The sequence below is a fragment of the Prionailurus viverrinus genome, chromosome B2, assembly GCF_022837055.1.
Source record: "Prionailurus viverrinus isolate Anna chromosome B2, UM_Priviv_1.0, whole genome shotgun sequence".
Lineage (NCBI taxonomy): Eukaryota > Metazoa > Chordata > Mammalia > Carnivora > Felidae > Prionailurus > Prionailurus viverrinus.
The window spans coordinates 139,819,402-140,107,759 of NC_062565.1; the positions used below are offsets into that span (position 1 = coordinate 139,819,402).

A 288,358-nucleotide genomic window follows, 5' to 3' on the forward strand; every position below is an offset into this window, starting at 1 on the left:
TTCGACTCAGGTCATGATCTCAGGGTTCATGAGATCAAGGCCCACACCGGGCTCTGTGCTGACAGTGAGGAGGCTACTTGGGTATTCTGTTTCTCCTCTCTCTGCTCATCTCCTACTCTCTCTCTCTCTCTCTCTCTCAAAGTAAATAAACATTAAAAAAAAATACCCCTTAAAGTAGAATTCATGGAATATATAGATTACTGTTTCAAAATAAGCTTCTCTCAAAGAAAGAGCAAAGGATTTTAGCACCACAAAGTAAGAACAGTAGCAAAGAAGACCCAAATAGATATGCAGGCCAGGAAAAGCAACAGTTTAAATCAGGAACTCAATATGCATCATTAAGTCACAAAAATGGGTGCAGCTCATCTTATCTGGAAGCAGAGTGACCAACCATGGTGTTTTGCTGAGTGAAGAGTTTCACGGTCAGTTCTAAAACCAGAAAGGCCTGAGCTTTGGCACCCTATCCAGAAGACAAGAAGTCATTCAGAAGACTTCAGTTAGAAATAAAAGTTAGAAAAAAGTTTTAAATGTTATCAAGTAAAACTGTCAACATTCATGTAATAGGAGATCTAGAAGGAGGAATTATAATTCTTTAATTGTAAAGATTTAATGACTGAGAAATTTTCCAGAATTGATAAAGGCTGAAAAATCTAAGATCGGAAGGGCTCTAAACTGTCAAACAGGATAACACATTTACTGTAAACATCAAAGAGAGAAAATTCTAAAAGTACACAGAAAGTGGGGTGCCTGGGTGGCTCAAGTCGGTTGAGGGACCAACTTTGGCTCAGGTCATGATCTTGCAGTTCGTGAGTTCGAGCCCCCCGTCGGACTCTGTGCTGGCAGCTCAGAGCCTGGAGCCTGCTTCAGATTCTGTGTCTCCCTCTCTCTCTGCCCCTTCCCCGCTCATGCTCTGTCTTTCAAAAATGAATACACGTTAAAAAAATTTTTTTAAAAATAAATAAAAGTACACAGAAAGAGCAAAATACCCACAAAAGAACAAGAAGCAGATGAATAGGAAACTTCTCAAAAACAACATTGGATGTAGAAAAGACGATGGTCAAATATTTTCAAAAGTATAAAAAGAGATGAACTTCAAAAGTAGAATTTTGTATTCAACTAAACTGCCTTGGATATAGAAGGATCTAGAAGGCCTCAAGAACTTTGTCACACAAATCTCTCTGAAAGCAATCTTGGAAGAAATATTTCAATAAGAAAAAAAATAAGAATAACATAAGATACATGGACGCGACTTAGTGATATGTTCTATGGTATGAAAGAGAAAGGAACAGGGGCGCCTGGGTGGCTCAGTCGACCAAGCTTCCGACTTGGGCTCAGGTCATGATCTCGCGGTCTGTGAGGCCAAGCCCCACGTTGGGCGCTGTGCTGACAGCTCAGAGCCTGGAGCCTGCTTGGGATTCTGTGACTCCCTCTCTCTCTCTGCCCCTCCCCCCATTTAGCCCCCACCCCCACAAGTGAATAAACACCTAATTTTTTTTTTTTTAAAGAGAAACTAAAGGAACAAAAAAGTTCATCCGGAACATAAATTGTAAATATCATAGTGAGGGCAGGGGGGTGGCCTGTCCTGGGAAGAAATGGGATGATAAAAGAGAGATCAAGTATGCTAGAAAACAGAGATGCTTATAAGCTCAAGGAATTGAAAAGTCCTCTAAGTGGGAGCCCCGGGCTATTTCTGGCGCCGGTGGGGCCCCCAGGAGGCCAGGCCGTTTGCACCTTCCGCGGCGGTGGAGGCGGTGCGTGCTCAGCGCCCAGCACCGCGCGTCCGGCAGCCCGGGGCGCGCCCTGCAGGCCCATCGCTCCTCCACCTGCTCCGGAGCGGAGGGAAGGTAAGCGAGCTGAGCTGCGACTCCAGCCAGCCCTTGACCTCCAAGCACTGAGAAGCGGGGGCGGGGCAGGCTGCGCAAACGGCCTCTAGTGAGTCCCCAGACGGCGCTGGTAGGGAGTCGGGGACCCAGCCAGGTGCCAGCACCTAGAGACCTCGGGCGGACCGAAGGGGAGCAAAAGCAAGGACACTGCCGAGACTGGAAAACTCCCACAACTCCAGAGAGGAAACCAAGGAGCCAGACCAAAAAAAAACAAAAAACAAAAAACAAAAAAAAAACGGATTAAGAGGAAGAAGAGGGAATCTGGCAGTGTCCTCGGAGGAGGAGGGCGAGGAGCAGTGACCGCTGCGCTCCCAGCTCCTTCACCGAGGCGGTTTCCTTCTGGGACTTGCCGGCTCGGCTCCGCCCCCACTTGCCCCTTCCCCCAAGCCCGCGCGTCCCCGCCTTGCACCTGCGCCCTCACCAACACCCTCCACCGCACACGAGCCGCCCGCCTGCAGGGCCTCGAGGCTCCCCGAGTGGGGAGCGAGTTTCCTTTGGTCTCGGTTTCCAGCGACCCCTCTCACCCACACACTTGCCCTCCCGGGCAAAGCTGACTTCCTACCTGCCGCTCCCTGCTCCTGCTGAGTCCCACACTCTGCGGTGGGAACACAGGTGACCGGGCTCTGGGTTTGGGGCTGAGGAGGTCCCTCTGCTTCTCCACTTTTTCCTCTGGCTTCCCATAAGGGGCCTGGGAGAGTTCCCCTGGCCTTAAAAGGGGCCCAAGCCCCATCTCATCCTGATCTGCCTCCCCTCCAAGGCACTGGCAGCAGCAGCAGGTGTGGTCAATGGGGCCCCCAAATGCCCCAACCAACCTGTGCCTCGCCAGATGTGACCCACGCTCACTTTTCTTCCTTCCCTAGTCCTTGTTCTAGGTCGGACAGCCCCTTCTGAGACACGGGAAGGGAGGCAGGAGGGGCTGCAGCCTACCACCCTCTCTAAATGGGCTCCGGGCCACCTCACTTCCACCCTGGAATCGATTGCAGTGGTGGAAATGCAACACCTTATATCCAGCTGAGATCCAGGAAGCCCAGGTTCCCTGTGGCAGCCACCTGAGCTGGGCTGGAACCACTGCCCAACCCAGCCACTTTCACCTTAGGCCTCAAGTTCCCCTTTCCTCTCCCCGCTAATAACAAGGAGGTAGCCTTGCCCTCCTCCACCCTTCTGTGCCTCCCTACCCTGCAAGGTTCTGGTTCCGTCTTTCCTGGACAGTTGTCCAGGAAACTACTTCTGGACAGTTGTGTTGTTTTGGTTCAATGTTTCCATTCTTTGACATCCATCATTGCTGCTGTGACCAGTGCCCAATGTTCAACCTCATCACCTCCTCCTATTCTGCCCACATTTCCCTCCTCCAAGATGCTCTTAGGGGAAGGGGCTTGGGGCAAAGCAGGTGGGGGTAGGGACCACCCCAATCCCAAGGAAGGTGGGGCCCTGCCCCTAGCATGCTGCAGCAGAGTGAGGAACCGCACTCCTGTGTTGACTGGGGAGGCTGTAGGGACCACCTTCTCTCCCTGTTCTGCCAGTAAGGAGGCAGCCATTATTTTTCCCAGCCTGCCCTCCCCCCCAATCTGGCTTCCTATCTGCAGTTACTCGAATTCAAAATAAAACCCCCCTTGGGGCGCCTGGGTGGCTCAGTCGGTTAAGTGTCCAACTTTAGACTGGGTCATGATCTCATGGTTCATGGGTTCGAGCCCTGCATCAGGCTCTGTGCTGACAACTCAGAGCCTGGAGCCTGCTCTGGATTCTGTGTCTCCCTCTCTCTCTCTCTGCCCCTCCCTGCTCATGCTCTGTATCTCTCTCCTTCAAAAATAAAGAAACATTAAAATTAATTAATTAATCAATTAAATACCCTTGAAAAGAAAAGAAATTGACAGAGAAAAATAACCAAGTAACGCTCTTAATAATTTAGTGGCAACCACCTAAAAAAATTAGAATATCATAAATATCTTTCAGTCTGACACCCCCTCTCAAAATCTGGATCTATTCAATAAAAAACAGAAAAGAGAAATAAGTAGGAAATATGAAATGAGATGGTATAAAATTCTAAAACGTTATTACACTTAACTAATGTAAATAAATTAAAAACAGAAAGCAAAAGAATCCTAAAACTGGATAAGAAAGCAAAATACAACAAACTGCCTGTAAGATAAAAATATGCAAAAAGTTTGCAGATAAAGGGATGGGTACAGATACATGTGGAATAATAATGAAACAAAATAAACGCCAGGAGACTAATTTTAATATGGCAAAATACAATTTTTTGAGCAATAAACACCTTTATTACATGACCAGAAGTAGGAGGAAGGAAGATTTATCTGCCTTTCAGGTCTTTTCCCTTTCCTTAGAGAGAAGTCTAGTTCCTTGCCCTCTAGTTACATAGTCATCTGCTCGGCCACACTGGTAACATTTATTACCTTCAGCTCTAAAGGAAAATGGAGCATTAGGACTAACAAAATAATCAAGATACAGTTTATAATGCCTTAAAGAGAGAGAAAGCAACAACTAGTAGAATTCCAGGAGATAGATAGACAGATGTAGCTGGAAATTTTAAAGGATGGTCACCAAAATTTATTGATAAAGCACACTAAGAACAAGTGAAGTTACAGATGCTGTAAATAACATGATTAATAAATTCACATAGATAGCTGTATAATCAATAACAAATTTTCTGAAGCAGACACAGAACCTGAACAAAAATTCCCCAAAACGCCCTCAGCAGGCTTTTGCCTACCTCTTGCTCTCCAGACCTGTGTCTCATGGCCACCATGTACAGTTGCTGTACAAAGCTTCTAAACAGGTATTGGGATTCACCAGCCTCTGTTGGAGAGGCAGGCAGGGGGGAAGGAGGTTGGGAATAGACATGGACCAACCAACCTTCAGTATCTACCACATCTTGGTTGTATCATTATTCTGCCCTAACTTGAATGATCAAGAACACCTGGGTCTAAAAAAATTCAAGTCCTACGTTTTTACGTTCAGAATTTCAGACATTGTCGGCTGGCATCCAATGCATCTAAGGCAAGTTTTATACTTGCCTCTTCCAAGTTCTTTTGTAGTTTTCCTAATTATTATTCTCTGGAGGTTTTTATGAGCTTTACTTTTATTATAATGTTCTGAAATTATGTGTGAATATGCCTAGCTAGGTCTTTTTAAAGTCATTCTAGGGGCGCCTGGATGGCTCATTCTAGGGGCGCCTTGAGTGTCTGACTTTGGCTCAGGTCACAATCTCCTTGCTTGTGAGTTCAAGCCCCACATCAGGCTCACTGATGTCAGCCTGTCAGCACAGAGCCTCCCTCAGATCCTCTGTCCTCCTTTCTCTGCCCCTCCTCTGCTTGTGGTCTCCACCCCCCCCCCCCACCAAAATAAATAAATAAATAAATATATATATATATATATATATATATTTAAATATATATATATTTAAAAGTCATTCTTCGCAGCACCTTGTGAGCCCTTTTAATCTGGAAACTTGAATAATCCCTTTCCAATTCTAGAAGTTTTCTTCTATTATTTATTTGGCAATATTTTCTCTTATTGAGACTCCAATTAGTTTGCAGATGTTGGCTTTCCTTGATTGTCTTTCTCGCCTATTTTCTGTTTTATAATTTTGGACTGACTTTTTTCTTCTCTATGTATGGTTTTTCTATTCAAAGTGTGTGCATAGCCCAGCAGTGCTGGCCTCACCTAGGAGCTCATCAGAAAAGTAGAAATTCAGGGGTGCCCGAGTGGCTCAGTCTGTTAAGCCTCAGTTCTTGATTTCAGCTCAGGTCAGGATCTCACAAATCATGAATTTGAGCCCCACATTGGGCTCTGCCCTGACAATGTAGAGCCTGCTTGGGATTCTCTCTCTGCCTCTCTCTCAAAATAAATAAGTAAACTTAAAAATAAAACGTAGAACTTCAGGCCTCACCTCAGAACTACTGAATTAGAGGGGAACCTGGGTGGCTCAGTCGGTTAACCTTCTGACTTCAGCTCAGGTCATGATCTTACGGTTCGTGACTTCGGCCCCTGTGTCGGGTTCTGTGCTGACAGCTCAGAGCCTGGAGTCTGCTTCAGATTCTGTGTCTCCCTCTGTCTCTGCCCCTCCCCTGCTCTCTCTCTCTGTCTCTCTCAAAATAAATAAACTTAAATAAATGTAGAACTTCAGGTATCACCTCAAAACTACTGAATTAGTCTTTGCATTTTAATGAAATCCCCAGGTGATTCTTACGTACATTTAAGTTTGAGGGGTATTGTGGGTTTTTCTCCCACCGTCATCCTCCATTTCTATCGAAATATTCTCATTGTGGCATTCATATTTTTTTTGTTGCTGATAGCCCTTTCTTATACCATTTCTTTTTCAAAGTATTTTATTCTGTTTATATATATATATATATATATATATATATATATATACATATATATATATGTATGTGTATATATATATATATATTTTCTTGAAACTAATTAGTCTTATTTCAAGCTCTCTCCTGTTTCATGAGTTATCTGTTTCCTCTGGGATTTGGCTGGTGGGGGGCTGGTGTATCTTGGTCTAGCTCTTTCCTTTTGCTTTTCTTTTTCTTATATATCTGTTGATCCTCGATAGTTTCTTTATATTTAAGGATAAAAGATGTGGTGGGCTATTTCATGCACTTGCTATAGGTTTCTCCTTCTGCTGCATAAGAATAATAAGCGTGTTTCCCTAAATGGGAAGCCATTGTATGTGAGAGAGACATGTTGAGCACGCTTTATTTCATCATCAGCCACCAAGGAGCCAAACTCAGGACTCCCCTTGGAAAACTGACATCTTCAAATACCTTCCTTAGGAATCGGATTTTTCTTTTTTGTGATGCAGCCTCTCTGGTGGGTGAGGTAGGGAAGTAAGGAGTCGATTGGAACAATTCTTCTGTATTTTCCGTCCCACTTTGCGCTGTAGTCTTTTAAGCCTGTGGTTCTGTGGTCTCCCAACTACACCACTACCCCCCCCACCCCCCCCCCCCCCCACCCCTCAGGCTATAGTTGAGCTGCATCTTGAGCACAGCTACCCAGGAATGTATCAGCATTGCATGATGCTTTTGTAGACAAGATGATGTGATGTGAGTGGATTTGTATTCAATGGAATAATCTGAAAAGATTGAAAGAGTGCTGTTTGTTTCAAGCTGGGAGAGGGCTTTACCGGTGAAGAGCAGAGACCTTAGTAACCAGACTGTTTTTATAGCGATTGATACAATGACATTGAGAGTATGCTGATGAAATCTTCAAATGAGGTAAAAGTAGAAGGCTAAGAGATTTGATAGAAACAGAATTTTTTAAAAGGCGGTAGGTTGGAATGATGGATTTAATCTAAAAGAACAAAGTTTAATATAGGCAAGTATAACATCCAGGACTTTGTCCAAGAAACTAACCACACAGGAGTATAGCTTACAAGCAGCAAATGTGATGTGATATAGATGCTAAAAATAGCAAATGGAATTTTAAGTCATACAGATACAAGTAGCATAGGGCCATTAATAGGTTTGGTTCTGTCTGCATCAGGCAGTCCTTATTCGTGGTATTGTATTCAGTTTGGGGAGCCATTATTTGGGAGCAAACTTATCCTTTTTTTAAAAATGTTCACTTATTTATTTTGAGGGGAGAGGAGCAGAGAGACAGAGAGAGAGAGACAGAGAGACAGAGAGACAGAGAGAGAGAGAGAGAGAGAGAAAATCCCAAGCAGGCTCCATACACAGTGCAGAGCCCAAGGGTGGTCTTGATCCCAAAACCTTTGAAGCAGATCTGAAGACAGTGTTTTGGCTAATGAAATGAAGAATAACTAAAAGAAGTGGAGAGGGGCACCTGGGTGACTCAGTTGATTAAGTGACCACCTCTTGATTTTGGCTCAGGTCATGATCTCCTGGCCCATGGGATCGAGCCCCACATCAGGCTCTGCGCTGACAGCATGGAGCCTGCTTGGGATTCTCTCTCTCTCCTTCTCTCTCTCTCTCTCCTTCTGTCGCTGTCCCTCCTCTGCTCATGCTCTATCTCTCTCAAAATAAATAAACTTAAAAAAAAATAAGTGGAGGGGTGCCTGGATGGCTCAGTTGGTTAAGTGTCCAACTTCAGCTCAGGACATGATCTCACAGTTCGTGAGTTCGAGCCCCGCGTCGGGCTCTGTGCTGACAGCTCGGAGCCTGGAGCCTGCTGTGGATTCTGTGTCTCCCTCTCTCTGCCCCTCCCCGTTTGTGCTGTGCCTCTCTCCCTCTCTCTCTCAAAAATAAATAAACATTTAAAAAAAAGAAAATCATCAAAAAAATTCACATAGGCATTAAGCATTGGCATATGCTCATATTCTTTTCAACTTTGAGATTTTATGAAATACGAGTGAGGAGGAAGGAAATACAGGTTTGATGCTTTATTAAGTTATAAATGAAAAAAGTCAACTCAGCTATTTCCAGAGAACTGATCGGTGCTCTATAAATTGTGGCTTTGATTTCAGCAAGGCCTACAATATGTCCTGTAGCCTCCCATTTGACTTCTCACAGCCTCGGCAATGGAAAAAAGAGAATAGAAAATGGTGATTAATCAGATTTGTTATTCGGGGATAACCAAAATTGAAGAGGCTTGGGCTTCTGATAGAACAATTGTCTTAACTGTTAGCTAAACTTTCCCAATTTTCTGTGAATTTCAATGATTCCTTCCATTCCTGTTATGATTGATGTTGAAGTTTAATAAGAGAGTCTTTAACCACGGCTGCATTCTTGGCTACATCATAATTTCTGGAGACCTAAAACTGTTCAGGTTTGTAAGAATACTAGTAGTTAGTTTCTTTTAATCAGTTAAAAGAATTAAGTGGTTTCTTTGCTGATTTACAGTTTGAAGGATAATCTCTGAAAAGCTAGTTTTACACTAAATTTTACCAAATAATTCTGGTATTCTGATTTAAGAGACCCAGGGACACGTTTGATGAGAAATGGTAAATGTTTCTCTTTTTTGCTAAGTGTTAATTTTTTTGATTAATGCTCTGCCTTTATTTCTTTTGATATGCTCAAGACATAGACAAATATTCCATACTTAACAGAGGTAAGTGACTCATGCATGTTTTACAGAAGCGAGGGGTGCAGCCAGCCCCCCTGCTGTGCACGTTTCTGTCCGTTTCCAGCTAAAAGTTCACAGTTACCATCATCATCCCCAAAATGTATCCTCCTCAATTGGCTCGTCTTTCTCCTTCTTTCCTTCTCTTTCTCTGTGGTTCCTGCTTGGTTAAATCACAACCCAAGGAAGTCCTGTGTGCCTCTCCCCACACGGCTCAATATGGCTAGAGCAAGATGCACAAGCATGTTGCTGGTTCTCACTTTGAATTCCCAGGCACTGTTCTTGAATAGGCCCTTAGTGCTCTCTGCCCTTAATGCCATCATCCCGTTCTCCTCTTACACTGCCTTCCAAATCCTCGCTCTACGCAGCTTCCTATTTCACTAAGAAAACAGGAGCCTGTCTATACCAGCCAGCCACCCATCTACCCATCAAACTGCATCTCGGCCGGCAGGTCTGCGTGTTCATGTTCTCCTGTTACTGTGGATGAGCTATTTGTGCCCCTTGCAAAGGTCAACGCTTGGGGGCCTTTGAACTTGCCACTCCCTCTGCCTGGAGCATGACTCCCTCCTTCACCTTGCTGGGGTCTACACTAAAATACCAGTGAGCGTCTCCTGTTCAAAATAGTAACCTCCACCCCCACCTTCCAGCCTCTTTCCCTGCTTTATTTAGCAGTTATCATCAAATAACATGTCATATATTTAGTTTGTTTATTTTGATTATTATTTATCTCTCCATAGACGACTCAACCTCAAAAAGATGTCAGTTACCCATAATTTATCTATAAATTAGGAGGATCCCAATAAAAATATCTAGGGATATGTACAAGAGTAGGCAAGTGGATTCTAAAGTTTCATATGGCAAAAGAAATAATAGACAGGAAATCTCTGAAATAAAAGAGCGATAAGGTAGAACCAATCGTACCCTAGAATAAAATATATTATAAAAGCCTAAAGTATTAAAACAGTATTAGACAGGCATATTAATTAACAAAACAGAGACAATATGTGGGAACTTAATGTACAAGAAAGGTTGTTTCTCATGTCATTGGGGAAAATATAAACATTTCAGTGAATGAATTTGGGACAAGTTTCCCACCTGGGAAAAAATAAAGTCAAATTCAAAGCAATATGTAAATTTAATGAGAGTCCCTAGAAGTAATTTTGTTAGTTACTACTATGTGGTACGTTTCCAAATTCCAAAAAGGAAATTTAGTTGAGTTAGAATTGTCCAGAAATTTGAAAAAGTAAGACTATTAATTAGGGGAACTGACATTATCAGATATTGAAACAATATAAACCTATGGTAACTAAAAACTATGGACTAGACACATGAACAGACAAGTTTATCCACATTCATGTTCATCCCTTCCTATTCCTGTTTGTTGAAGATAAAATACAACATTCGACTGAGTAAAGTATTATCTTTAAACTATCTTTTGTGTTATAGTTTAATCGTCCGTTACTTTATTAATGGAATTTGAGTTTCCATTAATATAAATAATGTATCCGTAAGCAAATTTTAAAATAATGCTTTATCAAGTTGAAGATTGTATTCTATCTTCAACAAATGTGTGTATGTATATTTATACACACAATACCTACATTCATATAATAAAGTTTAAACAAAGTATGTGTGTAGACACACATCACACACTAGATACACAGGTGTCAACATGGATGAATCTCATCAGCGTTATACTGAGAACTTGAAAAGTGTATTATTCCACTTATATGAAGCTGAAAACATTGCAAAACCAAAAACAAATTGTATAGCAATAGATATATTTAATAATAGCAATATTTAATAAATCTACAGAAAAAGCAAGAGGATAATAAATGCACATCTAATGTGGTGGTTACTTGGTGAACGAGGGGGAAGTGTTTGGGATGAAGGGTGACGGGATTTGGGATGGGGATAGACAGGAAGTGGGGGGCAGAATACATTAACAGCATGTCTGAGCCTCATTCTCCTTAGAAAGACCTGCTTGCAAGTTTAGACCTTGGCTGGTGTCTGGGAGCTTGGATTTCATCTTGGGAGAGTTCCCACCATTGGCGATAAGCATGTTTCGCTGTGCCTAACGACAAACAATGTAATTTATACCAAACACCTGCTATTTTTTCAGAAGTCTTGGAGCCTATATGTCCAGTCCCCAGTAAAAACCCTGGGCACTGAGCATCTAATATGCTTCCCTGATAGGCAACATTTCATGATAGGCAACAACACATGTTGTCACAACTCACTGCTGGGAGAATGAAACACATCTCATGTGACTCCCCTGGGACAGGACTCTTGGAAGCTTGCACCTGATTTCCTTGTGCCTTTTCCTTTTGGCGATATTGCTTTGTATCCTTTCACTGTGCAAGCGTTACTGGACTCTGAGTCTGTGAGTACTCCTAGCTAATACCGAAATGAGTCGCTTGGTCTTAGGAATCTCTTTCAGAGTGGGTTATATAGGTGTTCACTTTTAAATTTTTATGGGGGCGCCTGGGTGGCTCAGTCGGTTAAGTGTCCGACTTCGGCTGAGGTCACGATCTCGTGGTCCGTGAGGTCGAGCCCCGCGTCGGGCTCTGTGCTGACCGCTCAGAGCCTGGGGCCTGTTTCAGATTCTGTGTCTCCCTCTCTCTGACCCTCCCCCGTTCATGCTCTGTGTCTCTCTGTCTCAAAAATAAAAAAAATAAAAACGTTAAAAATTTTTTTAATTTTTATGTCTTTCATATATTATAAATATTGTATGTACTTACCAGTGAATCAAAAGGAAAATAAAGGAAAAATGAATAGTTGCCCAAATAAAGATGAGATGCAACTGTGTAGACGGCATCCCAGTAAAATGAAATAGAATGACAATGTCTAGCATCAAACCATAGATTACTGTATTCCAGGAACTGAAACTGTGAAAAGGGAATCAGGAAACAATGAAACTGGAAAATTAACCAGAAACAGCCATGGCTGTGAGCCCCGTAACTTCCCCACCAACCCATCTGCCCTCCAGGTACTGTTCCTCCTCTTCTTAATCTTCCTCTAGAGTATGCTGCAAGGATTGAAGCATATTCTTATTTTTCTGTACAGATTGCCTTTTTCTCTATTACTATTTATTGAAAAGACTATGGGGGCATCTGGGTGGCTCAGTCGGTTAAGTGTCCAGCTTCAGCTCAGGTCATGATCTTGCGCTTTGTGAGTCTGAGCCCCGTGTCGGGCTCTGTGCTGACAGTGCGGAGCCTGGTGCCTGCTTTGGAGTCTGTCTCCCTCTCTCTCTTCCCCTCCCCTGCTCTGTGTCTCTGTCTCTCAAAAATAAATAAACGTTAAAAATTTTTTAAAAAAAGAAAGGACCATGAATTACTTTGGCACTTTGTTGAAAATTAATAACCTATATCTGTGTGGAAATATGGATGGATGGAGGGAGGGATTGATGGATTTTCTATTCTCCTTTTTTGATATATGAGTTTTTCTTTTTTTTAATTTTTTTTTTAACGTTTATTTATTTTTGAGACAGAGAGAGACAGAGCATGAACGGGGGAGGGGCAGAGAGAGAGGGAGACACAGAATCGGAAACAGGCTCCAGGCTCTGAGCCATCAGCCCAGAGCCCGACGCGGGGCTCGAACTCACGGACCACGAGATCGTGACCTGGCTGAAGTCGGACGCTTAACCGACTGCGCCACCCAGGCGCCCCTCATATATGAGTTTTTCTATGCTCCATTCCTACATTGTCCTGAGGCTGTAGCCTTATAATACTTTTTTAGATTAGGCAGCATAAACCCTCCCAGTTTTGTTTAAAATTGTTTTAGGCACTCTACATCCTTTTCATTTTCATAGAAAATGTGGAATCAGCCTGTAGATTCCTAGGGGAGTCTACTTTTCTTTTAAATTGTATTGAAACTTTAACTCACTTTGAGAACAACTGCCATCTTAACCATATTGAGTCTTCATTCCACGGATGTGCTCATCATTCTTGTTTGATTTTAATTCAATACTGCTTTATTTGCTTCACATTGTTTCTGCTTTGGTCACTAGGAACTCTTTCAGTTGGTTCTTGTGTTGTTTTGACATACACATCAGTGTGTGTGCATGCGTGCGTGCATACGTACATACATGTAGCACTTTCCAGGGAATCACAAGGCTCTCCACTCTGGCTGATGAGAATTCAAATGCCTCCTAGGCCTCCTGGGTCTTGTTTAGCTCTCAGCTCCCAAGTGCTTTTCATTGCCTGGCTTTGTGTTGTTGTCCCCTGTGCATGTGCTGTTCTGTTTTTAGCCAAAACTTAAGATGACCTCTCTGCCAATTTCTGGAGTCCTTTCTCCACATAGCTTACTTCTTTCTCTATAGGACTCTGTTCTGTGAATTGTGCCATCTTTCCAGAATCTGATCTCTGTCTCTTCAACTCAGCAAGATTTCCATGCTTTGTTGGCGTTTCCCCTCCCTGAACTGTGGTCATGAAAGAGCCTCCAGGCAGAAAGTCGAGGTCTCATTGGGAGAATATTTTTATATCCTTCTGGGTCTATTGTCCGATGTCTGAAAGCAGTTGTTGTGTACAATTTGCACGTTTTCTGGTTGTCGATGTGAAAGGTAAAGGGTGCTACCAGTATTCCACTGTAACAGGAAGAACAACACCCTCTACTGTTTTGGTTGCTATTCAACATGGTATCTATTTTTATAATTGATTACATTTTCTAATATAAATTCCATATGAGGGAATACAGAAATGTAAATGTCTTGAACTGTTATTAATTCCATAATTTATATCTGGAGGTTTTTTAAGCTTTCTATATAGATAATTATGTCAATATAATATTTTTTGCATTTTTCTTTTCAATTCTTAGAATTTTTTTTCTTTCTTTTGCTACTTTGCTTTGAGCTTCCAAGATAATATAGACTCGAAGTGGTAATAATGGGCATCTTTTTTTATTCTTTATTTAAAAAAATTTTTTTTTAGCATTTCTTCATTTTTTGAGAGACAGAGAGAGAGCGCAAGCAGGGGAGGGGCAGAAAGAGGGGGAGACACAGAATCCGAAGCAGGCTCCAGGCTCTGAGCTGTCAGCACAGAGTCCGATGTGGGACTTGAACTCATGAAACGTGAGATCATGACCTGAGCCGAAGTCAGACGCTCAACCTACTGAGCCACCCAGGCGCCCCTATTCTTGATTTTAAAAGCAACATTTGATATTTGCTGTGGCTGTTTATTATTTCTTTTTTTTAAATTTTTTTATGTTTTATTTCTTTTTGAGAGAGAGAGAAAGACAGAGTGTGAGTGGGGGAGAGGCAGAGAAAGAGGGAGACACAGAATCCGAAGCAGGCTCCAGGCTCTGAGCTGTCAGCACAGAGCCTGATGGGGGGCTGGAATCCACAGACGTGAGATCGTGACCAGAGCCCAAGTCAGAGGCTTAACTGACTGAGCCACTCAGGCGCCCCTCTTTTTTTTTATTTCTTATTTATATATTGCAATATAATTGACATATAACATTATATTAGTTCCAGGTATACAACATAATGATTCTGTATTTATATACTGTATACTTGTGAAATGATCACCCAAGAAGTCTATTTAACATCTATTTTTCAAAGCCTGATTGAAATACAAGTTAAGAAAGTTGTCTTTATAATTAGTTTGTGGATTGTTTTTATGGTAAACTGAAAAAAGTGCCCCCTCCCAAAGTTATGTTTTCTTCCTAATCCCTGGAACCTGTACATATTACCTTATACAATCCAAGAGTGAAAACTCATTTGTATGGAAAAAGATGTTATTTTTTAAAATTTTTTAATGTTTATTTTTGAGAGAGAGAGACACAGACAGGGGGAGGGGCGCAGAGAGGGAGACACAGAATCCACAGCAGGCTCCAGGCTCTGAGCTGTCAGCACAGAGCCGGATGTGGGGCTCGAGGCCACGAACTGGGAGATCATGACCTGAGCCAGTCAGACTCTTAACTGCCAGACCCCCCCTGGCGAAAGATAGTATTAAATGAAGAACCTTGAGAGGAGTCTACTCTATGCAGGGTGGGCTCTAAATATAATTACATGGTTCCTTATATGAGGAAGGCAGAGGGAGGTTTTACACAGACAGACATAGAGGGGATGGCCAGGTGAAGACAGACAGAGACTGGAGAGATGTCTCTGTGGGTCAAGGAAAACGGCAGAAGCTGGGAAAGGCCAGGAACAGATTCTCCCTTAGTGCCTCTGAGATGATCTTGGCCCTGTCAAAACCTTGATTTTTTTACTTCTAGATTTCAGAACTGTAAGAGAATAAGTTTCTGTTGGTTTAAGCCACCAAATTTGTGGTAAATTGTTACAGCAACCACTGGAAATTAATAGTGCTTTTATTTTTAAAAATTATACTAAATCGCATCAGATGTGTTTTTTTTAATTTAGTGAAATAATATACTTTTTCTCTTTTAATCACTTAATATGTGGATTATGTTAATAAATTTTTTTAATTAATTAATTTATTTTGGGGGGGAACAAGCAAGGGAGGGGTAGAGAGAGAGGGAGAGAGAGGATCTGAAGCGGGCTCTGCACTCAGAGCGGAGAGCCAGAGGTGGGGCTTCAACTCACAGAACATGAAATCGTGACCTAAGCCAAAGTCGGATGCTCAACCCACTGAGCACCCAGGCATCCCTATATTAATGAATTATTTAATGTTAAAGTAAGTCTACATTCCTGAGACGAACCCAGCTTGTTCATGATGTATATAGGTTTTATTTGCCCTTCCTGCAGACTCTCATTAATGATATACTGTTTCCTTGTGACTTTAATTATTTTTGACTGTGTGATCCTTATTTTGGGAGGCCAAATAATGTCCCCTCTCAAAGATGTCCGCATCCTAATCTACATGGATATATTACCTTTCGTGGCAGAAGGGACTTTGCAGGTAGAGTTAAATGAAGGGTCTTGATCGAGGGAGATTATCCTGTAGTAAGCAGGACCCAGCATGATCCGTGGGGTCCTCAGCAGTGAAGGAAGGAGGCAGGAGATGGAAGGGAAGGTGTGTAAGGCAAGTGATGACAGAGACTTGATGGGAAAGACTGGAATTGCCCTTGCTGGCTTTGGAGATGGAAGAAGGAGCCAGCAGCCAATGAATGGGAGCAGCATCTAGGGGCCGGGGATGGACAAGGGGCTGGATGCTGCCCATAGAGTCTCCAGCCAGAGGAAATGCAGCCCTGCTGACACCTGATTTTAGCCCAGTGAGACCCGCTATTGACTCCTGACACTCAGAACTATAAGATAGTAAGTTTGTGTGGTTTTCAGCCACTGAGTTTGTGGTAATCTGTCCCAGCAGCTACAGAAAACTAACACTTTCATTAATCTTGGGAATATACTTATAGGGCTTCCTTAAAGCCTTAGATGGAGGAGCAATCTTCCAGAGAGAACTCGTATTTACTTCTAGCTGTCTAGGGGCACTGTTAGCCCAGAAACACTGTGAACTACACTGAGGGCTTCAGGGAATGTACTCTTGAAGTACAACTCCAAATAAAGGCTGGTGCTTTTTAGTATTTCCCTCTCTTCTTGCTCCATTAGACAAGGAAAGTTTTCTCATAGTCCCCTGGATGAGGAAGAGAAGTGAGTTGACTTCTATTTCCCCCAAATCCTGGATTAAAACCCTTTGGGGTCCAGCTTAATGTGAAGAGAGCCTCCAGTTAGACTTCCCAACCCGAGTGGCCCTAGGCTTTGACTTCTGTCCCTTTTACCTCAGGAGGCTATCAAAACCCCAAGTTTAAGTTTGTCTGGAATAGAAAATGCCCTCAAGACAAAAACAATTTCACCGTCCTCTCTGGTTCTCACTTTATTTAGGTTTTGCCTTGTTTTCAGTACTTTCAAAGCTTCTTGTATTTTTTAGTTGTAGATAGCATTTGTAATTTACAGTAACAGGACTGGTCTGAATCACCTAATCCATCATATTCCAGGAAACCTATGAAAAAGTTTGCCTTCCAAGTCTGTCGACACCATCATCTAAACTTCATGTTGGTCTGATTCCACTGTCTTACATTTCTGTTCCTGTTACTCCTGATGCTTTGTTTTTCTGTTTTGTTTATTTGTTCAATTATAATTTTATTTTCAACAGATCTCCACTTGCCAGATTTCTTTGTAGGGTAGGTTGAAGTTGCTTTCCTCCAGAAAGAATTTGCAGTTATTTTCTCAGTTGCCTGGAGGAATGTCGACCTAGTACCAACATGAAATAATTTGCTTGAAGTTTTATACATCACCCAGGTATTATGAATGGAACCAAAAACATGCACGAAGGCTGTACATTCTCAGGGAAAATTTTCCCTGTCTCTCCTCTGCTCCAGTGTTGATCCAGGCAAATTTTCCTGCTGCCCCTGCCTGTCCCTCCCCACCCTCATCTTTGGATAAGTTTGTGTTTGTGTTTTTTCCCTCCCTTTACATCTTCAACCACTTCACTGATGATGTTGCCCTTGACATTTAAGCATTATTCAAGGTTCTCTTATAAGACTCCATAATGTGGTCATCTCAAGTCCTGTGTACATATTTTGAATAGAGATCAAAATCAAAGCTTAGTAACATCAGGGACTGGCATTTAAATACTATCTTATTTCTTGGCATCTGAGAACTGCTTATTTTATGCCAATTACTTTATATCATTTCAGCGATGCACTTGAAAAGAAAATTTAAGCATTTTAACCATCATTACTAGTTGTTATGCAACAGAAGTGTATAGGGAATCTGATCTGCCATTCTGCTAAAATTCATCATTTTATTTTGACAATGAAATTCATCATATTTATTTTTTTATTTTTAAAATTTTTAATGTTTCATTTATTTTTGAGGTAGAGAGAGACAGAGCATGAGCAGGGGAGGGGCAGAGAGAGAGGGAGACACAGAATCTGAAGCAGGCTCCAGGCTCCAGCCCAGAGCCTGACGTGGGGCTCAAACCAACGAACCGTCGGATCATGACCTGAGCCAAAGTTGGGACGCTTAACCAACTGAGCCACCCAGGCACCCCTGAAATTCATCATTTTAAATTGTCAACTGTCTGAAGGAAATTAAGGGGCTAAAGGACTAGGAGCTAAGCCTGGAGATCCTAAACTATGCACCAATGTGTTCTGCCTCTAGGAAGCCCTCCCTGATTAGATTCTATATCTATCTATCTACCTACCTACCTACCTACCTACCTATCTATTTAAAGTAGCCTTTATGCCCAATGCGGAGCCCAACACGGTGCTTGAACTCACAGCCCTGAGATCAAGACCTGAGCTGAGATCAAGAGTGGGAAACTTAACCCATTGAGCCATCCAAACACCCTAAATTCCATTTAAATTCAAAATGGATTAAAGACTTGAAGGCAAGACCTGAAACCATAAAACTCCTAGAAGAAAACAGACATTGGTCTTAGCAATATATTCTTTGCGCCAGTATCCTCAAGCAAGGGCAACAAAAGCTAAAATAAACAAGTAGGATTACCTCAAACTAAAAAGTTTTTGCATGGTGAAGGAAATCCACAAAACAAAAAGGCAACCTATTGAATGGGAGAAGATACTTGCAAATCATTCATCTGATTAAAGGTGAGTATCAAAAATATGTAAAGAACTTACACAACTAAATGTCAAAAAAGCAAATAATATGATTAAAAAATGGGCAGAGGACTAAATAGACATTTTCCCAAAGAAGACTCAGAAGATGCTCAGTGTCACTAGTCATGAAGGAAATACAAATCAAACCTCAGTGAGATACCACCTCACACTGGTAAGATCGACTATTACCAAAAAGACAAAACATAAAAAGCATTGGTGAGGATGTGGAGAAAAGGGAACCCTCATGCGTTGTTGGTGGGAATGTAAACTGGGGTAGGCACTATGGAAAATAGTATGGAGATTCCTCAGAAAACTAAGAAGGAACTACCATATGATGCAGGAATTCTACTTCTGTGTATATGTTCTAAGGACATAAAATCACTGTCTAGAAGAAATATCTACACTTCTGTGTTCATTGCAGCATTATTCAGAGTGGCCAAGATATGGAAACAAACTAAGTGTCTATTGACAGAAAATGGATAAGGAAGATGTGGTATATACATATATATGTATATATGTATATGAAATTTTATTCAGCCATGAGAAAGAAGGAAATCTTGCCCTTTGTGACCACATGGATGAACCTAGAGGACATTATGCTAAGTGAAATAAGCCAGACATACAAAGACAAATATGGCATCATCTCCCTTACAGGTGGAATCTAAAAGAAAGTTGAGCTCATAGCAGGAATGCTTGGCTGACTCAGTTGGAGGAACGTGCAACTCTTGATCTTGGGGGTGTGAGTTTGAGCCTCATGTAGGGTGTAGCAATTACTTAAATTAATAAAACTTTAAAAATAATAGAATAAAGTTGAATTCATAGTAACAGAGAGAATTGTGGTTTCCAGAGATTGGGGAGCAAAGGGGTAAGTATTGATCAAAGGGTACAAACTTTCAATTATAAGATGAATAAGTTCTAGAAGCCTTATGTACAGCATGATGACTACAGTTAATAATAATATAAAGTATATTTGAAATTTGCTAAGAGGGGGTCCTGGTGGGCTCAGTCAGAAGAGCATGTGACTCTTGGTCTGGCTCATGAGTTTGAGTTCCATGTTGGATGTAGGGTTTACTTAAATAGATAGATGGATAGATAGATAATTAAATAAATAAACTGAAAAAAAAAAGAAATTTGGTAAGAGAGTAAATCTCAAGTGTTCTTACCACACACACACACACACACACACACACACACACACACACACAAGTGGTAACTATGTAAGGTAATGGATATGTTAATTAGTTTTATTGTGCTAATCATTTCACAATGTATACATATATCTAAATATCATATTGTATACCTTAAATACATACAATTTTTATTGTTCAGTCATACCTCAAAAAAGTTGGCAGGGGGAGGGGTACCTGGCTGGCTCTGCATGTGACTCTTAATCTTGGGTTGTGAGTTCAAGCCTCATATTGGGCATGGAGCCCATTTTATTATTTTTTATGTTTGTTTTTTTAAGTTTGTTTTCATTTATTTTGAGAGAGAGAGATAGAGAGTAAGCAGGAGAGAGGCAGAGAGAGAGGGAGAGACAGAGCAAGCAGGAGAGAGGCAGAGAGAGAGGGAGAGGGGAGGGACAGGGTCCACACTATCAACACAGAGCCTAATGTGGGACTTGAACTCACGAACCAGGAGATCATGACCTGAGCTGAAGTCAAGAATCAGACACTTAACCTACTGAGCCACCCAGGCACCCCTAGCATGGAGCTTATTTTAAAATAGATAGATAGGTAGATAAGTAAATAAATGAATGCAAGCTGGCAGGGGAAGTACCCTATCTCCAAATTCGGTCCCATTCTGAAGTACTTGTGCATTTGGACTTCAACATATGTCTTTTGGGAGACACAATTCAGCCCATAGCATCATTCAAAACTGATTAAAAAAAAAAAACACCTTGAGAACCTTCACATTTGTATTAAAATCTATAAAATTAATATAGAATGGATAGAGTTAGGTCTTCAGAAGACCGTGATTCTGCTAGTCTTACTATAGGCATTAAATTTAGCCAAAAGGGGTGCCTGAGTGACTTAGTTGGTTAAGCTTCTGACTCTCAGTTTTGGCTCAGGTCATGATCTCATAGTTTCATGAGTTCAAGACCTACATTGGGCTCTGTGCTGACAGTGTGGAGCCTGCTTGGGATTCTTTCTCTCTCCCTCTTTCTCTGCCCCTCCCCTGCTCATGCTGTGTCTGTCTCTTTCAAAATAAATAAATAAACTTAAAAAAAAATTTAGCCAAGAGATGTCAGCCTAAAAACAAAAGAGATACTAGAGATGTTTGCAGTGTTTATTCAGTACAGTCTAGGAAAAAGGAACACTAAAGCTTGGGTTATGTTGTGGAGAAGGATATAGAAGTTCTAGTCACTAAAGTTCCTTTTTGGCATTTACTGATTCAAAGTAACCTTCAGATTATTTGTTTCCCAGGCATCTTGATAGGAAAAACTTTGTCTTGAATAGTAGGGGAATTCTAGTCACTTAAAAGTGATATAGTAGGGACACCTGCGTGGCTCAGTTGGTTAAGCATATGACTCTTGATTTCAGCTCAGGTCATGATCTCATGGTCATGAGATCGAGCCCTGCATTAGGCTCTACACTGAGATTGGAGCCTGCCAAAGACACACACTCTCTCTCTTTCTCTCTCTCTCTCTCTCTCTCTCCCTCTGCCCCCCTCCCCTTCTTGTGCGTTCTCCCCCTGTGCAAAAAAAAAAAAAAAAAAAAAAAAAAAAGACATAAAAAATGGTAAATTAACTCACTTGCATTCTGGGGGTGTATATCAGACTCCAGTGTGTTTGATTATCTTTAATTTGTCTATGAGGCACTGATCTACCCTGCATATATTAAGTTAACTTACTAATTTATCAACATATGAGAAACACAGTGATCGCAATTTATTGAAACCCCATGAGGCCTCATTTCAAGGGCCACCTTGACGCCACCCATCATTGTACCTTCTTAAAACAGGTGTTTGGGGGCGCCTGGGTGGCTCAGTCGCTTAAGCGTCTGACTTCAGCTCAGGTCGTGATCTCGCGGTCCATGAGTTCGAGCCCCATGTCGGGCTCTGTGCTGACAGCTCAGAGCCTGGAGCCTGCTTTGGATTCTGTGTCTCCCTCGCTCTCTGCCCCTCTGCTGTTCATGCTCTGTCTCTCTCTGTCTCAAAAATAAATAAAAAAACATTTAAAAAATAAATAAATAAAAAGAAACACTTTAAAAAAAAAACAACAGGTGTTTGTAGCAGAATGTTCGACCATGTCTAGGGACATAAGTCAATGCCTTTTGGGCAATATAACCTCTTTTATCACAACCTGAGCCTTCTCTATAACAGCAAAATAATTTGGTCCCTTCCTCAATGACGTGAAATGAACATAAATTTGTGTAGTCATCACAGGCTCTTTCATTTCACAGCAGTGGCATAAAACTCTAAGGTGGGCAAAATACCCCCTTCTCACAGGCAACTTGCAGTAGTGTTCCCTCGGAAAGTCTGGGGGCAATAAGTGAAGGTTGTGTTTGTAGGCCAAGAAAATAATTTGGATTGGGAGTGTGTGTGTTAGAAGTAAGGAAAGATTCATTGTGAGGGCAAAGACGTGAATCTGCTGGTTTATTCGTTGGAAGGGCAAACGTTCAGTTTAAATTGATAGTTACACTATGGAGCCTGGAAATGTAGTTTTCCTTGGTCTTTGACTACTACTACTATTGATGATGATATGTTCTGTTTTACCTTCAGCCATTTGAAGAGCCACCCTTTAACACACAATGGAACACACCTACCAAACTCAAAATTGCTACTTAATTTAAGCTGGTGAAAGCAAAATGTTTACTTTGTATCTTCAGTATCTTAGGACCCTCTTATACCACTTGGTTTCAGTATCAAGTTTGGTGAATTATAGTGTGCCCATTAAAAAAAAATGAGATACAAAAAGATTGAATTATTGTAAAGGGGTGCCTGGCTGGCTCAGTTGGTAGAGCACGTGACTCTTGATCTTGGGGTTGAGTTGGAACCCCACACTGGGTGTAGAGATTACTTAAAAATAAAATCTTAAAAAAAAACAAAACACCTCACAATCCCGGCACACTAAAATACTTTAAAAATATAGTTTTTCACTTTTTGCATATGTATTTTTAGAGCTAAAATACATTAACAGTTTATCTTACTCCTGTGTACTTAGTAGTCTATCAAATGCATTTCCCATATTTCTTATTCCAACCATTTAAAAAATTACTGTGGTTAAATATACCTGACATAAAATTTATCATTTTAAGTATTTTAAAATGTACATTTCTGTAGCACTAGGTACATTCACATTGTTGTGCAACCATCATCACCATCCATCTCCAGAACTTTTTCATCATCCCCGGATGAACTCTATACTCCCCATTCCTGCCTTCCCCTGGCAACCACGATCTACTCAGTCTCCATGAACCTGACTATTCTAGGTACCTTATATGAGTGGAATCATATAATATTTGTCTCATTGTGTCTCACTTACTTCACTCTGCATAATGTCTTCAAGGTTCATGCATGTTGTGGTGTCAGAAATCCCTCCCATTTTCAAGTTAAATAATACTCCATTATATGTGAATATATCACATTTTACTTATCCATTCATCAATCAATGGATGCTTGGGCTGTTGCCACCTTTTAGTTATTGTGGATAGTGCTGCTATGAACATGGGTGTAAAAATATCTGTTCAAGTCCCTTCTTTCCATTCTTTTGGGCATTTACCCATTAGTGAACTTGGTGGATCATATGGTAATTCTATGTTTAATTTTTGAGGAACCACCATGCCATTCCCCAAGTCTAATCATTTCTATTGACTGTATAATATCCCATTTGTTTTCTATACCCTTATTTCCCAAGCCATTCCAGAATGTTTTCTAAGGATCCTCAAGTTTTCATCCCCCCCCCCCCCCCCCATTGGATGGGAATGAGTTTGGGTTTAAACAATGCTCCAGTTTTTTGTCCCAGTTAAAAACAAAAACTCATATATGGGAGCACCTGGGTGGCTCAGTTGGTTAAGCATCTGACTTCGCCCTAGGTCATGATCTCACCATTCCCAAGTTCGAGCCCCACATCGGGCTCTGTGCTGACAGCTCAGAGCCTGGAGCCTGCTTTGGATTCTGTGTCTCCCTCTCTCTGCCCTTCCCCCACTCACGCTCTGTCTCTCTCAAAAATAAACATTAAAAAAACCCCTTATATACACATATTGTTACTTCTGATAGCTGATAATTAAGTTGATTTTTGCTTCGTGTCATCTTATAACTACTCCCTTGTACCTAGGAAGTGCCCTATCCACGGGAGCAAGTCCTCTCTAGCTAGACCTCTGCTTTCCAATCTGGTCGTCACTAGCACACATTTAAACTTGAATCAGTTAGAGTGAAATAAAAATAAAAATTCTTTCCCCCAGTTGCACGAGCCACATTTCCAGTACATAATAGTCACATGGGGCTAGGGCTACTGACTTGGGTGACACAGATGTAGAACATTTCCATGATCCCAGAAAGTTCTGTGGTGAGTGCTGCTCTAGACTCTGACCTTTTGGCTGAATTAGAGCCTATGAGTTATTCCCAGAAATGACTAAATCCGAGGGGACAGGCCCATGATACCCCATTCAGAAGAGAATGTCACCAACTCTGAAACGTGAGTTTCATCGTTTATAATGGGCATATCTCTTCCAGGGGCAGGAATACTTCTGCCTACTATTTCCCCTATCATTCTTCTTCAAAATAAGAATTAATGGCCTCAAGTTTTTTGGTGATGGTCACCTAGTCCAAGTTGGGTCGATTAAATTCCATCTCCTTCCCTTGGAATTTGAAAGCGGGAAAGTGAAGTGTTCAGTCAAGTCCTCTAGGTGTTGAGAACTATAAAGCCAGGAACATAAGTCCTATCTCACTAGTAAAACAGATTTGGATAAAGTAACAGAAAGAAAATGAAAGCAGGTAAGCAGAGATTAGGGTGCTGTTTAGGGTTTCTGTATTCTGGTTTCGTAGGCCCATCTGCATTCCTGACTTAGGAATCAAGGACAAAACCTACCCACATCCTAATAGTGAATTCTTGTATGCTGAAGTTAACTTAGATTGGTTTGTTTTGTCATACTGGGAATTGGAACCCTAACTAATACACACATGTACATACACTATAGATATGGGTATTGCCATGTTCACATTGTAGAGGTATGCGTGGTTGTGCAAAACATTGTACTTAGTTGTTGCACTGGGCCTCCAGACTCCCTGTAGCTCCTCTGATCTTTCTCTACTTTTCTTCTTGCTTTACTTCCTTCTCATCTCAGTGCTCAGGCTGTCCTCTACTTTTTCCCTCTTCTTTTCCTTCTCTTGATCAAAGTATGCCCTTTGCTATCTTTCCGGCGTGGAAGCTTTATAAAATCAAGCCATGTAACATATTAACAACTGGCTTTATTCTTTAGCTTGTCTTGCATTTTACTCTCTCAGGCCTAAGTAATTCAGTCAACATTCATTAATGAATGACTGAATAAATAATCCCCGACAGGCCAAAGCAGTGAATGTTGAGCTTTAGAATCTGGTCTGAATAGAACTGAGTAGGGTAATTATGCAAATTTAGCACACTACTTTTACTTTAGATGGACTGATTAGGAGAGACCTCACCTCTAGGACAGGATGAGTCAACTATGAAAAGAATCCTGGCATCAGCATCCCAGAGGGAAGGGACACATACAAGTGTTCTAGGTAGGAAAATGCTTAGTGTTGCCCAGGAACAGAAAGGAGGCCAGGGTGGACAGAGTGGAGATAGTAAGGCAGAGTAGCATGAGCCCTGGGAGGCAGGGCCTTCAGGCCCTGGTAAAAGGTTATGACAATATCTGAAGAGCAATAGGAAAATTCTAAAGGGATTTAAGCAAGGAAGTGACCTCATCTGAGTTGTGTTTAAAAAAAAAAAAAAAAAAAGTCCTTCTGGCTAGTTTGGAGAATGAATTTTAGGACGACAAGCAGGGGACCAGTTAGGAGGCTATAACAATTGTTGGCCAAGAGATCATAAGCGCTAGGCCTATGAGGATTGGAGGCCAAAGGACATGGAGCACTTTGTGACCACATTTGAGGTTTTGAAGGTAGAAATATAAGCTCTTACTGATGAAAAAGTTGCCCTTTTTACCTTCTAAGTAGCCAGCCCCCATGTTAAAGTTGTTAATGAGTAGACCTAGACCCTAGGAAAAAGTTGCCCTTTTTACCTTCTAAGTAGCCAGCCCCCATGTTAAAGTTGTTAATGAGTAGACCTAGACCCTAGGAAATCAGGAAGGGCATGCCTCTCCGTTTCATAGGCTCTGGGCTCAGCTCTTACCAAAGTACCTTGAGACCAACAATCCCCCAGCATAAAATCCTGCCATTTTCCTCCCTTTCGTTTGAACTTGGGAGGTGACTGCTGAAAAAAGACTCTCAGCAAGAGGACTGCGGCGTTTGGGGTTCGGTGGTACACCCCTAACTTTTAATTTCAATAAATTTTGCTTTTGACTTGGTATTGGTTATTTTACATTGCACAAAGTGAGAGCAGGCATTTTGCTAGCAGCATCTCCCTTTTCATCACGAATATTGTATTCACCGTGTCAACTCCAAACAACCAAGGGCAAAATTCCTTTAAAATAATTCATCTGCCATTAAAAATGAGTTCCCTTTCACCTATACAAATCTCGTGCATCTGGGACCCGCTTCCCGCCGCACAGACAAATGCTCTCATTGTCTGTGCACCAGTCCCCCTGGATTTTATGCAGCGTGCATTTCCTGCTCTGAGCTGCTTGCTGGCTGTGTGCGTGCTTCCCTCGTCCCCCTGCCCCCATCCGGATCCGAGGCTTTTGTTTCTCATATTTCCTCGAGACGCTATTAAAATGCATGGACTCATCGTTACTAAATAAATGAATGACTAGGAACTTTTCTCTTGGCTGTTAACCTTTAGGCCACTGTCCAGTGAAGTTCTCAAAGGCACGTGAACCCAGCATCTCACGTAAAGGGGCCAATCCACATGCAAACAACCGAAACGTGGACATTATTTCCCAAACTTGTCGTGTTACGGGGACACTTTGGCATTTCTCAGAGAAACGCTTTGCAGGGCCCTCCAAGGGCGGGCCGCGGCGCCCCACGCGGCCGCAGCGCTCGCTCCCGCGTCTGCAAGGCGCGAGGAGGGGGCGAGGAGCTGGCCGCCCCGGGCCGAGCGGAGCGGGACCTCCGGGCGGCGACGCTCTGGCCCGAGCTGGCTCGTTGGTTTCCGCGCGGCCGCTCGGGCCCGCGCGGTCCAGTCACCAGGGGGCGCGCTGGCCGGCGCCGCGGATCTCCGAGCTGCGCGGCCCGACTCGCGTCCGCCATATTGGATGCCGCAGCCGCTGCTGCCAGCGCTTCCTCCTCCGTCTTCGCTGTGCGCTGCTGGTTCCTGCGGCCCGAGCGGCGGGGAGGTGAAACAGGAGTCTGACGAAGGAAGAAGAAGGAGGGGGTGGGGAGTGTAGGGGACGGGGCTAGAGGGCGGAGGACCGAGACCGAGCGGGGCTGAGAAGAGAAGGCGCCGCGGCCCAGCCCCTCCCCCGCCCGCTGCCGACCCGCCCCGGCAGCGCCTGTGTTCCCCGGACCGGCGCTCCGCCCGCCCTAGCGGCCATGCCGGAGCCTCGCTGCCCCTGAGGGAGTCTTTCCCTGCCAGTGCTTGCCCTTCCGCTTCGGCCCCAGGGTCGCAGCGGCCGGGCCTCCCACCGGCGCCCCTCCTCGCGGCGGCGCCGCCGCCCGCGTCTCGCTCTTCCCACCCAGTGCAGTGGCCGCCGCCTCTTCCGCCGCCGGGCTCGGGGCCTCCTCACCGACAACATGGAGGCTGTGAAAACCTTCAATAGCGAGGTTGGTATTGCAGTCTAGCTTCCCCTCCTACCCATACCTCCCACCGGGACGAGGCCCGCGTGAGCCGGGTGGGTGCGGGCCTGCAGGATTTCCCAGGGTGGGGCGAGTGGCGGCCTAGCTGTGTCGGGGAGGAGGGGGAGGGGTGTTTCTCTGCCCCGCGCCCCTCCCCCGAGTCCGAGGGGAGGGCTGGGGGAGGGCCGCCCCGGGGCGGAGGGAGGTTCCGGTGTCTCCAGCGCCCTGTTGAGTGGCTTAGGGGTTGGAGGGAAGGCCCCGTTGGGCCCTCCCCCGGAGGCTCCTGGCTGGTCTCTCGGGGTCAGTTCCGCCGAGGCCTGGCCCGCCCACCTCTTTCGTGGGCTTGCGGGATTTTAACTGCACGCCGGACATCACTGCCCAGACTTCCCCGGGGTCCTTAATGAGGCAGGCACCGATGAGGGTAGTACAGGAAGGGAACCTAACAGGGGTGATGATCTATGGTCACGTTGTACGTACTGTTTATATTTGAGATACTGTTGGCTAGGTAACCTGCCAGCTAGGGACTTACGCTAAGAGAATGGTTGATGGGGACGCAGGATTGTTACTTGTCCCTCCTCTCATCATTAGGGCATAAAGACACAAATGGTAGGCAGAGGTCTGTGCTTCAGGAGAGGGAAGATGTTGGGGAAGCATTTCCCACGGGCTCATTCATAATGTCAAATCTAACACTAGATTTTAAAGCAGGTGTCCAGGTTTCACTATTTAATTGAATTCACTAGTCTGAAAGGAGACAGGTTTTAATAAAGTACGTTATTTTTTTTTTAAACTCCGACGTAAATAGATCTTAATGCAAACATTAAACATAACGAGCACCTATCTACATAACCAGAATTATCCTTATCTGTCTTGGAAAGAATTTTAATGTGATGGTAACTAAAGTCGCATGAATTTTATGAACTTCTCATGCGGAAGTGCTGGTACTCTATTCAATAGTGTCATTAACAAAATCTTAAATATTCACCTTTTAAAATACCAGACATGTTACTGTTGACAATATGAAGAGGATAATGCTTTTTTTAAAACTGTCTTACATTTTTTTTTCTTTTATTTCTTCTTTTCTTTTTTTTAAGAATTGGCATTTGGGAAGCTTAGCAAAGAGGCTAAATAAAAGTTAGATAACATTCGTGTGAGTTGGGTTCTCCATATTACAGTACACAGCAATGACACAGATGAAAACAAACCTTTTTTTTTTTTTTTTAATAAAGGATTTTCTTTTTTGGTTTTGGATTTTCTTTCTCTTTTTTAACCATTTAATAAACAGAGCGGTAGACTTGGGGATCTTTTTTCCATTTTATTTATGAATTTACAGCTAATAAGTACAAAATTTGGTTCTTTCAGCAATACTATGTAGTGCTTAAAATCTAAAAGAAAAAAATATCGGTACTGTATGTTCCAATTTATTGCTAATAGTTTCTCAGCTGTGCGGGAAAGAAAACAGCTGTATGTAGCCTTTTTATTTGCTACATACTGTGTTACAGCACTATGGAATGTTAAAGTTTTAAGAATTATATATTTTTTAAAAAAGCCTTTCTCTTCTTTCCAGTGCAGCGATTTGACTTACCCCCCACCCACACTTTTTTTTTTTCTTTAAGTTTATTTTTTAGTAATCTCTGCATCCAACATGGGGCTAGAACTCCCAGCTCAGAGATCAAGAGTCACATGCCTTTCTGAGTGAGCCAGCCAGGTGCTCCTACCCCACCCCTTTTTGATGGTTGTTTCTTCTCTTTGTCTAGGGGTTTCCTAATATATATCTTCCCTCACTCCCAGCACCCCCCCCCCCCACAAAATTTTGAATAGGATCCCTCATGTGATAGTTAGAGAAAAGGTGTTAACTATACTGTGGTTGTCACAATAGAGCACAGTGGAATAGAAATGGTGTATCAGTTTTTCAATTGAGTATTGCCATTAAGGATAGAGGGCCTGATATTTACATGGCTAGCTGTATATTTAACCTGTTTTCTCATCTAATCTTTACAGGAATTTGAAATTGGCAGTAGTAGTTCCATTTTAGTGTGTGTAGCGCGCTCCCCTTTCTCCCTACGGATTTCAAAGAAGTTAGAAAATCCTTCAACTTTTATTTACTAATCTGCAAACTTCACCATGTTTGAATGTGGAGTTAGCTTAAAAATAGCAATATGGAGTCGTAGAGTGTTGGGGGAGGGAAGTACTGTCAAAAAAGATTCAGAGGAATATACTTTTTGTTTTAAAATTTTTTTTTTTCAACGTTTATTTATTTTTGGGACAGAGAGAGACAGAGCATGAACGGGGGAGGGGCAGAGAGAGAGGGAGACACAGAATTGGAAACAGGCTCCAGGCTCTGAGCCATCAGCCCAGAGCCCGACGCGGGGCTCGAACTCACGGACCGCGAGATCGTGACCTGGCTGAAGTCGGACGCTTAACCGACTGCGCCACCCAGGCGCCCCTACTTTTTGTTTTAAACACAAAATACATAATCTTGTTTTCTGATTTTGAATATAGTTTCTGTGAATGTAATGCTTGCTGTTGTAGTAATTTTGTTACAAGTAAGCATATAGTCATGGGAAATAGTTCAGTAATGAATATTTTCCATTAAATCATGTATCGTAAAGGGTAAAAATAAAAAAAGAATCTTGAGTTATAGTATTAGGAGAAAAGGATGTTTTAGAATGTTTACTTATAGTGAATTTGGCTTTTAAAGCCTGATTTAAAATATGAAATGCTTAGGTTTTATGGCTTGCTAATTGTTAGGTTATTATTATTTTTTTAAGTTTATTTATTTAGAGAGAGAGAGAGAGAGAGCACGTGTGGGAGAGCTGGAGAGGAGCAGAGAGAGAGGGAGAGAGAATCCCAAGCAGGCTCCATGCCGTCGGCACAGAGCCCAACGTGAGGAGCTCGATTTCACAAACTGTGAGATACGGCCTGAGCTGAAACCAACAGTTGGACCCTCAACTGACTGAGCCACCCAGGCGCCCCAGTTCTCAGGTTTTTTAATATTGACCCCCTTCCATCATTGGCTTGAAAATAGGGACATACAGTACCAGAGATTTGAAAGTTAAGAATATTGATTTTTTTTTTTTTTAAGATTTTATTTTTAAGTAATTTCTACATCCAATGTGGGGCTTGAAATCACAACCCTGAGATCTAGAGTCACATGCTCTATCGATTGAGCCAGCCAGGCAACCCAAGTTAAGAATATAGATTTTTAATTTACAAACTGTGGATGAGTTTCAGTCTGAAAATTCATGCCTTATGCATTGTGTTTCTGAATCGTCAACAGGTGCTGCTGCCCCCACCCCTACCCACCATAATCTCTCAAAGGGAGTCTGTGCCCTCTCCTTCCCTGTGTTCAAAATCACTGTCAGAAGATCCTTTATGTGGTAAATTCCTTAGTTATCTTGAGTTCAATGAGATTGAGGTCTAAGAACTGATATTTAAGTGCCCACTGTGCTAGTTTTGTGGGAAAGCTGTAATTTACAGATAAGCGTCATCATTGTGATGAGTTAATCCCAGGAGCAGTAATGTCAGTTCTGAAATGATGAAAGAAAGTTTGTCCACATTGGAATATAAGATTCCCTAAGAGTCAGTGCTTGACCTGGGCAGTTAACTGAGAGAATTATTATCATTACAAGTATTGTAGTTGTAGCTGCTCTGAGATGGTGTTATACCCTTGTTATGGTGGTTTAGAGTTCTCACTTCAGTGAAAGGGGACTCATTGGTCTGCTTAAATTCTGTTAACTATTTTAGGACCACAGCTGATTACTGGAATGCAGCAGTTTTATGTGAGCTGTCCCTAAGAATGCCACTGAATGGTGGTCATTGTGGTAGGGTTATTACTTTGTTTTTGAAAAGATGGAAAAGACTAGCAATGCATAACTCTTTCCTCAGAAAATCATAACTTAATCGGAGAGGGCACTTTCATGATAAAGGAACTCTTTTTTTAATTAATTTTTAAAATTTATTTTAATGTTTATTTTTTTAAGAGACGGAGAGACAGAGTGTGAGTGGGGAAGGGGCAGAGAGCGAGAGGGAGACACAGAATCCAAAGCAGGCTCCAGGCTCTGAGCTGTCAGCACAGAGCCTGATGCAGGGCTCGAACCCACCAGCCGTGAGATCATGACCTGAGCTGAAGTCGGACGCTTAAAGGACTGAGCCACCCAGGTGCCCCCATGATCAAGGAACTCTTAAAGTAATACATGGAAAATATAAGAATGTGTTATGCACTGGCTATACTTAGACAAAGTAACTAGAGGAAATGAATTTTACTTGTGTGTTGGATTCTTTAAATTTTTAAGGACTTTATACTTCAAGAAGTTAACATTAATACTTTAACATAATCAAATACCAGTTAGTGATCAGTTTTACCCCCTAGATTCTTTGTATAGCTTGTTGAATTACTATAGTTGTTTTTTCTATCATGATCCATTTCTCTTGCTGCTCAGAAAAGGCTGAGTGGGATAATAAAGAACCAGATATGTAGATTTGAGATGTGTCCAGTAAATTACCACAATTTAAATTTTGTATTTGCCTTGGTTCATAAATTCTGAAATGGTTCTAGTACCTTTTATCATCTTTAGGATGCCTGAATTCTTGGTGTGTTTTGTCCTTAGGATCCTTCAGTTAGTCAAGATTAGCAGATGTAGACTTTTCAGAGTCAGGTTAACACCTAGGACATTTTCCTCTTCTGTGTCTTGTCTTTCGCATCGGAAGTGAAGTCCCATCTCTGTTTTACTTCATTTCCAGTTTTGTTTCCATAGTGTTCATTTGTCCAACTATAGGACATTTTATAATCTTCCCACCAGTATCTAGTAGTAGACATGGGATGGTGAACAGTGGAAAAGGTAGAGGGAGTAATAAATAAAAACGTGTGAATTTTGTTTTTATTTGTGTATTTTTCTTTTGTCTGTGGTTCAGGAAAGGAATTTTATGTGAAGCAACCAGAAGACATTGCATTTTTGTTTCATTTTCACCTACCAGGGAATCTGTCTCCTATTTCCTTTCCTTTCCTGTTTTAACTTTCTAGTGAGTACTTTGGTTAATTGTATCAATCAAGCCATCTTTTTTGTTTCCATGCTGGGAAACTCTCTTAAAGGTAGGCATACTTAGTGTTATAAAGGGAGGAACCCTTCACTAACCCTCCCTGCTCCAGTGGTTTAGATTAGGGTTTTTCACCCTCAGTACTATTGATGTTTTGGGCTGGATAATTATTTGTTGTGAGGAGCTGTTCTGTGCGTTATATGAAGTTTGGCAGTGATCCTGGCCTCTACCCACAAGGTGCCACTATTGTGACAACCAGAAATGTCTACACATTATCAAATGCCCCTTGGGGAACAAAATAGACCTTGGTTGAGAATCACTGATTTAATTCCCATTACATGATCTTAAAAAACTGTACTTTCACTCTTAGTGATTACTATAAGTAATATAATAATAGTTTTTCCTACCAGATGATAAGTTTCATGAGGACAGTGACCATATATTTTCATTGCTTCATATCCTCAGTACATAGCACAGTACCTTAATACATAGTGTGTGTCAAATAAATACTTCTTGAATGAATGAATGAATGAATGAGTGGTATACTATGTACTGAATGACCTGGATTAAGGTAGTTAACATTTCTGGACATTTGGTTTTCTCCTATGTAAAGAAAATGATTGATTTGAGATATTTAGGTTTCCTGTTAGAAGATTCTTTGATTAAATATAAAATTAACGTGGGGGTAGAAATTTTTTAATTGAAACTCCGATGTGTTTGTAATGTTCAGTTTATTAAGGAGAGATCATTGGGAGGGGACTGTTCCATTTGAAGGTTCTCGTTAGATTAAACTTCATTTTTTGATTATGCTATTTCCAAACCTTTTTTTGCTTTACTGTTTTTCAGTTTAAAGCAATGTATGATAAAAGTTGTGGGTTTTTCCTTATATTATTTTAAAAATTTAGAAAACAAGGATAATGGAGATTGATAATAATGATTTTTGAGAACATGCTTGGGAGTGTTATAGTCTTAATTGTTCAAGATTAAATGTAAGCATTTTTTTGGCAAGATTGAAATAGCTCTATCATTTTATTTAGGCTAGCACTGAGTTTGTTATAGTAACTTTGGTTGACATTTAGGGGACATCTGTATTCCCCAGATTCCTAAATAGTCATATTTTATGATCACTTGCTTCTTTTTTTAGAAGTATAGTTGGCTTAGAATTAGTGATGATATTACTAGTCGCACATGGAATTTCAGATATCTCTTTCTAGGGCCAGTTTTGCTGTTATTGGACAACTTCTAACTCAAAATGGTATGAGAAAATGTAATCAACCTTGACCTTGAACACTGGCTGAGCTCCTGAACTCGAATGAGCTCATTTTATCTGGTTTTGTTTTCTCAACATCTTTCTCTACTCCTCTCTCTCAGGATTGTGCCTCTACTCCTGCTTGTACAGACTGCTTTTTCCAGCAGCATGGACACAAGAAGCATAGTAAGATGATTATAACGCACATAAGGCAGGCCCTTTGGAAAATACTAGGTTTAAATTGGAAGTGAAATGATGTCTTGATTATATGGGCCATACTTGGGAAGTGGAATAAATTTTGTCACTTCGAATATATTAGTAATCTTAAAGAGAACATCTAGGGAATAGTTGAATTTCTTCACAAAAAATAGGTTAAGTGGAAAAAAAAGTTATTGTGCTTAATAGTGAGCATAAATCATATATACTCTTGCTGCATTTACTTACATTCTGCTCCACATAACTTTACTGTAATGCGAAAGCAATATAACATTACCTATTTAATGTGAATAAATTGCAAACCTGTTAATTTGATGGTTGGAAATAAAATACATCTTATATTTTGAGGAAGTTCTTCAAACTATAAGATGATAGATCATTGACAGATATACTGCAGGGTTGGAGAAACAAAAAGACTACATCAAATTTTTGGTTTTCTAATTATGAAGGAGCAGATTTTGGTAGAGCTACTGATATGAGAAATAAATGCTGAAAAGAAATTTTTCTGTAGCCTGTAATTTCTTATGTAAGTTAATTCTGTCTCAAGTTTGATGATAAACGATGCATTTATGCTTTGGTTTTTAATTTTATGCATTTGGTCTTCTAATCTGGTTTTACAAGAATTTCTTACACACCATATTTTAAACTCAGGGAAGGATATGTAAATGCATTCTGTTGTCTACTATAGGTCAGGAAGTGTCTCGGTAACTTTGACCTTACCACATTTGGTCAGAATGGAGAATAGAGAATATTTGTTAACGTGTCTTAAACACAGTTATGGCTATGAAGTTAATGTGTGCCAAATTTGTTTTTAAAATAATTCCGCAACTTAATATAATTTATGTAGGTTGATTTGAAAGACCTAGGATTTTATTCTTTCATTTAGCCAATAAAGTGCTTACCCATGTACCAGGCACTTTTCTATCTGCTGGGACACAGTGGTAAACAAGACAAGCAGGAAGCATACCCTTTTTGGAGCTGATGTTCTTGTAATCCTTCCCCGCCTCAATCAGCTTTATGTGCCTGAGTGAGGTGGTGCAGAGCTGGTGAGGCTGAGCGGGCAGGCCCGACGCTGGGGCTCTGCGCTTTGGGGACCGGCTGGCCGCAGCCCTTCTCACTTCTGCTTGCTCCTCTCAGCATTTTGCCTTAAAGGGTCTAGAATGCTCATCTGTTACTCAAAATAGAGATGAGCAAGTAGACTTATTTCAACAAGAATATGGTCTTATGTTTCAATAGTGGGAAAACAAGATGAGCTACATTAAGTTTTATTTTATACCAAATTTTGTATCATGTATCTATAGAAATCAGTATTTTGAAATCGTAACTATTGCATAACAGCTGTAGGAATGTTTCCCTTTGTCACTGAAGTATTTGTCTCCACATGCAAATGATTAAAAACTTGTCTTAAGTGGTGACGAAACCTTTGTGAATTTGGAGAATAAGTTAATAAGTATTTTTATTTTTAAAGCAAACTTTTGCTTAAGTACATGAAAAAATCGGGTCCTCTTTCTTATAAACGCTTATTCTTTGAATTTGATTGGATTCCTTAGGGCTAATTTGAGTAGCTTGTCAGTGAAAGATGAAACACTTTGGATTGTGTATCTTATGTCTTGGTATATAGAATTTGGGAAATGATATAAAGATCTTTTTATACTGGGTCACAGTACCTAAAAGGTTTACTGGTACATCTGAAACTAATAGTGTTCTATGTCAGTTATATTTTACTTAAAAAAATAAGTGGACCAAATCCTAGTTCATGGCTTTTTAAAATTTAGTAAGATTTTTACACTGTAAAGTTTTCTGGTAAAAAAATAAATAGATTGGGGTGTTTGAATTTATTGAAATATTTGAAGTATATGGGTGAAAAGAATGTTGAGTAAGTGAAAATTTTTACAAACCAAAATATATAGCAGATACCTACTTTCTGCAACAGCTGTTTGCTGTGATGAAAGATGTGTGGCTTAGGTCTTTTTTAAATAGTTTTTGTTTACCATTGTTAAAAGTGAGCCACTTTACAGTATATAGTGTTGTGCTCTGACCCTCTTGACCCCAACCATCAAGTTTCAGTGGAAGTTTAGGATAAGCTTTTGAGAAAAGGATAGGTGCTACTGTCCTTTTACCAACTGGAAAACTGAGGCCACCATTGTGGTTTTACCAACAAAATGTGACTTTGTAAGTATTAGAGCTGAAACTGGAAGAGACAGACCCAGGTCTCAGCCTTTGCTTGAGATATTTTCTTACCCTTGTAAAGAACTATCACTCAGTTTTTCACAATTCCTTTTTACTGTCATAATGTCCAAGTATAAATTAGCCTTTTCCTACTTTTGAACTTTATTTTGACAACTTCAGATTTACAGAAAAGTTACAAGAATGAAGGATTTTATGTACACTTCATCTTGATTTCTCTACCTAATTATGTTAATGAACCATTTTTGCTTTTTTGTTCACTCCCTCTTCACATGCACATGAAAACACACAAACTTTTTCTGGCATTTTGATAGGAAATGCAGTTCATTTTACTTTTAAGTGGCTGTTTTCTACAAGCAGTGACATTCTTTTACATAGCCATAGTATAGGAATCAACATCAGGAAATTAACCTTGATATAATGCAGTTGTTTGCAGATCTTGATCAGATTTTATTAATTATATCAGGAATGTCCTTAATAACGGAAAGAGTAAATGCTACTCCACACCTTGAATTCATTCATCTTGTCTCTTCAGTATCCTTTACCCTGAAACAGTTGGTAATAACTCTTTGTCTTTTATGACCTTTGATTGTATTTAATGATAATAGGCCAGTTATTTTTAGAATTTTCTCAGTTTGAGTTTTCTTCTGTTGCTTAATGATTAGGTTAAGCTTACACATTTTTCGCATTCTGCAGAAATGATACTGTGTTCTCAGAAAGCACATGGTGTCTATTTATCCCATTAATAGGAATGTTAACTACCCCCCCCCCAAGGTTTCTCTGTTGTGAAGATACTATTTATCCCTTTGTAACAAGTATCTTATGGGGAGGTATTTTGAAACTAAGCACATACCTTGTTGCTTATCAAACTTTAACCCATTTGTTTAAGCATCTGTTTAATTCTTGCCTTGAATCAGTACTAATGCCAAAAGGTGATTTTCTAAGTCTATCATTTCTTTATTATTAGCATTCTGTAAGAGCTTTTCCTTCTTCCCACTTAATGTGTTTATGTATATGTATGCATATCAGTATGAACTCGTGGATTTTTTTTTTTTTTTTAATCATTGGGGTTTTTTTGATGGAGAGTGTCTCAATTTTGACCAGTCAGAGCTATTTCAAGCTGTCTTTTGTGTCCTTTTGATGTGTGGTCGTTATGTTTTGAGAATTCTCTTTCTTACATAATAAGATATTCCCACCCCAGCCTTGGAATCAGCCATTCCTCCAAGGAATTCTAGTTTCTTCTCATGGATATTTATTAGTGGATTGATCTAGAAATTACATATATTTTATACATATATATATAATATATAACAATACTGCATATATGTATATGTGTATACATGTATACGTATGTACATAAACATATATACACATGAATTTTTGGTTTTTAACTGTCTGCCTATCTAAAAAGCCATGGATTCACCCTGATAACCTCCAGTTCCAGTCCAACAACTGTAGGGTTCATTCTAGTTTTTCGCCTTTCCAATTCTGTAATTACTTTCTCTGACAGCAAGAAAACTAGTTTCTGTTACCCACAGTGTATTTACATATTTGATCAAACCTAAAACACTCAGAAAGTAGTTTCAGAATTGCTAAACCATATGTCTCTGAAAACAAACGTATTAATTAGCATTTAATATTTGTTTATAGTTCTCTCTCTCTTTTTTCTCTCTCTTTTTTTTTTTTTTTTACCTCAGGGTATATAGTCAAAATGCTATGTTTAAACATGGCTTGGTTAATTTTTTCCCCTTAATGTGGTTCTGCTATTCATTTGAAGTATAATTAGATTGGGTTTTTTTGTATTCCATTTTGGTTTTTTTTTCTTCCTTTGTCCATTTTTGGTATTTTATTCCTTTAGTGTGGAAGACATTAAACATAAATTAACTTTATTCTTCCCTTTTTATTAGCTTGAGCATTCGTAACCATTTATGTTGTGGTTTAAAAATGTTTGTTAACATTTTTCAAATCAAAAAGCCAGAATTCAGAAGTTTAGATGTAGAGAAGGTTTTAGGTGAAAGATGTGTTTCTAATATTGTAGATTCATAGGTGAAAGAAGTGTGTATTCAAAAAACTTTCATTCTCTTGTGAATGGAATCTCCATCCACAAGGACCAGTAAACTCTTTCTCTAGAGGACCAGATAGTAAATATTTTTAGGTTTTGTTAGCCACTTAAGGTCTCTTTCACAGACTTTCTTTTTTTTTTTAACTTATTTTGAGAGAGAGTGAGTGTGGGGGAGGGGTAGAGAGAGAGGGAAAGGAAGAGAATCCCCAAGCAGGCTCCATGCTGTCAGTGCAAAGCCTGACGTGGGGGCTGAACTCATGAACCCATGAGACCATGACCTGAGTCGAAATCCAATCAGACGCTTAACTGACTGAGCCACCCAGGTGCCCGTCTTTTACATATTCTTTAAAACATTTTTTTTTTAATATTTATTTATGAGAGAGAGAGAGAGAGAGGAGCAGGGGAGGGGCAGAGAGAGGAGACACAGAATCTGAAGCAGGTTCCTAGCTCTGACTGAGCTGTCAGCACAGAGCCTGATATGGGGCTCCAACCCATGAACTGTGAAATCATGATCCAAGCCGAAGTTGGATTTACCGACTGAGCCATCAGGTGCCCCTCTTTCACATATTCTTGTTGGTCTTTCACAATTCTTTTAAAATATGAAAATGTTCTTGGCTTGAGGGCCTACAAAAATAGGCCATAGGCCATAACCTTGCTGGCTTCTACTGGAAACTTTGAAACCTGAGCACTTGATTAATAGTATGCTACTTATAATAATTGTAATTGAGCAGGAAGATATATTCCTTGTGGCTTTATAATAGGCTTATTTGGACATCAGCAATAGGAACAAACAACTTAAAAAGCTGCCTTACTGAAAATAATTTATTAAAAATTTTTGAGCACTTACACCAAATGCAGATGCTATTCTAGGCTCTAGAGATTTAATAGTGTACAAAATAGACTCCACAACAAAACACAACCCTACCCCCCCGCCAAAAAAAAAAAAAACCTGCCCTCGTCTAGTTTACATTCAGTTTTGTGTGTGGATGTTTTCACGGTTTTATAAAATTCATGTTTTTTGTTTTTTTCATTTAGTGACATTTATCTATTAAAAATTGTTTTCAGGGGTGCCTGGGGTGGCTCAGTCAGTTAAGTGTCTGACTCTTGGTTTCAGCTTAGGTCATGATCTCATGGTTGGTGAGTTTGAGTTCTCGGCTGCCAGCACAGAGCCTGTTGGATTTTCTCTCTCCCTCTCTCCCCGCCCCTCCCCTGCTCATGCTGTCTCTGTCTTTCTCCCCCAAAATAAATAAACTTAAAAAGAAATACTTACAAAAATAAAAAAATTATTTTCATATTAATTGCACAGTGAGCATTTTCTTGAAAACTGGATTAAAAATGCAGCAAAAGGGGCACTTTGAAAAGCTTGGCTCATTGCTTCCCATCTACTAATACTACTTTTGTGTGTGTGTGAAGTGTGATTTTTTTATTTGAAAATGATTCTTAGTCCTGATGCTTTCAGGTTATAGCTATACTAACTCACTAGAAGATGACAAGCGAAGCCTCATTAATTGGGACAAAGAACCCAGACTTAATTTAGTGATAAATAATATGTGTGTTGTAGAATCTTAATTTAAAAAAAATTTTTTTTTAATGTTTATTTTTGAGAGAGAGGGAGAGAGAATGTGTGCGGGGGAGGGTCAGAGAGACGGGGGCGGGGGAGAAGCTGGCTTCAGGCCCTGAGCTGTCAGGGCAGAGCCCAACTTGGGGCTCGAACCCATGAACGTGAGATCATGACCTGAGCTGAAATCGGATGCTCAATCTACTGAGCCGCCCAGGTGCCCCTGTTATAGAATCTTTAAAAAATATGATTCAGATACATTAGTCTTTAAGGCTTTAACGAATGAATGATAATGGAATGATTCTTAAAATACTGTCCGGGGCGTGCAGGTGGCTCAGTTGGTTAAGTGTCCGACTTTGGCTCAGGTTATGTTCTCACAGCTGGTGGGTTCAAGCCCCGCATCAGGCTCTGTGCTGACAGCTCAGAGCCTGGAGGGAGCCTGCTTTGGATTCTGTATCTTCCTCTCTTTCTCTGCCCCTTCCCCACTCACACTCTGTCTCTTTGTCTCTTAAAAAAAATAAACATTAAAAAAAATTGTTTTAAAATACTGTCTGAAGTTGCTAAATGTAGTTTTCTTGAAATATGGAGAACATGTCCTGATAGTGTATTTATTTATCTAATAAAAGCTCCAGAGCTATGTGCAGGTTACCTATCTAGTCCCTGGCTAAATACTGAATGAAACTCATCACAGTGAGTTTTTACAATGTTGTAAGTTTGTTGTAAAAGGACTTTTACCTTTGAGTAGTTTTTCTACAAGCATTTAATTAACCAGTAAGTGCCCTTTTTAAAAACTTTATTGAGGTATGAGTAACTGCTTTTGTAAGGATTATTAACACCTTGAATTTTTTACACCAAGAAAAATATTATGGTAATTACTCTTATTGAGCAAAATTTTCCAAATTCTTGTTTCTATTTCTGTCAGGAGAACTCAAAACCTTTTTTAAAGGCCTGTCTCTGCCTCTGTGGCAATTGTAAGAACAAGGGTTGTAACCAACTTAGCTGAAGTGTATTGACATTTTAAAGGAGTTGGCCAGAGATGCCACATCATTCCTTGTACAGAATTTCCCAGTTTTTTAATTCATTTCATAATCAAAGGATTAAGATGCCTTAGGCCCCTTAGAGCTGTAATAATTAATGATTCAAGATAATTCTGTGAGAACTTCTTTATTTACAAGTCCTTCAAGATCGTTAGACCATTTTTTCATTCTATTTTACTTAGAATTTTCCAGTTGCTACAATGTAATTATAGCTGATGAAGGTTTTCATGTAATAGGAACTAGTGGTTGGAAAGAATGATGCAAGAAGTAGTTGCTGGTTGTTTGAGCTTTATTTTTTATGCATATGTGCCGGCTATCAGGCGTTGTATTCTGCAGAGTGGTTATCAGCCTTAACTTAGATACCTGTGTTCTGTTTCTCAATTCATATTCCAATAGGGGTGGGAACGGGAATGGATTACTACAAAGAGTAGTAGGTAGTGTAATGAATATTATGTTACAGAAAATAGTGATACACCATGTGTAAACTGTGTGTAAGCTCTTTATCGTGTATGTCATGGTGTATACAGAATGAGAGAGGAGATGTTATGTGATGCAAAGGATAAAAGATGATTTTCAAGAAAATAGAAGCTTTAGGTAGGGGATGGGGTTGGGTAGATGATGGAAAATGGGCCAGGGATGTTCTGAGGAAGGGCCTTTGTACACTGTATTTAAGACCTCATTTTTAATCAAAGAGGATTGGAGATTCTGAAGGGTTTTGAAATTGTGTTTCAGAAAAATGAGTAGTATCTTTGAAACAGGGCAGGACAATGGAGGGATGAGATTAGAAGGGAGGCTAAATTAGTATAGAGAAGATGAGGGGCTCAACTAGAGTGATAATAGGGAGAAGAAAAAGGGATGAATGCAAGAGAAATTTCATAATAATAAGGAGCTAGATATGAGGACAAGGGTGGTGCCAGGGCTTTAGCTAAGTGACAAAGTAAATAAAGGGATATGGTATCAATCACCAAGAGGGGCAGATCAGGAGGAGCTAAAAACTTGAGAAAGATAATTTGGTGGGTTGGGTTGAAGGGAGATCGTTTTTAATAACCTGGAATAAAAGAAAGATCTTTACTATGGAAGGACTGAAATACTACCCATATCTCAACCACCAGAAGTTACTTTTACTATTTTGCTGACTACAGTAGTAATTTTGAGAGTTTTCTAGGGAGATGATACAGAAAAGAGAAGCAGGCTTAAGGCAAAATCTTGTGGAAGCTTTATGTTCTTCAGTTTTTTAATGTATTTTTTTTAAGATAAGACTTCGATCCATTCTGTTATATTGTATTTGTGAATATGAGGACATTTAAAAGCAACTCTGTATGCATAGGAGATGCTTGATTTTAAACTCTGCTTATAATGCAATTGCTGTTCTTCTGTGCAATTAAAATATAAGTTGTATATGGAGAGATCTATGAGTAAGATTGATTTAATTTTCTTTAAGGTTTTTATTAGAATTTCTTAACATTAAGCTTACTCATATCATTCAGCATTTTATTAGCTCCTGTTAGCCACATAATTCTTTACCTTATTTAACTATGTCTATAATAACCAATTGTGAATGTGAAATTGTAAAGGTAAAGACTATATCATTAGAAATAGAACCCGTTATTTATCTGAGAAATTTCAGCTAATATGGTTTGTGGGGATCTGTTTTGAAGAGGATTTAAAAATGAATTATTCTTTCTCATTTTTTTTTTTTTGGCCATTTCATTATTACTAGTACTTCTAAAATTAAAGGGTATAAAATTCTTATCATTTTATTTCAATGTTTCACAAAAGACATAGGGAACTGAAATTAAAGAAAGTTGGATTGTTTGGATCTCAGGGAAAATTTAAACTAAAGAGTTACTTTTATATATGTGTATGTTTGTTTATATTTATGGATTTTGGTTTCTCCCATGGGGAATCATTTCTGTTTCCTTTGACTTTAGGGTAGTCAGAGACCATTACAGTCATGTGACACATTTGTAGCTATCGGCATAACTGAAGTGTGTGGTTCTATGATTGGGTTTCTTGTTTACTTCCGTGCTTAAACTTGATTTCCAGAAATTACAGATTTTAGACCTGAAAGATGTATATCACTTAACAAACAAACAAAGATGTGTATCACTTAACAAACTCATTTTATGGATGAATAATCAAGACCGAGAGACGATGAAACTTACTTAGTATCAAAGACACATAGTCAGCAACCAAATTAGAATTTCTGCTCTTGTGACTCATTTTAGCATTCTTATTTTTTCAGTGTGTATTTGTTTAGTGGGATTTTGGTATTACTTAATGTGTGTGTGTGTTGGATGTAGAGGAGGAGTGGAAATAGGGTATTCTTAGTTGATTATTATCATTTCATGCTGCCCCTGGGTCAGGATAAGGAATGAACTATTATGTTATACTGCTGCTCTCCTGCCCGTAAGATAAGGTGCCATAGGAAAATATGCATACCTTGGCAAAGAAGTACCACACAGTAACACCCCTCTAGCCAGCAGTTTTCTAGCAATTCAACCCTCTCCAGAAAAGTGAAAAAGCCATTGGGTCAAAGCTCACATATCTTACACCTTCTTTGTGGGAAAGGAGTACTCTGTAAGCCTTTATCCTTAGCATCTTCCTAATGTTCACATTTTAATAGTGGTGGCTACTTTGTAACTACCTTTAGATTTTCTGGGACTGCTGTTTTTACAAGGCTCCTGGTTCAGGTATTTTAAAGCAAGGCTGCAGGATCAATGTGGTTACTGTCACAGTAGGATGTGATTGTAGTTGACAAGGGAAGAGATAGTTGTTGTATCATTTATAAAATGGGGTTACACAAGATAACGTTTAGGATTTCTTTAATATTAACCCTGATGAACACGTTTTCTAATTAATTTTTCTTGGCTTCAATTTACTTATTTCAAAAATAAAGATAATGATGCCTTCCTCGACCACCTCTAAGAATTTGTTTAAATATTTAAAATATTGGCTTGTTTTAGAATGTTTAGAAAAGCTCATTTAAGTAAAATAGTAAAATCATTTTTTCAGTATTTGCGAAGTTAATACAAGTTCTAGGGACACCTGGTTAGCTCGCTCGGTTAAGCGTCCGACTCTTGTTTTTGGCTCAGGTCATGATCCCATGGTCGAGGGATTGAGCCCTGTGTTGGGCTCCATGCTGACTGCACAGAGCCTGCTTGGGATTCTCTCTCTGCCCCTCCCTAGCTTGCTCTCTCTCAAAAATAAACATTAAATAAATACAAGTTCTAATACTATGTTTTTAAAATTTTTTTTAAGTAATTATTTCAGACAGAGAGAGAGAGGGAGAGAGTGTGTGTGTGAGCAAGGGAGGGGCAGAGAGAAAGGGAGACACAGAATTGGAAGTAGGCTCCAGGCTCCACACTGTCAGTGCAGAGGCCCATGCAGGGCTCCATCTCACAAACTGTGAGATCATGACCTGAGCTGAAGTTGGATGCTTAACTGATTGAGCCACTGAGACGACCCCAAGAAAATCTATTTTAAAGTTATTAGGAGTATAATTTTGCACTAGAACGTATAAAGTATTTATTTTACACAGATACATATATACACACTTACAGTATTTGTGTATGTACATAGGTGCGTATAGAAAATTCTGGAAGGCAATCTACCAGTCTTTTAACAGTGGTCATTTCTTAAGAGAGCAGTAGGTGGATAGTGTGCAGTGAATGAGATCTTTCAATATTTGGAATTTTTCATTTGGAATTACCATGTTACATTTATAATATCCTTCAAACCCAAAATACTATGTTTCTTAGCTTTTGTGAGAAAGAGGGAGTTAGTCTATCTTAATACTATTTTTTTAATGTTTTATTTTATTTTTGAGAGAGACAGTGCAAGCAGGGGAGGGGCAGAGAGAGAGGGAGACACAAAATCTGAAGCAGGTTCCAGGCTCTGAGCTGTCAGCACAGAGCCCGACGCGGGGCCTGAACCCATGAACTGTGAGATCATGACGTGAGCTGAAGTTGGACACTCAATCAACTGAGCCGCCTGGGCACCCAATGATACTACTACTTTTCAATGCTAATTAATATAATGAGATCACATTTTGTATATATCAACTGCACATTTATTTTTAATATTTATTTATTTTGAGATAGAGCACACACATGAGCAGAGGAGGGGCCGAGAGAGGGGGAGAGAGAGAATTCCAAGGAGGCTCTGTGATGTCAGTGCAGAGCCCGGTGAGGGGCTTGAATTCATGAACCATGAAATTGTGACCTGAACCAAAATCAAGAGTTGGATGCTTAACCAGCTGAGCCACCCAGGTGCCCCTGACTAAATCCTTTAGAGAGTGAGCTTCCTTGTTAAAGGTTGGAAGATTGTTAAACCTTATTTGACAATTGCTTAAAATTCATATTTAAATGAAATTTGTTTAGCTGTTATTTGGTCAGTAGATGCATAAGCTTCATAATCTGTTGTCTTTTGATCAAAGTCTTCTTGGTTATTAGTTAGGTTGATGCTATTCAATGGCATGTCTCCACAAGCATCTACATTTTACTCAGTGACTCACTTGTGTATGTTTAGTTGGTGGCTAGCTGGTGGGCTTTTTTGTTTGGTTTTTGGAAACCGAGCGTCTGGGTAGGCAGAAGAACTGGGTTTGGGACATGGTTCTGTAGCTTACTACCAATTTGAATTGAGTTAGGTTACTTACCCTAAATTTATCCAGCTATAAAATGAGAACAATATTAATGTGTCATTCTGAAGATAAAAGTGATACAGCATTTATGATAGTACTTAATAATTGACAAAGTATATGAAAAGTAATTATGACTGTCTTTCTTCTTTATCATGCTACTGCCTGTCCCTTGTTTTAATTCTGTATATTTGTTGTTCATGTTTCTGGAATCATTTCACCCGAAGGCCTGGTAGGCTCTTGTTCTTATTCTCTCTGATACTTAGTCTTTGGTATTTATTCTTTATTTCTTTAACTGTTATCTCTTCAGGAATGACTTGTATTTTTGCTTTTCTCTTCTGGGATTCAGTCTCATGTTTTTTAGGTATTTTGTATCCATGTGCACATGAAATTATATTGTTATCACTTGAATCCAAACTTGTATTCCTTCCACAAACTTCGTTTAGACTTTCTCTTTTTTTCTTCTCATTTTATATAAAAGAATATTTTAATTCTTGCCCTTAGGAACTGGAAAGACTATACATATTTGGAAATGAGCCTGTACCAAACACTGGCCAAAGAAAAATCTGCGACTCTATGCCTTATCTTTGTTCTGGTCACTCAGAGATACAGTGTTATCAGCTGTGATTGTTGTTGCTTTTTGCCTCACATTATTTTTGTCTGTGTGTTCAACGTAGTCTACTTTCCCATCGGCATAGATACAGGACCCCCTTTTCACATTCTAATATGCCACATTTCTGAGGCCTGATGGGAATACTAATATTCTGTGTTATGTTGTCTTGTGACTGACATCACCCATCTGGTATGTTTCATTTTCCCCTGATTGCCACATCTTATTCATTGTTAGAGAAAATATTGTGACTGGGTTTTTCTTTTCCACCTGTCTCATGACAGGGTTCTGACCCTCTTGCCCAGGTAACTGCGTACGATTAAGAGATGTTTCAAGAACGAAGCTGCTAGCTATTTCAGATTCCTGTCTTACAAAGTGATGGAATAGCTCTGATGCAGGTTTTCAAAACATGGCTTTTATTTGCTTTTCCTACAGTCTAGTCTTCCGTCCTCCCCGGACGCTCTAGCCTGAACCTAGACTTCCTCTTTATGTCAATAGTAAAATCATACTCCCAAATACCCAGACTTGAGAACTTGGAATTTTCCTAGGTGCCTCTTTCATTTATAGCTTCTCAGTCATAAAATCCAATGAGGTTTTTTTTTTTTTTTCAACGTTTATTTATTTTTGGGACAGGGAGAGACAGAGCATGAACGGGGGAGGGGCAGAGAGAGAGGGAGACACAGAATCGGAAACAGGCTCCAGGCTCTGAGCCATCAGCCCAGAGCCTGACGCGGGGCTCGAACTCACGGACCGCGAGATCGTGACCTGGCTGAGGTCGGACGCTTAACCGACTGCGCCACCCAGGCGCCCCCAATGAGTTATTTTTAAAAATGTGTTCTGCATCCTTCCTTTTTATTCTTAGTATTAAATAATAAAAATAAAATGTTGATACTTTAGTCCAGGTCCTCATTATGTCCCCCCCTTGGTTTGTTATAGTTAGTTTTGAGTTGGCTTTTAATTTACTATTCTCTTTTCTCTCTAGTTCATACTGTAGAACTAAGTCTTTTTATATTATTAGATTAATTTTTACTACATTAATCTTTTCAGACAACTGTTTTGCTTGAATTGCTTTATACTTTTAAAAACATTTCATATTACCTTTGCGTTCAACTGTGCAGACTTCTTAGCTATGGGTTTCAGGCTTTTTATAAGACTATATTTTAGAAATGAATAAGATATTTATAAGTAAATGTAGAAGTGTGCTTATCATATACGTCGTATATACACAACACTGTGAAATGGGAACATTATAGTAATATATGAAGGTATGCATTATATATTCTTATCTATGTGTCTTATTGTTTTGGTACTCTTGATTCTCCAGTAGGAAAGCACAGCATTCTATTGATATTCTAATGCATTCCCATTAGGAAATAGCCCTCTTCTCCAATCCTTCTTGAAAATTGCTATTTGTAAAGAGAGATTTATTGATGAGTGTGTTATGAATGTAAATAGTGTGGAAGCAGAATCACAGCTGTTAACAGAAATGCTCTCTTTTTCCAGTCAGCGCATTTCACTTCCGTTTTCTTTACTAAACCTTTTCTCTGTTAGCAAATGCATATACATTTCATTTGTTTGAATGTAGCATTTTTTATCCTGGCACTAAATTATGCCATGTGTTTTGTTTTCATGAGGCAAAATCTTCAGTTTCTCATGGGTCCCCCAAATTTTAAATACCACTTTAGTATATTATTCCTCTGTTAAATGCAAATGAGAATTTGAGAGAAGAGAGACAAAGATCCTCAGCCACTAATAGTTAAGTAAATTGTTTTCCCATACATCAGTTTTTTAATATACACACCTCAAATTAGTGTCTTCACAGAATTACCCGTGATTACATTTTAAAGACATTAGGGATAATTAGCTGACCATGGTGAATTTCAGAATGCTAAGAATCTGCTATGTCATAGTAATGGTATGTCACTGACCTCCCCTTCTATGTCAGTAGATTGTTACATATTTGAGGTGAAGTTCTTCAAGGTTTTTGTTGTTGTGTTTTTGTTTTTTGTGTGTGGTTTTTTTTGTTTGTTTCTTAAGGGCTTAATATTGTGCATATCTGCAGATCTAGTCAGTGACTGTTGGTTTAATTATATTTAAATCATTGTTTGGCTTTGACCTATTATTGGTTGAATTTGGCTTGGTATTTCTCAGTTCTTTGTTTTTAGTTGATAACACCTTGATAATAAGACTTTATTGATCTGAGTAAGAATATTGAGTGGTGATGATTAACTCTGAAAGTCAATTTGAAAATTGTATAGAAGAATGATTATTATACAATATTGTAAATGATATTGGGGATTATTTCAGAGTGAAGCATTCTTCTGCTTTGAAATAATTTCTTATTTTCATGAATATTGGCATAGAATTATAAAAGGCTGCAAAGATTTTTTTTTTTTTAATGTTTATTTTTGAGAGAGAGAGCCAGCAAGCAGGGGAGGGGCAGAGAGAGAGGGAGACAGAGAATCTGAAGCAGGCTCCACACTGTCAGCGCAGAGCCTGACATGGGGCTTAAACTCAACAAACCATGAGATCATGACCTGAGCCAAAATCAAGAGTGGATGCTTAACAGACTTGAGCCACCCAGGTGCCCAAGGCTGGAAAGATTGAAGTTCAGGGGGGAAAAATAAATGTATATCTTTACCTGTGGTTTTCATATTCCACTTCTTTGAGCAAAATAGATCTGTTTCATTTGAGTGAATTTAAATATGAAGAAGCCTGATAAATTTTTGCTGATTTGTTGATTTGGTTACTTGATTACCGTTGGAACCCAGTAAGCTGCTTGATCAAAGTTGAATCTGCATATATGTGGATACCTGATATGTTCAAGGAACTATTTTAGACATTGTGGAGGATATGAAATAAAGGATACTGATATTGGTTCCTGTTTATTGAAGGTTTACAATATGTGAGGTCAGTGCTTTCCAAAGTGGGTGGATGAATGGAAAGATGGATAGCCAGGTAGGTAGGTAGATAGAGACAGACAGACAGACTAAACAGAGAACAAATTATGACCAAATAAATTTACCCTTGTGATAAGATTGCTGTGAAGGTAATAAGCAGGGTGTATGTATAACAGTTGCAGGAGGATATATACATCACTAGTGGCACAGTGTGATTTAAGATATGAAAGTTAACTCCCTTTTCCCATTTTACTGATTACAACTAGGAAGAAGTCTGAGTTTTGTATCACTATGTCTTTTACATTTCTAGGTATTTGCTAACTGTCTTTAAAAAAATAGGGGCGCCTGGGTGGTGCAGTCGGTTAAGCGTCCGACTTCAGCCAGGTCACGATCTCGCGGTCCGTGAGTTCGAGCCCCGCATCAGGCTCTGGGCTGATGGCTCGGAGCCTGGAGCCTGTTTCCGATTCTGTGTCTCCCTCTCTCTCTGCCCCTCCCCCGTTCATGCTCTGTCTCTCTCTGTCCCAAAATAAATAAAAAAAAAAATAAATTAAAAAAAAATAAAAAATAAAAAAATAAAACAGATTGCACTTTAGACTCAGTCTTTGGCAAGAATTATCCAGAGAGAATTTAATCATGTTTTACTTTCCTTATAATTAATTTTAGTATTACCTTCTACTTATGACTGTGAGCTAGCTAGAACAGTGTCTCAAAAAATTTTTACAACCCACAAGAAGAAATATAATTTGTGGGGGCACCTGGGTGGCTCATTTGGTTGAGTGTCCAACTCGTGATTTCAGCTCAGGTCATGATCCCAGGGTCGTGGGATCAAGCCCAATGTCAGGCTCCACACTGAGCATGGAGCCTCCTTAAGATATTCTCCCTCTGCTCCTCTCTCCTGCTCGTGTGCACTCTCTCTCTCTCTTGCTGTCAAATTAAAAAAAAAGAAGAAATTTAATATGTGTCATGAGCCAGTGGTCACAATGTAAATATAACAGGACACAAGTCTCACCCAAGATTAGTCAGTGTGTACTTCATTATTTTCTATTTTATTCTGTTTTATTTTAATTGGGCTAGAATTACCATGAAAAAGTTTTCAACTAGTTGATTAAATTATGGTTTGAAAAAAAGTAAAAGAAAAAAATGCATGAAATAGAAAAAGGAATGTGTGGTAGGACTTTTGTTTAATTGTAAGAAAATTATGTGTGCCTAATAAATTATATTCAGTTGTTATAACACATGTTTCTGAATGTTTTTCTTATCTTTACATTTAATTCTTACATTTATAAAACTAGTTATTACAGATATTTTATATTTGTCATGTAATATATTAGGTGTTTCCATATTTCTATGTTAATAATGTATGTATGTTAACTTAATGTCTCTTAGAATACCTTACTAAATTTTTATTCTTGAACATTTTTTAACTGTTACATAAAATGTTGATGTGGGGGTGCCTGGGTGGCTCAGTTGGTTAAGTGTCTGACTTTGGCTCAGGTCATGATCTCGCGGTTTGTGAGTTCGACCCCACATAAGGCTGTCTGCTGTCAGCACAGAGCCCTCTTTGGATCCTCTGCCCTCCCCCGCCCCCCTCTTCCCCTGCCCCACTTTTGTGCACGCTTGCTCTCTCAAAAAAAATACACATTTAAAAAAATGTAAAAATTCCATGATTCTGACTTTTTGCTTCTTAAAATATATGAAGTCACTCATAAAGGTTTTGTAGCTCTTGTATTTAGCACCATACTACCTTTTCCTTCCAGACATTAGTTTTCAGTTCTAAAATTTTCAAATTTTCAGTTGGTTCTTTTTTGTAGTTTTTCTTTCCTTGATGAAAACTTCTGTTTTTGCATTTATTTCAAGAATTTGCTCCTTTGCCTTATTGGAGATGATTATAATTTCTTTAAAGTTTGATAATTCCAACATCAGCATCTTCCTGTGGTTGGCATCTGTTGATTATCCTTTCACTTGAGCGTTTTCCTGGTGTGTGTGTGTGTGTGTGCGTGTGCGTGTGCGCGTGTGTGTGTGTGTGTGTGCGCGCGTGTGTGTGTGTTTGTATGTCCAGGAAGTTTGGCTTGTATACTGGGCATTTTCAGTATTATATTGTAGGACTTTATTAAAATCATCTTAAGAGTGTTGATTTGTTTTCTTTAGCAGGCATTCAGCTTGGTTAGGTTCAGGATGCAATTTCTGTCTTCCCTTTTTGTAGTGGTTTTAACGTCAGTTCCATCTTACAAGCATTTTGCGTTTTGCTGTTTAGGTGTACTCAAAGCATGTGCCACTTAGGAGTTAGTGGTTTATACAGATTTTTGTTCTCAGAGCCTTTGCTGGGTTTGTTTTGGGCCTGTTTCACGCAAACACAATTCCAGAATGAGCCCAAGACTTTTAAGTTCCTGCACAGAATTAGAGGATCCTCCTCAGATCTCTGTGCAATTCCCATACTCTCTCTAGATCCCAGGGCATCCTTTTCTCTGTTCTCTGGCCAAAAAACCAGGTTTCTCTCCATGTTGAGCCTTCAGAGATGAAGTGGTGAGAGAAAAAAATGGGGATTCCTCACCATACTTTTTGGATAATAAAGGCCCCTTTTCCTAGTTCCTCTATCTGGAAGTTGCTATTCTTTGGGGGGTTTTAGGTGCTGGCAACAGTTGCTTCTCTCCAAGCCATCGCAGGGCCCAGGGGGAAATGGGAGGGGGGAAGAAAAGAAGATTGCTCCTGATGCTCAGCTCAGCAGCATGGAAGAGGCCTTTTACCTAGTGTTCTGGCTGGACACGAGGGGTTTCTTCTAGTGTTTCTGCCTTTAGCATTGGCTGCAGTGATTCTGCCTACTCTCGGGGATCGAAGCCTGTAGATAATACAATTATTTACAACATAAAGCAATATGAAATTTACCTCAGTCCCTTCCCCTGCCATCACTGGTTATTCTACTCCAGTTTCTGGTCAGCTTCCTGTTGTTTTTACTTCTCAGTCCTCAGGTAGCCTCAGGTTGCCTTTGTGTGTTTAGTCTGGCATTTTTAGTTGTACTGAGTGGGGGAGAGAGGCTGTATTGGCTTGCTACATCTTGGCTCACTGCAACTCTGGTATACCACTTTAAGAGGTTTTTGTCGTTGTTTTGAGAGAGAGAGAGAGAGAGCGCGCGCGAGGGTGAGTGCGAGCAGGGGAGGGGCAGAGGGAGAGAGAGAGAGAGAGAGAGAGAGAGAGAATAAGCCCACATTGTGCATGGAGCCTGACTCCGGGCTCAATATCACAAATGTGAGATCATGACCTGAACTAAAATCAAGAATCACTCAGGCACCCCAAGAGTATTGTTTTATCCACTTTATCCCAAGAATTTGGAAAGGATATGTAAATTTTTGTATTGAATTAAGGGACTACGCAAATAAATTTTTGTTGTCTAAATTTAGTTTTTTAAGTAGTAGTTTTTGGGGGAGAGTTGATTATAGTTTTTCTTTGTTACTAACGCAGTTTTATTTATTAAAAAATTTTTTTTAGTGTATTTATTTATTTTTCAGAGAGAGAGCGCATGAGCAGGGGAGGGGCAGAGTGAGAGGGAGCCACAGAATCTGAAGCAGGCTTCAGGCCCTGAGCTGTCAGCACAGAGCCCGATGCGGGGTTTGAACTCACGAGCTCTGAGATCATGACCTGGGCCGAAGTCAGATGCTTAACTGACTGCCCCCCCAGGCGCCCCACTAACACAGTTTTAAACTGTAAGTTAGATTCTAAAATAAATGGCTTCCTTTTTATAAGAGTGTTCAAAACTATAATGTTAATCTTAGACCCCTGCCATGGTTGAGAAATAGAATGTTCTCCTTGGTAATATACAAGGTTAATTATTTATGTGAAAATACTTTAGCCCATAGGAAAGCATAATTAGTTACAAAGCATGTAAACATTTATGTTTGTCATGATAATTATGTTAGCACTTATACATATCAAATTCTGGCTTTTTAAAAAATACTTATTTTTGATAGAGTGCATATGAGAAAGGGGCAGAGAAAGGGTGACAGAGGATCTTGAGCAGGCTCTGCACTGACAGGCTAACAGTAGCGAGCTGCTGAGTTGGACTCTCAACTGACTAAGCCACCCACCGCCTCACCAAAAGCGTAGTGTGTAGGTTCGATCTTACTAGACAGATGTTTGCGTACTTCACATTTATAATTTTAAGAAAATAGGCATCATTTTTCCCGATAATATTTTATACTTCTATATTTTCTGTTTTTTATTTTAGAAGAGAGCATACGTGAGCTGGGGAGAGGGGCAGATGGGGCGAGAGAAGGGAGAGAGAGAGGACAGCGAGAGAAAGAGGGAATCTTAAGTAGGCTCCATGCTCAGTGCAGAGAGTGATTCAGGACTTGATCCCAGGACCCTACGATCATGACCTGAGCCAAAATCAAAAGTCAGATGCTCAACCTACTGAGTCCCCCAAGTGCCCCAGTTTTTTTTTTTTCAAAGGGGTTCTGGATTTGAGATCCTGACAAAGGCATAGGTTTGCATACCCTTCACTAAATAATAATTACTTTCGTTGTATACTTAATTATACTTTGCAAACTGTTTGTTAGAATATTACCTGTCTCCAGAAGCATGCTGTCTGTTCTATGAGGACAGAAATGTTGTCAGCCAATCTTCTCTTTGGGCTTTTAAAAAGATTTTCCAATTTTTCTGTACTAAAATATAATCACAGAAAAGGTTTTAAAGCCTAAAAGCCTTTAAGGTTATATTTTAAAGGAAAAGATTATTTCTTAATTTTGCTCATTGATTTTTAGATTTATAACATTTTAGATTTTATGTGCTGTGATGTTTCAATTACATATGGTTTATTTATTTCAAAGATGCACTTGAAACATTGGAAATTTTTAAAAAGTTTTTAAAAATACTTATTTTTGACAGAGAGAAAGCAAGTGAGGGAGGAACAGAGAGAGAGAGAGGGAGACACAGAATCCGAAGCAGGCTCCAGGTTCGGAGCTATCAGCACAGAGCCCAACTCGAGGCTTGAACTCACAAACCGTGAGATCATGACCTAAGCTGAAGTCGGATGCTTAACCGATGGAGCCATCCAGTCACCTCAAAACATTGGAAATTTTTATACGGGCACATTATTAGTTTAAAATCAGGAGCTGTGCCTTTGTTAAAAGCTTGATCTGGGGCTCCTGGCAGAACATCTGTAACATATCTTTTGCTCTAAAAAGTTCTGATTGTTCAAGAATATTTCTACTTCAATGGAAATAACCCAAGCTTATGTATAGTTTTCATTCAAACATTTGTTACAAAGAAATTTACTTTAAAAAATCTGAGGTACGGGCAGCTGGGTGGCTCAGTTGGTCAAGCTGGGTGGCTCAGAATTTGCGGTCCATGAGTTCGAGCCCCGCGTCGGCCTCTGTGCTGACAGCTCAGAACCTGGAGCCTGCTTCAGATTCTGTGTCCCCCTCTCTGTCTGCCACTCCCCTGCTTGTGCTGTTTTTCTCTCTCTCTCAAAAATGAATAAATGTAAAAAAATAAAAAAAATAAAAATCTGAGTATAAAGTCACTGTTGGTCGCATTATTCTTTTAGAACATGCTTTTAATGTTGCGTTTTCTTAGTGTTGAATCTGCTACTGTTAATTCTGTTGTTACTTTCTGGTCACATTCTGCTATGTCAAGTGCAACTGATTTTATGTTACTTCAGTACATGCTTATTGTATCTAATATTTCATTGTATCTAATATTTATCTCAAATCAAAAAATAATTTGGAAGATCCTGCTATATAGGAGAGGAGAACTTGTATATTTGGGAGTGACAAATTTTGGATATAGTTGAAGTAAACCTTGTAGTAAAGTATTCGTTCTCAGGTATTACAGTTGGAGAATAATCTCTTTAAAGTGACTATCAGTGAAACAAGTCTCTTACTTACTTTTTTATTCCTATATGCAAAACACTGAATTTCTATTTTTTTATGTTTCAAGTTATTTAGGAAATTTTTTTTCATTTTAATTTTGACTTTGAATTATAAAAATAACTTTCACAAAAATATTTTGCGAAAGTTAAAAAAATCTATACAGTCAAGATATAATGAAGAAAAATCATTTACAGCTTTTTTAACTGTGTAAGTTTTCTGTTGCTGTGTAACACATTGCCACAAATTTAGCTTGTGGCTTAAAGGACCACAGATTTATTTTACAAATTCCACGGGTCATGGCCCAGGCACTAGTTTGCTGCCTTTGCTGATGGGCTCACCAGGCAGAAATCAAGGTGTCTTCTAGGCTGGATGCTCTCATTCAAGACATGGGTTTCTCTTCCAACTTCATTTAGGTTGCTGACTGAATACAGTTCCTTGCTGTTATAGGGTTGAGGTCTGGTTAGTTCGCTAGCTATGGGCTGGGGGGTTGCTCTCAGTTCCTACCAGCTACCTCAGGTCCTAGTAGTCATGTGGCCCCCTCACACGGCCATGTGAGAGAGCTAGATCTTTGGTGTCTCTTCTAATGACACTAGTCCTGTTGAGTCAGTCTTATGATCTCTTGTAACTTTACACTCTTACAATCTCATGTCACTTTACCACCGTGTAGGCTCTATTTTCAAATACAGTCACATTAGTGGTTGGGGATTCAACATAAGAATTTTGAGGGGAGAGATACTGTGGAGGGCCAATGTGGCAAGTATAGTTAAAACAAGATTGCACTAAAATATGATTATTATATTTTTCAAAGTAACATAGGCATGTAATTTTTTTAAGGACAAAAGAAATTTTATTTGAAGCTCATCCTTCTCACCTTACGCTGGATCCTCCAAAGAGAAAAATGTTTTAGTTCTTAATACTTTAGTTCCTTTGCTGATTACGTTCATGTATCTAAGCAGTATTTTTGTAATACTGTTTCTTGAATAGTTGATTTTAGATGTTATTGACTTTTTGCAAGAATAGATGAGGTATTAGTTCAATTGTGTTGCTCTTGCTGTCTTTAATACCTCAATTTTGCGTGGTGGGACTCTGGAATTAGGCAGGACAAATTATTTTCCTCTGGGTGTATCTTCTGTGTGTACTGTGGCTTGTGGTTTCCTCTTTATGTCCTCAGTTACTAATCCCCTTAATATTTCCAGTTTTTGTAAATTTGTGACATCTTGTTTGCTGATTATACTCCCCTTCCTATTCTGTTTTCATTGTGAGGTTTTGTTTGTTTGTTTTTTTGTTTTACCTGTTTAAAATTGTATTCCTTTATTGTCCTCCTAATAGGAGGAAGAGGAGAAAAATGTCTGTAGTCAGCTTGCTGTCTTGAATTTAAAGTATCAGGATTGTGTTTGTTCCACAATTTCTGATTTTCTGATTTTGGAGATTTGAGGGATTCTAACTAGTACTACCAAGGCAGTAAAGGACCATTGTTGGGAAAGATGGATTGGATTGATCACTGTTTTAGTTATTTTAGGTTTACATAGTGGGTTAATTCCGTTGATCATGGAGCCACACCCTTGAAGGTTTAACAATTAACCTGTAAATGAGCAAGATTTTACCTAAATTTGATTGTTCTCCTGGGTGGTCAGTTAAATTCTTTTTTGGGCTCTTCCAAGGTAATGATAGAATTCATGTAATACCTATGCTCACATTGGGAAAGGCACTGAAGTTTGTGAAGTGAGTTCCCTTAAAATAACAGCATGAAGTACAACATTTTGTTAAGTTTTGGGTGATGAGTCACACTCAGCGTGTGGAAGAGGGTGGATCAAGGAGGACATGAATATGCTTTCCAGAGACATGAGATTGCAGTGTTTATCTAAAAGGAAAAAAAAGTGCACAGTTCTAGGATTGAGAAACATTGCCCAAGTTCAGAGTTGGCCTGCTTTTGTAGGTGACTTCTCTTGGAACATACCCTGCCCATTCATGTGTGAATTGGTCCTCGGTTGCTTTCTTGCAACAGGGGTAGAGCTGAGTAGTGTGATAAGAGACCATGTAGTCTTAGAGTGTAAAATACTTACCGTGGTGACTATTCCTTGGCCTAATCAGTAGTTGACAGCTAGCAACTTTAAAGATCTTTATTCTAAATAAAGCAGCCAGCAGCAACTCACATATCTCAGTGTAGGTAAAAAATTTCCCAAAACTTGATTAAAGTCATTAGAAACTGATTTGATTAGTTGTTGTTTTCATATCTAAAAAATACATTTGATGTGCCTACAAGTTCCTGAAGGGAGTGAAACATAAGGAAGGAATTAATTAGACTGAAACCCAGGCTATTGTTTAATGTCTTTGTGTAAATAAGTCTTTAGTAGCCAAAGGAAAGGACAGGTCAAGACTGGGACTTCGTTTCAGTCAGAGGTCAGACAGATACGGAGAGTTTATATAAATAAAGGATTGTCACATGAGATTAAATAACATTAGAACATAGCATTTGAGGGGAAGAAGCTTGTTTTTCAGACACAGCAGGTATCAGTAGCCCTAGAAAAGTTAAAATAGTCTTAACAAAGGGAATAATTTGATGGAACAAACTAACAGGAATCAGTAGCCACTTTAGACTTTAGAAAACACTATAGCAGGGAGCCAGCCAGACCCCAACAAATTGATGTGTAGGATTAAAACATATACATGAGAAAACTGGATATCTAGAGAGCCCAAGCTTAGAGTGCATGCAGCCCCTATCTTCTGACCCAAGCATAGTGGTGGGAATCATCAGGCAAATGGAAAAAAAAAAGTCCCAGAGTAAACTTTAATTCTTCTCCAACATTTTCCAGTATAAAACCAGATCACATTTTGAGAATACAGGGAGAATAACATTCCCAATTTTTGGTGAGGGATTGGTATTTCTGATTAGAATGAGGATTGAAATGAAGCTTGGCACTTCCTAATGGCAATATTGTAGCAGAATTAAGTTATCAGTTGGGTATTACAGGTTTATTACTGTCTATCACGCATTATGTCATATCCTATAGATTTAAAGATTAAATATACTCTCTTGATATACATTGGATTATTTATAGAAGTTTTTTAAAAGCTTTGAATGGTCTGATAGTGTATTTCATCACTATTTTCTTTTTCTAAAATACTGAATGTTGTAGTGATAATCGTACAATTCTCAACAAATAGTCTTTAATGCAGGTCCTAGAGGATTGAGTTTGATGTTGAGAGAGTTGACAACAGTGAAATATATAGAACACTTAAATTGAGATAGAAGTTGAATAGAAGGAAAAGTGGATAATGACAAGCTGTCTCTGAAGTCATGTGCTTAGTTCACATTACTTCATTAAATGTATAAATTTATACTCCACCTACTTCAAAGGAACTTTGAAGCAGCTTATCAAAATTAGACACTCATGAAAATACATTTTATTTTTAGATCCAGTAAAACTAATAGTTAAATATAGCACAGAAGTAGATGTCAATAGACATTTGAGATTTATGTTCAGACAAGTAAAAGAAACATCAGCAGGCTCACTTAGAAGCCAAGCCACAGGATGGGAGAAACATTAATTTTTTTTTTTTTTTTGATTAAAAAAGTAAGCACATGAAAAGTAGCTGAATCATTATCCTGTTTCTGTATTCAAGGAGAAAATACTTTGGGAATTCTTGCATAAGGGATTTTTTGGGGGGGGGGTTAAAGATAATTTCTTTAACAGATTGGTAAAACACAGTGTACTTACAGTTTAGTAAAGGCATTTGGTGGGGAATTAAATGAAATGATCTGTGTCCATATTCTGATGATCAGATTTAATAAAGAAATGAGACTTTAGAGAATCCAGAATAATGGTTAGTTGGAAGTGTATATATTAAGTGAGCCTTGGAAAAGTACTTTATTATCAGTATTTCTCTGAGTACTGCCTTAAATTTCTGCAGTAGCTGCATTTAAAAAGGGGGAGGAGATGTCTGGTGAAAGATGCCTTTTAAAAATGTTTTATAGGTCTAAATTGCATGTCCCCTAACTCACCCTCCAGCCCTCAACACACACAAAGAGAAAAAACGAAGCTTTGGTGTGCTGTGATATGGACGAATACTTGATTGAGACTTGGGGGCTTTGCTACATGCAATCTATAGTCAACGCATAGAACCTGATGCGTTTTCATCTCCCTAGTAATAGAAGTTATTTTAGAATGGACTTGCAAGTATTGGAGTGAATAGATGTTTGATGGATCCCTTCATATTGTTCAATTAGATGGAGAATACCTACCAGAGAGAAGGATTTTAATTTTAATAATGGCTAGCCTTGTTGAGTAACTTTAATATGTTCTAAAAGCTTTATTATATGTGATGTTTCTGTGAAATGAGTTTCTACTTTGTGAATGAGAAAATGAAACTTCAGAACTTTAGCAACTTGTACTAAGGTAACATAGTTGGAATTTCTATCCAGGTCTTTCTGTGCAAAGCTTGTACAATGTTGTGTCTTATGTGTATTCATTTTAATTTATTCTTTACAAATATTTATTTTTTGAAGATACTGAAGGTACAGTTTGGAGAAAAGGAAAAAATCTAAACAAAAAAGACACAGTTTCTATTTTTGAGCTTACTCTCTTGTAGGAGAAGGCGAGAGTGGGTCTCAGACAGGCAGCAGCCAGAGCCTATGAGAAATTCTGGGAAATTGACCTTTACTTTTTATATACAGCTTGGCGTGAGCACTGTAGAATGTGTTGATGTTATTTTGTACCTGGTGAGTAGACTGGCATACGGGTAAGAATTGAAGACAGAAATATATTAAAATTCCCTGTGAGGGGCACCTGGGCAGCTCAGTCGGTTAAACGACTGACTTCATCTCAGGTCATGGTCTCACGGTTCATGAGTTCCAGCCCTGCGTCGGGCTCAGCATTGACTGCTTGGAGCCTGGAGCTTGCTTCAGATTCTCTGTCTTCCCCTCTCTCTCTGCTCCTCCCCTACTGTGCTTGCTCGCTCTCTCTCTCTCTCTCTCTCTCTCTCTCTCTCTCAAAAATAAATATTTTAAAAAATTTCCTGTAAATTTGACAGAGGTAGTTTCTTATATCATCTGATGGGATCTTGACCCTAATGGGTGGCAGTGTCATCAACAGATGGGTACTTCAACGGAAGGATATTTGTATGCCTCACAATTGATTTCAGCTTGAACAGCTCTTGTACCATTAATATCATATTAACATAAACTGTATTAAAGGAACTTACATTCTTTGTCCTTGGTGTTACTGTCATTTGTGACAGTTCTTTTAAAAATCAAGTATTAGTTAAATGGTCAACAAATAAATGTCAGAGTGCTATGATGAGTGCTTCAGAGCTGAATGACGTACAGTAAGAGCATGAAAGGGGAATTATTGATCTGGCTGATTCCTCATTGGGTGTTGCTTAAACTAAGATGTATGACTGCACATTAACCGGCAAGGAGGCCATGGTGAGGAGCATTCCAAATAGAGGGAATGGGTCCGTTTTAAAGGCTCTGTGGCAGGAAACTGAAAAAAAAGACCATTGTGCCTAGAGCAAAGGGCTCAGGATGGGAGCATGGGGCGAAATGAGACTGGAAAGGTAGGCAGCAATTGAACCATGTGTTTATTCAAAGCATGGGAAGTCATCGACCTTTTAAGGGGTATTAGTCAACTGATCAGATTAGTTTTTGAAAAGATAGGCGTGCACATCCATTTAGAGGTGTTGTCTGTGTGAGAGATGAAAGTGATTTGAGCTGTGGTTGTGATGGTGGTAGGAGTAGGAAGAGGAGACAAATATGGGGGAAACTGGGTAAAAATCAGTAGAATTCATTGATAGATGAAGCAAAACCTGTAGAGGACTCCCTAAATTGCCAGTTGACTAACATTCTGTTTAAGTTACTTTTAAAGTCTGTTCAGATTTATTTTGGCCATATTCAAATGGCCAAAGCTTAGTTTTCAGACTTGAAATTAATAATCTTGTAGCATTATAGTTAAAATCTTAGCATCACTGAGTACAATGTAAATTTTAATCAGTATTCATTTAAGCTTAGTTATCTGTTCACTGCCTGATTTTTCCCACCTTTTTAAAAAAAAAATTATTTATTTATTATGAGACAGAGCGAGAGCAATTGCGGGAGAGGGAGGGAGAATCCCAGGCAGGCTCTGCATCATCAGTTCAGAGCCTGATGCAGGATTCGAAATCACAAACTCTGAGGTCATGATCTGAGCCAAAGCTTAGGTGCCCCCTGATTTTCCCACCTTTAACTGATTTTCTCTCTAAGCAGTTTTATCATCCTTTGCTTATATGAGAAATTTCAAAACAAAATTATTTTTTTTGGCATGGGGGATTACTGCTAAACCTTAAATCCTTTGATTTCTAAAAAGTTTTGAGATATAATTTATATACCATACAGTTAACCAATTTGAAGTGTATAATTCAGTGGCATTTAGTATGACTGTACAACATTACCACAATCAATTTTAGAATATTTTTATTACTACCCAAAAGAAATGTTGTACACATTAGTAGTAACATATCATTTCTTCCAAATTCCCCCAGTTGTAGGCAGTCACCAGTAGATATGATTTTTCTGAACATATCATATAAATGGAATTTTGTAATATCTGGTCTTTTTAATATAGTTTTTTTTAACTGAGTATAATGTTTTCAAGGTTCATCTATTTTGTAGCATGTATCATTCCTTTTTTGATGGCTAATATTCTGAATGGCTTTAACATATTATGTGCATTCATTAGTTGATGGACATTGGGTGGTTTTCCACTTTTTTACATCACTTTTTTATGAGTAATGTTGTAATGACCATTTGTGTACAGTTTTTATGTGAACATTATTTTCATTTCTTTTGGGTATATACCTGGGAGTGGAAATGCTGTGTCATATTATGTATCGCTATGTTTCACTTTTTGAGGAACCACCAAGCCATTTTCCAAAGCTGCTGCCCCATTTTACATTCCCACTAGCATTGTATAAGCTTTCCAGTTTCTGCACATCCTTGCTCACTCTTGTTATTATCTGTCTTTTTGATTATAATCAAGTAAATGTGAAGTGGTAACTCATTGTGGGTTTTTGTTTTTGTTTTTGTTTTTTAATGTTTATTTTATTTTGAGAGAGAGAGAGACAGCAAGCTGGAGCAGGGGAGGGGAAGAGGGAGAGGGAGAGAGAATCCCAAGCAGGCTCTGTCCTGTTGTGTACAAAGCCCCACACAGAGCTTGATCCCACAAACCGTGCCTGAGATCATGACCTGAGCTGAACTCAAGAGTCAGATGCTTAACTGACTGAGCCACCCAGGTGCCCCCTCATTGTGGTTTTGGTTTGCATTTCTCTGATGGCTAATGTTGTTGAACTTGATTTTTAAAAGAAACCAGCACTTTGATTGTATTGAGACTATAAAAATGGAAATGTTTGGTAATTTTCTGTAATTGCTTAGAGACCATTAGTTTTGCTGTATTTAAAATTTGTTCTTTTTTTTTCTTTTTTTGTCAGTTGTATTCCCTGAATGACTATAAACCACCCATTTCTAAAGCCAAAATGACCCAAATTACTAAGGCTGCCATCAAAGCTATTAAGGTGAGTAATAAATTTTACACTTGAGTTTTCAGAAGAAAATACTATACTAATATTTTAGAGGAGGAATAATTGTTAAAGATTATATAGTTGACCATTGAACATCACAGATTTGAACTGCACAGTCCTCTTACATGTGAATTTTTTTTTTTGTTCATAGGTACAGTGCAGGTACTGTGGATTTTTTTTTTTCTTCCTTAGGAGTTTCCTAATTACATATCCTTTTCTCCAGGTTACTTTGTTGTAAGAATATGGTATATGATACATACAGAAAATATGTGTTACATTTTGTTATTGGTAAGGCTTCTGGTCAGTAGTACTTAATTTTGAGGGAGTCACAGTTCTGTGCAGATTTTCGACTGTGCAATCAGTTGGTTACTCCTATAACTCTCATGTTGTTTCAGGGTCAACTGTGTATTTTCTTCCTCTTTACAGAGTTAATAAGTGTTCTTGGGGAAAAACACAAAAATGAAAATCTGGTTATCACCTGCTAGCTCGCCTACCTAGAGCTAAACATTTAACATTTTGATAAATGTTCTTCCATGAACTTGAAGCTATCATTTTTCTTTACTTTTCATAAGCAAGATTTAAGATAGGGCCACATTGTGGAGAATGTGTTTATGCTGTTGTTTGTCACACTGACTTTACAGAATCTTGGTAAAAGGTTTCTAAATAAAAATTAATGTTTTTTTTAATTCTATATATTTGAAAATGAGACATTATGAAAAATAATTGAGCCTTATTGTTTATAGGACATTTGAACTGGGGGTAGAGGCCACAGGCATTTCGCCATTGCTCTGATACAGTGGTTTTGAGCCAATCTGTGTTGACTCATGGACATTCTGAAAATCTCAGAGAAAGGTTGGACTTTCTGTAGAGAAATATACAGATGCACAAAATTTTGCATAAAATTTCTTGGCCTTAAGGACCTTTTGAAGTTCAACCAGACACCTCTTTCTAAGAGATTCTTGTCCCCAAAGTTAAGACTCCCTGCTTTAGTAAGCTGTTAAAATTGAGAATGAATGAGTGCTTATTTTTAATTAAGTAGGTTTCAACCTGTGGATATTTGGCGATATGTTTTCCTACTATAAATAAGAACATCAGCCATAACCAGAAGCACCAATTATTTGAATAAGTTGTCTTTGAATAACCGCATTATCTATTAGATTTAACAAATTCCTATTTACAGAGAGAATTGCCACTAGGAAAAAATTGACATAGTTGATTTTTCAGTGTTCTGATGGCCAAAGCTTAGTTTTCAGATGTACAGTTAATTTCTTACATCATTATAGTTAAAATCCCTGTTTATATGTGGAAAATCAAAGAGGTGATAAGTGATAAGGACAGTGACCAGTAAGCACTTAGCCAAGAGAATTTTTCCAAAAAAGTGATTTTTCAGGATATCTGATAGGCTTAGTATAGAATATTTAGTTTCTTGGACTTTCTTTATCCTATTTTACATTGTGATCTGATTTTTATGATCATGATCTGGAGAGTGTACAAACATGTTTATTATTACCATTTTTATTCTGTGAAAATAATTGATGTATTTTATATAAGTTGAGGAAGAATACTTTTTAAAAATTGTTTTCAATAAAGTATAGTTGGCGCATAATGTACTCATTTCAGGTTTACAGCTTTGTGATACAGTATCTCTATTCCTTGTCCTGTGCTCAACACGAGTAACTGTCATCTGTCACCATATGTTGCTATTACAGTATCATTAATTATATTTCCAATGCTGTACCTTTTGATAACCTATTTATGCCACAACTGGAAGCCTGTCTCCCACTTCCCTTCACCTATTTTGCCCATCCCTCCACCCCCTTCCCTCTGAGAATACTTTTTAATTAAAATACTCTGTAAGTATTGGCGCCAACATTATTTCTATTTTTCAGGTGTAGGAAGGACCTAAGAGAAATTAATTTGCAATAGTCAGCATAAATACAGCTAGATTTGAATCCACGTTTCTCTTAATCAAGAACCTAAATATTGATATACTATTTTGATTTATTGTTATTGCTTTAAATTTTTTAATTTTGAAAATTCAACATCGATGTTGCAAAATATAATGAGCAACGCAGAGTCTTCTCTTAGATTTGCCACTTGTTAATATTTTGCTACATTTGGTTTGTTTCTGCACACACAAACACATTTTTTGGCTGAATTGTTTGAGTTTCAGATTTCATTCATAATAACACTTAAATCCCTAAATATTTGATTTTGACTCTCCTAAGAACAAAGACATTTCCTAAGTAATTATGTGGTGCACTGATCACATGCAAGAAATTTCAGGATCCAGTAAGATCGTGTATTACATTTATTTGTCCTGTCACTCAGCCTGACCCAGCTTTTTTTGTTTTGTTTTTTATGTCATTGACATTTTTCAAGAGTTCAGACCAGTTGTTTTGCAGTACTGTATTATTTTAAACTGCATTTAGTACATAACATAAATTGAGATTTGAACTGCCTTTTAAATCAGATTTAAATGATACTGTGGTTCATACTGAGGTAAGTCATTGTTTTTCTTTTTTAATCAGTGTTTAGAGGCATGATTATTTTGATGGGCAGTTAACATTGCACACTGTCAGAAAAATCTCACAGATGAACCTATTAGGGAAGAAGGCCTATGTGAATTGATAAACTTTGAATTAAAATTTAGTAAGCAGTTTTACCCAGAATTACATGTAGTAAAATGGCTAGAAGCAGGAAGCATTGTCAAGATGTTTTCCAGAAGAATTATTATTTAATAACAATGATTCAGTATGCAATTAATATTTTGTATGTTAATTTTAAATGCTTAAGTAGTGCTTAACTAACTTTTAAGTAGTTGTTTTCCTTTTTTTTGCTTAAGCAACTTAAACTTGTGAGTAAACTATTCCTTTATAGTATGAAAATTTTAGCCAAACTTAAATTTGGATATTTTGATTTGATGACTGTTAGTAATGAGGTTTTCCTTTATTTTTTATTTTATCAATATTGGATTTCATGATGCAGTTCAGAGGAATGTTCTTGTGTCTCTCCAGTCTAGGAGGATGGCCCTTAAAAATATAATTCCTGAGATGAAAGTATAAATAGAAGCACAATTGAAATTCTTTAAACAAATATGCTAATATGCAATTGCCATAAACTAAAATATATTACACACAAATTGTAGATACCTTTTGTTAAATCTATAATTTTTGTTTTATTCCTTTTTAGGCGAATTGTTTCTAAAACTTACATCTATTTTCTTATAATTGATAGTAGCCCATTACTCGTTTTTAATCTGTGTGTTTACTTCACTTCCTTTGATTTGTTTTGGTTGATCCATGAGAACTTAATACATCTCTGTATCTTATTACATATACTTGTCGTTCCATTTTCCAGGAGAAGCAGAAGGAGATAATGAAGTTGAAAACAATTCCCTTGCATTCATTTATTAATACTATTCATTATTTGATTTTTCTAGTATTACCCTAATTTAAAGATACTGTAGGAGGTCTTTCCCTTCCATGAAAGTAAGAATATACCTTTGCCTGTGTGCTTATTACCAGTACTTTGCTGTCAACACAACCACTTGGGAAAGTATGGTTTTATAAGGACCGTGATTGAATTCTTTTGTATCTCTTAACACACTTTGGATACATAAATTGTCAATTCAACATCATGGGGGGTGGGGTGCTGATCCCCCCACACAGTCGAAAATCCATGTATAACATTGGACTCCCTCAAAACTTAACTACTGATAGGTTACTGTTGACCTGAAGCCTAACTGGTAACATAAATAGTTGATTAAATACAGTATATGTACTATATACTATATTCTTACAATTGAGTAAGCTAGAGAAAATAGGATATTATTAAGAAAATCATAAGATAAAATACACTTACAGTACTATATTTATTGAGAAAAATCAGCGTGTAAGTGGACCCACACAGTTCAAACCTGTGTTCAAGGGTCACTTGTACTGACCATGCATGTATGTATGTATGTATGTATGTATGTATGTCAAGAATTCTTTACTAATTAGATGTCATAGTTACATGCTTATGAATGGGAGTGACATGTTTGTCTCAAAATTCATGATTAAAAATTATTGTTTAGATAAACCTTTGAAACTATGTTAAACCTATGTGTAACAGGAAAATTTGAATCTAATTGAACAGATTTTAAAAGTACACTTCATGTTTTTTCTTTCAGTTCTATAAACACGTGGTACAGAGTGTTGAGAAATTCATTCAGAAAGTAAGTATATAATTTTCCATATATACACTAAATATACTATAATTCTAGATTAATGCCTTGTGCTCTACTCTTTTAAATCAGATACTCAAGTTTAAATTGTTTTGATGGGCTATTAAAAGTGATTTCACTTATTTTCTAATTAATAAAATGGTAGTGCTTTTTGTATAATTCTAAAAACAATAGCTTTTATTCAGGTAGATGTTATTGTCAATTTGCAGTGCCATAGTGAGCATCTGTCACTTGAAAAAAATGGTGTGCATATGATTGATTTTAAATAGCATTCTAAATTTGTTGCTTTTTATAGCTTTTCAGGAAATTCTTGCTGGTCATTTTAAGCAGAATGCCTAGATAGCAAGACTTTTAGATAAGGTGTGGAGAAGACATTGCCTACCGGCTACTTCTCTTCGCTAATTCATTTTGTCTCATCCATTAGGACATTATACATCTCAACATCTTATTATGTAGACTTAAAATTCCATTTTTCAGGGTAAGCAGAGGGAGATGAAGTTGAAAACAGCTGTCTTACACACATGTAGTAGTGCTTTTTATAAGCAGTCTTGGTGATCAGTGCCCTATTCATGCCACAGTTTGGGACAGGAGTACATAGTACTTAAAATTTTAAAAATGGTATTATGTTTGTACTTTAATTGAATTTAGGTTTTGTACTCTGCCCATGTCCATGTGCCTAGATGTAACCACAACCAGTTTGAGAATCAGTGGTATATGGCATTAAGGATTCAGCAAGGTAGCAGTGTTTCTTAAAAATAGTTGACAGAGAGAAGGATATGTGAATCAAAGTGAGGTGACTGTGTCACTAAACTAGGTAGGTAACCTTGAGTAAATCAATTAACCTTTATGTGATTCAGCTTTTATCTAATGTCTTGGTTTCTCAATACTTAACGGTATTAGTAAAATATATTTTGAGATGAAGAACTAGTGAAGTGAGGCTAAGACACAAGGCAAAATAAAATAATAAGTGTGCCATGTGTTTTAGGCAAATCACAGTATAAAATAAAAACGTTGGTGATTTGGAAAATACCCCTGTACTAAAGCTTTTAAAAGTTTTTTTTAAAACATTTTCAAATGTCGGGGCACCTGGCTGGCTCAGTTGGAAGAAGAGCATGCAACTCTTGATCTTGGAGTCATGAGTTTGAGCCCCACATTGGGTGTCAGGATTACTAAAAATCAATAAATAGATGAACTTACAAAGACATTCCAGATGTATAGAGCAGTGCATCTTAAACCTTTTTGTGCGTAGGATTTAGCTAGGGATCTTTTTTTTTTTTTTAACTTTTATTTAAATTCTTGTTAGTTAACATATAGTGTAATAGTAGAATTTATTGATTTATCATTTACATGTAAAACCTGGTGTTTATCACAAGTGCCCAGGCCTTAATACCCATCACCCATTTAGCCTATCCCCAGCCCACCTCCCGTCTAGCAACCCTTGGTTTGTTCTCTGTCGTTAAGAGTATCTTATGGTTTGTTTCCCTGTCTCTATTTTCTACCCCCCATGTGTTCATCTGTTTTGTTTCTTAAATTCCACATATGAGTGAAATCATATGGTATTTGTCTTTCTCTGACTTATTTCAGTTAGCATAATATACTCTAGCTCCATCCATGTTGTTGCAGATGGCAGGATCTCATTCTTTTTGATGGCTGAGTAATATTCCTCTGTGTGTGTGTGTGTGTGTGTGTGTGTGTGTGTGTGTGTGTGTGTGTGTGTATACACACCACATTTCTTTATCCTTTCATCAGTTGATGGACATCTGGGCTCTTTCCATAATTTGGCTATTGTTAATAATGCTGCTATAAACATCAGAGTGCACGTACCCCTTCAAATCAGTATTTTGTATCCTTTGGGCAAATACCTAGTAATAGCCGAGTTGTAGGGTAGTTTTATTTTTAGCTTTTTGAGGAACCTCTGTACTGTTTTCCAGGGTAGCTACACCAGTAGCCATGCCTAACTCCTAACTCCTGGGGGTCATTAATCTGTTCCCTCTCTCTAATTTTGCCATTTCAAGAATGTTATGTAAATGTACCCTTTGAAATTGGCTTGTTTTGCTCATTATAATTTTATTAAGATCCATCCAAATAGAGCTTATGTCTAATGGTTCCTTCTTTTTCATTTTTTTCCCCCTTCTTTTCATTTTGAGTAACATTCCATGGTACTACGCATGTACCCCAGTGTGTCTACCCCATCATCTGAGTCGTTTCCATTTGGGGGGGGGCTGTTATTAATAAAGCTGCTAGGAACATTTGTCTATGGATTTTTGTGTGAATGTAAGTTTTCATTTTTCTGGGAAAGTAAGTGCATGTTTCATTTTATAAGAAATTGCTTCTGTTTTCTAGAATGGCTGTACCATTTTATAGTCCCACCAACAGTGTATGATCCATCCAGTTTCCACATTCTTGCCGTCATTTGGTGTTACCACGATTTTTTTTATTTTAGCTATTCTGATAAGTGTATAGTAATGTCTCATTGTGGTTTCATTTGCATTTAGCTAGTGGCTGATGACATTGAACATACTTTCACATGCTTATTACTTGGCATTTTCAGTGAAATATCTTTTTGTGTCTTTTGCCCATTTTCTAATTGGATCTTTTCTTACCATAGGGTTTTCAGAGTTCTTAATATTCTAGATGTAAGTCCTTTGTCAGTATTATGGTTTGTAAATATTTTTTTTACTAGTTGGTAACTGGTCTTTTCATTCTCTTAACACGCAGGTATTTTGCAGAACAGAACAAAGATTTTTTAGTTTTGATGAGGTTCAAGATTGCATATAATTTTTTAATACTAGAGGAAAACTTTTTTTCATCCTGTTCATTTAAAATAAATTTTTTTAATGTTTATTTTTGAGTGAGAGAGAGAGTGAGAGCGAGAGAGCGTGAGACGGGGAGGGGCAGAGAGATAGAGGGAGACACAGACTCTGAAGCAGGCTCCAGGCTCTGAGCTGTCTGCACAGAGCCTCACATGGGGCTCAAACCCATGAACTGCGAGATCTGAGCTGAAGTCGGTTGCTTAACCAACTGAGCCACCCCAGGTGCCCCTCCTTCCTATTCTTTTTTTTTTTTTTTTTTAATTTTTTTTTTTTCCAACGTTTATTTATTTTTGGGACAGAGAGAGACAGAGCATGAATGGGGGAGGGGCAGAGAGAGGGAGACACAGAATCGGAAACAGGCTCCAGGCTCTGAGCCATCAGCCCAGAGCCTGACGCGGGGCTCGAACTCACGGACCGCGAGATCGTGACCTGGCTGAAGTCGGACGCTTAACCAACTGCGCCACCCAGGCGCCCCACCCTCCTTCCTATTCTTACTTGAAGTTTAGTATTGGGGGTGGGAGACAGATAAAACTTAAGTAAAAATGTAGCAGTAGTGGTTGTGGTAGGGAACCAGAAGCCCACTTCACTAGTTTTGTTTTCTGCCCCATAGCCCTTGAGGCCATTGCATAGATACTTTGTTCTATGGAACCCAGTTTGTAAAACCACTGAATTAGAGTATTGCTTATAGTCAGAAGTAACTATTTTAACAAATTTGTGAGAAGGTCCATTTGTCAATGTATATAGTCAAATGAGAGATCTAAGAAAAACTTAAAGTATGAATTAATGATATTAAACTTGTAATTTTGGGTATCCTCCAACTCCAGAACACCACATATTAGCTTCTCTGTACTGTCCCTTCACCCACCATAGACAGTGCAAGGAAAGGAGAAGTCTGGCAATAGTTTGATAATGTGTTACCTGTGAGTCTAGGTTTTAGCTGTGAAGGATTTATAGATTAATGAGAGATAGTAATAAATGAAAAGATAAATCAACAATATATGATGGTATTCCACAGGCTAGAAATACTACTTGAAAGTTTACTCTGGCCTCTGGCCTCAGGTGTGGGTTACACAAAGATTTGGGCACTTGGCCAGAGAGTGTTTGAAAACAAATTTTTAGATTCTCACTTTCCTTGTGTACTTGTTACTAAAATTCCTTTGCCCCAGGATATTTTAGATCCATTATTTTTCCCATACACCTTATATGTACATTTCAAATATATCTCGAGCTTATCAGTCCTTGTTAATGTTTTGCCTATTGTTTTTTATTTAAGAACATGAGGATGTTTATATAAATGTTTCTTTTTTAATATGACATATTTTAACACGTTTACAGAAAAGTGCAGAAAACATGTAAACCTAAATTTTTTAAAGTTACCTGTGTAACTACCACTCAGTTCAAGAAATAGAGCTTTTTTTTTTTTTTTTTTAATTTTTTTTTCAACGTTTATTTATTTTTGGGACAGAGAGAGACAGAGCATGAACGGGGGAGGGGCAGAGAGAGAGGGAGACACAGAATCGGAAACAGGCTCCAGGCTCTGAGCCATCAGCCCAGAGCCCGACGCGGGGCTCGAACTCACGGACGCGAGATCGTGACCTTGCTGAAGTCGGACGCTTAACCGACTGCGCCACCCAGGCGCCCCAAGAAATAGAGCTTTGACTAAAGTCCCCAAGTGTCTCTTCTTGATCATATCCCTTTAAGTGAACATAGTCTGAATTTTATGTTAGTCATGTCCTTGTTTGGCCTTACAGTATTATTCTATAAGTCTTAATTCTTAAACAATGCTGTTTAACCTGTGTTTTACTTTTGCATAAATGGAATCCTGTATTATGTATTCTTTAGTGCACTAACCCTTTATCTGATAAATCATTTGCAGATATTTTCTTCCATTTGGTCAGATGCCTTTTAGTTTTGCTGATTGTTTCCTTCGCTGTGTAGAAGCATTTTATCTTGAAGTCCCAATAGTTCATTTTTACTTTCCCTTGCCTCTGAAGATATGTCAAGTAAGAAGTTGCTGTGGCCAGTGTTAAAAGGTTGTTGTTGCCAGTTTTCTCCTCTAGGATTTTGATGTCTTCCCATCTTACGTTTAGGTCTTTCATCCATTTTGAGTTTATTTTTGTGTATGGTATAAGAAAGTGTTCCAGGTTCATTCTTCTGCATGTTGCTGCCCAGTTTTCCCAGTACCATTTGCTGAAGAGACTGTCTTTTTTTCCATTGGATACTCTTTCCTGCTTTGTCAAAGATTAGTTGGCCATACGTTTGTGGGTCCATTTCTGGGTTCTCTATTATGTTCCATTGATCTATGTGTCTGTTTTTGTGCCAGTACCATACTGTCTTGATGATTACAGCTTTGTAATACAGCTTGAAGTCCAGAATTGTGATGCCTCCAGCTTTGGTTTTCTTTTTCAGGATTGCTTTGGCTATTCAGGGTCTTTTCTGGTTCCATACAAATTTTCGGATTATTTATTCTAGCTCTGTGAAGAATGCTGGTGTTATTTTGATAGAGATTGCATTGAATATGTAGACCGCATTGGGTAGTGTCGACATTTTAACAATATTTGTTCTTCCAGTTTGTAAGCATGGAATATTTTTCCTTTTTGTTTTTGTTGTTGTTGTTGTCCTCTTCAATTTCTTTCATAAGCTTTTCTATAATTTTCAGTGTATAGATCTTTCACCTCTTGGTTAGGTTTATGCGTAGATATTTTAAGGTTTTTGGTGTCATTGTCAGTGGGATCGATCCCTTGATTTTTTTCTGCTTCATTATTGGTGTATAGAAATGCAACCGATTTCTGTACATTGATTTTGTATCCTGAGACTTTGCTGAATTCATGTATGAGTTCTAGCAATTTTTTGGTAGAGTCTTTTGTGTTTTCCACGTAGAGTATCATGTCGTCTGTGAAGAGTAGAAGTGTGATTTCCTTCTTGTCGATTTGGATACCTTTTTTTTCTTTGTGTTTTCTGATTGCTGAGGCTAGGACTTCCAACACTGTGTTGAATAACAGTGGTGAGAGTGGACATCCTTGTCATGTTCCTGACCTTAGGAGGAAGGAACACTCTCAGTTTTTCCCCATTGAGGATGTTCTTAGCGATAGGTCTTTCGTATATGTCATTTATGATCTTGAGGTATGCTCCTTCTATCCCTACTTTCTTGAGGGTTTTAATCAAGAAAGATTGCTGTATTTTGTCAAGTGCTTTCTCTGCATCTATTGAGAGGATCACATGGTTCTTATTCTTTCTTTGCTTAGTGTGATGTATCACATTGTTTGATTTGTGCATATTGAACCAGCCCTCTATCCTAGGAATAAATCCTACTTGATTGCGGTGAGTAATTCTTTAATGTATTGTTGGATTCGGTTTGCTTGTATGTTACTGAGAATTTTTGCTTCTGTGTTCATCAGGGATATTGGTCTGTGGTTCTCCATTTTAGTGCAGTCTTTGTCTGGTTTTGGAATCAAGGTAATGCTGGTCTCGTAAAATGAGTTTGGAAGTTTTCCTTCCATTTCTGTTTTTTGGGACAGCTTCAAAAGAATAGGTGCTAACTCTTCTTTAAATGTTTGGTAGAATTCCCCTGGAAAGCTATCCAGCCCTGGACTCTTGTTTGTTGGGAGGTTTTTGATTACTGATTCAATTTCTTTACGGGTTATGGGTATGTTCAAATTTTCTATTTCTTCCTGCTTCAGTTTTGGTAGTTTTATATGTTTCTAGAAATTTGTCAGTTTCTTCCAGATTACACAATTTGTTGGCATATAATTGCTCTTAATATTCTCGTATTGTTTGTATTTCTGTGATGTTGGTTGTGATCTCTCTTCTTTCATTCATGGTTTTTATTTGGGTTCTTTCTTTTTTTCTTTTTGAGAAGTCTGGGTAGGGGTTTATCAATTTTGTTAATTCTTTCAAAGAACCAGCTCCTGGTTTCATTGATCTGTTCTACTGTTATTTTAATTTCAGTATCATTGATTTCTGCCCTAATCTATTATTTTCTTTCTTCTGCTGGTTTTGGGCTTTATTTGCTGTTCTTTTTCCAGCTCTTTTAGGTGTGGGTTTAGGTTGTGTATTTGAGACCTTTCTTCTTTAGGAAGGTCTGTATTGCTATATACTTGTCTCTTATGACTGCCTTTGCTGCCTTCCAGAGGTTTTGGGCTGTTGTGTTTTCATTTTCATCGGCTTCTGTATATTTTTAAATTTCCTTGGGGCACCCGGGTGGCTCAGTTGGTTGAGTGTCCGACTTCAGCTCAGGTCATGATCTCACGGTCCGTGAGTTTGAGCCCCGCGTCAGGCTCTGTGCCGACAGCTCAGATCCTGGAGCCTGTTTCAGATTCTGTGTCTCCCTCTCTCTCTAACCCTCCCCAGTTTATGCTTTGTCTCTCTCTGTCTCAAAAATAAATAAACGTTAAGAGAAAAAAAAATTAACAGTTTCCTGTTTAATTTCTTAATTAAACCATTCATTCTTCACTATGGTGTTCTTTAATCTTGAAGTATTCATGGTGTTTCCAAATTTTTTCTTGTGGTTGATTTCGAGTTTCATAGCGTTTTGGTCTGAAAATATGCAGTGTATGATCTCCATCTTTTTGTACTTGTTGAGGGCTGATTTGTGTCCCAGTATGTGATCTGTTCTGGAGAATGTTCCATGTGCACTCAAGAAAAATGTGTATTCTACTTTAGGATGAAATGTTCTGAATATATCTGTTGAGTCCATCTGGTCCAGTGTGTGCTTCAAAGCCATTGTTCACTTGTTGATTTTCTGCTTAGATGATCTGTCCATTGCTATAAGTGGGGTATTGAAGTCTCCTACTACTATGGTATTATTGTCAGTGAGTTTCTTTATGTTTTTGATAATTGATTTATGTATTTGGGTTCTTTCACATTGGGGGCATAAATGTTTACGATTGTTAGGTCTTCTTGGTGGATAGACCCCTTAATTATGATATAATGCTCTCTTCATCTCTTGTTACAGTCTTTATTTTAAACTCTAGTTCATCTGATATAAGTATAGTTACTCCAGCTTTCTTTTGATGACCATTAGCATGATAGATCCCTTAATTTCAATATGCAGGTATCTTTAGGTATTAAATGGGTCTCTTGTAAGTAGTATATAGATGGGTCTTGTTTTCTTATTCATTTTGATACCCTTTGTCTTTTGATTGGAGTGTTTAGTCCATTGACATTAAGAGTGAGTACTGAAAGATATGACTTTAGTTGAATTTTGTTGCCTTGTAGACTTGGTGTTGTTCTCTGGTCCTTTCTAGTCTTTGTTGCTTTGGGTCTTTTTTATTCTGTTTGTCTTTTCTCCATTCAAAGAATCCTTAAAATTATTTGCAACCTGAGGCGCCTGGCTGGTTCAGTCAGTTAAGCGTCCAACTTCAGTTCAGGTCATGATCTCAGGGTTTGTGAGTTCGAGCCCTGCATTGGGCTCTGTGCTGACAGCTCAGAGCCTGGAGCTTGCTTCAGAGTCTGTGTCTCCTCTCTCTGCCCCTCCCCAGCTTGCACTCTGTCTCTATGTCTTTCTCGAAAATAAATAAATGTTAAAAAATTAAAAAAAAAAAAAAAGATTTCTTGTAGGCCTGATTCAGTTGTCATGAACTCTGTAGTTTTTGTCTGTCTGGGAAACTCCTTATCTCTTCTATTTTGAATGACAGCCTTGCTGGATTAAGAATTCTTTCTGATTCAGCACATTGAATATATCCTGCTGCTCCTTTTGGTCTGCCAAGTGTATGTGGATAGGTCTGCTGCGAACCTGATTTGCCTTCCCTTAAATGTTAAGGACTTTTTTTTTCCCTTGCTGCTCTCACAATTCTTTCCTTGTCTGTGTATTTTGTGAATTTGACTATGATATGCCTTGGTGATGGTCGGTTTTTGTTGAATCTGATGGGATTTCTCTGTGCTTCTTGGATTTTGATGTCTGTGTCCTTTCCCAGACTAGGAAAGTTTTCTGCTATAATTTGCTCACGTAAACCTTCTGCCCTTTTTTCTCTCTCTTCATCTCTGGGACTCCTGTGGTTCAGATACTATTCCTTTTTAAAAAGTCACTGAGTTCTCTAAGTCTTGTATCATGCTCTTTTGTCTTTGTTTCCCTCTTCTTCTGCTTCATTATTCTCCATAATTTTATCTTCTAGATCACTGCTTTGCTGCTCTGCTTCATCCATCCTTACTGTTGTGGTGTCCATTTGATATTGCATCTCAGTCATAACATTTTTAATTTCGTTTGGACTAGATTTTACTTCTTTTATCTCTGCAGAAAAGAATTCTTTGCTTTTTTTCAACCCCAGCTAGTATTCCTATTATCGTGATTCTAAATTCTAGTTTAGACTTCTTGGAACTTCTGAGGTTGCACACTTTGGGAAAACTTGAATCATCAGAAGTCTCAAAAATGACAGAAAAGTAGTGTGTTTACCATCTAAAAGAAGATACCACTTATTCTTTACACTTATTTTGTGTTTCCAATTTAAGTTATGTAATTAAATGTTGTTTCCTTAAGTAATATGTAGATTGGTTCATAGCAGTAAAGATCTTGTAGGCTCAATTGTATATGTTTAGTATTTGTTGAACCTTCCTTCCCAATCTTTGTAGCTTTTATTTCCTTTTATTGTCTTCTTGCATTAGCTAGGACTTCCAATATGATATTGAAAAGCGTTGGTGAGAGGGGCATCCATACCTTGTTGTCATCCATACTTGGTCTTAGTGGGAAAACTTTTAGTTTATCACCAGTGAGTATGATGTTAGTTGTAGGTTTTTTATAGAGCCTGTATCTCTGGATCATGGACTTAACACATGCTTCTTAGTTTTTCTTAATCCTTCTTAGGCAGGACAGGATGGCTATAGTAGACTGGAGTTGGGTATTTTTCCTCCGGGTCATTGAGGCTCTGGTTAAATAGATTCTCCTGAGCGCATACCTTCTTAAGAACAGAATGCTGCTGGCTATCTCAAAATGGTTCCTTTTCTCCCCCTTCTGCCAGAAACAGGAGAGGATTTTTCTCTGGTATTCACTTTGAGAACTCATGTAGTGTCAGGTATGGCCGTGTCCTGGGAACAGCCCTTTACTACATGCTTTTGTCAGCATCCTTCAGTGCTTTGCAAGTACAGCCACGTGCTCCTGGTTTTACCATTCTAGCTTTGTTTCCTTTAATGTTAACTTTTTGATTTTTTTTTTTAATGTTTTACTTATTTTTGAGATAGAGACAGAACATAGAGAGAGAGGGAGACACAGAATCTGAAGCAGGTTCCAGGCTCTGAGCTGTCAGCACAGAGCCCAACATGGGGCTCGAACTCACAGACTGTGAGATCATGACCTGAGCTGAATTTGGACACTTAACTGACTGAGCCACACAAGTGCTCCTAATGTTAACTTTTAATAGCTGAAAATGGCAGCACAAATTCTAATAATAGAATTGTTATATAAATGCTATGTGTTATATAGTACTGATCTAGCTGCGTTTCAGGGAGGAGACCAGCTGAGAGTCTCCATGCTGCTCTGCCATCTTGATTGCAGTCTCAGTCTAATGAATCATTAGATTATGTAATAGTTCATATATTGCAAAGTATGTGGTCCAAGTAACCTAGAGAGTATTTTTGTCAAAAAACCCTGACTTTGATGGTATTCACATAATAGCTTAGATAACATTAGAATGAAAATCACAAAATATGTTCAAAGATGCATTCTCCCTGTGTTACTGCCTTTCTCTCCCTTTAAAAAGGGCTATTTCTGAAGCACAAAAAATTAGAAATTACTAGAATGTAGTTTGAAGATGTTATAACTGAAAACTCAATATGACATAAGTTTATGCTTATTATTTAAAGAGTAAAAATTTCTCATACCAGTGGAAAGCCTTAAGAATTACTGCATTTTTAGTACTGATAGAACTTGAAGAGAAAATTGAAAAAACATTTCACATTTTTGTTTTTAATTTTTCCTTAGGTTTCTAGTTGTTGACTTAGCTAAGTTTACCAATTACTAAGTTATTTTAAAGCATGAGGTCATACTTAAGAATTTTTTTTTTTTGTCATTTTATGTGACTGATAGTACCTAATCTATAAGTGAAGGAAAATCTGTCCCACAACATTTTAATGTATAGTATATCTAAAGATCCTGTGGATGAAGAAATGTTTTTTCCCTTAGGCCTTACAGCTTATTACTAAACTGCTAATATATTTTTGAAGCTTTGGAATCTTCACAGTAGGCCATAAAGGTCCATTTATTATCTTATGCACTCATGATTCTTCTGTGTTGTGAGTTTGTAATCTGAGTTTTTGTACAAATCAAAGAAAAAGATGCATTTCTTAAAAATTGAGTACATTCATTACTTAGCATTCAGTATTAATTTCTGAAGTTCTTATGAGCAACTTCTAAATTCTGTTCAGTCTTACTCTCAGGGTAGTTATTTATATGAAATATTTCAGATTATTTTGTCTTTAGGAAAATTAAAATGCCAATAAAATATTTAATAAATAATTATTAATCACTTATCTATATTTGTGGCATTAGGGAATAGATACATTTTAACAAAATGAATATCCTGCTTTTCATTAAATTAAAAATTTTTCTTCTCTTTACTAAGATACATTTTTTGCTTGGTTAGGTTTCTGTTTCTTTGAATGTATGGTAATCAGGAAAATAGCCTTGGCCAGATACATGAGCTGAAGGACAAATAATGCTCAATGTTTTCGGAACTTGAGGGAAAACTATTTCAGACTTTCAAAAACCTTAACTTTCAACCTTTAGGTAGGTTCAACTTAAAACTTCAGTATCCAAACACCAACATTATTGCCCTTCTATGAAATATTTCAAGTTCTTAACAGTCAGAATGTTGCAGTAGATACTGTGATTTGGTGCTAAAGGACTCCTCATTTTCTTGAGTAAATAAGACTTTAAGGATAATGTTCTTGAAGAGTATTTGAAAGGGGGTGCCTGGGTGGCTCAGTCGGTTAAGCGTCCAGCTCTTGGGCTGTGCACTGATGGTGTGGAGCCTGCTTGGGATATATTCTCTCTCTCTCTCTCTCTCTCTCTCTCTCTCTCCCTCTCTCCCTCTCTCCCTCTCTCCCCCCTCCTTCCCTCCCTCCCCCCTCCCCCCCTCTTGCCCCTCCCCTACTCACACTGTCTCTCTCAAAATCAATAAACTTAAAAAGAGTATTTGAAGGAACAAATGAAGCATCATCTTGTCTTTTTGAAGAATGGAATCACCCATTGTCTCCATTGATAATGCCATTAGAAATGTGTGTGTGTGTGTGCGTGCGTGCGTGTGTGTGTGTGTTGGGGGTGGATTGAGGTACTTGAGTTTCCAAGGATTTTTCAAGAATGTAATTGTACTTTAGTGCCATATATGATTGCCAGGAAGTTACTTTAGGTGAAATACTTACCTAATTACACCCGAAAATTGAATCTTGCAGCCATGATTCCATGTTAAGTAACATATGCTTGAGAAGCAGGTTTTCTTATGCTTCTGGATATAGGGACAAACCAGGAGCAGTAAGCTTAATAGTAAAAGGATTCTTCATTGTGCTCACCTGACCAGATAGGCTAGAAAAGCTTCTGGCAAGAAAGTAGGAGGCTTATATTATATTCCTCAATTTGGGTGGTGGATAAGAATGTTGAGAAACATTGATCAGTGGAGTAGCTAAAAAATATTTTTATAGGATAGATTCTTGTAATCACAATGGTAGTTTCTTATCTTTCTTACAGGTGTGGTAGTTGAGAAAACTTTTGAGACTTTAGGGTCGGTGTATATACAGTGTTATAGTTTGTCTTGTTATTTGTTCCTTCCTTAGTACAGAAACCCCTTTGTTACACATTACAGATGAAGTTTAATACATGTTGGCCATGCTTTTTTCTAGAGCTCTTTCCTAAATTTGCTGCTTCCTTCCTTGTGGCTTTTCAAAATCATTAAAGAAAAAAAATTTTCTTATAACAGTGCCTTATTTATTCTTTTATTTGTCATCCAAGCTAGTTATGCAGTACTATTACAGAACTTAGGTGATTGGCAGTTGAACTGGGTGTCTGGAGTAGCCAAAGTAGATTGTTTAAGATGCTATTCTAGAGACAGATGGTGTGGAATAGTCAGTGTCTGAATATTCATTATGTCTACATAAGCATTGTTTCTGTACTTGTATAGGATTTATAATGAAGGCTACCTTCCTTCTCATTATTCCTTCCCTTCCTACTCTTCTTTTTTCTATCAGTGTAAACCAGAATACAAGGTACCTGGACTTTATGTTATTGACTCTATTGTACGACAATCTCGACATCAGTTTGGTCAAGAAAAGGATGTGTTTGCACCCAGATTTAGTAATAACATCATTAGTACTTTCCAGAATTTATATCGTTGCCCTGGGGATGATAAGGTATGCTTTTTATTTTTTTTTTTTTTAAAGTCATTACGTTACCTTTTGGTCTTAATGAGACTCTGGATTATCTTAATTTATGATTTTGTTACCCTTTAAGTAATTTTGAATTTGAATATTTAGTTATTACACTATCCATGTTCTGAGATTCTTAGAATCTTCTGAAAGTGGAGAGATGTAGATGATTTTGCTAATTTTTAACTTATTGAAGCAGTTGGTTGGTGTTAAACTGGCTATAATAAGCTTTTGGAAATACACTAAAAGCTTATTTATTTGCACACAAAACTAATTCAGTGTTTTGATATTTGACCTGAGCTGATATGCACCTATTAAGTGTCTATGAAACATGGGTCTGCCAAGCAGTTGATAGAAAATAACTACATTTATTTTCTTATGGTGGAGTTTCACCAGTGCCAGAAACCACACTGCTGCCTGCCAGTCTGAGTGAATAAATATTCCATACCACATAAAAAGAAGGCTTTGGAACCTGACAGAGAATAAAAAAGTTTATGTGTGTCCAAAGATGTTAGAATTTTACTTATTTTGGATGCTAATTTGGAAATTTAGTAATCTCTTCTGATAGGTTGATTGCACTATTAAATTTTTAAAAAGTCATGTAAGATAAGGACTTTGTCCTGAAGTTTGTTATTTGTTTAAAAAATAAAGTTAAAATGACCTGTAAATACAGCTTTGGTGCTGAGATGAATCCTGATCACCTCAGCAGCCTGAACGCAGTCTCCAGCCAGCCCTAACCAGCGATCTCCTCAGACCTCACATAGAAGCTGGAACCTAGTTGCCATTCTTGCCTTTCGCTAAATGTGGCTTTCATTTGCCTTGTATATCTATCCAGATGAACCTTTTTTTCCAAGTGTGTTAAGCAAATGCAAAATTACAGAAACATGATTTCAGAGGTGGAAAGGACTACAGAAGTATTTTAATCCGTCCTTCCCATCCGCTGCTCAAATAGTCTCTGAAATGACTGTGCTAAGGCTCTGAAAGCAAAAAATTAAAATGTCATTTTTCTTTTTACCTCTAGAGTAAAATAGTGAGAGTATTAAACTTATGGCAGAAAAATAATGTGTTTAAGAGTGAGATTATTCAGCCTCTTCTGGATATGGCAGCAGGGATTCCTCCCCCGGTTGTCACACCTGTTTTGGCCAGTACTACTGCTGCTATGAGCAACACCCCAGGTATGTTCCTTCCTTAGAGATTTGTTCTCCGAATATTCTACTCTTGTTTTTCAGGTGATTATTCATATGTAAAATAACTGTTTGACAGTGCAGGAGAATTTATCTAGCATTAGATAACTGAAAGGAAATGTAATTTGAAGGAAAAATAAACTCAGATTTTATATTTGTGTGTAATTCTTTTCTAAAAATGTTTTAAATCCCTAGTAACAAATATAATGAATGTTGGGAAATTGGTTTGTCACTTAGGTTTTTTTCCTGGTTTAGGCTGCCTGTAGTCTTTTAAACTTGCATGTAAATCACCTCAATATTCCCAGTTTAGTAGGGGAACTTAATATTTATAAGGAACCCTGAAAAAATTATTTAATGGAGCCAAGAATACTTTCATAATAATCTGAAAATCCTGTTTTTTGAAGTATATTTAAATGACATTTAAAATTTATAATAATCTAAGTATTAACATTTGGTTTATATTTAGTTTTTGTTGTGTGTGTCTGTGTCTATACACTTATACATCCTTTTTTGTTTTTTGATTTTTAAGTTTATTTACTTAGAGCAACCAGGGGAGGAGCAAAGAGAGAGGGAGAGAGAGAATCTCAAGCAGGCTCTGTGCTGTCAGCACAGAGCCCAATATGGTCTATGAGATCGTGACCTGAGCTGAAACCAAGAGTTGGACATTTTAACTGAGCCATCAAGGTGTCCTCATATACATCCATTTTAAACAAAAATAGCTTTATATTATACATACTGTTTTATATTTTTTAAAATTATATTTTGAATATTTCCTCCTGTCATTGAATCTTCTTCTGTAGTAAGATTTTTAATGACTTCTAAGCATTGTAGGCTCCTTTAAAGTAGTAGCTTAGTTAATGAGGACAAGTATGGACAGATCCTTTTGGTATTTTTTTTCAACCTACCTAATTCTGTAATTATACAATAAAATAAAAACATTTATTTAAGTTTGTATATATTTTATAAAAGTGACAAAGCAAATCTCTCTACCTTTCCAAGTCTTATTTATTTACTTTACATATTTGTTTGGGTGGGTATGTTTTTTTTAAAAGGAACGCCTGTGACACCTGTTACTCCAGCCAATGTTGTCCAGGGTCTGCCCGATCCATGGGTATCTCAGATAACAAATACAGATACACTTGCCGCTGTAGCTCAGATCTTACAAAGTCCTCAAGGCCAACAGGTGAGCATTTTTTTTGTTACATGAACAGTGATTTAGAGCTCATTTTCATAATGTACCACCTAAATAATATGTGTTTTCTTATTCTGTAAAAATGAGATCACACTAGTACTCGGTAGCTTGCCTTTGTTTTAAATTTAGTAAAACATCGTTATATGTGCTGTTCTATAAACAAATGCATTTTACGCTAAAATATTGATTTAGCACCTAGTTTTTGCCAAACATTATTAGATGCTATTGTTACTCCTCTGACAAGACAGGGAGGTCTTCTGTCTTGGGAAAGATGTCTTTCTTAAGCATAAAACTTTATTTAGATAGTGACACATAAGTTAAAACAGTGAATTTTTAGAGGGACTAGGTTTCGGAGAAGGGGTCAGAACTAGGGAGGGTAGCCAAGAGAAGGGGTTTTTGAGGAGTGGCATTTGAAATGAGACTTTGAAATGGAACTAGTCATGGTAGGATTTGAAGATAGCTCATTCTTAGCATCTCCTTTTTTTTTTTTTTAACCTGTCCTTTAAAAACCAAATTTATGATGATCTGTGCAATAAAATCCCCCAAACTCTTTTTCCAGATATTCATGAGATTTCAGCCACCTGTAAGTTTTTGTTTAAATGTCACCTCACTAAGTCCTTTAAAAAGTGATTTAAAACTGCACATTCTTAACGGCACATTCTTGCACCCCCATACTTCTTTTTCCTATCACCTGCCTGCCTTCTTTCTTTCTTTTTTTTTTTTTAAAGTTTATTTTAACTTATTTTGAGAGAGAGCGTGTGTGCAAGCAGGGGGTGGGCATGGAAAGAAAGAATCCCAGGCAGGCTCCACACTGTCAGTGCAGAGAGCAGTACGAGACTCGATCCCACAAACCATGAGATCATGACCTGAACTGAAGTCAAGAGCCGGATGCCTAACTGACTGAGCCACCCAGGCGCCCCTTTTCTATTACATTATATAATCTATCTTGTATTACATTGTATAATTTACTTATTTTGTTCATTCTCTGTCTCTTCCCACTGGAATGTATGAAGGACATACATACAGAAGGACGAGGAGTTTTTTGTTGTTTCGTTCACTCATGTATCTCCGGTATTTAGGTAGCAGATGGTCAGTACATTTTTTAGAATGAGTGAGTAGTGAGTGTATAGAGCATAACAATGCTGGGTACACAAAAGATCTTTTAGAGTTGAGATGTCTGGAGGATAAGATGGCCTGTGTATAGAAGTTAACGATGACAAATCTGAAATGGTAGACCTAAATGTGGGACATGGGTTTCAAAAGACAGAAATGGTGGGCTGAAAAAGAAAGGGCTTAGCAGTGTGGAATCGCCACAGATTTTTATGTTGAAGTCACACGATCTGAACGGTACTTTAATGGATGAGGGGGGAAAGAAGCCTAGAGATAGCAAGTAGTGGTAACAGTGATAAAGGAAAGGAAGTAATGAATATGTGAAAATAGAGTAGTAGACTCTAAAAGGACAGTCTCAGAAAAAAGGGACTATTCTAGAGTTTTAAACGTGTAAAAACGAATTGGGAAACTGAATTGGGTATTAGATAAAATTATCAAATTATTAATTTTATTTTGTGATAATGATGTTTTGAAAATAATTCATAAAGAAAATGTTCTCATTTAAAAGACACCTATTAAAATAAATAATTTTGGCAGGAGAAGTGATTTTTCCAGAAGAAATAGTACAAAGAATTTCCAGATGAAATAGTACAAAGAAAGTTAAGAAGACACAGTAATTGGTAGAATATGAAGTCTGAGTAGAGGGAAAAGTAGGATGCTGCGGTGCTTTGAACCTGACTGAAACAGTAACAGTGCTGTGTGGAAAAATGGGGATGTCAAAAGAGATGTGTAAACCAGAAAATATGATATTAACCCCCTTCACTCCCCCCCCCCCCCCCGCCTCCGCCCCACCCTTCCTCCTCTCCCTACTTTTCATCCTCCTTCCCCCTCCCTCCCTCCGTCCTGTGTGTTCTGGAGCAGTAACTCAGCTGTCATATATTTTTGTATTACTTTCTTTGCTCTCCCATTACTAGCTTGTAGTAGTTGTTTATTTGATAGCCAGATGACTCTAGATTGTTTCTTATGTTGCTGTTTTTAGATAGGCCTGAAATTACTTACTTTCATCTTGGAAGGGTTTTGTACCTTCTCCCACTGTAAATTGATCTTCACTTAAACAGTACACATTCATTGTTTCTATTTTGAAGTGATAATTCTCAGATTTAACCCAGGTTTAGTTCTTGATTAGGAAAGTATTAATTACTTGTAAGATGTACGTAGGGTTTATCTAACTATGAAATATCTTCAGGATCTTAACTGTTGTTTCTGCTTTTCCAAGGATGAGTGAATAGGGGGAACAGGGATTTGCTTTCAATAGTTGTTGGCACTATTCACCTTTAATTTCCTTACTTCGAGACTGCTCCAGGGGACAGATTTCTTACTTTTTCTGCTTTCAGGAGATGTGTTATCTGATGATAAATCTGAAAGATAGCAGAAGCAATTGTCACTTGTTCTTTTACAGAGATGAAGGAGTTTATTGAAGAAGGAATGAAAAGCTTAATGAAAAAAAAATCAGTCTGTGTATGATGAGTTCTTTACCTGTTATGATATGACCACTTTATTAGGCTTAAAGTTCAAGACTTCCCAGAAGCACAGAAGACCTATTAAGGATTTTTTTTAAATCTTTTTTTTTTTTTAATTGTTGTTTTGAGTTCATATAAATTTTTATTTTTCCAAAGACTGTAGGATGTAGAATTTTATTGACTGAAAGTTTTAGGTGGGTATTCTTACAAATAAAACTCAGCATGTGTTTGTAATGACTTTTCCTTTTTTCCCTTCCAGCTTCAGCAGTTGATACAAACTTTACAACTCCAGCAGCAGAAGCCTCAGCCTTCTATCCTGCAGGCCCTGGATGCGGGGCTGGTTGTGCAGTTGCAAGCTCTCACGGCCCAGCTGACGGCGGCAGCTGCAGCGGCCAACACCCTGAACCCCTTAGAACAGGGGGTGTCTTTCAACAAGGTAGAGATTACGTTATCGGATCTGTTCTGTATGAAGTGTTCAATTGTATATGCTATCGTGTGGATTCTAAGTCTGTAGACTACGTTTTATTATAGAACTATTATAATATGCATTGGACTGTATAAGACATTATGAATTTTACAAAAAGTTTAGGCTTCCGAAAGAACTCCACTTAAAACATTTAGAATATTCTCTTTTAACTGAAGTTAACTAGTTGGTAAAATTGTTTTTTCACCGTTGAGGCAAATGATAATTTTCTGAATTTTTGAATTTCTTTTATGGATGTTACAAATACGCTAATTTTCATGTTCTATGTTGTAAAATTTTAACTCGCTAAAATTATAATTGTTCAAAATGTGGAAATTCAAAGGAGCACTTCTCTACAAGTTGTCAATATGCTGTAATATTATGATAAATTGAGGCCTGACTATAAAGAATAGTGGTTTTAAAGTTGAAAATCATTCATGTGTAATTTATTGTGTTAGCCTCAATAGTCTTGTTAATTATGGGACTATTAAGATACCTTGGAAGTATTACCCATATTATTTGTGCTTCTGCTGCTGTATTTTTTAAGGAAAACAGATGTTGATTTGTTTTGTTATTAGACTTTTTTAGCTAGCACCTTAGTCTGAAAGTAAATAGCTAAACCACATAAAAAAACCTTTAAATCGGTCATGTAAAAGATAGTAGAGCATCCTAAGAAGAGAAATGTACTAGGAATAGATCCATTGATTATAGTTGCAGATGTTTTTCAATCAAGCTTTATTCTCATTGGGAAGCCACTTAAATATTTTAATCCCAGTCTTTTATAAAGCATCAGTATTTATTCCGTGTGTGGTGATTTGTTTTGTTACATAAGGCAGTGTATGTCAGAGTACTTTAAAATAAAGATCCACGCAGTTAAATGCTTTGTTGTAGCATAACATAAGATTATATAAAACATTTTTGTATTAAATGGTACAGGTAAATTAATGGGATGTTATTGATGTTCAGAATAGCATTAGTAACATACTTTCATGTGAAGCACTTTTTAATTTGTCTTTCTCTTTTTTTTTCCTCCCCCCGCCTCCCCACCACTTAGAAGTTGATGGATAGGTTTGATTTTGGGGAAGATTCTGAGCATAGTGAAGAACCCAAAAAGGAAATTTCAGCTTCTCAACTGTAAGAATTCTTTCTTTATAGCTATAAACTATAACTATAAACTATAAACATTGGATGGGACATTGCCTCCTGAACCACCAAGTGTACTGTGAATAAGTTGGGATATAATTTCAGGTTGTTGAGCACTCACACTACAGAAAGATGGTGGGTAGGGTTTTGTCTTGTTGCCTCCCTCTATTATTTGGACTCTCAGATCTTTGCAAATATTTGGGATATATCAAAATTCTTTACAGGGAAATTGATAGATGTTGATAAATTTAGTTGTGATATTTTCTGTATTAGGCTTTATGTTATTTAATTCAGTTGTAAGAATATTTTAAATAATAGGAAAGAAGCTTGCTTCTAATGTCAATGACTACTTCTAGGAAGTCTGTCAGATTCTGGGAGTGTTTCTGACTAAGCAGGAGTAAGGATTAGGACTGTAGGGACTTCGGTTTTTTTTAAAGATATGGATTGTATATTTTTATTTAGTGTTTTTTGTTTTTCTCAAACAGTTCTGTGCAGCCCTAGGTTCTTGTGGGTTTGAGAAAAGACCAGTGGGGAAGAGGATGTTGGAGAGTGGGGGTGTAGAAGTTGGGGGTTTGGAGGAGGGGTGATGAATGGGGAGAACACCTCTGGGAATCTTGTTTTAAGCAGAGGTTATTAATTTTATATATTGGGATAACATTTTTAAAAAACACTTATATACATAAAAATACAAATATATCCTTTTGGTAAAGATATTCTTGAAAAATTAAAAACTAATGTTTTAGATTGTGAATTATAAAGTTAGAGGAGAAATATTTAAGATCATGTTAGATCAGTCTCCTGAACAATGTAAGAATCTCCTTTAATGGTTCTGATAAGGTGTTTTGTAATGTTTCATTTTTATGCCTTATATGATGAGAAGTTAAATAATTTCTTGTTACTGAGTCTTGTATGATTTACTTAACACACACTGATCCGTTTGGCATTCTGAAGCAAGGAAACAAATTTGCTCCATTATCTTTTGAGACATAGCCTTTCAATATTTGAAGTTAGGTATCATTCTTCCCCTTAGGTTTATTTGCTCCAGATGAAGTACACTTTTTTTCAACTGTTTCAAGACTTCTCACCATCCTGATTGCCCCTTTTGGGATGCCCTCTTTTTTGTTCATGTCTTACCTTGTGGCACCCAGAATTCCAGGTGTATTCCAGGTGTGAATTTCCCAGAGTATAGTTAAATTATTATTTCCTCTTACCTAAATACTGTTTCTGTTAACATACCTAATAATTTGAATGCTTTTCTAAAGAAAGCAGATTAGTTTTATAAAGTTTATGGTCAATTACAATTGTAGATTTCACATGTACTGATTGATAGACCGTTTCTCCCGCTATCTTATAGAGAAGGAGTTAAAGTGACAATGTTTAAATACATTTAACTGTTTTCATGTGTTTTCATTGAGATTTTCTTAAAATGCTCTAATGTAAAAAATACTAATTTATATGCATTTAATAGCTTGAGACCATAATAACAGATCTTCCATCAGAGTATCTTTAACATGTTATCCATCTATTGAAAGACTATTGGAGAGGATCTTTCTATTTTAACATATTAATGTTCTGAGGTATTCCATTTTCTCTTAATATTTCAAAAGTAAACGTTGTAGTAAAGTACGTTTCATTTAATTGGCATTGGGGAGTTGAATATTCACTTATTTTCATATTATCTTTACTGGGTTTTAAAATGTATTTCCATTTATTTTTTTCTTCTAGTTCTCATGTTTCAGAATCTGTGAACAATTCAATTTTTCATCAGATAGCAGAACAACTACAGCAGCAAAACCTTGAACATCTCAGACAGCAGCTCCTGGAACAGCAACAGCCTCAAAAGGTTTATAACTCCATCTTGTGGTCTTTAGAGTTATTGCTGCCTGTGTTCTGTAAAATGTTGTTTCTCAAGGATGGTGGTTTTTCTTCAACTTTATTACAAGATCAGCCTTTTCAGAACCTTTATATTTTTTGTTACCAGAATGTGTTCTGGATATATGCATGTGCTCGGTACACTCGAGGTGGTGTTCTCATATTACAACTTGAAACTTCACGTGCTTTCCTCTCCGCTCAATTCCCAATCAAACAAGGTCATGATGATTTTGCTTCTGTTGATGGTGATGATGGCAAAATAGATTGCTATTTTTTAAAAATTAGGCTATTATCGTGTGGCAGGAGGTTTGTGAGGCATGATAACATTTAATGCTGTGAGATAGATTTTTGATGCCCATTGTACATTACAGAAGGTTGTACCTTAGTGAAATGAAACATCCATTGCAAAAATATACAGCTGATATCATATATCATTAGTCCTAAGATGCATCATTATTTTATGTATGGCTAAGAATTTTTAATCACTTCAAAAGTACAACATCCCATGGAGTTACAAGAATCCTATAAATTACAGGGATAATATATGAAGAAGAATCATATCTTAGAATTGATAAAGTGGCAAAGGCAGGGTTAATCCATTACAAAGCCTATTTTTGCTCTATATGAGAAATACAGATATAAACTGTTTAAATAAGACTGTTTTCAAATCTCCCCCCCCCCACCCAATCACACTTTTTCCTAGTAGCTAAACGTTTCGGGGGCGCCTGGGTAGCTCAGTCGGTTGAATGACCAACTTCGGCTCAGGTCATGATCTCGCGGTCCGTGAGTTCGAGCCCCGCGTCGGGCTCTGTGCTGACTGCTCCGAGCCTGGAGCCCGCTTCAGACTCTGTGCCTCCTTCTCTCTCTGCCCCTCCCCCACTCATGCTCTGTCTCTGTCTCAGAAATAAACAAACATTAAAAAAAAATTAAAACTTTTTGGCACTAAAATAATAGTATAAACATTTTTAAAAGACGAGTGATACGTTGTTAGACAAATGATATATACGAGATGAACAAAAAAGCATCTGACCTCAAGTAGTCTCTTCTCTAATGGACCACATACATCTGTATGAACACAGGGAAGAATTCTAGTTCCTGTGATGGTAGAGGTGCAAGTGAAGGACAGTAGAAATAAGACAGAAGAGTTACTTAAAAAAAAATTTTTTTTAATGTTTATATATTTTTGAGAGGGAGACTAAGCACGAGCAGGGGAGGGGCAGAGAGAGGAAGACACAGAATCTGAAGCAGGCTCCAGGCTCTGAGGTGTCAGCACAGTGCTCAACGCAGGGCTCGAACCCGTGAACTGTGAGATCATGACCTGAGCCCAAGTTGGATGCTTAACTGACTAAACCACCAGGTGCCCCAAAGGGAAGAGTTATTTTAGATTAAAGGTATGGCAGACATTTGAGACACTGCTGGGATCTGAACTTATCTTTTTCATGCAAACAGTAAACATAAAATGGACATTAATGGTATTTGCTAGGTTGGAACTTACACCTGGAGTTATGAGAATGGAATTCTGCAGTATTTTATGTCAGGCAGATAGGTCTGCCTGAGCATTCAGAGACTTAAAGGTAGAGTACAATGCAGAACATTTGGATGTTGTTTAAAGAAAAGCACAAGTTGTAAATCAATGGAAAAAAACAGGTTGTCAGTGATATAATAAAAAATCACAGAGCTGTCAAAGAGACGGGATAATAGTGAAGGAAAAGTTTATCCAAACAACAGATTTGTCCGGCTATAAATGTGACGGTTTTGATTGTCTTAGATCTAGTTTCATTTTAGAAGGTTTAACAGAAGCAGTAAAATGAAGGTAGTACTTTTAAAATTAGCACCCACATTATTGAAGTGAAAATTACTAGAAACTTGAGAGAGGGCTATTCTGTTTGAAGAATCTTACCAACTAAAGAAAAACAGAACTCTGGTCTCTTAGTTAATTATCCTATACATTATCTCCACAATTTATTTGTTTTCCTCCACAGTTTTAAAGGATACAGTAATATCCTTTTTTTAAATTTTTTTTTAATGTTTGTTTATTTTGGGGGGAGAGAGAGCACGAACAGGGCAGGGGCAGAGAGAGGGAGACACAGAATCCAAAGCAGGCTCCAGGCTCTGAGCTGTCAGTACAGAGCCTGATGCAGGGCTCGAACTCAAAAACCACAAGAACATGACCTGAGCCTGAAGTCCAACACTCAACCAACTGAGCCACCCAGGCATCCCAGTAATAAGATCCTTTTGAAAGAAGTAGATGTTCTTAAAAGCTTCTGTTGTTCAAAAATGAGTGTTAAAGAAAGGGAGTCGTGGAATAAAAGCAACTTTTCTAATACATCAGGTGGATAATGTTCAAAACCTATGGCAAATTTAGAATCAGAAAGTGTATCAACAGAGTAACCATTCAATTTAATAAAGTGTGTAATTGGCAAACCAGTTGCCTTAGTGTGTTTAAGATAGGGTGACATGTGCAGAAAAAGGAAGCATTTTGTTCACCAGTGAGCTCATTTTGGCGGCCTAAAAGTTTTTATGTCTCAGAGAAAAGAATAGGATTGCTGGTGCCACCCCATTCATTGCAGCCCTGACCACACCTGCATGTAGGTTGAGATCTTGTGTCCCTAACAAGAGAAAACCACTGAAAACAGAGCCCTTCCAGGGAGTGACCAAATTGTGAAGGGAGTGATAGTCATGTCAGAAAGGGAATGATTGCTGTTGTCTTGAGTAAGTTGTAGATCATGATATTGGTAATTGTTTTATCAGGATATTCAAAAGATGTCAGGACAGCTATAGCTCAAAATGAAATGCTGACAATGAAAATAGTATGACTAACAAAAAGGGCTTTTAGAAGAATGTTAGGAATAAAACAATTAAGGAAGATTCAATTAAGAGCTGTCATTATGTAACTTACTTGGATTCAGTAATTTTTTATATAGGAGAATATATGGACAAAGTAAATTGAACATGATGAAACCTAAGATGGGTGATAGTATTAAGAGCCTGGAGTTGATGTCTTGGCTCACATAAATTGCATTTCATGGTCCTGAGGTTGTAGGATTATAGCATAGCATATGGGGATTTCAGTAAAGCCTTTGATGAAGTCTTTTCCTGTCACTGATACAGAAAAAAGTGGAGGAATGGGGATCTATAACTGACTAAAATGTGACACTTAAGTTTTTATTTTTATTTATTTTTAATGTTTATCTAGAGAGAGAGTGTCTGCAAAAGTGAGGGGAGGGACAGACAGAAAGGAGAGAATCCCAAGCACGTTCCACACTGACAGCTGATCAACACAGGGCTCGATTCCACAAACCATGAGATCATAACTTGAGTCGAAATCAGCAGTTGGACGCTTAACCCATGGAGCCATCCAGGCATCCCTCAAAATGTGACCTTTAATGAGTGTTAATCCAATCTTGAAAAAAGTCTCTACTAGCTGCCATTAATCCTCTTCTATTTTTTTAGTATTGATGCTTTACATGAGGACCTCATTGAAGAAAGTTGAGATGTATACCAGGACGTATACTAAAGATGTATACCAGTATATCAGAAAAACAGTCATTTGCCACCTGGGTCCAATGGATCCTTTTTAAATAAACTTGGCATCATCTTACAGATAATTTACAGAAGTGAGGCTAAAAGAGATAGGGAAGAAAACTTCATGAGCAATTTTAATATATGTAATTGAAATGCTACCAATTAAATTCAAATGTCTCATGTTCTTGGGGCACCTGGGTGACTAGGTTAAGCATCCTACTCTTGATTTCTGCTGAGGTCATGATCTCAGGTTTGTGGGATTGAGCCCCACTGCAGGTTCTGCACTGACATCAAGGAGCCTGCTTGGAATTCTGTCTCTCCCTCCCTCTCTCTCTCTTCACCCCTCCCCTGCTCTGTCTCTCTCAAGATAAATACACCTGAAAAAATGTCACACGTTCTTTTAGCAAAATAGAACAGTCCAGGTGCTTGTTGCACAATGGTGCAAGATAAAGTTCTTCTAGTTATGTGACTAAGTAGATGAAAAGACCCTAGTTTTGTTCTTAGAGACAATTTTTCTGCCATTAGTTTTGGAGTTTGAGAAGTACATTTAGGATGTGGTCGTCTGAAAACTCATAGTCTCCTATTTCACTTAGATACTAAATTTCACCATCATCATTGGAGTCTAGAATGCTGCTCTTTCTTTGTGTTCATCTTTATTTTGTGTAATAATTATGAACTGTGTTCCTCTATCACTTTTCTTCTCTTTGCCATTATGTACAGAAATGGAAAAATCTAAATATTCAACCGTGTTCCAAGGAGAGCTTAAAAGCAGACTACAGAGATAGTGTCTCCGTTTTTATTTATACCTTGAAATATACAGTATTTTTAGTAACGCAGTAAAACTGGATGATGATGATTTTATTGCACTGTTAAATTACCCTTCTTGACAGTTAATTTGCTTTTGCTTGTGTGTATTATTTTAGTTGTGTTTTTTTTTTTTTTTTTTTTTTTTTTTTTTTTTTTTTGAGAGAGAGAGAGAGAGAGTGAGAGAGAGCATGAGTGGACGAAGGGCAGAGAGAATCTTCAGCAGGATCCATGCCCTGCATGGTCGATCTCATGACCGTGAGATCATGAGTTGAGCCGAAATCAAGAGTCAGATACTTAACTGACTGAGCCACCTAGGTGCCCCTATTTTAGTCTTTCTTGAAATAATTGGGAACAATTGATGAATTAGAATAATTGTTAGGATGATGAAATAGCAAAATGTTTCAATATATATAGGAATATAAGACCTCTAAGATCCCAAAATATATTTTAGATATAAAAAAGGATCTAGTGGACTTAATGCTGCTAATTGCAAGATAATAGGATGAATTTTAGTTGAATTTTTAATGTAAATTTTCTCTTCATTCTTCACAAGACCTTTAAGAAAGAATAAAGTTCATGAAATCACAGTCTTTCCAAATGGGTAAAACTCAAAAAAGCAACCCAGAAACTAAAATTAGTTGTGGTGGATCTTGGTGGTTATACCAAGAATTAAGCATTAAATAGAAAAATAGGGTGAAAAACAAGGGTGGGTGGATACAAAGCTTAAGATAAATGGAGAAGTAAGAAAAATCTGATGTGAAGAAAATATGCGTACTGAATCAGGACCGAATATGAGACTCAGGATGGAATTGATTATTCCTTGCTGTGTTAAAAATTCTATTGTTAGTATACTGTTGTAAAGACCTAAGCCAGGACTGTGCTTAAAAGGTTTTTGTTTGATTTGTTCTGGAAGAATATGCTTGCTTACTGACATTTTGGCCAGTACTGTGGTATGTGGTAGGTGTTTCACAGAAGTCTTCTAATTCCAACTTCAGCTTTATTTCTCAATCTTGAAAATGTTAGTTATTCTTATAGAACCTGTTCTTCGTAAAATAAGAGACTTGAAACGGTTCTTTAAATGCTCTTTTTGGCTCTTAATTTTTATGTTTTTTTTTTTCTTTCAGATTAAATGTCATTAGAGTAAGATTTTTTTTTTTTCCCCCTTAACCGTTACTCAGGGTGTGCCTGGTTGGCTCACTCAGTTAAGCATCTGACTTCAATTCAGCTCAGGTCAAGATCTCGCGTTTCGTGGGTTTAAGCCCTGCATCAGGCTCTGTGCTCACAGCTCAGCCTGGAGCCTGCTTTGGATTCTGTGTCTCCCTCTCTCTCTCTGCTCCTCCCCTGCTCATGCTCTGTCTCTCTTTCTCTCAAAAATAAATAAACATAAAAAATATTAAGATATAATTGACATATAACTATGTAAGTTTAAGGTCTACAACATCATGATTTGATAGATTTATGTATCCCAATTAGCTGACACCTCTATCATGTCATAAAACGGTCATTTCTTTTTGTGGTAGGAATGGTTAAGATCTAGTCTGTGAGCAACTTTGAAATTTATAACGTAGTCACTATGCTGGTATTCCTCTTACAGATGGGACTGAAGTTCACAGTTCAAGTAACTTGTTCACAATCACAGAGTCTGTAGCAAGGGAACAGACTTTTTGAGTTGCTCTTCTCTGTTAATTATTACAGTAACTCCCAGCTTGTGTACTGCCAGGAACTGTTTTTACTGATCTTCAACACCTGTGAAGATGTTTTAGGAAAGTGTATGTAGGGAGACGTTTTCATAATTAGTTTCCTCATATTTGGTTAACACCATAGTATATGTAATTGCTGAATCAGGTTCATACTAATAAATATCACATAAGCAGTGTCGCTATATCATGTTGCTGTAAATCTAGTCCCAGCAAAAAAAAGGGGGGTAAGAAGTGTTCAAATTAAAGTGTTCCTTTAATTAGTCTTCATTGCCTAACTTTTGTTAGTTTCAGAAATGTTTTATATATCAGAGTAATTCTTAATATTATTTTGCAAATTTCTAGAGATGGAGGTTGAGGAAGGCCCAAGTTAGGAACTGTTTTACGAGATCAGTTAATTTGATAATGGTATTTGAGCTTTGCTTTTCCTTTATACATGTAATATATGACTTTGTTCCTTAATATACAATATTTTAATATTAAAAGTATTACAGCATTTTAACTTATAGCATTTTATAAAAATGCTAATTGCCATTGAAATTCTGGATTCATTTAACTTAGTGGCATTATATATCATTCATGATATAATCCCTTTATTTTTGAAAGTATAATGTTTATATTTTTCCACAGGTTAAAAATTTGAACACCTACTTGCTCTTACCATTCCATTCTAATATATTCTTTTCACTCATTTACGGAGATGTCCCATGCTCTTATGTAAACTTGGATTTCTACAAAACTGTAATTTTAGGTTTATTAACATGGGATTTCTATATGTGTTGGGCTCCTTTTTAAAACTTTAATTGTGATATTTGCATGTCTAAATTCTTTTGTAATAATATGCATACTTTCCTAATGTTTGTGTGTTTGTATCCATTCTCAACAGGCAACCCCTCAGGATAGTCAGGAAGGAACATTTGGATCAGAACATTCAGCATCACCATCACAAGGGAGCAGTCAACAGCATTTCCTCGAACCTGAAGCAAATTTGGATGATTCTATAGATATTCAGCAACAGGTAAAAAGTAAACATTTCTCTGGGTCAAAAAATTTTTTAATTACTTAGAGAAAAATATAAAATGTAATAATTTTTATCGTATGTAAAATATTTTTATGTAAAATAATGGTACTGTCCTAAGTATTTTTTCCTCACACTTAAGCTCCACACTAACCATTTTACTATTAGGCATTGATGCTACTATGGTGAATATTTTGTAAGGCAGAATTGTCAATATATACTGAAATTTCAATCAGACATTTTGTTTGCCCTTCTTTTGACTTTCAAGGACATGGATATAGATGAAGGGCAAGATGGAGTGGAAGAGGAGATCTTCGAACAAGAAGCAAAAAAAGTGGCTGTTCGCTCAAGATCAAGAACACATTCACGATCTCGTTCAAGGTTCTACAATAATACTTAAGAATAGCTGTGTGTGAACTTTTAAAAGTTGGCTCTGTTTCCTTGTATCAATAGTAAAGGAAATGTATTTCTTAGAGTGACATCTTATAGTCTCTCAGAAAGGAGTAGAGTATCAAAAACAGAAAAATACTTTTTTCTCTTTTTAATCAGATATATCTGTTGCCATTTATTTGAATAATATACATTAATTGCAGCCATATCATAAGAATGGGATTTTGGATTATACCTGATTTTAGTTAGTAATATTATGATGACACCCAGCTTAGGATATTATTGCCTCTGAAAACTGTTAAATCAAACTATAGAGGAACAGTATTAGAAATTCCATTATAATCCTTATATTTTGTTTCATCTTATAATACCAAAAATGATCATAAAAATAAAGCTATAAGAATTATCTTTGTAAACATTAAACATAGTATCAAATTGTAAAATATATAATTTTTCTTTGTGAGTTTCTTTTGTGGGCTTTTCAACATAGCTGAGACTCATTAATGTACATGCTTATTCAGATTTGAGTTGAAGATTCCTTAACCTGTTAATTCTCATGTACATAAACATTGTTTTTACTGCATACTGTCTTAAAACTTAAAGTCATTAGTTTCCAATATAATATACCCTATTTTTTGCACATTAATACCCCTGAGAATCTGAACAATATATGCTGGAAGAGGGGCAGTATCTGACAACTTTTTCAGTCATTTCTTATATGTTTCAAGAAGTTATTTGTATTTACCTCTTATAAACGAGAACCTGTCAGTTCACCCTTCTCTAGACCCATCTCAGTCATTGAATAATCTTGCTAAAGCAATGACAGTGTTAGAGCTGAAATCTTAGCAGATACTTTGTCTTAATAATATCTCCTTATTAAGCATGTTGAAGCAGTGCAGTGGCTATGGTTGATAGGAAAAAAAGAAACAGTGTTTCCGTATCACCTTATATTCTAAAGTCAAGCACCTTGAAATTTGAGAAGTGAAAAACTTAAAAGCAGAATTCTTTAATAGCTAATGGTCTGTTGGAAACATTCTCTCTTCTCTCATTTTAAAAGTGTAACATCTTACTCACGTAAGGAATCTTTTTATTTCTTCAGACTTTTATCCCTATTCTTAACTTTTGTTTGAAAAATGAGTTGGAAGAGACTAAGGAAAGTAAGGCCCTTAGTGGAGTCTCATTCTCTTCTTCCCGGTCTCAGTTAGAATCATTGCAAGCAAACATCTATTACTAGTGTGAGCCTGAGCAGTACATAGATTTGAGAAAATGCCTGTTTACTTCACTATACTTAAACATTTTTTTAAGAGGTAGCTAAATATAAGACATCCTTGTGTGTGTGTGTATTTTGTTCTTACCTAGAAGTGAGAAATTTGATAGAAGAATAATACTGTCATTAGAAGTAAAATAAGATTTTTTTTTTGGTAGATCGCCAAGGAAACGAAGGTCTCGGTCGCGATCTGGTTCTCGAAAGCGTAAACACAGAAAGCGATCACGCTCACGCTCAAGAGAAAGAAAGAGGAAATCATCACGTTCATACTCAAGTGAAAGGAGAGCAAGAGAAAGGGAGAAAGAACGACAGAAGAAGGGATTACCTCCAATTAGATCTAAAACATTAAGTGGTAAGTGACATGCTTTTACAAAGCTTTGGTTTCAACAAATATTAAGAAAATAATCAACTGCTAAAGTTAACTGTATTTTTAGACTAAGAAACCAGAGTCGTTTGGTAAATGAATAATTTTATCCTTGGTTTTTGTAACATGAGAGAGTAGGAAAGAAAAGGAAGAGCAGGTTCTACTGAAACATATCACTGAGAATTCATTTTTTTTTTTTTTAACGCAAGTTAGAAAATTTAGAACTTTAATGGTATATAAAGTGGATTCGGCCTACTGTCTATTACTTGGACACTGATTTCTATTCATAGTGTTGTAACCAAGTATGACCACCAGGTTTGGGGAGTAATTATTGAAAGAATCATGTAAATTTTACTGCTAATTATAAACTTACTGGATCAGCTCTGAGGGAGAGATTCCCATTGTACAAACTTTCCCTCCTTTACGTATTAATCTGTAATGTATAATTATAACAAATTTGGTGATTGTGAGAGTTTGTGGGAGAGTTCACTTGGTGGGCATATGAGTAGTAATTAGTGCCAGATTCTTCCTGAAGATTCCTAGTGAGTTGTGATTTCTAAGGTGAACAAACAGACTGCAGAGGGGCAAAGTACATGAAATGGAATAAATTATCATTCTCTTAACATCAGAGAATCAGCTGAACACTTATCTGGTTGTCTGGTTTCTCGAGGTTTCCAAATAAATTCTTTGCCATGAGGTAAATAATTGGTATAACTTATCCCGGAGCATCCTGGAAATCTAGGCTTATAATTAAAGGCAGCATCCATCTTACTAAGTTCTGGCAGTTTGAGCAAGCTGATCTTGCCAGAATCTTACATGATTACAAAAGTAGGTATTAATTTAATCATGTCGATATTCCTAACTCTAAAAGTTTCTGTTTGTCACTTCAGGGTGAGAAACCAAATTCAAACATTTTAGTGCTGTCTGATAAAGAAATACCATCAAAGGTGTGACCATAAAATCTCTGTTGTGCCTCCTCCTGTGATTACTGTTAGGACATTCAGAATCACCAGTTTTAGGATAGGGCTTTTACATTCAGTCTCTTTCATTTAGTTCCTCACTTTACCTGTCATATTACAGCTGCTACCATTTACATAGTTAGTGACCATGGAGTTTATTTTCTATTATGATGGGGGTTTTTTGTTTGTTTGTTTGTTTGTTTGTTTGTTTGTTTGTTTTTATGGGTAAAACACAGTAAGAAGATTCAGAAAGTACATAAGAAAACACAGTGAAAAGTAGGGGCACCTGGGTGGCTCAGTCGGTTAAGGCTCCGACTCCAGCTCAGGTCATGATCTCACAGTTTGACAGTTCGAGCCCCGCGTCGGGTTCTGTGTTGACAGCTCAGAGCCTAGAGCCTGCTTCGGATTCTGTGTCTCCCTCTCTCTGCCCCTCCCCTGCTCTCTCTCTTTCTCTGTCTCTCAAAAATAAACATTTAAAAAAAAAAAAAAAAAAAAGGAAAGAAAATACAGTGAAAAATATGTCCCTCATTTTTTTTTACCTGAAAACTCTCCTTACCCTGAAGCAATCTCAATTTCATGTGGCCCAGCACATTTTAAACACTTAAGATAGTATTTCTCTACCATTGATTCTTAGAACACAAGCGTATTTGTGACTAGTTCAGTGGATATGAAACATCAACAAGCAGTAATGTTCTAGGAATCTATGTCCTCTCCTCCTGGGATGAGGGAGATTGATTATTGCTTTTTGGATTTAAAAAAAAAAAAAAGTTGTCTGTGGGAAAAATTTGTAGAGAGACTACCTTGAAACAGAGGAAACATGGAAAATATGTCAGGGAGATTAAGTTAAAGCAGCTGTGATGTGGTAGACAGAATAATGAAGAGGTGGGAACTCTTCAGTGAAAGAGGTCCAGAAATTTCCTGAGGGTTTGTGGTAGGTTGAAAAATGGTCCTCCAAAGATACTCACATCCAGATCCAGATCCACGTGGTAAAAGGGACTTTGTAGATCTGATTAATCAGGATCTTGGGGTAAGAAGATTAACTCAGGTTATCCAGAAGGACCCTTCTGTGTAATCCAGGGGTCCTTTTAGGAAGGAAATAAGAGAGTCAGAAAAGGTGATGTGAAGAGGGAAGGAGAAAGATGAAGATAGGTGAATGCTCAACTGTTGGCTTTGACGATGGAAGTTGGAGTCATTGAGCCAAGGAATGCAGACAGCTTGTAGAAGCTAGCAAATTCTTCCCTAGAGTCTTCAGAAAGAATGCAGGCTTGTTGACGCATTTTAGACTGCCAGAACTGTAAGGGAATACATTTTTGTGTTTTAAGCTACTAAGCTTGTGATATTTTGTTACAGAAATAGAATAAAACTAACATATTGCTCCTGGAGACTTTTATTGAATATTATGTGTGTATAGGGTGAGAGTATGTGAGGGAAAGAATGCTACCAGGGAGTCCGTTAGCTGAACGATTCCTAAAGCTAACATTGGTCTGGAGAACATTTGAGTTCGAATAAACTGTAATAAAGAGACCTGGTTGAAAACCTTCGTTCAGTAGAGATCTTGCAATGGTCACGTCTTAGGGCGGCACTGAAATTAGCTATAGAGTAAAACCTGCTGTAGGCCTGCCCTGTAATAGATAAAAAAAGCATCAAAAAGCTGGAAACTTCGTGTTTAAAAATGACATTGGTTTAATCTAAATTTATTGAAACTCCACAAACACATCAGCTGTTGTTAACGTTTTACAAGTAAGTGTCTTCAGGAAAAGAAAATGTTCATGGACGCGTGAACCGTACAGCTTAAAGTAGGTAAGATGTCTCATGTGTAGCTTTGTTTCTTAAAGGGAAGTGGTTTCCCATAAAGTATCTTTTAAGTTTTTCATGATAACAGGTTCTAATTCAGCCTTTTCCCTTTTATATCTCCATGCAAATTATTTCCTTAAGGATAAGGTGCCATCTTCAAATTCAGCTGTTGATTAGAAAGAAACATCCACTTAATCATTCCAGCAGAGAAAGATTAAAGGTACACAGCTAGGATTGCAGTGAAGTGTTTTTGTGACTTTGTTGCACATTAGAATTACCTACAGAATTTTAAAACTCCCAATACCCATCTGTCACGCCCCATCTTTTAGAGTGAAACCCAGGTATCCACAGGTGATTTAAGTGTACAGCCAAGCTTGAGAACAGGTAACACACAAGAGGTTGATTCATAATAGATGTGAATGGATACCTGGGATTTTAGTTCATTTTAAGTGTAGCAGATAAAAATGTCACTTAAGTTTTAAATATGCATCTTAAATTATTGTTCTTAGTGCTTTTTCCTCAGCTGCTTGCAAGAAGTAACTGTGTCTGTGTGATTTAGAACGTTTGTCTCTTTTATGTCTTGACAGTATGTAGTACTACTTTATGGGTTGGTCAGGTGGATAAGAAGGCAACCCAGCAAGATTTAACCAATCTGTTTGAAGAGTTTGGACAGATTGAATCCATTAATGTAAGTATCACTTCTTACACAATAGTTTATATAGAGGATTTTCACCCATACAAAGACTCACTTTGGTTCGTAATTAGCCCAGTAGTGTCCTTTTTAATATTGCACATCTTTACAAAGATTATTTGACTTTAATCATTTCGTGTTTATTTCTGCTGCTTTGTTTACCTCAATTAATTTTGCCTACGTAGTGGAATTCTAACAAAATATTCTTAGGGGTTTTATAGCAGTATAGCACTTGGTTCCTAAAGTCATCAGATGTTTGGGTTAGCAGGAACCCTATGTGTGACCTAGTTTAATTCCTTTTCTTTTTTTAAATAATGAAAATGAGGAAACTTGAGTCCCAGAATTGTAATCACCTGCACATGAGCACATAGCTAGTACTGGAGACACAGTTGGACTTGGGGACCCAATCTTTTGCCAGTCCACTCCCCTTTCCCCATCTCCCTCTGAGGCAAGAAAATCTGTGTGGCCACTGCATCTCCAGTAACTTGACCATAACTCACTCCTCAACTCAATTCTTGCAGTGCTTTGGCCCCACCCAGTCTCCCTTCTTTGAGTATTTGCTTCTTCCTGGAGGTCTGTTGTGTTTCCCTGGGGCTAAAACTGAGTAATGGAATGTTTTATATTTATTTGCTTGTTTAAGGAGCTTTCTGATTCATTAGCCCTCTGATTTTATTCACTGTTCTACTTTTATGTCTGTTTGAACCTTTTATCATTATTTACCGGGAAATTGGCTGATTTTCCTTTCTAGTCTTAGATCCCAACATTTTTTAAGTGGCCAAATTTGACTTTTCCACATTAGTAACAGCACTCTTCATATGAATTGACCATTTCATATACTACTTTCGACTATATATGATCTGTTTGGAATCTCACAAGAAGCTGGTTAAGTAATTCCCATGTTGTTATTTTACCAGTGAGGAATCTAAGTGATTCACCTGAGTTGCACAGACAATAAATAGATGATTGATTGATGTTTCAACTTAGGAGTTTCATATTCCTCTTTCTACACCATGAGAATGTTACAGGCATTTCTTAATCTTTTGTCTTTTTAAATTTCACCTGTCAAAACATGACTGTCATAGCCCTTCCTTGATCATATAGCCTCTGATTTTGTTTCTGATTTTCTCTTAGCCGAGATATCAGAAATGTATTGACATTTGAAAAAATAGGGATGTGCAGGATCAGTGTCTTTAGGTTCTTATCACGGTGTCCCAACTTAAACAGGTGATTCTAATGCAGAGTCAGGAATCATTGCTCTGAATAGATCGTGAATCCAAGTAGCATTTGGATTGTCATAATACTTGCGACATTTGTAGTCTTTCTTGTTCCACACTCATTTGGGCATTAGTTTGCCTTGTCTCTTCCCCTCTTCTTTATTGCCTTTTTTTTTTTTTTAACATTTTTATTTAATTTTGAAGAGAGAGAGAGAGAGAGAGAGAGAGAGAGAGAGAGAGAGCTCGCGTGCGAGTGGGGGAGGGTCAGAAAGAAATGGAGACACAGAATCCGAAGCAGGCTCCAGGCTCTGAGCTGTCAACAGAGAGCCCAACATGGGACTCAAACCCACGAACTGAGAAATTATGACCTGAGCAAAACTTGGATGCTTAACCTGCTGAGCCACCCAAGGCGCCCATGTATTACCTTTAAAGAGCATACTGCTTATAAACAGTAGGCACCGAGTTATTTTGTGAACTGGAATATATTGAATGGCTAGTGATAAAATCCAGGATTTGAAAATTTGGTGAAAAATTTATAAACCTTTCACTTGGTTTTGAGAGAGTTTGAGAACTGAGTAGAAAGTCTGTTAGATTTATCATATCACTTAGTGAAGTTGAAGAAAATTTTTCAGTGCATTGATAAAAGTGTTGGATCTATATTGTAAAAGATGAAGAAATTTGTAAGGGGTTAGATAGACTTCTCTTTTGAGAAGTTTGGGATTGAAGTTTGGAAAGTAGCTTGAAGTGAACTCTGATTGAAAGTGTAAACACTTAAGGCTATTTTCTTATTCTGGTAAAGCCTTTATCCAGAAGCAGTTGGATAAAATGAAGTTTTATGCAATTGAAAAACTTTAGTTTTATCATTTGTTGTAGATTATAGATTTTATATTAAGGACAAGATACTTCCCTAAACAAAAATCTTTCTCACATTACTAGGTGTAACACGTGGAAAAATTGAAGTACTATAAATAAATTCTGTGCTTTCAAATATGTTGGCCATACAATATTATTTTCTTTTTACCTGGTGGTGTATCCATATCTTTTTACATTTTTAAAAATTTCTTTATTGTGCATTAGAAAAACTTTAATTGACATGTGATAATCAAGATTTTGCTTATGTTATGGCTTAGAGTGCAACCCAAATAAGTTTTGAATTTTTTTTAAACTAAGTAATTAGTTGTACATGGATTGTACCAGTAAACAGCCATAGGAAGAGAAGGGAAAACCATTCAGTATTAGTAATGATTTGTTTCATTAAAACCATAAAATAATGCCAGAATGAATTGCCTTACTTACACCTTATCTAAAGAAAAAATTTTTTTTAATAGATGATTCCTCCCAGGGGCTGTGCGTATGTCTGCATGGTTCACCGACAAGATGCTTTCCGGGCTCTTCAGAAACTTAGTTCTGGATCATATAAAATTGGGTCCAAGGTCATTAAGGTAAGATTGGAGAGGAGGGACCCATGCTCTTGTTTTATTGAATTATTAGAATGTATATTAGAATTATATATTTGATCCATCTTCATTTTTTAATGTTACGGGAAAACCTCTAGGAAACTTTATTATTTCAGTGTTGTTGGGTTATCGAATTGGATATAGGTAAAACAATGACTAAAACTTTTAGTCCAGTGATTCTTTGAAATCACACTTGTAGTTCTCTTAGTCACCCAGGGCACCATTTTATGAGCAGGATTTTTTCATTTTTTATTTTTTATTTTATTTTATTTTTAACGTTTATTTATTTTTGAGACAGAGACAGAGCATGAATGGGGGAGGGTCAGAAAGAGGGACACACAGAATCTGAAACAGGCTCCAGGCTCTGAGCTGTCAGCACAGAGCCCAACGCGGGGCTCGAACTCACGGACCGCGAGAGCATGACCCGAGCCGAAGCCGGCCGCCCAACTGACTGAGCCACCCAGGCGCCCCAGAACTTTTTCATTTTTATAAGGCTGCCTGCCTCCTGCCTGCCTGCCTGCCTGCCTGCCTGCCTGCCTGCCTTCCTTCCTTCCTTCCTTCCTTCCTTCCTTCCTTCCTTCATTTTATTTTTAAATACTCTCCACATCTAAAGTAATCTCCACACCCAACATGGGACTCAAGCCTACAACCCTAACATCAAGATTTACACACACCACCGACTGAGCCAGCCAGGCGCCCCAACAAGTTTATCTTGAATTCACTTCTCCCTCCCAGTGCTTCCTAATCATACTTCTTAATTACATTATTATTTTCTCCTTTTTCACATCTTGTGTTATACATCAAAGGCCACTGTGAAGGACTTACATGTTTTGTTTCCCTCTGCCTTTAAACTGTTAATTGTGTATTTTTCTGTGACTAACATTTTATTTCTGCTACTTGGAGATAATTTATTCCATCAGGTTCTGCAACTGAGTTAAAAACTTTTAAGATATCTACTTTCAGGGTTATTATGCCCATGCTTTGTCATTTCATGGCAGTGAGTTTCTTTATGTAAACTAAATTGTCTCCTTTCCTGGACTACCAAGATTTTATTTAAATTATTCTAACTATTCTAATTATTGCTAATGTAGGTTGACATTTTTATGGTGAAAAGTAGATTTGATTGTTTCTGGAAATGTGATTTTTATTTTATTTATTTTATTTTTTTTTATTTAAAAAAAAAATTTTTTTTTTAACGTTTATTTATTTTTGAGACAGAGTGAGACAGAGCATGAACAGGGGAGGGGCAGAGAGAGAGGGAGACACAGAATCCGAAACAGGCTCCAGGCTCCGAGCTGTCAGCACAGAGCCCGACGTGGGGCTCGAACTCATGGACTGTGAGATCATGACCTGAGCCGAAGTCGGACGCTTAACCGACCGAGCCACCTAGGCGCCCCTGGAAATGTGATTTTTTAAAGTGTTAGTAAGAAGTGGAATAAATCCCACGTTAGAAATACCATTGCTATCTAGTGTAGGCTTTATTTTAAAAACAAACAAAAAACAGGACATACATGGAAAAACTTTGGCTACTATTATTTTTCTAGCATCCAGTGAGGCTTTGCTCTCCAACTAATTTTATTCACATAGTTTACATATAATTTTGAACATTTTACCTTGTTTTTACAGTATACCTGAGCTTTCTTTTTTTCTCTTCATTCCTGATAGATTGCTTGGGCTTTAAACAAAGGTGTAAAAACAGAATATAAACAATTTTGGGATGTGGATCTTGGAGTTACATACATACCATGGGAAAAAGTTAAAGTGGATGACTTGGAAGGTTTTGCAGAAGGAGGCATGATTGACCAGGAAACTGTAAATACTGGTAAGAACATTAAGGGTAGTTTTATTGTTTAACAAAAAGTGTGCTTAAAAGGTTGTAATTGATTAGAGTTTGGATCATAAAGGAACTGTGTGTATTTCCTGGATACTGCCGTTCCCAGAAGGAAAAGAAAATGGAAACACTGCCTTTTCCAATGTATATGCTTAATAGGTCTTATTTCATAAGTGTCTGAGTATTGTGTTTTAGAAATCTATAAATGTAGTATTTTTCTTGTGTGTCTTTTAAATTTGCTCTTTTAGAAACTAAATATTTCAATTCCTTGCATTTAAATAAGAACTGGGGACTTAAGATGTTTCTTTGAAAAACTTCCTAGATTATTTTGATTAGTATCCATGTTGAGAATGACAGAAATAGAATGTTTAAAGAGCTGTAGTTCTGATGTATGTACTTCTAGAATGCTTATAACTAAGTGATCATCTCGCCTATTTTTTTTCCAATTTGTGTTTTTATTTTTAAAAATACCAGTTATAAATCCACAAAATGATTAGCATTTGTAACCAGTAAGAAATCTTAAAATGGATACTTGAGAAAGTAATTGAAATGTGGTATATGTAGCTTTTATTTCTTCACGTCTTAGCTCTTTTACCAAAATAAGCTAATTTTCAGGGTATTTTCATTTTTAGGTCAATGCACATATTTTCTAAACGCTTTTTCAGTGTTTTCTTCTTGTCAGTCTTTTTTTTTTTTTCTTGATGGATATTCCTCCAAAACATTCATTCATTCAGTAAATATTTTAGTTTCTATTGTGTGCCAACCGTGATTTTAGGAACTGAGATTATAGTAGTGAGACAGACAAAAATCCTTCCTCTGATTGCATGCACGTTGTAGTACAGGGGATGACAGCCTGTAGGCCATAGGTCAAATCCTGCTGGCCGGCTATTCTGTAAAATTTTATTGAAATACAGCTGCACTCACTTACATTTACTTCCTTTATATGACTTTTTTTTTCAACAGCAGCTGAGTAGTTGCAACAGAGAACGTATGGTCCACAAAGTCTAAGATACTATAGGGAAAGTTTGCCAACCCATGTTCTAGTGAAAAGAAACATACAATAAAATAGGTAAACTATATAGTATTTCTATGTTGATAAGTTCTAAGAAGAAAAAGCAGGGAACAGGGAGGGAGATATAGACAGTATTGGTGTGGAGCAATGCAGTTTTACATAGTTGAGGAAGATCTAATGGAGAGAGTGATGTTTGAAGGAGTAAGATGTGGAGCTCTCTGGAGAGAATGCATTCTATACAGAGGGAACAGTAAGTGCAAAGTCTCTTCAAAAATTATAAGACACCAGCATGGTTTGAGCAAAGTTAGTGACAAATGAGTAGGAGGTGAAGTCGGAGAGGTGTACAGAGAGACGCAGTCATATAAAGTCTTATTAGTCATCATAATGACTTTGATCTTTATTCTGAAGGAGATGGAGAACCATTGGAGGAATGATGAGAGCTTCTTTGCTTTATTTTTGCGCAACTATATTTTTAGAAAGATTTTCCTTAATTTTTTTTTAACATTTATTTATTTTTGAAAGACAGAGCATGAGCAGGGGAGGGGTAGAGAGAGAGAGGGAGAGACGGAATCCAAAGCAGGCTCCAGGCTCTGAGCTGTCGGCACAGAGCCCGACCGACGCGGGGCTCAAACCCACGAACCGCGAGATCATGACCTGTGCTGAAGTCAGATGCTTAACCAGCTGAGCCACCCAGGCACCCCTGAAAGATTTTTCTTTATTGGGTTAATAATACCTTCCTTGTTGGTCTCCCCTTGTATCTTGTGACACAATATAGAATAAGATTGGTTCCTCTTATATCAGATAGTCTTTGAGGTCTGTATCTGTTATATCCTTTCTAAGTGGTCTCTCTTGACTAAATATTTTAGTGTCTTTCGTTTCTGTCATGTGTCATGCTGCTTTGGATTCCTTGATGTTCTCATCAGATTTATCTGGGCAAAACCTAGGTTGGCCCTTATAGTTGTGGACATATCTTAAAGATGTGTACATGGAGGACTTAGAGATGAAGTAAATGTATACACAGAAATAAAATGAAAATTTTGCACCTACACAGAGGAATCAATTTCAAATATTTTGTTTAGAGTGGGAAACTGTGAAAAGCTCAGAACCTGTTAAAGAGACGGTCCAGACAACTCAGAGCCCAACTCCAGTTGAAAAGGAGACAGTGGTCACAACCCAGGCAGAGGTTTTTCCTCCACCTGTCGCTATGTTACAGGTTAGTGCTGGATGTTTCTGTTATTATTAATGTGTTGTCTTACATTTCTGTTTTTACTCATGTATTTACTTTATAAAACTTGGAAGAAATTGTCCAAAATAAAATAAATAGCAGTTTAGTCCCAACAGTTTTTGGAAAAGAAATTATTTTTAGAAATGGTGGCCTATATATTTAAATGTTCATTTATGACATGCTGTTGCCTGCTTCTATGACATTCACTGTTCTAGGCACCCAGGATAAGGATACACCAGTGGGGAAAAAGCACACAAGTCCCTGCCTTTATGCAGCTTTGGTTCTCAGTAGGAGAGACAGAAAATGCAAGATGAGTGGGTTTGTGAGATATTATAGAAGGAAACGGGAGAGAGTATAAGGATTGTCAGGAGTACCTGGACAGGTGCTTATCATTTTAAGTGGTCAGAGTAGATTTAATTGAGAATGTGGCAACAGTTGCTGAGGGAATTAACCATGTGGCTACCTGAGGAAGAGCATTCCAGGCAAAAGGAACAGCCAGTGAAAGGCTCTAGGCCAGGAGTGTGCTTGGTGCTTTCCAAGAATAGTAAGTGGGCTAGAGTGAAGTGAATGAGAGGCAGCTTAGCAGGAGTGTGATCTCTGATAGGACTTTGGTTTTCGCTCTGAGATGGGGTGCTGTTGCAGAATTTTGAAGAAAGGAGTGACTTCATCTGGATTTAAAGGTTTTAAAAGATCTGGTTTTAAAGGATTGTACTGGCTATTATTCTGAGAATAGACTAGTGGGCATTAGTAAAAGCAGGGAGACCAGTGAAGAGACTGTTGGAGCAATTGAGATGAGAGCGGATGGTGACTATCGTGGACTGTTGGTAGTGTAGGGAATCAGAAGTGCTCAGATAATCGGGGTATAGTGATGGTGTGTTGAGTGGGACTTCATGGCATGATTAGATTGGAGTTGTGAGAAAGAGAAGAGGCAAGGTTTTTGGTTTGCAAAATTGGAAAGATGAAATTATCATTATCTGAGAAGGGGCAGGACAATGAGTTCAGTTTTGTGCATGTGAAGTTTGGAGTCTTTCAGACAACGAAGTTGAGATGTTGAATAGACCACTGAGAAATGTGAAATTTAGGAAAGGGGTATACCCATGGTACAAGTAAATATTTGCGAATTATTGTACCTAGGATGAGTATAAAATATTTATGATAGGAGTAGAAAATTAAGAGAAATTCAAGCCATTTTGAAACTGTTACTGACAGGTTTCCTAATGGTTAGGTTGCTTACCATATGTAGGTATTATAAACTTAGTGGGGGATGGCAGCTGTAAACTGATCACAATATTCGCTCTTCAGGTCGGTGCCCATTTCTGTACATCACTTGAATGTAAAATAGATTTCAGCCTCTGTGTATACTATCTGTTGACAGTACTGCCTTGCTGTTACTTTAAGTTAGGGTCACTTACAAGTGTGCAAAAAGGAAAATAACAAGACGACTTAATACAGTGGTTTTTGTTACCTCCTTAGAAATAGAAATAAGCTACTTCTAGTTGTTCCAAGATGTATTCATTGCAGATGGATAGAATAATTTATGGGCTTTTTATTTTCTATTCACAAAAGATTCCAGTGGCGCCAGCTGTGCCTACAGTTAGTTTAGTTCCACCAGCATTTCCGGTCTCCATGCCGGTTCCTCCTCCTGGATTCAGTCCAATCCCTCCACCTCCTTTTCTGCGAGCGAGTTTTAACCCTTCACAACCACCTCCTGGTAAGGACTTTTCATCTTATGTGTACTCTCCATAGAATATCATTTAAATTGTTATTTTTCCAGGTTAAAATGCTATATAGAGCATCAGTTCTCAAGCCTTAGCATACGTAGGGGTCTCTCAGAGAGCATGTTAAAGTAGAGTCCTGGGCCTGGCCTCCTTTTGCTTCCCCAAGTCTGAGGTGGGGCAAGACACTTGCATTTCTAACAAGTTCCAGGTGATGCATGTGGTTGGAGGACCACACTGTAAGAAGCACAGATGAGAAAAAAATGGAATCCTTTAAAAGCATTGAAGTACTCTTAAAATAATTTAAAGTTTATGTTGAATTTTTTGTATCAGAATTGTCTATAGTTACCACTCATACATCAGGAAGTATGTATTAATGCATATAGATGGTTATTCCTAAAAATCATTAGGTTTTCATTTTGACATTAGAAATGATAATGTATCTTAAAATGCTAATTGAATTTGTAATACTTTTTTTGACCTAATCTTTGATAAAAGTTTGTTGAATCAACATTTCTAGTTTAGAAACTATAGATTACTTGACACTCGTCAATTAAATATAAATAATAGCTTGTACAGCTTAGAGATAGAGTTTTTAGTATTAGCCCATGGGAGGTTAGAAGAATGAGAGGAAAGCACAAAGGATTAAATGATATATATTATTTTTCAAAAAGCTGTTTTTATCTTTCTTTGAACTTCATGGATTTGCATATTGTAAGAAAAGAAGTACTTTGATTTCTATAATTTAAGTTCTTAGCCATTGTACAGAATTCCTAAAACTGTCAACAAGGCCAAAAATAAATTCATTGTCTGAGAATGGTTGTAATTTATTTGCTATGTAACATAAAATTTTCACATTATAATTAAATACATAATTTGAAATTAATGCAGGTTTTATAAGTCTTTTATCTTTTTATATTTTAAAGATTGGAAGATTACTCTTGTCAGTTATTTTCTGTATTTGAAATCTGAATTAAAACTTTTTTTCAGGGGCAGCTGGGTTGGGTGGCTCATTTGGTTAAGCATCCAACTTCGGCTCAGGTCATGATCTTACAGTTTGTGGGTTCGAGCCCTTGCATTGGGCTCTGTCCTGACAGCTCAGAGCCTGGAGCCTGCTTCAGATTCTGTCTCTCCCTCTCTCTCTGTCCCTCCCCCTCTTGTGCTCTGTCTCTGTCAAAAATAAACATTAAAAAATTTGTTTAAAAAAAAATTTTTTTTTCAAAAGATAATTTTCAATGATTAACTCATATCATCACATAGACTTTGTAGTATCATTGTCTAGCATTTATTTGTTGATAGTCACAGTATTTTTAGCCACCTTTTCTTTTAATGTTTATTGAATTTGAGAGAGCATGCTCAAGAGCAGGGGAGGGGCACAGAGAGAGAGAGAGATTGGGAATCTCAAGCGGGCTCTGCGCTGTCAGGTCAGGGCCTGATATGGAGCTTAATCTCCTGAGCCATGAATCAGATCACCTGAACTGAAAACAAGAGTCAGACACTAGCTAACTGAGCCACCCAGGCACCCCTTTAGCCACTGTTTTTTTAATTGAATTTAATGGTAGCTCTGTATTTTTTAAAAAATGTTTTGGAATGTTTATTTATTTTTGAGAGAGAGAGAGAGAGACAGAGTGCAAGCAGGGGAGGGGCAGAGAGAGAAGACAATAGGCCCCAGGCTCTGAGCTGTCATGTCAGAACACAGTCCGACATGGGGCTCAAACTCACAAATGGCGAGATCATGACCTGAGCCGAAGCTGGACGCTTAACCAACTGAGCCACCCAGGTGCCGCTGGTAGTTCTATATTTTAACAATGCAAGGAAACAGATTTATTGTTTGATCATTTGACGTTTAAATTTATTAAAAGTCAATATTTAAGTTGAAGATTTATTTCAATGCTCAAAGCATAATATAGTAACATCCAAGGTTATTAGAATAATTTGATCTAGCAGATAAACAGCATATATAGCAAAGAAATACAGCAGCACATTTTACAAATAACATTATTGCATATAGTATTATCAGCAGCTTGAAATACAATATTTAGGGGCACCTGGGTGGCTCAGTCGGTTAAGCGGCCGACTTCGTCTCAGGTCATGATTTCGCGGTCCGTGAGTTCGAGCCCCGCATCGGGTTCTGTGCTGACAGCTCAGAGCCTGGAGCCTGTTTCAGATTCTCTGTCTCCCTCTCTCTGACCCTCCCCCGTTCATGCTCTGTCTCTCTCTGTCTCAAAAATAAATACACATTAAAAATTTTAAAAAAGGGGCGCCTGGGTGGCGCAGTCGGTTAAGCGTCCGACTTCAGCCAGGTCACGATCTCGCGGTCCGTGAGTTCGAGCCCCGTGTCAGGCTCTGGGCTGATGGCTCAGAGCCTGGAGCCTGTTTCCGATTCTGTGTCTCCCTCTCTCTCTGCCCCTCCCCCGTTCATGCTCTGTCTCTCTCTGTCCCAAAAATAAATAAACATTGAAAAAAAAAAAAAGTAAAAAAAAAAAAAAAAAAAAGGAAATACAATATTTAATTTCCCATGCAGTTATTCTAAAATACAAAACAGGTTGTCTGGCTTATGTTAATTTTGATTTTACAGCATCATAGAGAGTGCCATAGGACTTCCACAAATGAGCAAATAAATAGGAAGTGATAGTGATAAGAATTTCTGTTCCTAGCTTATTAAGGATCAAGTATAAGACAGTGTTTATAAAAATGATTTTTTAAATGGAAAATATATTCACAAATAAAAGGTCATAGTAGTGGAAAGCTGTTTTAAGAATGTAGGATTTCATGTATAGCTGTTGAAATCTTTGAGTTAAAAGAAGTAAGTCTTCTTTTATTTCTGGTCCTTTTTTCCCTTGTAGGTTTCATGCCACCTCCAGTTCCACCACCTGTTGTACCGCCACCTGCTATTCCACCAGTAGTGCCAACATGTGAGTTTTCTACTTTGAGACTTTTCTTTATTCATGGTAGTGTTAGTTAACCTGTTGGTTCTCATTCTTGTGAATTATAATTTTTTTATGAAAGTTTTAATTTATTTATTTTAATAAAGCATAGTTTTTGAAAAGTTCATTTATTTACTTCCAGAGAGAGAGAAAGAGTGTGCACAAGCAGATGGGGGGCAAAGAGAAAGGCAGAAAGAGAATCCCAAGCAGGCTCCACACTGTCAGCACAGAGCCCCATGTGGGCTGAGATTATCAGCTGAGCTGAAACCAAGTGTTGGACATTTAGCCAACCAACTGAGTCACCCAGGCCACCCCTATTATGAAAGTTTTTAGAAAAATACTTTTTTTTTGCTAAATGATTTCCAAAAAACTAACATTATTATATGGTAGTCATTCCATATTCAGATTTGCTCTGTTGTCTCAAAATGTCATTTCTAACTGGTTTGTTTTAGTTGAAATTCAGAGAAGAGGCCCCAGATCACATTTGTGTGATTTTGTTTTGTGTATTAAATATCTCAATCTAGAGGAGTCCTGCTTAGACCTTCCTTTCTTTTTTAATCTTGATTTGCTGAAGAAACACTTCACTTCTCTATGCAAGATCCCAAACAGTGGATTTGATTTTTCCTTCTTTGTGGTATTGAATTTGTTCCTGCATCTTCTGGGTTTTTCTGTACATAGGAAGTTTTTTAGCACCAAAGGTTTGCCAAGGATCTGCTCCAACATTTTTAGCAACAATATTTACCTGGTGGAGTGTTATATAGACTTGATATTATATCACATCAGGAGCCATGCAATTTCTTTTTTTGTTTTTGTTTTTTTGCCATTCAGTTTCTTCTTATCCCACTTCTAATGATTTTAAGATGGATCAGAGCATTCAGAAAATGGAACCTGGTCATTAAAATCCCTTCCAATATTCATCTGATCTTTTCATCCACTGATTATTATTGCTTTTTAATCTATTTTCCATTGTTTGCAAAGTGGTAATCTTTTGAATTTTGTAAGTTTTCTACATTTCTTACCTAGAATTTTTTACTGAAGAAATCTTTCTCTTACCAGCTGGTAGTAGTTACTTATCTTGAGGTACAGTTGTATGGGAGAACTGTGGTAGATGCTAAATTCTTGCCCCTAAGTGCCATTTTTCAGCACAAGTTTAGTTCTGTGGGCATTTCCAGTAATAAATATCCAGTGACTGAAGTGGGGAGAAGAGGCTTTCTCTTACTTCTTCTCTGTCTCTACCTTTCCCTTTCACTTCTTTCTCCTTCAGTTTCTGTAACGTTTGTGGATTAATAGACTTTTACTTTAGAGCAGTTGCGCTCATTTTTCATTTTGAAGTTCAATTTGTTTTATCTTTAGTGAGTAAGAGACCTTTCATGTTGCCTTTTTATCCTTTTGAGACGACTACATGAGTTTTGGAGAACTTCTTAGCTTTATGGCCCATTACTGGTTCAAAGGATTTTATTGTAAAGGGAGTTTATATGATAGAGAACTTACCTGTAACCCACTTCCCTTATATTTATAACTTCTTTTCTCTCCTTTAGTGTTCAAACAGGATTAGGATCCTTCTTTTTTATTGTTGGTTAATTAGGAAGCATTGTTTATTTTTTCAAAAAATCAGACAAGTATTTAGAAGCCGTTTTTGAATTCAGCATTCAGAGACTCATCCTAGAGCTTACCTCCCCCAGTCACTTCCTTAGCTTATTCATTTTAGAAAATCTGGGATCAGTTTAATGGAGAAGGAGAAATATAGCCATGTGCCAGGTACTGTCCTCATTGTTCACACTGTACTGTTTAATTCTCATCATTCCTACACATGATTGCAGGTGATTTTGTTGCTATTTTATAGCTCTCTTATGTGCTAGCAGTTTGTCCAGATAAGCTAGAGTCAAAATGTGAGGATAAAACAGTTCTTAAAATTCCCAAATAAATGATGTAATGGTGTTGTGACATAAATTGGACTAAAAATTCTGATGGCTTAGTTGTGATTTTATATTCCTCTAGTTCTGTTTTTTTTAAAGATATAAATGACATATACACTTAACAGAGTTTTCTACTCATTCTTTAAAATGGAATGTTGGGGCGCCTGGGTGGCTCAATCGGTTCAGCGTCCGACTTCAGCTCAGGTCATGATCTCCCGGTTCGTGAGTTCAAGCCCCGCGTCAGGCTCTGTGCTGACGGCTCAGAGCCTGGAGCCTGTTTCAGATTCTGTGTCTCCCTCTCTCTCTGACCCTCCCCCATTCATGCTCTGTCTCTCTCAGTCTCAAAAATAAATAAACGTTAAAAAAAAATTTTTAAAAATGAAAATAAAATGGAATTTTCATGGGGCTCTGGGGTGGCTAAGTCGGTTGAGTGTCCAACTTCAGCTCAGGTCATGATCTCATGGTTCATGGGTTCGAGCCCCCCCCCCCCCCGCCCCCCCCCCCCCCGCCCCCGCCGTCGGGCTCTGTGCTAATAGCCCAGAGCCTGAAGCCTGCTTCTGATTCTGTGTCTCCTTCTGTCTGTTTCTCTCTCTCTCTCTCTCTCTCCCCCCCTCCCCCCTTCCCCCTCACTCCCCCCTCCCCCATTTGCCCTTAGTGTCTCTCTCTCTCTCTCTCTCTCTCTCTCTCTAAAAATAAAAATAAAAATAAACATTAAAAAATTTTTTTGGAAAAAGATTTTTAAAACATGGAATGTTCATACCTTTTTATTTGTAGTCCACATTTCCGCTTATATGATGGGTTTCTAACCTCATTTGATAAAAGTAGAGAATGTAAGGGCATTAGTACATTATAATTTCAGGGGGTTTGAGCAGATTCGTATTGTTGTGTGTATTTGTCATTCTGCATGAATCATTTCTGTATATTCAGAAATTCATGTACTGACATTCTTGGAAATTATGATTTTTTTTTGTATTACTTCTAAAGTACTGGTCCATATTTTACTAAACACTTTAAAATATTTCCAAAAATTGTTTTCCCTGATTAAAAAAAAGTAAAACTTTCTAAATGTAACTTAGCCTCTTCATGATGACTGATTTGTCATTTTGAGCATCAATTATTATATAATGTGTTAGGTAATAAAGAGATGCCATAAAATGAAACAGACAAGCTCTGAGAAGTTAGTTTTCATTATAAATAAAATAGAGGGACCAGAAGAGAATTCAGTATGTCACAGTAACTGAGTAGTCTTACCAAACTGGGGAGAGAGGACAGGAAGTCATTGAAAACTTTGGCAAGGGCAGTGTTGGTCATAGTTAATATTTTAACTTAACACATGATTTGCTTGCCTAATTAAATCTGAAATATATTTTCTCGCTCTTTAAACAGCTTTAGTGCAGCCGCCATTATCCATGACTCCAGAAACCGTGAAAGATGTTGGATTTGGTAGTCTTGTTTTACCGGGTGGTTCTGTTGCCAGCAATCTTGCTACTTCTGCTCTGCCAGCTGGAAATGTTTTTAATCCTCCAACTAAACAAGCAGAGCCTGAAGAAAAAGTACCTCATCTTATAGACCACCAGATTCCTTCTGCTGAAAACACCAGATCAGGTAAAACAAACAGATTCCCCAGAAATACAAATTAAATCATAAGCACTACTCCTCTACATTGGTGTTTAATTCTGAAATGCCTTGCACATTTGTACCCAGTTCAGTGCACCAGTATTGAAGTGTTGCAATGTTTCAAAAGAGATCACTATCTCCTAAAATTTCTGTTAGAAAAAGTTGGCATTCTGTTCAGGATAGTGTAGATTTTGGCACGTTTAAGACCTTTCCCTTCCCTTTTTTTTTGGCCTATTGGGACTGCATCAATGTGTTGTTATCAAAATACAGTTTCACAGAATATGTATCCTTAGCGAAAGATTAGAACGAGCAGAGATTAGGTATAAATAACTTCTTCCGGTATTTTTCAGCCAGGTCTAAAAGAGAAATATGATATTTCAAAGTAGCCAGTCCTCTTTTATGGCAGCACTGTTAGTATATTAAAATTTGTTTGTGCTTTAGAAAGACTTTTGTTAAAGGTGGAGAATTACTACAATACCTGACATTTTTATTAAACTTTAAATGTTTTGGGGCGCCTGGGTGGCTCAGTCGGTTGAGCGTCTGACTTCTGCTCAGGTCAAGATCTCACTGCTCATGAGTTCGAGCCCCACGTCGGTCTCTGTGCTGACAGCTCAGAGCCTGGAGCCTGCTTCAGGTTCTGTGTCTCCCTTTCTCTCTCTGCCCTTCTCCCACTCATGCTCTCTCTCTCTGTCTCTCAAAAATAAACAAACATTAAAAAAAAAACAAAACCCACCTTTAAATGTTTTATGTAAAGATCTTAGGTAACACCCCACTTATGTCTTAATATTTAAATTTCACTATGCATAGTAATTTTAGCTTTAAGTTTTGTTTAGTATCTAGTGCATGTTGATTGTTGGGGGATATAAGCAGCTAACTCTAGGCTAAGTACTGGGAAATTAAAGCATTAGTAACTATAAATATAGTTTCCTTTTACATGAATGATTTTTATGTGTGTTATTTTTCCTTTTTCTGTTTTAGTGATTCCAAATGATATTTCAAGTAGCTCTGCAATTTTAGGAGGACAGCCACCAAATGTGACAAGCAATTCTGGAATTTTGGGAGTCCAAAGACCAAATGTGTCGAGTAATTCTGAAATTATTGGAGTCCGGCCATCTAATGTTTCCAGTAGTGCTGGGATTATTGGACCCCAGCCACCAAATATTCTAAATAACTCTGGAATTTTGGGACTACAGCCACCAACTGTGTCAAGTAGTTCTGGACTTTTGGGAGTGCTACCCCCAAATATTCCTAATAATTCGGGACTAATAGGAGTACAGCCACCAAATGTTCCAAATACTGCTGGACTTTTGGGAACACAGCCACCAGCCGGGCCTCAAAACTTACCCCCTTTAAATCTCCCTGGTCAAAGGATGCCTGCAATGCCAATGTTAGACATTCGTCCGGGACTAATACCACAGACACCTGGACCAAGATTCCCTTTAATACAGCCTGGAATCCCACCCCAGCGGGGAATCCCTCCCCCGTCGGTACTTGATTCAGCTCTTCATCCACCACCCCGTGGTCCGTTTCCTCCAGGAGATATTTTTAGTCAGCCAGAAAGACCTTTTCTGGTTCCTGGAAGACAAAGTGTAGACAATGTTACTAATCCAGAGAAAAGGATACCACTCGGGAATGATAACATTCAACAGGAAGGAGATAGAGATTACCGGTTTCCTCCCATGGAAGCCAGGGAAAGCATTAGTAGACCTCCCCCGGTGGATGTTAGGGATGTGGTTGGACGGCCTATAGATCCAAGAGAAGGTCCTGGAAGGCCTCCGTTAGATGGTAGGGATCATTTTGGAAGACCTCCTGTCGATATTAGAGAGAATCTTGTGAGGCCAGGCATAGATCATCTTGGTCGAAGAGACCACTTTGGCTTTAATCCAGAGAAGCCCTGGGGGCACAGAGATTTTGATGAGAGAGAACATCGGGTTCTGCCTGTCTATGGTGGTCCAAAAGGCTTACATGAAGAAAGAGGTCGATTTCGGTCTGGAAGTTATCGATTTGATCCTAGAAGTGGTCCTTGGAACAGAGGATTTGGACAAGAAGTTCACAGAGATTTTGATGACCGCAGAAGACCCTGGGAGAGGCAAAGGGATAGGGATGACAGAGATTTTGATTTCTGCAGAGAAATTAATGGAAACCGTCTTGGACGAGATAGAATTCAAAACACCTGGGTCCCCCCTCCTCATGCTCGGGTTTTTGATTTTTTTGAAGGGGCCACTTCTCAACGAAAAGGTGATAACGTGCCTCAGGTTAACGGTGAAAATACTGAGAGACATGCCCAACCACCGCCTTTACCAGTACAGAATGATCCTGAACTTTATGAAAAACTGACATCTTCAAGTGAAATAAACAAGGAGAAGAGTGACACAGTTGCTGATATAGAAAGTGAACCAGTGGTAGAAAGCACAGAAACTGAGGGGACATAATCATCACTCAGTAGGTAAAAGATACCTTTTGTAAAGTTGTCATCTCTCTGTAATAGATTAATGGCTGACTGGACCATAGTTGTTCACTTTTGTCTGCCAGAATTAAGTTAATCTGATGTTCATGTTCACCTTTCTCTTAAAATAATTGTACAACTGACTTGTATAGACATTGTTCTTAATATGAACATGGTAGGTAAACATTTTTTTATTTTTCTGATAAAATATAAATGTTGCCCCCAGATTCTTTTAACTTCAAGGAAATGAATAACAGCTTGTCAGAGACTTCCTATGGAAGAAAGAATTTTTTTAGATACTACCATTAGGTTGGATATGGTAATAGATATATTTCAAAATAGCAAGTGGTGGTATATCTTATCCATATCTTTAGGCTGCTGCAGAATTTTAAAGTAATAGACAAAGCTGTGATATTTTATGCAAAGACTGGCTCTAGATATTTGAGGAGCACAATACAGAGATTTTAAAAAGTGATTTTGTAAAATCTACACTATGGTCTCTGTTTCTCCAAAGTAAGTGTTTGTGATTTGTTCCTCATACTGCAGTGAGTAAAAAAGAAAAAAAAAAAAAAAAAAAAAAAGAAAACAACATAAATATTAAAGTACGTTTCAATGTTGGGTGAATTTTGTTTTTAGATGCCAATAAAACTTATTTGTTTGATAACAGTGTTCTAGGAATTGTATTTTTTTAATCTACAAATTCTTAAAACGTTGGATCATTAGCAGCATGTGCTTAGTTGTTGCAGAAGTTTTTTTATTACTCTTGATAACAATGAAGAACTGTGTGGTGGAAAAACATGTACTTTGATATAAAAATCATGCAGTCTCATTAGTATGTATGTAATATCTGTATATATTTATTGTGTAAATTCTATGTAGATTTTTCTGTTTCTCTGTATGTCTGTCTTCATGTACATACAGAGAAAAATAGTTGATAGTTTAGATTATAAAATATTCTTTAAAATCGGATAGAAAATTAGAGAAATTTGGCTAATTGACAATGCTCATAGTCAAAACTCTTAGCCTTTATGAAGGTAAAATAAGAAATATTGTAAAGAAATGCATTGACAGTTTGGCAATTCTTTTTTAACATAGTTAGGCATGAAGCCAGAGTTAGCATGGAGCCAGAATTCACTTAAATGCTTGCATTGCTTTGTTTCACATTATATTTGCTATTCTGCATAGATAGTGCTAGTACTAAAGTACTTATCGGTCACTTGCCTGAGGTGAATTTCTTAATTGCACAGAATATATAGAGGTGTTGATGGATTTAAAAACATTATATTTCAGGAACAAAGTGTCCATCATGTGTTCTGTAGGCTGTGGGTAACACTGTTCAGATTAGCCTCCAAGGTAAACTGAGTAGCAGAAAAATTGGGGATTGGTTTCCTATTTATTTATTTATTTTTGCTTTTAATTTTCATTTACTTGCTATTTGTTTCTCCTTTGGGTTTTACATATATATATATATATATATACACATATATTAAAAACCATTGGTTTTTTTTTTTTTCATTCCTAATGAAGGCTTTTATTTGGTCCTATGAATAGTCCTTTTGTTTCCTATGCATTCCCAGCCACTCATCATTTGCTCTATTTCTCTAAAATTCTTAAGCTACATTTGTCAAGCCTGCCTAAAATAAGGATAGAACACACCAGCCCTGTAAAGTTGGATTTAAATGTAAATTTAAAATGGGATTGGTTTGGCTTACCTCTTGATAATCTAAACAGCTGTAAGAGCTTTAAGGTTGGTTCCTGGCCAAAAATCAAGTCATTTCTTCTTAAAGGTTCTGAACAGAAATAGTACATTATTACTTTTGTTATGTGAAAAAGTGGGTAAACGTGGAAATTTGGTGTTTATTTTTAAGGTAATTCAATATAGTCCAGTAATTTGAGTTGGTTTCAGATCTTTTCCTTAGGGTAACAGGAAAAACTGTGACAGTGGTGCAAAGTATTAACGTTCAGGAATGATTAGCCTTGTCCTTAAGGAAATTATATTGACTGGGATTTCAAACTATTTTAGTTGTATTTACCATTATTAAAATTAAGTGATATTCACTTGGATTAAGTAGCAATAAAAAATGTAGACTTTTCAGTGACTTTTGATCCCAAGTTTTTAGTCACTGCTGGGCCTTCATGTGTAAACTTGAAAACAAAATATGTAGAAGCATCACACTGGTTTGAAGATTCTGGTGGTGACAATTAACCTAATCAGTTGTCAGTAGTGTATCTAGAAACCTAGCTTGGGAGTGTGTGACACTCTTAAAATAGTTGAGAAAAATTTATGTCTACTTGTTCTCACTTTGTCCTTATTTTGTAGTATAGTATTTAAGTGAAAGGATATTACTCATCCTTATACTGAATTTCCGAAGTTTATATTTACGTTCACTAGTTTTTTGAATGATGGAGAGAAATTGTCTTTGATTAAGTTTGACGTAGAACCTATCGTGTTTTTGATGCGTTTGATCCCAGTGCTGTCACTAGAATACTAGCCAGTAGAAATAGCAAGGAGTGACCTGACCACTTGAGTACAGTTGTTCGAAGTGCTGCAGGCAGTATCTACATGAGCCACCAAATCAATAGTGTCTTGATTTGTGATGTGTTAGGGAACAATATGACTCTCAGTATAATAGACTACAGTTTTAGTAGATGCTTTCTAAATGTTTTTTTTGCCTTTAAACATTTCGTTAATCATTGGCTTCTGTTTATAGCATAAATACATACAGTGCACTTTGATCATTTATATTGCAGTTAGAAACTTGTTTTACAGCACAGCAGTCATCTGCAGCACATTGTAGGTGGAATGCTAAATTTATTTCAGTATGTAGGATGGGAAATGTTTAGCATTGGAAGGTGGAATAGTATAAAAGTATTTGTTTAAAACTCTGGAAATGACTTTATATAATATTTAATTGATAACATTTGTTCATTATTTAAGCTATTACATTCTTACCAGAGTTTCTTTTGTCCTGATAATTTAGTGGTTTCATTAAATGTATTGGCCATTTTCACTCATATAAAAGATTATAGTTTATGGAGCCACACATTTAAGGTTGTTTTGGGGTGGGTCAGTTTTATTACACTCAAAAAGAAAAACTTACCTCTTTCAGTTTGAAAAAATATTTTTTTTATAAACACCATTGTTCATCAGATCTAAGGTGCCATTTATTGTAAGAAGCATCGTTCAGGAATAAAAACTGTTTCCAGCATGACATGCCAGTGATTACAAGACCCATCCTATTTCGGAAATGTCAAATCTAATGGTGTCTTAGAATCAAAGAAATGCGGTATTCATTATGAACTTTATATAGATATATATATAATCCCTTATTCATTGGGTGATTTAAAGAACATTTTGATGTTTTTTTTGTCATTGTATATATTTCAAATGGGCACAATTTTAAAGAAAAAGTAAATTTTAATACCCAATTAAAAATAATTTTGTTATACCTTATGTGCCTTTATTATTACTTTATGGGGTGCTATATTAATAAAATGTTTTAAGGGCTTTTAACTTTCAGAGAAAGGAAACATTAAAATTTTTCTCTTTAAATGTTTTACATAATGAAGAGGAGAAGCAAGTATCTTTATATTCATTTTTAAGATAGGCAAAATTAAAAACTAAATATTTGTAAATATAATAAATACTGCAGTGTGGCAGAGAATTATAAATGTTTCCTTAATTGAGGATGCTGTGGTTTTATATAAAACATCTTTTAAACTAATAACTTAAGTTTTTTAAGCACTAAAATTTTAATTTTCCACTTCAAAAGAAATAAAGGTTACTACTTTTTAATGGGAGATTTAAATACAAGACACCTTGGTTTAGCAAAACTTTCTGGAATTAGAATTCAAAATTAATGGCCCAGATTGTTTTCTTTAGGGGGGGTGTATGCTTTAGGGATGTACATATTGAAAACAATTTGAAATACTCTGTCTCTGTGGTTCTCAGACAAGAAATATACAACAGAATCACCTGTGGAAATAGGAGGTGGGGGGATGTCACCACAGACTTACAAATACAGAATCCCCTAGGAAGATACGTATTTTTATATACACACACACACACACACACACACACACACACACACACTCACACACACTCTTCCCTGGGTGTATATGTATGCTTTTTAGAACCCCACAAACTACCACTTCAAATAGATTAAAACATGTAAATACTTAATATGCCATGCACTTGAGATTCTTCAAAAAAAATTTTAAGTAAAATACTTTGGTAATGCAAAAATTATTTTTAATGTTTCAATAAAGTATATACTTGTGGCAGTTGGCATTGGAGTATGAATAAAAAATAGAGAAGTCATTATCACAGTTCTAAACTCATTAAAGCATTAAGAATTAATCTAAAAGATGAATTAAGGGAAGAAAGGCATGGAAGGAAACATCTTGACATGATTTTATAGGAAGTATTTTTGACTCAATTGAGACTTAGTTATAGGATACCTCAAAGAAAAATTTACTTGATTTAAATGCTTTGATTATGGAAAGGGACCCTTTGGGACAAGATTGTGAGTGTCAAATTTATCAAGGACTAGTAATATTTCTAGTAGGACTACTTAGATGTGGTTGCATGTCAGAAACTAACACAGATCGGTGGTTTATTTTGCATGAGCTTTGCTGAGACATTTTTCTTCCCCTCTACTCAATTCTCTCCTGTTTTGGGGTTCTCTTTTCATTCTGTATGTACACTTAGAATTACTCTGCCCTGTTCTAATCATGCTATAGAACAAATAATCTAAGTCACTTGTAAACTATAATAGTAGATCAAGGGGTAGAATTGTGCTAATGGACTAAGTTTACATCATAGAAGTGGTAGGTGCATCGGATAGTAGGATTGTAGCAGGATTCTCACACAGAAAGTCATGACACCAAGGCTTTTCTTTCCAGGAAGCAACTTTATTCATGCCAGCATGGCTCAGTTGTGTTCATACCCTAAGAACTGAGCCCCGAACACCATGTGGCATAGTCTTTTATGCATTTTTGACTTCTTTGTTTTCCATATATGGTAACACACAAACATGCAGTCTGATTAAGTGGTCTCATGTTACAAGGTCGTGAGCGAGGTTATGTTCCTGTGTAGCCAGGTTGCCTTGAGGGTTTTTGTTTTTTGGGTTTTGTTTTTTCATTTTTTAGGGAGGGGACCCTACCACAGGATGACCTATAGTGAAGGAAGTGGAGGAGGGAGCTCTTATGCACAGAGCTCACTAGATGGTAGAGAGTAAACTTAGAACTTGTGACTTTGAGCCCTGAATTAATGAGAAGTAGAGGAGTTTAATGAGCGTATTACTCTGGCATAGCAATGGCAGATATGTTGCACTTGGTTGACCTGTGTTGTTTGGCCCTCTCCACACTCCATGGGAGCTATCACTATTTTGTCCTACTTTTCTGCCTTTCTCAGAATTCTCCAATCCTTCTCGGGGCACCTGGGTGGCTTAGTTGGTTAAGTGTCTGACTTCTGCTCAGGTCATGACCTTGCAGTTCATAAGTTTGAGCCCTGCGTCGGGCTCTGTGCTTGATAGTTCAGAGCCTGGAGCCTGCTTCGGATTCTGTGTCTCCCCCTCTCTCCCTCTGTCTCTCTCCCTCTCTCTCAAAAATAAATAAGCATTAAAAAAAAAATGTAAAAAGCGTCATCATAGCACTCCAGCCTCCTTTTTGACCCTTTATTCCAAGCAAGGACTATCAGTTGGATATAATTGTATTGAAAGCAGTTTGCTGCCCCTTGGCTTAGCGGTTTCTAGGGTCATTTCTAGTGTTTAAACACCTTGAGTATATGAAATAAATTTTCTCCTCTGTAAAAGACCACCTGAGGAAGCCAGAGGAACAAAAGGAAAGACTAACAACATTGGAACTTTTTAAGAGACCACAGATTTCCATGCCATTAGGTTTTCAAAACTATTTTTAACATTTGCTAGATATATACGTCTTTTAGACAAGTTACTGTACCTCCAAGCATCATTTCTTAATAACTAATCTGCACGGTTACATTTTTAAAATGGTCATTGGTGATGTTAGCTAGTACTTAACAGACGTGTACTATGTGACAAGAACTGGGATAATTTTATTACCTGTATAAGACTCATGACAATCCTGTATTTTAATATCTATTTTGCTAACAAGCCTGTCACAGATTTGTTTCCCAGGGTCACACAACTTGTAAATATTTGAGGAAAGATTGAAACCCAGGTCTATCATTTTGAAAAGTTAGTGTGTAGCACCTGCTAAGGTTCGAGACATACATGGCAGAGGCTCACCAACTGTTAGCTCCTCTTCTCTTTAAAAGGCAAAAAAAACAAAACAAAACAAAACAATAAAAAGATAAAAGGCAAATAAATTTGTGCAGGCAGGTATAAACTTGAACAGCTAGTCTTCTCCTTATAGGATAAGGCTTCATTTAAACACTAAACTGAATTTGTATTTTCCTTATTACAAGTACCTGTGGGACTCTCTCCTTTTCCTATAGCTAAATAATCACTCCAGCTGCATTTTCTTAGATTCTGTTTTCAGGGTTTGGGTTTTTCTTAAGGTTATGCTATGATATAATATGGTTAACTTTCTTAAGATGGTATTTTTAGTTTTTTTTTTTTTTTTTTTTAATGTTTTATTTATTTTTGAGAGAGACAGAGCACGAGAAGGGGAGGGGCGGAGAGAGAGGGAGACACAGAATCCGAAGCAGGCTCCAGGCTCTGAGCTGTCAGGACAGAGCCCTACTCAGGGCCCAAACTCATGAACCACAAGTTCATGACCTGAGCCAAAGTCAGACGCTTAACCGACTGAGCCACCCAGGTGCCCCAATAACATGCTATCTTGGAGGCAAGTTTGTATTGCACTGATATTAAGTAAGATTTTTTTTTTTACTGCAACTTTCCCACAAATAAAATATCAAAACTTATTTATCTTTTAAAATGTTTAAATATATGTAAAGCGGAGCCAATGGTTGCTTGCAAGTTTATATTTTAGATTGTGGCTGTAGGAGCTCCTGTCAAAATTCGGCATTTATACACTCTATGTATTGACAAAACTTAGTAATCCGTTTTCTTGTGTATAAAGCTCCTATATTAAGAATATTCCATGGCTTGAATTAAGTGAAATATGTCAGGCTGTCTTTACCCATAGTAAGCATTCAGTATCGGTCTTTATTCACCACTTGAAATCAGGCAGTTTTAGAGCCCAGCTCTGTTGTCTTTGATGGCAGTGGATAATTTGCAGTCCTTTTACTTTTCTCAAATATATAATCTGATTCTAGGTTTTCTTTCTCTTCAAGTCTTCTGTTCAAATCATGAAACTTAGATTCATTTAAGTTTTAATTCATAGCATGTCCTGGTGCTGGCCTTTGATCACCTTTTCCCAAGTCTTTGGACAGATGACTTTAAACATTGTGGCCATATTACTGGCTAATTTGCATGTCAGGGGAACATGCTTATTATATTTGTGAGATTTCTATTTCTACTAATCTTGTCAAAGGTAATTATTATTTTACTTATGATTATTACATGAAATAAAAAGTTCTGCATTTGAACAATGAGTTTTTAGTAACAGGAGTCTTGTGTTTATTACTGAACTTGGGTCAGTTTGCATATGAATAAGAATGTTAGTAAATCAGAAGACTTGTGATGAGTAAAATTAACCTTTGAAAGTATAAAGGATAAAACTGTTTCAGAATTGATCTTTCTGTGATGACTGAAATTGGTTTGGACGTTTTAAATAGGAGAGGGTAGCATTTACCATCTCCGCAAGTTCTGAAAAGCATCACATCTTATATAGTGTGGTCATACCCAGGATAAGGATTTAGAGATTGCTAAGTAGTTAAACTATCAAGGCTTACGTTAGGACATTTTTAAAAATTTACTTAATAATATTTTAACTATAGCCCTTTGTTTTTATCATACTACTTTATGAATCGTTAGCCAAATGACCACAAGTTAAAATGCATTCTCACTGCAGGGAGAGAAGGGCTTGGGTACGGAGAGGCTTAACATTTTTGACCTCTGTGTTGTGAACATTGTACATAATTTATCTTCAGAAATACACTGTTAGGTAGGATTGTTACCTCTTTTTTATAAATGAAGAAGCAAATTCAAGTCCAGGGTTAAGCGGATTTAATTTGCACAGGTGTTTGATGCCAGGTTTTGCTGACTCTGAAGCTATGCTTTACTTTAAAAGATGCTGTTTTGGAAAGGTAGATTTTAATTCATGACCTGTGTAATTAGTTTCCTGCTATAACAACATTGCCAAACATCGGGGGTCTTAGAACCACAGAAACTTAGTCCCTCACAGTTCCAGAGGTGAGAAGTCTGAAATCAAGGTGCTGGCAGAGCCATGCCTCTCTCTGAAGTCTCTGGAGGAGAATCCTTCCTTTCCGCTTCTTAACTTCTGGCAGTTCTAAGCAGTCCTTGGTGTTCTTGACTTGGAGATGGACTTCAGTCTCTGCCTCTGTTGTCAGATGATGGGCCGTCTTCCATCTCGTGTCTTCACATCATCTCCGCGTGTGTGTGTGTGTCTAAATTCTCCTCTTATAAGGACATCAGTTCTATTGGATTAGGAGCCCACCCTACCCCAGTATGGCCTCATCTTAGCTAATTACATCTACAATGACCCTATTTCCAAATAAGGTCACATTCTGAGGTACTGGGAGTTAGGACTTGAACATATATTTTTGGAGGACACAAGTCATAACAGCCTAGGACTGAATTCTGTAACTATTTAAGATCTAAGTAAACAGACCTTGAAAAATTTAAAACACACACAGTGGGAAAGGTAGTCACATTTTAGAGTGACAAAACACATCTTTATTGAATTCTATTTTTAAATTACTTTGGGTATTACAACAGTCAAATCTCTAGTACAAGAATTGCAAGCCGTTAAAACGCAGTAGCACTGCCTAGCTTTTTAGATGAATTTGTAATGCCCACAGTATAAAAGTCAATTTCTTTAGTAATAATTGAATTCAAAGAATTTGGAAAGAAAATGCTGTACTATTAGTATTATATAGCAAAGAATCTTTTTACTGCAAATTATTCTTGCATTAAAAAAAATTGACTTTAAAAAGTGGAGGTTTTTTAAAAACTTTATTAAATATAGCTACCCTGAAAATTGCTGTGTCTTTCCGTGTCACTTCTGTTTGTTTTAAATAGTTTAGCATTTTCTTTTTTGTCTACTCATTAAAAATTTACCTTAAGTGATAGGACTATCACTTTGCCATTTCAGTGGTTTATTAGAAATTAGTTTTATTATTTGCCAAATAAATAACCAATTTATTTGCTATTTTTATTTAGTGTTACAACCTTAATACATTTCTCTATTTCTTTTGGTAGAATTAGCACAATTTGTATTTGATCAAGTAAAAAGAACTTTGTATCAACTGAAATCAAAGTTACATGAATATATAGGTCTTTACTAAATAGGTGTCTTAACAAAGGCCCCTGTGACTTCATAGAAATTTGGACAGTTCTTCTTGTTTTTGTTTGAAGAACACCAAAACACTTAAAACACTGCCTGGCATGTCATATTACATAGGTGTCACTATTGTAATTGTGGATAATGGCCAGTAGAGACTTCGGGACAGGCAAAGTAGTGTTGTATTGGTTGCAAATAATTAAGGGATTATTTGTACAGATTTGAATATTCAAAATGAGGAAAGAGAGGATAGGGGAGTTTTGTGTGGTTCTTGGAGCTTTATAGGTCTTTTGAGACTGTTTTTTTTTAACCTCCAAAGCTTCAACTCCTCGAGTTTATTTGTCTGGTGCTTTAGGCTAGTGGCAAGCATCCTGTTGGCCCAAGTGGCTTGCCTGTCATGAAGAGGTGGCTGTGGTCTAATAACAGGAAGAACAGTTAAAAAGCTTCCTTCCTGGGGCACCTGGGTGGCTCAGTTGGTTGAGTGTCTGACTCTTGATTTTGGCTCACGTCATGATCCCAGAGTCATGGGATGGAGCCCTGTATCAGCCTCTACACTGAACACGGAGCCTGCTTGGGATTCTCTCTCCTCGACCCCCCCCCCCCCCCCCGCCCCGTCCCTCTCCCCAGTTCGTGCTCTCTCTAAAATAAAATTTTTAAAAAGTCTCCTTCCTTTTGTTAATTGCTTAAATATGTCCAGATAGTAGTAATGCAGTGGTTAAAAATAGAGCATTCCTCATTTTTTTATTCAATAAAGCAGGAATTCGAGTTTTAAGAGTATACATTTTTCATGAGACTTGAGAAAGGCTAATTAGAAATGAAGAAACGATTTACACTCCTATGAATATATTCATGCTAAAAATGTTGTTAATCACTGAAATAAACTAAATACTTCCTTAAATTGTGTCTGACTCAGTCCATTGAATGGGAAACCACAGTTAGAAAAATGATGTTCCAGTTTGTTATTAGATCTCCTTATTTGATACTAAGAGTTTGAAAAACATTTAATCCCAAAATAAGTCTGTCAAATAAAATTTGAGATCCCAGAGATTATCTGTTGGAGGAGAGGAGTAAAGTTACTTAACTACTGCCAATTCTGAAATCTCTAGTCACTCATAGTAGCCAGTTTAAGAAGATACATAGGATTCTTGACTCCATTAGCAATCACAAAATGCAACAGTAACTAGTTATCTGTACTTTCAAATGTGAAGCAGTAATTTTTAAATCATAGCTTTACAAAAATAACAGCTGGACTCTTTCGGGGATAATGTAAAATTTAATTGTTACCTTGATACAGAAAGCTAATTTTGGAATGGGGCAATCCCTTAACATGTTAAAAGCTCTTACCTTTCTTTGCCACCTTGGTCATTTTAAGTTTATTTGTTGGACTAAAGATACAGCTGTAGCTTTAGTCTTTATGTGGAAGAGTCGAAATATGTAGTATACCTGCTGCCAAATTCACAATTCAAAGCCTTTATTTTCTTTTAAGCTGTGTATTTCAAGTTTTCTCTGTAATACAACTTCTATATTCTGGGCAGGTAGAAATCAGTTCACATTTTAATCAGTGCCAGACTAAGGTTGATTTCTAAATTACTATTGGTTTTCAAAGGGTGAAAAAATGGCTTCCCTCACTGCAAAAACAATTGTATTTAACTAATAGTAAAGCTAGGGAATGTGGAAATACTCATGGATGAAGAGAAAATTTTGATGGGAGGATTCACCTGAGAAACTATAGGGATAAAGGCACTAGCCTTTAGATCTCATGAGCCTCTAGCTATCTAAGGGTTATAGACAAGGGTATGGCCTTGATTCTTTCTAAGCCACTAAACATCAGATGGAAAGGATTTTAAGAGTATGGAAATGGTGTGACTAGGTCTTGAAAACAATGGCGATATCTACGTTCAGAGAATTAAAGGAGGCTGACACTTTGTGATTAGTCATTAAGTCCTTTGAGGTGTAATTGTCTCAATTTTTCCAAAGGAATACTTGCTAATTTTCCCTTTGTTCTTAGCAATTTGGACAGCTCTCCACTCCTTTTTGTAGCTCTAAGTGTCTTTTTGTCTGGTGGGAAAAGAAAGTGATTACAGAGCAAGGCCTTTTGTTGGGTTTGGCCTTTAATGTTGTGTTTGTCCTCAAATTATCTACTCAGGCACACCTTACATAGAGCACTTACTCTGACAGGAAGTAGTTAAGCCAGGTTGATTTTTCTTGGTAAATATTTTTGCTATTGTTCAATGAGTAGTCTGACTTTACTTTTGTTTCTGTCTTGGCTGTTTACCTTTTTAATTTAACATTTCAAATAGTTTCTGATCAGATACAACTCATAGTTGGAAATATGTGTGTGCACACTCATATACACATGCATATATCAGATACCTTCTCCTCAAAGAATCTTCAGCAAACGTAAATTTTCTTTTGATCTTTTTGTAATGGCACTTGACTGTTCTCTCAGGAATCAGACAACTTAAAATCAGTGTCTTGTCTTTCTCAGATTTGAGTCTCACATCTGCTTACCAAACTTGTGCTGCTTTAGGAATTAGATCTTTAAATTCTTATTGTCTTATCCGGGCCAGCTCAGTCTTCTTTAAATGCTCCAATAACCAGAAATTAATACTAAATGGGTACTCAGTACTAAATATATTCTCAGAGAATGAAGGTGAGCAAGAGCCACCTTTGTATATAGTCTTTAAAGCAGTAATATTGGGGCACCTGGCTGGCTCAGTCCGAAGAGCACGTGACTCTTGAGTTCAGGGTCATGAGTTCAGGCCCCATGTTGAGTATAGAGATTACTTAAATACAATTTTAAAGACATAAAGCAGTAATATTTCTGACAGCTGGCTAAAGTACTAGCTTTAAATCATTTTTTAGTTACTCATCTTCTAATTGATGATAGCCTAATAATACTCATTTACTATCCAGTGCTCTTAATGCCATCAGTACTATGGGTCACTTTGTGGATTTGCTTCAGCTTTTTTCTTGGACCAGCTGAGTCCAAAGCTGCCAAAAGTCAGCTGAGGCTGAACAGGACTTGAGAGAGGAGCCAGAGGGGTGCGGCGGTGAGAGTGACTGCGACAGGGGTGGGGGAGTGGCCCTGTCAGCCTTTGACCAGATGCTTTCTGTTCAAGCTCAGAGCCCTTTTCTTTTTCTCTTTTCTCTTTTCCTGTATGGACATATTCTTGGATGTCCTAATTGATGAACCACTATTCTAAACTCCTTTTTATCAAACTGATAAATTCAAAGCAGAGCACTTCATTGTATTGAGCCGGTGTACCTAGGATTGATTCATAGGAATAAAGATGGCATGTTTGGCTCATCATGTATCACAAGTACATATTTGAAATGCCAAGCAGTAGACCTCTTGGGATGATGATTAAAAAACAAAAAACCCAGACATCTCTCTGGTTTTGGAATTTAGCCCAGGAAAGAAAACCCCTCGGGTGCTCCTGCTCAGACAGCCAGATACACACCCTTGAGCCCTCTAGTAAATGAGCACTCATGGCCTATTCATGGCATTCCCAATGCCTTTGTGCCACTGTAATTATTCATACACCCTTATGCTTGCTAAGCATAACGTAATCTGGAATTTACTTCTGTAACAGAACCTCTGAAGCCTAGCTAGCACTCTTGCTTCTGGCTTTCCCATATCTTTCTGATCTTACAGCTTTCGTCTACAATTTAAAAAAATCTTTGAAGCCATAGGTGAGGGACTCACGTTATTTTTAACTGTAACTTGCACAGTAGAAAGAACCCGGAGCCTGAGGAAAGTTAACATTGTAATTGATGAGTAATGGAATTTGTTATCTTTTTATGCTATATAGCATTTGGGTTTGTTTGTTTTTTATCTAGAGCCAGAGTAAAAAATGCAGAAGGCATACCAACATTTCCTTCCCCCCGATGGATAGACACATAAACTTTTACTCCCACAACTATGACAGATACCATTACGCTCCTTCCTACCGACAGACTCCTTCCTGCTGAGTCCCAGATTTTCCACATTGCTGCTCCAACAGTCGCTGCGAGTCCGTTGTTAGCGCTAGATCTGAAACTTCTTCCTGGTCCTGAAGGAAGTTACCAAAAGTTAAGGGGTTAATTGTATGCCTTTTTAAAGCAGTTACTCTGGTGTCATCCTCTCAAGGTACAGGGTACAGGTTTTTGCTTCTTAAGGTGACATTACATGATGTTACTTGACATTAACACTGTAACAATAATATCCTGTCTTTGCCTTCACTGGCCTTGAGATGCAGTCTAATCTTGCATAAGTTAGTGAATTAAGTGTTTTGTTCTGAATTCTTCCAAGTATTTTTCGAACAAAGCTAGGAATATAAAGTTACTTACTAACTTTTTAACTTTATTAACTTTTAATTTCATGGGTGTCCTAATGCCCTGGTTATATTTTGGCCTTATTTTAGCTTATTTTTACCTTATTTTAGGGCAAAGAATCCTTAATGAAGATGTTAAATGGAATAATTACATCTTTTGCCATTTGTTTTAGGTTGGCTTTAACCTTGTCAGTAAAATGGCTTTCAGTTACTGGAAACATGCTAAGGCATGACTTTTGAACCCAGTTAATTTTTGTTTCAGATATTAAAATAAATTTTTATTTTTTTAAAAAAGTTAAGGGGACAATTATTTTTATTGAATTAGATTAGAGGAGGAGGTTTGAGAAGGAAACAGAATTGAAAAGAACCCAGAGAATGGAATTAGGATTAATGTATTTGCATTATTTCCCAGAGAAAATAAAACAAGTGAGAGGCCAATGCTAAGATTATTTAAGAAAAGAGCAGGAATTGTTTAGCACCTAAGTAACCTAGACTTCTTTTTGAAATGAAAAGGTGAAGTGTAACATTAAGCTTTCATGTTTATATAGTCCAAGTTGTTAGTATAAAATATTTTAAGATTATGGGTGATCATGGAAATCAATGCATATGGCCTTACTGACTTTGATGTTGAGCACCCTCAAAAATTGGATCCATTTTGTTTATATCAAGAAAAATAAAAGCTTCAGAAATTTGTCCACTTTGGAACTTGACTGAACTCTGTACTTTGAATTGATTGAAGTGTCTAGTAAAATCTGATCTGTCTAATGTTGGCTTTGAAGTAATTTGATTTTTAATGTGTAACCATACATAGACTTGTTTTTCTATGAGTAGCTTAAGACTTGAGTCAGATAATTGAAATCCTTAGATTTGCTAAACTATAATTGAATTATATTATGTCTAGACTGTCCTTTAACTATACTTATATTCCCTTTCTTAATTCTTACGCTTTTTTGCATGTTTCCAAAGCACATGCAATTTCTGTTCCTTTTGGGAGGAATGGAGACATAACCTAACAACCTTAGACATAACCCTGATTGCTGTATGAACATGTTTACCTTAGGTGAATTCTTTTGCTTGGTTGTAATCCTAGGTATCATTTTGTAGTTAGGTTTTGGATAAAGTGCATGGGATTTTCCTAATATGCCCACTAGCAGAGATCATCACATCACAGGCCTTAAGTGTACAGATCAAATTGCAATCAGAGATATGCTTGGATGATGTTCACAGTGGTCTTTAAAATATGGAATTTCAGCTTAATTTTTCGTCCTTTGATCAGTCTATACAGCAGACCTGAAAGTGAATCCAACTTGAATTTTCTTTCTTTGGAAGAGAATGGATAACATATCCAAAGCACTTACTCAGTATTAATATTCACTTCAGATGGTTGCAAAGCCTAAAGGAATTCTGTTTAGCGAGTGAAGCTAATCAGAGTGAGATTATAACCAACACTGGTTTTTCTCTAGTGGTTGCTCTCATACTCTTGAACATGTTCTTGTTTTGCGGTTTAGTTAGTGCGGATGAGAATTGTTGCCTATTATTTCTGGGACTTTTATTTTAACATATTTTGGTGTGAGATGTGTTTGGTTCTTGAGGAAGATAACTGCTTAATGCAAATCCAGTTCCATTAGCTACACATGAAGGTGCTTCAGTAAATTTATGGATCCAGGAAAAAGAAAAAAGTTTCTGGGGCAAGTTTCCTTGTTTTTTAAAGGATGTTTTTAAGAAGATTTTTAAATGAGACACATTTCTTTGCAGATCACTTTTCTTGGTAATTTTGACAAATATTGCACATGTGGTCTCTTTTCCTTTGTATGAGGGCAACTGCTTAAACAAGTAACCTTTTGATATTTTCAGGAAATTATAAGGTTATTAAAACATAAATCAGATTTTCAAGTTGTAAAGACTCTATTTGGAGGATAAAATATCTAAAATGGCTAGTTAAAATGTCTTCTGAACTAGTCACTTTAAAAAAATTTTTTTTAATGTTTATGTATTTTTGAGAGAGAGAGACAGAGCATGAGCAGGGGAAAGGCAGAGAGAGAGGGAGATACAGAATCTGAAGCAGGCTCTAGGCTCCAAGCTGTCAGCACGGAGCCCGATGCAGGGCTCGAACCACAAGCCATTAGTTCATGACCTGAGCCAAAGTTGGACGCTTAAGTGACTGAGCCACCCAGGTGCCCCTGAACTAGTCACTTTTGATAGTGTAGAGCAGTGAAGCTTTTGGGGCCCAGGTATTAATTTTTTCTCTACACTGAGCATAAATGTAATGTGGACTAATACCCAGCAGCATATGAAAGTTAATATGACAGTTTTTCAAATGTGATGACTAATTTAAAATACTAGGTTATTTTACTTTCGTGTCTTAAAGAAAAGTGTTGATTGTAATGGGTAGGATTTGGGACAAATAAAATGCAGAAACTTTCCTATTGAAGATTTTACAAAATTATGGTAAAATCACATATTCAGGGGGCACCTGGCTGGCTCAGTAGGTAGAACATGTGACTCTTGATCTTGGGGTTGTGGGTTTGAGCCCCACGTTGGGTGATTACTTAAAAATAAAATCTTTTTTAGAAATTGCATCTTTGGCAGAAAAAAAGATCATTTTTTACCTGTAAATTTTTGTTCTGGCCAAAAAGAAGATGGTTCTTTTAAGAGAATACTTTTTACGGTTATTCATTTCCTTAAATTGTTAAGGTATTTTATTAAAGATCCTTCAGTGTAATCCTCAAGCTCAGGTTCCTTTTGTGTACTGTTTTCTGGAGAGCTCATAAAGGGAAGTCACACTACTTTTGAAGCCTGGGAGAATAGAAAGTATTTCTTAGACAGATTGCTTTCCCTACTTACATGCCTCTACCATTCTCTGCAGAATGATTCCAAAACTTTTCCACTCAACACAAAACATGCTTATTTCCCCGTAACGGAGGACCTTCCTCTTTTCTAGTGGTACAGCTGATGGATGGGAACCACTTGTTTCACCCAGTATCTCTAAGCTTACTTAAAATTATCTGATCTCTGCCACTGGACCATTTGTTCTCAACCAGGAAGATTTTGCCGCCCTCTTTTCCCCAGGTGACATTTAGCAATGTCTGGAGACACATTTGGTTGTCATATTTGGGATAAGGTTGGGAATGCAATTGGTGTCCAGTGAGTATTAGGAGCAAGGATGCTGTTAAATATCCTGCAATGCATAGAACACACCCTATGACAAAGAATACTCTCTCCAAATGCAAAAGTGCTGGAGTCAAGAAACCTTACTGTAGTCTTAGGAGCACGTGTCACTCCTTGCCTCCCTCCTGTATTTTTAACTTTTCCCTCTTCCCTTGCCCCAAGTTTTCCTATTAATGTGCTTAAGTCTCTCACACAAAGTAAGTGTGCCCTTGACCTTTTCTTCTTTTCTGGTTTCTGGCCTCCATATTTCTTAACAGGAAGATCTTTGGAAAGGGTGTTTCATTTGTTTCCATTTCTTGTTCCTTCTCCTCCTCCGTGCACTGTAGTCTGCTTTTGACCTCACCAATCCACTGAAATTGTTCTTTCTAAAGTCATCACGGCCATGCTGGACTCCATGATCTGTTTACCTTTCCCTGGTGTCCTTATCTGGTCTCTACCATAAACATTGTGTTTCATCGATTTGATGTAATTTGCAGCTCCTCCAGAGTGTTTGACTGCTTGTCTTGAAGTTTCTTATGCCTGCAGTGGGATCCTCCCCTTCTCTACTGTGCAGACTCCTGTTTATCTTCAGGACTGAGGGCAAGAGTGGCATCTTTAGCCTTTTCTCCTTTCCCCTGGAAAAGTAGCCATTCATGCTGCATACCTTTATTATTAGAACTTTGTGGTTATGGTGCAATTACTTGTTGACATGTCTGCTCTTCAGAGGCTGAGATCAGATCTTATTTGTGCTCCTGGTGAAGTGTCTGAATCAATACACATTTAGTAAAAATTTCTTGAAAGAATTTATAATTTGGGGTGCCTGGGTGGCTCAGTCGGTTAAACGTCTGACTTCGGGTCAGGTCATGATCTCACGATTTGTAGGTTCAAGCCCCATGTCGGGCTCTGTGCTGACAGCTCAGAGCTTGGAGCCTGCTTCAGAATCTGTGTCTCCCTCCCTTGCTCGCACTCTGTCTCTCTCAAAAATAAATAAACATTAAAAATTTTTTTAAAGAATTTTTAATTTTTTGAAAGAATAATTATTAAAAGAAATTAGAAGAGCCAAAAAAAAAAAATCAGAGATCTGGAAAAATTTGTTCTTAGCAGCATAAAGCCTTTAGACTACAAACAAGTTCACACTTGGAAGCTTGTTAGAAACTCAGAGTCTCAGGCTCCATCTCAGATGTACTGAATCAGGATCTGCATTTCTTTCTTTTTTTTTTTTTTAATTTAGAGTATGAGTCGGGGAGAGGGACAGAGGGAGAAAGAGAGAATCTTAAGCAGGTTTTACGCTCAACGTGGCACCTGATGCAGGGCTCAGTCCCACGACCCACGGCTCATGACCTGAGTCATAATCAAGAGTCAACACTCAACCATCTGAGCCACCCAGGCACCCTGGGATCTGCATTTTTAAAAGCTCCTCTGGTGATATGTAGGAATGATAAAATTTGAGAAACAGGGCTCTAGTTCATTTCTCTTTCCCCTAACAAATGTGGGTTTTCAATATGTTCAGTTGGAATACACACAAAATTTTTGATGTTTGTGAAGATTAGAATACGAACTTTCATAATTATATTTCTCATAAAACAGCAGTTAGCAGAAGCCCTGCGGGATACTTATTTCTGACAAGGAAGGGAGATCATTTTTTAACTAGAAGTGCTTCTTCTTGGTCGATGTAAGAGTTTTGACACCACCTCTGATAATGTTTGTAACAAGAGCTTTAAGTGTATTTCTCATTCTGTCTGAAAATGGAATTTCGTTAAATCTCGTTATAGGCACTGTGAAGTTGGATTAAGGAGATAAATGCATAGACTTCTTTTAGCCCTTTCTGATTTGGAGGCAGAGGTCCCACTTTACCAGGAGATACTGGCATTGTGCCCATATGGAGTGGATATAATTTAATAAAATATTTGAAAGGTTTAAAAGTCATTGGAAAATGAGGTGTAGAAATTGGAAACTGTCAAGGCTTTGTTATTGAAAAGTTACTATGGAAGTATAACCCAGCTGTGCTTTTAAGATGAGCATATAATGGTGAGTGCTGTTATATGGCACAGCTTTTGTGTATTAAATATGTAGGGTTTCAACTGTACTATTAAAATTTCTATAACATAATTTCCAAAGATACAAGAAATCTGATTTTTTTGGTTAATGGGTGTGAAAAAAAATGACAGCTCAAAGTTAAATGTTTTGATCAGACATTTAAAGTTCCAAGTCTCTTGTCAAATTCTTTGAAACAGTTTAAAGAAGTGTATTTATTTATTTACATTTTTTATTTTTTAAGTAATCTCTGTGCCCAACATGGGGCTTAAATTCACAGCCCCGAGATCGAGAGTCGCAGGCCTTTACGAACCGAACCAGCCGGGTGCCCCAAAGAAGTTTAAATATTTTAAATGCTAAAACTCTAAGTATAGGTGCTCGAGGGGTGAAAGTTGGAGAAAGCGTGTTACCACATGGGTTTATCATCGGAATAATGGAGAAACAAATTCACAGAAAATTCAGCAAATACTTACTGAAGAATGTGTATATTTAGTACTTTGATAGATAAAATCAGTGGTGGTAGTAGGTGATGGGAAAGATAGCAGGGGACAGACAGAACACAGCCCTTGCCTTCGAGGAGCTTGCCTTCCAAATGGGAGACCTGCAGTAAACTGTAGTCCGGTATAATGTGCTATGCACTGGAACAGAAGGATATACAGGATGCAGTGGACACTAGTTGTTAGATTTTGGTTACAAGTTGCATTTGTATTTCAGCAAATGAACTCCCTAAGTCTCAATATCCTTATCTATAAAACAAAGGTAAATATATCTTTCTGGAAGGCTTGTTTTGAGCATTAAATGCAAATACACGTCCAGTGCTTTGTGCAGTACCCAAAATAGACTGATGGCTTAATAACTGTTTGCTCCGTGGCAGTTACTGTGTCACTGTAGAGAATCCTTCCTTCTAGCTTTGTGCCTTCTGCCTTACTTCTTTTTTTCTTTTCTTTTTATATTCATAGCCCTCGCGCATGGATTTGAGGGAGGCTCTCTAGAATCGTGGAGGTCAAAATCTAGATGCCTTTGGAAATTTATTTTCTCTTATTACTCCCCTCTCAATGTCAATATAACCCAAGTTATCTTTCCATTTTTTTTTTTTTTTTAAGTTTCCGGAACATGAGTGGTGTGGCGCTTTTACAGGATATTGCCTCTCATCAATTAACATCCGCAGTGTCCTGTAAGAAAGTCCCTGGGCTCATGTGGCTATTTAACTGTTAAAAATTAAAAATTCGCGGGGTGCCTGACTGGCTCAGTCAGAAGAGCATGTGACTCTTCATCTCAGGTCGTGAGTTCAAGCCCCATGTTGGGCAGAAGAGTTTACTTAAATTCATTTTCTCGTCACACCACCTACACTTGAAGGCTCAGTAGCTACATGTGGCTTGTGGCTACCAAACTGGATGACATAGTTGTGGAACACTTCCAAACAGTTCTACTTCATAGCGCTATGTAGAGCAGCGATTGCTGACAGTATAGGACCCAGGAAGTGGGGTGTTTACCTTAGCCGTTTTATGATAAATGGCCATAATTTAAAAATTTATATATTTTATATATATATATATATATATATATATATGTTAAAAAAAAAAAGGCCCGTTAACTTCGGTTATTTTTCATTCAAGAGTTAAAATGTGGGGCGCCTGGTTGGCTCAGTCGGCAGAACAAGGGACTCTTGATCTCGGGGTCATGAGTTCAAGCCTCACATTGGGCATAGAGCTTACTAAAAAAAAAAGAAAGTTAAAATGCTTGAATAGTTTTGATTCTTATAAATTATGAATTTTGTACTTTAATTCTCAACTGAAGAGTTTTGCTAAAACATCTTGAGTTTTCAAATAAAATTGAGGAAAGTTAAAACATTTTTAGCCATCTTTAAAATGTTTTTTATGATTACAGATAACAATGTCTAATGAGACAGACTGCTGTAATCCCTTCTTCTTCAGTCTTTCCTATCTTATACTTGCCATTTGTTTTTTTTTTGTTTTTTTTTTTCTCAACAACTCAGCCTGGTGTTTTCCAGACTGTTCTGTTAGGGGGCTTCATACTGCAGCCACCCTTTACAGCTGCATTGTTACTGAGGGTGGGAACACAAACACACGTGCTGACAGATAACTTTGAATGAATCCGCAAAAGTAAAAAGGCCAAAAAGCTTCTCTACACACTGTTGCCGTTGGCCAATTTACAGTGAGTGGAAGTGTTCAGTTATACTTAACATTCCAGATCAGTTCGCCAAGAACCTGACTGTTCTTCCCCCGAGTATCCTCCTGTGTGCCTATCAGGATCCCCCCAGACAGACCTTTTTTTTTAAAAAATTCTGTAGCCCTTAAAATGACATTCTTTATTTTCTGGCTTCTTGCAATAAAAAGAAATCAGATGTCCTGTCTAATTTTTACTGCATGCTTATGATTTGAAGCCATATTCTCTATAGGATAGTAATTATTCTTAAAGATTGGGGATCAGATCAGAGTTGAATAGAAAGGGAATAATCCTCTCAAGTTTTTAAAAACAACTTGTATTTAGAGTTTGAAAGCACCATAGAGATCATTGGCTATATTTTCACACAAGAAAAAACTTAGATCATGACTTTCACTTATGGTGATGGACCTAGGTAGCAGTATTTTTTTTTTAATCTTTCCTTCATATAATGTGTGCCTATAATTCACCTAGCATTTATAGTTTGTGCATCTTCATAGGAATGCAATAAACAAATTTGATCAAAGTGACTCAGAGAGGGCACTTATTTCATCTGTTAGGCTCAGGGTTTTTTTAAATATAAATGGCCAATCATTACAGCTAACTCAAGTATTTGCTTTGGGGTCTTAAAAAGTAACACAGCTACTGGGGCGCCTGGCTGGCTCAATCAGCAGAGCAGGGAGCTCTTGATCTCAGGGTTGTAAGTTTAAGCCCCACGTTGAGCGCAGAGATTACTTTTAAAGAAGTAACGTGAGGTACTAATACATGTTACAGTATGGTCAGCCTGGAAAATGTTATGCTAAGGGAAAGAAGCCAGACACAGAAGACCACATATCTGTATGATTTATTTATATAAAGTATCCAGAGGAGGCAAATCAATAGAGACAGAAAGTAGATTAGTGCTTGCCAGGGGCTGAGGGGAAGGGGGAAATGGAGGGTGACTGCTAACGGGTACACGGTTTCTTTTCGAGTGATGAAATGTTCTGAAATTAGATAGTGGTGTTGCTTGTGCGGCTCTGTGAAAATGCTTCAAACTGCTGAATCATACACTTGAGAAAGGTGAAAGTTGTGCTATGTGAGTTGTTCCTTAGTAAGAAAACAAAAACCAGCAATGCGTATAAACCTACCACATAATTAGCCCTCCGTAAAGAGTAGCTGCTACTGCTGTTAGGAACCATTTGTGAATTTTAAGAAAACAATGCCGAAAATCCCGGTAATGTAATATTATTTTATTTCACTGCCTGAAATACTTATAAGTGGTTTAAGCATTGATAGCTTATTTTAATTATTTTTGTTATCACTGGCAGTGCTTATGATATAAAAAAGCTGTTTTTCCAAATGCAGATGTTAACTGTAGCGGTATTTTTGTGGGAAAGGATTCCATGTTTTAGTCAGTATTCCAGTATCATTTCAACAGTTCTCTTAATATAAACATAAGTACCATTAAAATGGTAAGTTTTATGTCAGTATATTTTACCACCATTTAAAATATAATAATTAAACAAACATGAAGTCTAAAGAGAGTTGTTTATCCTGAATTAGTCTCTATGTGCCATGCTCTAAGTCTTGTCTGTTTTCATTAATTCAGAAGAAGATAATCACAGATACAAATCCTTAAAGATAGCAGATTATATATATATATATATATATATATATATATTCAGTTTGGAGCTTTGAAATCATTAACAGCTAACATTTCATGTTTATATATACCAGGTGCTGAATAGGGCACACAGGAAATAAATTCCATACCTTAAATTTATCTCAAAATGTTAGCATAATAAAAGATTCAGTGATTTTGGTGTGTGTGTGTGTGGGGGGGGGTGTTAGCTTCTCACTTCAGCTCCCATATCAGTTGTCAGTAACTCACACAAATAGAAAGCTCTAAGTTTCAGAATCTATAATAAAGAGGTACTGTAGAGCTTCATGAATGCTGGGAGCAGGAAAAAAAACCCTATAGTTTCAAGGACTTAACATGAGAAATAGTTGCGGACAAAGACAATTTACTAAGTTGTAGCCCTAGTGCCTGGTAATAGCACTTGATGCATTAATGCAAAATGTTTACTCTGGTGCCTGGGTGGCTCAGTTGGTTAAACATTCTACTTCAGCTCAGGTCATGATTTCACAGTTCATGGGTTCGACCCTGCGTCAGGCTCTGTGCTGACAGCTCAAAGCCTGGAGCCTGCTTCCGATTCTGTGTCTCCCTCTCTCTCTCCCCCGCCCCCACTTGCGCTCTCTCTTTCTCTCTCTCAAAAATAAAAAAAACATTAAAAAAATTAAAAGTAAAACATTTACTCAGATATTTGTTCGATAAGTTGACTTATAGGTCTTCATTGGGATAGAATTTGTTATAAATAACATAAATTGCGGTAGCTGTTATCAAGCTACTTCAACAGGACTAGCATCTGGTTTGAGTGTGAGTCTAGGTTGGGATGGAGATAGCAAGAAATTTTCTCAGTGTTATTGCCTTCAAGGAACTTGGAGAGTCATTGAGGGGAGGGAGGGTGTGGAATACGATAAAGAATGGTGTATTAAAACACAAGGCAGAGTGTGGTCCACTGCGTCAGTATTTGGTGAAGATGTGAATGAAATGCTACAGATCATCAAAGTGGTGACTGCACTTATGGTGGAAATGATATTTAGGATAGTCCTTGAAGGACTGCCTTAAGATGAAGAAGGAGTGAGAGGTATTCCAGGCAGGAATATTGACCCAACTTGGTTAAAGGTATAAGCCTACGAGTCAACCATGATAAGACCCAGCTGGCTGGAGCTGGCAAGGTCACGTTAGGAATAAGGTGACATGTGGTTTGATTGGTTAGTTTGACACTGGATTACAGACTCTTAAGCATCAGGAGCTGAGAAGTTCACATTTCGTCAGGCCGTGAGGGAGCCAGTAATTTGATGATTTGGTGTTCCAGGAGAGATTAATCTGGTGGTTTTATGTAGGATAGGAGAGTGTGAGTGGAGAGACTAATGGGGTTGCTCAGAGTACCCTTGTGGGTAGCATACGCTTTTCTGTGACACGTAAGACTGGTCCTAGGCAGAATTGTTCTAAGTAAGTTGTTACCTTCCTTTTGCCTTTTTTTTTTCCCACTTTTTCTTCTCATGTCTCTCTTTAGTGCCCCCATCCTCATAATAGATGCTAGACAATTAGTTGTTATTCCTTCAGTTAGTGATTTTAGATATAATCTTTTTTCTTTTCAAACTCACTTTAATAAGTGATTTTTGTAAGCAAAGCTATTCTTGTCAGATTCTCATTAGGGGTTAATGATGAAATGGCAGGGAATCCAACCTTATGGAAAGGGCGCACCCCTGCCCCGTGGAATCATGCTACTGGACGGACCACCTATAAGGGTATCTCACTTTGTGAGATTAAGTGTTTCTCAAAGTGTGGGCCAAGGGTAGCCTGAATTAGAATACCCAAAAGGTTTGTTTACAATGCAGACTGAGCCCTTCCCAAGACTGAGCAAAGCTAAAAGCTTTGTGAGGTGAGGAAACGTGCATCTTTAACCAGAAATCGGGTCACTTATTACCCATACTAAAGTTTGAGAACCACTAATTGAGGCATTTGTAATTTTCTATGAAATTATTCTAGCAAGTGGTCTTCTTAGATGCCATTTTCTGCATATTAGGTCTTTTCCTAGTGGGATGTTTCCCAGAAGACCATCTTATAGATGGCATCTTATTCTCAGGTGGAAGCCAAACGTACATTATGTAATCTGATGTTTTGGGGCCCAGTGTGGCCCTTTTTCTTACAGTGCAATCGACTTCTTGATGCCTAGTAAAGTCAACAGTTCCCCCCTTAAGGCATTAATACTGCATAAGCAGCCCATCCTGTGTTGTGCTTAATCTGTCAAATCTCATTAAATCAAATGTCTTTTTTTTTCAATGTTTATTTTTGAGGGAGAGAAAGCATGAGTGGGGGCGGGGCTGAGAGCGATGGGGACAGAGGATATGAATCGGGCCGTGAAGCGCAGAGCCAGATCACGAACCGTGAAATCATGACCTCAGCCGAAGTCAGACGCTTAACTGACTGAGCCACCCAGGCAGGCGCCCCAAATTCCATTTCTGTAATAATGTCAACATTACCAGTGTCTGGAGTTGAAGGATTCCTGTTTTGCTGTTCGACTGCTCCTTTCAAATTCCTGTAATTATTAGGCTTGTCCTTAGAGTGTGTTATAATGATAATTGAACGGTATTTTTAAATTCTAGCAACTAAGCTTTAAAAAAAAAAAAGTTGAAATAGGAATTCTAGAACACTCAGAAGCCGGACAAGTAAGTGAAAGTAGCCTGTTTTGGGGCGATGAGAGGGATATTATTATGTATAATTGACTTCTTGCTGGGTAGAAACACTTGATCTTGGAGTTTCCCTTTTTATTATTGCACCTGGCTCCCCTTTAGCTTTATTGACCTTTGGTTAATATTACCATTTTGTTACTTGACTGATAAGCAAAGTAAATACTTAACAGATAAACGGATTTCTTTATATTCCTGATAGGTGGAGTAAGGAATGGAACTCAGAAATATTTATTCCCCATGACTGTAAGACACAGCGTGCTACTTTTCATTCTCGTTTCCTGGTTAACATTGAAACTGAAATATCCCTGTCTGATGTGCCCATGCTGATAATCATAACTGAAACTAGAACCTCTTGTTTGTAATACGAGAAGAGCCACAATAGGAAGGAAGCAATTTGTTTATCCATCTTCTAACCAACCTATAAAACCCAAGAGTTGTATTTGTTTTAGAAGATACTTATAAGCAGCAATAATGCACTTTGCATTTTGGGTGGATTAGTTCTCTACCTAAGACGCAAATGTGCATTCTGTCTTCTTTCCTAAGAAAAGCACTTAAGAAGGCAGATTTTTTCTGATTTTACCCTTTTTTTTTCATGTATATGTAGTTTTTTGGATTGTTTTCTATTGACCTAAAAACATAGTTTTTTTTTTTTTTTTAATTAAGTTTATTTATTCTTGAGAGAGAGAGAGAGAGAGAGTGAGCAAGGGAGGGACAGAGAGTGAGGGAGACAGAGAATCCCAAGCACGCTCCACACTGTCAGTGCAGAGCCTATCTTGGGGCCTTTCTGTCTCACGAACCAGAATCAAGAGTCAGGGGCTTACCGACTAAGCCACCCAGGCACCCCAAAACACATGTTTTTTTTTTAAAGGAAAAGAATTTTGTAGTCCTGTTTTTAAGACTCCATCATAATACAGATTCATTATTCATATAACTATATAGTATAGTTAGTTTGATGTGGACTGTAGAGCCTTTTGGTTTGCAACTTAGTTGTTTATTTAAATGAGGAATTAAGTAGCTAACTAGATTCCATCAAGGTGGGTGTTAGAGTCTCTCCATAAAAAGCCTAATTAGTAAGTTTCCAAGTAGAAAGAAAGATTTTTAAATTTTGATAATTGTCAAAAATAAAATGCTCATAACACAGCATTACTACAGAGTAAAAAAGCCATTAGCCATAGCAAAAAGTAATACTCAGGTTTTCTAGATAGTTCTCCAAAGATCATTTCACATCTACTACAACGTTGCACTGTGCTTTTAGTTATTAAAATAGAGGATCTGCAGTCTCTGCTGTGAAACTCCGAAAAGATGTCACCATTTAAATTTGGACTTAGTAATGTGAAAGCTTTTAGCTACATATAAAACATTTGTAACTCTTTCAAAGGACAATCCTCATGCCTTCAGGATTGTCAATTCATTTTACTACTTATGTAGTTCTAGATGTATCCCCTTTGGGATATACTGTAATTTTTCCTCTAAAGTTTTTCAAATAATGTAATTTTGAAGGACTTAGTTTGGAGAGAGTTATTAACGTTCATCTCATTTGGCAATCTCCAATAGGATTTTGCCATTGCTAGATGATTTCATAGGTGCAGGATTTTAATTCTGATGGATAGTCATGAGGGGTAGAGTCCTCATTTCATCATCAGCTTTACTAATCATTTGATGAAGATGCGGAATGTTACTGTTTCGGTCTCCTAATGATACATCTTTGAAAATGGACAAGAGAATGGACTTCAAAATAATTAACAGCCACAAAAACATCTGCATTGTAAAATTATTCTCACTGCTAAGATTAAATATTTTCTAAGGTCAGTCGGGACTCAGTGAAAGGCTTGTTTTTGGTTTCTTTACATGTGTAGATTTCTATATAATTTATAAGGAGTATACACACACACAGGTGCTTTGGGAACACAGACTGAATCTGAAAATACGTTGTCAGCCTCAGGTGAAATTGTGAAATAAGTGTTTACTTTTTCCTTGCTGTCTTTTCTGCCTTCCTCTGTCCATTTTAGAATTCATCTATCCCTCGCACCTTTCAGATATTCAAAGTTAACCATCCCACCCCGTGCACTGTCACTTTCTACGACACACATTTTTATACAGAGCAAAATCTACCGCTAACTGCAATGCATGGCTAATAAACGATCAGTTCGCAAGTCCAAATTGAATTCCTCAGCTTCCACCTCTGACCTCCTTCACCCTCTGTCTTCATCCTTCAGACAAGTGAGCATTAAGTAGTTTTCAGCCACAACTCCACCCTGCCTTTGTTTTCTCCCCCGATTGCTCTGTTCCAGTTGATCTCTACCTATACGAGTTACTAAATTGAAATTTTATACTGTGGAATCTCAGATCATATAGTTGCTTTTACTGTTTGGGTGTTTCTTTTTTTTTTCTATAATTTTTTTTCTAATTTTTTTTTTCAACGTTTTTTATTTATTTTTGGGACAGAGAGAGACAGAGCATGAACGGGGGAGGGGCAGAGAGAGAGGGAGACACAGAATCGGAAACAGGCTCCAGGCTCCGAGCCATCAGCCCAGAGCCTGACGCAGGGCTCGAACTCACGGACCGCGAGATCGTGACCTGGCTGAAGTTGGAGGCTTAACCGACTGCGCCACCCAGGCGCCCCGTTTAATGTTTTTATTTTTGAGAGAGACAGAGCATGAGCGGGAGAGGGGCAGAGAGAAGGAGACACAGAATCTGAAGCAGGCTCCAGGCTCTGAGCCATCAGCCCAGAGCCTGACGCGGGGCTCGAACTCACGGACCGCGAGATCGTGACCTGGCTGAAGTCGGACGCTTAACTGACTGCGCCACCCAGGCGCCCCTATAATTCTTTTAAAAAGTAAAAAAGAAAAGTAAGGGCACCTGGCTGACTCAGTTGGTAGAGCATACGAATCTTGACTCGGGGTCATGAGTTCAGGCCCCACATTGGGTGCAGAGATTACGGGGGGGAAAAAAAGCATCTGCCAGAATGCCAGTTATCGCATTGTGGATCCTTAAAACTTGATTCACTTAAAAAAATTATTTTTAATGTTTATTCATTTTTGAGAGAGAGACACAGAATGAGAGTGGGGGAGGAGCAGAGACAGACAGCAATCAGAGCAGGCTCCCGGCTCCGAGCTGTCAGCACAGAACCCAACGTGGGGCTCGAACTCACGAACTGTGAGATCATGACCTGAGCTGAAGTCGGACACTTAAGCAACTGAGCCCCAAAACTTAATCCACTTTTAAAAGCAGTGTTGGTGTTTTTGAGTTGAGGTTGTTTTCAAAACTTTTTACCGTGTTCTTAGTCCCCGTGTAGCATTCTGTCCTGAGCACAGAATTTGTTATCCGAGAGTCTTGAGGACTTGTACAAATCGTTCATCCTGTGTTATCACTTTGTTTATGCTTTTGAGATGTGTGTAACAGAAGCTTCCACAGGGGAAGGAGAACAGAGTGTTGCTCAGAGTTAATTCTTGGAGTGTTAACATTTGGAGCAAAGCAAACAGGACAATTTGTGAGGAAAACTGTGGAGATAGAAAATATTTTATAAAAACGTAACACTCCCACACTGTAGAACTCTTGTGTGAAGGTTTATTTCCTTTTAGGAGTACTGGTACTTAACCCAATTCAGTCATTGTTTATTTTTTAAAATTGATTTAGTTTATTTTGACAAATGAGTTTATCAAAATATGCATTTGGCCAAAAAAGAAGAAAAAGAAATAGGTACTCCAAAGGTACTTATTTATTTTTTTTAAAGACTTTATTTTTAAGTAACCACGCCCAACATGGGACTCAAATTCATAACCCCGAGATCAAGGGTTGCTCACTCTATCCACTGATCCAGCCAGGTGCCCCTGTTTATTTTTTTGTTGTGAAAAACTTCCACACTGACTTAGTAATTCCCCTGTTTTCTTACTGCTCCTCATAGAGCAGCTGTTTGTTTGTTTGTTGTCATTCAAGATATTTATTTCATGATTATTTTTCTCCTTTTAAATAATACGTGTTCATCATGAAAAATTCAACAAACACCAAAGGTTGTAAAAGTAAAAAATTCAAAATTAGCCAGCCAGCCTGTTCTTCTGCAGAGGCAACCACTGTTTTCCCATGGACCCTTCTAGAGATTTCCAGTGCATATAATCATATCGTTGTTTTTCATGCTTGCATAATATTGCAGTGTTTAGTTAACCATAATTTAGTTAACCAATCTACTGAGGCATATTTCATTTGTTTCCTGTGTCTCTCTCTCATACTCAGTCTTGGCAGATGTTATTGCTTTTTTGGACATGTTATTTTAGAGGTTTCAGGATTTACCTAGAATTTCTTGACTTTATAATTTTAAAAGCCATTCATTCTTTCAGGGAATGAGAGCTGTTTTTCAGAAAATTGCTTTTGTAATGTCAGGTTATCCTGATGTGAGCGAAGCCTCCTCCTGCAGGCTGAGAGGAGAGAGTATGAAGCATTCAGGCAGGACTGTGATAGACTTGATGGGTTTTCACTTTGTCTTTTCTTGCTAAAAGCTGTGTGTACCTTCGGCATGTGATTCTGGGGCATATTTTGTTGATACGATTGGTTGAATAGGAGGAGGGTTATGTGGTGGTAAATTGCTTTAACAAGGGTTAGTATAGATAGGCCTTGGTCCAAAAAGTGGCTACAGGTGTTGCTGTGGGGGGTGAGGGTAGGGAGTTGTGAAGAAATCTTAGATAGCTTTTTAGTGAAAATCTGCATATTAAAGATAAGCTATTTAAAATTTATTCTTGGAGCACCTGGGTGGCTTTGTTGGTTAAGCATCTGACTCTTGATTTTGGCTCAGGCCCTGATCCCAGGCTCAGGTCCTGATCCCAGGGTCGGGGGATCAAGCCCCACATCAGGCTTGCACTGACAGTGTGGATCCTGCTTGGGATTCTCTCTCTCAACATAAATTAAAAAAAAAATCATTAAAAAAAATAATAAAGCAAGTGTTTAATTATTTGAATAGCAATCCGATTTTCCATATTAGCTGTTAATTCCTCAGAAGTGAGGATAGTGCTTTATTTACCTGTTTATTCCTGGCGGTGCTTACATGTAGTGCCACGAATATTGACTGATAAATTAATAAATGGAAATGGCGAAAAGGAAATATAGAAACTTTAAATCCTAGTTTTTCAAAGTTAAATAGAAATGTCTTCATTTTTTCTAATCCATTACTCTTACTTAAGCAGTAAAATATTTCTTGAACTCTACATTTAATCTGTGTGTATATTCTGTGCAAAACCCAGCTAACTCACTAATCCTCAGCTCTTTTTCTTATGCTTGTTGAAAAAGAAAGAATATCAGCAAGATGAGAGAGGCTTTATTTCCCCACAGTTGGAATAAAATTTGGCTTGATTATTCATCAGTTAAAAGTATCATTTCAAGGGGCGCCTGGGTGGCTCAGTCGGTTGAGCGTCCGACTTCGGCTCAGGTCATGATCTCACCGTTCGTGGGTTTGAGCCCCATGTTGGGCTCTGTGCTCAGAACTCAAAGCCCAGAGTCTGCTTTGGAGTCTGTGTCTCCCTCTCTCTGCCCCTCTCCCGCTCACACTCTGTCTTTCTCTCTGTCTCTCTCTCAAAAAAAATAAACATTAAAATTTTTTTTTTAAAAACAAAAGTATCATTTTGAGCTCTTTCTTCATTTTCTGCAGTGGAAAGTTATGGAAATGAAATTTCAAAGAAATTATTTCAGCCTGCAAGAATCAGAAATATTCCTGTTAGCTTTTTAAAACTCATGCTTTCCTTTGAACTCATGTACATTATTTCAGTCATACTTGTAGGTGCATGTCTGTTATGTAATAAAGCATTATATATAATGTGAGGGCTGTCTTTGAGGTCAAGTATTATTTGACATTTTTTCACATGTAGGTAAAATTCACCCGTTGAAAATTTAATAAACTTAATAAACCTATCTACAATTAATTTTATTTCTGATAACCTTTGAGACTTAAAAGGAAAACAGCCACAGCTTTACGTCTTATTTTGAAAACGAGAAAGCAAAATATTCATGAGAAAATGGGCCATATGATATTTGACAACCGAAAGTTTCAAAGCATTTGAGAATTTTAAATATATAATTATTGTTTTACGATTGGTACCTTTGCTAATCGTGCATATATATTAGAAGTATTTCCAAAAAGATTTTTTTTTATTTTCAGAACAGCTTTGATACCATGATACTTTATTCTTGCTGTTACCAGCAGGATTAATTTTTTAAATGAAAGTCCTTCCAGTTCTTTTCATTCTTTTTGTTAAAGTTCTTTCCATCCTATGATATTATATATGTGGACTATTTTAATTGGAATATTTAATACTAGTAGAGGGAGGAATTTTTTTCAGTTAAAGATTTTTTAAAGATGGGGCACCTGGGTGGCTCCGTCGGTCAACCGTCCCACCTCTGCTCAGTTCGTAGGTTCAAGCCCCATGTCGGCTCTGTGCTGACAGCTCAGCCTGGAGGCTGCTTCAGATTCTGTGTCCCCCTCTTTCTCTGCCCTTCCCCCACTCACGCCCTGTCTCTGCCTCTCAAAAATAAAATAAACATTAAAAAAGATTTTTTAAAGGTTCCAAAAGAATAGATTTTTTTCACTTAAATTCAAATTAGTTAACATATAGTGTACTTTTGGTTTCAGGAGTAGAATTTAGTGATTCATCACTTACATATAAGAGCCAGTGCTCATCCCAACAAGTGCCGTCCTTAATGCCCATCACCCATTTAGCCCATCCCCCCACCCACCTCCTTTCCAGCAACCCTCAGTTCTCTGTATCTAATAGTTTCTTATGGTTTGCCTCCATCTCTGTTTTTATCTTATTTTATATAATCCATATTTTAGATATTCTTCGTTCCTCTGAAAATTCACTTACGGAGAAAATTGCACTTGGGGGTTCTACATTTATACCAGTAGAGGTCGCTGTGCGCCTATGAAAGGAAACCCAGTGTTTCCTGATGGTGAGCTGGTTATCTGTCCTAGAACTAGTATTCATCATTGGTATTTCTGGGAATTCTTCCCCCACCTTAACAAAGTGGCCTGCCCGTCATCATCTAAGAAATAGTCCCTTGCTCTTTTTCCACGTAGTGGGAACATATCCTAATGTTTAGTAGTGTCATGGCACATCTTCCCATAGTATACTTAGGTGCATCAGCTAAAGCACCAGAAATTTTGTTTTCACACACAAAAAATCATAGCCTCTCAGTGTTTGAAGGAACTTTAATATTCATTAGATTCAGCAGCTATTATTCTGGCATTTAAGTTGCTAATCCAAAATAGTCCCAAAGGAATTCTTTTCAGTACGGTCCTCTGCTAGTTAATAGTATGGAGTTTGACTTGTTGAAACTGCTTATCCCTTTGCATCATGGTGTCCACCTTTCATAGTGTTGCATTCTCTGAGTGCATCAACAAAAAATCTCATAGGAGGATATTGCTTTATGACGTTACTGCTATAGATGTATCTACTAGTAATAACAGAGGGGTGTTCAAGAACTAAACAAATATATTTGTTTGTTGTAAAACTGTAATGGCGCCCTGACCAGAGAGTCGAAGCAAATTTGTAAGCTTTAAACTATCCTTGTCAGTGTGATCCAAGTTAGTTTTCAGGTGATTGTAAAGGTGATAAGGAACGTTGTGAAAGAAGCAAGCAGTTGGGAGGCAAGGAACACTTCTACAGACCACTGTGATTGAGCCTTAATTTACAGAAAGAGAAGATTGCCCTTGATGCCTTTACACAGTCCTCCAGTGCTAGCTTCCTAGTCCTCGCTGCTCAGTGTAGACTGCAGTGCTAACAACACGGATCCTGGAGGGAGATTGCCTGGATTTGAGTCCTGGTTCTGCCACTTCCTGGTTCTGAGGTTGGCTTACAGTTATCTCCTCTGTACCTCAGTTTCCTCATCTGTAAAATCGGGTTGCTGATAGCATCTGCAGTATGCAGTAATTAAGTTACTAGATGTGAAAGTACTTAGAATAGTACCTAGAATGTAATAAAAACTCAAGCTGCTATTGTTACACACACTCCTTTTTCTAGAACCCATGCTGGGGTATGGTAGCTGAAGTCCTAGGCTGTTCTGTTCCTGACTGCTCTCTGAGGATCAATATAGTGTATTCTGTGTTTTCTCTAGCCCTCAATTAATGACATCTGTATCAAGAAACCAGCTAGGTATATCGCTTTTAATGATCTGAGCTTTCTTCATTTTTTTTTCTTTAAAGTTGTTCTCATGTTAATTCAATGAGTTTCCTTCTTTTGATCTAATATTTTGCTCTGGAATTTTTCCTGTGGAATATATAATCATATTTCTGTTGCTGTTTTTAATTACTCATATTGACACTTTTTTTACATTTAAATAAATGCCCTAGTTTCAGTGAAAATCACAAGACATGAGTCTTTTTTTTCTTAACAGAATTTCTCTGTAACATTTAAATTTGTTACAACATTTCATATCAGAAATTTATTAGGTAATTTATAAGGCATTTGCATTCAACCCACTTAAAAAATTTTAAACAACAACAAAATTAAAACCGGGCCATTTATATAAAAGATCTATTAACTTTCAAATTCTATAAATAAAAATGTATTACCCACATACCAATTCTGAGTGAGAGAAAACAGCATTTGGCACATCAATGTATAGACACATTTTTATAGGTATGACCTTGGTCTTGAAATGTAAGACCAGTAAATATTTTAAAATTTCATTTTCATTATATACTTTTAAGATCTGTGCCCCTAAGCAATTACCCACATAGTCATTGCCTCTTGGTAGGTGAGATAAGTCAATTATATTAAGACATTTGGTTCCAGCTTGGCCCAATTTATTACAGATACATGAACTTGGAGGAGGGATTATTACCCAAATGGGTTGTCTCATAAACATTTGGCATTTTTTTAGGGGGCGGAGGTTTGGAGAGATTCCCTAAAATAGACAAAAGGCCATTAACTAGAATGTCTTCTGCATTAAGAGGCATGTACTTCTTAGGCGAAGTGTGTTAAATACAATGTTTACTCAGCTATTTCCTGAAAGAATACGCCTTATTAATACCCCTATATCCCACCCACAGTTTTATTTTATTTATTATTTTTAATTTTTTTTTTCAGTATATGAAATTTATTGTCAAATTGGTTTCCATACAACACCCAGTGCTCATCCCAACAGGTGCCCTCCTCAATACCCATCACCCACCCTCCCCTCCCTCCCACCCCCCCATCAACCCTCAGTTTGTTCTCAGTTTTTAAGAGTCCCTTATGCTTTGGCTCTCTCCCACTCTAACCTCCCACCCACAGTTTTAAACTAGTCATGTACGTGAACATCCCTTTCCTGTACACACACACACACACACACACACACACACACACAATATCCTGCTCTATAGAACATCACATAGTACAGTATGATGCTGGCTATTTCTTCTATGTAACTGTACTTTAGCTGTTCTGTAAGTCAGCATCAGAGAAAGAGGCAGGCCTTCTTTCTGTACATTTCTCCCAGTTATATTAGCATCTGTTATGAGTGGTGAATTAAGAACGTTGAAGTAATTCAGTTTATCCAGATGGCCCAATGGCTGGGAGACAGAGGAAACGTTTGCTGGACTATATTACGATCTTTTTCTTAAGTTTCAGTTCCAGGGTTTTGTTTTTATGTGATACAATTACCATTAATTTTCAGTGTTTTCTATGTATTTTACAAGTTTAATAAGACTGTTGGAGTTAAAACATCAGTTTCCTAACTGATTTTAGTTTTTCAGAGTGACATTGTAATCAGGACATGTCAATAATCCTGTGATGGATGTTTAGGAAAAAGCCAGGAATACTAGTTAGATCATTTTTCAGTATTTTTTTTTCATTATACCCTCTCCCTTCTGCCCAGATGTATATATTTCATGTAAAACTTTAGCTAAAGAGTTTTGTTTTAGGGGTATCTGGGAGGCTCAGTCAGTTAAGCGTCTGACTTCAGCCCAGCTCATGATTTCACAGTTTTTGGGTTTGAGCCCCGTGTCGGGCTCTGTGCTGACAGCTCAGAGCCTGGAGCCTGCTTCAGATTCTGTGTCTCCCTCTCTCTCTGCCCGTCTCTTGTTTGCTCGCTCTCTCTCAAATAAATAAACATTAGAGAGTTTTATTTTAAGTTAGGGCATGGCGGGGGTGGGGGGGTGTGGGTGGTGCCTGGATGGCTCAGTCAGGTAAGCCTCCAACTCTTGATTTCAGCTCAAATCATGATCTCAAGGTTTATAAGTTCAAGCCCCACATCAGGCTCCATGCTGACAGTGCAGAGCCTGCTTGGGATTTGCTCACTCTCTCTCAAAATAAATAAATAGACTTAATAATAATAAAATGAATTAGGGCATTAGGATAATGTATAGGTGAAGAACATAACTGTGACATTGGGCAAGTTACTTGGTTGCTCTGTTTCTTTTTCTGACATTGGGCAAGTCCCTAGTCATGTGACATCAGGCAAGTTATTCAGTTCCTCTGTTTAAGAGGACTTAGAACTTAATTGTGCAACATGACATTTAGAATAAGACTAGCATATGGTAGCTATTATTATTTTCATTATTATCTTGATTCTAGAAAGAAGGGTGTTTGGACTACAGATATCAGGAGTACCAGGTTGTACTTGTTGTTAATATTCACTGTTAAGATAAAGTGTCCCAAAAATACAGAGAGAAATGGAATGGCGAGGTGTCTTTAAAGTCTCTCTTTTTAGCAGGACGTGACTCTCAGAAAAGCACACATTTTACAAGATAACGTGCAGTATATGGTAATGTACTAGCTATAAAGCCAATGAAAGCTACAGTCTCTGCAATCTTATTTATTTATTTATTTGAGTATAGCTGACACATAATGTTACATTAGTTTCAGGTGTGTAATTTAGTGATTTGACAAGTTTCTACATTATGCTACATTCACCGCAAGTTTAGCTACCATCTGCACCCCCCCCCCCATTACATGGCTATTATAATATTGTATTCCTTATGCTCTCTTGTCTTCACCCATTCTGCCCATCCCCCACCCCCTTTCCCTCTTCTGCCATCTTGTTTATTATTGTACGTAAACATGTAGGAAAGTATAGAGGAACAAGGCAACCATTCAGGAAATAATGCTGCAGCCAAGACTGGAGCCGTAGCAGTAAGTGTTTATTACGGCTCACAGTTCATGCATTCTCAGTCTGTCTGAAAAGACAGAGGTAGAGACAAATCTGTGGAGGAAATAGAAGGTGCTTTGTGCAGAGGGAAGCCAGAACGGCCTTCAGAGAACTGGCTCTAGTGACGTGGGTGACTGGGGAGTAATAATGCGCCGAACCAGCTCTCCAGCAGCCGCACACAACCTGGAGTGTGATGCTTCATGCTCAGGTGCTGCAGGTGACCGGCCGCTGTGATGCCTCTGACCAGCTCCATGGGACTGCACACTCCTTTAGCGTGGTCGAATCTGTCTTGCACGATGAAATAGGAGGAATAGCAGGCTGTGAGGCTGTCTGGAGGTACAAATTCTGTCTGAGAGTCTTGAAAAAATTGGCCTTGGGACTTAGCAACGTTTATGGGTCATCGATCAAGAAAAATTAGAGCAGGAAGGCACTTGACAGATTAGATGATCCATGAATAAGAACTCCAATATGTCAAACTGGGGAGGAGAGGGGAATTTGAAAAGCTATGTTTAATGTGCTTTGTTCCATAATACACAATAAAACTTTTTAAATTGCAGTATAATTGACATACAATATCCTGTTAGTTTCAGGTGTACGTAGTGATTATCTATCTTCAAGATTATGAAATGATCCCCACAGTAAGTGTAGTTACCATCTGTCACCATACAGTTATTATGTTATTGACTCTATTCCTTGTGCTGTCCAGTACATCCCCGTGATTTACTTATTTTATTTTTTTCTTTCCTTTTTTTCATTTAAATTTTAGTTAACATACATTGCAATACTGGTTTCAGGAGGAGAATTCAGTGATGCATCACCTACATACAACACCCAGTGCTTATCACAAGTGCCCTCCTTAGTACCCATCACCCATCTAGCCCATCCCCCACCCACCTACCTCCATCAACCCATAGTTCGTTCTCTGTCATTAAGAGCCTCTTGTGGTTTATTTCCCTCTCTTCTCTTCCCTATCCCTTCCCATATGTTCATCTGTTTTGTTTCTTAAATTCCACATATGAGTGAAATCATATAGTATTTGTCTTTGACTTTTTTCACTTAGCATAATACATCACATTGCAAATGGCATCCACACCATTGCAGGTGGCAAGATTTCATCCTTTTTGATGGATGAGTAATACTCCATTTAATACACACACACACACACACACACACACACACACATACACACCACATCTTCTTTGTCCATTCATCAGTTCTCTATGGGCTCTCTCCATAGTTTGCCTATTGTTGGTAATGCTGCTATAAACATTGGGGTGCACACACCCCTTCGAATTTGAGTTTTGTATCCTTTGGGTAAATAACTAATAGTGCATTTGCTGGGTAGTAGGATAGGTCTAATTTTACTTTCTTGAGGAGCCTCCATACTGTTCTCCAGAGTGGCTGCACCAGTTTGCATTCTCACCAACAGTGCAAGCAGGTTCCCCTCTCTCCGCATCGCCACCAATACTTGTTGTCTCTTATGTTGTTAATGTTAGCCATCCTGACAGGTGTGAAAGTGGTTTCTCATCATGGTTTTGATTTGTATTTCCCTGATGATGAATGATGTTGAGCATCTTTTCATTTGTCCACTGGCCATCTGGACGTCTTCTTTGGAAAAGTGTTTATTCATGTCTTCTGCCCATTTCTTAACTGGGTTATTTGTTTTTTGGGTGTTGAGTTTATAGATTTTGAATACTATGATTTATTTTATAACTGGAATTTATGCCTCTTAATCCCCTTCAACCTGTTTTGCCCGCCCCCTAACACTGCAGCCTCTGATAACCAACAATTTGTTTCCTGTGTCGTTAAGTCTGTTTCCATTTTGTTTTGTTTTGTTTGTTTATTAGATTCCACATATAAAGGAAATCATATGGTATTTATTTTTCTCTGACTCACTTCACTTAGCACAAGACCCTCTAGGTCCATCCATGTTGTCGCAAATGGTAAGATTTCTTTTCTTTTTTTTTTCTAAGTAGGCTCCATGCCTACCATGGGGCTCCAACTCATGACCCTGAGATCAAGAGTCACATGCTCTACCAACTGTGCCAGCCAGATTTCTTGTTTTTCCTGTGGCTAAGTAATATTCCATCATATGTGTATACCACATCTTCTTTATCCATTCACTTATCGATGGACCCTTAGGTTGCCAAATTAAAACTTTTTCATATCCTCTTGGTAGAGGGAAGATAATATGGAATCTGATTATATGCAAAGGATTATAGTAAGAACAGGTTAACTGCAGTTGCTGGGTGATGACCACCCATCTCTCTGCCTTGGTTGCCTCATCTGTAAAGTGGGAGTGCACAGACCAGCAGCTGTTTAGAATGAGTATCAGGTGACATCATGGTAAAAATTTCTCGGAAGTTTGGAGAAGCTTAAAAAAAACTTTTGTAAGTGAATAGTGCTGTTTGTTGCACTTCTAGAAACCACATTCTCAGTCTCTGGGAATTAAGGATAAAACGGAATTTCCTCAGGCCGCCTTTAAGTGAACTAGGTAAAGAGAAAAGAGGCAGTAGAATTGGAGTTACCAGCTTCTACAAATAAAAATATCGGACATCTGGTTGAATTCGAATTTCAGATAAACAGTGATTTTTTAGGATAAGTATATCTGAAATTCAAACTCAACTGGGCACTGGGCATCCTGTATTTTACGTTGCATCTGTAATTAATGAGAAACCTAGAATCACAGCAGAGCCAAGACATTGGCTGATGGCTTGATGTCCTAGAATGTGTAGGGGTTTCACCAGTGGCCTTGGTCTCCATGAACTACTGTAGGTAACCTGGAAATGATGTCTCGCTCTCCTGTCTCCTTCCTCCTCATCCTCAGAATTGGGGAGTGTTGGCATTATTGAGCATTGTGTGGCCGTCACTGTAATTATAGAATAATAGTAATGATTATTCTGTATTGACCACCTGCTATACTAGACCCTTTACGCAAATTACTTACCCTGTGAGAATAGGCAAAATTATTTCACTTCACAGATGAAACACACGCTCTAGCCCAAGTTACACAGCTAATTTGGATAAAAGGTGGGCTTTCACTCCAGGGTGTGTGATGATAAATCCTGTGTTCCTAACATCCACTCTGCATGTTTTGGATGTAGGTGACTTGTAGCCAACTCAGTGACAAGAGAATTGCTGAGAGCTTCCTTCCTTCTCTGTGATGTGAACCTCTCTTCAGAACCCTGGGCTGCGTGTTCAGATGCCAAGCTCTGCCATTCTTCTTTTCAGATTTAGCTTTTGTTCACTTTGTTTGCCTAAAATAATGTTTTATCTTCCTAATTAAAATACTGCGCTGTGATCCCTTCAGAAATCTTTAGGTCCCCTCCTCACATCTGTAGATTTTCAGCATGGGATGAATGAGCTCATGTCCGCCTTCCATGTGACAAGTTGGAGAAAGACGTACAGGGGCCTATAGAAGCTGCTCTGTGCCCAGCACTGATCTATTCACCACACACAGCTTTTAAAATGAGCTACATCGAGAAAGAATGGAATCCATTGTTGAAAAATATTTTATCAACCAAATTATGTGGGAAGTTATTTTTATTTTCTTTCAGCTCTATCACCACCACCTTCTCCATCTGATTTCACTTCTGCTGTGTTCTTAGCTGCAGAGATTTTAGAAAGATGACAGTTGGTTGACTATGAAATGTAGGATCTATTTTTATTCCAGATCATCGATTGAAGTTTGACAGACTTAAAGCAAGGGCATGTTCTATTCAGTTATAAGATTAGTACCTACCCAGTGAGTTCTGTTAGTCTAGACAATGTTCTGGTTCTCTAGTAATTAAAGATCACATTTTGGCCTAATTGACTTTGCAGGGAGATTTTAGTTATAGGAATTTAAAATTCACACGCACCCAACCAGCTTCCTCTGTGTGTGCCTGCTTCTCCCCGATTTTATCTCTTCACCCACTTGAAAGCTTCTGAGAGCTTATGTGTGTGCCATGTCCTACAAAAGCTTATCTTTGTCATCTTTCTCATTTTTGTAAGCTGTATTTGACAGGTGCATGTGACATTTGGGAAACTGCTTTCAAAGTTGCATTTGGATTTTAGTAGCCAATTTAAATATATGAGAAAGCCACATCTTTTTAAAATTTGAAGCTGAAGGCGTTTTGCATTCAGTATCTTTTAAGTAAGGAATAAAGTGAATGAACAACGACGAAACAGTCCCAGTTTTAAGTATCTTTCAATAACATTTTGGACTAAGGAGCATAGGAGATACTCAAATTCAATACAATCAATTCAGCACAATCCATCCTGCAATATAAACTGATACTGTTAACTGTTTACAGCTGTACATTTGAATTCGCTAACTTTTGAGACCTGGCTAAGGTAGATATTTGATATCAGTTTTGCAGAACCCATTTATATGTGGGTTCTTATGTAGAATTAAGTAATAAATCATTCAAGACTGAAATGATCGGGAGACAGAGTTTGCAGATTAATGGTAGTAGGGCACGTGTGGAAATTCCTTCTCATACTTATGTCAGTAACAATCATGCATCTGGCTATCGATGCCCTTGAGCCAATTTTAAGATATCACTAGCATGCAACTTTTTATCTCTGGTGCTTAGCAATGTGCCAGACCATGCCTACTTCTCAGTAAGTATTTGTTGGATGAAAATTAAATGTCCTGGTTGGAGTGTGTTCATATTTATTATATTTAACAGAGAAATAAAAAGATCTTTGCTTCATTTCATTTTACATGCTCTCCTTATTGTTAAGGAATGTGGGAACAGAAAATTTGAGGTTATAAAATATTTCAATGAACAACAAAAATAACAGTTTAGAAATATTAATAAAATCATTTATACATTTGTACATTTGAATTTTTTGAGAAAAAGCACATAAACACACCTACCTCTTCATACATGGACACCTATAAAAATGAGAAAACAATGCAAGAGACACTGATAAAATAGACCTATGAAGGTATCATCTATTAATTTTTTATTAATGAAATGTACACATGTATATTTTTATCAGCATCTTTTACATCATTTACCTGTTTTTTCCCCAGTACTCTGGTATCCCAAAACAAGTATGACAGAATCTCTAGGTACTTTTATATGATACAATGATAAATATTGTCCCCAGAAGTCAGAACTTCCTATCATTAAAAATTTGCTCTTAAATTTTTTTTAACATTTATTCATTTTTGAGAGACAGAGCATGAGCGGGGAAGGGGCAGAGACAGAGGGAGACACAGAATCTGAAGCAGGCTCCAGGTTCTGAGCTGTCAGCACAGAGCCCGACACGGGGCTCGAACTCACGAACTGTGAGATGATGTCCCAAGCCAAAGTCGGATGTTCAACCGACTGAGCCACCCAGGCGCCCCCAAAATTTGCTCTTACAAGCAGGAGTTATAAAATAGCATTGGCTCTGTATTCAAACTTCCCTTGAGGTGTTATTGAATATTGTAGCAGTTAACATCTCTGTTCTGGGGCACATACTGTAAGTTCCCTCCTGTGCCCAGTGGCATAACAGTAGAACTTTGTTCATCCAAATAAATATTAGATACAAATTATCCAGCAAAGTCATCCCTTATATTCTGCCTGTTTCACTATATTTTTCCAGTAGGAGAAACCCCACTTTTATAATTGAAATCAGTGAGGAAAAAAAAAGTAAATGAAAACTTGAGGTTTTGCTAGAATTTATTCCCTCAGGTAAGAGTCCTGCCTGTAGAGCCACTGTGACTGACTGAAAGAATAGACCCACTGAGTATGAAAAGAGAAACATTTTGGAAAATGTGTTGCTACTCCAAGTTTTATATAGTAGCTAACAATGTTGAGTCTCCTTCTCCTGACTTTTTAATCTTCCTGTTAATTTAACTCCAATGAGGGTACTATACAGGGAACTTTTTGGCTAAAAGGGTCTGGCCTAGGAATCTTTCCTGGTTGCTGAGAAAAGTATGAAGTTATACTGGGGGAAGAGGGAATCTTGTAATTTAATTCTCTAAAAAGTATGCTTCCAACCAATGCAAATTGTTTTATTTTTTTTTAATATTTATTTATTTTGAGAGACAGTAAGAAAGAGAGAGCACATGAGCAGGGGAGAGGCAGAGAGAGAGAGAGAGAGAGAGAGAATCCCAAGCAGGCTCTGCACTGTCAGTGTGGAGCCCAGCACCGGGCTCAATCTCACGAACCATGAGATCATTACCTGAGCCGAAATCAACAGTTGACTGCCTAACCAACTGAGCCACCTAGGTGCCCCTGTTTTATTTTTAAGCCATCTTGTAGTAGTACCCTTAGAACTGCCAGTCTTGCTACCTTTAACATTTGTGCCTCTGGTGGGATAATCTGAAATAGAATAGGCCACCGCTGTGCCCTCGTCCCATTTAACTTGTCCTCAAAATTGCACCAGTCTTCTCTGTTTTCGGTCCAGGATGTGTAGTCAGAATTCACTTTGGCTGAGCTGAGATTCTTTATCACCCTACTTAAAATGAGCATAACCGTATGTCCCCGTTTGCCCCAGAGATCCCTAGTTTATGTCTCTTGTCTCAGTGTGATTATTAATAGTGCTTCTTTTCGATCTTGAAATGTCCTTCCATGGACAAGAAATTATATGGTCCTCATACTTTTAACTGTGAAATCAGATGCATGTAATGTAATAGTCACAAGTCATACAACAACACACGAAGTTTGAATGACTTAGAAGGGAGAATGGAAGTTGTCAGAATTTGGCAGGTTAATCTACCAGCTGTGAAGGGGAAGGCAGAAATAGCAACTTGCTGATGTGTTTGAGGAAGATTGATGGCACAGAGCTGAAGCCCTGGAATGACTTTTAGCCTTGAGTTAGACATTTATCTCAGATTTTTGTTGAGTGCCTACCATATGCCTGGTGCCACGGGGAGCAGTGGTGATACAGCAGTGAATGTGAGAGACCTGGCCGTGTCCTCAGAGACCGACAGGAATTATCCAGTCTGGCTCTGTCCAACCCACATGAACAGGTCACTATAAAACTTTACTTAGTAAACCAAAGATGTTGGCGTATGTTCAGACTGCGTGAATATGTGCAGACTCTGAACATGTTCTCATAGTCTCTAATCTCATAGTCTAACGTTGCTACTTTATGGGATCGTAAACTCAGGGTAGTGTTTCTGTGTGAGGAACCACCTGTAAGAGCTTGTGCCCCACTAAATCGGTTATGCATCTGGAGTGGCTGATACCTGCCGTGCTAGTATCATAGCACTTCCTGTCGAGAGACATCAGAATGTCTGTTGTGATACACCTGAGAACTAAACAAACTGGTCATTTAGTTCCCAAACCACTCAAATCGTCCAGTGCTTATAAGAAATCCTGACTGGGGCACCTGGGTGGCTCAGTCGATTGAGTGTCCGAATTGGGCTCAGGTCACAATCTCACGGTTCCTAGGTTCGAGCCCTGTGTCGGGCTCTGGGCTGACAGCTCAGAGCCTGGAGCCTGCTTCAGATTCTGTGTCTCCCTCTCTCTCTGTCCCTCCCCTGCTCACGCTCTGTCTTTCTCTACAAAATAAATGAACATTAAAAAATTTTAAAAAAAGAAATCCTTACTGATTTAGAATTACTTATCCATGATCTCCCATTGTTCTGAAACACAGCCGGTAAAAACCAGGAAGTGGGTACCGGAGGCTCCTGAGCAGCTAGAGCAGTTGTGACAAGGCCTGTTTTGGAGGAACACATAGGATCGGGAGGGCTAAGCCAAGCACGACAGCTTTGGGCAGGCCAGGCCATGGCCAGGACAGCTGGTCAAGGTGGATGTGGTCAAGCAAGCAGGCCCAGGGTCTTGCTGTAGGGGGCATCAAGCCATCTGGGAGTTAATGGAGAGAACGTATGCGTTCAAAGGCGGCTTGAAGGACAAGGACGAGGGTCCAGCTTACTCCTGGTCTACATGAACGCGGACAAGTCTCTTATGAAACCCACGTATGGACCGTAGAATGGATTCAGGTTGATACCAGACACGGCTCTAAGATTCTTAGCCATCTGGTTTTCTAGTGCGCGGTTAGTACGGAGACGAAGCTGATGAGCTGTCCTGAGCGAGACAGTCCGGCAACGAGGCTGGCATCTAGTGTGGGCGGGAAACAGCAGCAGGCAGTAACTGGTGGTAGCATCACATTGTGAGCAACAATAGAAGTCTCTTAACGAAGAGCAAAACCCAGCCAGAGGCCTTGCATTTTGCCGTGTCCAAATACGCCGCTGAACTGGGCTTACATTCCGCGTGCAGATTTGTAGTCCCGACAAAATTATCTTATGTGGAAGATCCCATTTCTCAACATTGTAGACAACTGAGATTTAATGTTTATTGTAGACAAGGAGTCGTCTGTTTTCTTTCCAAGTTAGTTCACACAACCACAAATCCATATTTAACTCTGAAGCCTCTATTTCTTTCTTGGGGTTTTTTTTTTTCTGGTTGATTTTCAAGGGACCAGTTTTTTAATTTTAGGTATAAGAGGGATGTTGGCTATGGCCTTGACTTTTTCTTGCATGTGTAGAACATTGAGTCCCATCATTCTTCCTCTCAACACCAAATGGCTTTCTGAATGTGCACTGCTTAGTTGTGTTTTCCATTTGAAAACACTTTGAAGTTCTTCCAGTGTAATTAGGAAAGTTTATTTTTGTTGAATGAAAACAGTAGCAACAACTCTGTTTTACTTGAAACTAAGTGCAAAGATGGCGTCCTGTAAAACAGGAGGTATTAGGTCCTGTTAAAAGCACATGAGCCTTTGAGGTTGATCTCATTCAAATCCAGTGGCTCCCACCGAAGAGCGTTGAGATGGCAGGGAAGGCACCTGCATTGTCTATGCCCAGATTCCCTCATGTGGAACAGGGATTCCACGAACAGTACCTTCCTCAGAGAGCCATTTGGGGATTGCGTGAAATCATGTATGTGTAGTTTTAGCACGGTGCCTTGTATGTACTTGAGTACTCATGACTATTATTTTATTCAGATTTTTTTTTTTTCAAAGGCTCCTACATGCTATAGATTTAGATCTCTTTAAATAACGTTTCAGGAGCCACTTTTTCTTCCTGTTCACAGTGTGTCTGCCCCAATCCCCACCGCATTGTCAAGCCACAAGCTGGCGCTGACTTGAGGGAGCACAGGAGGTAGAGAATCACTCTGATGCCCTTGGGCATGAGGGTTCTGGCCCATAAGGAAAAGCCATGGAATATTCGAGAGATCAGTGGATGACAGGGACAGGTACATTCCACATTACCTGTTAAAGGAAAGGAGCTTAGTTTTTACTTTGAAAGATGAAAAAATACCATAGCAAACTTTAATTTTCCCTAAAAGTTCACTTCTGACCTTCAGTAACCCTATCAGGAAACAATCACTTTTTCCCCCTTAGGTCTTACACTGCTCTAGACTACAATTCTTTGGGTAGACATTTCATTTTTCGTTTTACGTCAGCCTTATAGTTTGTTTGATTCTGTTGTATGTTTTCCTATCTGAGGAGCAAGCAGAAGGCATCTTATATATATTGGATTCGATGGTTCTTCAGGAATCTAAATGGGAAATGGATGTGGGTCGTGTTCTGACTTGTTTCCAAAGTCAGCTCTTAGGATCCCCATTACTCTCCAGGACAGCTGACCAGCGTCCCCTTAGCGGGGAGAACACTTGGCAGTAAGCAGTTTATGAAAGACACTTTTTTGGAAAGCCCTGAACATTCCTTATACTCCCCAAGGAAACTTTATTTAAAATTACCACTCTTTATTATACTTAGCTAAAAATATTCATCCCATATCGTGCTAAGTGCTCAATTAGGTTGAATATTTACACATACATTAAAACTTAGCAGTGGCTATATTTACAAAGTGTAAGGGAGCACTTAGTAAATGTACTGCTCCCTTTACTGGAAGTACCACTCGACTGTGGAAAGGAAAGAGTGGTAGGATTGTACAGGTTTGTGTTTGGGGTGGGAAATTTTCTCTTTTCTTTCTTTCTTTCTCCCTTCCTTCCTTCCTTCCTTCCTTCACTTCTTTCTTTCTTTCTTTCTTTCTCTTTCTTTCCTTCTCTTTCTTTCTTTCTTTCTTTTTCTTTCTTTTTCTTCCTTCCTTCACTTCTTTCTTTCTTTCTCTTTCCTTCCTTTTTCTTTCTTTCTCTTTCCTTCTCTCTCTTTCTTTCTCTTTCTTTCCTTTTCTTTCTTTCTTTCTTTCTTTCTTTCTTTCTTTCTCTTTCTTTCTTTCTTTCCTTTTCTTCCTTCCTTCCTTTCTTCATTCTTTCTTTCTTTCTTTCTTTCTTTCTTTCTTTCTTTCTTTTCCTTCCTTCCTTCCTTCCTTCCTTCCTTCCTTCCTTCCTTATGATATTGCACCTTCCTTGTGGAATGCACACACAGGGCCCAGAGGAACAGGGAGCAAGGTTGGAGATAATGAGAGGGCAGAACAAAGGGCAGGTGATGGTGGGTGAGGTTGGGAGACAGGCTCAGTAACTCCTAGGACTCCAGGGGATGTGGGATCTGGCCGAGAGTGCATAGGAAGATGGGGTGGCCGTCGGGAAGGCTCACTGGTAGAGTGTAAGCACACACTACAATAAAGCCTGGATGGTAGGGGCTTGAAGGATGAGTGGAGCATAGGCTACGATTTGTCTAATGTCAGCTGAAAGTCTTCTCTTTGTATTCTTCTGGAGGGGAATAGTCACTTGGGAGGGAAGGAGGTGGTGAGTTGTCTGTGGGAATTCTTAGTATTCTCTATGCCTGCTTTCCAAATTATACTTTTTAGCTCTGATCGCTCTAGTTTGGGGCAAGGAGGTCATGTATAATTTTCACTGAGTTTCCTAACAACCAAAGGTGGGAAGTGGCATTCTTCTGTAACACATGTCACAGCCAGGGTCTGGACTTTTCACTGGCAGCTGGGGTACAGTGGAAAGAGCATTGGAAGACTGGGGTTCAGATCTGACCTCTGATACCTACCTTGCACCATTATCACACCTGAGCCCACTTCTCATTCATGAAACTGCCTTAACACCTGTCTTCCCCAAATGTGAGGATAAAAAGTGTGCAGAGACCTTGTTCTAGAGACAGTCCTAGCGTATGCTCTATAAATGTTCCATTCGCAATGTCACCTGTAATGAGACCATCATCACCAAGGTTTTAGATATTTATTTTATTTTATTCATTCATTCATTCATTCATTTATTTTGAGAGAGAGAGAAAGAGAGTAGGGAAAGGGCAGAGAGAGAGAGGGAGAAAGAGAATCCCAAGTAGGCTCCATGCTCAGCCCAGAGCCCGATGCGGGGCTTGATCTCAGGAGCATGAGATCGTGACCTGATCCGAAATCAAGAGCCAGATGCTTACAGAGGAGCCACCCCGGGCACTCCATCCCAGAGTATTCTAAGTCTTAAGGGCTTAGTAAGAAACCATTCATTCAGCAAATAGCGCCTACCTGCCACATTTTTTAGGCACTTCAGTAGACACTGGTTCTACCACGGTGGCAACATACACATCCCAGCCTGAAGTTCAAAAAAAATGAAATTGACCTAGTGCCCATTCTGTACTGGTGTGGATGGTGTTACACAACAACAAAAAGATTTATAGTTTTTTTTAAACTTTTTTTTTAACGTTTTTTATTTATTTTTGAGACAGAGAGAGACAGAGCATGAATGGGGGAGGGGCAGAGAGAGAGGGAGACACAGAATCGGAAGCAGGCTCCAGGCTCTGAGCCATCAGCCCAGAGCCCGACACGGGGCTCGAACTCACGGACCGTGAGATCGTGACCTGAGCTGAAGTCGGATGCTTAACCGACTGAGCCACCCAGGCACCCCAAGATTTATAGTTTTTAACTGCACATATATGTATGTATACATATACATTTGGCTTCACACAGTAGAAGTTTAACACTCTCAGAGCTATAAAACATCTGACTGTTGGCTGTCCTGGAGGCCAAGTGACCAGTTACCTACAATGTCTCCCCACCCATTCTCCCCTACAGCTTCTGTGCTGTCCCTGGTGGTCTGTGTGGGGCCTGCCTGGATCAGCATGTACGGAAACTTCCTGGTTTTTTCTTTCCAAGAGGTTGACGTGCACACTATGTGCCCAATTTCCTCCTTACTCTCTGCTTGTACTTGTGCTAATTCTAGTGATAACAGCCTTTTGCATATACACACATTCTCTTTATTTGCTTCTGTTCTCTCTTTCCCATCTGAGGAGAGTAAGCACATGGTGGCCTCCCTCCTAGGCATTTCCCCCAAATAATTTTCTGGTGCCTGTGCCTAACACTACGGTGGTTTTATACTTGATAGGGGATTGGATAAGATACTAGTCCCATATCCATAAAGTTTATAGGCTCGTAGAGCTGACAGTTTATAAACCAGGAGCTATAGGACGAGACAGACAGTAAATGCCAGAACATGAGACTTTGTCTACTATTTTTTTTTCAGTTTTCAAATGAAAACAAAAAAAAAGCATTAGTATAGATTTTCACATTTTCTGCATTATTATTTGAAATAGTACAGAAAAAGGAAAAGTTGTAACTATTAAGAATGAGCGCATATTGGTAATCAGTTTGGCTTTAGGTCTTGTTTTATTTGTTCACCCGACAGATAATTGAGTGGCCAGGCACTGTGTTGGGTGCTAGAGAAATTAAGTGCCGTCCTCCATTTAGAAGCTCCGAGCGTAATAGTAACAGAAGGCAGGAAAGCATGGAAACCAAATATGTACCCAGTGTGTTGCATGTGACTCCGTGGATCCAGGTCTGGCGGCTAAGAGGAAGTCGTCCGAAAGGCTTCATAAGGAAGGTTAGTCTCCTGCGTTTTGAAGATGGTAGAGGGTGTGATTTTACACAATGAACCCTGTGGGGGTGTGGGGAAACGAGCCTCAGAAAACCAAGTGAACCTCGTTGGGAGGGTGAACGCTTGTGGAGTCTGCTAAGGGAACACACACACACACACACGCACATGCACACACGGGAAATTGTATAATTTTGAGAAAGGAATGATATAAATATAATGTGATGGCGATTCTAAATGTTTTTTCGACTTTATCCGCTAGGGTAGGAAAGATTAAAGGCAGGTCTCGGTTAAACTTTTTTAGGAAGTCGAAACATTTTTTCAAGACGCGCTGCTTATTAACCCTAGATGTGAAAAATTTATAAAAGGCAAAAACTACGATGCTTCATATAACTGAATCCCAGGAAATCTTGGCTCTGGACCTGAAAATCTTGAAATAAAATGTTTTCTGGAACATTAATTGGAAGACAGCTTGCTATCACCAAATTGTTAGTCTGCGGTAGAAACTCAAAACTGCTAACAGATGCCTCCTACAGATTTTTAAAATATGGAATTATTTCAGCCAGCTACCAAACCATTGATCTTTGTAATTTTTTAAAACCATGAAATATGCATATAAATCTACATCACTGTTCAACTGAGAAAAAGTGTTCCTCTTTGTACTATATACCGTAGACGTCTGATTTCCAAACTGAGATTTGCTCGGATTAGAATTTAGCTATTTAAATTAACTCAGGAGTTTATCTAAAAAACAATTTACATTAAGTATTTTTAAAAAATAGAGTTTAAATTTTAGTCCTCGACTTCTTCAGTCATTAATTAACCGTGTAACCTTGGACAGGTTCCTTAGCATGCCTAAGAAATGCCCAGGTTCCTTTAAGACCATGCTTCTAATTTCGGCCCTTGAGATTCGTACAATGCACATAATAATCTATAGATGTTGGTGAAATATGTAGGAGAACTCCCCAATTATCACATTCGTTAGTTAACGAATTTACTAAGGCCTATGGGAGCGGGCCCACTCTGAGCCCATCTACGTGAATCATATTTGCTCCCAGGTAGAAGTGAGATAGGGTGGGGGAGGAAAACAGAAGGCCTTTAGTTAGACTCCACTCCTGGACACTGCTCCAGTCAACTCAAAATGGGAGCGCAGGGGGAGACATTAGCTTTTACTCCCCGGTGGGGTAAACAGCGGAGCCCTGAGTTAATACGGACCTGCCACACCCCTCGCCCAATCCAGCTGACCAGGTGCCTCTTTAAAAAAATAATGTATCTCTCTCCTATTTTTATAATAAAAATGCCAGTCGTGAAGCCCCTTAACTTTGCAAAACTTCCCTTTTGTAATTTTTTTTTTAACTTTTGCTAAATAGTAAAGAGTATCTGTCCCATTGTACAGATAAAATTGTGTCTCAGAACACGCGGATTCTATTTTTATTATTATTTCTATTTTAAAAGTCATGCAAGTAATGCATACTATAGGAAAAAATATAAGATAGAGATAAGTATGGAAACAATAAAATCACCTAGTCCTAAATTTGGGCATTTTTGTTTGTTTGTTTTTTAGAGAGAGTATGCAAGTGGGCGAGAGGGGCAGAGGGAGAGAGAGTATCCCAAGTGGGCTCCACACTCAGCATGGAGCCCAGCACGGGGCTTGATCCCACAACCTTGGGATCACAGCCTGAGCTGAAATCAAGAGTTGGACGTGAAACCAACTGAGCCACTCAGGTGCCCCAAGGCATATTTTTTATTCCTAAAAATAAAGAAGATTTTTATTTGCCATATAGAATCTATGAGTATATAGAGTAAAACTTTGCAAAAAGAAGGTTTTCACTACTATTTCACTGAAACTAACATAATCTTATGTCAACTGTACCTCAAAAAATATAGAGAGAGGGGCGCCTGGGTGGCGCAGTCAGTTAAGCATCCGACTTCAGCCAGGTCACGATCTCGCAGTCTGTGAGTTTGAGCCCCGTGTCAGGCTCTGGGCTGATAGCTCGGAGCCTGGAGCCTGTTTCAATTCTGTGTCTCCCTCTCTCTCTGCCCCTCCCACGTTCATGCTCTGTCTCTCTCTGTCCCAAAAATAAATAAAACCGTGGAAAAAAAAATTTTTTTTTAAAAATGTATATATAGAGAGAGATCACAATAAAAAATGCAGGGGTGCCTGGGTGGCTCAGTCGGCTAAGTGTCCAGCTCTTGATTTCGGCTCAGGTCATGATCTCATGGTTCATGAGATTGAGCCCTGCGTCAGGCTCCACCCTGACAGTGTGAAGCCTGCTTGGGATTCTCTCCCTCCCTCTCTGTCCCTTCGCCCACTCATGCTCTCTCTCCCTCTCTCTAAGTAAACACTTAATAAACTAAAACTAAAAATAAAAAATGCAGTTGGAAAAAAAGAATGAAATAGTAGCTATAAACATTGGAAAAGCAGTAGTTAAATCATCCTCTTAAAAAAAAAAAAAAAGGAAAACTTTCTAGAGAGTATAAGACCATGTAGGTTGGAGGAAACACCTGAGCCCTGGTGTCACCCAGAGCTGTGCTTTTCCTATTTTGCCACTTGCTCACCAGGTTGCTTTGGGCCACAGGCTTAATCTCTCTGTATCTCTCCACAAAAATGGGGATAATGATGCCTGTTTGTCCTGGGCGCTGATGGGAATCTATGGTAAAGGCACCGCGTAAAGCGAGCGGGTAGCTGTTACCCTAAGTATGTGGCCGTGCGTAATACTGGCATCGAGCACGTGTGGCTGGCCTCCTGCTTGAACTGTGACCGTTTTGGGAGACAGATTTCAAAGGGCTCAGAGATAAATTCAGGGGGGAGGGTTTCAAAAAGGGAAGCGGACACCGGAGGGCTAATGAACTCAATAATGTAATCCAGCTATGATACGCAAAGTGACACCTAGTCCCGATGAAGGGGAAACAAGGTCTTTGTGCAAACGACAGTTCTGGGGAAAGATGCACGGTCCAAGGTGGCCAGGAAAAGTAGGGCAACGCTCTAGGAAGCCAGCCAGGAGGCTACAGGTTGGTTTGAGATGATGTGGCTTATGTAAAATACTGAAGACAGCACCAATGTCTTCTACATGTTGCTCAGGGTGAAAACAGTGAGGAAGGGAGAGTCCCACGGCATGGGGCAGGGGCAGGGGGCAGGGGGCAGGGGGCGTTACATTAACAGACAGAGCAAACACTCGACATAAGAGGGAAAAATCTAAGGAAGGTCAGACGACAACGAGAAGACCCCCGTTATTCTCACAGCGGCCCAGGCCTTGAAAAATCACATCGCTGCGAACCAGAATTTATAGGTTGACCTCAAAATTGCTGCAAAATCCAGAAATTGTGGGAAGCGAGAAAGGATTCCTGTGCTTGGAATTTGCTAGGCGGGCGGATGTTTTGATTTTCAAGGAAAGAAGAAGGTAGTTTCCTAGAACTACAGGCCAGTGGACTTGTCATCATTCCCAGCGTGATGCTAAAAAGAGTTAATTAAAAGGTTTGTCAGCTATTAAAAAGGGATTCTGTGTCCCACAGAACTGGCATAGGTTCACTGAGAAGAATTCCTGCCAGAAGTAAGATTGCAGCTTTTAAATAGGGTGATTTGATTGATCCATGAAAAATGTTGTAGATGCTCTGTGTCAGGATGCGAGGAAGGTCTCTAAGAAAGTTGCTAAAGATCTGTTTAGGGAAAGGATGGAGAAATCAGGCCTGGATGGCAGTGCAGCCGACTGGCTCGTCCCCCACTGCCCCCAACCCCAAATGCTGGCTAGTGCACCAGTGTCAGCCCTACAGGCGGGACCGTAAGGATGGCCCCCAATCGCATAGTAGAGCACGGGGTCGGCGGGGGGGGGGGCTGCCAACCCTCTCTACCTGCTGTTGCCTGACAGTGTGAAGCAGAGACAAAGCCACAGCCTCGGTCACAGGGAGGAAAGCAAACTCAAATGGATAAAGAAGAAGCACCAAGATGAAGTGAGGGGGGCAAGGGACGAGGACAGCCGGGAACAAGGAGTCACAGGCTGGCACGCGGGGCCAGCGTGGACAAGTCTCCAAGAGGAGGTTTCAGTGCTATGGCAGCAATGTCTACATTCTGAGTGCTCTTGCAGATCTAAAGAGGCAGAAATGGGACACAGATGTCTAACCTCAGCTTGCCTTCTTCCATTTCCCTCCTACTGATTTGAATGAGGAAATGGATAGCCTGCATGCTGATTAAACCTACGGGTTATATGAAGGTGGAAAAGAAAACTAAAATGTTGCGTGAGTTCTGTCCCTGGGTCCAGAGAACTTACTTGTTGCAAGTGTGAGATAAAGCGATGCTGCTTAATAGTAACCCGTGAGGGGGGCGCAGGCTCAGTCGGTGGAGCGTGCGTGTCTCGATCTCGAGGTCGTGAGTTGGAGCCCCATGTTGGGCGTAGAGATTACTAAAAAGACAAATAAATAAAACTTAAAGAAAGAAAAAAAGTAACCTGTGAGGAAGAGACAGAGTCAGACTCACGTGGCTGTCAGACACCAAGGAGAAGGCTCAGGTGTCTACAGCAGCAGAATCTGGTTCTCACTGAGATGGGTGGTCATCCTTGACCATGCTGGCCGGCTCCACACAGATCACACTCCATCTGAAGGTTCAAATTCAGTTCCAGTTTCCATACCTTAAGGGACGTGTTTCAAATGTGTCCCTAGGAGAATGATCCAGATTTGGGGGAGTCTGTATAAGGCAGATGAGGATTCATATACTCACGTTAGAGAATATTTGAAGGGTTTTATGACCACTGGCTTAGAATAAGTGAAGTGCGGTAGAAAGATTGGACTTACCCTTTGTGACACCAGAGGGCATGGATTCAGGCTTCTTAGCCCTCAAAGGTGTCCCAGAAGAAATGGCAGCCTCAGGAGAGGCCCAGCCCCTAGGGAGGCTCCCTGGACAAAGGCCACTTTCAGGGGTGGGAGACAACCCAGGGATCCAAGTGGGCATTGGTCTGAGACATGTAAGCCCCTTTGGACTTGAGATTCTGTGGTTCTGACTCGGTATTCTATATTTCTGTGTGGTTGTGGTTGCTCAAAGCATCACGTGCAAATTCTGAATTGTTGCTATAGAAGATGTGGCTATTTGAGATGGTCTCCTTTTTTTGGGTGTGTGATTCAAGATTAAAAAGTTTAGTAGGAGCACCCGGGTGGCTCAGTCGGTTAAGTGCCCGACTTCAGCTCAGGTCATGATCTCACGGTTCGTGGGTTCGAGCACCCACGTCGGGCTCAGTGCTGACAGCTCAGAGCCTGGAGCCTGCTTCGGATTCTGTGTCTCCCTCTCTCTCTCTCTGCCCCTCCCCTGCTCACACTCTGTCTCTCTCTCAAAAACTAAACATTAAAAATTTTTTTTTTTTTTAAAGTTTGGGTTATCTTGTAGAAAAAAGGCATCAGTTTCAACCTGGTTCATTCCCTGATTTGATCATTACCCTTCAGGGTCGAACCTGATTGAAATGAAAGGTAGAAGCAGGTGAAATGAAACTGCAGAATCTAATTTGCATATCGACCCTTCTGGATGCCAGAGAGCAGCACACATTCCTACACGTCAAAGTGAGCTGTGGATTTTTACTTAATTCTTTAAAAAAAACCAACAACAACGCTTTTCGTTCAGATAGGTAGATTGTTAAGGATAGATATTTTGATATACCTTTATATCTAAAACAGAGTATTTATTGTTGTGGATCTAAAAGGAGGTCCTTCCTCAGAACTTTGGGTGCTAAGTCAAAGGCACAGTGTCATTAACTATAACTGTTAAATGATGCCAAGGTTCCTGGCTCCGGTCAGTGCTGCCGTGACCACAGCCAAAGAGCAGATATTTGCCCTTGTCCTTTTGAAAAGAGGAAGGGTTCAGGAGCCATGGGGGCTTTATTTCCCGTGTGGAGACCACAATCCAGTCCGCTAGTTGCTCTGAGCGGGGAATGTTGGTCCAGGTGGTGGTCACACACACATGCCTCCCGACTCCTCGTGGACACGCTGGTAGGACACGAGGGAGCTGTTTTCCTGGTCGCAGGTGTCCTTCCTAAACACAGTGTGTAAACGGCATTACGGTTGATTTCCTGGAGATGGTCTGTGTTCTTAAAGGAGGTGGCCGCTTCCTTACTGAGGACGCTGGTTTCCTGTGCTGCAGGGTTCGCCTGAAGGCTCCTTGTTGTTGGCACCGAGTGGCTCCTACCCGTGCTTTGCTTTGAGAATGTCGGGTGACCATTTCCCCTCTTATCCTCATCTCCTTTCTCTCAATCTCAGTCTCCCTCTCCCTCTCTCTCTATCACATACACGCATACCCTGTCACATTTCCACACTCCTCAGATTCCCGCACATTCCGTCTGTCTGAATTTAGACAAAGCTTTGAAGAGCACCTTGTCTACAGCAGTGCCCACCCTCAGCCTCCGGGACCGTCTTTCACCTACTCCGCTTGCATTTACAGCACACTTCCGTCCACTTGCTTTAATTCTCTTTCTGCCGGCATGTGAACTGCCCCAGAACAGAGGCAGTGCTTTACCACCTCTCTGTCCCCAGCTCCTGGAACATCTCAGGCATGTGGTTAAGCCCACAGTAATTACCCGCTGGAGAGAAAGGAGGGAACTTGCAAAGGGAGCATTCTTATAGTCAGGAATAAGTAGGTAAGGATACACATCCTGAAAAACATCTTCAGTTCTAGCTTAACCATGTTGCTGTGGAAATGAACACAACCTGTTATGTTGGCTCAGTGTCCCCGAGGTACCCACACAGTTGACGCCCTGGTAGGGTGCTGAATAAAATGCAGCACACCCAACTCAATTAAATTTCAGATACATAACAAGTGAATTTTAGTGTAAGTTCTGTCCCATGCAATATTTGGGACACACTTAATACTACAAGCTATTTCTTCAGTGTTTTCATTTGCTACATTTGGCAACCCCATCCCCTGGTTCCCTGATGCGTATTGATTTGCCAGAGTTTAGGATGTTTCCGTGTTCTCTACGGTTTTCCTAAAAGAAATCAGCTCTAGTGTCAGCCTTGCCCTCAATCTGTGGCCCCCACCGGTTAGAGCCACGGTGCACTCAGAACCTTTGTTCAACTGAAATGGATGCGATGAACGCTGTTTACGCAAGAAACCCCTTAACTCATCCTCCCTTTCTCCCACTCAAGAAAACACGGAACATAAATGATAGTGACTGTGACAGGGATAACCTTGAGTCCTTTCAACTTCTTATTTAAAAGAAATAATTTGCAGATTTGCACTTGATCATTGGCACTAAACCCAAGAAATTACTTGAGACGCTCCTCTCAGCTAACTGCCGACTGACCCTGAGATTGAGGATGAGTGGCTAGAATTTAGTGGTAAAAGATGAGGGTTGTGGATTTTATTCACTTCAGAGATGTGTTGCTTTCTTTGCAAGAGAAAAAGTATCTCGGACCCAAGAGGACCTGTCTAAAGAGACAGAGACAGCAGAGTAAAGGGCCTACTTACCTCACTACTAGAAACACACCCCCAGCATGGATATCATGTACAGTCGGTTGGCAGTTTCATTTTCACATGTAGCAAAACAAAATTGGAATCCATCTAACCCCATCTTGATGCGGAGGGCCATTTAAGTAGTTGTAGTTAAAAGCTTTTTGAGAACACAAGGACTATGTAAGTGAGAAATGGGTACAGGCGTATCTCAGCGATATTACGGGTTTGGCCACCACAATAAAGCACATATCACAATAAAGTGAGTCAAAGTAAGTTTTTGTTTCCCAGTGCATATAAAAGTTATGTTTATACTACACTGCAGTGTATAAAGTGTGCAAAATAGCATTATGCTTTTTTGGAAACAGTGTATACTTCATTTAAAAATACTCCATTGCTGGGGCACCTGGGTGGCTCAGTCGGTCAAGCGTCCAACTCTTGATTTTGACTCAGGTCATGATTCCAGGTTCATGGGATCGAGCCTTGCTTTGGGCCCTGCACTGAGCATGGAGCCTGCTTGAGATTCTCTCTCTCCCCCTCTGCCCCCTCCTCTGTTCGCATGCACACATCCTCTCTCTAAAATAAATAAAATAAAAATACTTTATTGCTGAAAAATGCTAACCATCATCTGAGCTTTCAGCAAGTCATAATCACTGATCATCGGTCACAATAACAAATATAATAATAAAAAATTTGAAATATTGTGAGAAGTGTCACAATATGACACAAACACAGGAAGTGAGCAAATGCTTTTGGAAAATTTGCACTAATAGACTTGCTTGACACAGGGTTGTCACAAACCTTCAATTTGTACAGAACACAGTATCTCTGAAGAGCAATAAAGCGAGGTGACACCAGAATATCTTTTTTTATTTTATATCCACCACCAAATGTTTGGTTACTTAACTGTAAAAAAAAAAAAAATTGCCCAGGCAGTTTAAGAAATATAAAAGATATATTTGGGTATATTTGGAATAAACCAAAAATAAAGAATATATCATGTATCCACTGAAATAATTTTTTTTAATAAATGTTTTTAAGTAATCTCTACACTCAACATAGGGCTCAAACTCACGACCCTGAGATCAAGTCGTGTGCTCTACTGACTGAGTCAGCCAGGCTCCACTCCACTGAGGTAATCTTTAAATTATTACTTTGAGATATAATTGAGGATTGATACACATTTTGTAAAATGTTTATTTATTTATTTTTGAGAAAGAGAGTTGGGGAGGGGCAGAGAGAGAGAGGGAGAGAGAGAATCCCAAGCCGGCTCCACGCTGCCAGTGAGGACCCCAGGTGGGGCTCAAACTCATGAACCATGAGATCATGACCTGAGTTGAAATCAACAGCCGGGCGGATGCCCAACCAACTGAGCCACCCAGGTGTCTTAATACACATTTTTTTTTTCTAAAGACAAACCCTAACATACTACCACTTCTAAATTGTAGCTTGAGTTTCATTTCTTTTTAGTAAATAAGAAATAAATGAGTAGACATAGAATTTATTCGGCTCCTTTGCTGGTAGTCAAGTATCTGTTTTCAACACTTTCAACATCCCTGACGAGTTAATATAATGCAAACAAAAGAGTGACATTGAATGCCCGTCTCACTGTCTCACCCGTGTCCTCCTACTTAGAACTACCAGTCGTGCATTGCCTCCTTCCCTGCGGCATGACTCCGTGCCCTGTCCGCTTGTGGCCTTGTGGCATGTTAGTGTAAGTCCAGCCACGACTGTGTTAACCTTGGACAGTTTCTCCGGCGTGGCACTCTATTAAGCATCCTGGGAGATGTTCCAAAGAGTGAGCTATAGAATGTGAAAAGATGTGTGACTTGTCATAATTCCAGAGGGAAAGAAAGCCAGACATTTTGACAACATTTTTGGCAACTCGATTCTCTGGAGATGATTTGCTCGCATGCTTTTTGCTGGCAGCTTAAACCCAACAGTGGGTTCTCGATGCAGAAGAGCCCTTTGTCAGACCGGGTTTATCTTGGAGCCTTGCAGAAGCTTCCTATCACCCGGCCTGCACCAAGCTGGAGCCCTTGTTGGGGGATACAATGCAGTCCTCTGTTGCGGAGACATCACCAAAAAGAGGACAGACTTCGGGTTCAAATGTAGGCCCTGCCTTGCAAGAACGGTACGGGCTGAGAGGGTGACTTAGCCTCTAGGAGCTGGTGTCCCCCTCTGTGAAGTGAGGTTAATGACGGCTGCTTGAAGGTCAGGAGCGGAAGTCAGGCCCTCATTCCCCCCACTTCGTACTGCAGTGATAAGTTTGCAATCCCTCTGCGGTCCCCTTGCCAGGATTTGCAAAGGCTTGCTAATGAGCTCAAGCAGTCACTTAAGGAAAAGGATAAATAGTTAAGCGCAAGGTTGTCCCAAGAGGCAGGAAAAGCTTCTTTGAAATCGCCAGAGGCCAGGGAGGACACAGGCTTTTGACCGTGTTAAGTGGCAGGTGGTTGGAAAAGTAAGTAGCAGTTTTTTTTGAAGATACAAAGGGACAGTGGAGGGGCGCCTGGCTGGCCCAGTCTGTAGAGCGTTCAGCTCTTGACCTTGGGGTCATGAGTTCATCAGGTTCACTGATACTGCTTAAGATCATTGTAGAACAAGCCTTTCCAAACAAAGGTTGTATATGTTAGATCAGTGGCTTCCACACTGTATCCCAGAGGCCGTGGGGTCCTGTAAGGAACCGGGCAAACCGGCTTCTAGCCAAGCGGTGGACACAGTGGACTCTTATAGCTCGGAACTAGGCAACTACCTATAAACTCATGCTAGAGTCCCATAGCACTCCTGACTCTGATATGGATGCTTGGAGCTTTTTTTTTTTTTTCTTTTCAACGTTTATTTATTTTTGGGACAGAGAGAGACAGAGCATGAACGGGGGAGGGGCAGAGAGCGAGGGAGACACAGAATCGGAAACAGGCTCCAGGCTCCGAGCCATCAGCCCAGAGCCCGATGCGGGGCTCGAACTCACGGACCGCGAGATTGTGACCTGGCTGAAGTCGGACGCTTAACCGACTGCGCCACCCAGGCGCCCCGATTGGAGCTATTCTAAGCTGACTCGTGGCATGTAACAATCTATCATTTTGCTAAGGCACAGATGTGAATAACCTTCCCTGCAAGGCGAGTGAGCAGGGATGTGTCACTTTGCTGGTGAGTTGGCCCCATTGACCGCCACCATCGGGGTCTCCAGCCAGCCTTTTTCTACTCATTGTTGCCTACCTGTTTTAGGGGGGAAATGACATACTGTAATGGGATTTGTAATCCGGGGGTCTGGTAACATCTGAGAAGTGTCGCTCACTAGTGTCTAAGGTCTTCCCACTCTGGGCAGCTGGATGGAATGCGGGTGGGACGTGGGACGTGTCCTGGAATGTTCTGTGCCACATCACCTCGTCAGCACGGGAGGGAATTCTGTGTGGGGTACAGAGGCTGCACATATCAGCTCTCAAACACTGCAGATGAAGAGTTTTTCTTATCCCAAATCCTGGTCAAGGCTTCTGAGAATATGGTCGTAGAAAGCCGCCCATATTTTTTTAAAAAGCCACATCCTGTTCGATTTTTTGCTTTCATATTTGCCCAGAACAGATATTCCCTGACATTGTGCTGTTTGTAGAAGAAGAGTATCTATCAGTGGCTCATTAACTTGGGTCATGTTTGGAGTTCTCTGTGAGCTTATTAAATAAGACGCTGTGCCTTCTTGAAAACTATTATTCTGCTCCAAAAAATAAAAAGACATGCAGTTCAAGTATATTGTTTCTCCCTGACCTCAGAGTTACTACTCGGTGCACCGAGGGGGCCTCGGTTAAAGCCAGGCTGATGGCTGTTGACCGTGGAGTAGTGGGGCCAAGTCCTGTCCGCACTACGGTGTAGGTGTGAAGATGACCTTGGCTGTTGCATTTGCCACCACTGCAGGGTGCTCGTTCTGTGGATGTGGAGCCCTAGCACCATCTTGGTTACTTTACGTGCCCTTGAGACAGACGGAAATGAAGGCAAATTCACGCAGTTCCGATAACTAACCAGACCGCGTGAGCCCATTCACTAGTTCTGCCCAAGCGGGCAAGGGGAGTAACAGTCTCTCTCTCTCTCTCTTTTCTTTTCATTTCACTCACTTAACCTTCTCATGGTTCTTTTAAGCAGCAAATTCCTGATTTTAAATACCTCTTCTAGATAAACAGATAAAGCATATACAGATTAAGATAAAGTCAAGAGCTGATAGGGACACAGTGGAGTCCTCCAAGGTGGGGGAGGGGGCCGTGGATGAGGCAGGCTGGGTCCCCGGAGGTACTTCCGGCCACCTGTCCCTTCCCTCCAACCCTGGGGCCTTGCTCCTTCAGGGCTCACTGTCCCACAGGGCTGTGCGTGGATAATCCTGTCCTGAGAACTCCAGTGGTCACTGTTCCTGGGGCTATTTAATGGCAGCCAAGAAAAGCGAGTGGCTTGTCATTTCTTTGACTACAGTCACGTCAATTCTTCACCGTGAATTCAGTTTGCAAATTAGTTTCTGCAGCTATTAAAAAAAAAAAGAAAAAAGAAAAAAGCATCTGTTCAACTTGGTGGCCATATAATCTCTCCAGTTCAGTTGTGACGACAGCTGAGGACACCAGATTGAATTTGCTTTAAGCAAACTGGATATATGAAAATTGAAATTAAAAAAGAAAAAAAAGGATGATTGTTCACTTTTCAAAAACGTTTCTTTGCCTTATGAAGAAGGTTAACCAATAGGATTTCTTTAAACGCCAGTTTTTTCCCAGTACTCTAAAAATGAATTTACTTACTGCCCTGTGTTTCTAGAGCATACTTTATGCGTGAAAGTGGCATGCCTCTAGAAAATATTAAAAGTCTTTTAAGGTTAACTTTTAAAATTATTTTTAAAAAGCTGTTATCTGATGGGTTCAACTTTACTAAATGAATATTAATAGGTTTTGCTCCAGCCTGGGAGAGAGGAAGAATACATCCCACTACTGACCATTTGAATGGGCCAGATTGAAAAACAAGGGTAGTGCATCATGTGACCATCACGTGACAGTCTCTAGTCTTGGAAACCCAAAGTTGAACCTTTTAACCTTTAAGCTAGAAGGAGAGCTGGCCTAAAGCAAGCTCCCATGGAAAAGTCATCAGCATTTAGCATCAGCCTCTAGCCTGGGGGTCTCCGTGTGGTTGAGGTGATTTCACTGCCAAAGGAAAGAGTGTCACAGGGCTGTTTTTTATTACAGAAGGTCTAGATGATTGAAGGGTAGCCAGTAGACCATCAGACTTGCAGGATGGCATTCAGTTGAATTCCCTTTCATTCCTTCTGCCCTTCCCTGAGGAGCCATTGAGAAGCCCTGTGCCAGGGAGGGGCCCTGACACAACAGCAAAGCCAAATCTCGGCTTGGCTTGCATGGAGCCTACGCTCTGGTCAGTCTTGAGGCTCTAGAATGGTGCCTTTGATAACTTGCTCTTTTCCTCTTTCTCTTTGTTCTTTTTCATCTCCTCGCCCCACCCAAGTGCAAGGCATCAGGGTGTCAAAGTGCAGACTTACCAGGGCATCTGTGAAATGTTAACACGGATGCTTTGTTTTCCTTTTATCTCAACAAAGGCAAAGGCTTTGAAATTAAAAAAAAAAAAATGTATATAAGTGCCCTGATTCCTAGTTACTTGGGGTGATTCTCTCCTGCAAACAGGAATGGCCCTGGGGGAGAGAGAGAGAGAGAGAGAGAGAGAGAGACTGCTGAGAAGTAAAGAGGGAGGAGGGGGGTGGTTTCATGGTTGGGGGAGGGTGAAGAAGGGAGGAACCCTGACTCCATAATAACCAGAGTGTGTGGCCTGTGGGATTACTAACGCCCTGATCCATGAAGAAGGTGAGGGGCTCTGGGCCTTTCGTTCACTTTTTCAGTCGGTCACAGAGGCAAGGACAGGAGAGAGAAGATGATGATGGGAGCCGAGCTCTCCCAGGGATATGGACCATGGGAGACCGGTGACGGGGCCTTAGCCGCTTGCGAAGGACTCACAGAGTTGCTCCTGTGACCTAACAATGGATGGAGCATCTCTGCTCTCCTCTGTGTCGCCAGGGCTCCCTGAGAACATGGGTGGCCGGGAAAGAATCCATATCCCTCCTGCCTCCTCTGTGACAGACACTTTCCACACGGCCCCTCCCTAAACCCCCACAGCTAGCCTTGGTGCCGGGATTAATCCCTGTTGTACAGGTGTGCAAACTCACAGTAACCCAAGAATTCCCCCCCCCCCCCCATAAGAAGCAGAATCAGAGATGCAAGCCTGATGGGTGGGTTCCAGAGTGTACCTTAAACCGTGTACTGAACTGCTTCTCCATAAATGAGCTTTGCTAGAAGGGTCTGCCACACCCTGTGTCTCCATCCCACCAGCTCACATGAGAGTGGACTTCACCACCAGTGGAAACAGCTCTGTCTGTGATGGTCCAGAAATCTGTTATATTTGGACCATTCAAAAGTCCGTGCATTCGGACTTTTTGATCATTCATGCCAAATGGCATAATTTTCCAGGACATTCTGTCTGAGATATTTGAATGAAATGAGTGTGGGACATCATAGGACATACAGCGTTTTAGAGGACAAGAGATCAGAGTGTCTCCTAGACTCCCAATCTTTGTGTACCCTTAGACAAATGGGAGACCTCTGAGCTTCGGTTTGTTAATGTTTAGGATGAGAATTTTGTGCCCTGCAATTCCTAAGTTCTGTTTTAGCACTAATATGGTGGTTCTTTCTGTTGTGTTGGAATTAACTATGCACAAAGATTGTATGCACAATACATGTGTGGACATGATGTGATCTCAGTTTAATAAAGGAGCCCTGGGTATCCCCCATCGTGGAAATAAACTTCCCCAATAGGGCATAATTGCCTTTATGTTATTTAAATTATTCTTACACTCCGTACTTGGAAAGACAAGACTTCATACTGTTCTAATCTAATGGGACGTGGGACGTTGCTCCACACATTTTAAGTAGGTTTTTAACTACAGAACAATGAAACATTAGCAAATGATGTTAGAACATGTCTGCACACACTGATACTTTCCGATCTGTGCCAGGCATCCTGCTCCCATATGGGCTGACCAGAAGGATCAGCTGGACGAGGCAGATTGGGGTCTGGCATCCCTGAATAACTCTGGCACTTGCCTTTCGACGAGGCAGGGCAGGCTGGCTGAGGCTTGGATCTGAAAGTCTGTTTGCAAGGACCTAGTTTTCTTGGTACCGCTCCATCACCTCCTTAGTTAGCCCACTGGTGATGAATCCAATGCATTCGTGCCAGAACAGATCACACTCTGGGCAGGTTTTCTGTGGCTGGCTTCATAATCTCACACCTCCTCCTTGTGTAAGCGAACAGGGGAGAGGAAGGCAGTGAATTCTGATCGGTCACTTTGCTGATCACTGGCAATTCTGCCGGGGAAGAAATGAAGGAGATTAATTAAAAAGGGGTCAGAGCCTCTCTGTAGATTCTCTTTCTCAACTGTCATTTAGAAATGATTCTTCAGGCTTTAGGCCATTTCCAGCCTGCTGATTTGGAAATCAGAACACAATTACTTTAAGGGAGTAAAACGTGAAATAGACCACGAAGCCTTTACCATGGAATTAAAGTTAGGTTGATTTCTATTTCTCCATGCAGCTGCCTCGCCTGTCGTGGGCTCTCTGTGGAGATACTCTGCCTGGTCCCTCCTCCTTCTCTCTTCTGCGACACCTATAATTGACCTGGAAGCCTGGCTCCTGTTTCTAGAGCAGGGTTTTTGCAAGTAAGAAAGGATATAGCTGTTTGGGAAGCAGGTGTGCTTCCCTGCTGTCCTTGTGACCACCGGCCCTTCCTCAGCAGTCCCGCACGTGGGTCACAATGTGGGGTGGCCGTTGGCATGTCTGGCACTTCAGATACCTGGGGTGCAGCAGCTTGTGAAAGGAAAGGCATAAAATACTTGGGGTCAGGCACACTTAGCCTGAGGTCTGTTTCTGCCGCCCTGGAGCCGCGTTGTCTTGGCCAGATAGTTTCATTAGTTCATTAATTAAAGAGGTCAGGTAACCTCCTTGAACCTTATTTCTCTGGTTTGCAGCGTGGGATGCATGAAACTGATTTGCAGGGCTGTTTGCACAGATGGAGAGGGCCACGTGTGTAAATTACCCAGAACCAGCAGACCCAAGTGAGTTACATCTGTATAGGGACACCTCTAAGTCCATTTGCCTTTATTATACCAGCTTTATAAAAGAATAACTGCATTTCAAAATTACGTTAAAGCAAAGAACATCATCAGTGGCAACTTGAGCTGCAGAAAACGGGTTCTAGAACTTTTACAGTTGCTGTCGACTATTAACTAACTCTCATCTCCAGGCACTGCTGTGTCTCAGTTTATTTATTTAAAAAAAAAAAAATCAGTCGCCTGGGTAGCTCAGTCAGTTAAATGTCCAACTTCGGCTCAGGTCACGATCTCATAGTCTATGCGTTCGAGCCCCGTGTCGGGCTCTGTGCTGACAGCTCGGAGCTTGGAGCCTGCTTCGGATTCTGTGTCTCCTTCTGTCTCTGCTCCTCCCCTGCTCATGCTCGCTCTCTCTCTCAAAAGTAAATAAACATTAAAAAATTAGGGGCGCCTGGGTGGCTCAGTCGCTTAAGCGTCTGACTTCAGCTCAGGTCACCATCTCACAGTCCATGAGTTCGAGCCCCGCGTCGGGCTCTGGGCTGATGGCTCAGAGCTCGGAGCCTGCTTCCGACTCTGTGTCTCCCTATCTCTCTGCCCCTCCCCCGTTCATGCTCTATCTCTCTCTGTCTCAAAAATAAACGTTAAAAAAAAATTTTTTTTTAATTAAAATAAAAAGTCATCTTCTGTGCCATATTCTCATTGACAAGTGGGCGTTTTGGCCTCCTACTCTTTTCTGTGAAATTATAGCCATTATTATGGGGGACAGTGACGCACATTGGCAGCTGCTAACAAGGAGTGCGCTGGCTCTTTAAGGAGTTTGGGATAAGCCACCCATGCGGAGTGTCTGCTCTGGGGCAGACCTGTAGAGCAGCTGGGTGTCTTTTTTTGTGACGAGGCTTTAGATGAAGGAAGCGGCTTATGTTGCTAAAGATGGGGCTGCACAGCACGTCTGCACACTTGGGCTTAGTGGTCCAGAACCCAGAAGACGCCAAGACGGCACACACAGTGAATGCAAAGAGCAGGAGCTCTTACCGCCGCCGTGGCTTTGATTTCCAGCGCTGCTCTTTGCCACGTGACTCTGGGCAAGGCATTTGTCCAAACCCCAGTCCAAGCCTCTGTTAGGAGATGGTTCTATCTGCTTTGCAAGGTTAGGGCTTCTTCATAAGTCACTTAATATGGGAGGGGTCATGGTAGCAACAAAACTAGGCAGAAGAGATGAATAATAATAATAATAAATAACGAATTCATTGATAACGCAGTGTTGCTAGCCAGAGACAGCTCGTCGAAAAGATCGAGCACTGGCCGGGGAATCAGGACCCGGTTTTCATTCCCACTCAGTGGCTCGGCCACTCTCGTTCCCACGTGACGCTGGACAAGCTGCCTAAGCCCTCAAATCTCAGCTGCTTCACGTGTAGGCTGGGTCCCCCTTTATAAGAACCAGAAGGTTCATAAATGTGAAGGCACTTTGATAACTGCAGCAGTCTCCAAATACAGGCCTTGTGACCATTATCTCTACCTCTGAATTGTTGTTTGCATGAGTACTTGATGTTTACTTTCTGCTATCCTCCCTCTTCGGTGATGGACCATTTTACGTGCTATGAAGCAATTCCGTCAGGGACTTAGGATATACACATCCCCGAAATCCACCAGCATAGAAATTTTTGCCAGAATCCCATAATAAATTTTCTTCCTCTTTGCTTCTTTCAAATGTTTTTGATAAGACAGAAATCTTTACTTCTCTTTCTTGGCAACAAAAGACACAGAAATTGAGCCTGTGTTGGTGTGTATGTGCATGTGTTAAATAGATCATTCTTGTATGTCCCCGCCCTACAATTTGAGTAAATTTGTGTCTTTTTCGTTTTATTCCCCGGTGTGGTCTCGGTGCCTTTTACCACACAGTTGCTGATTTGCTCTGTGACAAGCCTATCCTGTTACAACCTGGCAAATCTTATCCACATTTAAGGAAATGGCTCTGTCCCTGTAGTGCTGTAGCTACTGATAGTCAAAATGAGCGTATTTTCATTGTCGTTTTCTCTCGAGTAGCTTTTAAGTCAGCATTTGAAGGATGAATGCACTAGCGAAATACTTAGAATAATCTGAAGCAATAGATACCTTGGTGCCTATTTTGTTTTGTGTGGAACGTTCACACATTTCACAAAGTTGTGTCTCCCCTTCTGCCAAACACACAGTAGAAAGATGAAACAATTATTCCGCATTTTTCTTAGCACACGTAACAACCAGGATGCCTTCAAAAATAAATATAAGATAACATACATAAATGGTTGTTTTGGCATCGTCTAAGTTTTACCGACCACAGAGGCAAAAAGATCAAATTGTAATTATTAAATATAGTTTGTCAATTACTGAAATGTATCATTTTGTTACTAATGGGAACTAATTGCCTGAAGTTTCCAAATATTTAACCTAATTCCTGGTTGTACCTAGGGCGTCTATGAGAGTTCCATTAAACTTTCCAGCCCCAGTTCATTCTCATTTTAACAAACTATGGTGAAGTAATTTGGCATAGTGGTTGAAAGCATCAGTTTTAGGGTCAGACTTCCTGTGTGTGGATCCCACCTCTGCAACGTGTACCTTGGTAAAGTTACCAGTTATAGCTACTTAAACACATCCACCCAGTTGAATTTTATGGCTATGTAGTATGTTCTTACAGCAGGCGTCTGTGCTATCCTTTTTAATGCGGTTTTCAGCTTTTACACAGTTATTTCTTAATTTAAGAAAACCAGCAGATACCCCCCCACCAAAGACACTTCTTACATCTTAAGACAGCAAAAGATGGGGAAATGGGTGCTTTCAGAAGTTTATACCCACTTAGCTTAATCACATTATCGCTTACGGTTTTAATTGACTTCATACACTAACAGTTTGAGACTTCTTTTAAGCCTAGCCGTTGCCACAGACTGAAAAGGTTATACCTGGTTGTGGTCTGTATGGAGCTATGGAGGCAGGGCCGCATGAACCCAATAATGTGGTTGGATTGGCCTTCTTTTTAGAACTCGCCCACTGAGGTCTTCTTGTGTATATGTGAAGGAAGGAAGGCCCGGCAAGGTTAGGTGACATAGTTACTGGTGGAATCGCGTCTGGAGCCTGGGTATGCTCACTTCCAGGACAGGGGGCTCTGCTGAACAATTCCAGCACGAGGAGAGAGATGAACACTGCATACTCTCATTCTTCCTGCCCTCCTGGAAGAAGACATGGCGTTATAAAGCACAGAAATTCATCAAACATTGAAACATTTGCTGTTGTATTGACATCATCTCTTCTTTAGGAATTATCTTGGAAAAAAAAAAAAAAAACTAGGAAAAGTTATTCCATTGACCAGTGATGACCAGTTATTGTTCCTTTTGTCAACAGGCAAGATGATGAATGACGTTCTGGCACCTTCCCGTGTCCCAGGCCTTGTAGAAATAAATGAGACGTGCTTCAAAGTTCTAATGTGCATCACATCGGATCTTGTTTAAGGAAGCGTTAAAAGGAAGCCGCCGTTACCTATTGAGAAGGCTCTGTGCTCTCAGACATTGTTTCTGATTGAATCCACGGGTTGCAAGCATGCCTCCCTGTATTACCTGTTGGAACAGGTTTAATTTTATAAATTTTAAACACAAACTCTATGAGTTTCCAGTTCATAATTGTTCTTTTTGAGGATGCACTCAGATGAACAATATTGCATCTGTAAGAGATATGCACCTTCCACAGGACCAGAATTGATTGGAATATATAAATGGCAACCAACTCCAGCTGTAGCGTGATCCAGAACCAGTGATGGAGAGGGCAGATTGCAAGGAAACCCTGCCGGGGGGAAAAAGTCGTATTGTTTTGGAACTACAGATTATTAGAACCATAGCTTTAGCAAACCATGGCTTTTTTCTTGAACACGACACGCATAGACTGTAGTTCTTGACCGGTGACTTTAATCCCTTATTAGTCGTCTCCTCGGACAGTCTCAAACGTTGAAAGTCTTAAGCTTTCATTGAAAGAACAATGCAGCTTGGAGGAAATCCGGGGTTCAATATAGTCTTCTGGGTATTTCATTCCAGCCTTCAGTGACCCGTTATTACAAACAGCAGGTACCCAGGTGGTAGAAGAGAAGCCTAGTGGGAGAAGAAGGAAATGACAATGAATGGGCATATTACATTGTGTTGTAAACATACTTTATAAGTACATTTCTTATTAGCTTCTTATTCAGGCAGAGCTTATCAAAGTTTGCTGCAAGTACCAGACCAGGATTTGCGTTTTGGAAACGATCAGTGTTCACAATACCTGCAGGGAAAAAAACAACAACAGCAACAGCAACTCAAATAAGAGCACTCTTTGCACCGAAAAGAATATTTTTATCATTCTTTTGTTTGTTTTGGCTCTGTCACAAATTAAAGTGCTTGGAATACAGTAGTCTGTGGTCTCTTGAAACTTAATCAGTGAGAACCTAACACTTTCACAGTATGCTGTCTACTTTGGACGTTCATAATAAAAATTGAAACTGATTTTGGTTGTTAGTCGTTTACTTTGTCTTGTAGCTGGCTCAGCTCATCTTTCGTGGTTTCTCTTTGCCCAGCAGCCAAGCCCTTTGTAGCACCCTGTGTCTAGACAGAGAGGTGCATACGTGGTTTGGGTCTTTCACAGCTTCTTACACCGAACTGCTGTCGATTTCTAGATTTGCACAACCACTCTTTGTTCTTTTTTGGAAAGGCTGGGCTATTTATGAGGGCCAAGGCTCTCTTTGGTGATGCATTCTGCAACACGGCTTAGAGATTATTCCTCCCCAGGAATATTACGTGTTTGCTTTCTTCAGTTTCTGACTGTACTATATTTTCTGTTACGTTGATTATAATAGAATTATATTTTGATTATATTTTCCAGTAAACAAGTAGAAAATTGAAGAAGGCTGTGGGTAATTTAGCCACAGCTACAGGCTTTTAGATCGCGTCTATTTTGGTTGACTCCCTGCCCAGTGTTTTAGAGTATATTTTTGTGTATTCCACAATATTCTAGTAAGAAATTTTTAAACTCCAAAGAAATCCAAACACGTGAGCCTATTCAGAAAGCTTAGACCTTGCTTGGCACTAAATTCGGTATGGAAATAAGCAAAGATCCCTTTCCTTCCATTCTTCTGTGGCCAAAGGTGCAACTGGCAGATAGATACGCCACATATCTGGCTCCCTGCCCCCACCCCACCTGCTCCCCACAAAGGGAACAGCCTGGATTCGGGGATTCGTGTGGACATTCTAGTGCATATATAAGCAAAGGGATTTTGGAACTCTTAATGTAGAGAAAAAAGACAAATAAATAGAAGGTTCTGGGGTTCCTTTCTGAGGATGGGGTGGGAGGAGAAAGAGTAGGATAGCAAACAAACTTAAGAAATAAGGATCATTCCTTCAGAACCAAGTTCATGCGCAGTCTTAGCACTTAGCTGGAGGTGTACTATCAGGGCAATCTTTTTAAACTCCCAGAGGCACCCTAACAAGGGCAGACGTTCATGCTTTTGTTCCCTGGATGAATTCCCTTTTCCAAAGCCTCCACCACCCTCTGCCTGAGCATCTGGACAAGTTCTCTTTGTGAAGCAGCGTGAATATTTAACACTCCACCCTCCTTCCCTTCCTTCTGCATGCAGCAAAGGAAAGCTTTAAAAAAAAAAAATTTTTTTTTTTTTTGAGCTAGATTTTAAAATACTATCAGGTGACTTTGACAGACTGAAGCTATCTGGTATTTACACAATTAGAAGGAATCGTTGATGTGAGTTGTTTGGTTTCTAAGTAAACGCTGGCCTCTTCCTTGAATTCTAATACCGAGATCTCATTCAAATAAGATGGTTTCAAGCAGTTCCTTTGTGGTTAATAAATTCTTCAGAGAGGGGAGAAAAAAACCCGTAACATCTGCTTCAGAGTGGTCTCTGCACAGAAATTGCACATAGATGGTTACTTTTATCAAAAGCAATTTGTTTTAAATGATTGAAGAATACAAGCAGTTAAGAAAGTGGGTGAGTGTGAGGCTTTAGAAGGCCTCTTTCCATTCATTATTAGTAATTTTCCTAAATCCACTATTTCTTGATCCAATTTTTAAAATTGGGGAATATTCCACACTATTGTGGCTGTCATCAAATCACATCGTTTTTATAGCAGGGCTTTCAGAGGGTTGCTTAAAGATTACCAGGAGGGGAGCCTACTGAAGTGCTTAGACTTGGTTTTATTTATCGTCTCATAGGTACTTACTGTCCCTTTTAGTATCTATGAGAAACCTTATGTTTACTTCTCTTATTTCTTCTCAGATACACATCTTTTTCAAAGCATTTAAAAAAATTTTTAATGTTTATTAATGTTTGAGAGAGAGAGAGAGAGAGAGCATGAGCAGGGGAGGGGCAGAGAGAGGGAGACACAGAATCTGAAGCAGGCTCCATCCAGGCTCTGAGCTGTCAGCAGAGAGCTCAATTAGGGCTCTAGCCATGAGATCGTGACCTGAGCCAAAGTCAGACGCCTAACTAACTGAGCCACCCAGGAGCCCCCAAAGCATTTTTAAAAATCTCATAGAAAAAGACTTTACCCGTGGGCAATAAGGAAATAAAAGGAATATATATATATATATATATATATATATATATATGTATTATGTATTATGTATGTGTATATATATATGTATATATATGTATATATACATATGTATGTATATGTATATATATGTATATATACATATACATATATAATATACAAGTTCCAACACTGTGCTCAAATATATTTTCTAAGAAGATACTATGTACAATATTAATACCAATTTTAAAATCCACCGAAGGATCCATATTTCTAGAAATAAATGTGGCTTTCAGATGGCTAAGACTGTCAGTATGCACAGTTGGGAAGGAACTTGAATGCACCTTTTATAAATTTTGCCTGGGTGATCGTGGGTGAGGGGAAGATGCCTATTGAATGGAAGGAATTCCTATTCGGAGGATGTTTAAAAAATTTCTTATGAAGACTGAGCCAAATTCTTGTTTTATATGATCTTAAAGGACGCTTCGTGAAGAGTTGCATTAATATTTAAAAGCACCACTCCCCGTCCCCCACCATGTCAAGCAAGCTCAGTAAAGAGCCCCAGCTAACAGACATCCATTGGCACCTCACTCACTCTCATTACATTATTCCCATTCTTTTATTACTAACGGACAAAGGAAAAAAGCTAATGAAGGAAAGGGAGTCATTTTTGCCAGAAACGTCCATGTTCTAAGAGTTTTGTTTCGCCTGCGTAGATGGAAGCACATGTACATGCACGCACTTCATGGGCCTGGAGGCCATAGCACAGTGGCCAGAATGCACTCAGGTCAGAGAGAAGCAGAACTTCCAAAGACGTGGTCAGCTGAGGAGACCACGGGGAAGGACAGGCCAGCCGGGGGTTCTGTGATAAGAGCTGGGGAGCTTCCCGCCCAGAAAGTGATCACCAGTCCCCAGGTCGAGGCCCGCATCTCTGCGTGGGAGGCCTAGTCACAACTGAGGCCCCATCTCTTTCCCAGCTTCTGGCTTTTTTATCAGAATGTTGTACTTCTGTCTTCAAATACTAATATTCCTTCATTCACCCAACACATACTTATGTAGGACTTACTAAATGCCGGGTGCTGTGTTGAGATCGGAGGTGGGGTGATGAATTAAAATGATGTCTGTGCTTATCATCAGGATCTGCATATTCAAAAGGAGTGACAGGGGTGTGTCACATATTAGGATACGAATGTAAAGGAGGCTCACATAGGCAGGTAGACGCCACATGTTTCCCTAAAAATGACTAGGTTATTAGCTCAACTTTCCAGTGTGGAAAACAGTTTCTGTTTTTTGGCCTTTTTTGTTTTTATTTTTTATTTTTATTTTTTTGCTGTTTTCTAGTCAGTAACAAGTTTATTGTTCATTTGGTTTTCAGAATCTTAGGATTATATTCACGTACATTAGTCAAACACTCCTGTTCAAAGGTATAGTATTTCCAAGGACTTACCCGATTCCAGTGGCCTCGCAGCAACATTCCTTGGGGCCAGATTTCACAAATATGTTCTCAGTGGGCCTTCCTCCTCACAGGTTCCAAACAGGACCCCCTCTTTTCTTCTAGATCCCTAAACATTAGCGAGGAAGCAAGTACCACCACCCAAGAAAGTTGCATTAAATTCAACATGAGATGTGACAAGTTCCAAATATAAGTGGATGGAAACAAAAACTACTCTCAAGCACAATGACTTTGGCTTTAGAGTCTTGGGAAAATTATAAATAGAACACCAGATGCCATTTCTACTATCAAAACACTAGAATTCAGAGTTTCTTAGAAGAGCTCTTTAATTTTTTTTAGAAAAACTACACTTGGGACACCTGGCTGGCTCAGTTGGTTAAGCATCTGACTCTTGATTTAGGCTCAGGTCATGATCCCAGGGTTGTGGGATGGAGCCACACGTTGGACTCTGTGCTAGGTGTGGAGTCTGCTTAAGATTCTCTCTCCCTGTTTCTCTGCCCCTCCCCCATTCACGCTCATGGACTCTCTCTCAAAAAAAAAAAAATACACTACACTTACTGAAACTAAAGGATACATGATAATGAGAGAGTGGGGAGAAATACCTAGAAAGTTCTTCTTGGCCCACATTTTCTCTGAAGTTAGTGTGAATCTCCTGGGTCCATCTTAGCAGCACACAAACGGCAAGGTTGGTTTCTGTAGATCCCTGTCCCAGTAAACAGATGCGTAGAAGTAGAGTTGACTTCATGTTTTTGGTCTAGTTATATCGCGGTTAGATATATTACCATTAAGTACAAACGGGGGAAACAAAACCAATAGAAAACCAGTAAGTTGTGGATTTCATTCATCGTTGGCTCAGACCTTTTATCGGAAGCAGAAAGATCCATCAGATCTAAGTACAGGAATTTACCCAACTGGAATATAAGACTTGTGATAAGCTTTGGAAATTCTAGCATTTCCATTCAGTGATGAACACTAGGCCCTTGCAGGCAATACGTGTTACTTAAAATAAAGCAAAGTATGAACTAAAGCAAGTGTATGACCACCACTAAATCATTTGCTAATTATCCTTTCTTGGACTTCAGCCAAGACATGGCAGTCATGCTCCATGTGGCCAAAATTCTACTTACGGTCCAACTAAAAGCAGTAATTCCTCAGTATACTTGACCATCAAACATTTCAGATTAAGGTTCCACAAGATAACATCCCAATAAACTCTTCTTCTTAGCATAGTAGAGGACTGAGGCTTCTTCAACAAACTTCAGTGTTTAAGGAATTTGAATATGTTGCATAAATGCACTAAAACAAATGCTCTTCTGGATATAACCCTACCAGGCTTTGCTCTTACAGAAGGGCCGTCAGAAGGCTCATGGTACTGGTCTGGAGAGTGTGGGCAGTGCCAGCCACAGACCCTGGTGCATAAAAAAGCAGCTTCTAGTATAAATAGACACCAACTAAACAGTCACTCCCCCAAGAGTGGAGCAGAGAGAAACCCCACTTAATAGGAGAGCTATGCTCAGTGTATTTCAGTTCATCCCGTAAAACTGAGTTGCTGGGGAGCCTGGGGGGCTCAGTTGGTTAAACGTCTGACTTCGGCTCTGGTCATGATCTCATGGTTCGTGATTCGAGCCCCGCATTGGGAGCCCGCTTTAATCCTCTGTACCGTGACACCCCCCCCCCGCCCCTCCCTGCTCGTTCTCTCTCTTTCAAATAAGTAAACATTAAAAAAAAAAAACCAAACCACCAAGTTGCTAGAAACCAGAACCCCACCCATTTGAGTTGTCTACTCTTGCGTCAGGGAAGTTACTTCTCATCAAGTTTCTTCCATTACCCGTGGAGAAAACAGATTCCTGTATTCACGCACGTCTCCTCAGCCACTCTTAGCTCATTCTTTAATTTGCTTCCTTTTCATTCCTTTCTCCTGATTTGCACTTGGGTTATTTGGGAAGTGTTTGCAGCTGAAGATGCTTCCAAACCCTTCGCGTTGGTTCCCCAGTTGGCTTGCACATTGGAATCACGTGGCTAGCTTCAAAACAATGCCAATGCCCGTGTCCCTTCCCTAAAGATTGCAATTTCTGGGTATGTCCTGGGCGTTGGGAGTTTTAAAAGATCCCTGGGGGATGAAGTGGAAGGATCCTAATGTGCAGACTGAGTCTGGGAGCTGCTGGGCTGGAGGAAAGGAAAGAAGGATTTGGTAAGCCTATGCCTGAATCCTAGCTCTGCCTCCTGTTCGTTGTGTGAGGGGGGTGAGTTTTTTAACCTCCATGAGCCCTGGTTTCCTCATCTGTAGAGATAATCACGCCCACAGCTTTCTGGTCCGCGTCGTGAAAATACCGTGTACATTAACTGATTCGTGACAGCGCATGGAATGCACTTGGCACAGGAAATGGTGGCTGGCATTATTTATCCCCAGGGTAGAATCAAGTTTAATCATTCCCAAGACTGGGACACACACTGCGGGTGATCAAGTGACGTCAGCTTAATGAAAGTGACAAAGAGTGGGGTGGCAGCCAGGCTCACTGCCACACGGGAGGCTCTCCCCTCCCGACAACTGAATTGTTCATCAATTGCTAGCCTGTTGGAAAGAATGATACAACCTTATACTCAGAGATAAGGCTTTTGTGTCCGTCTGTTTTCCCAGGATGGGGTGAGTCTGCCTGGGGCTTTGGGAACAGGATTTGCCTGGCAGATCAATCTGAGGAAATCTGGGAAGTTGACACTTTTGAAAGGCCAGCCTGACTCTGTGAGTTGATGGCACTTTTGCTGATGGCTCCTGGCCACGGCCCCAGGCACATCTGTGAAGACAGAGGTGGGGCTGTCGCGGGCCCCAGGCACATCTGTGAAGACAGAGGTGGGGCTGTCGCGGGCTCCCCACTCCTTACCTATCCTAGGTCGTTGCCCATTAGCGTCTGACACCTGATTGTATTTTTAGTCTAATGAGTCTCTCTTCTCTAGTTGTTATTTATTGCCTTGCATTCATCTGAAATAAGTGAAAATTAACTTCATTTAAAAAAAGTGCCTGTGTGGCTCCGTTGAGCGTCTGACTCTTGATTTCGGCTCAGGTCATGATCCCAAGGTTGTGAGAAGGAGCCCCTGCTTAAGAGTCTCCCTCTCCTCTGCCCCTCACCTGCTTGTACGTGCTCTCTGTATCAAAACAAACAAAACACAAACACGATGCCTTTGGGGATGAAGGTGATTCCTGCATGCAGGCACCTTGGGGGAGGAGAGAAAGTCTATCTCATTCTGCCTATTGTGACCCTGGGGAAGTGTCTTCCGTGGGGGAGGAGAGCGGAGGTTAACGGTGTGCCTCCCCTCATGACAGAACCCTGGAAAGGTGGAGCGTCAGAGCTGAATGGCACCTGAACCCCAGGGGTTCCTAGCTGTGCACACGCTGAACTTTATGCAAGATCTTACGCATATTGGAATGTTTCTTTGGCAAGGGCCATGGCTTTGCATCAGATTTGCAAAGAGCTTGGTAATCCTCCAATACTTAAGAACCAATTTTATTAAGGAAACTCAGAGGAAGGAAGCTTGAAAGCACCCCCCCCCCCCCCCCCCCCCCCGGGCAGGGCAGTGAGGAGCACAACGGAATAGAGCTCAGGCGGCCACTCCGTGCTGCGGCCCCCGGCCCCCAGCTTCATTGCATGTCTCAGGCAGCAAGGGTGGGTCGGGGCTGTTTAAGCCCAGGTTCAACTAATCCAGTCTGGATCCCAGCCCAAGTCAGACAGTGCTGACGGGACACAGGACACAGGTCCCATTTCCCTTGAGCGGAGGACTCCATGTGCCCTGAAGGCGCTGGGAATGAGGTAGACTGCTGCAGCTGCTGAAAATTCACATCGTTTTAACCTGCAGGGAAGAATCAGTCTGGCTCAGGTTCCTAATGGGAATGTGGGCAGGTCTAAAAGAATTCAGGCCACTCGTAGGCGTCTTAGTTCAGGCTGCCATAACAGAACGCCATCAACTGGGAGGCTAATAAACCACAGACATGTCTTTCTCCCAGCTCTGGAGTCTGGGAAATCCAAGATCAAGGCTCTGGCCGATTTGGGGTCTGGTAAGGACCATCTTCCCCCTGCGTCCTCCTCCCTGGGGGGAAGGGACAGGCAGGTAGCTCTCTGGAGTCCCTTTTTATAAAGGTGCTAACCTCGTCCGTGAGGGCTCTGCCCTCACACGCTAACCACCTCCCAAAAGCTTCCAAATAGCATCACACTGGGGATGAGATTTTGAATTTATGAATCGTGGGGTGGGGGGGTGGGGGGAGGGTGGAGACACACAAATATCGTCTAGAGCATTAGGCAAAGACCTAAAGGAAGAAGGATGGTTTGTGTTTTCTTTTATGTAATTTAGCTTTCGCGTGGGCTCATTGGCCAAACAGAGCCCCTTAACAATGAAAGAGAAAACGTTACCACACAAGGCTCCCTTGTGGCTGAGCTGTAAGCGGCAGGACTTTGCGGATGCACGGAGAGCACTGTATGGGAAAGGCTTGGAGGGACCCCCGCTCTCCCCAGCAGAGGGTACAGTCTAGTGCTGAGCAGCTCAGGCTACAGTCAACCAACGTACCTGGAGTGAACATCTCAGCTCCGCTGCACGCTGGCCTTCAACCTTCACCTCCTTAAGCCTTAGTTTCCCAGCTGTAAGACAGGGACAGCTGTGCCTGCTTAGTGGGCTAGTTTTGAGGAAGAAAGGACAGAAGGCTTGAAAGCAGCTTCCGTGTCTTACAGACCCCACCTGTTGGGTTGAAGGCATTCTGCACTGTGAAATCGTGTGACTTTAAATTACAGTTCGTGTTGTTCGGAAGGAGGGAATCACGCCTGACCGTTCAAGTCCTAAGTCTCAGATGAAAATACGAGATCTTGAATGACTGCCTTTTGTTTTCCTTTCACATCGGCTGCTGGGTCGTAGGACCTCAAACTTTTCTTGGTTTGTTTTTTAATGACCCGAGTAAAGAAAGAAAGAAAGAACACATTTTTATTATAAATGATTCTAACAAGTACAGACATTTATAGAGTAAAGGTGACTGACTAGTCTGCGTTTTTCCGAAATGGCTAAGAATACACTTTCTAGGGAAACTGCTCTGGCAGAGCGCCCCCCACCCCCCAATGTGGCAAGCCTAGAAAATGTCTTTGATATGCATTTGGTTGCTTTACATGCCTATTGACCTGGCACGATATCACAGCTTTCTTGTGCCAAGGGTGTGAAGAATTTCTGCACCCGGGAAATAGGGGAAATAGTATTTCGACAGGACTGGGGCGTTTCCTCCATCAGAAACTGTCCCAGCTGCTCTGGCAGCGTTGGGCACAAGAGGCTGACTTTGGCAGGAAAGGACGTGGGAGGAAGGAGGCAGGAGATACAGACTGTTCTGGGGGACAGAGTTTCATCATGAGGGCAGAGAATTTGGTGCTACTCTTGTGGGAGACCAACAGGAGACCATTGAGGGTCTGGCGCTGGGGACCAAGGTCAGGCTGACTCCAGAGAGGGAGGGGCTGCTGCTGGCACACCCTGTGCCTCTCTGCATATTGCAGAAGGGAGCCTCTGTGCTCCTAAGGCACACAGCATGGCAAGAGGGGCACAGCTGGAGTTCAGCTCCTGCTCACCCCCTCACAGGTGCATTTGTGCAGTATGCAACTTGTACAACATGCTCAGCAGCCCCAGTACAGACCATCCCACCCCAGCCAGCAAGAACAAGGATAATATCGAGGGGCCATCCCTTATGCCCAGATTTTAGAAGCATGGTGAGATGGTGGAGAAGGTACTGGGGAGATGGACAGGTTAAGGACATTCCTTTTCACAGATCCTAGAAAGCATCTCCTTCAAGCTTATCTAGGGCTTTGTGGGTGCTCTTGACCTCTCCAATCCCCTTCTTCCCTTCTCTCATATTCTTCCCAAGACAGGATCTGTTCCCTTCTTCCATTCAAAGGCCCTGCGCTCCCTCCCCTAACCCCTTTGCTTCAAAGGGCCACAGAGCAAGCTCTCCATGGGTAGGAAGAGAGTCATGCGGAGCCTGGCACAGGGGAACAGCAGATCTCAGGTCGCGGGTGCCCAGCCTCATGCTGGGGGGCCTCTGGTATGTGAGGGATAAGCGCAGATGAGGAAGGGAGTTTGGGGCACCTCCCGGAGCATCCTGTCCTTGTCTTGTTCCATGTGCCAGTTTCCCAGGACTGCCGCTGTCCTCCCCTGCCACCCCTCTTCTCTGCGTCCCTTTTCCTTCTTTCTCACATAAGGACACTTGTCATTAGATTTCGAGCCCACCCAGATAATCCGGGTGATTCTGTCAAGAAATCTGCAAGCACATCTGCAAAGAGCCTTTTTCCAAAATGAGGTCACGTTCACCGGTTTCAGAGGTTAGGACCTGAACGTATATTGGGGGCCGCCATCCAAGCCATTGCATACTATAATCCCAAGCCTGAATTATGTCCTAATGGAATTTTCTCTTTTGTCCTTGGGGTCTGCCAGTGTTTTCATTCCAGCCCCGAGAGGAACATGAAATATTCTGGAGTATCGCTTGAACAGTGCGAGGACACTGTCGACTGTGAAACAGAATTCCGTGTAAGGGTCCAAGCTCAGGCCCAAGGAATGTACTTAGGAGAGACCAAAAGATCCTTAAATCTGTGCTCTCCTCCTTATTTTCATTGTGTTTGCGAATCCAAATGACCGTCCCCTCTCCCCTGAATTATTACAATACCTTCCTTGCAGGCCTCCTCCAGTTTCCTTTCCAGACCTCAAAGGAACCTTCCAGAACGTGCAAAATCTCACTGTGCAAATACACATCACGCACGGAGACACCCACACCCCTGTTCCCATTGCTCTTGAGAATGAAGCCCAGAGCCCCGAGCTGGACCCACACAGGCCTGTGGTGAGCTCTCCAGCCTTCCTTTCCATACAACCCCTGGCTTTCATATTCTAACCAAAAAAAAAGGCGACGAGATGTTTTGTTTGCATTTTATTAAACACTAATTTCGACTTTGCCGGGTGTTTTTTTGTTTTGTTTTGTTTCTCTTCAGATCTTGAGGACAGCATATTGTTTTCAGGTCTCCTACCTGTCAGGCAGCGCGTACTGAGATCATGGGAATATTGGTTTAGTGACAGAGTGCCTGGTGTTTAGTCCCAAATATGCCCATGACTCATGTCACCTGGCAGGTCAGGGTCTCTGTTGCTCAAGTAAATGCCAGGAGCCTCGGAGTGCCCGTTCGGCTTTTGACTTGGCGTCTGGACTCTCACCGCTCACAGAAATATTGTTCAGTCGTAGGCCAAATTGACAACTTGGCTATTTCTAGAAAAAAGACAAGACTTAAAAGTGACTTGGTTAGGTAAGGAGGCGCAGAGGCCCTGCCCCGGAGATGGTCGGGAGGGCCATCGTAACACTCCTACAAGGGAAGACGAGGTCACGGTTTACTAGAGGAACCAGAAAGGGCTGTGCTGTGGGGAGAAGAGTCAGGATCTCGAAGGTGGGGGAGAGCGATGGAACCGGATTCGCGAAGAGCTGCCGTTCAAGCTGCGCTTTGACCACGGAGAGGGGTGGTCTGGGGTTTCGAGGGCAGGAAGCGCCAGAGCAAAGGCAGGGAGCAGCTCGGAGCCCCAGGCGAGGGGGCAGCGTGCGCGCAGGGGGTAGCCCTCTACCTCTGTCTCCGCCGCCCGCCCGGAGGGCGGCGTTTTGTTCATTTCCAGAGTTCCACAAACGTTACCGATTCAGTTACAAGATCGCATGTCGTATAGGGCAGGCCCCGTCTGGTACCCGAAACGTAACGGTGTACAAAGCCAAGTCCCTGATTTCGCAGGGCTTCTAATCTAGCGGGAGGAGGCGCGTTGATGTGATCCGCTGGGCGGGTACAGGTGCTACAGAGAGAAGGGACAAGGGTGAGGGAGGAATGGGAAAGGGGCAGGGGAGGCCACGGCCACTACTTTGTGCGTGGAGGGCCGGGAAGACCTCCCGGAGGACGAGGTGACATCGGCTCGATTAGAGACCAGAAGGGCTCTGTGCAGAGTGTGGAGCCTGCTTAAGATTCTCTCCCTCTCTGCCTTCCCTCCCCCCGACCCCCCTCGCTTGCACACACACGTGTGCACACTCTCTCTCTATTAGGAAGAAAAAGGAGAGGGGTGCCTGGCTGGTTCAGTCAGTGGAGCATGTGACTCTTGATCTCCAGGTTGTGGGTTTGAGTCCCATGTTGTGTGACACCATCGCGTGAGTTTCCGTGGTTTATGGGGTGTGGGTTTTCTTTCCCAGGGCCCCAGGGACGTCTTTAATGCATCGCTTAGAGTTTTGCTTTGCCAGGAGGCTTGGCTGAGCTGGACAGAGCGGCCTCATCGTGACTGGCGTGCGCTTTTGGGGGGGCTGTGACTCTCTTGTGTGTGTGTGTCTGTAAGTAGGTTGGAGTCCTGACTTCCGAGTCATCTGATGGGCTCTGTTCCGTCTCCACCGCTGACCAGCTCTGGGATGCAAACGTGTGGTTTAGGCTTCTTCTTCTTCTTTTTTAGTTTAATTTTTCACAGAGGGTGCAAGTGAGTGAGGGGCAGAGAGAGAGAGAGAAAGAGGGAGAGAAACAGAATCTCACACAGGCTCCGCACCATCAGCTTGGAGCCCGAAGTGGGGCTCGAACTCATGAACCCTGAGATCGTGCTCTGAGCCGAAGTTGGATGCTTAACTGACTGAGCCACCCAGGCGCTCCGTGATTTAATCTTCTTGAGCCCATTTTCACACGGCTAAATTGGAGATCAGGAAGGTGGGTGCATATGAAGCCATCGGCACAGCGCCTCCAATAAACAAGGTGTCCAGCGAGTGTGGCCAGGATTGTGCAGCAATGATGGTGTAGTGAGGACAGTGCCCAGAGGGTGCACGGTCCTGGTGGTGTCTGTGGCCCAGCGTTGCTCATTCCCCCCCCCCCGGCGGTCTGGGGCCTCTTTCCTGGCACAGCCTGAAGTGCTCACAAGGTCAGACCAGGAGCCCCATCCTTGTATGCCCTCCCCAGTGAGGGCTAAATACCTATCGATCGGATGGAGACATGAATCACTGACGGAAATTCACCTGGAAAGGGCTCCAGTGAAGCAAGTTTTCCAGGAGAGGAAAATATCGTAGCAAAATCTCAGGGAATGAATTTCTTTCTATCAAATCTGTTTCGCTAAAATCTTCATTGCTGCTTTCAGATCCCATTTTTGTAATAATTAGAGTAGCATTAAAATGATCAAGGATAATTTTTTTTTTAACAGTAGCTCTGGGTTTCAATAGTAAAATGTGCCCCGCATGGAGGGTCTGGCATATTTCACGAAAATACATAGTGTGGCACAGGTGGGGGGTGAGTGACAGCCTTCAGTCCCTCCGCCCTGGCCACTGGCCTGATTGGGAATCTTTGAGGCAGAACCATCGACATGAATCTCCCCTTTGAGGGATTTAAAATTTCCCCTTTCATACAAGCAACTTTTTGAGACTTTAGATTAAGGGTGGAGTGGGAGCTCAGGGTACCTTATTGTTAGGATTTTAAAAGCCCCGGGGTGTCTGGGTGGCTCAGTCAGGTAAGCGTCCAACTTGAGCTCAGGTCAGGATCTCACAGTTTGTGGGTCTGAGCCCCACATCAGGCTCTGTGCTGCCAGCTCAGAGCCTGGAGCCTGCTTCGGATTCTGTGTCTCCCTCTCTTTCTCTCTGCCCCTCCCCTGCTCGCGCTCTGTCTCTGTCTCTGTCTCTCTCTCTCTCTCTCTCAAAAATGAATAAACATTAAAAGCCCCAGAGTCCAACTTGGGCATCAGCCATAAGGAGACCTATGTTGCCTAGTGGTACAAGGACCCCAGGGTGGGAGGGGGACCTGACTCCCCGACACGCCAGGTCCGACTGCCTCTTGAGGACGGCCTTGAGAGAATCAGAGTGGCTGCTTCAAGCCAGTGTCTGAATATCTTAGTATCTCACCAGCCACAAGGCCCTCGTGATCTTTGCATCCAAGCCAGGTTGACCACAGCTGTATGTCACCAAGACTGTGACGAGGCTCTGATGCACGGGGAGAGAACCGCTGCTCATCTATAAACCAGTGACCAGGATGTTTATACAAAATGCTGAGCAAAGGCAGCATCTCTCTCTATCTCACCATCATTCCCACAGCGTGCTTCCATTTTCCACACGTCACTTAGGACGGAAGCGTCCACATCCTGCACCTGAGCAGCCACGACTCTGACCCAGGACAGCCAGAGTCCCTCCTCTTTCATTCAACAAAGCCTGATAGCGTGTTGGGGACTGAGGAAGAACACGGCTATTTCTAATCCTTCGAGAAGGTTGAAAACCTTGCTTTCAGTCAATGTCAAGAAAAAATGCTGGCTTCCGTTGCACATTTGCTTTTTGCGTCTAGCCATCCTGGTATGCAGAGGTGTTGGGAGATCTGGAAGTGGGGGGAGAGGGGGTATAAATGGCGGTCCGTAGTAGCTGTCGGCGTCATTGGGATCGGCCACGTAAGCAGCCGCTGGACTGCACCCTTGTCTTCATTCACAGGCCACGTGTCGGCCTCCTGACAACTTTAACTGAGAAGTTCCACCATCTTGGGGGGCCTGGGTGGCTCAGGCAGTTACGCATTTGGCTCTTGATTTCAGCTCAGGTCATGATCTCTTGGTTCGTGGGATTGAGCCCCGTGTCGGGCTCCGCACTGACATTGCGGAGCATGCTTGGGATTGTCTCTCTCTCTCTCTCTCTCTCTCTCTCTCTCTCTCTCTCTCTCTCTGCCTCTCCTGCATGCTTTCCCTCGAAATAACCAACACATCTGTGTGAGGAAGATGGGTGCTATTTCCAGAGCACAAATACACGCGTCAATTTAATGCTATTATTTTTAAGGAGCCAAACTGCTCCAGAGAGGTCACCCTAATCAAACCTGGCTTTGTTCATTTCCTTTTCCCTATTTTTCCCGTGACCTCTGGAGAGGGCAGGTGAGGTGTGCTCATCCAGTTCCCAGGGACCCTGACTCCATGAGAACGCCGATCCTTCTCCAGACCCTGGTAAAAATCTATATGGCCTCAACAAGGTTATATAACGTTCCCACAAAACCAGAATGAAAATTCCTTGGGCCAAATGCCGGCTGGTTGGTGACTTTGAAATCATTCTCCCACCACCACCCCGAGGGAGAAAACAGAGCGCATTGCCAGCCAGAAGAGGTTGTGGGACCACTGAGGGTAAAAGGACTCAATAGAGACCAGCCTCTTGCAGAAGTAGACTCAAGGTTGGAGGTCACCACTATTGGGGCTTTTCCTACGAAAGGACGTACCCCTCCCCCTCTGCCCCTCACACACACCCAGCTAGTGACACACACACAACGAATAAACCTTATTTGTGGGGGTACTCTGTAGATGCAGGACACCACAGCAGGCACTTTAAATACATTTTTGCAGTCTTCACAACAGATCTACAAGTGTTCTTTCTCATCTGTGTGATGGGATTTAGAAAGATAGGGTCTCGCCCAACATCATGGCTAGTTTAAGTGGTGGGGATGAAGCTGAACCCGATGTCTGTCTAACCTACCTACCCTCCTGCCCACCTGCCAGCGTCACCCAGACAGAGACTAAGAGAAGGACAGGTAAACACATGAAGGTATTAGGTCCCCTGCCCAGAGCCGGACTGAGCTGGGAACTGGGTGAAAGGGAGCAGGGCAAGTTCATGTTTTGGGGCAAGTGCCCAGCCAGGATTAACTCCCCTTTCCTTCCTGACGTGCCATATATTTTGGCAGCCTGGTGAAGGAAATCATGAATGTGATGTGGGTTTAAAAAAAAATGTTCAAACCCAATGATCATTGGAAGCCCTTTATCATTCTGGGGCCTCCAGCTTCAAGATGGCTGATCGCTTGCCTTGCGTCTTGAAGGTGATTTGGCTAGACAGAAATGTGGCCCGTGAATTCCACCTCAGGCTTTAGATGCTACAGTTTCTTGGAGGAAGGAACCAGGAACTGAAGTCTCCAGTGGGATGTGTGATCTTATTCTACTGGCAGACAAGCTATTGGTGGGAATGTGCCACTAAAACCAAGAGAGCTGAAAAGCTGAGAGCCTGAGCGGGGTAGGTGGGGTGGAATGAAGGGGCAGGAAGAAAGTCCGAGTACCAGATGGGTCTGTTATTCAACCTTCCACCGATACTTTCTGCAGCGCGGGGATACAAGCACCTTCCCACACAGGACATACGTTCTGACGCGTGAGCCACCTGCATGCCCTGTATGTTCTGAGAAAGCCACGAAGAAGTGGCTGACGTACTTTCAGTTGTAATAGATGTAACCATGAGAGCAAGAGTCTGAAGAAGAGAATTTGGGGGTGGCGGTGGTGAGAGAGAGTAGAAAGTGTGGCCAGGGAGAAACTCTCCCTAGAGACATTCCAGCTGAGACTGAAGTCTGTGTTGCTTGTAGGTGTGATGGGTGGCTCCCGCCCAGTGTGAAGGAGAATGTTATCATTCTAATGACATCACGTCTGCCGCCGAGCACCATGCAGAGAAAAGAGGGGACCGTGGGTGGGTGCGTGGAAGCAGAGGCTCTCCCTCCTGGTCGGGGGAGCTACAGAAAGTTGAGAGAAGTAGAAATGAGAGAAGAGGGTGTATGTTCTCGAAGAGAGCCTTAGCAGGACTGGGGTGGGGGTATGAGAAGGTGGGAGGGGCAGTGAACGACCACTCAGGGATTTCTGACGGGACAGACGTTTCCTAGACGGAGAAAAGTAGTCGCCAGAGCAGATGGGCCCTGTGGTGGTTGTACGGGGTCGTGAAGAGCCCGCGGAAGAGAGAATGAGGAACACTGGCAGGCAGGTGCACGGGTCAGGGGTGGTGGGGAGGCGGGGGGGAAGAGCAGAGATGGGAGTTCTTGTAAAGGAGTAATCAAATGAGTCTGTTAGATAAAGCCATTGGCATAGTGCTGGAGCCATCTCGATGACTCAGTAAATGGGAGCTGTTGTTTCACTAGGAACTGGCCAGATGTCTTGTAAAAGCCAGGAGAGAACCGACAGAACAGGAGAGGATGGGAATGGGGCCTGCAGGTCACTCTCAGGGTCACCAAGGGAAAGCCAGGAATCTCTGTAAGGATGGAGTGGGTTTCCATCCTTGAAAACCTGCAGGTGAGAGACAGACGGTGGTTGGTCAGCCCTGGAAGGTTCGTGTGTCCTCCAGGCTCAAGGCATGGGCTGGAAGCTTCTAGATCTCTGAGTCTTGACCACAACGGCTCCGGCAGCATTTGAACACGGTGCCCAGCCTGGGTCCTGATGCCCTCAGGCCCATGACCGCTGGCATCAGCAAGCCAGCAAGCGGTTGCCTTCACCCTGCACTGTCTGTTCTCCGTCCCCCGGAGGAGAGGAGTCCGCCCGCTCCTGGAGGCTTCTGCTGTTCTGTTCGCTGTTCTGTCTGGTCCCTCCCTCTCCCCTCCACCCCAACCCGTCTGCATTGCCCGGGTCAGCCGGGCCACTCAGACACAACGTGCTGAGGACACGCCACTGAGGTAATAAGCAAATGAGAGCTGGGGCCCAGACGTTTTTCTTCAATCCCAAATTCCTTCTCTACCAAAATATACACTCAGTTTAAAACACTTGCTTTTCAGGGACCCCTGGGTGGCTGAGTCGGTTAAGCGTCCGACTCTTGGTTTTGACAGGCTCAGGTCATGAGCTCACAGTTCCATGAGTTCAAGCCCCACATCGGGCTCCACGCTGATGGTACAGAGCCTACTTGGGATTCTCTCTCCCTCTCCCTCTCCCTCTCCCTCAAGATAAATAAATACAATTTTAAAAAGTAAATAAAATATTTGCTTTTAAACTTCTAATTGGAAAGTGGAACTTCACTTGAAATCTTTACTCTCAAAGTAGATTTCCACTGACTTTAAACAGGTATCTGACCTGAATAAGTTCCCTGGAGTCACCGTCATCATCAGGAACCAGGGTTAGTCACTGGTCGCACCTGTCTTCTCACCAGAGAAATGGAGATAATCACATTTACCCATGTCATGGGATGTGAGCTGTGATTACTGATTTTAAATTACTGTTTTTAAACAACAGAACTTGAGTTTTCCCTGTGGGTGCTTTTTAACTACAGACTATTTACCCCTTTTAACACACACACACACACACACACACACACACACACACACACACACACCTGCATATGCACACCATCAGCCCTTCTTATGAGACCACACATATTTCCACAAGGTTCACTAGCAATCCTAATGAAAGTGGCTCATGCTGGCTGAGGTATCACAGCCACAAAGGCCAGTGTTGCAAGCTGCAAGTAATGTGTTCCTGATTTTAAAAGCTTCCCACTTATCACTCTCCCCTTTTAAGTTTTTCATCTAAGGCCTATCAAGATCTGAAAAGATGTCAGGGTGAAGCCACTGGGAAATATGATGCGTGGCTTTTGTTTCACATTTGGGACCTTCCCAGGCCTTCCTAGGCCCCAAGAGGAAGGTGGGAAAGGACACAGGTTGTCTCTTCTCGCGGCTCGTCCTTACCAAGAAAGTCCATCCTGTCCCTGGGTCCGCTGGCCCACCCTACCTGGTTCCCTGCCCTGAATTCTTTCACCTTTAAAGCCTGGGTTCCAGGCTAGGCAGGAGGGTAGGTGGCTTGCCACAGCGAGGGGCATCAGGAGAGTCACGATCCCCTGTGTAGGGCAATATCTGGAATCTTCCTGAAGGTTCTGCACATCCTCTGCACACACCTGTTCCCCAAATAAAGACTTGTGTGTCAGAGGCACTTGGAATGGCCAACAGGGCGAGCCTGAGGGAAGTTTCCCAAAACCATACGGGGTGGGGGGCATTCTCCTGATGTCCTTAGGACAGCACGTCTCACTGGTTCCCATCTATGCACCCTCCCATCCTCCAGTGGCTGAGGACACAACAGTGGTCAGTCACAAGCACTGAAATGTCTTATCACAAGACTCCTTCCTGTGTGAGGATAAAACGTGTGCGACCTTTGCATTCTAGTCTGACATATAGGTTTGTTTTAATAGACTAGTCACGGTATAGCTGTATCAAAGCACTTAACTCTGCAGCCCCTCTCTGTCTTTATTTTTTAAGTTTATTTATTTATTTTGAGGGGCAGGAGGGGCAGAAAGCGAGGGAGAGAGAGAATCCCAAGCAGGCTCTGTGCTGTCAGCACAGAGCCCGACGCAGGGCTCAATCCCATGAACCGGGAGATCGTGACCTGAGCCGAAACCAAGAGTCGGACACTTAACCGACTGAGCCACCAGGCACCCCTCCTCTCTGTCTCTAAACGAATGTGGGCTCTAGGAGAATGTTCCGGCAGAAAGGCTCCATGTGCCCCCGTGTCCCGGTTTGCACAGGCGAGTGGTGCCCCGAGCCCTCTCTGGCCTCCTGCAGAAGGGCCCCAGCAGCTTGCAGAGCGGTCTCCACACTGTCCTCCTGTGCCTTCCAGACACTCTTCACTCTTGCTTTTCCCGTCCGTCTTCCTCCACCCTCACCATTGTATCATTGTGTCCACTCTCCTGCCTGGGTGTTCGCCCAGCTCGCACTGTTTCATCTGTGGAAAACCGAGGTCATTACCTCCCTGCCTCTTTTTCCTTCTTGTGTCTCCTAGACCGTTCAGATCGTGCAGACTTCCCTGCCAGTTCCCCAGCTTTGTTTGCTGTTAGAACGCGTGGGCAGAGGTGGAGACCTAAAAGTCAACAAGCACACACACACCAAGAGGGCACTTGCAGCCGACGAAGAAGTTCCCAGCGATATCCCACTGGTGGCTGCGTTTATAGTAGAGTAGACGTCACCTCTCCATGCCAGGCTGAGGTCAGAGGTGATTTAGAGCAACAGCACGAATCCCAGATAGAGAATGTTCCTTCCGCACATCCAGTGTCGGTCCCGTCAGGAAGCCAGCGTCCCCACAGCTTACCCTGGAGATCCAGCACGATACCCGTGATTTAACGGCCCCTTCCCCCAAAGTGAGTTTGTTCAAGCATCGTGGGCCACAGCATCTTAAAGAAGCTTGTGGTCGCTAATGTTTTCATTTAGCAAATGGTGTGTGTCCCAAATGATGGTGAAAAATGTCGGGAAAAAAAATCTTAGCTAAACTAGAAAATGTGCAGTCATCAGGGATGTAAATTCAGGGATGTAAATTCAGGGATGTAAATTCAGGGATGTAAATTCAGGGATGTAAATTCAGTCATCAGGAGTAAATTCCTATCTCCCCCATTTTACAGATGGCTCAAGGGGACTTAAAAACTTCCCCCAAGTCATTTTGCTTCAAAGTAGCAGGGTCCCTAGCCAAACCCTGGTCCCTCTGACTCAGAAGCTCCAGCATTCGACACACCCAAATCCACACCCACCACTTCTTTCTCGGAGAAAGCTTGCTTTTCTTCTCGATAAGGAACAATATCTAAAACTAACAAGGGCACCAGAACTCTGGAATCACGTTTATCTTTGGGGTTTTTAGTGTGTTTCCAGCTTTCTGTTATTTTATATCTAGGGAATGCATTTCGTGAGGCACTGTGTTTATTTTTCTGCTAGAGGTTATCCCGTCTCTTAGGCGTTGGAATTATTGGAGTTGGATAAGGAGGTATTTGCAACGATAATTTAGCCAGTGTATCTCCTGGATTCATTTTATTCGTTCTGAAAGCTGCCACAACCAAGTCCTTACGAAGACACAGTTTTCAGCATGTTGATAAAACTACCTCAAGAGGGAGCTCCTTGCAAGCTTTAGATTTATTTGGTTCTCTCAGGCCTGGAACTTGGTTTTAAACGTATTTTCAGACTGAGGCACAGGGAACAGAGTGGTGGATTGAGGGGCGCCAAAGGGGGTGAAAAGGATCAAGAGGTATAAGCTTCCAATTATAAAATAAATTAGTCACGAGGGCATAATGTACAAATGGGGAATACAGTCAGTAATACTGTATTAACTTTGTATGGTGACAGATGGTAACTAGACTTATTGTGGAGATCAGTTCACAGTGTATATAAATATCGAATCATTATGTTATACACATGAAACAGAATAGTGTATGTCAATTATACCTCAATAAAAAATATTGTTTTTTCAGAGAGTGGATTGCAATCCTATAGGAAGTTCGTGGAAGAGGCATGAGGAAACAAAATAGAAGTGCAGGAATTTGAATTCTTTGGATGGAGGCCATGAAGATTCAGGGACTTAGAGTCTATAAAAACTACTATAAAGAAAACTTGAAGAAAAAGCTTGTATAATTCTTTTAGTATGTAGAATCACAGTACTAGACCGGCTCAAAGGAAGGCAGGGAGAATTTCTCTTCTCTATTGTTAAGTACTTTGGGGAGGACACAGAAGGGAGGTGGGAGGCAGGATTCTCAGTTCTGCTCAGTATCCAAATACATAATTTAATGGATTGATTTGGTGTCCCAAGGCAGGGGGTGTGAGGGCATTTGTTTTTAACCTTTACAAAAATCATGTTAGCTGTTCTGAAGAAAATGCAGAGACACAGCTAAAAAGGCAGAAGGGAAATGAGAATGCAATTCTAAAAATACATATATTTAATTATTCCAGTAAAAGGTATGACAGGAGGAACAGAGGAATTAAAAAAAAAAAACAGTTGGGATAAATAGAAAACAAACCAGAGTTGCAGATTTAAATCCAACCACATCAATAATTAACATTAAATGTAAATGGACTAAATACTCCAATTTAAAGGCAGAGATTGTTATACTGGGATAAAAGAAAGAGCCAATGATACGCTGTCTTTAAATATAAATACAGGTAGGTTGAAGGTAAAAAGAGGGAGTAAGTATGCCCTATGAACAGTGTGCTTTAGAAAACTGGAGTGCCCATATTAATAATAGATAATAGACTTCAAAATGATACATCTTACCAGAGATAAAAGGGACAATTTTCCAGGAACATATCAGAATCATAAATCTGTATATACCTAGTAATAGAGCTTAAAATACACGAAGAAAACATTGACAGAATTTAAGAGAGTGATAAACCCACAATTGTAATTGGGGATTGCAACATCTTTCTGTCAGTAACTGATAGAACAGCTGGACAAAAAAGCATTTCCATTCGTGTCAGCCAATGGATGCTCGACTCATGATAGGTTTCTATTTAATTTTCTTGACTAATGAAGAAGCAGCTGTCTCAGCATCATCTGTTACACACTTGAGATTGATTATCATTGCTGTGAGAGTGAACCTAAGTTCACTTATTGCAGAGAATTTCCTCTTCATTCCCACACTTGAGATCAACCCCGTAGTCTAGACAGGATGAGTTTCTAGTGAACAGAGTAAATTGCTTCTGCCCAAATAAGGCAAGGCCCCTTTCTCCAAGGAGGATTTTGTAACGACTAGGAACCAAGCTGTCAGGGAAGTGGGGGTCCTTGGGGGACCCTCCATGTTCAGTGTTTGATTATGCTGATGGGCCCTTGAGTTTAGACTGGATTTTTACCTGTGTAGTTAAGTGGCGCTTGAAATCACAGACCCATTGTCTTACAGCCACTCACTTCCAGACCAGACTGTTTTTGGAAGAGCTGCTTAATGGGATTATTGCACACAAAGAGTGGCTTTCTGCTCCCAGCTTTAGGCAGTCCCCTTGCTCCCCCATCACTTACCAATTCTCAGCTTAGCCATCTCCTGAGAGGAGAATTTTTCAATTTCCTGTAGTGATCAGCTGAACAATTTTCCCAGCCTGCAGAAATTATGGATTCAAAAAATTGTGGATACTCCATCAGGATAGTACAGAGTAGTTATTTAGGTTACAGCATCTTACGCTTCTGTATCAGTTCAGGTGCATGCGGTTATGGAGACTGGACCCTCGGGACTGGCCTGGAAGTAATTCTTATTTCTGAGTTAATGTTTTCTTAGTTCAATTTAAGCCTTATTCCCTTATGTTCTAACTTATAAGGAGCTGGAAAGTAGAAGATCTCCTATTATTCAGCTCTACAAAATAGATGGAAATAAGGACATACAAGTTTACATTGAACCAAGAAGCCGATTAAAGAAATTGTGCATATTTGGTGATTTGGGAGGAACTATCCAAGATTAAAATATTAGAGGAGCACCTGGGTGGCTCAGTCAGTTGAGTGTCTGACTTCAGGCCATGACCTCACGGTTTGTGAGTTCGAGCCCCACATCGGGCTCACTGCTGTCAGTGCGGAGCCTGCTTCGGATCCTCTGTCCCCCAGTCTCTCTGTCCCTCCCCCGCTTCAATTGCTCTCTCTCAAAAAATAAATAAGACATTAAAAAAAGTATTATATTTTGTCAGGCAAGGGGAAGAAGTCTTAAAATGTATTGAACAAACAGGGAGCGAGTCACAGTGGGCTTTTATCTGTAGACCACTAACACACATTACATAAAATTTCACCCAGAACAAGAGAAAGTAAGAAAAACATTAGAGACGAATTCATGGAAAAGAGATAAGGCTAAGTACTCAGGCTAATCTATGGCATCATTCAACCTACCTTGCCCTGAGACACTCGGGTGCCCAAGCTCATTCTTTAGTTTTAGAATCAAGATTGTGATAAATGCAGTATTTGTTTCTTTTGTACACATTTGGCATCTATTGTTCTTTCCATCTGGTTTCCTCAGATAGGTTTGTAACGCTACCTGATGCCAAAGAAAGCCTTTGTGTGCCCCTTAAATCCTTGCTGGTCCCCCAGGTGGAATATGGCATTTTCCCATTTTGCCTTGAGTGAGAGAAGTAGAACATAACAGAAGGACTTTTCACTCTAGCCTCCTGAAAGGCCCTACTGTTCCCCCCAAACTTTTTGTAACACCTAGATAATGAAGAGGGGGGAAATTATGGTATCATTTCAGAAATAATCTGATCACCTAAATGAGTTATTTCTCTTCTAATGATTTAATTACATCGTCCAAAGAAGAACAGACATTTGGAGTCCATTTATTTTTCTGTTAATAGACATAAGAAAGTAGAAAATGGGTGAAAAGCCTCTTTTTTCTTTTCTTTTTTATCTTTTCCTTCAAATTTTTTATTTTTTTATTAAAAAAAAATTTTTTTTTCAATGTTTATTTATTTTTGGGACAGAGAGAGACAGAGCATGAACGGGGGAGGGGCAGAGAGAGAGGGAGACACAGAATCGGAAACAGGCTCCAGGCTCTGAGCCATCAGCCCAGAGCCCGACGCGGGGCTCGAACTCACGGACCGCGAGATCGTGACCTGAGCTGAAGTCGGACGCTTAACCGACTGCGCCACCCAGGCGCCCCTTCCTTCAAATTGTTTAATGAGTCAAGAATCATGGCACTTTATTGGAAAGATAGTACAGAACTCAAGTCAGAGAGGTCACTTACTAATTTTGTGCCCTTGGGTCTCTTCTGAGCCTCAGTATCCTCCTCTCTAGACTGAGAAGTTTAGTCCTTTCCTCTCTGCCTCTGGAAGGGGTGGGAGGGGGACACGCTACAGGTGAGAGGAGCACGCAGACGAGGGGCTCGGTGGCCTCAGCATAGATGTCAGATAGTTACCGATCTTTGCTACAATCTGGAGCCCTTCTCGGCACCTAGTTATGCCTTCTCGTTACCTGTTTTTCCTTTCCCTAAGTTCAGGCTATTATTCCCACTGTAACATCTTCCCCCTTTTCATTTTTCTTTCAAGAGAGAATGTACATGCAAGGAGGGGAAGGTCAGAGAAGGTCAGAGGAAGAGGGAGAAAGAGAATCTTTTTTTTTTTTCGATATAATTTATTGTCAAGTTAGCTAACATACAGTATATACAGGATGCTCTTGACTCCAGGCGTAAATTCCCATGATTCACTGCTTCCATACAACCCCCAGTGCTCATCCCAACAGGTGCCCTCCTCGATGCCCATCACCCACTTTCCCCTCTCCCCCATGCTCCCCGTCAACCCTCAGTTGTTCTCCGTATTCAAGAGTCTCTTATGGTTTGCCTCTCTCTCTGTTTGAAGCTATTTTTTCCCCTCCCTTCCCCCATGGTCTTCTGTTAAGTTTCTCAAGTTCCACATAGGAGTGAAAACACATGATATCTGTCTTTCTCTGCCTGACTTATTTCACTCAGCATAACAGAGGGAGAGAGAATCGTAAGCAGGCTCCACGCCCAGTTGGAGCCCAACTCGGGGCTCGATCTCATCACTGTGAGATCATGACCTGAACTGAACTCAAGAGTTGGACGCTTACTGATGAGTCACCCGGGAGCCCCCCCACCCCCTACTTTTCTTTTCTCTATTTGTTCTTTTGCTTGACTGGTCAACTATCAGGTTTTCCATTATTTATCATGTGCCCAAACTGCACATTTGAAATTTTTGTCTCCAGGACTGTCTTTAAACACCTCTCAATACCTTCCTGTTTTAAGGGATGAATTCTTCAGGATCATTTTTCTAATCCTCAGGGTCCATAGCTTGGTATTCCGTGCTGAGAACCAGGATTTGAGATCTGGTTTGGGAACTTGACTTGATAAAAGAATTAAAGACATTTCTTTCTCTGACTCCCTTTCCTGGGGTTGCTGGGTCCCCCTGCCTTTGCTTTACCCTCAGAGCAGCTGACTCCTGCCTCCAGGACAAACTAATACCTGCCGTTTCCCAAAGCTCCTTTTTTTTTCTTTTCTTTTTTTCTTTTAGCCCCAGATGAAAGCCCCTTTTTAAAGAAGGTTTTTTTTTTTTAAGTTTATTTCAATTTATTTTGAGAGAGAGAAAGAGAGTACAAGCAGGGGGATGGGGAGAGAGGGAGAGAGAGAATCCAAAGCAGGCTCCAGGCTTAGCACAGAGCCAGGCTCAGGTCTCGATCCCACAACCCTGGGATCATGACCCCAACCAAAATCAAGGGTCAGGCTTTCAGCCGACTGAGCCGCCCAGGCACCCTTTTTTTTTTTTTTTCCAACGTTTATTTATTTTTTGGGACAGAGAGAGACAGAGCATGAACGGGGGAGGGGCAGAGAGAGAGGGAGACACAGAATCGGAAACAGGCTCCAGGCTCTGAGCCATCAGCCCAGAGCCTGACGCGGGGCTCGAACTCACGGACCGTGAGATCGTGACCTGGCTGAAGTCGGACGCTTAACCGACTGCGCCCCCCAGGCGCCCCCCAGGCGCCCCCCAGGCGCCCTTTTTAAAAGAAGTTTAACAACTGATTTGTTGTAAAGTATTCAGCTAGAAAGTAGTTTTATCCTACATTGCTTTTTTTTTTTTTTTAATTTGAAGATCGAATTGGGTTTATTAAATGATTCACGAATTAGGCAGCATTTCATCTAGCAACTAGAGAAGACCTCCTAGGAGCTTTTTAAAATGGAAGCTTTTTGGGGCGCCTGGGTGGCGCAGTCGGTTAAGCGTCCGACTTCAGCCAGGTCACGATCTCGCGGTCCGTGAGTTCGAGCCCCGCGTCAGGCTCTGGGCTGATGGCTCAGAGTCTGGAGCCTGTTTCCGATTCTGTGTCTCCCTCTCTCTCTGCCCCTCCCCCGTTCATGCTCTGTCTCTCTCTGTCCCAAAAATAAATAAAAAACGGTGAAAAAAAAATAAAAAAAAATAAATAAAATGGAAGCTTTTTTTATGGGAAGGAGAGTGGGGCAAAGAAGTTATTAGCAAAAGAAAAGGTTGTTTTAGGCAAGGTCACCTTCCCTTAGTGGGGAGAGCAGGGGGCGTCTTATAGTGCAGATGACCTCATCTTCCTCTGAGGGATAAAGAGGGCCCATGTGACAGATTACCTCACTGGTATGGACCAGAAAATTCCTGACTGTCCAGTTCATTCTACATTTCTAGGGGAGGCTCAAACTGCAATTGAGCCAGACAGGAAGCCCCAGTTGTGTGGATGTGACTTAAGTGACACCATGTTAGCCTCTGGTTTTCTTCCTTCCTTCCTTCCTTCCTTCCTTCCTTCCTTCCTTTCTTTTAAAGTTTATTTATTTGAGAGAGAGAGAGACAGAGATTCCCAGGCAGGCTCCGCACTGTGCTGACAGCCCCCAAAGTGGGGCTCGAACTCCCAAACCGTGAGATCATTTTGAGCCACCCAGGCGCCTCTCCCTGTGGTCTTCTTTCCTAACACTTACAAATCACAATATCACGGTCCACCCCCTGGACTTCGAACATGGATCCCTTATAGCAAAACAGTCACGACAGTCAAAAGATCCTGGCACGTGACTAGAAGCTCATTCCGTCATTCATAACTAGCCAGCCCGTTATCGTGTCTCATGAAAGTGTCTCCCAGGGAGAGGTCACGCAGGTTTGCGGACTTCCATTCCATCTGGTCGGGTTCGCACAGCGGGAGTGGTCCCCGTAGTATAGGCTTCATTTTTTCAGCCAGGGTCCGTAGCGGGAGGAAGACATGCATCAGGCAAGGCGTGGGGGGAGGGCAAGGATTCCCGAGGTTCCACGCCATGCCCCGTGCTCTCCCCGCACCCCCACATGGTCACCAACCTGGGAGCCCCTTTTCTACGTGACTCTCATCCTTCCACTTTTGAGGGTTAGTGACCCGATTCTTCTTTTGAGGGTCGGTCTCACTGATGCAATTCTAAAGCAATTTTAAACCCACAGATTAAGACCATGTGTCTCTTCATGTCAGTGTTAAAGGAAGACTTCAACTCATTCTGAAATCTCTACTGGAGAATGTCTTAAAGCAAAATTGCAACTTTATAGCTCTATGAGCTCTACATTATATCAAGTCTGAGTAGAGTGACCGAGGAAGTCAAATGGAGGCCCACCCAACCTAGAATTCTTCCTCGGACAAAGGCCTCCAGGCTGTTTTGTTGGGCTGGGAAGGTGGATGGCGTCGGGAGTGGGATAAGGTGGAAAGATAGGTTTTCCCTCTTTTGTGTCAGTCTCAGAATGTCAGGAATGTTCCTCGAAGGTGGATCTGTCAGCCTGACCTTTGCTAACTCCTCCTTGAATCCTTGCGTATCATATCTGCTACCCCTTGGGATGTAAGTTTTACGTTTTTATTATCTACAGTCATACAGCACTTCCTCTTTTTGTCCTCGAATTATCACGTTTCGAGGAGAGCGCCTTCAGGATTTGGAGGCACGATTCCATCTGCAATTTCTCTGTTCCGTTCCTCTTGATCCTGGAGGCTTTGATGGTATCTGCTCAGCTTTTGTCTGTCAAGACGGAGAAAGCTAATTTTGGTTCTGAAAATGGAAAATTTTCAAAGGAGCCTTCCTCCATGAGGCACATAGTTTGGGAGGGGGCAGTGATCCTCACTGTGGAGCCGCGAGAACACCAGCCGGGGGCTGTTGACAAAGGGTTAAGCATCATGGACAGCATTAGGAGAAGTGAAAAACAGAACTGATCCAAAGCATATAATGTATACTCCAAAGTAAGCCAGGCCCGCCCCTCTTAATGGGATCACTGCAGACACGCCAAATTCTACAGCTAGTCAATTGTATACATATGGTAAAACTTTTCTTACCAGTCAACGTTTGCTGCCGTATGATTTTAATTATGTACAGATTGGGTAGCTGGAAGAAAGCACTGGAATTAAATAGAATAAAGTTAAACACAAGCCCTTTTATAAGTGGCCCTGGTTTAGGTTAGGATGTATGCAAATGCCTGCGGAGGACAGGAGAGGAATGTGTGTTTTGGGGGGCTGGGGGGCGGGGGGAGGATGGGCATGACTCATCTTCAACCTGGACACCCAGTTGTTTATCTGGAAGGGGAGCATGTACAGGAACGGGGATTATTCTCCTTTTGAAGTTGAGATTTATGCTGATGCTTGCACCTTGTTCCTCACAGGCTTCCTGCCCAGCTACAGGGTTGTCTCTGCAAGACGAAACTGCTCTCTGGGCACACACTGCCTTTGGTTTTTTTGCAAGGCTGTGGGTTTTACATACAGCAGATCGGTACATTTGAAACCTTTTCCTCCCAACCGGACTTTATTCGTCTGTGCTCCTTGTTTCTCTGGAGTTCATTTTACATAACGAATTAAGATGAATTCAAACTGCATAATGAGGCTGTGTAGTTCACTCGGGAAAAGAGACGGAACGGAAGGCCAGTTGTGCCTCAGATTGGCCTGGGCCGGGCCGAGAGGAAACCGCTGCTCTGGAATGTGCTTTTCTCAAACTTCACCGCGTGTCTTTGGTTTTCTCTATAACTTACTATTATGGCTTTCACTTACTGGACGTCTTTTGGGGAAGCCACTCTGAATCCCAGCTTTCTCTTTCGGGAGATGAGGGTGGCTGCTGGCTTGCTGAGCTCACTTCCCTGAGGTTTACCTGGAGGTTTCAGGACACAAAACCTGGCCCACATCACAGGCCCTTTAAGCAGAGCCCCTGGGGGCCCTGCTTTGAGCCCCTGAGGGAGCAGAGCCACAGCCCGTGTGTTGAGGGGTAGAATGACCCGGGTCTCTGAAGCCTGTCTTAGGATCACAGCAGCTCCTTTCAAAGAAGGGGCAGGCTCATGGCCTGTGCCTTCGCCAGTGATACTGGGTACTGGTACTGGGAAGTCAAGGGCAAAAGAAGCAGGCAGAGGGCTAGATCAGGCAGGTAGGGTTCTTCAACCCCCCCCCACCTTTCTGTGCAGTCACAGGGCGACGAGCTGGGGGAATCCCAGTCATTGGGGAGGAAGCCACAGCCCCCACTGCTGCTACCTTTGGCCGAGGCAGGCAACGTCCACCCCTGCCCCTCGGCTGATCTGAATGGCGAACGTCTCCCTCCATGTTCACCCGCCTCTCTTTATGAGTATTTGTGAAAATACTCATGTACATGCCCTACCCTACAGACACACACATTCTAGTCTTTCTATTGCTTGGGCTCTGGCCTGGGAATTTTTCTTGGGGAAGTCACCAATTTTAGCCTAGAGGGAGTTATGTTCCCCTCCAAAATAAATGTCCATTGGGGCGCCTGGGTGGCTCAGTCGGTTAAGCATCCAACTTCGGCTCAGGTCATGATCTCGCGGTCCGTGAGTTCGAGCCCCGCGTTGGGCTCTGTGCTGACTGCTCAGAGCCTGGAGCCTGTTTCGGATTCTGTGTCTCCCTCTCTCTCTGACCCTCCCCCATTCATGCTCTGTCTCTCTCTGTCTCAAAAATAAATAAACATTAAAAAAAATTAAAAAAAAAAAACATAAATGTCCATGGACTGAAATGTCTCAGTCTGGGGTGGGGGGGGGGGAATGGCAGAATGACCAATGAACTAAATGTCACCACGCCATTATGAAACTTCTTGAGGACAGCTTCCACATCTTCCCCTCTTTTGTGGACAAATCAAGCCTAAATGAATGACCCATTAATTTCACTTAGTTGAAATGGATTTTTTTTAATGGACTGCGGAATACCATATTTAGAGACATAAAAATGACACCTACCGTCAGGCAAGTTCGTTTCTCTACATTTAGGAAGGAAGGAAGGAAGTCATTTGTACTCAACTTCAGGTACAGGTCCTCGTTTCTTCTGTCATATTTATCCCAGGAGCCTTAACATGTTGGTTTCAGGCAAAGGAAACCACTTCCAGAAGCCACATGCAAGGAACCCAGATTCTTGGTTTACGGAACGGAACGCAAGAGAGGGAAGAGACTGGAGTTAGCCGCAGGGGGGCTTGGGCTGTGCAGGGTGGCCCAGTGAGCCAACTTTGTTACTAGTGCGGCGACCCTCTCCCCGTGCTTCTCCCCAGCCTCCGGCCCTCTGGGACCTGCGGCGGCCTCAGCCTCACGCAGAGCATCTTGCCCCCACGCTGGGGAGGAAGCAGGCTTAGGCGAGGGAAGCAGGGGCTGGGGCAGCACAGGAGGGGTGACTGCTTCAGCCCCTGGCCCTGGGGGCCCGGTTTTCCCTGGCAGAACATCCGCCCTCTGCGTCGAGTGCTGGGTGGTAGGAGAGGGGCTCGCAAAGCCACAGCTCCTTGAAACAGAGGGGCTGCCCTCAGCGTAGCAGAGAGCGCCGACACGCAAACGAACGAATGTAGCACCATGTAAGACTTTGTTACGGGAGGGGGATAAATCCACAATAGGCAGCCCTAGCGCGGAAGCAAATAATTATGCCTAGGGGTACGGAGGGAGGCCTTACCGAGGTGGGGATACTGCACGCAGTCTGGAAGGGTGAATCGAGTCATAGGGCAGAGATTCCAGGAAGGCGTTCCAAATAAAGAAGAGTAAACAGTAAAGAGATTAAGACGTGTAGGTATCAGAGAACCTGGCACATTTCTCAATAGCAAAAAAAAAAAAAAAAAAAAAATTCAGCGTGGTTAGAATACGGGAAACATGGATGAGAGAGAGTTCACTGGGTACGAGGTTGGTACAGCAGATTGGGGCAAAATTGCGCTCACCGTGGTCAATTATAATTTCCACGTTGGCATCTCCCGCCAAAGTATTTGCACCTCAAGGACTGGGAATGGGTCTCACTGCTGCTCTCAGTCCTTCTGAGTTCCCCTGTGGGCATGTGTGTGTTGTTTAAGGCGTCTTTATTTGTAACTTTATTTTTTCCAACTTTATTGAGATCGAATTGACATACGACATGTGTAAGTTTAAAGTGTATTGATTTGCTACGTTAATATAGTACAAAATGATTACTGCCATAGCATTAGACAACACCTCCATCCCACTGTGTTTTAAGAATACCCAAAAGATTTTCATTGGATGAATGCATGAATGAATGTTGGTTGGTATTGGAAGTCATTTTAACCCAGACTAATGAGCTGATTAGACTGTACCCTAGTCATATACTACAGAGGTTTGTTTGGACTTCATCTCCTGGGGAATATAGAGCCATAAAGTGTTCTAAAACAGAGGAGTGATCTAAACATCTGTGTTTGAGGAAGTAGTTCTCACTATAATGTGACAGATTGTCTCATTTGTGAGAGGCTGGAAGTTGGAAGGGCAGTTAGAAAACTACCGTAATGGTCTGGAGAAGATATCAGAAGGCTTGAGTGAGTAGTGACCTGAGAGAGATTTACAAGGTAGAATTAGAATCCAGCTCCAATTTTCGTGACCAATGGAATGGGAAGGAGGGAAAATCAGTGATCACAGTTGACTCAAATGAAACTAAGCTTGACTTTCAAATAGATTTCTACTCAAAGATGAAAAAGAGAAAGAATCTAACACTTAGGCACTAAACATAATTAGCTTCTTGATGTTGGTTTAGAATAACAAAACTTAGTGAATAAGAGTTGCCTCGCCAATAGGATTTACATGGATATGTGATAGAACAGATTTATATAGAGTATGTAACATAAATATTACTTTTATAATGTACAAAATACGCAAATATACAAGTAGAGAGTATATTCGGATGTTGTAAGTATAATCAGGGCTGCTACGTGTGGTCTCACAGGTTGTGCACTGCAGAAATCTAGGGGGCAACAGTAATAATAGCAATAGGTCACCCTGTAAAGCTATTGTATATCCCCCTTATGTTTCAGCACAACATATTCCTAGACTGTTGGCTTTAAAGAACACATAAATAACCTGCCTAGGATGGGAATTTGATGGAATTGCAAAGTTTAATCATTGGATGGGAGCCCTCCTGTGGCCAGGTCATTAGTGTCCGATGTGTGGTGGGTGGGTGGGATGGTGATGGTATTTTTTCATGTTGAAAATGAGAGATGTTTTTCTCCCTTTAAAGGACTCGAGAGATTATGCTCTTATACTCCGTTCTGACAGCAACAGGAAAAGTCAGTTTTTTGTTGGGGGTTATGTTTTAAGGCTTCGCAGCGTATAACTGTCCTGTGCCACTGTGCTCAGTGTTTCTGCATCTTGTTCAAAGTAGGCAATGTGGGATGACACGTGGACCTCGCCATTAGAAGGGATGAATTCACAGAAGCGGACGAAGGAAATACAATCCCTTCTGTTCCTTCATAACAATCAGATGTGGCTTTAAAGTTGGTGTGGATTTTGCTCACATGCTTCAGGGGAAATAGTTTCAAAATGTGACTATGGACCAGAATGTAGGTTTGGCTCGCTCTCAGCTGTGGCCTGTTGTGGCTTGCGTTTCTAAACCATCGCAGCATTTCTCCGTGGCCCGAGACTTCGCTGGAGGATGCAGGGGGCTTTGCAGAATGTGTCAGAGAGGAGCATGTTGCTGGATGTCAAACGGCCAAGGGCCAAGGGAAGAGAAAGGAGCCTTGTTAATTTCCAACCTGCCCTGGGCCACTTCGCATTGTAGACTGTCTCCGGATACTCGGGCCCTTGGGACCCAGTTGCCAACTGGGGTCTGGAATGGGGCCCCGGGCACAGTGCAGGTAGTGTGCAAAGCTTTGTGTTTCTCCACAGTTATTCATCTAGTGGAAATATGTCAGGCTGCCTCCAGGGCCATGCATTTATTTTAAAGAATTTTAGAAAGGAAATCTATCACTTACCATCTTCCTCCCTCTTTGGGCGTGTTTGTTGTGATTGGAAATCATTCCAGCCCACATGGTTGTGGTTCCCCGCCCCCCACCCTTTGTGCCCCTATGTTAAACAGCCCTCCGTGCAAATAAACGGAAAAGGGCAGAGTATTTTATTCAGCTACAGAAACAGCAGCAAAGTTAGACTCCAGAGAACCGAATCCTGTGACCACGGCTTGTGTCCCCTGCTGTGTGCTTTCTTTTCTCCTCCACGGGGCCAGGCCAGGAGGTAGGGCAGAGGCTGAGGCCTTGGCCATGCTGGCTGGGAGCCCAGACCCCGGTAATTCTGCTGTAAACAGGACTCCTGGCCCTGGTTTTTGAGTAGAATTTGCCTGGGGTCTATCTGGACTGTTCCGATCAGGAGAGGAAATTCTGAGCTGCTCTGAACTTGATTAAAACCTAACGGGAACATGGGCTTTCATTTTTGTTCTCTTTGTCCTACTTGACCTGAAAATAACAAGCAATTGATCATTGTATTGCTAGTTCCCAATTAAAAGACTTTTTTTTTTTTTTTTCAACGTTTATTTATTTTTGGGACAGAGAGAGACAGAGCATGAACGGGGGAGGGGCAGAGAGAGAGGGAGACACAGAATCGGAAACAGGCTCCAGGCTCTGAGCCATCAGCCCAGAGCCTGACGCGGGGCTCGAACTCCCGGACCGCGAGATCGTGACCTGGCTGAAGTCGGACGCTTAACCGACTGCGCCACCCAGGCGCCCCTAAAAGACTTTTTTTTAATGTGTATTTTATTTTTGAGGGAGACACACACACACACACACACACACACACACACACACACAGACACACTGAGCGTGAATGGGGTGGGGTCAAGAGAGGAGACAGAATCTGAAGCAGGCTCCAGGCTCCAAGGTTTCAGCACAGAGCCTGAAGCAGGGATGGAACTCACAAACCGTGAGATCGTGACCTGAGTTGAAGTTGGACACTTAACCGACTGGGCCACTTGGGCGGCCCTGTGATATATGTGATTATTATATATAATCATTATATTACGTACAATCATCTATGTTCTGGACAAAGACTAGAAACCAGCTTATGGCTCTGTGTGAAACAGCAAACCAACAAACAAGATCAGTAGCAAGGTGGGGTGCCTGGTTGACTCAGTCGGTTGAGCGTCCAACTTCGGCTCAGGTCATGATCTTGGGGTTCGTGGGTTCGAGTCCCCCATGCAGCTCTTGTGCTGATAGCTCAGAGCCTGGAGCTGCTTCGGATTCTTTGTCTCCGTCTCTCTCTGCCCCTCCCCTGCTCACGCTCTGTCTCTGTCTCTGAAAAGGTGAATAAACATTAAAAAAATACTTAAAAAAATACAGATTAGGAGCAAGGTTAGAAGTGAAAATGCAAGGGCTCTGTTGGCAGATAATTCACTCTGTTTCTCTATCTGTACAGTGAAGATAATGTTTACTAATCAAAGCCAATCTGTACTTCTGTTGTGAAGAACAATTACTTCTTAAACGTTCGGCCGTATTATTAACGTTGACCCTTGAAAATGTTAGCAAGATCCGAGACCTTGGTTTACAATTAAAGATGTGTGAAAAACAACATACTCAGGAAGCATCGAATACAATTGTGTTGACTTGTGGCCACTAATACTTTTAATTTTTTACTTGATAATAATTTATTAGCATGGATGATGATTAAAAAATGGTCAATCCTTGCAGAATACCATATAGTTCATGAAGCACTTTTACATGAACTATTGAATGTTTTTTAAGTTTTTAGTGTTTCTTTTTGAGAGAGAGAGAGAGAGACAGACAGACAGAGCATGAGTGGGGGAGGTGCAGAGAAAGAGAGGGAGGCACAGAACCCAAAGCAGGCTCCGGGGCTCTGAGCTGTCAGCACAGAGCCTGACGTGGGGCTCAAACTCATGAGCCATGAGATCGTGACTTGAGCCGAAGTTGAATGCTTAACTGACTGAGCCACCCAGGTGCCCCCCTCTTTAAAAAAAATTTTTTTTTAATGTTTACTTATTTTTGAGAGAGACAGAGACAGAATGTGAGTGGGGGAGGGGCAGAGAGGGAGAGGGAGAACTATCTTTTTCTTAATGGAATAAAAACTCATACCCTAGGGGCACCTGGGTGCTCAGTTGGTTAACTGTCCGACTCTTGCTACCCACTCAGGTCATGATCTCATGGTCTTGAGATCGAGCTCCGCATGGGGTTCTGCACTGAACGTAGAGCCTTCTTGGGACTCTCTCTCTCCCTCTCTCTCGGCCCCTCTCCCGCTCTTACTCTCTCTTAAAATAAATAAGTAAACATTAAAAAACATTCATTCTCTAATTATTTCTCCTGCTCTCAACATATGCTAGTATTCTTTCCTTAGCCATCACCTACAGCAAAGGGGAGCTTATGGAAGACTGTGTTTTGTAAGGTGCTGTCACACATGGTGGGTGGAGAAAGAGAAAACAAAAACATTTAAGTTGTTAATTGTCTGTATATTGGGGGGGGGCTGTTTATTTTGTATAGGACCGAGTTCTTGTCATTATTATCATGTCTGTACAAGGAAAAAATGTGGGTTAAATAGCAGACATGATAATTAAGCTCGACATCATCTCATATCATCGCTTGTTAAAAAGATAAATACGCAATAACCAAGTCACCAGAATAACGTAATGGGTTTGCCCCCCTGAGCTACGTCTTGCTGCATGGTCACCTCCCCTCCCCCCCCCCCCCCACCAGAGAGGCTTGCAACATGAAAGACTCACCTTTTTCTGCAGAAGATCTTTATTTCTCTTGCCCTGAATCCTCACGCATGAAGTGGAGAAGATATCTCCACGTGGCCCTGTAGCATATTGCCACGAGTCCTCAAATTATAAATGTGGTATTTAGACTATGTCTGAAGGAAGCTTTATTAAAAGAAGAAAAAACTTAATAACTGTCATATCCTGATAACAGAGGTAACCTGCCATCCCAAAGGGGGCACTGACCTTGAGAGTAAGGTCACCTACAAGGATCCCCTCCTCTGGATTCCCATCTCCTGAGCTCACAGATTCTAGAGGCTCTCCTGTCCTCTCTGGACGGTGGGATGGTGGGAATTCATTCCAGATCTAGCTGGCGCTTGTGGACCTTCCAGAAGCTCCCACACGTCTCGCAATCAGGGCTTGATGTGGGTTCCACGTTCTTGAGGTTTAATTCCCTCTTCCCAAGCCTGGCTTCATCATCATGCAAACACAGAACTAGTATCATTGTGCCTTCTCTCCGCTTCAGAGATGCCCACCCTCTTCCCCACATTGTGGGAGAAGGGACCCCTGCTTAGTTTTCCTCTCTGGTCCCTGAAACTTCATACCAGTCCTTGCCAAGCTTGTCCTAGTGCTGAGCGTTATTAAGTTGGGGCATCCCACCCTTATAAGACTTCTGCTTGGAGAGAAACCAAGATTGTCCCCAGCTCCTTCTGGGGACAGGTGCTAATCTGCAGCAGACAACTCGCTGACTCTCCTCTGCCGTCACCATTTCGTGTGAACTTGTCACTTTGTTCGATAACTCGAGAGCTTTCACGCTTTTTTTCACCACGACCCACGAAAGAAAATATATTAGACATATTAGGCATCACAAACCAGTACACAAAGACATGTGTATGATTGATACAGGTCTGCAGACATCTATCCATGTGAGTTTCCTCACCTTCGCTTTATGCATGCTGATATTTTCCATTCTGTTCTATTCTATTTATTTGTTTATTCATTTATTTTTAATGCTCATCAAGATTCGCTAAATTAATTTTCATGGTTGTCTAAGGAGTCATGAGCTGGGGTTTGAACAACACTGTGTTAATTAATGCATCTGACTCCCTCTCCCCCATTTCTGAGACACTGTGACCTCACTGGGCACAGGAAAGAAAAAGTGTCTATTTCTTCTTGTATACTTTGTATACTTTGGTGCCCTTCACTAGCAGATGCTCAGGTAAATACTTGTTGAGGGAAGAACTCAGCCTGAGTGTTTCTGCCCATGCTTATCTACCTTGCAGGGCATTTGTAAGAACTGAGTGAGATCATGTATTTAGGGCGAGAACACAGGGCTTTGCACCAACAGATGCTCAATGAACATACGTTTCTTTGTGGTTTTCTAGACTAGCTCTCCCTCCAATTCACCATCTGATTGCACTGCAGTTTTTGGTTTTTGTTTTATTTTGTTTTTTAAGTGTAATGAGGGTTTGAACTCCATTAGCCTAAGGTCTCAGTCAGCCCAAGGGCTTTATAATTTTCTGAGTTGCCATAAAGTCAGGGCCAAATTGCTCTTCCAGAACAGTCTAAAAGTATGGGAAGGTCTTGGGGGAGAGTCCTTTTGGTCGTACCCTGGCCTGGGACTCATTTCTCCATGAAAAGTAGAGACATGAGCTCATTAGAACTTCTAGAATGAAAATGACTTCCACGTTTTAAAAGATTATATAGTAAGTTTAAACTTAACATGAACTATAGAGTGTTTTGTGAATTGAAAGTCTCCATGAGGGCTCAACATTTCAGAGCCACAACACGTAAATTAAGTCTGATGTCACAGAAAGGTGGTGACTTTTGATTCCACCAGAAACTGGTGGTGGGCTCAGGAGATACCATTTCTTCATCCGCAGAAAGGAGAATCTCACACATCCTCAAAATTCTGTGACCTCAACCATGAACTTGGGAGTCCTTCATTTTACATTTGCTGGAATGTATTAACCATCGAGGAGATAACATTCCAATGAAAACACACATCTCGGTGGCAAAGTCTGAATCAAATACGATGCCTGAATCCTCTTCTGTTAGCAGTTTTCTTGCTTCTCTCATGTAGCAGCACTAACTAGTGTCTTACTGAGCTGAGAGCCAAAGAGGCAGGTTGTTATCTGTATAAATCAAGCCTCCGACACCAAGCTCTTGCATGAATCAGCGCCGTCGTTTGTTTCGAATTGTACTTGTCCATGAAATGTGAGCTTTTTGTTTAATGCGGTGTGAACTGATCATTCGCATCTGGGTAATTTAACCAACCCACTTGCTGCTTTCTTCTAGGTCAGAATGGCTCAGAGGATAACGGAGTTTCAAAGTCTAGCGGAATACGAAGTCTTTCGCCTTCGGCTGTCTGGATTCAATTTACGAAGGCCAGTAAGTGAATTCCATCTCCTACCGGCTGGTACCTGTGCTTCTTTACAAGTTCTTAATGAGCAGGTGGTCCTGAAGTTAGAGGGGTGATTGGGACCGCCTGACCTGCGTCGGACCCCTGTAACTACCTTGGCGTTAAATTCACGAATTTTTCAGACATCTAGGAAAAATAAAATGCTCGGTGTGGAGAGGTTATCAGGGCAGATCTCTGCCACCAGCTCCATAATACGGAAGCTTCGCATGTGCTCTTTCTAGGCATTGCCCTCTACGGAGGTTCTGATGGAGAAGAAAATCAGATAATAAGTGGTTCACCTTGAAAGCTAAGCTCCCCCCTCCCCCGGCCCCCACCCAGTGTCAAAAGGGACTCCCTTACCTTTGTTGTTTTCAAAGGAACACGCCTTCAGCTTCCATACAATTTGGGGGCTGTGCCGTGGATGCTCGTGGAGAGGGAACAAGAAACTCATGTCAGGCAGTGGTCTTCTCTTGGCTCGTCTTGCCCATTGTGTTGACCTCCGTGTCCTACTCTTCCTTCCCTGTAAGATAAGGTGCTTGTCCAGCCGCATCCCTCCCCTGAGAATGCCCCTGTATGGCTCCCATTTCCTGCAGGATTAAACCCAGCCTTTGAGCCTGGCGTTCAAGGGCTCCGTGACCCAATCCCCTTCCCAGCCTCGTCTCTAACACCCCATCCTCACCCTTGGCTCTTGTTCTTTGTCTGGTGTGATCTCTAGCCCCTTCTTCCCCTGCCTGCCTTGCAAGACTCCCTCATGGGTCAGCCCCTCAGGGCAGCCTTTCTGGGACCCACTGTACCCGACTGCTGCACACACCTCCGCCCTGTACTCACCCCGTCACATCCAGATTACGCTTTTCCTTTTCTCTTCCTCCTGCTAGACGGGCGCCCTTCAAGGGCTCCCTCACTGTCGAGGCAGCGTGGTGCAGCAATGAAGGGCACGGTGCCCGGAGCCTGACTCCCCAGGGTCTAAACCCGGTTTTGTCGTCTACTGGCTGTGTTAGACTCCATCTCCTGCCCTACTTCTCTTCTCTATCAAATGGGGGCCATAAAAACTCCTACACTGCAGGCTTTGTGGGTGTGTTAGATGCAACAGCGCATACGAAGTACTCGGGACCGTGGCAGGACCTGGTGAGAGCTACGGAAGCGTTGTCCATTGTTAGTGTCCACCACGCTAAAGACTAAGTTCCGCGAGACAGCGCATTTTCCCCTTGAAGACGAGCGCCATGCAAATTGCAGCAATGATTTGTAGGCAATGCATACTTTCTGGGAGTTTTAGAACATTTGGCTGAAGGAAGCTGAATGAAAATAGGGGCGCCTGGGTGGCTCAGTCGGTCGAGCGTCTGACTCTTGATTTTGGCTCAGGTCATGATCCCAGGGTCGTGGGATCGAGCCCCGCGTTGGGCTCCTCACTGAGCATGGAGCCTGCTTGAGATTCTCTCTCCCTATTTCTTTCTCTCTCTCTCCCGGCTCGTGCTCTCTCTCTCTCTCAAATAAAAATTTAAAAATAATAGTTTTAAAAAGAAATATATTTTATGAAATCTTAGGGGTTTCTTCACTTATTCCTCATTACATAGCTGAATCAGCCTGGGAAGCCATCACCGCTGCTTTGATTCCAGATGCTTCTAAGTGTATGAGCCTCTTAAAAGTCTCTTAAGCCTATTTGAGGTTGCTTTAAAGCCTGTCATCATTTGGGCTGCCGTAACAAAAATGCCAAAAACTCAAAGGCTTGTAAACAGCACACTTTTATTTCTCACAGTTCTAGAGGCTAAGTCCAAGCTCATGGCACCACGGATTCCATGTCTGGTGAGAGCACACTTCCTCACACTGTTGCCTTCTCAGTGTTCCCTACACAGTTGCCTCCTAGCTCTCCAGGGCCTCCCTTGTAAGGGCACTAACCCTAGTCCTGGGGGCTCCACCCTTATGACCCAAATGCCTCACAGTGGCCTTCCTTCCTAATGCCTCCAGGGTAGGATTTCTTTCTTTCTTTCTTTTTTTTAAATGTTTTTATTTATTTTTGAGAGAGAGAGAGAGAGAGTGCTCACAAGTGGTGGAGAGGCAGAGAGAGAGGGAGACACAGAATCCGAAACAGGCTCCAGGCTCCGAGCTGTCAGCACAGATGCCAATGTGGGGCTCGACCTCAAGAACCGCAAGATCATGATCTGAGCTGAAGTTAGACACTTAACCAACTGAGCCACCCAGATGCCCCTTGAGGGTGGGATTTCAACATATGAATTGGTGGTGGGGGGGACACAAATGTCCAGATAAAAGCACCCCTGGGGTGCCTGGGTGGCTCAGTCGGTTAAGCGTCCGACTTCAGCTCAGGTCACGATCTCACGGTCCGTGAGTTCGAGCCCCGCGTCGGGCTCTGGGCTGATGGCTCGGAGCCTGGAGCCTGCTTCTGATTCTGTGTCTCCCTCGCTCTCTGCCCCTCCCCTGTTCATGCTCTGTCTCTCGCTGTCTCAAAAATAAATAAACATTAAAAAAAAAAAATTAAAAAAAAAAAAGCACCTCCCACCCCTGCACCTTCACAATATCCGTGACATGCGAAGACATCCGCTCCCACTACTCTGCTGGTGTTGAACCCGCCATGAATGACCTCCTTTAAAAAAAAAAAATGCCATGTCTCTCCTCATGCCTCATTCTCCTTTTCCTTTCTTCCAAGGCTATTGCTGTCGATGTCCCACGACCCCACCCCTCACCCCTGCTTCTTCAGGAAGCTCTTCCTCCGCTCACCCGAACAGCCTTGCCTGCTTTCCTTGGCTCCTGGGCAGGACCCTCTCCCTTGCCTGGACCCTCTCTACTGCCCCCAGCAGCTGGGTTGGGGGCCTGCCCAGTCACTCTCTCCTGTTCTTCTAGTGATATATTTCTCCTCAGAGAAGTCACTACAAGGGTGATTTCCAGATTTGAATCTCTAGCCCTGACTCCTCTTTTGAGTTAAAATTTCTCTCTGGCCATTTCAGCTGGGGGGGGGGGTCTCTTCAGTTTCAGTGTGACCAACCAACTTGGTTTCCCCCACACCTGCACCCAGGGTCTGTCAGGAGAGATCTCTTACAGCCGTCTGGTCTTGTAACTACAGCTATCATTGACAAGTTCGTGTCCTTCAGCCCCTTGAAAGTGTCACCAAGCGGTGCTCCTCTCTCACAACAGTTTAGATTTGCATCTATTCTCCATGTTTGTCACCTCTGGCAACAGCTTCTGCTCAAGACTCCCGCTCTGGTGCCCCACTGCAGGACTGACGTACAATTTTCCTATCTGCTCAGAAACCTTAAGTGGCTCCTTCTGACTGATCAAGAGCCAAGTCCAGGTCCTTCTGCCTGGATTCCAAAGTGCCATGTAACCTGATCCCAACCTACCACATCGAACGTATTTCTAGAACCTTCTCCAGACGTTTGTGGAATACCTGCTTTCTTCCAGGCACTCTCCTAGGTTCCTAGTGGGATCAAAGGATGAAGGAGGTAGGCCCCCTCCTCCAAGACCTTCACAGTGAGGTGGGAGGTTGGAGGTAGAGAGTGTTGCCAGGCACAAAAATTCTAATTATAATATAGGTGCATTGTCCAAAGGAGAGTAAGTGCCAGGAGGACCCAGAGAAAAGAGTTATCAGTATATATGCATCCTATGCTATAACTTAGATAGTCACTTTCTTTCAACTTGAAACATATTGATGTTTCTTTTTTATTTTTATTTATTTATCTATTTATTTATTTATTTGAGAGAGGCGGGGAAAGAGAGAGAGAGAGTGCATGTGTGCACACACACAAGCCAAGGAGAGGGGCAGAAATAGAGGAGGAGAATCTTAAGCAGGCTGGACATCCAGCGTGGAGCCCGATGCGGGGCTCCATCCCACGACCGTGAGGTCATGAACTGAACCAAAATCAAGAGTCAGCCAATCAACCAACTGAGACATCCAGGCACCCGTAAACATATCAGTTTCATGAGCCATTTTGTTAGCAACAGATCCAAACGATTCTTGGGAAACCAGACTATTCAACATTTTTTAATAGACAAGTGTAAGTACTTTACCCCGAAATAGTTTGATTTTTGAGGTAGATTGGAAGGGTGTGCTTTCTTGTCACCATTCGGGGGGTGGGGGAGGGCTACACTTTGCCTGAATTTCTATTTTTGAAAGAGCTCTTTTAAAACGTATTGCTATTGGTAAATCCTCTATTGAATTTTTAGATGAATGTCAACATCAAATACTGGGCTAAAATGAAAATGGTCTTGTCAGAGATCAGCTCTTTTTGTCAAATGCATAAAAAAGGGTGGATTTCAGGGAAGGTGAGACTGTAGTCAATTCTGCACTCTTTTTGTGAAACGCTCTAATTTTAAGAGCACCCCTCAGCTGCTTCCTGTGTGACCCTCACAGATAAATCTGGGGCGAAAACTCTGACCTGAAGCTCCGGTAAGAAGATCTCACATCAAGAGAATTCATTTCTGTGGAATTTCCCAGCCTACACTCATGGTCTGGCATTCATGAGACTCTGTTGTGTTTGGATGAGAAGAAGAATTCTCTGTGACCTTGAAACTTTTGTTTTGGATGCTCCTCCTTCTATTACTTCCTCATTGCATTAATGGCTGCCCATGGATCCAAGATAAACCATCTTCCCATGCCTGAGAGACCGTAGTTTAAACATTCGATGTTCTGTTGCTGCGTTATTAGGCTCAGCCTCCTGAGTTGCACTGTAAAATTCTAGAAGGTAAACAGTTGGGCATATATTTTCATGTGTGTCAAATTACAAGGCACACACAAGTTCTGCTACCTCTTTGAACCCTGAATGAGATTTCAAGAGTGTGCACCTCGGGGAGGATCCCTGTCTTTGCATCCCGCCCCAGCCCCACCTCTACTTTTCCCCTCACCTGAACATCTGAGCCAGTGGAGAATAAACAGACAAGTGCCACCCCACCCTGTCCTATGGGCAGCCCTACCTTACAAACACACACACGTTCCCGCACACACACAAGCACACATAGACATACCTGCCTGCAACCCTCTGCCCCCAAACATGCACATACATCCTGAAGGCTTTATAAAAGGCTCTCTTCAAACATGCACCGGATGTGGGCACAGAGAGTCCAAGGATGGGAAGAGACTGTCTAGAGGTAATCTCTGAATGTTTCTCTCTTTTGTCTTTGCACTGTACCCTTTCACCCTTCCTCTTAGCCAACACAGATTTCCATGAGACCTTATTCCTCATGGCTTCTGGCTTTCCTTCTGTCACTGTCTTCTCTCCCTGGCAGAGCTCCAGCCTGAGGTATCCCTCATGTAGATGCTACTGGGATCTGTTTCTCCAGAGGTTATTCCGAGCCTTCCACACTCTGCCCCTTCCTTTTAGAACCAAAGACATTGGCAGGTCCGTGAGACCATCTGGACAAGTGAGAGCTAAGCCCAGGACGGGGAGCCAGCCCTGAGCCCCATCATTAGTTTGTTCAAACCAGTAGAGCTCTGGTACCAGTGGTTCAGCAATGGCCGAAGCCAGGTCCTGATACTGTGATATCAGAGCTCATGGCTCTAAATCGGACCCTCATCCCCCGACACTCAGTGGCCAGTCGCACCACTCTCTGAGGAAACCTACGAGCCACACAACCCTATGGCATGTCAGCTTCCATTTGTCAAGTTTGGGCAAGTCACTGTGCCAAAAACCACTGGGTGGGTGTCTACACATTTGCACGAATAGTTCTCAGTCATTATTGCAGACGGTCTGGGGCCTCAGCGGTGGGATTTGACTTTAAAAGGATGTGCAAAAATACAGAAAGAGAAGAGTGAGTAAACAGTGATGGACATGAGAAGATGTTTAGAACAGCAGAAGCCTAAAATGAGCCTGGGCTTGCAAAGATGCAAAGGGCGGTTAAAAGGACTTTTAAACTATCTTTTTTTTTTCAACGTTTATTTATTTTTGGGACAGAGAGAGACAGAGCATGAACGGGGGAGGGGCAGAGAGAGAGGGAGACACAGAATCGGAAACAGGCTCCAGGCTCTGAGCCATCAGCCCAGAGCCCGACGCGGGGCTCGAACTCACGGACCGCGAGATCGTGACCTGGCTGAAGTCGGACGCTTAACCGACTGCGCCACCCAGGCGCCCCTTAAACTATCTTTAGACAGAAGAAAGTGGGAATGGGGATCACAGAGGGGATTTAATGAGCAAAGGGGAGGCGGGGCTGAGGGATGCCTGTAGCCCTGGGAATCAGTGATTCTCCCAGACAGATGTCCGTGTTCCATATGAGGTCCACACATGTCCACGGATGTGAACTAGGAAGGTAACTCTAGAGGCGGAAACATTGGCTACTGAAACGTTATTAGTGATTATTGCTTTTCACCCAAAATGTTTAATGTGGCTTCCAAAATTACCGAATTGATTCCCAGGGCATAGTTTATTGTCTGCAAGATTCTGATTTGTGCAGGGTGCTCCCTCATGAGCTGATAATACTCTATACTTACACAGCGACTTTCATCTGTGGATCTTAAAGACTTTTATAAGCATCAATTAGTTCTCAAGTGCGACTTTGAAATTATTTGCACACCTGTGAAGTGTGGCTAGTAAACACTTTTCCACCCAGGCAAAGCCAGAATACTGAGATGGACGGTCTCCTGGGTGTCCGACTGCTTGTGGATGAGACCCTGGTACTGATGCCCAAATGAACTCCAACCTCTTCTCACCGTTTAGTCCCACCACTTATGTCAGATCTTTGTTTTGACATTAAACTATCAAATAACATGTGGAATTGGGGAGAAATTTCCAGACTTCTAATCAGTGTGTAGATTTGAGAACTGTGTATCCCTTCTGGCTTTACAAAATTGGAGCTGCTTTATAGCCTGTCACACGCATCAACTGAAACACAGAACCAGAGCTGTCTGGAAGGTTCTGGAAGCTTCTGGGACAGGATCGAACACTTTATTGTTGCGTCTCCACCCCATCCCCTGTCCTACTTCCCAAGCCTGTTAACCATTTAACCCTGTTTAACTAGTCATAGGGAATTCCTCTGGGGTCCAAGGTGAAGGGAAAAGCTTGCACATTAGAGGCTCCCCCCAACTCTTACCCCACGGTTCTGACTCTGGCACTGACACTTTCCTAGTTGAAATCCAAACACTACCTGCTGCCTTAATTTCCTCTGCATTTTTCCCTCCTTAAACCCCTACCATCCAGGGTCTACTCTCTCTCCTCCAATGAATTCACTATATAAAAGTCTTCAATGACTTCCGACAATTCCAAAAGGCACTTCTCAGGCCATTCCACCTGACCTCCCTGATGCTATTGCCAGAACTATCCGCCTCCTCGAAAGTCTTTCTTTCTTTGACCTCTGTGGCCCTGAAATTCCCATTTTCCTTTCGCCCCTCTGATGATTTCTCTCCCTCCTTCTGAGGGCATTTCACAAGGAATCCCACCAGCCTTTGTGGTCCTGGCGCATCTCTGACCCTCCTCGTGGGATCAAGTCTTGCCTTCCTGTCTCTGACAGGGATGGGGTAGCTCTCCCTGTCTCCCAGACTGAACAGCTGCGAGGTTATATCCATACTTCACTTCTTTTCATTTTCTACACCCAGGGGCTCACTGAGTTTTTTTTTTTTCCTTCTGAAGTAGCTCTTAACATTCATGGCCACCTCAACTCAGGCCCCAAACCTAGGGCATTTCCCCCAAACTCTTTTGATCGTGCACATTAACAAAACATGTTCATATATCGACCTCAGATTTTAAAAGTGTTTTTTTTTTTTTAATTTTTTTTTCAACGTTTTTTATTTATTTTTGGGACAGAGAGAGACAGAGCATGAACGGGGGAGGGGCAGAGAGAGAGGGAGACACAGAATCGGAAAGAGGCTCCAGGCTCCGAGCCATCAGCCCAGAGCCCGACGCGGGGCTCGAACTCACAGACCGCGAGATCGTGACCTGGCTGAAGTCGGACGCTTAACTGACTGCGCCACCCAGGCGCCCCAAAAGTGTTTTGTTTTTAATGATTGAGATATAATTCACACTTCTGGTTTTAGGTTGCATATGTATTATACACTGTATTAGTCTTCTGATATTGCCACAGACTAGGAGGCTTCACGAACAGAAATTTATTTTTGCACAGTTTTCGAGGCCAGAAGTCTAAGATCAAAGAGCCATGAGGGTTGATTTCTGGCAAGAGCTCTCTTCCTGGCTTATAGACCGCTACCTTCTCACTGTGTCCTCACAGGGACTCTTCTCCATGCATGCATAGGAGTCGGGGTGGGGGCTGGGGGTGCAGAGGGAGACAGGAGAGAAAGATCTGGTACCTCTTCCTCTTTTTATTAGGATGCTAGTCCTATTTAAATACGGCCCGACCCTTATGAGCTTGTTTAGCCTTAGTTACCTCCGGAAGGCTCTATCTTCAAATACAGTTACATTAGGGGTTAGAGCCTCAGCACGTGAATTTGGTAGGGACGCGTGTCTTGTTGGTAACACACACATTTTCTATTAAACTATTTAAAATATGTAAAATATATGCTAAAAAATATGGGCACTTTAAAAGTAAATACACATAAAAATTCCAATATTTTCTTCCCACCATCTTTGTGGGTCACCTTAAGCATACCTGGAAGTTCACACTGGTCATTCGAAACCACGGACGGTGATGATCGCAATGTCCTAATGGCTCTGTCCGCTACCAGGCTTCTGCTCTGCCTTCTGATACAGCCTCTGCATTAACCTATATAAAACACTGGTTTCTTCTCCCTTCCTCTGAAAACTTTGGTGCTCTGGGTTGCCCAGAGGACAGGCCAACTTCCAGCTTGACCTTCACGGCACCACATGTGCCACCATGACTTTTGCTTCAAGCCATTGTTCTTCCTGATGGCTCACTTGGGCCCCTTTCTCCTCCTCGGCGGGTCCTGGGCCTCTAGCTTGTTTCTGCACAACCTTGCCTGCTCCCTCCAAAATGTTCTCCCTCCCTCCCCAAAGCTCTGTGTCGTCTCTTGGTACATTTGCTGCTCAACAGTGTCCCTCATACTTTCATGGGTGCCATCTTATTTTTCAGCTGGATCATGAGCTCCCAGAGCTCATGGTCCCGGAGTTTCTTCTCCATCTCCTGTCCTTCTCTTTTCGGAACACAGACTCTGAACCTGTTCTCTGTCACTGCAGTGCTTCTCGGTCCTCCTTCCAGAATGGCAAATCCACAGGGCAGCCTGAGCCTTCTCAGTGGGTGTTCTTGGGCAGAGACAATCTTGGAGGCCTTGGAGGCAAGGACACCATCTGACTTGCTGGTCACATGTGTACCGTGGACTGAACGTGTTTGGGGCAGGCAACTTAACACTACCACATTCCTCAATTTACTCCAGCTCAGCTTCTTGCAAATGGTATTTCCCAGAAGTTGGTAATGTATTCTCCTAAAGATTTAATAGAAGAAAAGTTGGCTGCTTGTTGAGAAGTATGCTTTTGGCTGCCAACTCGGAGTGCCTTAAATTAATGTTGACAAATGTGAGATGTATTAGCACAGCATCCGTCTCTTTAGTGCCTGATGGGGCTCAAGACGCACACGTAAATCATTCAGATGACAATTTTCTGGGCTGAGCACTTGGCATTTACCTATCACAAATCAGTGCACCTGTTCACAGATGGCAGCACCGGGACACTGAGGATGATTTGAGATGATGGCCACTCAAGGAGGAAAATGACTTTGAAACATTGAAAAGCAAGCCTGGAGCTATCTCCAAATCTTCTTGAATTCCCCCTTTAAAACTCATCAGCATATGCTGACCTGGACTAAAATGAAGGTATCAGCTTACCTCCTGGACTTTCACTTTATGGCCCTCTGGCTGGCAACGTAGCCATCCAGTTTCCAATGCGTGCCCGGGGACCGTCAGTGCTGGGATGGATGGCCTCCAAGATCTGTTAGCTGAAACCCACCCTGCTTTGTGAGGTGAATGTGTACAAGCTGAAAATTAGTTTCTGGTCTGTTTTAGGAGGTGATTGTCCAAAAAAACTGAACTGGTTAATATTTAAACTACCTATTTTCTTTCCTTATTTGCCTGATGAACTTGGCAGAGTGGGTGAATGTCATAATTGTGTTCGGAGTCCAAAAATCATCTCGCAGTGTGTATTTCAGGTATAATACAGTTCAATGTCCTGAGCCAAGAGTATCCTGCCAACCCCTTTGGGTATCATGCAGTGGCACTGGGGTGTCGCACATGACTTGCACAGACCGTGCAGGCTCCCAGCAGGGGGTATTTTGCAGATTAGAGTGTACGTGCCGCTCTCCTATAAGCATCAGTTACTGAATTTCCTCTGTGTTTCTTCATACGTTTTCATCGTAGCCACCTGGGTCTCTCACGTTGACAGCAGAGGGCTGATTTGGTGAGAGTGACAGGTTTGGGGAAGGGCCAGTGCTGTTCGCGACAGCTGTTCACAGAATATTTCTTTGAGACTTTTGATCCTTTTCTTTTCATGAGAAACCCACAGAGAAAGACAGGACCCACAGAGAGAAGGGGGCTGGGAGAGGGGAGGGATCAAAGGAAAAAGAAAAGAATGGAAAAAGAATGGAAGGAAGGAAGGGAGGGAGGGTGGGAGTGAGGGAGGAAGGAGGGAGGGAGGAAGACAAAGAAAGAAAGAAAAAGAAAGAAAGAAAGAAAGAAAGAAAGAAAGAAAGAACAAGAAAGAAAGAAAGAAAGAAAGAAAGAAAGGACAAGAAAGAAAGAACAAGAAAGAAAGAAGAGGAAGGAAGGAATAACGGAAAGAAAGGGAGGAAGGGAGAAAGGAAGGAAAGACAAGAAAAGAAAGAAAAAGAAGGAAAAGGAGAGACAGTCTTGCAGTCAAGCCCACCCAGTTTTAAAACGCTGCTCCTCTGAGAAGAGTTTAGCTCAGGTCACACTTTCTCGTCCAGCCTCCACCTTCCACTGTGGCTGTTGGCACGGGCCGCTGGGACCATTACAGACAGCACCGGGGGTGGGGGGTGGCTGGCTGTGCTGGCCTCCTTTCTCCCGGCTGGTGCTGAGGCCTGAGTGGGGAATACCCACGCTGGCTGCCAAGCGAAGCATTTTCATAGCCTGAGTCACCCAGACGGAGCTTTACTTTGTGAACACAAAGCAGGCAAATCACGAACAGCACCCCAATCCTGGCAGGCGGGGGTGAGGATTATCGTGAAGTGCCATTAGGTGCACTCAGGAGAATTCTTAGCCCCGTTGTTCTGTGATTCTGTTTTGCGTGAGGGTGATGGCGAACTTCTAACAATGGGCGAATGTTCTCCCCTCCTCACTGTTTTCTCTAACTCCCGCTTTGAAGCACAAAACCGGCTTGAAGTCTGGCAAGTCTGTGTTCATCACTGGGATTTAATTAAAATACACTGAGCCTCGCAGAAGCTTGTGGCTTAGAGTAATGGAAAAGTTTAGGGAATCAGGAACACAGACTGATCCTGGGAAGAAAGGTTAAATTTCCCCTCAAGCACTGGATTTCTCGCCTTCCATCTCCTCCCAGATGTGCCATTTACTCCTTCTTAAAAACAGCAGTCAGTTTTCTAAAAGAGGATCAATTAATTTTATTTCAAGTATGTGGTATTTGCATATACAGAAGTTTTATCCAAGTGTTCATACTATTTCATATTCCTTTGTGTTGGATTAATTCATAAACATCTATATAGATCCTCAAGTTTATTTATTTATTTTGAGAGAGACAGAGACAGCGCTAACAGGAGAGGGGCAGAGAGAGAGAGAGAGAGAGAGAGAGAGAGAGGAGAGAGAGAATCCCAAGCCGGCTCCATGCTGCCAGGGCAGAGGCAGATGCGGGGCTCGAACTCTCGAAACCTTAAGATCATGACCCGAGCCGAAACCAAGGGTCGGACACTTAAGTGACTGACCCCTGCAGGCGTCCCTATAAACATATATTTATCGAGCACCTACTATGTGTAGAGAAATGTGGGATGCGAGGGACGGCATGGTAAGAACTAGGCTGGCTTGGCTCCTTTCCTCACGGATCTTCTGAAGTCTTTGTGGTGCCTCTTGGTCTCTCCATCGTGTTAAGTGAGCTTGACTTTCACAAAGTGTCAAATACTTAAGAAAAAATAAATGGTTTTGGGGGGTATCTGGGTGGCTCAGTCGGTCACGTGTCCGAGTCTTGATTTTGGCTCAGGTTATAATCTCATGTTTCCCGAGATCAAGCCCCGCATCAGGCTCTGAGCTACCACCGAGGAGCCTGTTGGGGATTCTCCCAGTTTTGAATGCCGTACTCGTCACCAGCATAGAATTACATATAATTGAATATATCTCTCTAATGGTGATGATATAGCAGTATTCTTCAAAGCATGATACACACATTACTCCCACACATCATACATCATTTCAATAGCTCCGTAAATCAGTTGGTGGAGATTCCCACCGTGTTGCTTTAGTTGTTGGCTGAGAGAAGGCACTTTGGGACAGTGGCCTGACACACAGTTTTGGATCTGAGTCAACTGCATGTGTTTGTAAAAATTCCCATTTTTTTAAGCCTCCCTGCAGGTCCAACAGAATGAGAATCTCGGGAGTTGGGATCAGACATATGCATTTTCAGCAAGGACTCCCCCAGTCATTTTTGTTCAGAGTAAAATTTAAGAGTATTATTTTCGAGCTTTTCTCATTAAAACCAGTGCAAAAGCAATCAGTCAATTGGTCAAACCAAACAAACCCAATCCAGTGTTTGGGGTGGGGAGCTGATATCAGACAGGTCTATGATAAGTTTCCATCCCCCGCCCAAAGCAATAAATCATGATATGATATTGCTTATGTTCAGCTTGTTGGGCCAAGGACCTTTGTCACGTCTTCTGATTTCTCACTTTCTTCATTTGCAGAGTGAGGGCTTAGACCTAATGATCTTTAGGCACCTTTTTTGTTAACATGAGCACACTAAGCAGGTACATGCAGTGGTGGCCAAAACTTTTAGCCCTTCCTGTCCACGTGACCTTCCTACATTCTACGTGAACATTGGCCTCCAGGAGATTAAGGCAGAGAGGAAGAAGATAGATGATTAGCACAACAGAAACTTGTCTTAGGGAAATTATGCCTTCAGACTTAATTTTAATTATTTCCTCTCGTCTTTTTCTTTCTATGGAATAATGTTCTTTGTTCTGTTAGTGACTGAGTTCATCGTTTTAAGTGATTCGTTCTTGTATTAATTCATTTACTGAACACTTAGGAGGGTCTGGTATGTTCTAGGACAGGGCCACGTGTTAAGGATGTGAAAGTGCACAAACATTTTGACTTCATATGACCTTCCCCCTACTAAAATTGGTACAGTTTAGCCAAAGTAGTCCATTTTCAATTCTAGGCTCTTCTTCCTGAAAGAATGATGTAGAAAATATTTTTAAAAACATTAAGACAAAAAAAAAAAGACTAGTTTCTTAAATTGCAAACCTAAATTTTTGAAAGACAAATCCTACCCAGTCACATATCACTGTCATCCACATGAGTGAACGGACAAAACCCACAGCTGTATCATATGTTTTAGCCCTTCCCAGCACTCGTATAATCACATTCCCTGGGAACAAAGTAAGGCAGGCAGAATTTTTAAAGTTTTTGACTTTCTTGCCACAGAGATGCTTATGTTTATTTTATAACACCTACTATATTCCAGATAGTAAGTCTATATGGATTCATTTCCTGCTTTTCTAAATAACTTTTAGAGGCTGACAGTACACCCAAAGGGGGCCTCTAACTCATGACCCCGAGATCAAGAGTCCCATGCTCCACTGACTGAGCCAGCAGGTGCCCTGAAAGTTTGTACCTTTTAATCCCCTTCACCTATTTTGACTATAAGACCTCCTTTAAAAATAATATTTTGCGGTAGAGTGGCACCTGGGTGGCTCAGTTGATTGGATGACCGATTTCGACTCAGGTCATGATTTCGCTGCTCTTGGTTCGAGTCCTGCATCGGGCTCTGTGCTGGAGCCTGGAGCCTGGAGCCTGCTTTGGATTCTGTCTCTGTCTCTCTGCCCCTCCCCTACTCACACACACACACACACACACACACACACACACACACACACATACACACACACTCTCTCTCTCTCTCTCAAATATAAATGAACATTAAAAGAAAAAAATCATATTTCAGGGGCTTCTGAGTGGCTCAGTTGGTTAAGCGTCCGATTTTGGATGGGATCATGATCTCACAGTTCATGAGTTTGAGCCCTGCATGGGGCTCTAATCTGATAGTGCAGAGCCTGCTTGGGATTCTCTCTCTCTCTCCCTTGCTCTCTGCCCCTCCCCCACTCTCCCTCTTTTTCTCTCTCTCCAAATAAATAAAATAAACTTAAAAAAAATAAAAAATCAAAAATGATATTTCAAATTAATTTCCTCCTAATTATATTGGAATGTTTTTAATGACAAAAACTCATGAAAGGGTTAGCGTGTTTCAAAATTCTTGCTCGGTTGATATGACTTAAATGTTTTAAACTAAGGGGTTACCTGAATTTATGAGCTTCTCTGCATATCTTGGATTTAGAAGTGGGGGAAAGGATTTGGATTTTTCTTCAATTTATGATCAATTTTATATTCAGCAGAGAACTCTACCATGAAGTCGTTTTACTCAACTATTGTAAATTTCACACAATTTGAACAGATTTTTTTTTAAGTTTTATTTTTATTTATTTTGAGAGAGAGAGTGTGTAAGCAGGGAAGGGACAGAGAGAGAGAGAGGGAGGCAGAGAATCCCAAACAGTCTCCACACTGTCAGCACAGAGCCCGACTCCGGGCTCAAACTCATGAACCGTGAGATCATGACCTGAGCGGAAGACCGATGCTTAACCGACTGAGCCACCCAGGTGCCCCTGAACAGATTTTTAATTAAGGTTTACAGGTGAGTCACCATGTAAATTATGCAAACTTTTTCTTCCCCCCACAGAAAAAAACATGTACAGACCTTGCCCTTGTTTTGTAGGAAGGGCCCATGAATGAGCGTTAGAAGGCTTGCTCCCACCCTCAGCCGGGAGACAGACATTCTGTGCCCTTCCTCTTCCTCAGCTTAAAAAGATTCCTCTGCGCTCCCACGTACATCTCCCCATCCCGGAGAGCCAGCCGCCTGTCATGGTTATGAAGTTAAAACAACTCAGGAAAAAATTGTTTCTACTTCCTTGTTTGTGTGTAAAGTAAGTCCCAGAGTTCTGCAGTACGAGTTCAATGGTGAGCTGACCCCCACATGCAACTATGAGGTGGTGGAGGCGGGGAGTGTCCTGTCCTGGGGCAGCTAGAAGCATTTTCCCCAGAAGCTGGCAGAAATGTGAACTAACACTCGCTTCACGAGGCAACCCGCAGTGTCTGTGGGGAAGGAACGCCCCTGCTGGAATGCGACACGGTCCTCGGCTCCCAGGCCTGGACCCACGGTGCACACAGCAGGAGGGCCTGCTGATGGGGCACCTCCACGCTCCTTATGACACAGCCTGCCCGTCTCGGATTTCAGCCCTCTCCCGAAATGTCTCGTGAAATGGCAATCCTGAATGCTCTTTCCTGGTGCATTCTTACTACGTGCCAAATGGCTAATTTCATATAATTGAGGCAGCTTTTTCCAAAGACTAAAAGTACACTCGCTGCTGGAGAAAGTGTAAAAACATGTGTCGTGTGGGAGGGGGACCGGTATTGAAGGCCTGGCTGCATCTGCTTTTTATGAACACTTCGCACTTCCCCGGATACACGCAGCACCTCCAACAGGCGGCCCCGGGAAGTGCAGTTTTTAAAAGCTGGCTTGGGCCAGCTTTTTACATTTTTACACTGAAAAGTCACCTCCTCCAAAACCTTTGGGAATTCTCAAAATTCCATATATATAAAACAAATTACATATAATACCAATTATATTTTTGGAAATTCTGATATTTAAATACTAATGTTTAACATTTTATATGTATATATAATATATATTTTATGTATATATTCTATTTATACATAATATATATTTTATGTATATATTGTATTTATATAATATATATTTTATGTATATGTTCTATATTTATATATAATATATATTTTATGTATATATTCTATGTTTATATATGATATATATTTTATGTATATATTCTATATTTATAGATAATATATATATTATGTATATATTCTATATTTATATATAATATATATTTTATGTATATATTCTATTTATAGATAATATATATTTTATGTATATATTCTATTTATAGATAATATATATTTTATGTATATATTATATATTTATATAATATATATTTTATGTATATATTCTATTTATGTATAATATATATTTCATGTATATATTATATATTTATATATAATATATATTTTATATATGTATTATATATTAATATATAATATATATTTTATGTATATATTATATATATTTATGTATACATATTTATATACATATACATAAATATATGTATTTAAATATATATAAATATATATTATATATATATAACATATATAATTATATATATTATATACATATGTATGTATACACCAGTCACAGGCAGGCCAATGCACTGAACACCCACGTTGGTCCCCCAGATGGTCCCCACGTTACACATGAGGAAACTGAGGAAGCCAGAGGAAATTGTAGGAATTTGTCTTAAGTCAAACAGCTAGAAAGTAATGGAAGTAACATTCCTGTCAGCTCCATTTGCTCCAAAGTGCATCATCTTTTTTTTTTTTAATGTTTATTTATTTGGGGGAGAGGAAGAGGGAGAGAGAATCCCAAGCAGGCTCACGCTCAGCGAGAAGCCTGATGTGGGGCTCGATCTCACGATGAGATCATGACCTGAGCTGAAATCAAGAGTCGAACGCTTAACTGACTGAGCCACGCAGACAACCCTCCAAAGCTCGTGATCTTACTGTCTGCAGTGTTGCCTCACCTCGATGACACAAACATCTACTTTAGTTAATGGTTGACTCTGAGGACAAGCAAGGGAAGCTTTCCCATATAGACCCCGTGTATTCATTTTGAGCAGCACTTTTATGGCCTCCCATGCCATGCTCCCACTTTTCCTTAGCAGGGGCACAAGCAGAGAAGCTATGCAGGCTGTTTGTTCATCCCCTTTATCTGGACTGTTTTCTACTCATGATGTCTAATTTCCTTGTCACCATCTTTCACAGCCACCGAATCGATAGCCACATTTGTCCCTCTCATTTAAATTATGTCTACATATTTGTGGGAGTACCCAGAAGATAAAACTGCATGAAATACGAAAACGTGAAGACCACATTGCCTTGGAGATTGTATTGCAGGATTGAGCTCTGAAATGCAACACAGTTTTGTATTTTCCCTTTGATCCAGGCTCTGACGGAAGGCTTTGACGTTTTACAAAGTATGCCCATGTCCTTTCGGATGGCAACTCAAACAGGCCTTCAGATAGAGATGTGTCACTTTGGGCATCGAGCTAAGACTATGGCCGTCAGAAAGCCACCAGGCTGACGATGGACAGGTGACTCCGATCCCCCAGGCTGGGCTTGTTCACTCTCCTCTTGTAGGATGACATGCTAAGTAGTAGGTTTGGCTGCCCCCTCTTCCTTGGCCCCCAAATGTCCTCAAGTGGGATAAGCCTAACTCACCATGGTCTGGAACTTCCTCTAAGGTGGGAGCTACGTCTTCATATTTTCAGGGGCTTGGGCTGTGCCTGGCAGGCACAGAGTACACGCTTCTTAGCTGATGAAGAAGGAATAAATACATATACACTATTTGAGCAAATAGGAGACGAATGGCTTCTGCCTCTTAACATCACACCATTTTTGTGACAATGTTCCCGTAGAAGAATGTTTCAGCCCACAAGTTGGGATCCCGTGGGCCAGCCTTTCGAATAAAGCCTCAGTGAAAGAACCGGAAACTTAGAAGATCTCCAAGAAAAAGTGCTTTGCACGATAAGTGGAAAACATGGCTTGACTCGGAATCTTTCTCACGCCTTCCCCATTTACCCCATTTTGGGACTTTAGGAGGCCCTGAATCTGTAGCCCGTGCTCTAAAATGCGGGGCCCCAAACTAGAGCTGTGCTGGGGTGTATGCCGAAGGAAGTAAACCACAGTGCCTAAATATAAATACAAAAGGCTGAATGTAAACACTGAAGTTTTGGGCGGTCACTTGTAGCAACTTCCACAAATGTTGTATCACAGCAAACATATGACAGCGACAGTGAAGTCATTTATTTGTTTCAAAAGAAAGTTACGATTTTCTCCAGATACTAATATACCCCACAAACATTTATGAAACCAGTCTTTCTCAATTTGCTTCTATTGCAAACAGATAAGCTGGTGTCTCTATTGCAATAAAAAGCCATGAACATACCAAGGTCTGAGAGGCATTTGGAGAGCAGGCATGTCCTGTTACAGCTCCCCACCCCCCCCAGCCCCCCACCACGGTCTTTTCAGGGTCTTGCACTTGGTGCCGAGAGAGCCGGTGGAGGCGTGGCCGGGAGGAGACATCCTAGAGGCACAGCTCTAGCTTTTCAATTCTATTCCACGGATGTCTACATCCAAGATCCCTCCTCTTCAAGGAGGAATTCTGAAAATGTGCGCTCGGCTCAGCCCCACCAGCCGATTATAGGAAAGGCCACCACTTTGAGAATTCAGTCTTTCATCATATCGTAACATGGAGATGAGATTTCCCCGCCCACCTTAGGACCCCTGACGGAGCCTCCCACAGCCAGAAACGACCCTTGCATTTGCGGGTTCTCTTCCTGTGGCACTTAGAATCTGTCTGGTAATACAGTTGTTTATATGCACCTCGTGTCACATCCTAGGCTGCTTTCACGACTGACTAGTTCTCTGTGTTCGTGGTTTCCTCAGCCCTTGCTTTGGAGGACAGGGAACTTGGATTTGAATCCTGGCTTTCCTGCTTCTACTAGCCATGAAAACCCAGACAATTTATTTCTCCCGTTTCGGCTTTAGCAAAGTAACAATTTCTACCTCCTTGTGTTGATTTGAAGATTAAATAAGGTAGCATGATGCGGGGGGCACCTGAGCGGCTCGCTCGGTTAAGTGTCTGACTCTTCATTTTGGCTCAGGTCTTGATTTCATGGGTTTGTGGGTTTTAGCCCCGAGTCAGGCTCTGTGCTGACAGCGCGGAGCCTGCTTGGGATTCTCTGTCTCCCTCTCTCAAAAATAAATAAACTTAATTTATTTTTAATGTTTATTTTTCAGAGAGAGAGAGAGGCAGAGAGGGAGGCACAGAGTCTGAAATAGGCTCCAGGCTCTGAGCTGTCAGCACAGAGCCCAATGTGGGGCCCGAACACACAGGCGGTGAGATCATGACCCGAGCCAAGTTGGACGCTCAACCGACTGAGCCACCCAGGTGCCTGTAAATAAATAAACTTAAAAAGAAAGATAGCATGATGCCTGGCACGCTATGGCAACCGATGAATACCGTCTGTCATTAATAATGAGACTCATGGGCTGGGGCACCTGGGTGGCGCAGTCAGTTAAGCGTCCGACTTCAGCCAGGTCACGATCTCGCGGTCCGTGAGTTCGAGCCCGCGTTGGGCTCTGGGCTGATGGCTCAGAGCCTGGAGCCTGTTTCCGATTCTGTGTCTCCCTCTCTCTCTGCCCCTCCCCCATTCATGCTCTGTCTCTCTCTGTCCCAAGGATAAATAAACGCTGAAAAAAAAAAATAAAAATAAAATAAAAATAATGAGACTCGTGGGTAGAACCAAGAATTGACCCAGGATCTTTCCTCATCAGGGAGGAATTCTGCGTGTCTGCTCTCAGCCCACCGTTCCAGGAGCTCTGGAAGCCCAAGACCCTTCTCCCGGTGCCCCTTCTGCTTCGGGACTGCGGCTTTGCCAAAACATCACCCATTCTGCCACTTCTCCACGTGTGACACGCAGACAGGTTTGTATAATGAATCCTTGAGTCACGTGAGTGTGGCAGATTTGTGTATTAAAGGGATTAGACTAAGCTCAGGATGTTCCTATTCTTCCTTCCTGAACTTCGCCCCTCAGGAGGCCAGCATGGAAAAAAGTGTTATTATCCATCTGATAGCAAATACTTCTGAGCAACAGCTTTGCTCAAGAGACCATGCCAAGGCTGTGGCATTTGAAAAGGAGTGTGGTGCAGCCGCTCTGGAAGACAGTGTAGAGGTTCCTCAAAAAATTAAAACTAGATCTACCCTATGACCCAGCAGTAGCACTGCTAGGAATTTACCCAAGGGATACAGGAATGCTGATGCAGACGGGCACTTGTACCCCAATGTTTATAGCGGCACTTTCAACAAAAGCCAAATTATGGAAAGAGCCTAAATGTCCATCAACTGACGCATGGATAAAGAAATTGTGGTTTATATACACAGTGGAATACTACGTGGCAATGAGAAAGAATGAAATATGGCCTTTTGTAGCAACGTGGATGAACTGGAGAGTGTGATGCTAAGTGAAATAAACCATACAGAGAAAGACAGATACCATACGTTTTCACTCTTGTGTGCATCCTGAGAAACTTGACGGAAGACCATGGGCGAGGGGAAGAAAAAAAAAAGGTTAGCGAGGGAGGGAGGCAAACCATAAGAGACTCTTAAAAACTGAGAACAAACTGAGGGTTGATGGGGGGGTGGGAGGGAGGGGAGGGTGGGTGATGGGTATTGAGGAGGGCACCTGTTGGGATGAGCACTGGGTGTTGTATGGAAACCAATTTGACAATAAATTTCATATTATAAATAAATAAATAAATAAATAAATAAATAAATAAATAGGAGTGTAAGGCACAGTCCTGCCTTTTAGGACCTACGGTCCCTGTCACCAAGACAGGGTACAGTGTTAAAAGGCAGCTGAGGACACCAGGGAAGTTTTCCGTGGTAACAGAGTGGCACAAAGGGAAATAAGGAAAGCTCAGGGTGGCTGGAGAGGTCAGATCTGGGAGCAGTGGCCCTTGGTCTCAAGGATTCAGAGGGATCTTGACAGAGAGCTTGGTGTCTTTGTTTCCTCCATGCTGGAGAGAAGAACACTGTGACAGCAAGTTTGCTTTTCAGGGTAGAACGAGTCCTTGGTTGATTGACTCTGGCAGGAATGAAAGAAAATTCATACCAAATTAAGACAGGCAAAATCTGGAGGTAAGCTCACGAAGATGAAGTGATCTATGAAGTTCACCTCAAGACCTTCCATTTGGAGGTGAGGACCACAAACAGGACTTGCCAACAGGCAGATCTGAACAGGTCTAGTGATGAGATCCAAAAAGCAATTCCAGTCTTGATGTTTATATCCTCTTTTACACAAAGACCACGTGCACTAAAAACTATAGTGTCAAGACTTCCAGCGTCTTCCAGTGTCAAGAGTCTGTGTGATAAATGTTTGTCTTACTAACATTTCTATTGAAATTACATATTATACAGAAAAATGCACTGATTGTAACATGCAGCTTTGTGGATTTGCCCAAATGAACACCCCTGTGTAGCTCCAGTCCCGCTCGACAAATAGGACCCTTCTAGAACACCTCCCTTCCCTCCACAGTCCCCAGAGGTAACCACTATCCTGCCACCTACACCACAGATTAGTTTCACCTGTTTTTAACTTTCTAGAACTGGAACTACCTGGTACGAATTAATGTATGTCTGGCTTTTTTTCTCTCAACATTATGTTGTAAGTTTCATACAAAAGTTGATTCATTTACCATGCTATATAGTATTCCATAATAGGAATATATCACACTTGATCCATTCTACTGTTGAGGGACATGTGGGTTGTGTGTTTTTTGGACTATTACATGCAAGTAATGATGTTAGAAACATTCTTATCCCTGCACTGAGCACAGTTGAGTGCATTTCTGTCGATGTATGCCAGGGGGGCAGAATTATGGGGTCAGAGATTCTACATCTGCTTCATTTTTGTAGCCATTTTCTTAAAAGCTTTTCCAAGGTGATTGTATGAATTTATACTCCCACCAGCAGTGTATGAGACTTATACACATCTCTGCCGACACTTGAGATTATCACCTTTTTTCGTTTTAGCCATTTGGATGGTATGTTGTGGGGTTTCTTTGTTGTCTCAGTTTTTAGTTTCCTGATGACTGAAGGATAGCATCTTTTTGCATGTTTATGAGCTATTTGGGTATCTTCTTTTGTGTAGTAACTGTTCCAATCTTTTGCCCATTTTTTTTAAATTTTTTTTTCAACGTTTATTTATTTTTTGGGGGACAGAGAGAGACAGAGCATGAACGGGGGAGGGGCAGAGAGAGAGGGAGACAGAATCGGAAACAGGCTCCAGGCTCCGAGCCATCAGCCCAGAGCCTGATGCGGGGCTCGAACTCACGGACCATGAGATCATGACCTGGCTGAAGTCGGACGCTTAACCGACTGCGCCACCCAGGCGCCCCATCTTTTGCCCATTTTTTAATTGCAATGACTGATTTATTTTTTTTATTAATTGATTTGTCTGAGTTCTATATGTCTTCTGGATGCCAGACTTTTATGGGTCCCAATTCTTGCAGATACCTTCCGTCTGGCTGCCTTGGCAGCTTAGCGATTGGCAAATGCCTACAGGAGCAAGGGAAGCCTAAAATTGAGCTCCTGTCTCCAAAATTCCGTTTTTTCAGAGATTTTGGTCCTAGACCTCAGTGTCTGGGAAGTTCTTTAATGGCTCCAAACATGACTGTGTGTGCTTAATAGTTTATCTGGATTTACTGCTAGTTTTTCACTTCAGAAGGGTTGGTCTAATAGAATCTCTTCTTCCATCTCTAGAAGGATAAAGTTAAGAACCAGGTTGTTCATTTGGGGCACTTCAAAGGAAAACTGTAGAACAGACGAGCATGTGTGATATCCTAAGGCAGTGCCCCCACCCCCACCCCCACCACCTATTACTCTGAGACTGGGGAAAAACACTTGTGCTGGGCTCGGGCACAGGGTAGGGGGAGTCGGGGTACAGAGAGGGTCAGAGAGTTTAGCTGGTGGCTGTGCTGGGTTGTGCCCTTGTCCCTGGGGACGGGGATAAAATAACCTAGAGAAGGTTTGGAGATCCCAGAGCAGTGTCGCTGGGGTCAGCAGTGTCAGGGGGGTGCCTTGGTGGCTCAGTTGGTTAAGTGCCCGACTTCAGCTCAGGTCACGATCTCACGGTTCGTGGGTTCGGGCCCCGCGTCGGGCTCTGTGCTGATGGCTCGGAGCCTGGAGCCTGCTTCAGGTTCTGTGTCTCCCTCTCTCTCCACCCCTCTCCAGTTTGTGCTCCATGTCTCTGGCTCCCAAAAATAAATAAAACGTTAAAAAAACTTAAAAAAGAAGAAGAAGAAAAGAGACAGAGACCCAGAGGGAGAACACCATGGGAAGGGAGAGGCAGAGATCACAGCGAGGTGTCTGCCAGCCAAGGAACACGGTTGGAGGCAGCGACCAGAAGGGCAGAGGAAGGCATGGGACAGGTTCTCCCCTACAGCCTCACCAGGGATGGTGCCTCTGCTGACACCTTGATTTCAGACTTCCCATCTCCAGAACTGGAAGAGAACACACTTCTGTTGTCTAAAGCCACCCAGTTTGTGGTCGCTTGTTACAGCAGCCTGACAAACTCACCCAACTACTGACTGGAAATGGGTGGGCTGGTGAACCAACCTGAGTTCAATAGTGGGAAAGGAAAGACCATTGGGTTTCTGTATTGGTCCTCACATTTTATATTAAACTCAGGATTTGAGCCTCTATTTTCCTTACAAGGGTGATCCAGGCGGCCCTGTGTCCACAGTGTTCAGATCTGCCTCTCCCCGCGTAGGAGTTCCCGAGTTTCTATCTACCCTGTTATCAACTGCCTTAACTGTATCAATATGGCAAGGGTCCGGGGCTTTGCTTTTCTGGCTCTTGTTTCGCTAAGCTGGTCTAAACCGGCTTGAGTCAGAACTGACGCCGACTGAGGAAATAGGTACAGTTTACAACCATGTGTACTTTGCAGCAAGGAAGAACTCAGGCCAAGGTCCCACCAGGAAGGGAAGTATCTAAATGACTCAGTGCAGTTGTGATATTTTCTCATATAAATGTGGACTCTCAGGGAAGATCTGTCAGAGCAACGGAAGGGCTCGGGAGAGTCCTCCTCAATTAAGTTGTCCTTGTTGCTTATAGGAATGTCCGAGATTGCATCGTGGATGATCATTCCTTGGTTTCTCAAAGGTATCGTCAGTGTTTCAATTAAAGCACAGATGTCCCTTGAGAAAGTTCATAGCTTAAGCCCTTAGCAGCAGCCAGGGTTGTGTATGGTGTCACTTCTATCCCAGGACCTAGAGGAGATATTGGGGAAGGAACACGGAAGGCCACAGCCTAGGGTAGGGCTCGGCCATTACAATGCTCAGCCAATATTCAATAAACATCCATGTGGTAATGATGAAATTACCTTGGAAATCTGGAACCATATTTCCAAAATGGAAAGGAGTTCGTTAATAAAATGAAGAGTCCAGCTTTCCCCCATACAATTGGTGATCAGCCCCACCTACTCTGGGTCAGCTGGTGAGTAGGTCTATGACCACGGGCACGTTGCTTATCCTTAAAGTGACCCAGGTTACTCCTCGCCTGTGAAATGGTACAATAATATTGCCTATTGCAATAGGTGGTTACAAGCTGCAAATGAAATAAATTGTTTAAAGCATTGAGCTCAGCGCTTGGCGTAGAGTGAATGCTCAATAAACGTTAGGTGTATCGCCAGTCTGCGAATTTTCTCCCCCTAGAGTAGCATATAGTTGAGTTTCTTTATGCAGTGCGGGTTTTGTGCTGAAATCATCTATGTTCCACAGAGTGATGCAGGGCTGTGTTGTTAATGCGAATTCAGATATCCGTCTATCAAAGAGCAGTAAAGACCTCCTCCATTGGACACAGCCCACACTGTGCCACATAGTACTTATTTTTCATGTTTGAAAATATGTTGAAAAGAAAGCATCAGGATAAGAGGATTCTGCCATTGGTTTTAGCTTGTATAACACTTAAATGGTGCTTACTGTGTGCTTTACAGATATGAGCTCATTTAGTCCCCATAGGATTCCATCTGGTACATGCTATCATTATCCCCATTTACACATGAGGAAACTGAGGTTTGGAGGGATAAGTCATTTCCTAAGGTCACAGAACTAGTGTAAGAACTAAAGCCAGGATTTAAACCAGACATTCTGTCTCCAGTAGGGCCTGTTAGGTGTTACACCAAGCTGTGAGCATGAATGAACACACACACACACACACACACACACACACACACACACACACACATGCATGTGCACACACACAGGTATGTCGGTGATATTCACTTTCCTTGAAAATGTATGATGCCTTACATATTGGTGCCTTATAGACATTTCCTAGTGTAATCACATCTGGGATGATGCAGCATGGTATGGCTAGGAAAGGAGAGGCCATGGAATTTTAATAAAGGGGAGCCTCTGCCACCCATGTGGCTTCTGGAAAGCAGAGAGGGCTAGGTGAGAGGTGCCATCTCTAAAGAGCTCTATCAATATTCCTTATCTCCTCCCTCAGATAAAGGTGAACACTAGGCTGCGAGAGTTATCCGTGAGCAGCTCCCAGGTGAAAGGCGAAAAGGGGAAAAGGCGATTTTTCAGAACCTCGTTATTCTTAACGAATGGAGGAAGCTAATGTGACAGAGGGGAAGACGGAAGAGACTCCTGCCCCGTGGGGGGCAAAGCATTGAGCCCCATCACTGAGCAGGGCTTTGCAAAATGTACGTGCCCAGCAGGAGAGGGACACAGCTCCGCGGAGGAAACTGCCCACTCGTGTGGGGAGCAGCCCTGAAGGGGCTATGATGTTCTGAGTCCTGGTCCAGGAACAGCAACACCCTCGCTGTATACTAACCTGGGGGGAGGAAATTCACAGGCTGGTGATAACCTAACACATATCGAATGTTTATTCTGTGCCAAGCCCTGAGCTCTGTGCCTCAGATAAGTTATTTCATTTGCATTTTGTAACCCCCTAGTGAGATGGGTCACATTGTCGTCCCATTTCACAGATGAGGGTGTGCTCCCACCCTCGGGTCCACTCTCCAGTTAGGGAATGAATAGTCATAATGCGGCAGAAGTACAGAGTTGGTCCCCCCCAGACAGACCCTGGGAGGTGTTCACAGACCAGGCCACTTCTCCGGTCCCGAAGCGTCAGAGGGTTGCCAGGAACTTGGGGTGCGCGTCTGGGCAGAACTGGGAGGAACGGTGGAGACCAGGAGAGGTAACGAGAAGGCTGGAGACCCAGTGGCTGTGGGAGTGGAGGTCAGGAGAGGTGCAGGGCGGCTCCCAGCAGCGTGGGAAACAGGGATGCTCTGACCGAGGCACGAGGCGGGGAGGAAGACCAGGGAAGAGGGGGGACGGGCAAGGTGGGTGTGCACGGGCCGGCCCTCGGTGGGGTGGGAGTTAGGTGGCAAGGACTCCTTCTCTTGGACTTCGTTTTCTGTCTTCCTCCACAAGTCAGCCCTCGCACTGCTGAAGCTGTGTTGGGCTGGAAGGAAATGGGAGCAAAATGTACCTTTCCCGGGGGGAAGAGATGGGGATGGTGGTCCCGGGGGGCCGTGGACCGCTCGGGTGGCCCTCGGACACACCGCCTGCTCGTTCCTTTACTCTCGGCGGAGCTGGTAGCGTTTGGGCTAATGGTCCCCCCTCTGTGGTCATCACCCCGCTGCTCAGCTCGCCGCTGGGATGGTGCCGGTGACACAGCAGAGGCCGCGTCTCGGGACAGCTTGTTTCTAGTACCGCATCCCCGGGACAAGAAGCTAGATTTCTCAGCCACTTCCTCCTCCAGTGGGTAAACCCGGGATGCCCTTGGCTTTCTGCGTGAGCGGGCAGCAACCGGAGCCCTGCCGGCTCCTAACAGTCCCCGAGGTGGGTGCATTTCTCCGTCACAGGTCAGGTCGAGTTAGGCCTCCAGGCCCATGACTAATATCCTCTTGTTGTCAAAAACGGTGCTTTTCCAAAGACATTTTCTGAAACCTGGGACCCGTCGGGTCCGCCTAGTCAAAAGGAACCGGAAGGGCTTTATAGATTCGCTTGTGGCCTTGCTGGCAAGGGTACGTGAATGTAGATGATGGAGAAAGCCAGGCGGTGAGGTGAGAGGAAAAAAGCAGAGCAGCCTCCCGGGCTGGGCTCTTGCTTCGTCTCCGGTTCTCAGGGCTGCTTGTTTAAAACAGGCTGCCTGTTTTTATTAGGGAATTACACAAGGGAAAGCGTGTCTGCCGAGGTTCTCATTCCCATGACATGAAGTCATAAAAATATGCAAACGTAGCTCCCCACACCTTCTTGGGAGAAGGGGGATAGAAGGTGGGGGGAAGGAAGGAAGGAAACTATTCCAGGGGCTTAAAGAATAGACAGCAGCTATGTTTTCTTTCTCTCTTTCCTTTTTGGAAAGAAATGGTAAACTATCACCATTTTAAAAATTCGATCCAATAGCGGAGAAGAATTGAGGGCAGAAAGATTTCATCCATCTCATGCCTTTGGGGACCACAGATGTTGATGGTAATTGTATAATAATCTAGAAGAGAAAATTTTAATGTCAAAATGATTTTTTATTTTTTAGTGGAAACCTGTTGTTCATAGTGTAAGGATACAAATCTAATCTCTTATAGAAAGGTTATAAATAGTCTTACAGAAACCTGTATCTGGTTTAAAAGCCTGAAGCTGGGATTTTAAAGCTTGTGGCTTTATTTAAAGTTTATAGTTAGAAAGCTCAGGTTAAAAAAAGAAAGAGTAGCTACAAGGTCAAGGTATTATTGCTCTAACTTAAGACAATAAAGATTCATTCATTCTGTATCTGTTAATTCAACGAGTATTTACATTATATGTTAGACGCAAAGTTTAAAAAGCAGATTTTTTTCTGCATGACACTATTTATCTATTCTCTCACTAAAGTTTGCACATTCTTTTTTTAAAAATGCAATAGGATAAGGCCGTTAGAGAATCAGGTAAGTCTATATGTATTGACATGCAAATATTCCTCATATGCATAAATAGATGTTATAAATGACATATTTGATGAATGTTTACTATAATAGTTATAGGATACCCTGAGACTTTTTCTTTCTTTTGAGACATATTGGACTAAAAAAAATTGACAAGCATATAAATCTCATTTCAAGGTCAGGTTTTAGCTCACTTAGTACCCCAGTTTTGAAACACTGAACCAAAGTTGTGTATCATCACCAAATTATAACTTTTGGAGGAGGTACAAAATAGTTCATGTGTGCCTGTTCAACTACACACCAGTATACCTAAAGAGATCTCATAGCTCTTCTTACTAGGAGAAAGCTGCTACGCTAATATCCTGGCCAAGACCATTCTCTAGGTAGTTTAATTTTAAAAAATCACTTCCCTTCTAAAGATCCTGTGCGTATATCAGAAGACTCCACATCAACCCTCCACTTCAAATGTGGAGTAAGTTGTTGTCAGCAAGCAGAAGTATATCTGTTTTTCCTTTCTTCTGGTCCACTTAGAACTGCGGCATCCAAACCCCAAACGCCGATGCTTTCAATAAATAGCCGCCACAGCACGTACATAACAGAAGGTTAGGAAGACTGTGCTGTTGAAGAGAGAGTGGAAATGTCTGAACATAATGAACGGGGTTGGGAGGAAGTAAAAGGAATTCAGGGAGAGTCCACCCAGAGAGGCTGTGATGAAGTCCAAGAGCAAGTTTAATGGGATGAGGGAATTGAGAAAGTGGAACTTAGGGCCATAAAGGGAAACTTGAGAGGAAAGGCGTGCTCATATTTTGTAAGTTTTGCATTTCACGGAAATTTTATGGGCTTAGCAAACACATTTCCTACGCTGAAGGCTCCAGTGAAAATAAATGCTGGCTGTAGAACCACCTTGTGGCAAGAATTGACCGGACATCTTTAAGGTGTATAGCATTATAATAGGTACTATATTCAAGCAGTGGAGCTGAAAGTCTGAAGTTTTGATTCAGAAAATAATTAACTTAAAGAGGCAGCACAGCAAACAGCCCGTGGAGACAGAGCTTAGAAACGGTGGTTTGAAAAACACCTTAGGTATAAGAGAGGGAGATTTGTTTACTGATCTCAGAGCATGTGCTACAGGCGCAGGGATCGTTGAGAGTCTTCTCCAGGAACAGAAGACCTTGCTGGCACCACAAGCCCTGCCACTGCACTCTCCTGCAGACCTGCCCCCTCCAATACACGCTTGGCTGGAGCCCATCCAAGGTAGCACCACAAGCCTGGCATCGTGCGGGCAGCCCTGACAAGGGCCAGCACCACTCCAAAGTGACACCTACCCCAGGAAGAGGGAAAGATAACCACATACATCAGTCCCACCGGGGCCTGAGCAGTGGGTTGGGAGTAGACATCTGGTCTGATTGCAGGCCCCGCCCACCAACAAAAGCTCCTTGGGGCAGCACGCAGAAAGTGCCCTGCAGTTCGGTGCTACTGCATCTCTGGCAAACGTCTGGTCTGACTCAACTCAAACCCAAGACAGCTCCAGACTGGGCCACTGACAACTGCAGGGATCAAATCCTGCCCACAGCAGGCAAAGAGAGCCATTGCAGATGACTTACTAAGGGCAAAACAGCTTAGGCATAAAGGCAGGGCACACACACCACATATAGGAGATACCCTGGAAGCACCAGGTTTGGGTGAACAGGGACATGGCACCATAGGGCACTACAGGACTGCTTTCTCACAAGGTCACTACTTTTAAGAGCAGGAGACATAGCTGATTTTCCTACTATGTAGAGATAAACATAGACAGTTAGACAAAGTGAGGAGACAGAGGAATATGTCCCAAATGAAAGAACAGGACAAAATAACAGCAAGAGACCTAAATGAAATGGAGATGAGTAATATGCCTGATAGAGAATTTCAAGTAATCGTCATAAAGGAACTCTCTGGGCTTGAGAAAAGAGTGGAGAACCTCAGTGAGATCCTCAACAAAGAGTTGGAAAACAAAAAAGAACCAATCAGAGGGGTACCTGGGTGGTTCAGTTGTTTAGGTGTCCAACTCTTGATCTCAGCTTGAGTCTTGATATCAGAGTCATGAGTTTGAGCCCTGAGTTGGGCTCCATGCTGCGTGTGGAGCCTTTTTTTTTTTTTTTAAGAACCAATTAGAAAATGAAGAACTCAGTAACTGAAATTAAAAATACACTGGATGGAATAAATAGCAGGCTAGAGGAAGTAGACGAATGAATTAGTGACCCAGAGGGCAGAGTAAGGGAAATTAATCAAACTGAACAGTAGAGAGAAAAATAACAATAAACAATGGAAATAGACTTAGGGAACTCAGTGGCACCATCAAGTGTAATAACATTTGCATTATAGAAATCATGGGAAGAGAAGAGAGAGAAAGGGGGGGCAGAAAATTTATTTGAAGAAAAAAGAGCTGAAAACTTCCTGAATATGGGGGAGGAAACAGAAATCCAGATGTAGGAGGCACAGAGAGCCCCCAACAAAATCAACCCAAGGAGGTCCACACCAAGACACAGAGTACTTAAAATGGCAAAAAGTAGTGGTAAGGAGAGAATTTTCAAAGCAGCAAGAGAAAAGAAAATAGTAACATGCAAGGGAAACCCCACAAGGCTTTTAGTTGATTTTTCAGCAGAAACTTTGCAGGCCAGAAGGGAGGGGCATGATATATTCAAAGTGCTGTAATCTGCAGCCAAGAATACTGTGTCCAGAGAGGCTATCATTCAGAATAGAAGGAGAGATAAAGGGTTTTCCAGACAAACAAAGTTAAAGGAATTTTACCCAGTCCTTATAAGAAAGGTTACAGAGGACTCCTTGAGTAGAAAGGAAAGACCATAAGTAGGAATAAGAAAAGTAGGAAGCACAGAAGCAGTAAAAATAACCATACCTATAAAAATCAATTAAGGGATTAACGAAATAAAAGGATATAAATTATGACACCATATACCTAAGATGTAGTGGGGAGAGGAGTGAAGAATGGGTTCAAATTTAAGTGGCTATCAACTACTATATGCATATGATGTTACATACAAAGCTAATGGTAGCCACTAATCAAAAACCAGTAATAGATGTGCCAAAAATAAAGAGAAAGTAATCCAACTATATCACTAAAGGAAGCCAGTGAACCATGAGAGAAGACAGCAAGAGAAAAACAGAGAAGAACTGCAAAAACAACCGTAAAACAGGTGACAAAATGGCAACAGGTACATACTTATCAATAATTACTTGTAATTAAATGTAAACTTGTAAACGGACTAAATGCTTCAATCAAAAGACATAGGGTGACAGAGTGGATTAAAAAAAAAAAAAGGAAGCAAGACCCACCTATCTGCTGCCTACAAGAGACTCATTTTAGACCTAACGACACCTGCAAAGTGAAAGTGAAGGATGGAAGAGCACTTATCATGCAAATGGAAGTGAAAAGAAAGCAGGGATAGCATCTTATATCAGACAAAACAGACTTTAAAATAGACTATAACAAGTGACAAGGAAGGACACTGTATAGTCCAAAAGGGAACAAGCCAATAAGAAGATATAACAATTATAAATATGGGATGGGAGCACCCAAATCCATAAAGCAGCTAATAACAAACATAAAGGAACTAATAGATAGTAATATAATACTAGTGGGGGACATTGACACCCCTCTTACAGCAATGGACAGATCATCCAAACAGAAAATCAACGAACCAGTAGCTTTGAATGACACATGGACCAGATGGATATAACAGATATGTTCAGAACATTCCATGCTAAAACAGAAGAATACATATTCTTTTCAAGTGCACATGGAAAATTCTCCAGAATGTACCACATATGAGGCCACAAAACATGTCTCAGCAAATTAAAAAAAAAAAAAAATTGAAGTCATACCATGCATCTTTTCTGACCACTATGAAACTAGAAAGCAAACACAAGAAAATATTTGAAAAGAACACAAATACATGGAGGTTAAATCACATGCTAGTAAACAGTGAATGTGTCAGCCAAGAAATGAAAGAGGAAATTAAAAATACATGGAGACAAATGAAAATGAAGACACAGTGGTCCAAAAGTCTTTGGGGTGAAGCAAAAGCTATCCTAAGAGGGAATTTCATAACAATATAGGTCTACCTCAAGAAGCAAGAAAAAAATCTCAAACAACCTAACCTGACACCTAAGGAGCTGCAAAAAGGAACAAACAAAACCTAAAACCAGTAGAAGGAAGGAAATAATAAAGACTAGAGCAGAAATAAATGAAATAGACACTAAAAACACAATGGAATAGATCAATGAAACCATGAGCTGATTCTCTGAAAAGATCAACAGAATTGATAAACTTAAAATTTTTTTTAAAATTATTTTTGAGAGGGGCACCTGGGTGGCGCAGTCGGTTAAGCGTCCGACTTTAGCCAGGTCATGGTCTCGCAGTCCGTGAGTTCGAGCCCCGCGTCAGGCTCTGGGCTGATGGCTCAGAGCCTGGAGCCTGTTTCCGATTCTGTGTCTCCCTCTCTCTCTGCCCCTCCCCCGTTCATGCTCTGTCTCTCTCTGTCCCAAAAATAAAAACGTTGAAAAAAAAATTTTTAATTATTTTTGAGAAAGAGAGAGAGACAGAGAGCAAGCAGGGAAGGGGCAGAGAGAGAGGGAGACACAGAATCGGCAGCAGGCTCCAGGCTCTGAGCTGTCAGCACAGACCCTGATGCGGGGCTCAAACTCACAGACCGTGAGATCATGACCTGAGCTGTGGTCGGCTGCCCAACTGACTGAGCCACCCAGGTGCCCCTAGAATTGATAAACTTTTACCCAGACTCATCAAAGAGAGAGACAGACAGAAGACTCAAACAAAATCAGAAATGAAAGAGGAAAAATAACAACCAACACCACAGAAAAACAAGAATTGTAAGAGAATATTATGAAAAACTTATATGCCAACAAATTGAACAACCTAGAAGAAATGGATAAATTCCTAGAAACATATAACGTCCCAAAACTGATTCAGGAAGAAATAGAAAATTTGAATAGACCAATTACCAGCAAAGAAATTGAATCAGTAATAATAATAATAATAAAAAATCCCAACCAACAAAAGTCCAGGACTGGATGGCTTCCCAGGTGAATTCTACTAAACTTTATTTATTTATTTATTTATTTATTTATTTATTTATTTATTATTGTTTTTTAATTTTTTAACATTTATTTTAGGGAGAAAGAGAGGGAGAGAGACAGAGAGGGAGAAGGAGAGAGAGAGAGAGAGAAGCAAGAGAGCGTGTGCACAAGTAGGGGAGTGGCAGAGAGAGAGGGAGACACAGAAATCCAAAGCAGAACCTGACACGGGGCTTGAACTCATGAACCACGAGATCATGACTTAAGCCGAAGTTGGATGCTTAACCGACCAAACTACCCAGGTGCCCCTCAACCAAACTTTAAAACAAGACTTAATACCTATTCTTTTAAATCATTCCAAAAAATGGAAGAGGAAGGAGACTTCCAAATTTATTCTATGAGGCAGGTATTATCCTGATACCAAAACCAGATACATACACTATAAAAAAAGAGAACTACAGGCCAATATCTAACAATACATTTAAAGAATCATTCACCATGATCAGGTGGGATTTGTTCCTAGGTTGCTGGGGTGGTTCAATATTGGCAAACCAATCAATGTCATACATCACATCAATAAGAAAAAAGATAAGAACTATATGATCATTTTAGTAGATGCAGAAAAAACATTTGACAAAGTACAGTCTCCATTAATGATGAAAACTGTCAACAAAGTTGGTTTAGAGGGAACAAACCTCAACATAATAAAGGCCATATTTGAAAAACTCACAGTTAAAATCATCCACCATGGTGAAAAATTGAGAGCTTTCCCCTAAGGTCAGGAAAAGACAGGGATGTCCAACTGGAAGTCCTAGCCTCAGCTATCAGACAACACAAAGAAATAAAAGGCATCCAAATTGGTAAGGAAGAAGTTAAACTTTTACTGCTTGCAGATGATATGATACTATATATAGAAAACCCTAAAGACTCCACCAAAAAATTACTAGAACTGATAAATTAATTCAGGAAGGTTGCAGTATACAAAATCAATGTACAGAAATCCATCTCATTTCAATACACTAATAATGAAATGGCAGAAAGGGAAATTAAGAAAATAATCCCATTTGAAATTATACCAAAAATAATAAAATACCTAGGAATAAACTTAACCAAAGAGGTGAAAGACCTGTACTCTGAAAACTATAAAACAGCAATGAAAGAAAGTGAAGATGACACAACCAAATGGAAAGATATCCCATGCTCATGGATTAGAAGGGCAAATGTTAAAATTTTCACATTGCCCGTAGCAATCTGTAGCAATTCCAATCAAAATACTAACAGCAATTTTAACAGAACTAGCACTAACAATCCTAAAATTTGTATGGAACCACAAAAGACCCCAAATAGCCAAAACAACCTTAAAAAGAAGAACAAAACTAAAAATATCACAATCCCAGATTTCAAGATATAATACAAAGCTGTACTAATCAAAATAGTATGGTACTGGCACAAAAATTGACACAGAGATCAATGGAACAGAATAGAAAGCCCAGGAATAAACCTATGAATATATGGTCAGTTTATCTTTGACAAAGCAGGAAAGAATGTACAGTGGGAAAAAGAGTTTTTTCAACAAATGGTTTTGGGAAAACTGGACAGCTATATGCAAAAGAAGGAGACTGGACCACTTTCTTATACCATACCAAAAAAAAAAAAATTCAAAATGGATTAAGGACATAAATGTGAGACCTGAAACCATAAAGATCCTGGAAGGGAGCAAAGACAGTAATGTCTTTGGCATTGGCTATAGCAACTTTTTCTATATATGTCTCCTGAGGCAAGGAAGACAAAAGCAAAAATAAACTATTGGGACGACATCAAAATAAAAAGTTTCTGCACGGCAAGGGAAACAATCAACAAAACTAAAAGGCAACCTACTAGATGGGGGAAGGTTTTTGCAAATAACGTATCAGTAACCTTTTATCAGTAAAAGGTTAGTATCCAAAATATATAAAGAATTTATACAACACCCCAAAAATGAATAATCCAATTAAAAAATAGGCAGAAGACATGAACAGAATTTCTCCAAAGAAGACATCCAGATGGCCAACAGACACACAAAAAGATGCTCTACATCACTCATCATCAGAGAAATGCAAATCAAAACCACAATGAGATATCACCTCCCACCTGTCAGAATGGCTAAAGTAAAAAACACAAGAAACAACAAATTTTGGCCAAGAGGTGGGAGAAAGAACCCTTGTGTATTGTTCATGGGAATGAAAACTAGTGCAGGCACTCTGGAAAACAGTATGGAGGTTCCTCAAAAAGTTAAAAATAGAACTGTCCTGGGGTGTCTGGGGAGCTGAGTTCGTTGAGCATCCAGTTCTTGATTTTGGCTCAGGTCATGATTTCACCGCTTAGGGGATCAAGCCCCACTTCAGGCTCTGTACTTGACCACATGGAGCCTGCTTGGAATTGTCCTCCTCCCTTTCTGTCTGCCCCTCCCCTGCTTTCTCTCTCTCTCAAAATAAAGAAACATTAAAAAAAGTGGAACTACCCTACAATCCAGCAATTACACTTCTAGGTATTTACCCAAAGAATACAAAAATACTAATTCGGAGGGATACATGCACCTTGGTGTTTATAGCAGCATTATCTACAATAGCCAAATTATGGGCACAGCCCACGTGTCCATCAATTGATGAATGGATAAAGCAGTTGTGGTATAGATATACAAGGGAATATTACTCACCCCTACAAAAGGACGAGATCTTGCCATTTGCAACAACATGGATGGAGCTAGAGGGTATAATGCTGAGTGAAATAAGTCAGAGAAAAACAAATACCATGTGGTTTCACTTATATGTGGAATTTAAGACACAAAACACAGAAAAAAAGAGACAAAAAACCCCAGACTCTTACCTATAGAGAACACTCTCATGGTTACCACAGAGGAGGTGGGTGGGGGATGGGTGAAATAGGTGAAGGGGATTAAGAGTAAACTTATCATGATGAGCACTGAGCGATGTATGGAATTGTTGAATCACTATATTGTATACCTGAAACTAATATTATACTGTTAAGTACACTAGAATTTAAAAAAAAGGGGGGGGAAGATTTATCAAAAAAAAAAAAAAGACCCTTTGAACTTGTCAGTGGGAAGGGAAACTGGTCAAATGAATCCAGAGAAGGAAGTTCCATCACCCTCATGTGCAGGTACACAGACAGACCCCCCAACTCTACCTCTCACCTACACACCATATACACATTTAAAAAAGCTAACTTTTATTTTTTTTATTTTGAGAGAGAGAGGGAGAGAGAGAGAGTGCAAGCAGGGAGGGGCAGAGAGAGAGAGAGGGAGAGAGAGAGAGAGGGAGAGAGAGAGAATCCCAAGCAGGCTCCACACTGTCAGCACAGAGCCTGACATGGGGCTTGAACTCCCGAATCATGAGATCATGACCTAAGCAGAAACCAAGAGTCGGACGCTCAACCAGCTGAGCCACCTAGGCATCCCCGTGCAAATGGTTTTAAGACAATCGATCTAGAGGGTGGATCTAGAGTTCTGGGTTAAACACAGCTTTTTAGAATTATAATCAATCCTGCTGCTTTCTTTCAGAAGTTTGAAAAATGTAGTGAAGTAAATTGTGCAAGTTCCTAAGCAGGCAGAGGAAAGACCCATTTGTATGTGACCAAGTGATCTTCAGAAAGGACAGATGTGGCCTTCCTCGAAAAGGCTATCCTCTAGAAATCTTGACTGTTCCAAAATTAGCCTGGCACACTGGCAGAGTTGCCTGCCTATGCTGGAGAGGCAGCTGGACCAGAGTCACCGTGGTGGTGTTCGCCTCTCTACTGGATCCTGGGGTGCTGGGAGGGAGACGGCGAGTAGCCTGTTAAGGTTAAGGGTATGAAGTATAGAAAAGCACTTAGTGGAAGTAACTGTTGCTGGAATCCTCATTCCTGCCCACGAACAGGTTGTAATACTGCTTTTGAGCTCTGTGGAGATACGTATTAAACACAGTCATTTTTTTTATTTAAAAAAAATTTTTTTTAATGTTTATTCATTTTCTGAGAGATAGAGACAGAGCATGAGTGGGAAAGGGGCAGAGAGAGGGAGGCACAGAATCCGAAGCAGGCTCTGAGCCATCAGCACACAGCCCGACGTGGGGCTTGAACCCACGAACTGGGAGACCATGGCCTGAGCTGAAGTCGGACGCTTAACCGACTGAGCCACCCAGGTACCCCAAAACATGGTCATTCTTGAGTGGGTGTGTGTGTGTGTGTGTGTGTGTGTGTGTGGTGGTTTCTGTGGCCAGCAGGGCCCAGGCTGCAGCAGAGACTTTATTTACATGGCAGGAAGACTCTCTTAGGTGCTGGGAAAGAGAAAAAGGAGCAAAAAGCCATAACTTGAAAAAACAATCTTCCCCAAGTGAGACAGGTGTTTTAAGAAAACTTGTTGTAGAACTCGGGAGGTATGACCATCAGCTCAGTGTCCTTCTATCAGAAATACTGCACCGCACTGGGGAAGATTTTGGAAACAAAATTCAATTCTGCAAACATGGCTCGCACCTTTTATGTGCCAGAAAATGCAGATAAAAAGATGAACTGCGGCGTTTAGCTTTGGGTATTTTAAGTAAAGATTCTGCAAGAGAATATAACAAAATGGGTATCTCTAGGGAGCGGGGTTACAACTAATATTATTTTCAACTTTTTGGAAAATAATAGGAGACTGGCTGATTACTTTCGAGGGCTATGAAGTGAGTGGATGGGGAGGAAAGCAAGGTTGCCTTTTTTAAAAACCTTCAAGCTGTTCTTGTCTTTGCCAAGCATGGAATTTTGAATTCAATTTTTGGAATCGATTTGCTTTCAGGGGGCCTTTGGTCATTCCACAGGGACGCCGATCTTGCTAATGAAGAGGATCCAACATAACTTCCTGATTGTCCCCCAGCTCGCTGGCTCTTCCTTCCCCATTCTCTTTGCTCACCCAAGTTCACCTTGAGAGAGTTCTGTCCCTTCTATCCACAGTCTTTGCCCCAGGGCACTCCAGCCACACCCCGGCCTATGCTTCATTTCTACACGCCTGTTACTGCTCAGTCTCTATCTCCAGGCCCAGTGTCTGCTCTTCTCTCCAGTCTGTTCTCCACCCCCAGCTAGGCCAGTGCTTAAAACCCTCCAGTGGGTCTTCTCATTGTTGGAAGGATAAAATCCAAAATTCTTCGCATGCCTACGCGAGCATGCATGAGTGGCTCTGATGTGCCCCGTCGGCCTCATCTCCTGTAGTAGCTCTGTCCTTAAACCCTTTCTTCAAATGGCCTCAGCTCTTTCCCACCTCAGAGCCTCAAATTGGCCATTCCCCTTTTCTGGAATGTTCCGCTTCAGTCATCCTTCAGAGCTCAGCAAAACGTTGCTTTCTCCAGGGGGTCCCTCTCTAATTCTTTAGGACTGTGTTAACCCTCATTATTAGATGCTCTGTGTTCTTTAGCAGAGATAGAAAAAAGAACTACTTGCAAAATGATTTATTTACTATCCACCTCCCTCAGATGGTAACCGTTGCTCAGATTAGGTCAGTGCCAGGTGCTGAGTAGGTGCTCCGTAAGTGGATTGATAAATGAGTTCAGGCATTGGGGAGACTAAGTTTCTCATCCTAACATTAGGTGAATGTTCATCTTTACACAGAGTTGTATCTCTGCAGATTATTCTGTATTGAATGGAGCGGGACTAGGATTGAAGGGGAAGAGAAACTTGTCTCTCTCTCGCTTGGGCCTCACTGCACTGCAGCCTGGACTCTGGTGGGGGGGTGGGGAACACACGCTGGTTCCCTGCGTGGGGCTTGGGCTAAGGAGAGAGAGACAGTGTAGGGAGCCCTCGGGATGGTTTCACGTTTGGGGGGACCATGATTAGGCTTTCGCTTTTTTCTTTTCTGTTCTGTAATCCCCTTGTGTTTCCCCGAGGCTTCTGCTAAATTTTGTTGAGTCTTGACAACTTGGTCCTAGCTGTGCTGTGAGGAACCAGGACAGGAGGTGTCCCTGCCTCCACATGGGGCAAGGCTGGAGGAGGGCAAGCTGAGACAGAGGGCATGGCGATCAGGAACACAATGGCCAGCCGAGGGGACAAGATTCGCAGACGCAACAGTGTTCAAGTGAATGTGCAGGTGTATTTTGGGAGAGGAATGACTATGCCTAGACTTTTTTTTTTTAATGTTTATTTATTTTTGAGAGAGAGAGAGAGAGAGAGAGAGAGAGAGAGAGAGAGAGAGAGCGCGCTAGCAGGGGAAGGGCAGAGAGAGAGAGAGGGAGAGAGAGCATCTGAAGCAGGTTCTGTGCTAACAGCAGAGAGCCTGCTGTGAACCTCGAACTTAGGAATTGTGAGATCCTGACCTGAGCCCAAGTCTGACGCTTAACCAACTGAGCTACCCGGGTGCCCCCCCGTCTGGACTTTTCAAGGTTGCCTGGGGTCCCGGGGTCCTGGCTACCAGCTCATTGCTTGTCAGTTCCAAACTCCTCCTTTTTGCCTTTTCTGCAAAAATGGATCTGGGCCTGTGACATACTTTCCTTGCTGGCTGGCCTGTTAAGTGTCCGTACAGGGTGTGTGTATGGGGGCGGGGATACTGCAGGAGGACAGAGTTCTGCCTGCTGGTTGTCATGCCCTTGCCTGGCCGGCTCCTGCATTTGGGGGCAGCTTTCTGGCACCAGGGCCCTGCAGTGCTGGCAGTCGTGGCTTCTCCCAGCACCTTGCTCTGTGAGTGACTTTGCAGTGAAGTGCTTCCATGAGACGCCCGTGAGCAGCTCTCCTCACAACCTCGGGGGTAGATTACCAGCAAATTTCAGAGGGTGGATTTCCAGAAAGTTCTACCGGCATGATACCATGGTGACTTCCCTGCCGGTCAGTGAGCCATGGCCAAGCCCTCCCCAACAGGATTGAGTCTCAGTCTTGGGGAGCAGGAGGCTCATCCTTTGGGGCTCTCAGTCCTAGGACTAGTGGCTGTTCCTAGATCCTCGTATGTGCTATACCTGTTTTCTGTTGAGTTCTCTTTACTTCTTACTGGCCAATCCTCACGGCTCCAAATCCTGTAGGTAACGATTCTTTGTCTTAAACTTTTTTTTTTAAACTTTTTTTTTTTTATTAAACTTTTTTTTTTAAGTTTATTTATTTATTTTTGAGAGGGAGAGAGGGAGGATACAAGTAGAGGAGGGGCAGAGAGAGAGACAGAGACAGAGACAGAATCCGAAGCGGGCTCCAGGCTCAGAGCTGGATGCAGGGCGTGAACCCACAAACTGCAAGATCACAACTTGAGTCAAAGTCGGAGGCGTAACTGACCGAACCACCCAGGCGCCCCTAAACTTTCACTGTTTAATTGCTGTGTGGTTTCTCTCTCCCGACTGGACCCAGACTGATACATAGGGAATGGGGGCTCAGACTCTGATTACTTGGCTATCAAGGGAGGCTGCCCCTAGAAGGCTGGGGAGCTTGGAGACATTTGGGCTGTATGTATTGTTCCAAGTTTGTGCAACGAACATATTACTTGTATAATCAGGGAAAAAAAAATAAATTTTATAAAACATTGTGAAAAATTGCAATACAAGAAGGGGGGAAAACAGAAAAACAAAAACACACCGCAGTGTGCTGGGTCTGTGGCAGCAATAAGTCAAGTGCTGAGTGGGAAAAGCTCTTCAGAGGAGGTGAGGCTGGGATTGAGGATTGAAGGGTGAGTGGAGTGAGGAGGTCTCTCCCCACCCCCCCAGGGCCATGTGCGCATGGGGCAGGGGAGCGCCTATGCAGGTGGGGAGGGGTCAGTTGTGAGCAGAGCCTGTATCCGTGCAAGGTGGACAGCCAGGCCCTCCAGATCACGGCAAACCCTTGGGGCTTCATTTAAAAACTGTAGGCGTGCGGGGCGCCTGGCTGGCGCAGTCGGTTAAGCGTCCGACTTCAGCCAGGTCACGATCTCGTGGTCCATGAGTTCGAGCCCCGCGTCGGGCTCTGGGCTGACGGCTTAGAGCCTGGAGCCTGTTTCCAATTCTGTGTCTCCCTCTCTCTCTGCCCCTCCCCCGTTCATGCTCTGTCTCTCTCTGTCCCAAAAATAAATAAACGTTGAAAAAACTGTAGGTGTGCGTGCGAGAGTGGATTCCATTTGTCTCTGAGGTTGTGGGCAGCTGTGAGGCTCTTCCTCCAGCTCTCTTGGAGCTTAACTGACCAACGGCCCTGGCTTTTATGTTCTGAAATTCATCCCTGGGTCCCTGCCCAAGGCCACACTTCCCAGCCGATGACTGATAGCCATGGACACTAGGCAGGTGGGTCCCAAGGGGAATTGGGAGTAGAGGACTCACGAGGATCCCGCTTAGGCGGCAGGGAGGCTAGGGTGATGGCTTCCCTCGCTCCGTCCCGGGGATCAGGTGTGGGTAATGCCGGGCTCGCTCCTTTTCCCACGTCATCTCACAGCCATTTGCCCTAAGAAATCCTTCCAAGGCTCGTCCGTCCTGTTTCGGCGCCTGCTTCTCGGAGGATCCACGCTTGGACTGCGTCTCCCTTCCCTTCCCTGTCCTCTGCAGGGGGGATCCTCTGTAAACGCAAGGACCCAGGACCGCGATCGCAGGATCATCGCCGCCTCGTGGGCGTCGTCTTGGTCCCCATCGTCCCCGCCCTGGGGATAACTCCGGTTTCTCTCAGAAACCCCGCGCGGGTTCTCCAACTCCGAAGTCCGAATTCTCCTGCGCCCTCGGGTCTCCAGGCGGCACACCTCCATCTCCTTCTTGCCTGGCGCACGACGACGACCAGGGATTCGGCTCCTGTCCTGGGTGGCACCCCAGGAGCCGTCTGCTGCGCCCCGGCTCTCCGGGGCAGAAGCCGCAGCTTCCTGACGCCTCGATGGCAAGCAGGGCGCCCGGCGCAGGGTAGGCGCCCACGCACAGCTCGCGAGTTGTGGGTCTGCGTTAGTTGGCGCGTCCCAAAGAAAGCGCGGGGGGCGACGGCCGGGGCCGGGGTGGGGGAGGAACGGGGCCGCGGAGGGGCGGGGAGGGGCGGGGAGGGGGGCGGCTGGGCGGCGGGCGGGTGCGGAGGGAAGGAGGGAGGCGGGCCGAGCGGTCCCGGGAGGAGGTGCGGCCGCTCTCGCCTCCACTGGCGCTGCTCGCAGGGCGAGGGCCGGCCGCGGCCGCCGAGGAGGACCGAGTGACCCCAGCCACTTCTGGTCCCCGGCGCCGCCGGCGTCCCCGCGGGGCCCCGCACTGGGGCGGCGGCGGGCGGGGCGGGCACGGCCGTGTGGCCGGCGGGCGAGCGGGGCCCGGCGCCGGAGCCAAGGTAAGGGGCGGCGGGCGCGCACCGGTCCCCCTCCCCGCGCGGCGCCCGGCGGTCCGCCGTCCCGCCCCCCACCCCCCCCCCACCCCCCCCGCGCTCCGCTTTGTCTCCCGGCGCCGGCCGCCTCCTTCCCCGGGAGGGAGCCAGGGGGCGCGGGGGGCGCGGACGGCGGCGGCGGCGGCGCCCGCGCCCCGAGCGCTCCCACTGTCCCCGCGCGGCCGGGCCCGGCGGCGGCGACACTTGCCAGAACTGCCTTCCACGAGGTGCCCGGGCCTCGCGTGTCGGCGTGTCGCCGAGCCGTCGCGGGGGCCGGGAGCGGAGGCGGGGAGGGGCCGGGGGGAGCCGCTCCCGGTCCGGCGGCGGCTCAACTTTCGGAGGCGCGCGGGCCCCGGGGGCGGTGGGAGCCCCGGCCCTTCGGGGAGGACGGGGACGGGGGTGGGGGGTGGGGTGGGGACAAGTCCCGCGGCGGCTGCCCCGCCGACCGTCCCCGACGGGCCCTGCGCCTGGGGGGGGGGGGGGGGGCGCGAGGTGCCAAGTTTCTGGGAAAGCCGACACGTTGTGTCCCAAATGGATCATATTTACCAAAACCAGTTAAGGAAGAAAAGAGCCCTTTCTTGCCACAGTTGGCTGCCGGCAGCCGCCGTAAAGGTATGGAGTAAGATTGCACGGGGTGGTTTATCTGGAAGGAACGGCGAAACTTGATAGCGATGGGTTTCCATGCCCCTTCTTCCTAAAATCGCAAAATGGGTAACTTTATTTATTTATTTATTTATTCCCCCCAACTAAGGGGGGAGGGGGGAGAGGAGACTGCTTGGTCCGGGAGACAGTTCCATTCAGGAGGGTGTTTTTCTGCGTTGTCCCTGTGGTGGCCCTCTAAGAGGCTGCCTGGTGACCCTTGAAATCTTCTAGGCAGCCTCGGGTCGTGGTAAGACGTTTATTTCTACGTGGTGAAGGGCTGGGGGTTCTCTTCTGTGTCACTCACTCGTTCTATACCTCCTGTTTCTCAAGTGCTGCTGACATAATTGTTTTAATGGAAAGCACCTGGCCGCCTTCAAGTCCTTCTCCAATGGCTTCAGCTGGGGTGTCTCTAGAAGTTTCCAAGTCTTCCAGGTTCCTTACAGGTGCAGACCATATGCTGTAAATATTTCAGACCTAGGCTCTGAATGAAAAGTGTCGATCACTGGGCTTACGCTTTGAGCGTAACTGTTAGAATTTGTACACTTAAAGATGTTTGCTGACGTTCTTTAAGCTTTTTGTGTGCTGAAAAGGAAATATGAAACAAAACGGGTGCCGTTCTAAAAGCAGATTTCTATCGGATTTGGCTAATAGGATAAGACTTGTCGCTTTGGGGTATCAGAGATTTTTGTGTTTGGTAAATGTGAAAAATACGGCAAGGTACGGTTGGAGAAGAGTTTATTTTTAGTGGCAAAACAGGCCCATAAGTGATCTCAGAATCAGGTCTTCACACCTTAACCTGTCATACCAAATAAGGTGTTTCATAATCTGGCTCCTGCCTGCCTTTTCAGTCTTGTCTGGGAGCTGTTCCCTGCGTCTCCCCTCCCTCGCCTCCTTACACACATGCACTACACGCTGCCAGACACATCACACTAATTCCAAGTTGTCATTTCTAGACCTCTATCTGGAATGCATGAGCATTCTGCTTACACTCTTATTCCGATTTCCATCTGCTGTTTATGCACACATCCTTCACGTGTCAGTCAAATAGCTTCTCCAGGAGCCTTTTCTTCCCCATTATCTCTAGGCATTTAAGCACTTCCTCTTGTTGTAGGCAGTGCCTCTACTAGAACATGACTTTTGTTTTCAAACACATCTAGCGATGCTACCTTGTACAGTTGTGCAAGTTGTTCACTGCGCAAGGCTATCCTGTCCAGCGGGCAGTTAGAGGCTGAAATCTTGCACTCCACTTCCCAAACCCCTGGTGCACCACTCATCTCCACTGGAACGGGGCACCCTTTGTAATTCGCCCCGAAACACAACGTGGGCTAGTGATGACCCTGCAGCCTGTCCCCACTACTGTATGCAGCACCCATCACAGACACTGACAGAGCAGGAGCTCAGTTAAGGTTCCTTGCATGAGTGAGAAAAGAAAGGGTCGCTTCTATAGAAGTCTAGAAAGTTGTGAAGCAGGAAAGGGTTTGGGGAAATTTCTCATGTAAGTCAGCCTATAGGAATGTGCTTCAGTTTGCTGTATCTTATGTCTGGCTGTTCAGGGTGATTCTTAGATGTCTTCTACTTGATTACAGGGAAGAATCTGGGAGTATGAATTTATAGGTGGGCATCAGAGATGTGTGCCAACATGTAGTGGGCCTCCTTAGCTACTTTTCAAGGCACTAAGGTTTATACGTCTAATCATTTGCTGAGAGAAGGGTGCAAAAATCTTGAGAGTAAGGCCAAAAGAGCTTTGCTTACGTAAACGTGTGATGATAAATTGAACGGAAGTGCCATCTCATACAGGAACTGAAGACATTCTAAAAATCACAAAAGTTTATAAAATTGCGGTATAAAATCTCACTTGTGAGCGTCAGAAGAACTTGCCGGTGTGTGGAATCCTGGAATCTCTAGGATTCATAGCACAAAATGACTTGAAAGTTAACATGGACCAATTTTCCCATTTTGTGGGTCAGGAAGCCTAGGACCAGGGACTTGTCTAAGGTCTCGCAGCTTATGTAGGAGCATAGCCGGGATGAGCTCTCAGATTTTCTGGCTTTTAGTTCACTGCTCTTCATTCAGGTACCTATCCAGGTGCCTGCATTCTGGATCTTCCACCGTTGGCTTCCGTTGGAAACCTTGTATAGTATAATTCTAATTTCTCAGGGAAGGGGAAGTTCTCAGCACCACAGTGCCTGGTGTCACATGGGCATGTGGTAAATAATTGCTGAACGAAGGAGTGTGTGAACGAGCCAGCTGACAGTTTGCTTAAAGCAATTGTTTGACGTAGCACAAACCAAAGTCCTTGGAGTCCATTGTAGTGGAATTTGGCCTAGGTGTTTGTGTTTCAGAGGTGCAGTAAAATAACACTTTTTGCTGGATAAACTTCATGGAAGAGATGGGTAGGAATTGCTTTCTATAAATATAAACCATGCCAGAACTCCTGACGAAAAGGCATCATAGAAAACTCAGGATTCGGAATCGGTAGGTCTTTCCACAAACGAGCCTTGATTGTGCAGGCCTTAAACGTCACTGGCCTCAGCTTCTTCATGTAACCTCGTCGGTCTCAGAGTCATCAGAGGGGTCCGGTGAGCTCCCGTGTGGGATAGTACTTTGCACACTTTGGAAAAGTGAGTAGCACCCCGATGAAAGTCAGAATCTATGGCAGGAAGTGCCTCTCAGACCCTGTGCTAGGCTCCAGGGAACAGTCCCATTTATTCCTCTGAAAAGAGCGTGGAGGTTTTTAGTGGAATGCAGAAGAAACTGAAGCCTGAACAACTGTCCCTCAGCCCTGAACAGGCATTTAGTGAGCCCCTAAGTTGTGCTAAGTACCTTAAGTCTTTGAAGTAAGAGAACTTCAAGTAGAGAAGAAAGGCAAGTGACATTGTGACATAAGAACAAATCACTTTGTTCTTAGCTCAGTCAGTTAAGCGTCAGACTTTGGCTCACATCAGGATCTCACAGTTCGTGAGTCCAAGCCCCGTGTCGGGCTCTGTGCTGACAGCTTGGAGCCTGGAACCTGCTTCGGATTCTGTGTCTCTCTCTCTTTCTCTCTGTCTGTCCCTCCCCGCTCACACTCTGTCTCATCTCTCTCTCAAAAAATAAATAAACATTAATAAAACTAAAAAAAAAAAAAAAAGCACAAATCACTTTTTGGGCAGAGGAGATTTGCATTTTAGACCGAGCCCCTCTTAGGCTTGGGGTGAGTGGATTTAGCAAGGCCAGGCTGGCGGAAAGAGAGCAGTTGTGATAGAGCAGTTGATGCAAAGGCACTGGCATGGAGGGCTGGGGACCCTGGAGGAGGAGGTTTCCTGAAACGGGCGGTGGAATGGGCCTGGGAGGGAGGGAGGGAGGGAGGGAGGGAGGATTGTGTCCAGTTAAGGATGTTCAGGATCTGAGCAACAGGGAGCAAGGTCGGAGACCTGTGGGGGCCCCTCACCCAAGTTCACATAGTAACGAAGTCCCACCGCTGAGATCTGACCCAGGTCTGCCTGCTTCCGTGTTCCTCTTTCATCCTGCCAGCTGTTGGCATGTCTGTAGCTGTAAGTGAATCGAGGATTTTAATGACAACCGAGCTCATTTGGAAGCTTTTATTTTTATGACTGAGCTCACAGTTTTAAGAACGAACAAGAAGTTCCCACATGTGAAGCCCTCCACAGATTAGGGCCAGTAGATGCAGGCTGGTGCCCTGAGAAGGTTCCCCCCCAGGGGCGTGTGTAGAGCCTTTCCCGACTTGGATTCCGGTCCGCCCTGGGATCCAGCCCGATCCTCTCCAGGCATTCCATCCAGCTGGAAGTGGGTCTGCTTTGTTTCCATTTATGAGGTTTCTAGATTGAGTAACAGAATCTGGACCTCAGCTTTCCTTGTGTTTTTCATGGTGTTGGGTTACAAGGTTTCTTTTTAAATTCTTGCTTAGATTTCTGACTGGGTCTCTTGGACACAGTTCTTCAGTAGTTGCCATTACTGATTCCTTTGCATTGCAGACAGGATGCAAAACTGGAATTTTGAAGGTTCTCCTGTCATTAGGAGTTTGGGAAATGGCATAGTAAATAAGCTGGCAAATTTTCCCTAAAACTGGTAAAAGGTGAGGATTCTCATTGCCTTTGAAGCATACTGATGGGTTTTAATACAATATTATTTTAAAATTCAAAGTGGTTTTAAATTTTTTTTTTTAATTTCTGGTGTAGCGAACACACAGTGTTGTTAGTTTCAGGGTGTACATTATAAGGTTCAACAATTCTGTACATTACTCAGTGCTCATCATGGTAAGTGTCCTCTTAATCCCCTTCCCCTATTTCTCCCGCCCTCCCATCCACCTCTCCTCTTGAAACCATCCGTTTCACGGTGTTTTTCCTTATTTATTTTTGTCTAGTAAAGAGGTTCCTATGCCTCAGGATTTTCATCTCTAAAAGGAGGGCGACCGCAGTGCCTTCCTTATGGAAGATCGTTTTGAGAATTGAGAACTTAATGAATTCATTTACATAATGTGCTCAGAACCTTGCCTGCCACAGTCCAGGAGTTCCAGAAGTGTTCGTTCCTCCCTCCTTGGATGGGTGATGTGGTGGTCTCGAATTCTGTGAAATAAGGATGTTCAGCAGGCTGGAGCCGTGGGGTGGTGTGGCAAAGTACAGGGCCCACTCCTTCGGTTTTCCGTCTCCTTTGCGCGCCGTCACCTATGATGGTTTTTCCCGGTTTGGCAAACACCTTGTTGCGGTCACCCCTTGAGACCCTGCGGAGCCTGCCTCCTGCATGTCAGCCTCTCTTGGGTTTCCAGTCCATGTGGTCTGTGCTGGTCATTGCATCCAAATTGTGATATGTTCACCATCGTGTAGGGAGCGCTTTGCTTATTTATTTCTGTGCCCCTTCCAGGTTCAGCATGGTATTTCGTGGACACTCTTAAATGCTGGTTGATGGAGTGAAGTGTTCTTTGAAATTGTTTTTTGAGGGTAATGTCATGATTGTAAAGTTGAGTGACCCTTGGCCAAGTATTTGGCTGTTTTAAATAGACGTTATCATGGCACCTGGTTGGTTAAGCATCTGACTTCCGTCATGACTCAGGTCGTGATCGCATGATTCATGGGTTCCAGTCCCGCACAGGGCTCGGGCTCCGTGCTGACAGCTTGGAGGCTGGAGCCTGCTTTGGATTCTGTCTCCCCCTTTCTCTCTCTGCCCCTCCCCTGCTGGCTCCCTCTCTCAAAAATAAACAAACACTGAAAATAAACACTGGATTTTACCAGTAATAAAATGCTAAAAATACATGTTTCCCCATCTTTCCTAAGTGTGGGGTAGTAGCAATGTCATCGCATGGGGTATTAATGGATCTAGATTTTGGTCTGGAATATACCTTCTACTCATTTGGCAATTCACCTACACGTAGGAGGGCGTTAGGTTTCTCAGGAAGGAAATAAAAATTGCTTTCAAATGGTTCCCCGTGTCTTCTGGTAGGTGAGGCATCAAATTCTCCTCGTTAATTTCCCTCTTCAGGCCTCATACTAGGGTGGTGATTCATATGATAGTACTTGTATTTACCCGTACCGCTCTCGATAACCATAACACTGGTTTAAAATGGATATTTTTGTACTCTCAGAAGAGGGGATTTGTACACAGGAGCAGAAACCGAGGAAGAACACATCTGGAATACATTCAGATGAATTAAGTTATCGTTTGTGTCGGTGGCATTTGAAACGTCTGGGATTAATACTTAACTGTATGAAGACGTGAAACCTTGATGAACGTTTGCCAAATCAAAAACCGAAATGTTTTCCCATTTAACTGTTTCATTTTGAACTTTGCTTCTGGAAAAACGTAATCGCTGCGAAACCGTAGTTTTCTATAATAACTCTCCCTTCACAGCTGTCTGCAGAACTTCTTGTTGAGAAATGCCCCCGCGTTACATTGTGGGCAGATAACTTCGTTGTACATAAGACTTGAAATCAGAAACGCCTCTGATTGGATCCATTTGTTACATACACATCCATGGGTGGATCCGTTTGTTACATACACATCCAACGCCTGCCAGCAGCTCACTTCTTTTCATTTTCTCCCGCGTGCATCGGAATTGTGTTGTTTTATCTGGAGAACACTTAACCCTCCCAGGTCATCTCAAATGTCCTCCTTCTGAAGTGCTCCTTGACACTTTCCTATCCCCTTACTTTTTCTGGAAAAGTATACTCTGTCCTCTGCACTCAGAGGGTCCATCTGCTAATTGGTGGCGTTACCCACATAGAGGTTGAATGTGTGTCTGTGTCCTTCCCTCTCTCAGTTGGATTCCTTATTAACTTTTTTTTTTAATGTTCATTTTTGAGAGAGAGAGAGAGAGAGAGAGAGAGAGAGAGAGAGAGAAACAGACTGCCAGCAGGGGCGGGGCAGAGAGAGTGGGAGGCACCAAATCCAAAGCAGGCTCCAGGCTCTCAGCTGTCAGCACAGAGCCCGACACGGGGCTTGAACCCATGAACTGTGAAATCATGAGCCGAGCTGAAGTTCGACACTTCACTGACGGAGACACCCAGGTGCCCCCCCTTCTTAACTATTTAAAAGCTATCATTCCATGCTTGTTGTTTGTAATGTTTTGGGACCCATATGCCTCTTTCTCAGTGCCTTTTTCTTCCTTCTCATGGGCAACAAAGAACTATTTGAAAGATGCTTGTATGTGTTTGACGGAATTGTTCTTGGTATGTGTCCAGTCAGAGGTAATAATCCGGCAGTCAGCATACCATATTGAAAAAAGACTGGAGCTTGGGTTTTGGATAATTTAAGAGCCTTGGTTTTGGGTAGTTTTGCCAAAAATAAGTGTGTGATCTTAAGCGAAACGTGACTACCTCTCTGAGTTTCCATTTCTGAATTTGCGACTTTGGTGGCCAGGGGGAGTCACAGTGGACTAATGACTCAGGGATCCTTTCAGCTATAAAACTCAATGCTTATATTCAGTGTTGAGTATAAGAAAACAGAAGGAAAAATGTTATGAGAATTTAAAAGTAGCCTATTTGTTCTTTGCTATTATGCTCCCCAGTGTTTGAGCATTCATTTCTGGAGGGCCAGTAGCCATCAGCCAACACTAGTAAGGAGGGCAGGGCTGGGGAGCGTGTTGAGTCCTGGTAAATCCAAAATGAATGATTAGATACAGCAAGGAAATAATTATCTGTGATCTTGGGGGCTGTGGATAACATGAATTTCAAGGCCTCTGGAACTGGGTGTGGGGGAATTCAGTATTGAACTAGAAGGGTTGGGGAAGAAACAGATAAGATCAGTGCCTCAGTGGAGTTCTAGAGTGCAGGGTGGGCTGGTGTAGGTGTGTGTAGAACAAAGTAGCCACATCGGTTCCCAGGTGGAGATGCTATGGAAATGTCCATATAAAGTGATGCCATTACCGAGTCTTCTTGATGTTTGTTTATTTTTGAGAGCGAGTGAGCACGTGTGGAGAGGGGAGGGACAGAGAGAGAGAGTGAGAGAGCGAGAGAGCCTCCTAAGCAGGCTCCATGCTCAGCGCCATTTTGGGGCTCAACCTCACCACCGTGGAGACCACAACTTGAGCCGATAGCAGGAGTTTAGTGCTTAACCCACTCGGCCACCCAGGCACCCCTGGCATTGCTGAGTCTTAATGGGATGGCTTGTGAAGACCAGTCAGGAGAGGATTTAGGTAACGGTCAGGTCTTGTTACCTTCTCTTACACGTGGAGAAACTGAAGCCAGAGATGGCAGTTCTCAAACTGGAATTTGCCTATCCGTTTGGGAGTTCAGGTTAACTTTAACTGCAGATTCAAGTGCAGGTTCCTGGAACTTACTTTGACCTGGTGATTCTGGAGACCCAGGGGGCCCTTTACCACGCACATCAGGTGTTGCTGGTGGCTATTTGTAGTTTGAGAAACTCTACCCTTTGGGTGACTGACCATTGCCCTTGAAGGACACCCAACCTGGAGAGCAGGTGGGGGTGTGCAGGGTGGGATCCTGGCACCCTTTATGTGTCCTTCCCTGCGTGGTGCTGGCCTGAAGTGGCTTGGCCAGGATTGGGAGACCTAACTGTATTAATTTGCCAGAGAGGGACAAGAGACTTGGAGGTTACCCACCTATAAATGCAGCAGTTTTTTCCATATTTCTGACGGACCTGTGATGTGCTGTTTGACAGGCACCATTTTTTTTTTTAAAGAAACGTTTAAAGAAAAGATTTGTTAAATATATTAATTATAAGCCTATTAAAAGTGAACACCAGGGGCACCTGGTGGTGGCTTAGTTGGTTAAGCATCTGACTTGGGCTCAGGTCATGATCTCATGGTTCGTGGGTTCAAGATCCGCGCCGGGCTCTGTGCTGACAGCTCAGAGCCTGGAGCCTGCTTCAGGTTCTGTGTCTCCCTCTCTCTCTGCTCCCCACCCCTTCCCCCCTACCACGCACTCGCTCTCTCTGTGTCTCTCTCAAAAATAAACATTAAAAAAGTGAACACCAGTAGAGAAAATTTCAGCGTATTTAAGAACACCTATTTTGTAATGACTGTTAACGAAAAAGCATTTCCGTCTCTTCCGTAAAGGTCATTTCCCAAGAAACCCTAACAAGCAGCATTTTGCCAGTTCTATTTCAGGTTTCCACGTAACCGAGATTTTCAAATGACCTGTCTAAGCGTTGGGGGATGTCACCATGTCCGACTGTAATAAGTTCCGCCTTGGCCATTAGTCTCAATGTGCGAGGAAATTGGGTCCAGAAGGATGGTTGACGTTGCTGGAGCCCGTGTATGTGTTGAGAAGAGAATGGCATTGCAGTATGGCATTTTCTGAAAAGCTGTCTGTCACAGAAACTGAATTTTGGTGGCTTGATAAATCTCATTAGTTAGAAAATTGAGTAAAACTTGAACGTGTCTACACAGTTGGCAGCCAACACTTGGAATTTTCCGCAAATCAATAAACGGGTAGTTCTGCAAATGGATGGGCTCGTACCCATTTTATCGTCAACGTGAAGTAACACCTCCTGTCATTTCCGTGTTGTCTAAAGGAAAATCTTCAAACATTTATAGAATGCGTCAGAGATTCTTGAAGAATTTCAGTACATTTATATCTCTGGGTGCAGCAGGCAGGACCAACTTTGAAAAATGATAGTGATACAGACATGAAGATTTATATTCACAGACACATATTAGGAACGTCTCAGATCACCAACCGCTCTATAACGCTTTCATAGTTTGTCACGTATCAGTAAGCCTTTTAGAACAGAATAGCCTTTCGAAATCTTGTAATTCAACCCATTTCTCAGAAGAGAAACTTGATGTTTGGGGGAAGTTAAATGACCTGCTTTAATCCTCTATTAAGTTAGTGCAAGCAGAGAGAGGCTTAGATCCCAGGATTCTTTCTGCTTCTCTTTGCTTACCCGTTAGCAGGACCTGCTGGGAGTACTCCATCAAAGAACCAGGAAATGTTTCAGATTTTCTGTGGGAGTGGACCCAAACCTATGACTTCTTGGAATTAGCAGAGGCAATAACAACTTCTTCACTTGTGTACCTCAGCGCTTCCCCAAAGGAATGCGCGACTTGACAGAGAGAGAATGGCCTACAGCCGGGGCTTACTGTGCTGGTTAAGGCAGATTGTATCATCTGCACGGAGATAAAGGGACTTTTTCCTAGCAGTTTGTGAGCGGGGGATGTGAGGACCCTGGATACATTATTGGAGCCGAAAGGAATCTGGGGAGGCATCTCGTTGACCCCTTTATTTTGTGTAAGGAGAAACATGGCTTTGTCTTGCCTCCATGTTTATAAATAGCCATGACGTTTTTGTGGATGGTTTTAAAAAGCAACAACTGCTATCTTAAAAGTCTATCAACGTGGGCTGATTATAAACAAGATCATGACAAAGCAGTTGTCCGTGTCATTCACAATACATTTTGGTTTTGATGACCATCCTGCTCCATTAGTCTGGATATAACGGGTCTGTAAAGATGGCAGTTTGGGGGAGGGGGCAGGGACTGGTTTTCCGTGGGAAGGCGGGGGGGCCACGCTTCCAGAAGGGGACTCTCGGTTAAGAACAGTTACCTATAGCCTTGCAATGGCAGTGAATGTAGTCCAAGGAAAGGAAGCTTACTCTCCAAACAGAAACCACCCTTCAATTGTGGTCTGGAGCCTGGCTTTCAAGTTTTGTGTCTTTGCTCTTGAGGTATCTCTTGGGTTTTTGAAGGTATATGGGAGTTTGTGCGGGGTGGGGATGGAGGAACGTGGCCAGGAGACGGGGAGGGCTTTGCCTGTCAAGTCTTCGTTATTGCAATGCATCCCTTTATACTAATTAATCTGAAGCGAATTAATGAGCGGAGGCCCTGGACATGTTCATATTCTTTGGGAGCCGCTTACACTCTTCACATGAGTTCCGGAAGTTGGCTAAAGCCTTCCACCTCTTTTGACCCCTCCCTGAAGCCTCTCCGCTTTGGTAGATGCTGTATTTCCTTTTCAAGATGAAAGTTCATCTACCGAGTGCTTCATAGGACCTAGTTTGGAAGATTTTATTTCATCAAGGAAAAGATAAGTAGGGGTTTGAGTAGTATGAGTCTCACCGTGGCTCTTAATTTTAGATGTTCAAGCGTCATGTTGAAATTTGTCGTTTGGCATTCTTGAAATTTGTGAAAATGGCCTGAAATTGAGGGGTGGCTTACAACGGTTAGTCTGTGTAGTGCCTCTTGTATGTTTGTTTTGCAGAAGGTCAGCAAATTCACCTGTGTAGGTGATGGATTTATGCCTCAAACCTCACACGCCATGAGGCCTGGTGGAATTAGTCACCTCAGGCTGGGGGGGGGGGGGGGGGGAGAAATGGTTGTGTTTCTCCTTATTTTTGAGAATCTGGAAATGAGGTTTCAGATATTGGATATAATGGGTCTGTGAAGTCTATGTAGACCCATCTAGGTTTTTTTTTAGAAGGAGCTGTCTCATACTTTTAAAATCTTCCTGCGTTTTATCTGTCTCTTTTTGGTGTGTTCTAAGATCCAATATATTGATTACGGATCGTCTAGGGTACCGTGACTGGTTTTCCAAAAATAAATTTTTTAGCACTTCTCAGCCCTTTTGAGGTTTAATCTCTGAAATGTTAGTCAATCCTACCCCCTTGAATTACTCCTTGAAGACTTTAACTTGTATCTGACCCTCTTGGATGTGGATGTTCTTATTGTGAAAAAAGAAAAAAAAAATATTGACTGCATCATAGCTGCATTTGAAGACCTTATCACAACGCTGGTCCTTCTTTTTTTCAGTGGGTGAATCCGTAGTTAGGATCAGTATTTTGGGGCAGTTGTTTCTTGTGTGATTCAGTAGAGATGTGGGATTAGAATAGGAGGAGGAAGAGAATGACGGAAATAACAATGGGTTTCGCTCCAGAACGGAGATCCTCGAACTTCCAGGCACCAGAATCACCTGGAGAGTTTGGTAAAAAGCACAATTTCTGGGCCCCACCCTCCCACGCTTACTCGTTCTGATTAGGAGCTGGGATTGGCCGGAGGATTTTCATTTCTAACAAGTTTCCACGAGATGCTGCTTCCGTTGACCCCACACCACATTTGGGGCACTCCTGTTCTGGAGGTCCAGTTCTGGTCGGCACTTGATAGGGTTGGAGATCTATGGACACCATTCAGCCTCTCCAGGTTTGTTTTCCTGTTTGTGAAAGGTACAATATTGGTGGTTTTCACACCTTCAACATTAGAGGAATCTTGTGTTCCAGACTACATCTTTTGTGAAATTCCAACAAACAAAAGAGATACACTGGAATTGTGTGAGTTACAGCCAGGGTAGAGGACAAAAGGATTCAAGTGTCCTTTTGTCTTACTCCCCTGGGCTGGGAGTGGGGAAAGTCCCCGGGGCCCCTCCAGAGGACTGAATGTAGTCCTGAATCTGGCGGAAGAGATTTTCTAAGGCCCTTAAGCATTGGCACCTTTCTGTCTGAATGTGTATGCTCTTGACTCTGTTGCACTGCTACTTATAAAGTTGAAAGAATCTGATCTGTGCTTTTTAGAATAAGAAACTGTGTTTGGGATACATTGAATAGGTAGGAAATAAATGGGTTTGAGACTTCCATGGTAACAGAAGCCTTACAGCTCATTTCAAGTAGAAATGGAGAGATGAAGGGCGCCTGGGTGGCTCAGTCGGTTGAGCATCAGACTTTGGTTCAGGTCATCATGATCTTGCAGTTCGTGGGTTCGAGCCCTGCGTCGGGCTCTGTGCTGACAGCTCAGAGCCTGGAGCCTGCCTCGGATTCTGTGTCTCCTTCTCTCTCTGCTCCTTCCCCACTCATGCTGTGTCTCTCTCTGTCTCTCAAAAATGAATAAACGTAAAAACATTAAAAAAAGAAATGGAGAAATGAGTAAGACAGGAAACAGGGAGGGGAAGGGGGAGGGGCCGATTTGGACAACAGGGATGTGCCTTGCTGCCTTTCTTTTTAGCCAGTATGTGTAATTGAATTCATAGAATTTAACCTGTTCTTGTAAGTCTGATGGTCAAGCCTGAAATTGAATTTCCTAATCTTTACTGGAATCTTTGCTGGAAAATAGTTGGGAGGGAGAGCAGCAGTACTAATGTTTCAGTAAAAAGAATGAAAGCTCTCATAAGTCACCGATGTCCAGAGAAGATGTCTGCCTCCTGTTCTTGGTTCCTTTTGTTGTCCACTGTATGGAAACCCTAAATCAGCCTAGGATTAAATTGTGAATGAGTTTAAACTTGACTTTGGTACTCTGCTTTGGGCTTTTGGAAACCTTCATTTTCACTCTGCTTTTTTCCTTATCTCACTGTCCCTATAATAAAAGGTCTACGTAGAAACAAAATAAGTATCCATAAATATGGAACGATTTCTGTGCTATGTTAAGAGGATATTCAGGTACAGAACACTGTATACAGTAGGCAGCCTTTTGAATAAAAAAGTATCCCCCCCCCCCCAAACTATCAGTCACGGGTAGTGATGTCAGTTTAGTGGGTCAGGTTGTTTTCTTTAATTTTTTTTGTCCTTTTAATTCTAAGGATATATATATATATATATATATATATATATATATATATATATATTTTTTTTTTTTTTGATTCCAGCAGCTTTCTGACTTTTTTTTTTCTTTTAAGTGGTACCCATACTGAGACATACATGAGGTGTAATAACAAAGCATAATGTGGAATAGAGGGTATCCAAGTATATTGCAATGTGGTAAGGATAACTATTTCTTGAAACTTTCAGTTCTCTGTATATCAGTATTTATATACGTGTGTGTATGTGCACATATGTATGCATTGTGTGTATCATATATAGTATTTTAGGGTTCTATAGGGTATATTAGTATATATATGTATGCATATCTACTCAAAAAAAGTTTTATTATAAGGAAGTGGCTCACGTGATCATGGAGGCAGGTAAATCCAAAATCTGCACTGTGGGCAGACAGCCTGGAGCCCCAGGAGAGCTGATGGTGCAGATAAAGTCTTGTTCAGGCAGGTCTTCTTAAACATTTTTTTTTTTTTTAAGTTTTTAGTTTAATCAGCCGGTGCTCAGCACAAGTGCACTCCTTAATCCCGATCACCTATTCCACCCATTCCCCCACACACTTCCCCTCTGGTAACCATCAGTTTGTGATCTGTAAGTTATGAGTCTGTTTCTTGGTTTGTCTCTCCCTCCCTGCCCCACCTCCGCCTTTGCTCATTTGTTTTCTTTCTTAAATTCTACATAAGCGTGCAATCATATTGTACTTGTTTTCCTCTGACTTATTTCTCTTATATTTTCCAGCTCCATCCATGTCATCACAAATGGCAAGATTTCATTTTTTAATGGCTGAATAATAATATTCGATTGTACGTCTTTACTATGTTTTCGTTATCCGTTCTTCAATCGTTGGACATTTGGGCTGCTTCCGTGTTTTGGCTATTGTAAGTAATGCTGCTATAAACATAGGGGTGCACATACCTTTTTGGATGAGTGTTTTTGTGTTCTTTGGGCAGATACCCAGTAGTGCCATTGCTGGATTATAGGGTAGTTCTATTTTTAACTTTTTGAGGAAACTCCATACCGTTTTCTATGTGGCTGCACCAGTTGGCATTCCCACCCACAGTGCGTGAGGGGTCCTTTTTCTCTACATCCTCACCAACACCTGTTGTTTCTTGTGCTGTTGATTTTAGCCACTGACAGGTGTGAGGTGTTACTTCATTATGGTTTTTATTTGCATTTCCCTGATAAGTGATGATGAGCATCTTTTTACATATCTGTATGTCTTCTTTGGAGAAATGCCTGTACATGTCTTCTGCCGGTTTTTAAATTGTATTATTTTGGGTGCTGAGTTGTGTGAGTTCTTTATATATCTTGGATACTAACCCTATTGAAGACATCATTTGCAAATACCTTCTCCCATCCCATAGGTTGCCTTTTAGTTTTGTTGATTGTTTCCTTTGCCTTGCAGAAGTTTTTATTTTGATGTAGTCCCAGTAGTTTATTTTTGCTTTTGCCTCCCTTGCCCCAGAGGACCTATCTAGAAAAAAGTTGCTCTGGCCAGTGTCAAAGAAATTACTGGATGTGCTCTTTTCTAGGATTTTCATGGCTTCCCGTCTCACGTTTAGGTCTTTTATCCGTTTTGAATTTATTTTTGTGTATGGTGTAAGAAAGTGTTCCAGGTTCATTCTTCTGCATGTTGCTATCCAGTTTTCCCAACACCATTTGTTACAGAGATGTTTATTTTTCTATTGGATGTTCTTTAATACTTCATCAAAGGTTAATTGACTGTATGGTTTTTTATTTTATTGATCTGTGTGTCTATTTTTGTGCCAGTACCATACCGTCTTGATGACTGCAGCTTTGTAATAAAACTTGGAAGTCTGGAATTGTGGTGCTTCCAGCTTTGTTTTTATTTTTCAAGATTGCTTTGGCTCTTCAGGGTCTTTTGTGGTGCCATACATATTTTAGAGTTGTTTTTTCTAGCTTTGTGAACAGTGCTGTTGGTATTTTGATGGGGATTGCATTGAATGTATCAGTTGCTTTGGGTAGTATAGACATTTTAGCGATATTTGTTCCAATCCATGAGCATGGAATCTCTTTCCATTTCTTTTGTCTTCAATTTCTTTCATGAGTGTTTTATAGTTTTCAGAGTACAGATCTTTCATGTCTTTGCTTAGTTTATTCCTAGGTATCTTATTCTTTTTGGTGCAGTTGTAAATGGAATTGTTTTCTTAATTTCTCTTCCTGCTGCTCCATTGTTGGTGTATAAAAATGCAACAGATTTCTTTACATTGATTTTTGTATGCTGCGACTTAACTGAATTCATTTGTCAGTTTTAGCAGTGTTTTGGTGGGGTCTTTAGGGTTTTTTAATATACAGTATTGTATCATCTGCAAATAGAAAAGGTTTTACTTCTTCCTTACCTATTTGATGCCTTTTATTTCTTTGTGTTGTCGGATTGCTTGTGGCTAGGACTTCCAGTTGGACATCCCTGTCTTTTCCTGACCTTAGGGGAAAGCTCTCAATTTTTGGCCATTGAGGGTAATGTTTGCTGTGGGTTTTTCATATATGGCCTTTATTATGTTGAGGCACATTCCCTCTCCCTCTAAACCTGCTTTTTTGAGGGTTTTTATCATGAATGACTGTTGTACTTTGTCAAATGCTTTTCCTGCATCTACTGAAATGAGCAAGTGTCTCTTATCATGTCTCTTATTGATGTGATCGATGTGTGACATGATTGATTTGCCAATATTGAACTACCCGGGCAACCCAGGGACAAATCCCACTTGATTGTGGTGAAGGATTTTTAAAAATATATTGTTGCATTCGTTTTGCTAGTATTTGTTGAGCATTTTTGTGTCTGTGTTCATCAGAGGTACTGGCCTGTAGTTCTTTCTTCATGGCATATTTATCTGGTTTTAGTATCAGGGTAATGCTGGCCTCATGGAACGAATTTGGAAGTTTTCCCCCCTTCATATTATGAAGAGCAACCTGTTTTACTCAGAGTTCATTGATTTAAATGCTAATCTCATCCCAAAACACCCTCTAAGTTGACAACTAAAAATAACCATCACATACAGGTATATTAAGTTATAAGGCAAAATATGTCATGTATATACCTGCATGTAAACAGATATATATGGATATATTTATATAAAGGGTTATATATGGGGATATATATGTATATGTGTGTGTGTGTGTGTGTGTGTGTATATATATATATATATATATACATACATACATACATACAGGGTTATGTCTGGATGTATAATTACTACGGGATATATGTATACATACACATAGAGGTATATATACATATGGTTGTGTATGTATATGAATGAATGATATAGACCGATAGATACCATGGAATGTCTCTGAAGGATTCACAGAACACGTCAGAGCCTTAGAGCAGAGGTTCTCTGTCTGGGGATAGGGTTCTTCTTAATTACTTTAGGTGCGTTTCTATAGGTATGTCTGTGTCAGGCCTTCCTTAACACTTTCGTGCCTTTCCTTCAAGAATGACTTTTAAAATGGGGGGACAGGGGATAGAAAGCAGCAGAATATTTTCTGGAGAAGGTTGGCAGGGCTGAAGCAAAGACGGGACTGCTGCCCTGAGGATGAATTTTAGGCACCAGCCAGTGGGCAGGTAGTGATGGGCTCTTGGGATCAGAGGGCCTTGCTGAGGTCCCTAGGAGTCCACGGTGCTCCTGTCATGGGCGTAGTACCTGAGGCTCCTGGAAGGTAAGAGACACTCATGTTTGCTTGGTCTTAGCTCTGTGGAAGCCAGGGCCACCTTGCCTACCGTCTGCACTTCACCCAGGCACTAATGTTCGTGCTAAGTGACTGACGAGGTAAGGATGCCTGTAGTTTGTAGTGACCTGTGCCATATACTCGTGGGAGTCCCATGACCATCTTTAAAGTTTTACACTTGTGTAATCACAACAGATCCTTTAAAACATTATGGACCTACCCTTTGAATCACGGGTTATCAGTTTTGTTTTGGTTGGTTTCCCTAGAGGTGAGGGGCTGGGGGAACCTGGGAGCTACTGTTACGTATATATTCGTAAATCAGTAGGCTGCTCATTTTCTTAAGCCTGGGAAGTAGGTAAAACAAACAAACTTAAGAGCAGTTCCTTTCAGGCCTTATTCATGTTGGGTGAGCACTCCATAACATGGAGTGATGTAAAAAAAAAAAAATATATTCCCTAGATATGTGAGGTAGCCGCTCAATTTGCAAGACATAATTTTCATTTTAAGGGGTCGGGACACTGTTCTGGAATTGACCTTAGTTAGGAAACTTAGGGACAGTTAACTCTTGCGTCTGTGCTTGATCATTTGAGTTAGAAGCCCTCTCCCTTGGACTTCACCGTATGCTGCTGTCGGCCGAGTGTCTCAACTTCTCATTCAAATGAGCTGGCTTCTCAGATTCTTCTTATCATATTAAGATAATTGGGTATGAAATATTTCGAACGACACAGTTGCTTCAGCCAGTCTCCATACTGAACCGTGAAATGGCTTGCCTCTGTGCACACACTGCTGCCTTCAGTCGTATTGATCTGTTTTTCTCCCAGAGTGTGTCTGACAGTGACCTCACGACTAGAGTGTGATTTAAACATGGACGAAGCATAATTTTGGTTCCTTTGGGATCGTCCTCAGTTTTTATACCTTCTCTGCCTCTCAGCAATCCATTTAATTACAGCTATTTTGATATTTGGCCAAGTCGCTGCAACCAGTGAACTCTCCCTGGGGAGACAATAAACTTTTGACGGGCACACCAGTAGAGATGGAATTCGTCTGCAAACACACACTTTTTCAGGATTGTTCTTGTAAATGTGTAGAGTAGCTGGCAGCCTTTTGATGCTTCTGGAGGGATTCTGGTGGGCACCAAATGGTGCACAGCTACTGTCTGCTTCGGAAATGTTAACAAGAGGCTCAGCTTTTCTGGACGGTGTGCTTTGGCTTTCTGAGATAGCTTCCATGCAGGAAAAACCTTCTTTTTAAGGCCAAATGTAGGCTCTGGCCTTTCTCCAAGAGAAGTCTTATAAATATATCAAAGCTGATACTGTGCTGAATTTCTTTATAGAAAGAAAAAAAGGAGTGGTTAATAAATCACATGTAACGTTTGAGTAGAGCTCAAATTCAAAGAGAGCATCTTCTGTTCTGGCCAGTTTATTACAAACCTTTATGTCCAAGCCCTGATTCCCTCTACCCCCTCCCTCAATTTTTCTGTTCCATCTTACGCCGTATCTCTCTTCACATTTCTCATCCCCCCCTTTTTTTTTTTTGTTACTTATTTATTTTTTTGCTACGAGAGTTTACTAAGACAAAAGGAGCTCACAGAGTAGGAAGAGAAAGATAATCCTTACATATTTGGATTTATCCTCCTTTTGAGCATTTGTTTTTTTAAAGTTCATTTTATTTGGAGAGAGAGAGAGCACAGGAGGGGCAGAGAGAGAGAGAGAGAGAGAGAGAGAGAGAGAATCCTAAGCAGGCTCTGCCCAGTCAATGCAGACCCCAATACAGGGCTTGAACTCATGAACTGTGAGATCATGACCTGAGCTGAAATCAGGGGTCGGACAGTTAGCCGACTGAACCACCCAAGCGCCCCACCTTTTGAGCCTTTGATTGAATGTAGCTTTACAAAAACTGATATTTTTTTCCTACCTCTGTGCTGAGTGGGTGGGTAGGGTTGTTAGAAGCAAAAACAAACCCACCAACCAAACCCCTTCACGTCCTAATTCTATAATGTAGGATGATATTTTATAGAATTAAGCATAGGCCGGTTTGTGATGCTACTACAGAAATACTTCATATATACCCACACCCACCCACCTCACCTTAAAATCTTATGCTGCAGAATTTGGAGCCCCTGAACTATTTGCATCCTAAAATACCAGGAGAGACCCTAGAGTCGTTCCAGACTCCCTTCAGAAGACAGAGGCGAGAGAAATTACTTGCCTCCCTGGTAAGTGTGGGCATCACACCATGGCTTCTCAGTTTGCTCCCTCTTTCCTTACTCCTTACCCCTTGGGGGGCTGGAGGCCCCAGACTTTCTCAGGCATAGTAAGAAGGCTCCCGTGGCACCTGAAGCACAGCTGGGGTTTGGGGCCAGCAGCTGGTTCAGATCACATGTGCCATGGAAGGGGCGTGTGCTGTAGGTAATCTGGAAACATAGTATGAAATTCCTCTCTGTTACGTGTTCGATATTCTACGAATCCCCACATTCATCTGATATTCTATCAGTTCCCCATACTTGGCCTAGAATTTTGTCCCTGTCGCTTTGGAATTTTGCTTTAAGGAACGGCACCTTGGGAATGGTGTGCTGTGAACAGTTGAGGGAGCTCCAGGAAGAGGGGAAAGGCATGGTTAGTGACTCAATCTCTTTTCTGCGTCAGGCACTGTGCTGGGTACTTTCACACGGCTTTGGAAATGAATGCTCCCCCCTACTACGTGAAAAGGACTTTGAAAATCCATATCGTAGCTGAGGATATTGTGAGGCATACAGCTGGGACTGGATCCCGGTGTCTGAGTTCACATCCTTCCTCCCGGTTCTTTCTTGAGAGGGGGCGGGGTGCAGAGCGTGTGTGTGTTTTACAAGGCAGATGGAATTCTGAAGAGCTGCTCAGCTCTGACAGCTGTTTAAACTATCTGTGACGCCGCATCCCGCCACGAGAGTGGGTGATGGATTGGTGACAGTTCCCATCAGAAGACGCTGGAACCCTCGTTGGTGGAGCACCGCTCACGGTCTTTCCAAAGTGTGAAGTGTGGCCGGAACTTGGATTCTAATCGTTGCTGCTGGACTAGGAAACATTTAAGAAACCGTTAGGTGGACGTAAAAACTTAGGTGGAACAGATCGCTTTTCTGTTTGCTTTGACAAAAAAAAAAAAAAAATGCGGTCTTTTCCACATACCAGAGTTCAGAAAATCTATTTTGACTGAACTCCTGCTGTTCGTATTCATTTTCCATTTGCATTGACTTTTTGCCCTTGAGAATCTCTACTTTTTCATCCCTTATCTCCCTTCCTAGGTTTCTTCTCTCTAGCTGGTGCATATACTCTTTAAGGCCCCTGAGCTTATCTCTTCTTTATTGCCCTTCCTTCCTCAATTACTCAGGACAAAGTTGAACTCAGGCATCAAGTAAATGTTTATTAAGTCATTTTCACTATTTTCTAAATGACTAGTATAGAGATGAATTATCATGCCAATTTGTCTCTTCAAGTCGTATTTAGTAAGCTTTGTTCAGTTCAAGCTATCGATTTTTTTTTTCTATTATAACGTGACCGGGCCCTCCTGCTTGAGTTTGAATGCCAGCCGGTTATGAATATCTGATTCGTGAAACTCTATCAGGAGGCAGATGTGACTGTGAAACTTCTCTGCTGTTTGTGTAAACGCAGGAAGGATTCTTTGGAGCAGGGTGGTTTTTCTGTCCTTCCGTCCTCAGTGTTGGGTCACTTTCGAGTACACACATATGCCTTCCTGTAGTTTCTTGTCAGTTTACTTTCTGTGATTCATTTACTTATCCAGTTTCTTTTATCTAATACCTTTCCTCTTTAAAGCTAAGAAAGAGAGAGACATTTGCTTGGCAGGGCCAGAGTGGCGGAGGAAATTCCAGTAAGTATCCGTTTACCTTCTCTGTTCCTTGTCACGGTTTTTTCTCCTGTCAGAAGAGAATCTCCTCGTGGCTGCAGCAACCAGACACGCTTCTGTTGAGTTTGGAGTCTGAGGGAGTTGTCCATCGAAAGGCCGGGAAGGAGATGGGAACAGAGCTTGGAAGGCCATGAAAGTGTGGTGCGCGAGTTTGGGCTCAGGTTCACCTGCGCCTGGGAGGTGTTGCAGGGTCTCAGTGACAGGGTCGGGGT

At 41.2% G+C, this 288,358-nt stretch overlaps 2 protein-coding genes and 1 pseudogene across 9 annotated transcripts in view; 2 read left to right on the forward strand and 1 right to left on the reverse strand.

Moving 5' to 3' along the window:
* Positions 1 to 26,773: 26,773 nt before the first annotated feature.
* Positions 26,774 to 224,844, forward strand: SCAF8 (SR-related CTD associated factor 8). Of its 7 annotated transcripts, XR_007152313.1 has the most exons (22): positions 26,863 to 27,281; positions 62,111 to 62,194; positions 66,375 to 66,419; positions 79,412 to 79,573; positions 80,610 to 80,763; positions 81,825 to 81,955; positions 84,794 to 84,970; positions 86,052 to 86,131; positions 87,866 to 87,983; positions 94,928 to 95,059; positions 95,328 to 95,440; positions 96,875 to 97,068; positions 100,421 to 100,521; positions 103,067 to 103,180; positions 104,861 to 105,017; positions 107,118 to 107,251; positions 108,830 to 108,974; positions 111,825 to 111,893; positions 115,208 to 115,426; positions 116,417 to 117,884; positions 166,900 to 167,094; positions 186,009 to 187,135. XR_007152313.1 is itself a non-coding variant. In XM_047859614.1 (21 exons), the coding sequence occupies exons 1-21, from the start codon at positions 26,774 to 26,776 to the stop codon at positions 117,868 to 117,870; spliced, it is 4,065 nt and encodes a 1,354-aa protein (XP_047715570.1). In that variant the 3' UTR covers positions 117,871 to 118,470. The 7 variants fall into 7 exon arrangements, 6 of the variants coding, with proteins under 6 accessions (XP_047715570.1, XP_047715567.1, XP_047715566.1 ...); XM_047859614.1 differs by lacking the exons at positions 166,900 to 167,094; positions 186,009 to 187,135 and having other exon boundaries at positions 26,774 to 26,901; positions 27,128 to 27,281; positions 116,417 to 118,470; XM_047859611.1 differs by lacking the exons at positions 166,900 to 167,094; positions 186,009 to 187,135 and adding an exon at positions 224,748 to 224,844.
* LOC125166018 (single-stranded DNA-binding protein, mitochondrial-like) lies at positions 45,850 to 46,296 on the reverse strand (annotated as a pseudogene).
* A 40,987-nt stretch (positions 224,845 to 265,831) lies between the features above and the next one.
* TIAM2 (TIAM Rac1 associated GEF 2) overlaps positions 265,832 to 288,358 on the forward strand; it is a 223,259-nt gene continuing 200,732 nt past the window's right edge. Inside the window, exon 1 of one of the 2 annotated variants that reach the window (XM_047859600.1) lies at positions 265,832 to 266,519. The gene's annotated coding sequence lies outside the window, so the exon portion shown is untranslated. Of the gene's footprint in view, positions 266,520 to 288,164; positions 288,288 to 288,358 lie in introns of those variants that run through there. The other variant, XM_047859602.1, reaches the window with a different exon arrangement.

Coding starts and splice junctions, on each gene's coding strand:
- SCAF8 (XM_047859614.1), top strand. CDS start 26,774: ATGCCGCAGCCGCTGCTGCCAGCGCTTCCTCCTCCGTCTTCGCTGTGC. Junction 81,956..84,793: donor AAAGTCCTCAAGGCCAACAG/GTGAGCATTTTT, acceptor TTTCCCTTCCAG/CTTCAGCAGTTGATACAAAC. Junction 95,060..95,327: donor CTATAGATATTCAGCAACAG/GTAAAAAGTAAA, acceptor TTGACTTTCAAG/GACATGGATATAGATGAAGG.